Source organism: Scyliorhinus torazame, chromosome 12 (assembly GCF_047496885.1).
Source record: "Scyliorhinus torazame isolate Kashiwa2021f chromosome 12, sScyTor2.1, whole genome shotgun sequence".
Taxonomy (NCBI): domain Eukaryota; kingdom Metazoa; phylum Chordata; class Chondrichthyes; order Carcharhiniformes; family Scyliorhinidae; genus Scyliorhinus; species Scyliorhinus torazame.
Genome location: NC_092718.1, coordinates 98,061,709 through 98,330,461, shown reverse-complemented (window position 1 = coordinate 98,330,461; position 268,753 = coordinate 98,061,709). Strand labels below are relative to the sequence as shown.

At 48.7% G+C, this 268,753-nt stretch overlaps 2 protein-coding genes across 3 annotated transcripts; both read left to right on the top strand.

The window, feature by feature from the left end:
- The first annotated feature begins 82,514 nt into the window (after positions 1–82,514).
- Positions 82,515–265,745, top strand: LOC140386589 (pregnancy-specific glycoprotein 22-like). 2 transcript variants are annotated; one of them, XM_072469046.1, is made up of 11 exons: positions 82,515–82,586; positions 171,621–171,938; positions 182,152–182,469; positions 193,543–193,860; positions 225,630–225,947; positions 254,989–255,109; positions 255,853–255,902; positions 258,604–258,668; positions 259,132–259,173; positions 259,282–259,324; positions 265,113–265,745. In XM_072469046.1, exons 1-11 carry the CDS (start codon positions 82,535–82,537, stop codon positions 265,154–265,156), a joined length of 1,689 nt encoding a protein of 562 aa, XP_072325147.1. In that variant the 5' UTR covers positions 82,515–82,534; the 3' UTR covers positions 265,157–265,745. The 2 variants fall into 2 exon arrangements, with proteins under 2 accessions (XP_072325147.1, XP_072325146.1); XM_072469045.1 differs by lacking the exon at positions 82,515–82,586 and adding an exon at positions 169,490–169,567.
- On the top strand, positions 116,320–163,394 carry LOC140387303 (cell adhesion molecule CEACAM20-like). The gene is made up of 11 exons (XM_072470235.1): positions 116,320–116,381; positions 122,787–122,893; positions 123,573–123,688; positions 123,835–123,886; positions 124,005–124,267; positions 132,014–132,036; positions 142,157–142,246; positions 143,377–143,428; positions 151,144–151,238; positions 153,750–153,942; positions 163,254–163,394. The coding sequence occupies exons 1-11, from the start codon at positions 116,320–116,322 to the stop codon at positions 163,392–163,394; spliced, it is 1,194 nt and encodes a 397-aa protein (XP_072326336.1).
- Positions 265,746–268,753: the final 3,008 nt, after the last annotated feature.

The window sequence follows — 268,753 nt, the reverse complement described above, 5'->3', positions numbered from 1 at the left end:
ATTCCAGAATGTAATGATTAAATATGGTGAAACACTGCAGGACCAGACCATAGGCCTGCTAATAGACTTTGTGACGCCTTGTCCAGTTTTTGTCCATCACACTTTTTTTTACCTCTCAGAGGGAAATTATAAAAAAAAAACGTTCAGAATATACCGGAAACATTTTGCTTGTGGTTTGCACCAGTTGTCTGTGTTACATCAGACTTTGAAGTAGTTGTTAACAAAATTGATCATCACTGAACCGCACGTTTATGGAAAAAATAGGAGATAATGGAGCATGAAGAATTTGGAAGCATGGTAACCATGCAGTGAAGTAGAATTTCTGAGCGGTGCTTTGATTTTTAATGCGGCTTGAGTAAACATGGACCTGTCAGCTGTCCAGAAGGGGTTAACAGTGAAACAAAATAAAAGGAAATAAAATAGAAACTGAACAACATTGTTATCACCCTTAAGAAAATACATTTTTTTAGGGAAAATTAGAATTTCCAACTGAATGAAAGGAAGAAATGGAAACAATGAAAATCAGGTGATAATAAAACAAAATTCAGTAATTTTTGCATATATTAGGAAAACCTGGACATTTCATGGGAGTTCTTTTTAACCTATTTAGATCCACTTTAAAATGAAAATGTTAGGGTGGTGCGAGATGAAATTTTCATTGAATGTTAACCCTGCTGTACCGATCAGCTGTGCTTTGTTTGAGAAAGGATTCCTTCGTTCAGAATCGAGGAACAACAACATAACCCAGCAGAGCATGGAAACTGAGCAAAAAACAATGTATTATGGTCCTGCTTCTTTTTTAGTTACACGTTCGAGAGCTCATTTTGGTCACAAATATTATGACCTTTGGTTTCACTAATCGTTTTCCCCACCCACTTCCCTTTGCCGAGGGAGCCAAACATTCCCAATGCCTAACCTTCATCCTTACTTGAACATTATGTCTGACTTTGGATCGTTCCTTGGTCATTACACCCATGAGGCCCACCTTCCATTTCCTTCCTGTTCACCTGGTCCATTCTGGCTGTCAGTCATATGGGTGCTGTGATTCGGTATTCTAATTTTCAACACTGATGTTAACATCTTCCCACAAGAAAACTTTAATGTCACTTCATTGTACCAGCAATCTAGTGTCCATATAGTTAGTCCCATTCCCTCCCAGCGACATTGAGCATGATTTCGCCTCTCACATCATTGACCCTTTACTCAAGCTTCCACCTTAGGTCTCTCCGCCTCAGCTTCCACACTGAATGCAACATATAAGTTATTGTAGACAGTCGCAGATTGGAGTTACACCTGGCACCATGTAAGATGGTTGTTGTAGCTGCAGCATCTCCATTCCAGAACATTACTGTAGGAGATCACAAGGTTAGTGCCCTCGTCCTTACCATCTTCAGATGCCTCATCATGGCAATCCGTCCCTCATAAGGCCAGAAGTGGGATGTTTACTGGTCCAGGCTTGAGCTGACAAGTGGCAAGTAAACTTTCACACAGCACAACTGCCAGTCAATGACCATCTAACCATCACCCCTTGATATTCAATGGTGTTACTATCACAGAATACACCACTTTCAACATCCTGGAGGTTAACATTGACCAGTAACTGAAAATCATGAGCCAGATACATACTGTGGCTACAAGGGCAGGCAGATGCTGGGAATCTTGTGGCAGATAACACATCCTGACTCTCCAAAATCTGTCCGCCATCTACAAGGTACAAGTCAAGAGTGTGATCGGGCAGCACGGTGGCACAATGGTTAGCATTGCTGCCTCTCGGCGCCGAGGTCCCAGGTTCGATCCCGGCTCTGGGTCACTGCCCGTGGAGAGTTTGCACATTCTCCCCATGTTTGCGTGGGTTTCAATCCCACAACCCAAAAGATGTGCAGAGTAGGTGGATTGGCCACGCTAAATTGCCCCTTAATTGGAAAAAATTCATTTGGCACTCTAAATTTTAAAAAAAGAGTGTGATCGAATACTCTTTCACAGACGGCTGCAACACCAACAAACTTCAAGAAGCTCCGCACAATCGAGGTCACAGCAACCCGCACAATTGGCATTCTATCCACAAACTCCCTCCACCACTGTCACACATTGGCAGCAGTGTGTACCATGTGCAAGATGCACTGCACCAACTCTTTAGGCAGTGTGGTAATACCAGGTATTGCAGTACCTGAGAGGTGGATGCCCATTGGCTAGACCTAGGAGTCTACCATTGGCTAACGCACATAGCTCCGCCCTGAGAGGTGGGGTATAAGAACCAATGCCGTCCCAGCAGCCTCCACTTTCTGTATCGAAGCTGCTGGGTAAAGTTCCAGCTGATTAAAGCCGATTAGTATGACTCCTTGTCTCACGAGTAATTGATTGTGCATCAGGCAGCAACTTCCAAATGCACAATGGCTACCTTCAAGAAAGACAAAGGCAGCAGAGACACGCAAACTCCACCAAATGGACGTTCCCCTCCAAGTCACCCACCATCCTGACTTGGAAATATAACCCTGTTCCTTCACTGTCACTGGGTCAAAATCCTGGACTTTCCTCCCTCACAGTGCTGTGAGTGTACCTGCACCATATAGGCTGCAGCGGTTCAGGAAGGCAACTCAAAACACATTGTCAAGAACAATTAGGGATGGGCAATAAATTCTGCCATGTCCAGCGATACCCGCACCCGGTAAGTGAATTTAAAAAAACAGTGCATGTTGTCTTTGACACGTGATGGAGCGTTACCATTCCTCATTCTGCGACCACCCTATATTCTTCAACACAGTCAAAAAGATCATCATGGGCAATGTCGAACACAATGGGACTGCTATCCCTTTATTTCACTTTTAGACAGAAAACTCTCAGGAATGCCAATTCTTTTCTCGGCTGCATCTGTTGTCTCTCAACCAACCCACTGAACTATGCCTGGGTGGATTTTATCATCACATGCTATCCTCCAACGACAACATCCTTTGTTGTAAGATCCGTTTCCACATTGGAGTGAATTCCACAGATCCACCACTCTCTGGGTGAAATTTGTTTCCTCACCTCAGTCTTAAATGGTTTACCTCTTATCCTCAAAATATTACCCCTGGTCTGGACTCCCCTCCCATCGGGAAAATTCTTTCTGAATCTACCATGTCCAATCCTGTTAGAATGTTATAAGTGTCATAATATTCACCAGTATATCATGGTGCAGACACACACACTGATGGATACACAGCAAGACCAATCAACACGCACAACACCGCAGCCAATCACCAGTTAGAGCACGCTCACTATATAGACAGAGGGCATCAGAGTTCCCGCTCATTCGGAATGCAGCTTCTCAGAAGGACAGAGCTTACAGCACAGATCTTCACCATGTGCTGAGTGCATAGACTGGTTAGGACAGGCATAGGTCTTTAGTTTAATCTAACATCATGTTAATCCATAGTGAAAGCATGTTCAACAGTTTCTAACTTAATAAAATTATGTTGTACTATTTTAAGTGTTGGTGGCCTGTATATGTTCCACAGATCCAGAGCACCCAACACAACATGATACCAGGCGTTGAGGGATTTTAGAACTTCTTAGACCTACCTGAAAGTGATCTGCCTTCCACCAGCATACGGCCATCCTGCAAAATGGACAGCGTCCGCCCGCCGCCGCCGCTCCGCATCACCGGTAACCTAGGGGCCAACTGGAAGATATTCAAACAACGCTTCCAGCTCTACCTTGAAGCCACAGACTGGGAAGCTGCCTCAGACACCAGGAAGATCGCTCTCTTCCTATCCACGGCCGGGGAACATGCCATCCACATTTTCAATTCTCTCACCTTTGCTGATGGTGAAGATAAATCAAAATTCAAGACGGTCCTCCTCAAGTTTGACAGTCACTGCAACATCGAGGTGAATGAAAGTTTTGAGCGCTATGTATTCCAACAGTGTATGCAGGGTAAGGATGAACCTTTCCAGTCCTTTCTCACCCACCTCCGCATCCTTGCGCAGTCCTGTAATTACGGGCCCACCTCCGACTCCATGATACGCGACCAGATCGTTTTCGGTGTTCAGTCGGACCCCCTAGGCCAGCAGGTCCTCAAGGTAAAGCAGCTCACCCTAGCGATTGCCATCGAGACCTGCGTGATACACGAACACGCCATGAGTCGGTATTCCCACATCCAAGCGGCTGAGACGGTGCGGCAAGGTCCCCATGAGGCAGAACGGGTCCAAGCAATCGAGCAAGTCCAGGGCCTCAGCCTGGATGAGGGCGGCCATTTCGCACGCTTTTCGTGGACTCCCGCGCTTGTGCGCACCGAACAAGGGGATGTCGACGCCGACGAACGTACAACGCAGGCGCACACCACGTACGACTGCACTGCGCATGCGCGGTGGCGCAGCGATCATACTGACGCTACAACGTGCGGCAACTGTGGCTCCACCCACTTAAAGCGGCAACGCCCTGCCAAATCCCGACGATGCCTGAGATGTGGCAAACTTGGCCACTATGCTGCTTTATGCAGATCAGCTCAGCCTGCCAACTCTTGTCGCTCCAGCCAGCCTCGCAGGAATGTCCGGGCCATTCAATCCATGGTCACCGAGTCCGATTTGGACCTGCTACCCGATATTGACACTGAGGACCCGAAGGCGCCTTTTCGAGTCGGTATTGTTACAAACAGGGTGTCCCCGAAGCAAAGAATCCAGCATCTATTGGTATACAGCATCGATCCAGACGATGAGTGGCGTGACACCCTTACGGTCAACTGGTCCCAAATACGATTCCGCCTGGTCACTGCTGCCTCCGCCAATCTCATTGCGCGGTCTGACCTCCAAAGCCTTTGTGTCAAACCAGCCATCTTCCCATCAGCCTGCCAGCTATTAGATTAGAATGGCAATGCCATTGCTGCCAGCGGCTCATGCCAACTTGAAGTGACGCACAGGTCACGCAAAGCCATCCTTCCCTTTGAAATCGTGGGCTCCTCGAAAGCCTCCCTGTTTGGTGCGCAGGCATGCAAGCTCTTGAACCTAGTTCAGAGAGTTCACGCTCTCTCTCCTGCTGGCGCATCTGCCTCTCAGGATACCGACTTCAGGGCGCAGCTCAACGCCATCATCAACCAGTACCACGACGTCTTCGAGCTCCTGTACACCTACAAGATTTTATTAAAATCGAATGCCACGCCTGTGGTGCATGCACCTCGCAGGGTCCCAGCACCCCTTAAGGACCGCCTCAAGCAGCAGCTGCAGGACCTCCAGAACCAAGGAGTGATTTCCAAAGTCACGGAACCGACCGACTGGGCCAGTTCCATGGTATGTGTAAAAAAGTCTTCCGGCGAATTGAGAATTTGCATTGCTCCCAAGGATCTAAATCGCAATATCATGAGAGAGCATTATCCAATTCCCAAGCGCGAAGAGATCACATGTGAGATGGCTCGCGCCAAGCTCTTCACCAAACTCAACGCCTCAAAAGAATTCTGGCAAATCCAGCTCGATAAATCCAGCAGGAAACTCTGCACATTTAACACCCCCTTTGGCAGATATTGTTACAACAGGATGCCGTTTGGGATCATCTCTGCATCAGAAGTGTTCCATAGGATTATGGAACAAATGATGGAAGGTATTGAAGGTGTTCGTGTCTATGTCGATGACATAATCATTTGGTCCACCACCCCGCAGGAGCATGTTAGTCGCCTCCAGCGCGTATTCAGGCATATACATGAGCACGGCCTCCGCCTCAACAGGGCCAAATGCTCGTTTGGTCAGACGGAACTCAAATTCCTCGGGGACCACATCTCCCAATTGGGTGTGCAGCCAGATGTGGACAAGGTAGCTGCCATCACAGCTATGAAAACACCAGAGGACAAGAAGGCGGTCCTCCGATTTTTGGGCATGGTCAACGTTTTAGGGAAATTCATCCCTAACCTCGCCTCTCATACCACGGCTCTCAGGAACCTGGTCAGGAAGACGACAGACTTCCAACGGCTCCCTGCCCACGAGCGAGAATGGAGAGAACTCAAGACGAAACTGACCACGGCCCCGGTCTTAGCTTTCTTTGATCCAGCAAAGGAGACCAAAATTTCGACCGATGCCAGTCAATCCGGCATTGGTGCAGTGCTCCTTCAACGTGATGATGCCTCATCATGGGCCCCCATTGCATATGCGTCACGTGCGATGACCCCCATGGAGCAGCGCTACGCGCAGATAGAAAAGGAGTGCCTGGGTCTTCTGACCGGTGTGGTTGAGTTTCACGATTATGTCTATGGACTTCCTCAATTCCCCGTCGAGACCGACCATCGCACGCTGGTCAATATAATACAGAAAGTCTTGAACGAAAAGATGCCTCGCTTCCAGCGTATTCTTCTCAAGCTCCGGCGATACGACTTCCAGCTGGTATACACCCCAGGCAAAGACCTCATCATTGCTGACACTCTCTCCAGGGCAGTCAACACTCCATGTGACCCAGCGGGATTTGTCTGTCAGGTTGACACCCATGTGGCATTTGCGGCCTCCAATCTACCTGCCTCGGATGAATGCCTTGTCCAAAATTGCCGCGAGACGTCGGCTGACCCCTTGCTACAGCGTGTCATGCGCCACCTAACGGACAGGTGGCTCAAGGGCTAATGCCCTCAATTCTATAATGTCAGAGATGATCTGGCGGTAGTAGACGGGGTCCTTCTAAAACTAAACCGCATTGTCATCCCGCTTGGCATGCGCCAGCTTGTCCTGGAGCAATTACACGGGGGCCACCTTGGCGTGGAAAAGTGCCGCCGATGGGCCCGAGAGGCAGTGTACTGGCCCGGCATTAATGAGGACAGGACATATCCAACACAGTGCTCAATTGCCCCACTTGTCAGAACTTCCAGCCGGCCCAACCACGTGAGACCCTGCAGCCCCATGAGTTGGTCACGTCACCATGGACCAAGCTGGGCATCGACCTGTTTCTGCGCTCGGTAGAGACTATGCCCTGATCGTGGACTACTTTTCGAATTACCCGGAGGTGATACGGTTGCACAACCTAACCTCGTCTGCAGTCATTCGTGCATGTAAAGAAACCTTTGGTCGACACGGCATCCCGCTCACGGTGATGTCGGACAATGGCCCCTGCTTTACCTGCCAAGAATGGTCGAACTATGCCAGGTGGGACAATTTTGCCCATGTGACGTCCAGTTCCCTGTACCCCAATCCAACGGCAAAGCGGAGAAGGGAGTACATAACGTCAAACGGCTCCTCTGCAAGGCTGCCGATGCTAGGGTCCGATTTCTACCTTGCCTTGCTGGCCTATCGCTCCGCCCCACTGTCCACTGGCCTGTTGCCAGCCCAGTTACTCATGGGTCGCACCCTGAGGACGACGGTGCCATCCATCCATGTCCCAGACCTCGATCACATTCCGGTCCTTCGCCGGATGCAGCTGTCTCGTGCACAGCACTCGGCGGCTCATGACTCCTGTGCAGCTGATCTCCCTGCTCTGGCTCCAGATGATAATGTCCGTGTCCATCTTCCGGACAGTGGCTGGTCTGCAATCGCTTTTGTCCTTCGGCAGGTAGCCCCCTGCTCATCCCTGGTTCGTCTACCGGATGGCTCTATTCTGCGCCGCAATCGACGCGCCCTTCGTCTCGTTCCACGCTCGCCACGTGATCCTCCAATGTCGCCTCGCCCTCCTGCTGACCCTGCCACAGACCTTGCAGAGCTCCCTGTCACTCTGCATCCACCTGACCTTGACGCAGTCCAGCCCGCTCCTGAACCGGCGGCTCTCGACCCACCCTTGAGGCGGTCAACCAGAATTCGTCGCCCACCTCAGAGACTAAACTTAATAACTTTTTGAATTTATGGACTCTCTGAGTTGTTTCATTTCTTTTTTTGATCATTTCCCTGGTTTGTATATAGTCTTGATCTCATTACTATTGTTGCATACTGCTTCTCTGCACCAGGCACCTTCCAATGTAAATAGCTTAGTTCTCATGTACGTAGTCCTGTAAATATGTCTTTGCACATAGCTAGGAACTTTCTCACCACGCATTATTTATTGCCACACACATACATTTTTTTCTAAAAGGGGGGATGTCATAATATACACCAGTATATCATGGTGCAGACACACACACTGATGGACACACAGCAAGACCAATCAACACGCACAACACGGCAGCCAATTACCAGTTGGAGCACACTCACTATATCGACAAAGCGCATCAGAGTTCCCGCTCATTCGGGATGCAGCTTCTCAGAAGGACAGAGCTTACAGCTTACAGCACAGCTCTTCACCATGTGCTGAGTGCATAGACTGGTTAGGACAGGCATAGGTCTTTAGTTTAATCTAGCATTGTGTTAACCCACAGTGAAAGTATGTTCAACAGTTTCTAATTTAATAAAATAGTGTTGTACTATTTTAAGTGTTTTAAGATCCAGAACACCCAACACAACAATAAGTTTCTAAGAGATCCCTCCTCACTCTTCTAATCTTCAATGAATAAAATCCTAACCGATTTAGACATTCCTCGTGTGAAAGTCCCGCCAGCCCAAGAATCAGCCTGGTAAACCTTCGCTGCACTCCCTCCATAGCAAGAACATCCTTCCTCAGACAAGCAGTCAAAATGTCACACAATACTGCAGGTGTGGCCTCACCAATGCCCTGTACAATTGTACTAAAACATCCCAATTCCGATTCTCAAATATTGTTGCAATGAAGGCCAATGCACCATTTGCTTTCTTTACTGTCTGTACCTGCATGCTTACTTTCAATGACTGGTGCACGAGGACACCAAGGTCTCGTTGGGTATCTACCTTTCTCAATTTACACCCATTCAAATAATTATCTGCATTTCTATTTTTGCTACCAAAGTAGATAACCTCACTTTTATCCACTGTTGCTCTATTTATTTATCTCGGTGAACCACAAGCCTTTCCCTTATATTGATCAAATGACCACACAACCAGTTAGTTAGTTCAAAGATGGGTTATTTACATACACAAGAGTTATCTCAACATGCAAACACAATATCTACTACGAGTTAAACTACACCTATCAGCTACAATAACCTATACTTAACTTCAGGGCGACTGGCACTGTGCAAATGGATAAAGGCCTTTATCTGGATTTCACTTGGCTGGTTCAAAGAAAGTGTCTCTGTCTCTGTTGGGCTCATCCATCAGGTAGTGATCGTTGGTCTTGAACTTAGCTGGCTGTTCCTGATGCAATTAGGTGGCACAGGCCGGATCCAAGAGAGACAGAACACATGGCTGCACTCTCTTTTATCCCTCTGGGACTGGGTCCTTAACCTTGGACCCAATAGTTCGATAGGGCTCTGATCACTCTCTTCGATTTCGACCAATAAAGGGGCGAGTGCCTTGGTAGCTGGACAGGTCTTTAGCGGTCATTGACCTTGGCAGTTGTGCTCTCTGAGTAAGGGGTGTGACGCCGCTCAGTCTGTGGCTGTACTGGTTGCTTGATTGGAGTTCTATTGTCCTGGGAAAATGGGCCATTAAAATGTAAACGAGCGGGGGTTTCGGTCAGGCCTGGTTACCGGTGTTTTAGATACACACAGGCTGTGTATCTGTCTGAGTCCTGGGTTGGCCATAATTCTCATGGTCCTTTGCAGGTGACCATCTTAGATGGCTACACCACATTCTTCTGTATCTGCCATACATCTGCCCACTCATTCAGCCTGTCCAAATCCCACTCATGCATCCCTGCATAACCCTCACAGTTCACCCTCCCACCCAATTTTGTATCATCTGCGAATTTGGAAATACTACATTTAGTTCCCTCGTGCAAATCATTAATATATAATATGAACAGTTGGCATTCAAGCACAGATTCCTGTGCTATCCCATTAGTCACTGCCTGCCAATCAGAAAAAGACCCATTCATTACAACTTTTGCTTCCTGTCTACTAATCAGCTTTTTATCCATCACAACATATTACCCGCAATCCCATGCGTCTTAACTTTACATCGTATTCTGCTACATGGGACCTTGTTAAATACCCTCTGAAAGTCTCAATAAACCACATCCATCTGGTCTCCCTGGTCAACTCTCCTTGTTACATCTTCAAATAATTTCAGTAGATTTGTCAAGCATGATTTCCCTTTCATAAATCCATGCTGAATTTGTCTGTTTAAACCACTGCTTTCCAAATGCTGTGCTTTGAAGCCCTTGATAACGGACTCTAACAACTTCCCTATTGCCAACATTAGGCTCCCTGGTCTATAGTTCCCTGTTTTCTTTCCATCTCCCTTTTTGAATAGCTATTTGGTTATATTAGCTACCCTCCAATCTGTAGGAACCATTCCAGAGTCCAAAGAACTTTGGAAGATGACCACCAATGGATTTATTATTTTGAGGTGTACTTCCTTAAGTAAGCTGAGATGAATATTATCAGGCCCTGGAGATTTATCCGCCTTCAATCCCATTAATTTACTTGAAAACATTTCTCTACTGATACTAATTTCCTGCAGCTCCTCACTAAAACTTGTGTTTCTCAGAACTTCTGGTACATTATTCATGTCTTTTTTTTGTGAAGACAAAAACAAAATACAAATTTAGTTCCGCAGCCATTTCTTTGTTACTCATTATCAATATCCCCATTTCTGATTAAAAGGGGCCTTCATTAGTTTTTATCAACCTTTGTCTCTTTACATATTATAGAAACTTTTACAGTCAGTTTTTATGTTCCCCGCGAGCATACTTTCATATTGTATATTCCCCTTCTTAATCAATCCATTGGTCTACTTTGCTGAATTTTAAATTGTTCCCAATCCTCTGGTCTATTTATTTTTCTTGCTAACTTGTGTGCCTCTGACTTCCGGGTGCGGCGATGACCAGCTGAGTCGCACGTTTCGGCAGCTCCCGGTGGAACGGACTTTTGGGCTCTTAATAAGAGCCCCAATGGCAATTTTAACGGCTAAAAGTACTGTGCGGTGAACCAGAAGGGAATCCCCCCTGGATACGGATGGAAAAAGGAGAGGAAGGTGGACGGATTGCAGTGGATCCTTTAGAGCAGCGGCAAGGAAGGCAAGCAAAAACCAAGATGGCGTCGGAAGGTGGCAGTTTAATATGGGGCCCTGAACAACACGAGTTTTTGAAACGCTGCGTGGAAGAACTCAAAAAGGAAATGAAGAAGGAGCTGTTGGCCCCGATATTACAGGCGATCGAAGGGCTAAAGGAGGAGCAAAAGACCAAGGAGCGGGAGCTTCGGGTCGTGAAGGCAAAGGCTGCCGAGAATGAGGACGACATACAGGGCCTGGTGGTGAAGACGGAGATGCACGAGGCACACCATAAACGATGTGTGGAAAGGCTGGAGGCGCTGGAGAACAACGCGAGGAGGAACAACCTAAGGATCCTTGGTCTTCCTGAAGGTGCGGAGGGAGCGGACGTCGGGGCATATGTGAGCACGATGCTGCACTCGTTAATGGGAGCGGAGGCCCCGGCGGGTCCGCTGGAGGTGGAGGGAGCATACCGAGTGATGGCGCGAGGACCGAGAGCAGGAGAAATTCCTAGAGCCATAGTGGTGAGATTCCTCCGTTTCAAGGATAGAGAGATGGTCCTTAGATGGGCAAAGAAAACTCGGAGCAGTAAATGGGAGAACGCGGTGATCCGTGTATACCAAGACTGGAGTGCGGACGTGGCGAGAAGGAGGGCGAGCTTTAATCGGGCCAAGGCGGTGCTTCACAAAAAGAAGATAAAATTCGGAATGCTGCAACGGGCAAGACTGTGGGTCACATATCAAGGGAGGCACCACTACTTTGAGACGGCGGATGAGGTGTGGACTTTTATCGTGGAAGAAAAATTAGAATGAGCGGGTTATTAAAAAAGAACGTTTGAAACAAAGTGGTGGGGCGAGTATGGGGGGGCGAATAGGGGGTAAAAAGGGGGGAAAGAGGAGTTTTATGTTATGAATCCTGCGATGTGGTAACCTTTCTCTCTTCCACAGGTGGTGGTGGGGGGAGGAGAGGAGGTGGAGGGGATGGGGCGTTGGCCATTGGGGGCGGGGCCAAGGGGGAAGCGCGGGCTCGGTTCCCGCGCTATGATAATCATGGCGGGAATAGGGAAGCAGGAAGGAGGGGGCGTCGCACGGTGCGAGCCGAGGTCACGGGGGGAAGCCTTGGTCGGCCAGAGTTTGCTGACTTCTGGGAGCAACATGGGGGGTGTAACTACGCTAGTGGGGGATCTAGCGGGGGGGGTGGGAGGGGGGAATTATTGGGCTGCTGCTGCTGGGGAGAGGGGGGAGCTGGCATGGGGTGGGATGGGCGGGGGGGCACCGCCTGGGGGGGGACACAGCTGCGTGGGAACCGGGTGAGGAGCTGGAAAAAGGGGATGGCTAATCGACAAGGGGGGGGTAAAAAGCCCCCCAACCCGGTTGATCACGTGGAACGTGAGAGTGCTGAACGGGCTGATAAAGAGGGCACGGGTACTCGCACACCTTAAGAAACCTAAGGCAGACGTGGTTATGTTACAGGAAACGCACTTGAAACTGATAGACCAGGTGAGACTACGCAAAGGTTGGGTGCGGCAGGTGTTCCATTCGGGGCTAGATGCGAAAAACAGGGGGGTGGCTATACTAGTGGGGAAGCGGGTAATGTTTGAGGCAAAGACTATAGTGGCGGATAGCGGGGGCAGATACGTGATGGTGAGTGGCAAACTACAGGGGGAGACGGTGGTTTTGGTAAACGTATATGCCCCGAACTGGGATGATGCCAATTTTATGAGGCGTATGCTAGGACGCATCCCGGACCTAGAGGTGGGAACGTTGGTAATGGGGGGAGATTTCAATACGGTGTTGGAACCAGGGCTGGACAGGTCGAGGTCCAGGACTGGAAGGAGGCCGGCAGCAGCCAAGGTGCTTAAAGATTTTATGGAGCAGATGGGAGGAGTAGACCCGTGGAGATTTAGCAGACCTAGGAGTAAGGATTTTCGTTTTTCTCCTCTGTCCACGAAGTCTATTCACGAATAGACTTTTTTGTTTTGGGAAGGGCATTGATCCCGAAGGTGAGGGGAACGGAGTATACGGCTATAGCCATTTCGGATCACGCTCCACATTGGGTGGACTTGGAGATAGGGGAGGAAACAGAAGGGCGCACACCCTGGAGAATGGACATGGGACTAATGGCAGATGAGGGGGTTTGTCTAAGGGTGAGGGGGTGCATTGAAAAGTACTTGGAACTCAATGATAATGGGGAGGTTCAGGGGGGAGTGGCCTGGGAGGCGCTGAAGGCAGTGGTTAGAGGGGAGCTGATATCAATAAGGGCACATAAAGGAAAGCAGGAGAGTAGGGAACGGGAGCGGTTGCTGCAAGAACTTTTGAGGGTGGACAGGCAATATGCGGAGGCACCGGAGGAGGGACTGTACAGGGAAAGGCAAAGGCTACACGTAGAATTTGACTTGCTGACAACGGGTACTGCAGAGGCACAGTGGAGGAAGGCACAGGGTGTACAGTACGAATATGGGGAGAAGGCGAGCAGGTTGCTGGCCCACCAATTGAGGAAAAGGGGAGCAGCGAGGGAAATAGGGGGAGTGAGGGATGAGGAAGGAGAGATGGAGCGGGGAGCAGAGAGAGTGAATGGAGTGTTCAAGGCATTTTATAAAAAATTATACGAAGCTCAACCCCCGGATGGGAGGGAGAGAATGATGGGCTTTCTGGACCGGCTGGAATTTCCCAAGGTGGAGGAGCAGGAAAGGGTGGGACTGGGAGCACAGATCGAAATAGAGGAAGTAGTGAAAGGAATTAGGAGCATGCAGGCGGGGAAGGCTCCGGGACCGGATGGATTCCCAGTTGAATTTTACAGGAAATATGTGGACTTGCTCGCCCCGCTACTGATGAGAACCTTTAATGAGGCAAAGGAAAGGGGACAGCTGCCCCCGACTATGTCTGAGGCAACGATATCGCTTCTCCTAAAGAAGGAAAACGACCCGCTGCAATGCGGGTCCTATAGACCGATTTCCCTCCTAAATGTAGACGCTAAGATTCTGGCCAAGGTAATGGCAATGAGGATAGAGGACTGTGTCCCGGGGGTGGTCCATGAGGACCAAACTGGGTTTGTGAAGGGGAGACAGCTGAATACAAATATACGGAGGCTGCTAGGGGTAATGTTGATGCCCCCACCAGAGGGGGAAGCGGAGATAGTGGTGACGATGGATGCCGAGAAAGCATTTGATAGAGTGGAGTGGGATTATTTGTGGGAGGTGCTGAGGAGATTTGGTTTTGGAGATGAGTATGTTGGATGGGTGCAGCTGTTGTATAGGGCCCCAGTGGCGAGTGTGGTCACGAATGGACGGGGATCTGCATACTTTCGGCTCCATAGAGGGACAAGGCAGGGATGCCCTATGTCCCCATTATTGTTTGCACTGGCGATTGAGCCCCTGGCAATAGCATTGAGGGGTTCCAAGAAGTGGAGGGGAGTACTTAGAGGAGGAGAAGAACACCGGGTATCTCTGTATGAGGATGATTTGTTATATGTAGCGGACCCGGCGGAGGGGATGCCAGAGATAATGCGGACACTTCGGGAGTTTGGAGAATTCTCAGGATATAAACTGAACATGGGGAAAAGTGAGTTGTTTGTGGTGCATCCAGGGGAACAGAGCAGAGAAATAGAGGACTTTCCGCTGAGGAAGGTAACAAGGGACTTTCGTTACTTGGGGATCCAGATAGCCAAGAATTGGGGTACATTGCATAGGTTAAATTTAACGCGGTTGGTGGAACAAATGGAGGAGGACTTCAAGAGATGGGACATGGTATCCCTGTCACTGGCAGGGAGGGTGCAGGCGGTTAAAATGGTAGTCCTCCCGAGATTCCTCTTTGTGTTTCAGTGCCTCCCGGTGGTGATCACGAAGGCTTTTTTCAAAAGGATTGAAAAGAGTATCATGAGTTTTGTGTGGGCCGGGAAGACCCCGAGAGTGAGGAAGGGATTCTTACAGCGTAGTAGGGATAGGGGGGTGCTGGCACTACCGAGCCTAAGTGAGTACTGCTGGGCCGCCAATATCTCAATGGTGAGTAAGTGGATGGGAGAAGAGGAGGGAGCGGCATGGAAGAGAATGGAGAGGGCGTCCTGTAGGGGGACTAGCCTACAAGCTATGGTGACGGCCCCATTGCCGTTCTCACCGAAGAAATACACCACAAGCCCGGTGGTGGTGGTGGCGACTTTGAAAATTTGGGGACAGTGGAGACGGCATAGGGGAAAGACGGGAGCCTTGGTGGGGTCCCCGATAAGAAATAACCATAGGTTTGCTCCGGGGAGAATGGATGGGGGATTTGGAATATGGCAAAGAGCAGGAGTAACGCAACTGAAAGATCTGTTTGTGGATGGGAAGTTTGCAAGTCTGGGAGTGCTGACCGAGAAATATGGGTTGCCCCAAGGGAATGCATTCCGGTATATGCAACTGAGGGTAGATGAGCTGAAAGGGAAATGGGAAGAAGAGCTGGGGGAGGAGATTGAGGAGGGGCTGTGGGCGGATGCCCTAAGTAGGGTAAACTCATCATCCTCGTGTGCCAGGCTAAGCCTGATTCAATTTAAGGTGTTACACAGGGCGCATATGACTGGAGCACGGCTCAGTAAATTTTTGGGGGTAGAGGATAGGTGTGCGAGATGCTCGAGGAGCCCAGCGAATCATACCCACATGTTCTGGTCATGTCCGGCACTACAGGGGTTCTGGGTGGGGGTGACAAAGGTGCTTTCGAAAGTAGTGGGGGTCCGGGTCGAACCAAGCTGGGGGTTGGCTATATTTGGGGTTGCACAAGAGCCGGGAGTGCAGGAGGAGAGAGAGGCCGATGTTTTGGCTTTTGCGTCCCTAGTAGCCCGGCGCAGGATACTGTTGACGTGGAAGGAAGCCAAGCCCCCGGGGGTGGAGAGCTGGATAAATGATATGGCAGGGTTTATAAAGCTGGAAAGGATTAAGTTCGTTCTAAGGGGATCGGCTCAAGGGTTCACCAGGCGGTGGCAACCGTTCGTCAAATACCTCACAGAAAGATAGAGGGAATGGAAAAGAAGAAGGCAGCAGCAGCAGCACAGGGGGGTGGGGGGTGGGCGGGGAGGGGGGGTGGGGGGAGGAACCAGAAGGACTCTCAGGGTTGTTAATATATATGTAGAATATGTATGGGTCGTTGCTATAAATAATTGTATATTGGACTGTTAAATCATATTTTTGGAGAGTGTTTATCTGAGACAAGGCAGTTGCCATTTAGTTTTAGTTTTAGTTTTGTTATATATTATTTATTCTTTGTTTATAAAACAGGTCATTGTTATTTATACTGTTATATTATTGTGTAAAGGATACACAATGTACTGTGATGGTTGACCAAAAATTTTCAATAAAATATTTTTTTTAAAAAAAACTTGTGTGCCTCTTCTTTGAATCCCATACTATCTCGATCTTCACTTGTAAGCATGGTTTGGCCACAGTTTCCTTTCTACTCTTGCATCAAATAGGTGTAAGCAACTTTTGGAGTTCACCCATTCATTCCTTGAATGCCTGTCATTGTCTGTCCACTTTCTTTCCTTTCAGTAATGTTTCCCAGTCCGTCATAGCCAGCTCATGCCTCATACCCTCATAGTTACCTTTATTAAGATTCAGGACACTAAGTCTTTCAATCAACTACCTCACTATCCACCGTATTAAAGATTTCTACCATATTATGGTCAGTCATCCCAAGTGTTCTCTCACAACTGCATTGCCAATTAATCCTTTCTCATTGCACAACACCTAGTCCAAGATGGCTTGTTCCCTTGTTGGTTCCTCAATGTATTGTTTCAGAAAGGGTCCTCGTCTGTGTGGAGTCTGCACGTTCTCACTATGTCTGCATGGATTTCCTCCGGGTGCTCCGGTTTCCTCCCACAAGTCCCGAAAGATGTGCAGAATTGGACATTCTGAATTCTCCCTCTGTGTACCCAAACAGGCGCCGGAATGTGGCGACGAGGGGATTTTCACAGTAACTTCATTGCAGTGTTAATGCAAGCCTACTTGTGAGAATAACAAAGATTATTATTATTACACACTCCAGAAATTCTTTCTCTATTGTGACTAATTTGACTCACCCAATCTAAATGCAGATTAAGTCATCCATAATGACAGATGTTCCTTTGACATATGCATCTCTGATTTCCTGTCCAATGCATTGCCACTGCATTTTGGTGGTCTGTATGCCAACCCTACTAATGTTTTTGCCCTGTGGTGTTTCTCAACTCAACCCACACAGATTCCACATCGTCTGTGCTAATATTCTAAGAAAGAGACCTCAATATTGTATCAATATTATCTTTAATCAACAATGCACCTCCACCACCTTTTCCTTTCTGTCTGTCCTTCCTGAAAACTGAATAACCCTTACTGTTTACTTCCCATCCTTGGTCACCTTGGAACTGTCATGTGAGGGTACCTTTAAGAAATGGATGTGTAAGCAATGTACCTTTAAGAAAACAGTGATGTCAGAGAGTGGGTGGGGCTAGGCTTTAGGTCAGCCATTTTGAAATTTTTAGTTTCAGTTTTAAAAGCAGTGTCTGTGTGTTTCCAGCGAGCTGCAAGTTTTGCAGTTTGGTTTTGCTGAGAGCAGCTAAAAAGTGCCTGGCTGGTTTTGCTGAAAGCAGTTTAAAAGTAGAAAGCCAGTTTGCGACAGTCTCTGCCATTCTACAGAAAAAATATATATCCTTTAACCTGATGTGATACTGTTTAAAGGTGTTAAGTCTCTTGGAAGTTTGAAGGAACATTTTAAGGAATTATTTACTGTTGCAATATTTTCTGAGTTATCTTTTAAGTAAGGGGAGTTAAGAGATCCAATGTTTATTTAAGATGTTAAGTTGAGTTCATGGAATAAACAGTGTTTTGTGTTTAAAAACCCACGTGTCCATAATTGTAATCCCACGCCGAGGGAATAAGCCACGTGCTCGGAAAAGCAACAAATACATTAAAGGGTGAGGTTGGTTGAACTCCATGATACATTTTGGGGTTCTGAAAACGCCTCGCCCAAAACAATTGGGGCCTCAAGGGGAATATAAGTCTATCTATTGGATTGGCTTTTGTGAACTTAAAGACAGTGAAGCATTGTTGCTTTTCCAGTGTGGTATTTTAGTTTAAGTGGGGACAGTGTTGTAAACAATGGCTCTTTCAGAGGCTCAGATGTTTTTGGGGGTGGAGAATGTTACACGTAGTACCTTACGGACAGAAACGAAAAGCAGACTGTTAGATTTGACAAGAACATTGCAGTTAACATTACCTGACAAAATGCAAAAAGGTGAGGTAATTATGGCAGTGGTTAAGCATTTAAAGTTGCCTGAGATAGAGTTTGACTCATTGGAAATGGCAAAAATTCAGTTGCAAATGAAACAAATGGAACATGAGAAAAAATTAAAGCGGCTGGCATACGAGAGTGAGAGACAGGAAAGAGAAAGAGAGAGAGAGAGGAAAAAGAAAGAGAGAGAAAGAGGAAAAAGAAAAGGAGAGAGAAGAAAGGAGAAAAGAAAGAATAGCCCTAGCAGAACAAAAAGAAAAAGAAAGGGAGATACAGATCAGGGAAAAAGATAAAGAGAGGGAGTTTGAACTTCAGAAAATGGCCATGAAACATGACAATCAGTTAAAATTGGCAGACGTAAAGGGAAACGTACAGTTGGATGATAGTGCTGAGGATAGTGAGAAAGAGCGTCATTGTTGAAGGCTTGGTGGGAATCTATTTAAATATGTCCAGGCATTGCCAAGGTTTGACGAGAAGGAAGTGGAAGCCTTTTTCATTTCATTTGAGAAGGTAGCTAAACAAATGAAATGTCCAGAGGACATGTGGGTGTTACTGATTCAAACAAAGCTGGTAAGTAGAGCTCGTGAAGTGTTTGCATCACTGCCGGAGGGGGTATCTGGAAAGTATGAGAAGGTGAAGAAATCCATCTTAAGTGCATATGAGCTAGTGCCTGAAGCTTACAGACAAAGGTTTACAAATTTAAGGAAAGAATTTGGTCAAACATACATGGAGTTTGGAAGGCTCAAACAGAGTAATTTTGATAGGTGGATAAGGGCTTTGAAAATAGACCAAACGTATGACGCTCTCAGAGAAATTATACTTTTGGAGGAGCTTAAAAATTCAATTCCTGATGTAGTGAGAACTCATGTGGAAAAACAGAGGGTTAAAACTGCAAGTTTAACAGCAGAAATGGCAAATGATTATGAATTAGTTCATAAATCAAATATTGCTTTCCGACATCAGTTTCAGCCGGTGAGGGATAGAAACTGGGGACATGAGAAATACTCAAGTGGTAAAGGTAAAGGTGATCTGATGGGAGACAATAAAGAGAGTGTACCTCAGATTAAAAAAGAAATCCAGGAGGGTGGAAAAGAAATCAAAAATTTCTGATGTTTCACTATACTAAACAAGGTCATGTAAAGTCACAGTGTTGGTGGTTGAAGAAAAGCACTGGGAAGGCTGATGTGGTAAAACAGGATAAGACAGTGGGGTTTGTTAGAGGGGTAAAGGGAAGCGAAGGAGGTGCAAACGATTGTACAGCCTGTTCAAGAAGTAATTGTTAAGAAGGTGTCAGATGTCTTTCAAGAATTTACTGTGTGGGTAAAGTTCACTCATGTGTATCAGGAGGAGCAGGTAAAGAAGTCACATTTTTATGAGAAACAGGGGCTAGTCAATCTTTAATGAAAATCGCTTATTGTCACAAGTAGGCTTCAAATGAAGTTACTGTGAAAAGCCCCTAGTCGCCACATTCCTGCGCCTGTTCGGGGAGGCTGTTACGGGAATCAAAATGTGCTGCTGGCCTGCCTTGGTCTGCTTCCAAAGCCAGCGATTTAGCCCTGTGCGAAACAGCCCCAATGGTAAGAGATGAAGAAATATGTAGTTTGGGAAGAAGGTTGCCAGAAAAGGTGGTGCTATGTGGAATTCAGGGTGAGAGGAGTAGCGTTCCATTATATAAGGTAAGATTAGAAAGTCCAGTGAAGAGTGGTGAAGTGGTAGTAGGAGTAATAGATAAACTATCTTGTCCAGGAATACAGTTTATCTTGGGTAATGATATAGCTGGATCGCAGGTGGGAGTGATACCTACTGTGGTTGATAAGCCATTGGAAAATCAGTCAACTGAAGTGTTGAAGGACGAATATCCTGGGACTTTTCCGGATTGTGTAGTAACAAGGTCGCAAAGTCACAGGTTAAGACAAGAGGAGAAATCAAAGAGTGAAGATAAAGTTGAAGTGCAATTATCAGAAACGATTTTTGATCAGATGGTTGAAAAAGAACAGGAACAGGTGGAGGATGAGGCGGATATTTTTAGTTCAGGAAAATTGGCGGAATTACAACAGAAAGATGTAGAAATAAAACGGATATATCAGAAAGCATATACGGAGGAGGAACCTGAGAGTATACCAGAGTGTTATTACCGTAAAAATGATGTCTTGTTGAGAAAATGGAGACCTGTACATATGCAGGCGGATGAAAAGTGAGCAGAAGTTCATCAAGTAGTATTGCCGGTAGGGTATAAAAAGGAGGTGTTGCGAGTTGCGCATGAGGTACCAGTGGGAGGTCATTTGGGAAGAAGGAAAACTCAAGCTAAAGTCCAGAAACATTTTTATTGGCCTGGACTACATAAAGATGTAGTTAAATTTTGTCAGTCCTGTCACACATGTCAGGTGATAGGGAAACCTCAAGCAGTGATAAAACCAGCACCCTTGATACCCATTCCAGCATTTGAGGAACCTTTTACAAGGGTCGTAATCGATTGTGTAGGACCGCTTCCTAAAACAAAAAGTGGGAATCAATATCTTGTGACTATAATGGGTGTGTCTACTAGGTTTCCAGAGGCCATTCCAGTACGTAATATTACAGCTAAAAGGATTGTGGAGGAGTTACTTAAATTCTTTACTAGATATGGATTACCTACAGAAATTCAACCGGATCAAGGAACAAATTTTACTTCAAAGTTATTGAAAGAAGTTATGGATAGCTTAGGAATAAAACAATTTAAATCAACTGCATACCATCCAGAATCGCAGGGAGCGTTAGAAAGGTGGCATCAGACATTAACGACAATGTTGAGGGCGTATTGTCAAGATTATCCAGAGGATTGGGATAAAGGAATCCCATTCGTATTGTTTGCAATTATGGATGCACCTAATGAGTCTACCAAATTTAGTCCTTTTGAACTAATTTTTAGTCATGAGGTAAGAGGACCACTTAAATTGATTAAGGAAAAATTGGTGGGTGAGAAATCGGAAATTACACTATTGGATTACGTGTCAAATTTTAGGGAACGATTAAATAGAGCAGGTGAATTGGCTGGACAACATTTGAAAGTTGCACAAAATGTGATGAAACGGCTAGTGGACAAGAAATCCAAAGTTCGTAGTTTTTCCAGTGGGGATAAAGTTTTACTGTTGTTACCAGTGGTAGGGGAGCCTTTAAAAGCTAGGTTTTGTGGACCGTATCAGATTGAAAGTAAATTAAGTGAGGTGAATTATGTGGTAAAAACACCAGATAGAAGGAAGACTCACCGAGTGTGTCATGTGAATATGCTTAAAAGGTACTTTGAAAGGGAAGGAGAGAAAAAGGAGGTTTTAATGATTCTAACTCAAAGTGACAAACCAAATCCAGATGACTGTGAATTTGACATATCTCAAATTAAATTGGAAAATGAGGATGTTCTTAAAAATTGGGATGAATTGTTAAGTTACCTTCCAGAGGAAAAATGAACTGACCTGAAAGAGTTATTGATATCACATGGACAAGTTTGTAGAGATAAATTGGGAAATACTAAAATGGCTAGACATGATGTAGATGTGGGAAATGCTGTTCCTATCAAACAACATCCATATAGACTTAATCCTTTTAAATTGGCACAGGTTAACAGAGAGATTGAGAGTATGCTGAAGAATGGCAAAATTGAAGTGGGTTGCAGCCAATGGAGCTCACCCATAGTGATGGTACCTAAACCAGACGGTACCCAACGGCTGTGTGCGGACTATCGAAAGTTGAATGCAGTTACAAGAACGGACTCTTATCCTATCCCACGTTTGAAGGATTGCATTGAGAAATTGGGACAATCTGCTTTTATTTCCAACTTCCAGACATGGAAAGAACATTTAAACCATCGTCTGGAGTTCTTCGATCGACTTCAGGTGGCGGGTTTGGTGATGAACCTAGCCGAAAGTGAATTTGGAGAAGCTCGAATCACTTTCCTTGCGGAGTTTCCTGTACCCTCAAGACGAAGGGAAATAATGCGATTTCTTATCATGAGTCGATTTGAATGAACAATTGTGCAAAGGTTTTGTGGCGTGATTACTCCACTGATGGAATTGCTGAAGAAACGTAAAAAATGTCAATGGACAGCGGACTTTCAACAGGCATTTGACTGCCTGAAAGCTGTGATCACCAATGCTCCTGTATTGGAGAATTGCAAGGGATTCTGTTGTCAGATTGAACTAAAATATCTAATTCTAAAGAGAAATGCCGAGGAGTGGAGGAATGGATGGATCGTGCAGAGACTTTGTTCAAAAAGACTGTCAATCGAGAAGGATTTCGGTTGGAGGAAGAAGAGCAAAGAAAAATGCACTATATTATTATACCTGTTTGCATGCGTTGTTATTTTAAAACACAAAAAGGTATATTTACTGTGTACATTTCTTAGTGGATGGTGCAAAAGTGAAAAATGAAACCATCTTGAAATTGATGATTTATTTTTTTTTCTTGGGGGAGGTGTCATGTGAGGGTACCTTTAAGAACTGGATGTTTAAGCAATATACCTTTAAGAAAACAGTGATGTCAGAGAGTGGGTGGGGCTCGGCTTTAGGTCAGCCATTTTGAAGTTTTTAGTTTCAGTTTTAAAAGCAGTGTCTGTGCCTTTCCAGCGAGCTGCAAGTTTTGAAGTTTGGTTTTGCTGAGAGCAGCTAAAAAGTGCCTGGCTGGTTTTGCTGAGAGCAGTTTAAAAGTAGAAAGCCAGTTTGCGACAGTCTCTGCCATTCTACAGAAAATATATATATCCTTTAACCTGATGTGATACTGTTTAAAGGTGTTAAGTCTCTTGGAAGTTTGAAGGAACATTTTAAGGAATTATTTACTGTTGCAATATTTTCTGAGTTATCTTTGAAGTAAGGGGTGTTAAGAGATCCAATGTTTATTTAAGATGTTAAGTTGAGTTCATGGAATAAACAGTGTTTTGTGTTTAAAAACCCACGTGTCCATAATTGTAATCCCACACCTAGGGAAAAAGCCGTGTGCTCGGAAAAGCAACAAATCCATTGAAGGGAGTGGTTGGTTGAACTCCATGATACATTTTGGGGTTCTGAAAACGCCTCGCCCATAACAGAACCATGTCTCTGTAATCCCAACTATATCATGCCCTTTTTCATCTATCTGTTGAACTAATTCATCCATTTTATTTGCAATGCTCTGAGCATTCAGGGAAAAAACCTTAAGGTTAATTCTTTTAACTTTCCTTGAGCGATCCCTGCTATTTTTTTACAATGTCATCTGACACAGTCCTTTGGTTTCTCTGCCTATCACTTTTCTTATCCTCCTTGCTGTGTTTTCTCCTGTTCTTGATTCCCCTGCTCTGAATCCTTACATAGGTTCCCATCTCCCTGCCATATTAGTTTAAACCTTCCCCACTGCTCAAGCAAATACCCTTCACCCCACCCCCCAAGAAAATCAGTCCCGGTCCTGCCCAGGTGTAACCCGTCCAGTGTGTACAGATCCCACCTTCCCCAGAACCAGTCCCAATGCCCCAGGAATCTGAAACCCTCCCCCTCATACTATCTCTTCAGCCATGTATTCATCTGGTACATCCTACTATTTATCCTCTGACGAGCACATGGCACAAGTAGTTATCCTGAGATCACGACCTTTGAGCTCCGACTTCGCAACTTTCTTCCTAACTCCCTACATTCTGCTTTCAGGACCTCATTCCTTTTTTAGCCTATGTCGTTTGTACCTAAGTGTACCACGACCACTGGCTGTTCACACCAGAATGTCCTGCCACAGCTCCTACACATCCTCAACCCTAGCGCCAGGGAGGTAACGCAACATCCTGGAGTCTCGTTGGAGGCCACGAAAATGCCTATCTTTTCCCCTTAAAATTAATTCCCCGATAATTTTTTTTATAAATGTTTTTTATTGGGTTTTTGAATAAAGTGTATTTACCGTTATGTACACAAAATAGAATACATATATATATATACATGGAAGAGAAGAGATCACGCACAAAAAACAAAACAAACAACAACAAAAGAAAAAGTTAGAATAAAATAACAGGTGTGGTATTATGTGCTGGCTCAACAACAGCAGCTCTGTCCAATTGGCAGTATTGTTTTTAGCACACAAGTAGGCGTCTGTGTGTGTGGGGGGGGGGGGGGGGGATACATATACATTTGGGTGCCGGGGAAACAAATACAGAACAATTACAGAGGGCAATACGCGAATGGATCTGGTGTTAGTGTTGTCGCTTGCTTCTCCCGGATGGTTTTCGCTGCCGTTGTCGTCTCATGATCACCTCCGCTTCAGCCGTTCGTCCCGTCTTTCGCCCGGATTTTCCTTGTTTACTGATCCTGTAGATGCCAAGTTTGTTATTGTTTCCAGTGCCCTCCTTCCGGCTGTCATTCCCTTGCCTCCCCCCCACATCACTGGTTTCCCTCTCTTGTTCCCTGACCCCTCCCTCTTCCATCCCCTCCCCCCCCCTCCCCTTCTTCTGTGGTTCGCCTTTCTTGTCTCTTAGGTTTAGCTGCTATCCCCCCCCCCCCCCCACCCCCCGCCGGTCTATCCCTCCCTCTGCCGCCTCGGCTACTTTGGCCTGATTCTTGGCTACCTGGCTATTCTTCTGCTTGCTCGTTGGCCACAAACAGGTCCCTGAACAATTGGGTGAAAGGCTCCCATGTTCTGTGGAAGCCGTCGTCTGACACTCGGATGGCGAATTTGATTTTCTCCATGTGGAGAGATTCTGAGAGGTCGGACAGCCAATCTGCAGCTTTGGGTGGTGCTGCTGTCCACCAGTCGAACAGGATTCTACGGCGGGCGATCAGGGAGGCAAAGGCAAAGGCATCTGCCCTCCTCCCCAGGAATAGATCTGGCTGGTCTGATACCCCGTAGACCGCCACTTTCGGGCATGGCTCCACCCTCACCCCCACCGCTTTGGACATTGCCTCGAAGAAGACTGTCCAGTACTCCACAAGTCTGGGACAGGACCAGAACATGTGGGCGTGGTTGGCCGGGCCTCCTTGGCACCGTTCACATCTATCCTCCGGGAAGAACCTACTCATACGGGCTCTTGTTAAGTGGGCTCTATGTACCACTTTTAGTTGCATCAGGCTGAGCTTTGCGCACGTGGAGGGGGAGTTGACCCTATGCAGTGCTTCACTCCAGAGTCCCCACCCTATTTCAATCCCCAGGTCCTCCTCCCATTTCTTTCTTGTTGCGTCCAGAACGGTGTCGGCCCTTTCTACCAGTCGGTCATACATGTCGCTTTAGTGCCCTTTATCTAGGATGCTTGCATCCAGTAACTCTTCCAGTAATGTCTGTCGTGGCGGTTGTGGATACGTCCTTGTCTCCTTTCGTAGGAAACTTTTGAGTTGCAGGTACCTTAGCTCGTTCCCCCTGGCTAGCTGGAATTTCTCTGTCAGTTCATCCATTGTTGTGACCCTGCCGTCCGTGTATAGGTCTCTGACTGTCAGTGTCCCTCCGTCCTGCCCCCACCTTTTGAAGGTGGCGCAGTCAGCGCTGGTGTGAACCTATGGTTGTTGCAGTTGGCAGCTTTGTCTGACATTTTGGTCAGGCCAAATTGCTGCCGTAGTTGGTTCCAGGACTGGAGGGTGGCTATCACCACCGGGCTGCTGGAGTGTTTTTTGGGTGGGGATGGGAGTGCTCCTTGATCCATTCCCTTATTTGCTCGGCCATCGCCACCCAGTGGCAGAACTGTAGGTTTGGGAGGGCTAGCCACCCCCTGGATTTTGTTAAACATTGGGAGCTCTGAGGTGTACAGCCCTTGGTAGAAGGCCTTGAAGGTTTTGTTGATCTTTTCTGGCTCTGTTTCTAATGTGCCTCACGTGTCCCTGATTTGTACAATTTCTCTGGTGGCTGCCTGCTTTCTCAGCTGTTGTGCCAACAGGCGGCTGGCTTTATCTCCGTGTTCGTAGAGGGACCCACATGCCTGGCGGAGTTGGTGCACTGCTTTCCTGGTGGAGAGCAGATCAAAGTTCCTTTGTAGCTCTTTCATCTCCGCCAGGAGCTCTACGTTCAGGGTCGAGGAGTATTTACGGTCTACCTCCAGTATGGAGTAAACCAGCTGCTGCCTAGCCGCCCTTTCCTCCCTATCTCTTCACGCTTTGAAAGCGATGATTTCCCCTCTTAGTGCAGCTTTTAGCGCTTCCCAGACCGTGGAGGGTGAGACCTCCCCATTCTGGTTGTTCTGCGTTTACTCTGCTATGGCCCGCGATATCTTTTCGTTGAAGGCCTTGTCAGCTAGTAGGGCAATGTCCAACCTCCATGTGGGACATTGGGCCCTGCCCGTCTCCAGCCTCACGTCCATGTAGTGTGGAGCATGGTCTGTATCGCAATTGCGGAGTATTCCACTTTGTCTATCCCCAGAAGCACCATTTTCCCCACCACAAAGAAGTCAATTCTGGTGTATACGTTGTGTACTGGGGAGTAGAAGGAGAATTCCTTCTCCACTGGGTGGCTGAACCTCCAGGGGTCCACCGCTCCCATCTGTTCCATAAAGTGACCGAGTTCCCTTGACATGCTTGAGGTTTTCCCCGTTTTGGAGCTTGATCTGTCAGTCGTTGGATCCTGTACACAGTTGAAGTCCCCCCCCTCCCCCCCCCCCCCCCCCACCCTCATGATTAGTCGGTGCATCGCTATGTTGGGGATTTCTGCCATGGTATTCTTGATGAAGCTCGTGTCATCCCAGTTGGGCACGTACATGTTAACTAGTACTACCGGTGCCCCATCCAGGGCCCCGCTGACCATGACGTACCGTCCCCCTGGGTCCATAACCATCTTTGTCGCCCTAAACATGGTCCTCTTGCCGATCAGTATTGCCACCCCCCTGGCCCTCGTCCTATAGCAGGAATGGTAGGTTTGTCCCACCCAGCCCTTTCTTACCCGCAGTCCGTCCTGCTCTCTCAGGTGTGTACTTGGAGGAAGACTATGTCGGCCTTCATATTTCTTCGGTGAGTGAGGTCTCTGGATCTTTTCATTGGGCCGTTGAGCCCCCTTACATTCCAGGTGACTATCCTGGTGGGTGGCTTCTGTCCCCTCGCTCCTGTGGGGTTAGCCATACTTACCTGGTGGACGCGCCCCTGCCCTCTGGGGTTTCCCTTTGTTAGGGGGCCGTCCAGGATGGCCGCTGTCACTGCTCTCTCTATGCGGTCGTGTCCCTGCGCTCCAGGGTTTCCCTTTGTCCAGGGGGCACCTGACATGGCCGGTCATTGTGCGTCCACCACACGGGTAGTCACCTGCACTCTGGGGTCTCCCTGCGCCCAGAGAGCGTACTGGGTGGATGCTTGCAGTGATTCCTTGTTCCGAGCCATTGGTTGTGGCACGTTGTAGCCCAATTGCTATTCCTTTTATAACCTTGTTTGTCCCTCCGTCCCTATGTTCCCCCCCCCCGCCCGGTCCCCCCCTTCCTCTGTCACCCCCTCGGTCCCTCACTTTTCCCCCCTTTCTCCCCCCTCTCCCGTATACCCCTCCTTTGTCCCTCTTTCCTCTGTTCCCATCCCCGTTTGCTCTCCCGCCTCTGTTGAGTGGTCCCCCCCCCCTGCATGAAGCTGTCACGATATGCACTGATGCACATAATGAGATACAGACAGACAGTGACAGACACCCAGTACAGCCAATCAACACACAGGACAGAGCGCAACCAATCACCAGGCAGAACACTAGAAGGTGGTTTCCCACTATAAAACACACGAGGCATCAACACTCTGCCTCTTTCCACTGGTGACAACTGGAGTGACAGTCAGGGTGTATATATCAGTTCCCACCTTCTACACGTGACTCAGAGCTAGTCTGGTCTAGTTAGTTATAGTAAGCACGCTTAGATTAGTAATGTCAAACCCACAGCGAACTGAGTGCACAGCTTAACAAGTTCAATAAAGCGTATTGAACTAACATCAACGTTTGGAGTCGACTTTCAAGTACAACTGCATCCAGTTGCAGTCCATGTTATCCCAGGGTGATTAACACGACATGGTACCAGTAGTCTACTATCTCTAAGTGATTTACCTCGAGTGATTCCGTGATGACCAGCAAGTGCCTTCCAGCGACATGGAGAAGATCCAGGCCCCTCCACAGCTACGGATCTCCGGCAATCTTGGCGCCAACTGGCGGATCTACAAGCAAAGGTTCCTTCTCCACATTGAGGCGTCAATGACTTCCGGATGCGTCCGATGCCAGAAAAATCCTATCAACTGCGGGGGACCAAGCCATCCAGATTTTCAACTCGCTTAACTTTACCGATGGCCAGGACAAGACCAAATTCAAGACCATTTTGGAGAAGTTTGAAAGTCACTGTGAAGTCGAAACAAACGAGAGCTTTGAGAGCTATATCTTCCAGCAATGCCTTCAGGGTAAGGATGAACCTTTCCAATCCTTTCTAACTCATCTCCATATATTACCGCAGTCCTGCAATTATGGTGCAACCGCTGATTCCATCATCAAGGATCAGAACGTGTTTGGAGTGCACTCCGATTCCTTGCGGGAGCAACTCCTCAAAATTAAGCACATGACCCTGCCAGTCGCTATCGAGACGTGTATAGTGCATGAACGTGCGGGAAATCGTTACTCCCGTTTCAAATCGGCAGAATACGAAAAACTTCCCTCCCACGAGGCAGAGCGTGTACAGGCCATTGCCCGGATCCAGTACCTCAGTATCGATGAAAGCGGCCATTTCACGCGCTTATCCCGGGGCCTCACGCATGCGCAACACGAACGGGAGAACGAAGTGGCCGAAAACCAAACTGCGCTGGTGTGAACATCGGCTGACCGCACTGCGTATGTGTGATGACGCACGGAGCGTAACGACATCAACGTCATGGCGTGCCCAAACTGCGGCACTGCCCACTTAAAACGGCAATGCCCTGCAAAAGGCAGGCGACGTTTAAATTGCGGGAAGCCTGGACATTATGCAGCCTTGTGCAGGTCTGCACCACCAGTCAAGGGCCAGATATCCCAATTCCAACGCAAGCCGTTCAATGTGCACAGCAAGGTTTACTGGATTCTGATCCTGGTAGCACTATGGATCCAGAGGATGACTGCCTGGAGTCCCCGTATCATGTGGGCATCATAACTACATGTGAGTATGCCTCTTCAAATTCAGCAAGACGCCTATCTATCCTCAATGTGGATTCTGCGGACGAATGGTGTGCTGTCATACAAGTAGATCAATGCAGCATCCAGTTCAAGCTGGACACTGGTGCTTCTGCCAATCTCATCTTTCAAGCTGATTTTGGCCGCATTAAAAAGCAACCCAAAATTCTTCTGCCAGCCTGCCAGCTCCACGATTATAATGGCAATGCCATAACTGCACTAGGATCTTGTCATCTACTCGTCTCCAACAAGACCATCAATGTCAAACTGTGATTCAAAATCGTCCAGCCTGATAAGGCATCCCTGCACCGTGCCCATGCATGCAAGCTACTCAACCTCGTACAGCGAGTCCATGCCATGTCGTCTTCCAATGTGGATCTTCAGGCTGACATTGATGACATCCTTGCTCAATATCCGGATGTGTTTGATGGAATGGGTACTCTGCCATACTGCTACAAGATCCTACTCAGACCTGATGCCACGCCTGTAATCCATGCACCACGCTGGGTGACAGCTCCTCAAAAGGAACGTTTAAAGGCACAGCTACAGGAGCTCCAAGACCACTGCATCATCTCCAAAGTAAGGGAACCGACTTGTGATATGATACGAATTAAGTAATGGCATGATGGGAAAACTTGTCAATATGAAGACTGGTCAAAAGGTTTGATACAATATAAGAAAGGCTGAAACTACTCATTCCAGCTCCCCAGGCCCATGTAAAGAATGCTGCCCTAACCATTTTCAGACTAGTATGGCCGTAGGCCAACTCTGCATAACTTGAAGTCTGTAAAGATCAGCGAAGGTTGAGCCATTCCAAAACACAGGACCTCGGCAAATCTTGATAAAACTAACTCGTCATAACCCAGGGCCGTAGGAATTTAAAACAAGATAAGTTCACGAAGAAACAAGGCTATTCCGACCTTTCAATGTTCCCTCCAAGGACTAAATAATGGTATGAGTGATATGACCAAACATGGTCTGGTCTATGCTTCCGTTTGTATTTCCGATCAAACTCCTGACCATACTGTTGTCACATAATCTTGATAATGATAATGTATAAATATTGAGCTAATTCTCCGCGAAAGCGCGGAACTTGTGAAAGACTCAGCAGTTTTGTTGACTGCTCTCTGACTTCAAGTTTCAGCCATTACTGTATGCAGTTGTTTTCAAAAATAGAGCTTGTTATTCTGTCTTAACGAGTGTGTTGAATCTTTCTACTACAGAAGCGGGAAAATATTGACTTTGACATTTTGGCGCAAGCGAGCAGTTACCAATATCCTGAGTGAATTCCGTGGGGGACTGAAGAAGTGATCGAGCCAGACCCGGAGGAAAGAGGCATACGCCAGCACAAGGTAAGATTAACCTTGGTCTCTCTCTCTGTCTCTCGGATTGGTGGTTCGAGCCCTCATCCCTGACGGAAGTAACTAAACAAGTGATGGTGCTCGAATCTAAATTGTACTGTTAGTAGAGTACTTAGGGTCAGGGACCCCAATTGTGGTTAGCCTTAGGTCGGGTACCTCTTGCTTGTTTTACAGGTTTAAGTTTGGGTCAGGGACCCTGCAATTTGATTTGGTACCAGGGATTTCTTTTTGATCATTTTTTGTTTGCCAGAGGCACATTTCATTGACATTATGGGACAGAGTTTAGACTAAACCAGGGGAAATTCCCCTCTATTTTTTATGTGCTCTGAAAACCCGTCTCAAGAACGTAATTTACGGAGATTATCTGCAGCGCTGAACAATAAATTGGGTAATGATATTTGGCCACTAGGGGGCACTTGGAACTACAATAATTGCATTTCTGCTGAGAAAATCATTTGGCAGACAAACGCCGGTTTCAAATGGAAATCTTTAATCTCAGAGTGGAAGAAGCAATCCACTAAGCGCCACGAACAATCACTATTAATGAGTTGGAGAGATAACACCCGTAGAAAAGGGATTGATGATTGTGTGGATGGTAAAGCAAAAAATTGGGAGACTTTAAAATTGGAATGTGAACTTTGGGATAGAAAGCATAAACAAATTAAACAAAGGAGGATCCTCCCAGTTGCTCTGGCATGCCGATGTTTCCCTATTCAGGCGATACGGAAGAGGAGGAGGATTTAACCCCTGGACCCCACCCTTATCCTGCACACCCCGATCCTACAATTCCACCGTTCCAAGTCCAGACTCCCCCTTATGGTCCCACTGCCAATGAAACTCCTGCTAACGCATCCCCCGTAGCAACACACACACGGTCACATACGCAAGCCATTAATATGGAACAACCCTTCACCTCTGTTAATCAGGCTTTTCTTGATTTAGCACTCCAACCTAAGGAGGAGGAAACTTTTCCGCCACCACCTCCCCCCGCAAATTATCCCATTAGGAGTGTTATTAACCCCCACGTTGGTGACAATGACGACCCATTCATTGATGTGTGGCAGGCTTTTAAACCCCATGAGCTATGTTTGATCATGGCCCAATGTCCCTCCTGCAAAGAGGACCCAGAGGGGTTCACTGAGTTTTTGAGGAGAACTGCGACCATGTACGGTGCTACCGCACGTGATCAATATTCACTGACTTATTCATCCCTTCCCCCAGAATTAGGGGAAAGATGGAAAAATGAATTGGGACTTCATGGGGACACGTGGGCGGCCTTCAGCGCCGCACACCAAACGGAGGACGATCAGCGTACTTTAATGTTCCCTGCACTAAAACGGACTCTCTGCAAACCCGTTGACATTGCCAAACTCCTTGAATGTACCCCCACTTCTAAGGAAGATGGTCCAGAATTTTTTGACCGCTTTTGTGGCGTTTGCACTCTTTACTCCGGGGCCATTGCTTTCAATGCAGGCACACAGTCTCCCCAATTTAATGACTATTAATGCAGGTTTTGCCTGACCGTGTAGCATCCAGTATTAAAACTAATAACATGGACTGGTCTGACAATTCTAAACCTCAAATGAAACGTGCTGTGTCTTATTATTGGAGCAATGGCCGTAACCGTGAGACCCGTTACAAAGACACTTCGCCCAAAATTAAATCCGAATTCATCCAACGTCCCTCTCAAAGAAGAGCTCCTAAAGGTCAGAACTCTCAGACAGATTCACGTTACTATCGCCCAGATTGCACCGACCCTTCTGAATTTGGTTACCACTCACAAGCTCCTTACCCCTTCACTCCACACATGGAGGATTTCGACAGCGCTCCTCCGCGTCGTCCTCCTGCCAAATATAATGTCACTTGCTTCAACTGTCAACGGACAGGGCACTACGCTAGGGATTGTCCAGCACCCCGACAACAAGGTAGATTTCAACCCCGTTGGCAGACACCCTTTACTACCTCTAACCCCTACTGACTAGCCAGCTCGAACTTTCCGGTCCTCTCAACAGACCACTCTGACGAGCCCACCGCTATGATTTACAGAGAGGGCGTGCCTATCCCCTTCCTGATTGACACCGGCGTGACTCATTCTACGCTAGACTGGACATTAATTCAGAAACATGGCTTTCCCCTCTCTGATAAGCATGTGGAACTTGCTGGTTTCATGGGGGAAGGTGCTGTTTATCCGCTTACGAAGCCGCTCTCTGTTCAATTTGAGGGCCGGGAATGTTGCATCCCTTTCACGGTTACCCACGTCCTCGGTGTCAACCCGGCCGGACGTGACTTGCTGTGTCCCTTGCAGGTGGAAATTGTTTGCCTTGATAACGGCATTACTATATCAGCTATCCCGCAGGCCCAGCTTCGAAATTTTCCCCTTTTCACTACTCCACAGTGGTGGTCGGTTGATTTTGATCCCTCACACTTTTCACCTCCCTTAGATATGCCCGGTCCACATGTCACTCTTTGCTACGATCATACAGGATGCTCGCCTGATTTGGAGAGCATTTACCAAGACGCCCTCGGTTCTCTACAATCCGTTTCCTTTGTTGGCCTCACTAAGGGAAAAGAAGGGTCTGCCTTTCTTGTCAATTTACCCCATGGCCTCTGGCGTCAGTCGGGACTTGTGTCACCCCACATGACCCTTTCTGTGAACGAAGGCTACAGTGCCAAGTCCTTGGGATTTCTGGCAGCTGCACTACGAGGACAAGCTGATCCTTTCTTTAATGGAAGTCAAATCCTACTCGCAGACACTTTAGAATATTTTCAACGCCCATTTGTCCTCATTGGCACACTGCACCACCATCGTTCAGTCCAATCAACGACTTCTGAACTACCCGCAGATTTATGGGCAGCCTCCAAACACGAAGTTGGTCTCACTAATGTCCCTCCCATTGTTATTAAAGTTAAACCTGACATGCCCTTGCCCTCGATTTCACAGTACCCTTTGCGCCCCAAGGCTGAAGGAGTCTCGGTCATGATTCAATTGTTCCTTCAACAGGGAATTGTGGTATCATGCCAATCGCCCTGTAACACCCCGATTCTTCCAGTTCCTAAGATAGGAAGACAATCCGAATGGCGTATGGTCCAAGACCTCCGACGTATTAGTCAGATAGTGGAACCCTTACATCCAATTGTCCCAAACCCGGCGACAATCCTTAGTAATGTCCCACCGGAAGCGACTGTTTTCACCCTTGTTGATTTACAACATGCCTTTTTTGCGATACCCCTCGCCCCTGAATCACAGTATTTGTTTGCCTTTACGTTTAAGGGCAACCAATACACTTGGACTAGGCTCCCACAGGGCGCCATTCATTCTCCAACCCTTTTCTCACAAGCATTGCACTCCCAGTTAGTGACATTATCAACTCCTGGTGGCTCCACCGTCATCCAATATGGTGATGACTTACTCCTTGCCAGCCCTGACTTTAACGCTAACCAGCGAGACACCGTTTACCTGCTCATTCATCTCCATTCATGGGGATATGTGATCCCGCCATCTAAAGTTCATAAAGGCCAACGGCAGGTCAAATCTTTGGATGTCCTAATAAGTGCTACAGATCGCTCCCTTACTCAGGAACGCATTACTCCTATACTGCGGACCCCATTTCCTACATCGCCCAAGCAGGTGCGAGCCTTTTTAGGATTGGTGAACTTTTGCAGACAATGGATTCCGAATGTTACTGTCCATACTAAAGATTTAACTCCGTACTCCTCTCAAAATGCTCCTCTTAAGTTTGAACTTCCTGATTCAGCAAAACAATCTTCTGTTACTCTCAAAAACGCTCTGACTACCGTCCCAGCGCTAGGACGACCTATGTATGACAGACCCGTTCAGTTGTACGTTAATGTTCTTGATGAATGTGCCCCTGGTGTTCTTACACAAGAACACGGTGACCGGCATCGCCCGGTCGCCTACTATTCTACGAAATTGGATCCTGTAGCTTGCGGTCTACCTCCCTGCACCCAAATTCTTACGGCTGTCCATTTGTTAGCACAGGCAGCCTCTAATCTGACCCTTCACCAGCCAGTACAAGTGCATACCTCGCACTCTATTGTGGCTCTCCTAACGTCTCAGCAAACCCAGCATCTGACTCAAGCCCGCTTGAGCCGCTATGAGGTTTCACTATTGCAAAACCCCTACCTCTCTTTTCTTTATTGTTCTACGTTAAATCCTGCTGTGTTCCTCGAACAGCCCCCGATAACCTTGCGGACCCGCCACACAATTGTTTGCTTCGGAATCACTTCCTTACCGCGCCTCGCCCGGATTTAACGGACCGGCCTATTGATAATCGAGATCTAATTTTTTATGTTGATGGCAGTTCCTCCATTTCTCTCACTGGCATCCCACAGTCGGGATATGCCATGGTAACCGACACTGACGTGCAGGAAGCAGCAGCCTTCGAGACCCCTGTCTCTGCACAAAAAGCCGAGCTATTTGCCCGGACTCGAGCATGTATTTTGGCCACAGATAAAAGTACTAATGTTTACACTGATTCTAGGTATGCCATTGGCTTGACCCACAATTTTGGTCGCCTCTGGCAACAGCGAGGCTTTCTCACCTCTGCGGGAGCTCCCATTCAAAATGCTCTTTGGGTTAAAAATCACCTCGATGCTATTCAGCTTCCCCATCAATTGGCAATTATTAAATGTGCTGCGCACACAAAGGGGGACACTCCTGTTCAATTAGGAAATGCCCGTGCTTATTCGGCTGCTAAGGCTGCGGCTATATCAGCCTCTCTGATTGTTCTCAGTGGGGCTAATCAGGCTCTAAACCAGGTACCTGCATTAGGAACGAAGGGCATGCCAGACATAACTGAAGTTCAAAATTTACAGAGGGACGCCTCTGATTCCGAGCGCACACTATGGAAGTCAATGGGGTGTTCACACTCCTTGACACGAGACCTCTGGCTTACTCCCGTTGGTCAAGTTTGTGTTCCGAATTCTTTATTGTCGGTACTTATTGATTATTTGCATTCTTGTACCCATCTTGGCAAGGAGGCACAGCTACTCCTGAAAACTTGGTGGCACCCAGATTTGAATACAGCAGCGCAAACGCGGCTGGATCGATGCGTTATTTGCATGAAACATAATAAGGATAAAGGCATTAAATGCCCTCCAGGAACCACTCCCTTGCCAGATGGCCCTTTTGCCTGTATGCAGCTTGATTTTATCGAATTGCCAAAAGCACAGTGCTATAAATATTGTTTCGTAATAATCAATGTGTTTAGTAAATGGATTGAAGCCTTCCCCACCACTAATTGTACGGCACATACAGTGGTGAAGTTATTGTTAACGGAAGTCATTCCTTGTTTTGGGGTACCCAAAATGGTGAGCTCAGACAATGGACCACATTTTGTGGCTTGGATCAATACTGAATTGTGCGAAGCACTCGTAATTTAACAGCAACTGCACTGCGCCTATCACCCGCAGGCAGCAGGAATTGTGGAAAGAGCCAACGGGACTTTAAAAGAAAAATTATCTAAATTAGCTGAAGAAACTGGGTTAAATTGGCTAAAAGTATTACCCTTGGCACTGTTGCGAGTGACTCCCCATTCGTGGACCGGGCTGTCAGCTGCAGAGATAGTCTATGGTCGGCCAATGAGGACTCCCTGGGATGCCCATGAAAAACCCCTAGAGGGAGTAGACCTCCACGTGATGGGGGAACAAATGCAGAACTATTTGAAGCAATTAACACTTTCTCTGAAGTTTCTCCACTCACAGGTAAAACAGGCACATCTCCCAATAACGGCAGGGACAGCCGTCCCTCGATATCCAGTGATCAAACCCGGAGACCACCTGTTGGTGAAAAACTGGGACAGAAAGAAACTAGGACAACGCTGGAGCAGACCCTTCCTCGTACTGCTGACTACACCAACTTTCGTCAAACTTGAAGGACGTTCAAGTTGGATACATCTGTCCGATTGCAAGAAGATAGTCTCCAACCCAGACGAGAACACAGGATGAAGATCGCCCTTGTAATTTTTGGACTCTCTGGACTATTTAGCCTTAATGGCCACTCGGTAGTAAAAATACGACCTAAACAAGACGTGCCTTCCAATACCTATTTATATATGTCATATCTTTATGCCGAAAAATTGAACGTAAGCAAGTGTTGGGTTTGTACCCACATCCCCATCCATTCGAGGGAAGGAATACCTCTCCAATCCCTCCCCTTTCATATCGCCGAGACGGTTGAATGGATTTTACGACGAAATCAAACAGGGAGCAGAGGAGATAGGGGCGATATGGAAATATGGAGATCTGCTGGCTATGACATGACTAACTTTTCAGCTTCGTATCAACCTACCTATAATCATGCCTTGACTCTACCCTGCCTCAGTGTCCACTCGTATAATGTTCAAGGTTCCATGTGTTTTAATAACTCAGGGAAAGGAAAGTTAATGGGGCAAAGTAGGTGCAACCTTACAGTTGACTGGCAAGGACCGGTACCAGGCATATCCAACAAGGGCATGTTTAACTGTGAATGGTCCAGGGTATGGAATATAACCTCTAACATTTCATGGGGACAGACATCCCCAATCCCCTGGATGACATCAGCTGATGATTTTACGGCCTATAATGGAACCTATTTCATATCCGGCACTGAAGCATATCCATGGCTCCCCATTGATTGGACAGGATCCTGCTTTTTGGGATATGTTGTACCTCAAATGCATCACCTACCCACTCTTAAGCACTCCCCCTCACGAGCAATAAGGACTATTTCTAAAACAGAACAGTTCTTTATGATGGCCGTTCCCTTGTACGGAACGGGCAAGGCATCCGACGAACTGATCAATACGGCCACAGCATTGGAACAACTGGCGAACGTAACGGCAGCAGAAGCCAGGGAAACTGGACAGGCACTGGCTGAGGTCTCAGCTGAGCTAGTAGCTGTCCGGACCGTGGCATTACAAAATCGACTGGCTTTGGATTATCTGTTAGCCTCGCAGGGGGGAACGTGCGCTATCATAGGTCAGGAGTGCTGTACTTATATTACAGATGGCTCTGAAAATATCACTAACCTGGCCGACCATATTAAGAGACAGGCTGCTCAAATTCAAGAGATTGGCAGTGAATTTCATGACTATAACCCGCTGGGTTGGCTAGGATGGTTGGGTCACGGATTATTTAATTGGATCTTTAAGGCCTTCATTCTACTACTCCTAATTCTACTAGGGATAGGATTGCTTGGTTGCTTGTGCAAATGCATTTTCAAATGAGTCATGGATATACCTATTCAACTAGTTGTCATGATATGACAAAAGGAGGGAATGTGATATGGTACGAATTAAGTAATGGCATGATGGAAAAACTGGTCAATATGAAGACTGGTCAAAAGGTTTGATACTATACAAGAAAGACTGAAACTACTCATTCCAGCTCACCAGGCCCATGTAAAGAATGCTGCCCTAACCATTTTCAGACTAGTATGGCCGTAGGCCAACTCTGCATAACTTGAAGTCTGTAAAGATCAGCGAAGGTCGAGCCATTCCAAAACACAGGACCTCGGCAAATCTTGATAAAACTAACTCGTCATAACCCAGGGCCGTAGGAATTTAAAACAAGATAAGTTCACGAAGAAACAAGTCTATTCCGACCTTTCAATGTTCCCTCCAAGGACTAAATAATGGTATGAGTGATATGACCAAACATGGTCTGGTCTATGCTTCCGTTTGTATTTCCGATCAAACTCCTGACCATACTGTTGTCACATAATCTTGATAATGATAATGTATAAATATTGAGCTAATTCTCCACGAAAGCGCGGAACTTGTGAAAGAATAAGCAGTTTTGTTGACTGCTCTCTGACTTCAAGTTTCAGCCAGTACTGCATGCAGTTGTTTTCGAAAATGAAACTTTGTTATTCTGTCTTAACGAGTGTGTTGAATCTTTCTACTACAGAAGCGGGAAAATATTGACTTTGACAGACTGACTGGGTCAGCTCGATGGTCTGTGTGAAGAATCCCTCAGGAGAGTTGCGGATATGCACAGATCCCAAAGATCTTAACCAGAACATAATGCGGGTACACTACCGATCTTGAAGCGGGAGGAACTAACCAGTGAGATGGCACACGCCAAATTCTTCACGAAGCTAGATGCATCGCGTTGTTTCTGGCATAAACAACTGGACGAGTTCAGCAGGAAGCTCGGCACGTTCAACACACCATTTGGCAGGCACTGTTATAACCGTATGCCGTTCGACATTGTCTCAGCCTCTGAAATCTTCCAGAGGATCATGGAGCAGATGATGGAGGGCATTGAGGGTGTGCGTGTCTACGTAGATGATGTAACCATATGGTCCACGACCCTCGAGGAACACAGATCTCGTCTCAAACAAGTTTTTCGACATATCCATGCCAACGGCCCCTGTCATGATATTCAAACACACACATCATGATGGACACACCAACAGGCAAATCAGAGCACACAACACCACAACCAATCACAGACAAGAACACCAACCACATAAAAAGCACGAGCACGACACCTGGTGGTCAGTAGGTCTGGGGACAAAGAAACAAGGAAGAGCTGTTAAAACATCACAAGCAGGGAACCCCCACGTGCAGAGTGCAAAGACAAAACTGTACATAGTAAGTTTAAATAAAATAGCGTTGTACCATATACAACCGTGTTGGCTCATCTGTGTGTCAGAACACCCAACACCACATGGTACAGGAGTGGATCGATACCTGCCTACTAACCTGCCATTCTGGACATGGACCACACCTACGGACCGCAGCCGTTGCAGGTCGCGGGGAACCTAGGTACCAATTGGAAGCTCTTCAGGCAGCGATTTGACCTGTACATCCGTGCCACCGAAAAACAGAGTGCCTCGGATGAAACGAAGATGGCAATGCTCCTCTTCTACGCAGGTCAGCACGCCACCGACGTCTTCAACTCACTGGTGTTCGAAGAGGGCGAAAAACAGTCCAAATATGACACGGTCATCCTCAAGCTGGACCAGCACTTTCAAGTTGAAGTAAATGAAAGTTTTGAAAGATACCTCTTTCAGCAACGCCTGCAAGGTAAGGAGGAGCTTTTTCAACCCTTCTTGACGCACCTCCGGATTCTAGCGCAGTCCTGCGGTTACGGCACCATCACAGAGTCCATGATCAGGGGCCAGATTGTTTTTGGCGTTGCCTCTAGTGGCCTACGCCAGCAGCTTCTTAAAATAAAAAGCCTCACCTTAGCGTCTGCTGTGGAAGCCTGTGTCCTCCACGAAAATGCTACCTGCCGTTTTGCCCAATTTCAGGCGTCCGAGTTGGCACGGAGGGGGTCCCCAGCCGTCGAATCGGCAAGCCAGGCCGCCCACGACGTCGAACGCATCCAGGCCATCGATTACTTCCCGACCCACGGCCCGGACGACAGCGGCCGCTTCCCGCGCTTTTCGCGGTCTCCCGCGCAGGTGCGCGCCAAAAATAACGGCCACAACGAGGGACGCACTGCGCAGGCGCGCCCACCGCAAGATCGCACTGCGCATGCGCAGTGGCGCAACGAACGCCGTGACGTCATGACGTGCGGCAATTGTGGAGCTCTACATTTAAAAGGGCAATGTCCTGCAAAAAACCGACAGTGCCTCAGATGTGGCAAGATGGGCCACTACGCAGCCCACTGTCGTTCGGCTCAACCCATGGATCCGGCGCATCCTCGACAATCTCGCAGACAAGTCAGGACCGTCCAGCCCACGCATCAAGACTTCCAGTTAAGTGATGCAGATGACCAGGATGCCTTCCGCGTTTCCGTCATCGATGTCAACAAGGTCAATGCCATCAATCCAGCCGATGAGTGGTGTGCCACCCTGACGGTCAACCGATCGCGTATCGCCTTCCGTCTGGACACCGGCGCATCCGCCAACCTGATTGCATATTCTGCAGTCCAGGCCATGAAGGTCAAACCACCCATCACGCCATCCCGGCTCAAGATGGTTGACTATAACGGGAACGTCATCCCGTCCATAGGATCTTGCCAGCTACAGGTGACCCACAAGATGTACACGGCCACACTCCCCTTCGAAGTTGTCGGCTCATCAAAGGACTCGTTACTGGGCGCACAGGCGTGTAAGGTCCTTCACCTGGTACAGCGCATTATGTCTCTCTCTCCAGATGAGATATCCGACTTCCCGGATGCTGAGTTCCACGCAAATCTCCATTCCCTCCTTGCTCACAACCAGGAGGTTTTTGAAGGCATGGGGACATTGCCATACACGTACAAGATTCGACTCAGACCGGACGCCATCCCTGTCGTTCACGCACCTCGCAGGGTTCCTGCGCCACTCAAAGACCGCCTCAAGGCACAACTGCAGATTCTTCAGGACCAAGGGGTCCTATCCAGGGTCACGGAGCCCACGCCATGGGTCAGCTCCATGGTCTGTGTAAAGAAGCCCTCTGGCGAGCTCCGTATATGTATAGATCCTAAAGATCTGAATAACAACATCATGCGGGAACACTATCCCATCCCGAAACGAGAGGACCTCACCAGCGAGATGGCGCGAGCCAAAATATTCACCAAATTGGATGCGTCCAAAGGATTCTGGCAGATCCAACTGGACCCGGCCAGCCGAAGACTATGCACATTCAACACCCCTTTTGGCAGATTCTGCTACAACCGGATGCCATTCGGCATCATTTCAGCATCTGAAGTTTTCCACCGCATTATGGAGCAGATGATGGAAGGCATCGAAGGGGTACGTGTATATGTGGACGATATCATCATTTGGTCCACCACTCCGCAGGAACACATGCATCGTCTACGACGTGTCTTCACCCGCATACGACAAAATGGCCTGCGTCTCAACCGTGCGAAGTGTGCCTTCGGCCAGACGGAGCTGAAATTCCTCGGGGACCACATCTCAAGGTCAGGGGTCCGTCCCGATGCAGACAAGGTTAGCGCCATCACAGCCATGCCACGACCGGCTGACAAGAAGGCTGTCTTAAGATTCCTGGGCATGGTCAACTTCCTTGGGAAGTTCATTCCCAACCTGGCTTCTCATACAACAAGTATGCGCCATCTCGTAAAAAAATCGACAGAATTCAACTGGCACCAATCGCATCAGCGGGAATGGGAGGAGCTCAAGCACAAACTGGTCACGGCACCAGTGCTGGCCTTCTTTGACACGACTCGCCCTACAAAGATCTCAACAGACGCCAGCCAATCTGGTATTGGAGCGGTACTCCTGCAAAAAGACAGCACGTCGTCATGGGCCCTGGTTGCATATGCCTCACGAGCCATGACCCCTACCGAACAGCGCTACGCGCAAATCGAAAAAGAATGCCTGGGCTTGTAACTGGACTGGACAAGTTCCACGACTATGTGTATGGCCTGCCACGATTTACGGTCGAAACTGACCACCGCCCCCTGGTCAACATCATTAACAAAGACCTGAACGACATGACTCCTCGCCTCCAGCGCATCTTACTTAAACTCAGGAGGTACGATTTCGAACTGATCTACACTCCGGGGAAGGAGCTCATCGTGGCGGACACTCTTTCCCGAGCAGTGAGCACACCACCAGATGCGGAGGGGTTCGTGCGTCAAATTGAGGCACACGTAACTCTGACAGCAGCAAATCTGCCAGCTGATGATCCTAGTCTGGCCCACATATGCGCAGAGACGGCGACTGACCCCCTTCTGCAGCGAGTGATGCGCCACATGACGGAAGGGTGGCTCAAAGGGCAGTGCCCCCAGTTTTATAATGTGCGAGATGATCTTACCAACATAGACGGGGTCCTTATGAAATCACACAGGATCGTTATTCCGCACAGCGTGCGCCAGATGATTCTTCATCAACTACACGAAGGCCACTTGGGCGTCGAAAAATGCAGACGAAGGGCCCGGGAGGCGGTATATTGGTCGGGTATTAATGAAGACATAGCCAACATGGTGCTCAACTGCACAACCTGTCAGAGGTTTCAGCCGGCGCAACCTCCGGAAACACTTCTACCACACGAGATGGTGACGTCCCCCTGGGCAAAGGTGGGTGTTGACCTATTTCACGCGCTCGGCAGAGATTACATCGTTATTATAGACTACTTCTCAGACTACCCGGAAGTCATGCCTCTCCATGATCTGACGTCGTCCGCAGTCATTGGGGCCTGCAAGGAAACATTTGCTCGCTATGGCATTCCAAGGACTGTCATGTCAGACAATGGACCCTGTTTCGCCAGCCGTGAATGGTCGTCCTTTGCCGCAGCATATGGTTTCACTCATGTGACATCCAGCCCTCTGCATCCACAATCGAACGGGAAGGCTGAAAAGGGTGTCCACATCGCCAAGCGGCTCCTGTGCAAGGCGGCTGCTGCCGGATCGGACTTTAACCTTGCCTTGCTGGCCTATCGATCGGCCCCGCTGTCCACGGGTCTCTCGCCAGCGCAGCTACTAATGGGTCGCTCCCTCAGGACGACGGTACCTTCCATCCTGGCACCAACAACAGACCATGAGGCGGTTCTTCGGAACATGCAAATGCAGCGTGATCGCCAGAAAAGTCGGTACGACACACGAGCGACGGACCTGCCCCCCCTGTCCTCCGGAGACAAAGTACGCGTCCATCAACCGTATGGTGGTTGGTCAGCACCGGCCGAAGTCCTCCGACAAGTGGCTCCCCGCTCGTTCCTGGTTCGCATGCCGGATGGTTCAGTGCGTCGCCGCAATCGGCGCGCCCTTCGACGACTTCCACGCTCACAGCCACACAGTACACACACGCCAGATCCTCGACAGGCTTCCGAGGATGACTTTGTGGAGCTGCCGCACATCATGCCCTTTCCATCGCCACCCATGGCCATGCCTGCACAGCAGCCGGTGGTTCTTGATCCACCCTTGAGGCGATCAACCCGAACTCGTCGCAAGCCCATTAGACTGGACTTATAATACAGTTCATATGTTTAACAAGTTGCACAATTTTACATGATAACCTGTTGTTGTTTATCGTTACAGATGTCGTCTGACTGGACAACTGTTCAAGTTTTTTTTTCCTTCTTCTCTCGCTCGCATTTATGTTATGTTATGGTACAACTTGGTTCATGTGACGCACCCGACATCGCCCCATGTACATAGTTCCGTCATATGCACATGCTGCACACGACACACACACACTCTTAGATGCACTCACGACACGATCATATTTATTACCACGTAGGCACATATCTTTGTAAAAAGGGGGGATGTCATGATATTCAAACACACACATCATGATGGACACACCAACAGGCAAATCAGAGCACACAACACCACAACCAATCACAGACAAGAACACCAACCACATAAAAAGCACGAGCACGACACCTGGTGGTCAGTAGGTCTGGGGACAAAGAAACAAGGAAGAGCTGTTAAAACATCACAAGCAGGGAACCCCCACGTGCAGAGTGCAAAGACAAAACTGTACATAGTAAGTTTAAATAAAATAGCGTTGTACCATATACAACCGTGTTGGCTCATCTGTGTGTCAGAACACCCAACACCACAGCCCCAAGCTGAACAAGGCCAAGTGCTCCTTTGGCATGTAAGCCATCAAGTTCCTGGGCGACCAGATATCCCAGCAGGGTGTGCGACCAGATTCGGATAAGGTCAAGGCCATTAATGCCATGAAGACCCCGGAAGACAAGAAGGCTGTACTACGCTTCCTCGGAATGGTGAACTACTTGGGAAAATTCATTCCCAACATGGCCTCACACACCACGACTCTCAGGCATCTGGTGAAGAAGTCCACTGCATTCCAGTTGCTACCTACACATCGAGCAGAGTGGTTCGAGCTCAAAGCAAAGCACACCACTGCTCCGGTACTGGCGTTTTTTGATGCGGACAGGGAAACAAAAATCTCCACGGACGCAAGCCAGGACGGCATTGGTGCGGTGCTCCTCCAGAGGGATGACTCCTTGTCCTGGGCTCCAGTTGCTTATGCTTTAAGGGCCATGACTCCGACTGAACAGAGGTACGCCCAACTAGAAAAAGAGTGCTTGGGCCTCCTAATCGGCATTGTAAAGTTCCATGACTATGTCTACGGTCTACCAACATTCACAGTGGAGACTGACCACAGACCCTTGGTCCATATCATTCATAAGGACTTGAATGACATGACGCCCAGGCTTCAGCGCATTCTCCTTCGACTCCGAAGGTATGATTTTGAGTTAGCATACACACCGGGCAAAGAGCTGATAATTGCGGATGCCCTGTCCCCGTCCATCACCTCGCCCTGTGAACAGGTTGACTTCATCCGCCAGATTAAGGCACAGGTGCAGCTGTGTGCCAGCAACCTCCTGGCCTCAGATGAAAGAGTGATCAGTATTCGTGAAGAGACTGCCAAAGACCCTCTTCTGCAGCGTGTAATGCACCACCTTGCAAATGGCTGGCAAAAAGGGCAATGCCCTCAGTTCTTTAATGTGAAGGACAACCTGACAGTCGTTGAGGGGATCCTCCTCAATCTAGATCGTATCGTTATTCCTCACAGTCATCAGAGCTTAGTGCTCAAACAAATTCACGAGGGACACCTAGGTGTCGAAATGTGTAGGCGCAGGGCCCGGCAGGCTGTCTATTGGCCTGGAATCAGCCAGGACATATTCAACATGGTCCTCAATTGTGCGACCTGCCAGCATTTCCAGGCTGCTCAAACAAAAGAAACACTCCAGCAACACTAGATTGTGACCTCTCCGTGGTTCAAGGTATGAATCGACCTTTTTCACGCCAATGGGCGTGACTATGTGCTCATCATAGATTACTTCTCAAATTACCCGGAAGTTGTGAAGCTGTCAGACCTCACATCAAGGACAGTCATCAAGGCCTGCAAGGAGACATTTGCAAGGCATGGTATTCCACTCACTGTCATGAGTGACAATGGTCCCAGCTTCCACCGCCAAGAGTGGTCCAATTTCACCAAGTCATACCAATTTAACCACATTACCTCAAGCCCACACTACCCGCAGTTCAACGGGAAGGTTGAGAAACGGTCCATATAGTGAAGCAACTACTCTGCAAGGCTGCGGTCTCTGCTTCTGACTTCAACCTTGCACTGTTGGCGTACAGGGCAACCCCTCTGTCCACCGGTATGTCTCCTGCTCAACTCCTTATGAATAGAGACCTGCAGACGACTGTTCCAGCCATACACTGACCAGACCTGGATCACCTCCCAGTGTTGCAAAAGGTTCAGCAACTCAGGAACCGGCAAAAGCTGATGTATGATGCTCATGCTACCGATTTGCCTGTGCTATCTCCGGAAGATGCTGTTCGGATCAAGCTACCTGATGGAGGCTGGTCAGCTCCAGCTGTTGTTGTAGGACAGGCTGCCCCCAGATCGTTTGTAGTTCATATGGCTGATGGCTCCATTGTCAGGTGCAACAGAAGGGCACTGCGCAAAGTTGCCTGCCCACCACCAGATCCTACTTTTCCTACTGTTGTTATGCCTCCTCCAGACACATCGCACCACGAGGCCACCAACCTGGTAGCAATCCCGCCTGTCAAGACGCCGTCGTCCCCACCTCCACCTCTTAGGCGGTCGACAGGGATCAAGACACAAGCCCCAAAGATTGGACTTATAGACATTTATCTTGTAAATTTTGTTCTGTATCTGCACGCTAGACACCTCTTATGTATATATTCATCCACTCGCTTTCATCCACTCGCCATTCAATGTAAATAGTTCTGCATGGAAATACAGTCGCAAATGCGCCAAGCAACCAACATTTTTTTTAAAAAGGGGTGATGTCATGATATGCACTCATGCACATAATGAGATACAGACAGGTAGTGAGAGACACCCAGTATAGCCAATCAACACACAGGACAGAACACAACCAATCACCAGGCAGAACACGAGAAGGTGGTTTCCCACTATAAAACACACGAGGCATCAACACTCTGCCTCTTTCCACTGGTGACAACTGTAGTGACAATCAGGATGTATATATCAGTTAGCACCTTCCGCACGTGGCTCAGAGCTAGTCTGGTCTAGTTAGTCATAGTAAGCACGCTTAGATTAGTAGAGTGTCAAACCTACAGCGAACTGTGTGCACAGCTTAACAAGTTCAATAAAGCATATTGAACTATCATCAACGTTTGGAATCTACTTTCAAGTACAACTGTATCCAGTTGCAGTCCGTGTTACCCCAGGGTGATTAACATGACAGGCGCCTTCACCACTGTTGGGGGTGTGCTGCGGCCCTGCTTTGTTGCATGTCCCCAGCGCAAGCTTTCCTGCTGATGTGGTGTCCCCCCTCTCGGGAGTTACTGTCTCGCTTCTCCCTTGCCCGGCCTCTGAGATTTTCTGCCTGCTCTTCCCCCATCCTACCCTGCACTCCTCTCGCTTGCTCTCCCTTCTCCGCTACTCTCGTTCCCTCCTGCTGGGGCCTGGTCTCCCACCTGAAGCGGTCCCTCAGGTAGTGGTTTGCTTTTTGTTCAGGTGGCGTTCGCCGTGGCGGGGGTGGGGGGGGGGGCCTGGTGTTGCCTCACCCCCCCCCCACCCCGTCGGCGTGTTGTTCCCCCTTGCCAGGGGCCACTTATTTCTACCCTAGCTGTTGGTTTTCCAGCCCGTGTTCCTCGACAAACTTGTTTGGTTTGATGGGGGCTGTGAAGAAGTATTCTCTTTCTTGGTATGTGACCCAGAGTTTCGCTGGCTGAAGCTTACCAAAACGCACTTCGTTCTTGTGAAGGGCTGCTTTTGCTCTATTGAATTCGGCCCGCCTCCTGGCTAAGTCTGCCCCAATGTCCTCGTAAACTCTTGTCATGGCAAGAGTGCCTTTAAGAAATGGATGTGTAAGCAATGTACCTTTAAGAAAACAGTGATGTCAGGGAGTGGGTGGGGCTAGGCTTTAGGTCAGCCATTTTGCAGGTTTTTAGTTTCAGTTTAAAAGCAGTGTCTGTGTGTTTCCAGAGAACTGGAAGTTTTGCAGTTTGGTTTTGCTGAGAGCAGCTAAAAAGTGTCTGGCTGGTTTTGTTGAGAGCAGTTTAAAAGTAGAAAGCCAGTTTGCAACAGTCTCTGCCATTCTACAGAAAATATATATATCCTTTAACCTGATGCGATACTGTTTAAAGGTGTTAAGTCTCTTGGAAGTTTGAAGGAACATTTTAAGGAATTATTTACTGTTGCAATATTTTCTGAGATATCTTTGAAGATATTTCAGATGTTTAAGTTGAGTTCATGGAATAAACAGTATTTTGTGTTTAAAAACCCACGTGTCCATAATTGTAATCCCACACCTAGGGAAAAAGCCGTGTGCTCGGTAAAGCAACAAATCCATTAAAGGGAGAGGTTGGTCGAACTCCATGATACATTTTGGGGTTCTGAAAGGCCTCACCCATAACACTCTAATGAAGTGTCCTTCCCATTTGCAGGTTCTGTTTTGCCTGGCCCAGCGCAGGATTGTTTCCCTGCCTTGGTACCGGTGCAGTTTAGCTATAACTGCCCTCGGGTGGTCCCCTGCCTTGGGCTTCGGGCGCAGCGACCGGTGTGCTCTGTCCATTTCTGGTGGGTTGGGGAAAGTTTTCCTCCCCACTAAGTTGCCCAGCATCTCGGCCACGTATGCCATGGGGTTTCACCCTCGATCTCCTCTGGAAGGCCCACTACCCTGACATTTTGCCTTCTCGAGCGGTTTTCCTGATCGTCCACTCTGCCCTTCAGGCTCCCCTGTGTTGTACCCAGTCTCGCCACCTCCTTCTCCAGGGCCGTGATCCAGTCGCTCATGTCAGTCGCGGCTTTTTCCCGCTCCTTAATGGTCGCCTCTTGGGCGTCCAGTTTCTCCTCTTGGGCTTTCAGTTTCTCCTCTGCTCTGCCCTGGGCGAGCTGCACCTCAGCCAAGGCCTTGGCCATTGCTGCCTGCACTGCGGCCTCTCTGTCTGCTCTGGCCTCTGCCTTGTTTTCCTGCTGATGTTCCCTCAGCGCCTTGGCAAAGGCTGCCTTCCAGTTCCAGTTCCCCCCTGGCCCAGGGGGAAAATGCTCCTGTCTATCCAGTTCTTTTTGTTGCGGCGAACCTTCCATTCCGCCGCTTTGTGCGCTGATTAACTCATCTGAACGGGCTCGTCCATTGCCCCGTCTGCTTTTGGTGCCCTTTCTCCCTCTGTTTTGGCTCCCTTCTGGCATTTTTTTTTCCTCACATGTTTTTCACCCCCTTTTTTCCCCCCTTTTCTTTTCCCCTCCCTTCTCTCCTTTAACACTTTTTTTTCCTGACGTCCATAATGAGCAAAACATTTTCATGAGATGTTTTTTGCCCTGAGTGTTGAAACAGCAACATGCTCGTTATGGGTTTAAATAAATGCAATTGTTGACTTACTCGCTCAGTCTAATGCTTTCGGAGCCACTCACACTGTCACGCTATCAAAAAAATGAAAAGAACTGAGCATTTTTTAGAAGTTTAAGCAAAATGATCCTTTATAACTCAATCCTTTGTGGGAAACATGCGTAGCAGGCATGATGGCAATCACGTCTTCACTCCTGAAGTGTAGTTCAGGTCGGTTTTACAGTCGAAATCACGTGCTGACACGATTATTAGGAAATTCTCGAAGAAATTAACTTTCTGCAGGACACAAAGTTAGTTAGTTACACATGCATTTTAGCAGGCGACCAGATTTCACTATTGGTGTAACCGAAAAAGAACAGGCATGAAGTTACGGATTTAGTCTCCAATTATAATGGTTCCGATTTTATTGCCTTCGCTGCTGCTTCCATGTTTCTGAAGAGAGCATTTCAAGAAGGAAAATAAGACAGACATGTTTACGCAACCATCTGATTTCTCACAGCTTAGGAGCCCGAAAGAGAACCACACTACTTGCAATTTATACAATTGCGAGGAAAGAGCCCTGCACTGCAGGAGTGATAACAATGACCAATAGGTATATTTTATGTCAAATAAAACTTTAATTTCAATACAGAATTTGCCACATGAACAAGAGAGAAAAACTTATCTGTTAACAGTTACAGCAGTTCCTAAGTGAAGCGTTAACATTCTTCCTAAACCAACCACTATATTCCAACTAAACAAACGAACATAGGTCAAATACCACTCATGAATAAAGTCAACAACCAGGTTTTTTACTTGCTTTTTTCCGTGTAGGATCTTTGGAGAGTGAACCTTTCAGTACCAAAATTGAAATACTTTTGGTCAGATTAAAATCCGAGGAGGAACAGCTTTTTCCAGAGAGAGCAGGTTCCTCCCCTTAAGTACATCATCTGTACCCAAATCATAAGGCATTCTTCTGTCTTCTCCTACAAAATGTCCCATGACCTATTTAGTCAGGACCAAACACAATACCCCGAAGACACTCACCATCTTTATTTCAGAAAGACCCACTCAAGTTGAATATCCTTTTGATAATCCCGGATACAAATAATTGAAATATTTTACTTGTAACGTAAATAGTATTCCACTAGCTAGCTGTAAACAAGTAAATGGTTCTCAAATTTATTGAGAACCAGGGGACCTGGCTCCACGGGCGGCCCGCAGAGTCCTCGGGGGGTTCGGGGGGATCTGGCCCCGGGGGTGCCCCCATGGTGGCCTAGCCCGCGATCGGGGCCCACCGATCCGCGGGCAGGCCTGTGCCGTGGGGGCTCTCCCTCCACACCGGCTGCTGTCAACCTCCGCCATGGCCGGTGCGGAGAAGAAGCCCCCTGCGCATGTGCTGGGATGATGCCAGCCATGCTGGTGCTCCCGTGCATGCGCCAACACGCGGCGGCCGACGGAGGCCCTTTGGCGCCAGTTGGCGTGGCACTGTTGCTCGTTTTAGCCTTAGTTGAATTGCTCTTGTTCTGTCACCTTTGCTCTTGAGTCGCCAGGCATCTTTCTGATACCGCCACGTTGTTCAAGTCCGAGTAATGGTCAATAAGCCAACACACCGCTTAGTAAGAGTTAAATTAACGCACATTTATTACATACAGTAATCAATACTTATACATTAATTCTACTTCTAAGCTACTTCCTGCAACTAACAGGCCAATACTTAACTTTGGAAATGGCCCACCAGGTCAGGGAAACGAATGGCCTTTCGTATGGGTTCTGAGCCTACGGGATACAAAGCTGGTACAGGTCGATAGTCTGGAGTGTCTATCTTGTAGTGAGCATTGGAGTAAGACTTACTGTTTCTTGCGGCTGTTGTCGAGGGTCAGCAGAAGGGTCTCGAAGAGTGCGGAGAGGAGAACAAGGGTCGATTTGAACTTGGCCCCTATTCTTATAGTCCCCAGAGCCTTCCCACCTCTCGGGGCGGACCTTGTACCTGGTTCAATGTGATTGGACTTGGTCCCAATCACTTGGTTCGATATTCTCCAATGCTGGAGCGATTCCTTGATCGATGGGCAGTTTCGAGGTGGTCATTCACCTCTCTTTGTGTAAGTTCCTGCTGGCGCCAAAAAGTCTGGGTTGGCTTTGTGTGTCTAATTTGTAGCATATTGTTCCTGGGGATTGCTACTTTATATGCAGATGGCTGGTGTGTTGTTATGTTGACGGCTGCAGGTATCGATTCTGTCTGGCCTCCCCAGACGCGAATACACAGTTTTGCCTGCAGCTGCCTTTTTGAGTCCTGTTGGCTGATTTTCCCATCAGCTTCTTCCGTTCGCCATTTTAAATCGGGGTTTGGCCATTCTAATCGTGAGTTAGCCATTTTAACCGGCTACAACCCTCCTTGTGATCCTAACGCGAAGCGTGAAGGATCACATCATTATTGTTACTTTCCATTCCCTGACCGGTGGGGGACACCTCCTACATGGCCTCTGCACTGACCATAGCTTTGCACAAAAAAATTTAACTAACAATTCTAAGGGCGCTATGTCAGACAGGGACATGCATTACAAAACAACAAACTTGGAACCTCTAACTTCTCCTTAGTATACTCCCCTCGCTAAACATTCCATGATCCTACCTTCCTCAATTATACAACAAAATCACAGTATTTCATACAGTCTTTCCTGGCTTGGCAGTCAAGCTCAGAATCATACAATTTATTTTGTTCATGAAAACGTTTTTTACATCTCTTTATTTACAACAACAATAAGCGCAAGTGAATGCACTTTATTATTTTATAATAGATCGCGGGGGTCGGGGGTCTGGCCGTAACCGAACGTAGGGGATCTGATCCTATATACCGGGGTTCGAGCGCGGTAGGCTCTCCTTCTCCATTTACGTAGGTGCATAGTCTGCACTACACAGCAGAGTATTGCCAACGCTAATAGTGTTTCGAGCATATAGGACAGGGAGTTATGAACCTGGCACACCAGGAAGATGTAGTGTCGCTGGTGACTGGGGTCTGGGTACTGCGGGGCAGTGAAACATTAACGGCTGGGGTGTTTGAAGTCATGGGGTTCGCGTTCACGCACAACCAAAAGTTCAGTAACAGTATGTTGATCCCTATGAAGGAAGTCCTCATGGCTGTTCTCTTTCCTGTTCTTTCTTTGTGTTCTCCGGTCCTGGAGCTTCTGGAGTTCTGTGGAAACAAGCATAGTATCTGTAACTATCTTTGTTTAATATCTGGTACGTTAGTGTGTCAGTCCTTTGGTGCCAATTATTCCCTTTATAAAAGGTCACTGTGTGTGACTCCCTCATTTTTTTTCAAAAACAATTTTTAGGACACGGCACACTTCCCAATAATAAACCAGTGCTGATTTACCCTCCAAATGTTCCAGGATGTAAATAGCAGATGGCCGGCAACCTAAGGGTTACCTAAAGAAACAAAACTTTTTTGAAATGAAAAATGCCAAATGAGGTGCGTATGGGCCGCGACGGGTAAGAGATGAATGGAGTCCCCGGATAGGACGGCTACCAATGCCGTATCTCCCCTACCCAAGCGTAGTTGACCAGCGGGGGGTTCCCAAGCAGGGCGGGTCTCAAGCCGTTTCTCCACTGCCTGAGCAACCGACAAGAACGGGCAAAAATGTAGTCATGAAATGAAATGAAAATCGCTTATTGTCACAAGTAGGCTTCAAATGAAATTACTGTGTAAATCCCCTAGTTGCCACATTCCGGCACCTGTTCGGGGACGCTGTTACGGGAATTGAACCGTGCTGCTGGCCTGCCTTGGCCTGCTTTCAAAGCCAGCGATTTAGCCCTGTGGTGGGGCTGCCGTAGTGGTTCTATCCTTCGAACCAGAAGGGCAGTTACGATCGGGCGTCTGATGCCCGAACAAGTATCAGCTGAAAAGCTAGTTCCTCTGAACAAGCATGTGGCAACGGTGGGTCTCTTGACTAGTCTCTGCAGACAAGTTAGTTCCGCTGAACAAGCGTGTGGCAACGGCGGGTCTCTGAGGGCAAGTTCTCAGAGGGTTCGGCCGAATAGGCGTGTGGCAGTGAGAAAAATTCTCCTGTCGGACATACAACATTTAACAAACTTACAAAACAACATAAAACATTCTGCAGGTTCCATCAGAAAGGACAACACTTCTCCCAAGCGGTTCCTTTGAAACATCATCTGGACACCTCAGTTCTCGGTTGCGAACAGGGTCGCAAAGGGGTTGGCGGTTTGGGAGTCAGACCCAAGGTCGTCCTCTTCTCCCGGGTGCCAAACTCTGGAGTGGATTAGGGCTGAAAGGGCTGCATGGTGTGAGTTGGGGTTGCTCTCGTCGTTGCGGACGAGTCGGTATGAGTTGTCACGGTGCCAATAATTGGTGTCTAGTTGTGTGGGGACAAAATCGGGGTCGTCAGTGTGGTTCGGTGGTCGGTGGTGGGTTTGTTCAGAAAAGTGATCAGGAAGGGATCACGTGGATCGTATCGGAGTCGCTGGGTGTGGGTCGGTTGCATGGGGATAGTAGGGAGGCGTGCTGTGGCTATCGTCCGAGTCACAGTCGCTGTCTCTGGTGCTGCAGTCTGTGGGCGTTCCGGGGCGGAGTGTGTATCTCGGGGGTGGAGTCGAGGTCGAGTCCGTGGCTGGGCTGGACGTGTTGGAGGAGGGTAGGGTTACGTTGGCTGTGGGTGGGGTGTGGTGTGCTGCGTCAAGCACGACGTGGTGTGCGTGGTTCGACTGTGGTTCGACTGTGTTCCATAAGCCTTCAGTTGGGTTCTCTGAAACCAGGCAGTCTTACCATTGGGGTACTTTGTTTTGTAAACGGAAGGGCTTACTTTATCCGCAATGGAGTACGGACACGCGTATTTAGGTGACAGGAATGTGCTGGGGTTATATACCGAAAGCATCACTTGCTGTCCGATATCGTACTCAGTCACATGCAGTGTCTTGTCGAAACAAGCCTTGCTCTGTTTCTTTTTGGTGCCCAATTTTACTGCGGCTGCTAACTGAGCCGTTTTAACATTGTCAACTAATTGCTGCACGGCTTTCTCATGTGTGAGGGCCGTTACTTCAGGGCTGGTCAGGTCTAAACCTAACAAGTATTCTGTGCCTTTCATGGGGCGTCCGGTCATGAGAGTGTGTGGGGTGTAACCTGTGGATGTAGAAATAGTGTTACGCAAAAACATCAGCGCAAAAGGGAGGACTGAGTCCCAAGTGGTGTTGTTCTGCTGGACCATTTTTCTGAGGGTGGTTTTTAGGGTCCGATTCATGCGCTCCACGATACCACTCGACTGTGGGTGGTATGCTATGTGGAATTTTTGGGTGATGCCAAATATCGTGAGGACGTTCTGCATGACACGTCCCGTAAAATGGGAACCTTGGTCTGATTCAATGCTGCGGGGGAGTCCCCATCTTGTAAAGATGTGGTGGATTAGAATCTTGGCTGTGGTTTTTGCAGTGTTTGTGCGGGCTGGAAATGCTTCCACCCGTTTTGTAAATGTGTCTATGACCACAAGTACATATTTATAGCCATTCCTGCAAGGGGGCAATGGTCCTATAAAGTCAATCTGGAGGTTAGTCCAGGGGCCATTAACGGGTCAGGTGTGGCTGAGTTGGGCTTTTTTGGCATATGTGTCGGGGTCATTTTGCGCACAATTTTCTATGTAATGGCTTACATCTTCCTTTAAATTTGGTCACCAACAAAGCTCTTTGAGATGGGCTGTAGTGGGATCGATTCCCTGATGTCCATGACCGTCATGGAACAAACAAATCAATTGGTTCCTGTCCTGTTCAGGAACCACATAAAGGGTGTCCTTTAACACCACACCGTCATGTGTGGTCAGTGTATTTCTAAACCTCTCGTAGGAGGTGGGATACCTTCCCTTAACAATCTCCTTGAGATTGGTGTCCTGCTTCTGGGCCTCTACTAGATCCTTGATTCTAGTCTGTGTGACCTGAACTGCACTCATTGGCACGCTTTCGGGGGGTTTCCAAAAATACCCATGTCTGGAACCTGCCTTAGCCAGTGCGTTGGCTTTTACATTTCCAGAGGGGGAGGAACGATGGTGGCTGCGGACTTTGATGATCCCAAAAGTCCTGTTCTGGGCTTTTCCTAAAATATGGCGGAGCAATGGGGCTGAGGGGAGGGGTTTTCCGTCTGCAGAAACAAATCCTCTTGCTTCCCACAGGGGCAGAAATTCTGTAAGGCTGTTACAGACATAGAGGCTGTCCGAGTATATGTCTGCTGGGCTGGGGAAGGAATCTGGGTGCTCAACTATATATGCAATGGCCGCAAGCTCTGCTGCCTGCGCGCCTAAGTGTCCGGGTAGTTTCAACGATATTTCCTCGAGGGCGCGTCCCTGTGCGTCCTCGACATAGATCCCGCAACCTGTTATGCGCTTCCCATCCAAGACTGTGGAAGATCCATCCACATAAATCTTAATGGGCTCACACGTGTCCGTGTGCAGGGGACTCTGAGTAGAATTACCTATCTTTCTGGGGGGTGTCTTAGCAATAAAGGGGTCTGTGTTGTGGTGTGGAGAGATAATCTCACATTCATGGGGGGTTTCGGGGTACTGTAAATTGTCGGCTAAGTCGGTGTGTGCCTTTGTCCGTTTCACAGTGATGTCCCGTCCCTGCAAGAGAAGGGTCCATCTGGCTGCTCTTATTTGGCTTACTGTACCGTCCTTGAGTCGTCCGTCCAGTAAAAGTTGGGTGGGGGTGTGTTCGGTCAGAATTGTGATGGGGTTCAGTCCGGTAATATATGAAAAGTACTGGACTGCCCAGAAAACTGCGAGCAGGTGCCTCTCACAGGCTGAAAATCCCTGCTACACAGCATCTGAAGGTCGGGAGGCGTAAGCTACGGGTCTTGACTGGTCGTGCCGTTCCTGGAGGAGCACGGCTGAAAGGGTGCGGTCTGTGGTCGCTACCTCTATGGCGTAAGGGGAAAGCGGGTCTGGAACTTGTAGTGCGGGGGCTGCTATGAGTGCCTGTTTTAAAGAGTCCACAGCATCCGTATGCTGCGGAAGCCATTCCCAGGGGGCTCCCTTGTTTAGGAGGTCTGAGAGGGGCGCTGCCTTGCTGGCGAAACCGTCAATGTAGTTTCGGCAGTAGCCAACCAGTCCTAACAACGACCGGAGGGCTGAAACGTCCTGGGGAAGGGGCAATTTAGCAATCGAGTCAATCCTTTTATGCTCGATCTCGGGTTTACCGTGTGTGATAATTGTTCCCAAATATATCACCTTTTCTTCCAAAATCTGGGCCTTTTGGGGTTGACTTTACAACCGATTGAGTGTAATAGTTCCAGGATTTCGAACAGAAGCTCAATGTGCTCTTCCTTGGTGTCTGTCTGCAGTAGTAGGTCGTCTACATACTGTACCAGACATTCGGGGCGAGAGAATTTTGCTAATCCATTTGCCAGCTGTCGGTGGAAAATGGAGGGGGAGTTGTGGAATCCTTGTGGCAGGCATGTCCACGTGTACTGCTGTGCTTGAAAGGTGAAGGCAAATTTATACTGGCACGCCTTTGCCAATGGAATGGACCCGAATCCATTACTGGGGCGAGATTCTCCGACCCCCCAGCGGGTCGGAGAATGGCCGTTGGCCGCCGTGAATTCCGCCCCCGCCGCCCGCCGAAGTCTCCGAAGGGAGAAAAGTCGGCGGGGCGTCAATGGCGCCGCAGACCTCGGAGAATGGCTCGGGTGGGCGCAAGGCAATCGATTTTGGGGCTGCCGATATTCTCACGTCCGGATGTGCCGAAGTCCCGCCGACGTGATGACGGGTCACGTTGGCGTAAATCAAACCTCCTTTCAATCGGCGTCAACCTGTGCTCAAGGTTTACGCCGACCAGCGTGGAGGTGGGTGACGGCCTGGGGGGTTGGCCGCTGGACAGGCGATGGCGTGGCCGCAGTCTGAATGTGTGGGGGAGAGGTGTGTGTAGGGTTTTGTGTGTGTGTGTGCGGCGGGGGGGCGGGGGGGGGGGGGGGGGGGTTAGAGTGGGCTGGGCTCCGGGGGAGTGCCGGGAGGGGGATTGAGTGCCGGGGACGGGAGGATGAGTGCCGGGGAGGGGGGATGGGGGGTCCGTGCCGGGGAGGAGGATGGGGGAGTGGGTCCGTGCCGGGGAGGGGGGATGGGTGGGGGTCCGTGCCGGGGAGTGGGGATGCGGTCCGTGCCGGGGAGGAGGATGGGGGGGGGGAGGGGTCCGTGCCGGGGAGGAGGATTGGTGGGGGGGGCAAGTGAGTTGGTCCACCTAGCCAGGTGCCAGCCTCCAACAGTCGGACCCATGCGGTCCATGCCACCTGGCTGGGGGGGAGGAGGGGGTATGGGCAATGATGACATGTCCCCCCCCCCCAGCCCCCCAAGGCCGTCATGTTTTCCAATCAGCCAGTGATGTTGGCCGCCGTGGCGGCAGCCGCTAATTTCTATGTTGCCCTGGATGAGGAGGAGGAGGAGGAGCGTGCCACAGAGGCGGCGCAGGCTGCCGCAGAGGGGCAGGCGGCAGCCGGCCAGGCTGGAGGGACACCTGACCGACAGGACGAGGAGGGGGAGGAGGACGTCGCGGCCCCACGGCAACGGAGGCACCCGAGGGTGCCCCGTGTGTACCGGCCCCGGCAGTCATACAAGGACCTCACGGACCGGGAATGCAGGAGGAGACTCCGGATGAGCCGGGAAACCATGGCACACATCTGCCACCTGCTGGCACACCTGTCACCACGTGGCACTGGCGGGGGACACCCTCTCCCCGTGTCTGTCAAGGTTACGGTGGTCCTGAACCTTTATGCAACGGGGGTCATTTTTTCGTCAGTATTCACTCAGGAAAAAGATAATGTTGTGGAGGAGAATGCTGAGACCCAGGCTATTAGAATAGATGGCATTGAGGTACGTAGGGAAGAGGTGTTGGCAATTCTGGACAGGCTGAAAATAGATAAGCCCCCGGGGCCTGATGGGATTTATCCTAGGATTCTCTGGGAGGCCAGGAAAGAGATTGCTGGACCTTTGGCTTTGATTTTTATGTCATCATTGGCTACAGGAATAGTGCCAGAGGACTGGAGGATAGCAAATGTGGTCCCTTTGTTCAAAAAGGGGAGCAGCGACAACCCCGGCAACTATAGACCGGTGAGCCTCACGTCTGTAGTGGGTAAAGTCTTGGAGGGGATTATAAGAGACAAGATTTATAATCATCTAGATAGGAAGACTCTGATCAGGGATAGTCAGCATGGCTTTGTAAAGGGTTGGTCATGCCTCACAAACCTTATCGAGTTCTTTGAGAAGGTGACTGAAAAGGTAGACGAGGGTAGAGCAGTTGATGTGGTGTATATGGATTTCAGTAAACGTTTGATAAGGTTCCCCACAGTAGGCTAGTGCAGAAAATACGGAGGCTGGGGATTGAGGGTGATTTAGAGATGTGGATCAGAAATTGGCTAGCTGAAAGAAGACAGAGGGTGGTGGTTGATGGGAAATGTTCAGAATGGAGTTCATTTACAAGTGGCGTACCACAAGGATCTGTTCTGGGGCCGTTGCTGTTTGTCATTTTTATCAATGACCTAGAGGAAGGTGCCGAAGGGTGGGTGAGTAAATTTGCAGACGACACTAAAGTCGGTGGTGTTGTCGACAGTGAGGAAGGATGTAGCAGGTTACAGAGGGACATAGATAAGCTGCAGAGCTGGGCTGAGAGGTGGCAAATGGAGTTTAATGTAGAGAAGTGTGAGGTGATTCACTTTGGAAGGAATAACAGGAATGCGGAATATTTGGCTAATGGTAAAGTTCTTGGAAGTTTGGATGAGCAGAGGGATCTAGGTGTCCATGTACATAGATCCCTGAAATTTGCCAGCCAGGTTGTTAGGGTTGTGAAGAAGGCCTATGGAGTGTTGGCCTTTATTGGTAGAGGGATTGAGTTCCGGAGTCAGGAGGTCATGTTGCAGCTGTACAAAACTCTGGTACGGCCGCATTTGGAGTATTGCGTACAGTTCTGGTCACCGCATTATAGGAAGGACGTGGAGGCTTTGGAGCGGGTGCAGAGGAGATTTACCAGGATGTTGCCTGGTATGGAGGGAAAATCTTATGAGGAAAGGCTGATGGACTTGAGGTTGTTTTCGTTGGAGAGAAGAAGGTTAAGAAGAGACTTAATAGAGGCATACAAAATGATCAGGGTGTTAGATAGGGTGGACAGTGAGAGCCTTCTCCCGTGGATGGAAATGGCTGGCACGAGGGGGCATAGCTTTAAACTGAGGGGTAATAGATATAGGACAGAGGTCAGAGGTAGATTCTTTAAGCGAGTGGTGAGGCCGTGGAATTCCCTACCGGCAACAGTAGTGAACTCGCCAACATTGAGGGCATTTAAAAGTTTATTGGATAAGCATATGGATGATAATGGCATAGTGTAGGTTAGATGGCTTTTGTTTTGGTGCAACATCGTGGGCCGAAGGGCCTGTACTGCGTTGTATCGTTCTATGTTCTATAATCCAGACACCAAATGGGACCTGTCCGGCATATTGCAGACATCGGTGCACCGGTGCATCCGGGCAGTGACAGACGCCTTATATGCCATGGCGCACCGCTACATCCGCTTCCCTGTGGACCGGGCCAGCCAAGATGCACGGGCCGTGGGCTTCTCTGCCGTGGTCGGGTTCCCCACGGTCCAGGGCGCGATTGATGGGATGCACGTCGCCGTGCGGCCACCTGCAGATAACAGGGCCGTGTTCACCAATAGGAAGGGGACCTATTCGATGAACATACAGGTGGTCAGCGACCACCGCATGATGATCCTGCACGTCTGCGCCCGGTACCCGGGCAGTGTACACGACTCTACGTGTTGTCGCGGTCATGCATCACCGGCATGTACGAGGGACGCCATCCCCGGCTGAGGGGCTGGTTGCTGGGCGACAGGGGCTACCCATTGCGATCGTGGCTGATGATGCCTATACGGAGGCCACTCAATGAGGCGGACAACTGCTACAATGATGCCCATGTAGCGACAAGGGGAGTGATAGAGAGGTGCTTTGGCGTGCTGAAGATGCGTTTCAGGTGCCTGGACCTCTCTGGGGGCGCCCTCCAGTATCGGTCAGATAGGGTCGGTCGCATCATTGTGGTGTGCTGCGTCCTGCACAATATAGCCCAGCAGAGGGACGATGTGCCGCAGGCAGAGGAGGGCGGAGTGGAGGAGCAGCAGGAAGAGGCGCAGTCCTCCCCAGATGAGGGGGATGGGGGGCAATGGTCAGGGCAGACGGGCTAGACACGGGCGGGTGGCTGTCCACCGTTACCGGCTGGGCCAGCGGGCACGGGACAGGCTGATAGCCACCCGCTTCACTGACTAGATGGGCGTGGGAATCGGGTAGTATGGCCGCAGACCGCACACCATGGCAACAGCTGACCACCCACACCCCCCACCCATCCACCCACCCAGCACCCTCACCCCCATCCCCAACCCCACCCACCCCACCCGCATGCACACCACCCCCCCATTGCCGAACCACCTGCGGCACAACGGGCCGGGCTCACACAGTTGCCGGTGGACGCGTGTCTATTGCAGGCCATGGAGGATGATGACAACCCGCCCTGCGATGAGCTCCTGGCTCCACATCGTTGAACTATGTCTGACCGATGGCCACAGTACCACCATCCACCCGGACCATCCCTGCAAGCGGCTGTGACACTGCAGCGCACGGTCCCGTCTTCTGCCCGGGGGGATGTTGATGGCGGCCCAGGGGGAAGGGGGCAGACTCACCTGGGGCTGAGGTAAGACCACCCCTCACACACACACGTGCGCTCAACGTACATGACACCCCCGCATGCTTTGGACAGAGCACAAAGGCAGCTTCGGTAGGTGTAACATTGACTTTAATAACCAAAGGAGTTCATGCACGTGCCCTAGCCCCTAAAACTCATCTGTGCCCTGCACCCGTGCCAACTTACGCAGTGTCTAATTGTTTGGCCTTATGGGCCCTTTGACTACGCCTAGGTGGTTCCCCAGACGGTACAGCAGAACTGGAGGTGGACTCCTGTGATTCCTGCCCTCTGACACGGGATCCCTTTGGCGGCCGTTTCCTGGGGCGTCCTGGCCTAGATGGGCCAGGGTGCGGCGCGGGCGACTGGGATGGCGAGCTGCCAGCCTGTCCTGCCCGTTGCCCACCCGATGCACCTGGGACGGAAGGGGGGGAGTCCGAGGTGTCGCGGTGTTCCGGGACCTCCCCTACAGGGGGACCCGGGATGGACCACAGCACCTCCTCCTCCCTCGGGGTGCCCGATGGCCCCCAGGCCTCTACATGGGTGGGGGATGTGAACGGACTGGTCATCCGACGCCCCCCTGACATCTGGCGCTGTCAGTCCTGGAGGCCCGTGCTGGTATCGACAGGGGTCTGCAGGTTTGCAGCCATGGAGCTCAGGGGATTGGCAAACCCTGTCTGTGACTGTGCGACACCGGCTCGCACATGGGCAATGGCGCCGATGCCCTCAGCGATGGCCTGCTGAGACTGGGCCATGGCCTGCAGAGACTGGGCCATGGCCTGCAGAGACTGGGCTATGGACTGTTGAGACTGGGCCATGGCCTGCTGAGACTGGGGAATGGCCTGCTGAGACTGGGCCATGGCGTTGAGCGCCTCTGCCATCTGCCGCTGGCGCTGGTTCATGGCCTCCTATGAGAGGGCAGCCATGTCCTGGGCCACAGACGCCGCCTGCACGGAAAGCCCCAGGCCTCGCAAACTGTTCCCCATGCCTGACACCGTCGCACCCATTGCCTCCACCGCGGACGCCACCCGTGCGGTGTCGGCCTGGGTGGCACGCATGACCGGCACCACTCCCAGCTCCTGGACGTGGGTGGACTCCTCCACCTGCGACTGCAGCCGCCGTAAGCCGGCCGTCACCCTCTTCGCTCGTCTCAGGTTCGGTGGTTGCATCGGATCTGTGGGTGGGTGTGGTAACTCCAGGAACCCGGGATCCATCTGGGCGGCAGATGTTCGCTTGGGCTGGGCTGCCCTCCGACCGCCCGGCCCCTCTGCTGCTCCTACCTCCACCTGCTGTACTGGGACAGCTGTGTTGTGCGCACCAGTGAGTGTACCAGACGCCTCATCACTAAAGTGCCCAACCGAGGTGAGTGTTTCTGCGATGGTGGAGGGTGTTGGTGACAGCAGTGGCGTTGAATCGTGCTCTTCGTCCCACTCTTAGTCCATGGTACTTTGGGGTGGGGGTTCGTCTCCACCCATCCAATCTGTGTCACTGTCCTGTATTTCAGTTTCCTGGGTAGTGGTGTCCTGGGTAGTGGTGTCCTGGGTAGTGGTGTCCTGGGTAGTGGTTTCGTGGCTCGGCTGTGCCGGGGGCCTGCGGCTGCGCCTCTCATCGCTGGGTGGCACACGCCTGCGTCATCGCACCCGCGCGAGACGGGGGCGTCGTCTCCCTGTTGCTCCAGGTCTCTCCATCTCCAGTGGTCTCCAAGGGACATCCTGCGGGCGTCGCATGCCAGAGGGTTCGGGTCTCTCCGTCTCCAGTGGTCTGCGAGGGGCATCCTGCGGGCGTCGCATGTCAGAGAGTCCGGGTCTCTCCATCTCCAGTGGTCTGCGAGGGGCATCCTGCGGGCGTCGCATGCCAGAGGGTCCGGGTCTCGCCGTCTCCCGTGGTCTCCAAGGGGCATCATGCGGGCGGTCGGCATCTGCGGGGATGGGTGCTCCTGCGCTACACAATGAAGCATGCATGGTTAGACACGCAGCCAGTGATCAGGTGATATGGGGGATGGGGTATAGGGGAGGGGGGATATGGGGGAGGGGGATATGGGGGAGGGGGATATAGGGGAGGGGGGATATGGGGACGGGCTGTCGGTGGACGGGCTGGCGGTGGCTCACTTGCTAGTACGCCCCCGACCTCTGCATCAGCAACCTTCCGGTCCTCAGGTCCGCCAGCCAGTTCCAGGGCCATTTCCTCGTGTTCGGTCAGTGGCCTCTCATCAGCGGGGCCTCCTCCAGTCCTCACATGCTCCCTGGTGTTGTGTGCGCGTTTCTCCTGTGCGGGGGGGGGGAGGTGGTGGCAGGGGTAAAAGGCAACAGTGTTAGACAGGTATATGAATGCACGCCATTGGTTCCGCGTATATTGCAGAGGTTAAGGTTAGGGCTGGATTCACTTGTGGAAATGGGGGAAGGCGGATATCGGGGAGGGGGCTATGGGGGATATGGGGGAGGAGGGATATGGGGAGGGGGGATATGGGGGATATGGGGGGGGATATGGGGAGGGGGATATGGGGGCTATGGGGAGGGGGGATATGGGGGACATGGGGTGGGGGATATGGGGGAGGGGGGATATGGGGGATATGGGGAGGGGGATATGGGGACGGGGATATGGGGGATATGGGGGAGGGGGATATGGGGGATATGGGGGAGGGGGGATATGGGGGAGGGGGGTATGGGGATATGGGGGAGGGGATACGGGGGAGGGGGGACATGGGGGATATGGGGAGGGGGGATATGGGGAGGGGGATATGGGGGAGGGGGATATGGGGGATATGGAGGAGGGGGATATGGGTGATATGGGGAGGGGGGATATGGGGGATATGGGGGAGGGGGGATGTTGGGGTTATGGGGAGGGGGATATGGGGGATATGGGGGAGGGGTATATGGGGGATATGGGGATGGGGGATATGGGGGAGGGGGGATATGGGGGATATGGGGCAGGGGGGCTATGGGGAGGGAGGATATGGGGGATATGGGGAGGGGGGATATGGGGGATATGGATATCGGGCGGGGGGGAGGCTCACCCTGGCTTCTCTGACGAGGTCATTCACCTTCTTGTGGCACTGGGTGCCTGTCCGTGGTGTCAGGGCCACAGCGGTGACGGCCTCTGCCACCTCCCTCTACAGACGCTGGCTGTGACGTGGGGCAACTCTGCGGGCATGTCCGGGATACAGGGCCTCCCTCCTCTGCTCCACTGCGTCCAGGAGAGCCTCAATATCACGAGACTGGAACCTCGGGGCTGAGCGGCGGGCGGCCATCCGGTCAGGTGTTCTGGTCGGGTGTTCTGGTCGGGTGGGGGGGAGCAGCGCATCCTTATGAGCCGTCATGCCGTGCGGCGTGTATGACACCACACGGCGTGAACCACGTTAGCAAGCGCGGATCCCGTCACGTTGCTGCTAGCCCATTCCGGGCCGGAGACTTTGCGACGTTTGGGGCGGCGTGATGCAGGTCGGATTTGCGCCGTTTTTGGCGCCGGTCGGCGGACTTTGCGCCGATAACGGAGAATCTCGCCCCTGATGTCCAAAACCATGAAGTAGCGGGAATTAAGTCCCTGCTTGAGCATGGTCTCGAGGCTTGTTGCTACGGTGGGGGCTGCTGCGGGGGTGACTTTGTTGAGTTCCCGATAATCGATGGTCAGTCGCCATGATCCATCGGGCTTTCTCACTGGCCAAATCGGGGCATTATTAGTGGAGGCTACTGATCTAAGTACGCCCTGCTCTAATAAGCTCTCTATTACTTTTAAGATTTCTCCCTCTGCCTCTTGGGGAAATCCGTACTGTTTTGGGGGTCTAGGGTCAGGTCCTGTTACTTGTACGGAGCCAGTCATCCGTCCACATTCATGCTTGTGGGTCACGAATGCTGCCCTGTTCTTTTGCAGAACTGCCCTAACCTGCTTGTCCGTGCTAAGTGTGGTCGGGTTGAACCAAAATTCGCCTACTGCGTTAATTTTGTTCATATATTTGCCTATGTTGAGCGTTGCGGGGTCTCTTGCGGATTTCGCCATCTTCCAGACACACTGGTTGACTGGATCAGATGAAAGGTGGTGGGAATTCATGAAATCAATTCGCAGAATGTGTTCTGCTGTGTGGGGCAGGTCTACTAAAACCACGGCGTGCTTTTTGGTGATGGTGCCGATTTGAATGGGTACAGGGCCTGCGATGTGTCCCTGCTGTGAGTGGCCTGTAAAGCCGCTGAGGGTGATAGTGGCTGTAGTGGGCCACGTGTCCTTTTGAAATAGGGTGGAGGAATTTATGGTGGTGCGGGACCCTCCTGTGTCCCAGAGAAATTCGATAGGCTGTCCCCGAATTTTCACTGCAACTCCTGGTCGTCCTGACCTATCCCAAAGGGTGTCGCAGACCCAACTGGGGGAGCCCGTACACCGTCAGTCCGTTCCGGTCAAGTCCGTCTGATCCGAACGGGCGCTAACGCTATGGATGGGCTCTGTCTTTTTCTTAATCAGAGTGCCTGTCTGTTGGGCTCTCTGTGCCTTTTTAGGGGCATTGCATTCTTTTGCGAAATGTCCCAACTGTCCGCAGTTGTAACACTCTAGTGACTTGGGTGGGGGGCTGTTCTTTCCCTCATTTACCCATGCGGGGTTCTGGTGTGTTGTTTTTACTGCCTGCATGTCTGCGGCGGCCTGCTTTTCCTCGCTATTTTTAACGGTGGGTTTGCTCTGAACAGATTGCTCTCAAACGCGGGACAATCTTTTAACTGCCCACTTCTCACTATGGGCCTCCTCTGAGGGATCATAACTCGTACAGGCTTTCTGTCCTGCACCTGTGGCATGGGAGATAAGGGTGCGGGTCCATTTGGCCATGTTGTCTGGGGACAAATGGGCACGGTCTACGTCTCCGAAGACTGCTGCAAAGTGGATCCACAGGCGTCCAGCAAACGCTGTGGGGTGCTCAGATTTCTTCTGCCTATATTTATTGAGGCCATCTACGGGGTCACCCCGGTTATACCCGATAGCATCCAGGATCGCGGTGTGCATTTCTGCAAGGGTGCCTCCTCCTACATTCTGTGGGTCGGGAAGGGCTGCTGCTACCTACGGATCTAAACTTAAAACCATGAGCTATACATGCCCTCTCTCGTCCAGGCTGTACATGTTCGCCTGATGTCTAACTGTGGCAAAGAAATGGTGGGGGTCTGAGGCGGGGAGGAACGGTGTCATCTTCTCGCACGTGTCCCGTAATTGGGTCACTGTTAAAGGGGTGGAATATCGATATTCCGCATCGTCCGATGTGGCTGTGCGGTGGGTGGTTACAGGGTTCATTGGAGCTTGAACTATCTGCTGTGTGGGGGGTTAGGGTGCTTTTCTCTTTTGGGGCTTTCCCTGCGCACATGTTCCCTGAACATATCTCTGCACTGTTTCGTGTAACTCTTCCCAATCAGGGCCGTCTTCCTGGTCTAGCTTTTCCCCAAAGGTGTCCTGAAAACATTTCTGAACAGAAAGCAGTGATTGCAGCTCTGCAATCTGCTTCCGGCACTTTGCGTGATCTAAGGTGCTCTGTCTTTGTTCTGTGGTGGCAGCGTGGAGTGCTCTTAATGCTGCCTTGAGATCACTACACTGTTTCTGTAATGTCTCTACCTGTTTTTCTATCTCTTCTCTTACCAGGACTGCACGTTGCATGTCCTGATAGGCCTTTTCATATTGCGATTGGAAACTGCTTAAATGCGCCAGACAAGACTGGTGACCCCGTTTGACGTCAGCCACCTCTCCATCTTTTGCTGCCAATTTCCTCCCTAATTCTAAATTCTCTTTACTCATCCGATGTATGCCCTCAACTTCTTTGCGGAGCGTCTTGACGACCTCCTCTGTGCCTCGCAATTGTGCCAAACAGGACACGATTGCCTTCGGCTTGCGAGCTTTTCCCAAGCTCTTTTTGTGTATCTCGCTCAGGTTCTCCCACCAAGTATGCCCTATACTTCCGGGACCTGATTCGTCGTTATTACAGAAATCATTCCACAGGGGCCATCCTTTGCCCTTGACATATTTCCGGATTTCCTCCTCCCAAATGGGACACTGTCCCACTCTACTGCTGCTGGTTGCTGCGACCGCAAATTCCTCAGGGTTCAAGAGGAGCTGCATTGCCTGCATGGCCATCTTTCCTATCCGACTGCTTCTTCTAAATTTCGAACAGGGGGCTAAGGCGGTGTTGTAAATGCGGGTACGGCTTTCGCTACTTTCCGAAAATACAGACTTCCGACAGTTTTGACGCAACAAAAATCTACCAGTTTTACCTTATAGCCCTGTTAGTTACGCATGCATACACACACTTCCGAATTATGAGTATTGATCAGAACCGCTTGAACACTTGTGGTTTTCTGTTTCCAATTGGGTTTCTAATTCAAATTTCTTGGGTTCTCCCGGAGTGGTTTTCCACTTCTAGATCGGGTCCCGTCAGGATGTCGCCAAAATGTTGCTCGTTTTAGCCTTAGTTTAATTGCTCTTGTTCTGTCACCTTTGCTCTTGAGTCGCCAGGTATCTTTCTGATACCGTCACGTTGTTCAAGTCCGAGTAATGATCAATAAGCCAACACACCGCTTAGTAAGAGTTAAATCAACGCACATTTATTATATACAGTAATCAATACTTATACATTAATTCTACTTCTAAGCTACTTCCTACAACTAACAGGCCAATACTTAACTTTGGAAATAGCCCACCAGGTCAGGGAAACAAATGGCCTTTCCTTTGGTTTCTGAGCCTGCGGGATTCAAAGCTGGTACAGGTCGATAGTCTGGAGTGCCTATCTCGTAGCGAGCGTTGGAGTAGGACTTACTGTTTCTTGCGGCTGTTGTAGAGGGTCAGCAGAAGGGTCTCGAAGGGTGCGGAGAGGAGAAGAAGAGTCGATTTGAACTTGGCCCCTATTCTTATAGTCCCCAGGGGCTTCCCGCCTCTCGGGGCGGACCTTGTACCTGGTTCCAAGTGATTGGACTTGGTCCCAATCACTTGGTTCAATATTCTCCAATGCTGGAGCGATTCCTTGATCGATGGGCAGTTTCGAGGTGGTCATTCACCTCTCTTTGTGTAAGCTGCTGCTGGCGCCGAAAAGTCTGGGTTGGCTTTGTGTGTCTAATTTGTAGCATATTGTTCCTGGGGATTGCTACTTTATATGCAGATGGCTGGTGTGTTGTTATGGTGTGTTGTTATGTTGATGGCTGCAGGTATCGATTCTGTCTGGCCTCCCCAGAGGCGAATACACAGTTTTGCCTGCAGCTGCCTTTTTGAGTCCTGTTGGCTGATTTTCCCATCAGCCTCCTCCGTTCGCCATTATAAATCGTGGTTTGGCCATTCTAATCACGAGTTAGCCATTTTAACCGGCTACAGCACCAAGCCCGTCCGCGCCAGCTGGCGCGGCGCCAAACACTGCGGTGCTGGCCTAGCCCCTGAAAGTGCGGATGATTCCGTACCTTCGGGGCGGCCCGACGCCGGAGTGGTTCACGCCACTCCTCGGCGCCGGAGTGGCCCGCCCCGCTGGTTCGCGGAGAATCCCACCCCAGGTCCCTTGAGCTTTGGTGGCCAGCTATTGCAGCACAACTTGTCTATTTGACAAAATGTCCATTCCAAAAGATTCCACAAGGAGTAAAGTTTATATTCATAAGTTTTAAAATATGACATGCCTTCCCTGGACACAACAGGGGCTCTGAAATATATCTAACATTCCAGAGGTGGAAAGTGTGAAATTCAATGTTCATGCTCCTCATCAACACTTGCATCCACATCTTGTAAAATATCCCTCTGATCCTGTCATGTGCTGTCAAGACTCTATTATGAAACTCAATCCACAACTGAACAACACCACTGCAGAAATATTATTTTATGCACATATGTTAAAATGGCATTGAATGGATCCTGATTTAGGCATGAACTCGAAGTGGGCAGGTTGTAAGAGACAATGCAAATTGCTTCCAATTTCTAGCAGCCACGTAACTGTATTTTCTGAGCAAATATCACAGGGCAGCATGGTAGCATAGTGGTTAGCACTATAGCTTCACAGCTCCAGGGTACCAGGTTCGATTCCCGCTTGGGTCACTGTCTGTGCGGAGTCTGCATGTTCACCCCATGTCTGCATGAGTTTCCTCCGGGTGCTCCGGTTTCCTCCCACAGTCCAAAGATGTGCAGGTTAGGTGGATTGGCCATGCTAAATTGCCCTTAGGTTAGATGGGGTTGCAGGGTTATGGGGATCAGGTGGAGGTGTGGGCTTAAGTAGGGTGCTCTTTCCAAGAGCTGGTGCAGAGTCGATGGACTGAATGGCCTCCTTCTGCACTATAAATTCTATGAATTCTATGATCACATCGTTTTTCCAGTCACCCTGGCGGCTTTATGCAATATTACACACCATAAGGCGCAAGTCAAGAGTGTGATCAAATACCCTTTCCAGATGAGTGCAGCACCAACAACCTTCATGAAGCACCAGACAATCGAGGGCAAAGTAACCGGCTTGATAGGCACCCCATCCACAAGCCTTCACTCCCTCAGCAGTGTGAACCATGTACAAGATGCACTGCAACAACTCCTTAGGCAGCACCCTCCAAACACACGGCTGCTATCTTCTAGAAAGACAAGGGCAGGAGAGACACAGGAACACCAGCATCTATAAATCTCGTGACTTGGAAATATATCGCCATTCCTTTACTCTTGATGGGTCACAATCCTGGAACTCACTCCCTCGCTGCACTGAGTGTACCTACATCACAGGGACTGCTGTGGTTCAAGAATGCAGCTTAATACACCTTCTCGAGGACAGTTAGGGATGGGCAATAAATTCTGTCCTGTGGGACACCCACATACCGGAGTGAATAAAAAAAACACCGCATGTTGTCTTTGACTTGTTATACAGCACAATCATTCCTCATCGTGCATTCTTCAATACAATCAACAAAATCATTATGGTCAATGCCGAACACAATAGGACTGCCGTCCCTTCATTTCACTCGCCCGGATCCAAATAGATGTAGAGAACTATCTACAATCTTTCTCTGGGATGCACCTGTTGCCTCTCAGTGAACTCACTCAATATGCCTGGGTGGGTCTCCTCATCATATGCTATCCTCCAACAACAACATGCTTTGCTGTAGGATCCATTTCAACTTCGACTCTCTAAACATCCAACTCTACCTTTGTGCTATCCTTCTTACCACTCCACTGCATCTGCGTTATCATCCTGCTCGTTGAATACCAAATGCTGGATATGGATACCTAGAAGATAGGAGCAGGAGGAGGCCTTTTGGCCCTTCGAGCCTGCTCCGCCATTCATCACGATCATGGCTGATCATCCAACTCAATAGCCTAATCCTGCTTTACCCCTGTAGCCTTTGATCTCATTCTCCCCAAGTGCTACATCTAGCCGCCTGTTGAATATATTCAAAGTTTTAGCATCAACTACTTCCTGTGGTAATGAATTCCACAGGCTCACCACATTCTGTATGAAGAAATAGTTCCTTATATCTGTCCAAAATGGTCTCCCATGAATCCTCAAACTGTGACCCCTGCTTCTGGACACACCCATCATTGGCAACATTTTCCCTGCATCTACCCTATCTAGTCCCATTCAAATTTTATAAGTCTCTATGAGATCCCCCCTCATTCTTCTGAACTCCAGCGAGAACAGTCCCAACCTAGTCAATCTCTCCTCATATGACAGTCCCTCCATCCCTGGAATCAGTCTGGTAAACCTTTGCTGCACTCCCTCGAGAGCAAGAACATCCTTCCTCAGAGAAGGAGACTAAAACTGTGCACAATACTCCAGGTATGGCCTCACTAAGGCCCTGTATAATTGCAGCAACACATCCCTACCTCTATACTCGAAAACCCTCGCAATGAAGGCCTTCTTTACTGTCTGCTGCACCTGCATGCTTAGCTTCAGCGACTGGTGCACAAGGACACCCAGGTCCCGCTGCACACTCCCCTTTCCCAATTTACAACCATTCATGTAGTAATCTGCCTTCCTATTTTTGCTTCCAAAGTGAATAACCTCACACTTATCCAAATTATACTGCATCTGCCATTGATTTGCCCACTCGTCCAACCTGTCCAGATCATGCTGTAGGATCCTTGCATTCTCGTCATAATTCACCCTCCCACCTAACTTAGTATCATCTGCAAACTTTGAGAATTACATTTTGTTCCCTCATCCAAATCATGAATATATATTGTGAATAGCCGGGGTCCCAGCACTGATCCCTGTGGTACCCCTCTAGTTACCGCCTGCCAATTTGAAAAGGACTCATTAATCCCTACTCTTTGTTTCTTCTCTGCCAACCAGTTTTCTATCCACCTCAATACATTTCCCCCAATCCCATGTGCTTTAATTTTGCACAATAATCTCTTATGCGGGACTTTGTCAAACGCCTTCTGAATGTCCAAATATACCACATCGACTGGATCCCCCTTGTCAACTGTACTGGTCACAGCTTCAAAGAATTCCAACAGATTTGTCAAGCATGGTTTTCCCTTCATAAATCCATGCTAGCTCTGACTGATTCTGCCACTGCTTTCTAAAGTTTTGCTATAAAGTCCTTGATAATGGATTCAAGCATTTCCCCACTGCCGATGTTAGACTTACTGTTCTATAATTCCCTGCTTTCTATCTACTTCCCTTTTTGAACATCGAAGTGACATGAGCTACCCTCCAATCTGCAGGGATCAGGTGGAGTTGCCTTCAGTGAAGCAACGTGAACATGAAGAACAGCAGCTCTGGCACCAATGGACAGATTTTTATGATTTTCCAACAATAATTCTTGTACTGGTGTAAAATCTACACCAAATTCCGTAACCATAATTTTTTCTCCCAATAGAGCCTCATACCCTCCATTTTCTGTAACTTCAGCTCATGATAATCGGCTGCCTAGGCCTTAAGGGCTACATAATAGCACAGTGGTTAACAATGTTGCTTCACAGCTCCAGGGTCCTCGGTCCGATTCCTGGCTTGAGTCATTGTCTGTGCAGAGTCTGCACATTCTCCCTCTCTCTGTCTGCTTGGGTTTCCTCCGGGTGCTCCGGTTTCCTCCCACAAGTCCTGAAAGACGTGCTGTTAGGTAATTTGGACATATTGAATTCTCCCTCAGTGTACCCGAACAGGCGCCGGAGTGTGGCGACTGGGGATTTTCACAGTAACTTCATTGCAGTGTTAATGTAAACCTACTTGTGACACTAATAAAGATTATTATTAATATTAACCAACACCACTTGTCCTTATTCACCCATAATACCTCTGTTTGCTGAACATTATGATCACCCTGTCCTAACAGGCTCTGACAGGATCTCTTCATCACCCTCCATAAATTCATTCATCTAATTTCCTTCTCTCTAATTTCACCAAGTGAATCATTTTGCACAAATAATTCAAAGTAGAATGTCTTAATTCCAAAGGCCACATCCGTTTTCGGGAAGGTTCTGAGAAATCAATGTTTCCTGCAGAACATGCTGCAACAGTGAGGCTAGAATTGCAAAATATTTGTTTCCCGAAGCCCTTCTACGGAACAAGTGGCTGCAACATCAATACTTCCTTCTGAGCATGTAGCACGGTGGCGCAGTGGTTTGCACTGATGTCTCATGGCGCCGAGGTCCCAGGATCGATCCCGGTCTGGGTCACTGTCTGTTTGCACATTCTTCCCATGTTTGAATGGGTATTGCACCCACAACCCAAAGGTGTTCAGTGTGATGATCGGTTATTGTATTACTGTTCCCTTATCATCATGTAAGGTGATGTCCCCTTTAAGACCGGGCTTGGATCCCTGGGGGACTTCGCCTCCGGCTCCGCCCACCAGGGAGTCGTATATAAGGGGATGCCTTGCAGGTGGCACCCAGTAAGCACCCGTCTTGACACCAGGCTAGTTCTTAGCTTATTAAAGCCTTCTTTACCGTTTTACTCTCTAGCGTTGTTATTGAGGGCACTACAATTTAATAAGTTAAACTACATCAGGATGGACGCAGGCCTAAAACCAGAGAAGCTCAATCTGGAAGCATGGACACCGGAGGCAAAGGAAATTTTTAAATACTGGTTGCGTTGCTTCGAGGCCTACCTGGACTCCTCAGAAACTCCCATCCTGGGGTCACGCAAGCTGCGCGTACTCCACGCCCGTGTGATCCTGTTGAATATCGAAGAGACATGATTCACACAGGATCTGCTCAGACGAGGAGGAGCATAACAGACATCTACAGACGTTGAAAGATGCCCTCGTACGAATGGGATATGGTGCTCGACTCATCGATCGACAGTTCCAACGCGCCACAGCAAAAAACCGCACCGAACTCCTCAGAAGACAAACATGGGACACAACCGACAGAATACCCTTCGTCGTCCAGTACTTCCCCGGAGCGGAGAAACTACGACATCTTCTTCACAGCCTTCAACAAGTCATCGATGAAGATGAACATCTTGCCAAGGTCATCCCCACACCCCCACTACTTGCCTTCAAACAACCGCACAACCTCAAACAAACCATTGTTTGCAGCAAACTACCCAGCCTTCAGAACAGTGACCACGACCCCACTCAACCCTGCCATGGCAATCTCTGCAAGACGTGCCAGATCATCGACATGGATACCACCATTACACCTGAGAACACCACCCACCAGGTACGCGGTACATGCTCGTGCGACTCGGCCAACGTTGTCTACCTCATACGCTGAAGGAAAGGATGTCCCGAAGCGTGGTACATTGGTGAGACCATGCAGACGCTGCGACAACGAATGAACGGACATCACGCGACAATCACCAGGCAGGAATGTTCCCTTCCAGTCGGGGAACATTTCAGCGGTCAAGGGCACTCAGCCTCTGATCTCCGGGTAAGCATTCTCCAAGGCAGCCTTCAGGACAACGCAGAATCGCCAAGCAGAAACTTATAGCCAAGTTCCGCACACATGAGTGCGGCCTCACCCGGGACCTGGGATTCATGTCGCATTACATTCATCCCCCACCATCTGGCCTGAGAAATCCTACCAAATGTCCTGTCTTGACACAATTCCCACCTCTTTAACCTGGGGTTACCCCATCTCTGGATCTGTAAAGATTTAATCACCTGCTAATGCTCGAATTCCAAGCATGTCTGGCATCTTTGAATCTGTCTATATATATGTTTCTGGAACATACCTCTTCTTTCACCTGAGGAAGGAGCAGCGCTCCGAAAGCTAGTGACATCGAAACAAACCTGTTGGACTGTAACTTGGTGTTGTAAGACTTCTTACTGTGCTCACCCCAGTCCAACACCGGCATCTCCACATCACGCCCGGGTGAGTCACAGAACCTCCGCCACGCTCGAAAAGGCAACTACCTATGAAGAGGCGGTTGAGATACTACGCAAGCGGTTTGTCAAACCCATCAATGAGGTACATGCCCGGCATCTGCTCTCTACCTGCCGGCAGCACTAGGGGGAAACGCTAGACAAATTCATCGAAAAACTCACCGCGGTCGCCAGGAACTGTAATCATCAGGATGTGATGGGGAAATCCATATGAACCTGCACATCAGGGACGCTTTCGTGTCCGGCATCCGCTCGATCAATGCCTACTTCCTCACCGACATCGACGAGTTCTCCCGCTTCCCATTCACCGTCCCTTGTCCTGACATGACCTCGGCCACCATGATAAAGGCACTGCACAGCATCTTCACCCTGTTTTGTTCCCCTGCTTATATCCACAGCGACCAGGGTACATCGTTCATGAGCGACGAACTGCGTCAGTATCTGCTCAGCAAAGGCATCGCCTCGAGCAGAACGACCAGTTATAACCCGCGGGGAAACGGGCAGGTGGAGAGGGAGAACGCAACAGTTTGGAAGGTTGTCCTTCTGGCCCTACGGTCGAGATGTCTCCCAACCACCCGTTGGCAGGAGGTCCTACCCGATGCCCTATACTCCATTAGGTCGCCCCTCTGCACGGCCACAAATGAGACCCCTCACAACCACTTGTTTGTCTTCGCCAGGAAGTCCACCTCCGGGGTCTCGCTTCCACCTTGACTGACAGCTCTGGGACCTGTTCTTCTCCGAAGGCACGCGAGGAGCCATATAATGGACCCCCTGGTCGAGAGGGTCCGATTGCTACATGCGAACACCCGATACGCCAACGTTGTGTACCCCGATGGCAGGCAAGATACGGTTTCCCTCTGGGAACTGGCACCCGCTGGTTGCCCCAATACAGACGCCCCCTCCCTCACGGCTCCCCTGCGGGATCCGGCACTCACTACTCCCCTCCCGCCAGTCCCACTCCCCATCGGTGGACGCCGACCATGCGCCCCCTCAGCACCCCTCCCTCTACAGCCCCCACCGGCGCCGGCACCACTACCCCCAGCCCCAGCTATTTCTCCTGCACCCCGATCCCCTACCCCAACCCGGAAACAAGGCTCTGACCGCCGTGCTCCCGGACGTACCCTTAACTAAGACGTCCGTGTCCACCGCACCACCTCCTGAGCTGAGGAGGTCAATGAGGACGATCAGGCTGCTGAAATGAATGGACTTGTGATTCCACTTCACCCCCGCCGGACTTTGTTTTTTTAAACAGGGGGTGAATGTGATGAACGGTTATTGTATTACTGTACCCTTATCATAATATAAGGTGATGTCCTCTTTAAGACCGGGCTTGGAACCCTGAGGGACGCCGGCTCCGACTCTGCCCACCTGGGAGTCGTATTGAAGGGGCGCCCAGTAAGCACCCGTCTCAGCACCAGGCCAGTTCTTAGCTTATTAAAGCCTTCTTTACTGTTTTACTCTCTAGCGTCGTTATTGAGGGTACTACACGAAGGCTAGGTGGATTGGCCATGCTAAATTGCCCCTTAATTGGAAAAAATGAATTGGGCACTCTAAATTTTAAAAACATACTTCCTTCTGGGTAACCGCATTCGAGCCTTTAGTTGGAGGAAGGAAGGGTGATTTTCAGTTCCATAGAGGCATTTAGACACAGACTTTCCACAGCTCAGGTTTTGGGAGCATTGACATTATTTATTGGGGCAATTGAAAGGAAATGCTAAGTAACAAAGACCCATTGTCAAAACTGCAAAACATGTTTTTGTGGGGAAAGATCATTATCATATGGATTAACGGCACGGTAGCACGGTGGTTAGCAAAGTTGCTTCACAGCTCCAGGGTCCCAGGTTCTATTTCCGGCTTTGGTCACTGTTTGTGCGGAGTCTGCAAGTTCTCCCCGTGTCTGCGTGGGTTTCCTCTGGGTGCTCCGGTTTCCTCCTGAGCATAGGTGGAGTCTGCTCAAAAATAACTTTCATTCCGACAACCAATCTTATGTTAGGAGTTACACAAAGAGTTTCTGTCATATAAGATTCATTTGTATCAGTTCCTCTGGTAAAATCAGTTTGCAGTTTATGTAAACATTGAGATTTATTTCTAAACCTCCACAATTACACGAGTAAAATTGTCCATGACAGAAATGCTCAGAAAATTAGTTTTGAATCATTCTGTACACAAACTAAACAAATTGCATTTGTATATCTTTGCAGCTCAACGGTGGCCTGGCCCGCGATTGGGGCCTACCAATTGGCGGGCGGGCTAGTCCCGTGGGGGCCAATGTTCTTCCGCGCTGGGCCCCTGTAGGGCTCAGCCATATTGCCCAGGGGCCAGCGCGGAGACGGGAACCCACGTGCATGCGCAAATTCGCGCCGGTCATGGCGCGCATGTGTGAACTCGCGCTGGCTGTGGCGCGGATGCGCGGACTCACGCCACCCGTGGCGCACCGGCACTCGGGTGCCGGAGCTGCAGATACCACTCCGGCGCCGTACTAGCCCCCTAGGAAGGGGTGGATACCTGCCACTTGAGGCGGATTGACGCCGGAGTGGCTCGCGCCGCTTTTCATGCCGGCGTCAGAACTTGGCCGCGGGATTGGAGAATCCCGTCCAACCTCTTTATGGTGTGGCTCCAGGTAGTGCACATATTGCTCAAATGTTATCCACTTTTCATTTGGACAGATTTGATGCTTCATGCTCACACCCAGAGCTTGTTTGATGAGGAGCATTCTATTATTGTAAAGTGAGTAAAGCTTTGGTCAAAGAGGAAGGTATTAAGCCTCGATTTTAACAGAGACATGGAGATATTAGGGGTGGGAATTCTGGAGTTTAGGGCAGAGGCAGCTGGTTGCAGATCGCCTGTGGAGAGTGATTAAAATCCTGTGTGTGTCAGAGACCAGGGGTGGTGTCATGATATCCATATTAACATATCATGGTGCAATCACACACACACACACTGATGAACAGGTCGACGGACCAATCAACACACACGCAACATCACAGCCAATCACCAGTGAGAGCACACGCACTATAAAACAGGGAACACCACAGTTCCCGCTCACTCCACCAGGAGATAGCTCAGAGCACAGAGCTCACAGTGTGCCACTCAGACACACACCATGTGCTGAGTGCCTCTCTAAGGTAGTGCTAGGGCTGGGTCCACAGGTTAACTGGTGAAGTACGAACCACAGCCAGAAGTTAACAGTTGTTATTATACAGAATAAAACAGAGTTGTACCATCTACAACCGTGTTGGTTTGTTTGTATGTCGGAACACCCAACACAACATGATACCAGTATTGGAAACTCACCAGCAACTGTGAGACTGACCTGCACATCTTCAGAGATCCGCCATCCTGCGCCATGGACACCATCAGCCCGCCGCAGCCGCTCCAAATCGCTGGAAATCTCGGCGTCAACTGGAAGTTGTTTAAACAGCGCTTCCAGCTATTCCTAGAAGTCACAGACAGGGGAATGCATCGGACACCAGGAAGATCGCCCTCCTCCTCTCCACGGCATGGCAAAACGCCATCCACATCTACAACTCCCTGAGAAAGACAAGACGAAGTACGAGACGGTCCTTCTAAACCTTGAGCAACACTTCAGCGTCGAAGTGAGTGAGAGCTTCGAGAGGTACCTCTTCCAGCAGGGCCTGCAGGGTAAGGATGAGCCTTTTCAATCCTTTTTGACACACCTCCGTATCCTCGTGCAGTCCTGCATCTATGAGGCCACCTCCGATTCCATGATTTGGGACCAGATCGTTTTTGGGGTCACCTCGGACACCCTAAGCCAGCAGCTCCTCAAAATAAGGAGCCTCACCCTAGCCACCACCATCGAAACCTCGTCCTCCACGAAAACGCGACCAGCCGGTACTCCCAGTTCCAGGCGGCCGAATCGGCACGGCAGGGGTCCTACAAGGCCGAGCGGGTCCAGTCAATCGAGTTCCTCCCGGCCCGCGGCCCGGATGAGGGCGGCCATTACGCGCGCTTTCCGAGGCCTCCCGCGCTTGTATGCGCCAAAAGAGGGGACGTCGGCGCAGAGGGACGTGACGCGCAGGCGCGCTCTATGCAGGACCGAACTGCGCATGCATGGTGGCGCAACGAACGCCATGACGTCACGACGTGCGGCAACTGTGGATCCGTACACTTAAAGCGGCAATGTCCAGCCAAAACTCGACAATGCCTCCGCTGTGGCAAGATGGGCCACTACGCTGCCTGCTGTCGAGCAGCTCAACCTGCCAACGCTCCGCAATTCCGCCAGCCTCGTAGGGACGTGCGGGCCATTCAGCCTTCATACACCAAGTCATGCCCTGGCGACGTACAGACCGGTGATACCGACGGCCGGGAAGCCTTCCGCATTGCGGAAATAGACAGAAATCAGATGTCCCCAAGTAGGACCCACCAGCCGATGCCAGTGCACAGCGTTAATCTGGGCGATGAATGGTGTGCCACCCTAACGGTCAACCAATCACATTCCGTTTAGACACTGGTGCCTCCGCCAATCTCATTGCATGGTCAGCCTTCTACACCTTGAAGGACAAACCACCGATTCGGCCATCCCGCTGTCAGTTGGTCGATTACAACGATAATGTTATCCCGGCCATGGGGTCTTGCCAGCTCGAGGTTGCACACAATTCATACACAGCCACACTACACTGTCTTTTGAGATATTTGGATCCTCAAAGGACTCTCTGCTAGGCGCACAGGCATGCAAGATCCTCCACCTCGTTCAGCGGTTACACACTCTGTCTCCAGGCGGCACGTCCGATTTCCCGGATGCAGACTTTAGGGCACAGCTCCACTCGCTCCTCACCCACAACCAGCAGGTTTTCGAGGGCATGGGACACTGCCCTACACTTACAGTATACGGCTCAAACCGGACGCTACCCCGGTCATTCACGCACCTCGTAGCGTCCCAGCACCACTCAAGGACCACCTCAAGCAGCAGCTGCAGGATCTGCAGGACCAAGGAGTGCTTTCCCGGGTCACGGAGCCTACGCCATGGGTCAGATCCATGGTGTGCGTAAAAAAGCCCTCTGGCGAATCCGGATCTGCATCGACCCGAAAGACCTGAACAATAACATCATGAGGGAACACTACCCCATTCCCAAACGGGAAGAAATCACGAGCAAAATGGCAAAGGCTAAAATTTTTACGAAGCTTGATGCCTCAAAGGGCTTTTGGCAGATTCAGCTGGATCAGTCCAGCAGGAAGCTGTGTACTTTCAACACTCCCTTTGGCAGATACTGCTACAATAGGATGCCGTTTGGCATCATCTCGGCATCCGAGGTGTTTCATCGAATCATGGAGCAGATGATGGAGGGCATCGAAGGGGTGCGCGTCTATGTTGATGACGTCATCATCTGGTCCACCACACCACAGGAGCACATCAGTCGTCTCCAGCGCGTCTGCTCGGATACGAGAACACGGCCTGAGCCTCAACCGAGCCAAGTGTTCTTTTGGCCAAACTGAGCTAAAGTTTCTGGGGGACCACATATCCCGGTCAGGGGTGCGTCCGGATGCAGACAAAGTGACAGCTATTGCAGCCATGCCGCAGCCGGCAGACAAGAAGGCAGTGCTACGTTTTCTTGGGATGGTCAACTTCCTGGGGAAGTTTATTCCCAACCTTGCCTCCCACACAACGGCTCTTCGCCACCTAGTGAAGAAGACTACGGAATTCCAGTGGCTGCCCGCACACCAGAAGGAATGGGAGGAGCTCAAGATCAAGCTCACCACCGCCCCGGTATTGGCGTTCTTCGATACTACTCGAGATACAAAGATCTCGACTGATGCCAGCCAGTCTGGCATTGGGGCGGTACTCCTGCAACGGGACGACACTGCAACATGGGCCCCGGTTGCCTATGCCTCGCGGGCCATGACCCCCACAAAACAGCGCGATGCACAGATTGAGAAGGAGTGCCTGGGTTTGTTCACCGGCACAGATAAATTCCACGACTATGTGTATGGTCTTCCTCAGTTCACCGTGGAGACCGACCATCGCCCCCTGGTCGGCATCATACAAAAGGATCTCAATGAGGTGACCCCTCACCTCCAGCGCATTCTGCTCAAGCTCCGGAGGTACGACTTCTAACTGGTCTACACCCAGGGAAAGCACCTCATCATCGTGGATGTCCTGTCTAGAGCAGTGAGCACACCGCCCGTATCGGGGGGGTTCGTCTGTCAGGTCGACGCACATGTAGCCTTCACATCGGCCAATCTGCCAGCTACTGATGCAAGTCTGGCCCACATTCGCCGTGAGACTGCGGCTGACCCCCTTCTACAATGTGTGATGCGCCACATGACGGAAGGGTGGCTCAAGGGGCAGTGCCCACAATTCTACAATGTCCGGGATGACTTGGCCGTCATTGATGGTGTCCTCCTAAAGTTGGACCAGATTGTGATCCCACACAGCATGCACAGGCTTGTCCTTGAACAATTGCACGAAGGCCATCTCGGGGTTGAAAAGTGCAGGCGGAGAACCTGAGAAGTTGTGTACTGGCCGGGCATCAGTGACGACATCGCCAACCTGGTGCTCAACTGCCCCACCTGCCAAAGGTTTCAGCCGGCACAACCCCCTGAGACGCTTCAGCCCCATGAGTTGGTAACGTCCCCTGGGCAAAGGTGGGTGTGGACCTTTCTCATGCGCTCAGCAGGGACTACGTCATCATAATTGACTATTTTTCCAATTATCCGGAGGTCATACGCCTGCACGACTTGACATCATCAGCTGAAATCAGAGCATGTAAAGAAACCTTCGCTCGCCATGGAATTCCGCTTACCGTCATGTCGGTCAATGGGCCATGTTTTGCGAGCCAAGAATGGTCTTCTTTTGCCGCATCATATGGCTTCACACACGTGACGTCCAGCCCTCTGCATCCCCAGTCAAATGGCAAGGCGGAAAAGGGCATCCATATCGTGAACTGGCTCCTCTGCAAGGCTGTTGACGCCGGATCTGACTTCTGCTTAGCCCTGCTGGCCTATCGCTTGGCGCCACTGTCCACAGGCCTCTCACCAGCCCAGCTGTTGATGGGTTGCGCCCTCAGGACCACTGTGCCGTCCATTCATGTTCCTAAACCCGACCGTGCTCCAGTACTGCAAAGGATGCGACAACAGCGTGCTCAGCAGACGGTGGCACATGACACTCGGGCAACTGATCTTCCTGCCCTGGCGCCTGGAGACAACGTCCGCATACACCTACCAGAGGGTGGCTGGTCGGCAACTGCCGAGGTTCTCCGCCGCGTGGCTCCCCGCTCGTTCCTGGTTCGCATGCCTGATGGCTCCATTCGCCGGCGTAATCAGCGGGCCCTTCGGCTGCTTCCGTGCTCGCTACGTGATCATGCACCGGTGCCACACCCTCCTGTTGTCCCTGATGTCGACTTCGTGGAGCTTCCTGCCACTCTGCCTATTCGTCTATCGCCCGTGGCCAGGCCCATTCCTCAGCCGGTGGATCCTGACCCACCCTTGAGGCGGTCAACCCAAATTCGTCGCCCACCTACTAGGCTGGACTTATGAGCCTGTTTTGCACATTGGACTCACTGAATTGTTGTGCAACAATGTTAATGTGTTTATCTTTTTGTCGTTCCAGGAGTTCTCTTTCGATATTTGATGATTGCATTTGTTTTGTTTGTGGTACTACCTCGTTGCTATGTTGCACCTGACACCTTCCTATGTATATAGTTTAGCCTCATGTGCATGTTGTAAATATTGCACACACATACTCAGATGTACTCAGTACACACCAATATTTATTACCATGTAGGCACATATTCTTGTGAAAAGAGGGGATGTCATGATATCCATATTAACATATCATGGTGCAATCACACACACACACTGATGGACAGGTCAACGGACCAATCAACACACATGGAACATCACAGCCAATCACCAGTGAGAGCACACACACTATAAAACAGGGAACACCATAGTTCCCGCTCACTCCACCAGGAGATAGCTCAGAGCACAGAGCTCACAGCGTGCCACTCAGACACACACCATGTGCTGAGTGCCTCTCTAAGATAGTGCTCGGGCTGGGTCCACAGGTTAACTGGTGAAGTATGAACACAGCCAGATGTTAACAGTTGTTATTATACAGAATAATAAAACAGAGTTGTACCATCTACAACCGTGTTGGTTCGTTTGTATGTCGGAACACCCAACACGACAGGTGGGGGAGCGCGGGGATATCAGGGTTGCAGGAGATCACAGAGATGAGAGAGGGGGGAGACCTTAGTGTGATTTAAAATGTTCAAACTGAAGCGTAGCTGGAGCTGCTGATCCCACTAAACTGTGGATGCAGCGGTCTGTAGCTTAGTTATTTCTTGATCAGCAGCACGGTAGCACAGTGGTTAGCACAGTTGCGTCAGAGCTACAGGGTCCCAGGTTCGATTCGCGGCTTGGGTGACTCTCTGTGCGGAGTCTGCACGTTCTCCCCGTGTTTGCGTGGGTTTCCTCCGGGTGCTCCGGTTTTCTCCCAGTCCAAAGATGAACAGGTTAGGTGGATTGGTTATGCTAAATTGCCCTTAGTGTCCAAAAACGGTTCGGTGGGGATAGGGTGGAGGTATGGGCTTTGGCAGAGTGCTCTTTCCAAGGGCCGGAGCAGACTCGATGGGCTGAATGGCCTCCTTCTGCTCTGTAAATTCTATGATCCGATGAAATATCTCATGTCTGCGGCTCCGAAAAAATAGATTGAACACTGTTGTCAAGGGCCAAACACTGCAATGTTTCTGAAATAAACATATTGGTATCTAATAGCTGCACAAGTTTCTCTCAGTCACTGCGGGTTCAGTAAATGAACTGATATTTCATCAGGAACTGGCGCCGTTCTCTCAGGATGGACAGACTCACTCTGACCGCCGGAGCGTTTTGTTTATTGATCTCAGTGGGTGAGGATCACTTTCTCATCTCATTTCTTTTAGTGAATGGAGAAACTAGACAGTAAGAGACTGTCAGAGAGAATCAGGGGATGTTGTTATTGTTACTTGAGAAAAGTCTCTGTTGTGTTGAGTGTGAGCACTTCTCTCATTGTGATTTTCTTTCCTCAGCTCAGCCCCAGGGTTTTATCATCCTGACAGAAAACAGTCGGATTAATGTGACCGAAGGATGAAACACATTTTTCTCAGTGAAGCCGTCAGCTCCGGTGAAGATTGGGAGCTGGGAATTTCAGGAAGAAAGATATCGCTCTGTGGAACGGTTCACTAATTATTATAAATGATGACTGCACACAATGGGTTATTTTATACCTGCCTAAAGGGTCACTTCTGCTGAAGTCAGTGAGAGCTTTGGACAGTGGAGATTACACAGTTTACATGATTCCTGAAGTCGGCAGTGAAACATCAGCAACACTCACTCTGCATGTCCTGGGTGAGTGACAGGTCTTTGTGGATGGGCTGAAGGACCGCATCTGTCCTGTGAATCTCTGACTCTGCCAGTGCGCAATGACACCACACAGCGTAATGCCGTATTTAGGAGCGAGCCCGCATGCGCAAAGTTCCCTTGGCCCTTTTGACGAGTTCTGTTTTTGAGGAATGGGAATAGTGAGAAACTCTTCTGAAATAAAACCAGGGACACCTCTCCCATGGCATACTAATGGCCCATCTCCGGGAACAAAAGAGTGTCATGTGAGAGTACCTTTAAAGCATGATGTTTGAGCAATGTACCTTGAAGAAAACAGTGATGTCATAGAGTGGGTGGAGCTCAGCTCAGTTCAGCCACTTTGCAGGGTGGTTTTGCAGTTTGAAAAGTGCCTGGCTGATTTTGCTGAGTGCAGCTAAAAAGTGCCTGGCTGGTTTTGCTGAGAGCAGTTTAAAAGTAGAAAGCCAGTTTGAGACAGCAGCTGGAAAAGTTCTGTTTTGCTGTGATCTGCTTGAAGGGAGAAAGCCAGGTTTGAGAAAGCAGCATGGGTGTGTCTGTGATTTTCCAGAGAGCTGCATGAAGAAAGCAAGGTGCTGGAGCTGAAGTCACCCAAGCTAATATATCTCTGCCATTCTACAGAAAAAATATATATCCTTTAACCCGATGTGATACTGTTTAAATGTGTTAAGTCTCTTGGAAGTTTGAAGGAACATGTTAAGGAGTTTATTTACTGTTGCAATATTTTCTGAGTTATCTTTGAAGTAAGGGGTGTTAAGAGATCCAATGTTTATTTAAGATGTTAAGTTGAGTACATGGAATAAACAGTGTTTTGTGTTTAAAAACCCACGTGTCCATAATTGTAATCCCACACCTAGTTTAAAAAGCCGTGTGCTAGGAAAAGCAACAAGTACATTAAAGGGAGAGGTTGGGTGAACTCAATGATACATTTTGGGGTTCTGAAAAAGCCTCGCCCATAACAAGAGTAACATTTGAGTAACCGATACTAAGGCAGACACCCCGGCGCCAGAGGAGACCGAAACAAAGCAGGCCAACGCCACCTAGGACACACCTAGCCATCAGGGCACCCACTCCTTTATTGGATGAAATCAATAGGAATGATCAAGAAATGGCCCAATTGTTTGGGGCCAAGTTCAAGGCTCGCCCAAAAGAGCGTGAAGCCCCTTTGGGTATAAGAAGGAGCCCCCAAGAGAGAATCGCTCTCTTGGACTCGGCTCTCACAGCAGAGAGACCCGTCCACCAGCTGCACCAGAAGCAAGTAAGTCCAAGGTCAACGCTCGCTACCAGACAGACAACCCCAGCAGCCTCAGAACCGAACAACGGCCATTGTTCCTCTGACTGAGTGGGCGCCTGAAGCTAAGTATAGGCTTTAGCAGTAGTGATCGTTTAGTCTGTAGAGTTTTCGTGCATGAGTAGATTTAACTGTGTGTGTAAATAAATAAGCATTGACTTTGAACTAACTAACTGGTGTATCGAGTCTTTGATCAGTATTCGGGTTTGAACCTTGTGGCGGTATCGAAAGATACCTGGCGACTCTAGAGCAAACATAATTAGGATTAAGGAAGGCAACCATATTGACCGCCATATTCAGAGCCAACCAAAGAGAGCAACATTTATTCGCGACTCAGCTGGGACACGACTTAGAAGTGGCCTAGTCACCCCGAGAGAACGCAAATTTGAATTGGAATCCAATTGGAAACAGAAAAACCACAAGTGTGAGAACGATACTGATCAAACCTCCGAAATTCGGAAGTGTGTTCATGCATGCGTACTAATAGGGATATAAGGTAAACCTGAGAGATTTTGTTGCATAAAACTGTCAGGAGTTTTGTAGTCCGGCAATTAGCGTAAGCCGTACCCGTGTTTACATCACCGCTTTATCACCCCCTGTTCCAAATTCAGTAGAGAACCCAGAGATAGAGAGAAAATGGCAATGAAGGCAATGGAACGCCTTATGAACCCCCAAGAATTTGAGGTCGCAGCGACCAGTAGAGTAGGACAGTGTCCCGTATGGGAAGAAGAGATCAGAAAATATCTCAAAGGGAAAGGATGGCCCCTTTGGAGTGAATTCTGCACCAATGATGAAACAGGTCCCGGGAATGTAGGACGACATCCTTGGTGGAAGAACCTGTCAGAGATTCATAAGAAGAGCTTGGGGAAAGCTCGCAAGCCGATGGCAATCGTGTCCTGCTTGGCACAATTACGAGGCACCAAGGAGGTCGTTAGGACGCTCCGTAGAGAGATTGAAGAGAGAGACAGAAATAGTGAGGGAAAGGCGAGCGAATTTGAGAAGGAGAATAAAGATTTAAGAGAACAGTTAGCAGCGAGGGACAGAGAGGTGGATGATGCAAAGGGGGCACACCAGTCTTGTCTCGCCCATTTGAGTAGTATTCAGACCCAGTACAATAAGGCCTACCAGGACACGCACCGCGTGGTCTTGGCAAGACAAGAAACCGAGCAACAGGTCGCGCAATTGCAGAAACAGTGCAATGATTTAAAAGCAGCCCTAGGAGCGCTCCACACTTCCACGACGGAACAAAGGCAGAGCTCCGTAGATCACGCAAAGTGCCAGAAGCAAATTGCAGAATTGCAATCTCTGCTTTCTGTCCAGAATGGGTTTCAAAGTATGTTTGGACCCCAGTTAGACCAGGAAAACGGCCCCAATTGGCAGAAGTTGAATGAAACTGCCCACAGATATGTACATGGGACATGTACGCAAGAAAACCCCCAGAAAAGGAAAGCACCCCAACCCCCGACTGAACAGGCAGAGCACACCCCCATGAACCCGGTAACCACACACCGCAGAGCCGCAGTAGAAGGAAACGCAAATTTCCTAGAGGCAACCCCGTTAACCGTGGCCCAATTACGGGACGCGTGAGGAAAAATTACTCCGTTCCTTCCCACAGCAGACCCCCACCAGTATTTCGCTAGAGTTAAACAGCAGGCTACTATGTACGGCCTGGACGAAAAGGAGCAAGTGAAGCTCACAGTTTTAAGCCTCGACCCTTCAGTCGTGGCAGCCTTTCCCGACCCACAGAATGTAGGAGGAGGCACATGTGGTATTATCAGGTACTGCGGTACCTAAGAGGCTGATGACCATTGGTTAAACCTAGGAGTTTACCATTGGCTGTTGATACGTAGCTCCGCCCTGACAGGCGGAGTATAAGAACCGGTGCCGTCCCAGCAGCCTTCACTTTCTGTACCAAAGCTGCTGGGGAACAAGTTTGAGTCGATTAAAGCCTTCAGTTATGAAACCACTTTGTCTTGAGTGTAATTGATCGTGCATCAGCACACTCCAAGAAATGCACACAGCGATCCTGGATGCGATCGGCTACAACAGAGGAGACCCTGTAGAAGGCCTAAACAAGTGTAGGCAAAAGAAAACAGAGCACCCCCCAGCATTTGCTGGACGCTTGTGGATACATTGCACAGCAGTAAAAAGAACAACAACAAAGAACAAAGAAATGTACAGCACAGGAACAGGCGCTTCACCCCTCCAAGCCCGTGCCGACATTGCTGTCCGAGTAAACTACAATCTTCTACACTTCCTGGGTCCGTATCCCTCTATTCCCATCATATTCATGTATTTGTCAAGATGCCCCTTAAATGTCACTGTCGTCCCTGCTTCCACCACCTTCTCTGGTAGCGAGTTCCAGGCACCCACTACCCTCTGTGTAAAAAACTTGCCTCGTACATCTACTCTAAACCTTGCCCCTCGCACCTTAAACCTATGCCCCCTAGTAATTGACCCCTCTACCCTGGGGAAAAGCGAAAGCCTCTGACTATCCACTCTGTCTATGCCCCTCATAATTTTGTAGACCTCTATCAGGTCGCCCCTCAACCTCCGTCGTTCCAGTGAGAACAAACCGAGTTTATTCAACCGCTCCTCATAGCTAATGCCCTCCATACCAGGCAATATTCTGGTAAATCTCTTCTGCACCCTCTCTAAAGCCTCCACACCCTTCTGGTAGTGTGGCGACCAGAATTGAACACTATACTCCAAGTGTGGCCTAACTAAGGTTCTAAACAGCTGCAACATGACTTGCCAATTCTTATACTCAGTGCCCCGGCCAATGAAGGCAAGTATGCTGTATGCCTTCTTGACTACCTTCTCCACCTGTGTTGCCCCTTTCAGTGACCTGTGGACCTGTCCATCTAGATCTCTCTATTTGGAGAGTTAGCCCGCGCCCATTTGTCCGCGAATAATATGGCCAAATGGACTCGAATCCTAGTCTATCATGCGACAGAGGCAGGACAGAGAGCTTGCACAAATTACGACCCTTCAGACGAGGCCCACAAGGAGAAATGGGTTTTGAAAAGATTGTCCTGCCCTTGGGAATAATCCTTCCAAGGCAAAACCGCATTTGCAAAACCAGAGGAAGAGCAGGCAGACATGCATCCAGTTAGGACGCACCAGAACCCCGCATTGGTAAATGAGGGCAGGAACAGCCCACCACAGCCTAAATCCCAGGAATGCTACAATTGTGGACAATTAGGACACTATGCACGAGAGTGCAACGCGCCCCAAAAGCAGCAGAGAAACCAACAGACAGGCACCCTAGATAAGAATAGGGCAAAGCCAATCCATAGTGTTAGCACCCGTTCAGAGAACGCAGACATGAACGGCACCGACTGACGGTGTTTGGGCTCCCCAACTTGGGTCTGCGACACCCTTTGGGACAAGTCCGGTAGACCGGTAGTGGCAGGCAAAGTCCGGGGACACCCCGTAGAATCCCTTTGGGACACAGGAGGGTCCTGCAACATGCTCAATTCCTCCACGATGTTTGAATGAGATACGTGGCCCACCATGGACGCCATCACACTCATCGGCTTTACAGGTCATTTACAACAAGGACACATCACAGCCCCTGTAGTGATACAAATAGGGGACATTACGACTAAACACCCCGTAGTTTTGGTCGCTCTACCCCAGACAGCTGAACACAACCTAGGAATTGCTTTATGAGCTCCCACAACCTCTCATTTGATCCTGTAAATAAATGTGTATGGAGAATGGCAAAGGCAGCACGAGCCCCTGCCACGCTCACAGTTGGAGAGTATGCAAACAGAATCAGCACAGTAGGAGACTTCTGGTTCAACCCTTGAGCCATTAGTCAGGACAAACAGGTTAGGGAAGTCCGACAGCAACACAAAGCAGCATTTATACAGCACAAGCATGATTGTGGCAAGATCGCTGGCTTAGTGAATATTACAGGTCCTGACCCCAGACCCCAAAAGCAGTACGGTGTTCCCCAAGAAGCAGAAGGAGAGATCTGCAAAGTAATAGACAGTCTGCTTGATCAAGGCATCCCGAGACCATGCTCAAACAGGGACTCCAGTCAAATTGTTTTCTCGGTTTTGGACATTAGCAACGGCTTTTGGTCCATTCCATTGGATAAAGCGTGCTGATACAAATTCGCCTTTACATTCCAGGGACAACAATGCACGTGGACGTGCCTTCCACAAGGCTTCCATAACTCCCCCGCCATTTTCCACCGACAGCTGGCAAATGGACTCGCAAAATTCTCCCGACCCGATTGTCTGGTCCAATATGTAGATGACTTGCTACTGTTGCTAACTTTTGGTTGGCTCTTAATTCATAATTTGCTCTGTTTGTTTAACCTTTGCTCTAGAGTCGCCAGATATCTTTATGATACCGCCACAAAGTTCAAGTTCAAGTACTGAACTTTCGTTCAGGTCCTGAGTCTGCAGGATTCAAAAGCTGGTATGGACTTGTAGCTAGGGGCACCTATCTCGTAGTGAGCATTGATTGTAGACTTACTTGGTTGGTGCGGCAGCTGGGCAGTTCACTCTCAGGGGTTGATTCGCGTTGTTGAGTGACCCTGCCAAGAAGGACGATTTGAACTTGGGGGCTTTACTTTATAGTCCCCAGGGGCTTCCCGCTCTTCAGGGCAGACCTCGTACCTGGTTCCAAATGATTGGACTGCATCCCGATCACTTGGATCGATTTCTCCAATACTGGAGTTTTATCTGATCTCTGGGCGGTCCCTAAATGTCCGTTGGCCTTCCTTTGTCTTGGATCCTGCTGGCGCCGCGGAGTCTGGCTTGGCTTTATTCACCTTAAGTGTTGCAATTGTGCCTTGGAATCGCTCATTACTATGCAGATGGCTGCTGGTTTCAGTGCTGTCTGGTTTTTGCAAGTTCCAATACACAGGATTTCTGCACTTGCCCGTTTTTGCCTGTGTTGGCTGAATTTCCCTTTAGTCTTTGCGGTTCTCCATTTTAAGTCGGGAAGTGGGTAACCCAGGTGGCGACACTGCCTTCCACAAGGCTTCCATAACTCCCTCCCCATTTTCCACCGACAGCTGGAAAATGGACTAGCAAAATTTTCCCGACGCGATTGTCTGGTCCAATATGTAGATGACTTGCTACTACAGACAGACAGAAAGGGAGAGCACATTTCGCTTCTTGCCGAATTCCTAGGACTCCTAAAACAGGTCGGATGTAAAGACAACCCCAAGAAGGCCCAGATTTTGCAGGAAAAAGTGATTTACTTGGGTACAGTAATCACTCATGGTAAATGCAAGATTGAGCAAAATAGAATTGACTCGATCGTCAAATTGCCCCTTCCCCATAACATAACAGCCCTCCGGTCATTTTTAGGACTGGTTGGCTGCTGCCAAAACCACATTGACAGTTTCGCCACAAAAGCAGCGCCCCTATCCAACCTTCTCACGAAACAGGCACCTTGGGAATGGCTTCCACAGCACATGGATTCCGTGGATGATTTAAAGAGAGCCCTGAGCACAGACCCTGCATTACAGGTCCCAGATTCACTTTCCCCGTACGCAATCGAAGTAGCAAGCACCGACCGAACCCTTTCGGCCGTGCTCCTCCAGGAACGACAGGACCTGGTTTAGAACATATGGCTAAATCGCTGGCTTTTAAACCAGACCAAGGCAGGCCAGCAGCATGGTTCAATTCCCGTACCAGCCTCCCCGAACAGGCGCCGGAATGTGTCGACTAGGGGCTTGGCTTTTATAGGGGCTGGTTTAGCACACTGGGCTAAATCGCTGGCTTTTAATGCAGACCAAGGCAGGCTAGCAGCACGGTTCGATTCCCGTACCAGCCTCCCCGAACAGGCGCCGGAATGTGGCGACTAGGGGCTTTTCACAGTAACTTCATTGAAGCCTACTTGTGACAATAAACGATTTTCATTTAATTTCATTTCAATTAGGCCCCATGGCATACGCCTCACGCGTGTTAGATCCTGTTGAGCAAGGATTTTCTGCCTGCGAAAGGCACCTGCTCGCAGTTTTTTGGGAAGTACAGTACTTCGCCTACATTACAGGACTCAACCCCATCACCACTCTCACTGAACACACCCCAACACAGCTATTATTAGACGGTCGACTTAAAGATGGCAGTCAGCCAAATCCACGCAGCCCGTTGGACCCTTCTTTTACAGGGACGGGACATTACAGTCAAAAGAACCAAGACCCACACTTTCCAAGCCGACAATTTGCAATATGCAGGTACCCTACATGAGTGTGAGATCATTACCACAAACCATAATTCAGGCCCATTTATACCTAAGTCAGCTCCCAGGAAAGCAGGTAATACACCCTAGAGACCCCAGCCCACAGACACGTGCGCACCCCCGAAATTTTATGTGAATGGCTCCTCCACAGTTTTGAATGGAAAGAGAATCACCGGTTGCGGCATTTCTGTAGAGGACGCGCAGGGACGCGCCCTTGAAGAGATTTCATTAAAGTTGCCAGGACATCTAGGCTCGCAAGCAGCAGAACTGGCAGCCATAGCTTACATTGTTGATCACCCTGACTCGTTTCCGACCCCGGCAGACATATATTCGGACAGTTTATATGTCTGCAATAGTTTAACAAAATTCCTACCCCTGTGGGAAACTAGAGGATTAATTTCCGCAGACGGAAAGCCCCTACCCTCAGCCCCATTACTCCGGCATATCCTCGAGACAGCTAAAGATAGGAAATATGGTATCATTAAGGTTTGCAGTCATCACCGTTCTTCCCCCGCTGGTAACGTTAAAGCAGATGCCCTAGCGAAGGCAGGTTCCAGACATGGTCACTTTCGGAACCCCCCTGAGAACACCCCAGTACACGCGGTTCAGGTCTCAAAGACCACCATTCAAGATCTAGCAAAAGCCCAAAAAGAAGATGAAAAGCTCAGGGAAGTTTTAAAAGGAACCTTCCCAGCCCCGTATGATAAGTTTAAGAACGCAATAACCACACATAACGGTGTGATTTTGAAAGACGGCATTTATGTAGTTCCCAGCCAGGACAGGAACCAGATTATTTGTCAGTTCCATGACAATCATGGACACCAAGGCATTTAACCCACCCTAACCCACCTCAGACCTCTCTGCTGGTGGCCTGATTTAAAAGCCGATGTAACCCATTACATTAAAAATTGCTTGACCTGTGCCCAGAACAATCCAGATAGATATGCAAGAAAGGCTCAGCTTAGTCACACCCGCCCTGTTAATGGCCCCTGGACGAATTTGCAGATAGATTATATAGGACCCCTTTCCCCCTGCAGAAATGGTTTTAAGTATGTGTTGGTGGTCATCGACATCTTCACAAAATGGGTGAAAGCTTTTCCATCCAGAACGAATATGGCCAAAACCTAACAGCTAAAATCCTAACACAGCACATCTCCACAAGATGGTGCCTCCCACGCAGTATAGAGTCCGATCATTGCTCCCATTTTACAGGACGAGTAACGAAGAACGTCCTCACAATTTTCGGAATTAGGCAGAAGTTTCACATAGCATACCGCCCCCAGTCAAGCGGCATTGTAGAGAGGATGAACAGAACTCCAAAAGCCACTCTCAGCAAAATGGTGCAACAGAACAACGGCACCTGGGATTCAGTTCTCCCATTTGCTTTAATGTTCCTACGAAACACGGTATCCACATCCACAGGATACACACCCCACACCCTCATGACCGGACGCCCCATGAAAGGGACAAAGTATTTATTAGGGCTGGATTTGGCCAGCCCCGCAGTCACCGCCCTCACGCTTGAAAATGCTGTACAGCAGCTCATTGAGAATATAAAGGCAGCCCAGCTCGCAGCAGCTGTGAGACTTGGGACCAGGAGGAAAGAAAGCAAAGCTTGTTTCGATAAAACGGTACACGCCACCGAGTTTGTAGTAGGGCAGCAAGTGATGCTTTCTCTATACAACCCCAGTTGGATGCAGAGCTGGGCTGAGAAGTGGCAGATGGAGTTTAACCCTGAAAAGTGTGAGGTTGTCCATTTTGGAAGGACAAATATGAATGCGGAATATAGGGTTAACGGTAGAGTTCTTGGCAATGTGGAGGAGCAGAGAGATCTTGGGGTCTATGTTCATACATCTTTGAAAGTTGCCACTCAAGTGGATAGAGCTGTGAAGAAGGCCTATGGTGTGCTCCCGTTCATTAACAGAGGGATTGAATTTAAGAGCCGTGAGGTGATGATGCAGCTGTACAAAACTTTGGTAAGGCCACATTTGGAGTACTGTGTACAGTTCTGGTCGCCTCATTTTAGGAAGGATGTGGCAGCTCTGGAAAAGGTGCAAAGAAGATTTACCAGGATGTTGCCTGGAATGGAGAGTAGGTCTTACGAGGAAAGGTTGAGGGTGCTTGGCCTTTTCTCATTAGAGCGGAGAAGGATGAGGGGCGACTTGATAGAGGTTTATAAGATGATCAGGGGAATAGATAGAGTAGACAGTCAGAGACTTTTTCCCCGGGTGGGACAAACCATTACAAGGGGACATAAATTTAAGGTGAAAGGTGGAAGATATAGGAGGGATATCAGAGGTAGGTTCTTTACCCAGAGAGTAGTGGGGGCATGGAATGCACTGCCTGTGGAAGTAGTTGAGTCGGAAACATTAGGGACCTTCAAGCAGCTATTGGATAAGTACATGGATGACGGTAAAATGATATAGTGTAGATTTATTTGTTCTCAAGGGCAGCACGGTAGCATTGTGGATAGCGCAATTGCTTCACAGCTCCATGGTCCCAGGTTCGATTCCGGCTTGGGTCATTGTCTGTGCGGAGTCTGCACGTCCTCCCCGTGTCTGCGTGGGTTTCCTCCGGGTGCTCCGGTTTCCTCCCACAGTCCAAAGATGTGCGGGTTAGGTGAATTGGCCAATGATAAATTGCCCTTACTGTCCAAATTGCCCTTGGTGTTGGGTGGAGGTGTTGAGTTTGGATATGGTGCTCTTTCCAAGAGCCGGTGCAGACTCAAAGGGCCGAATGGCCTCCTTCTGCACTGTAAATTCAATGATAATCTATGATTAATCTAGGACAAAGGTTCGGCACAACATTGTGGGCCGAAGGGCCTGTTCTGTGCTGTATTTTCTATGTCCTATTCCTTTCCCCAAAATTTTCCGAACCGTACTCCATCTCTGACAAAGTGAGCCCCTCTGTATACAAGATCACATATCCCAATGGCAAGTCTGCATGGTTTCACATAAACCCCAGCTTAAGGCTTATGGCTCGCAGAACAACCATGCACACCGCATCTCGCTCGCAGCAGCAGACGAGCACGCCCCGCCCACAGATGACGCATTCCTACCCTCCCCCAGCCAGTCCAGCCCGTCCTCAGACACATCTTCAACTCCACCCCCAGAGGCACGACTCCACCTCTCCCTCACTTCAACCAGCAGCAACAGTGATAGCGATAGCAATGACAACAGCCACAGCACACCACGTTATGATTACACCCCTGCACCAGGCCCCACTCCCAGCGAATCCGAGCATGGTTCCAGTGACCCCTACGATATCATGTACATCAAAGCCCCTGACCCAGACCCACACCCGACGATTACGGATGAAATCCTAGTAGCTCCAACCTCGACACACGATTCTGGCACTGAGGCAATTCGTTTAGGCTCATCTAGAATGATGAGATGGACCCCAACTTGCCCAAAGCAGCTTTAGCCAAACTACTCCAGACAAGAGTATGGCAGCCGGGAGAAGATGATGACATAGAGTCTGACTCCCAGCAAACGAATCCCTTTGCGACCCTGTTCACTACTGAGCAATGAGGTGTCCACATGATGGTAAAAAGGAACCACTGGAGAGATACGGTGTCCTTTCTGATGGAACCTGCACCATGTTTGTCGTATGTTTGTTCGTTTAATGTACATGTTAAATGTTGTTTGTGGACTTCCGGGTGCGGCGATGACCAGCTAAGTCGCACGTTTCGGCAGCTCCCGGTGGAACGGACTTTTGGGCTCTTAATAGGAGCCCCATCGGCAATTTTAACGGCAAATAACACTGTGCGGTAATCCAGAAGGGAATCCCCCCTGGACACGGATGGAAAAAAGAGAGGAAAGTAGCCGGATTGCGGTGGATCCTCTAGAGCAGCGGCCAGGAAGGCAGGCACAAAGCAAGATGGCGTCGGAAGGAGGCAGTTTAATATGGGGCCCTGACCAACAAGAGTTCCTGCGGCGTTGCATAGATGAACTCAAAAAGGAGATGAAGAAGGAGCTGTTGGCCCCGATATTCCAAGCGATTGCGCGGCTAAAGGAGGAGCAAAAGACCCAGGAACAGGAGCTTCGTGTTGTGAAGGCAAAGGCTGCTGAGAATGAGGACGACATACAGGGCCTGGTGGTGAAAACGGAGATCCACGAGGCACAACACAAAAGATGTGTGGAAAGGCTGCAGGTGCTGGAGAATAATGCGAGGAGGAAGAACCTAAGGATTCTTGGTCTTCCCGAAGGTGCAGAAGGGGCGGACGTCGGGGCATATGTGAGCATGATGCTGCACTCGTTAATGGGATCGGAGGCCCCGACGGGTCCGCTGGAGGTGGAGGGAGCCTATCGGGTTATGGCGCCAAGACCGAGGGCTGGAGAAATTCCTCGAGCAATAGTGGTGAGATCTCTCCGATACAAGGACAGAGAGATGGTCCTCAGATGGGCAAAGAAAACTCGGAGCAGTAGGTGGGAGAACGCGGTGATCCGCGTATATCAAGATTGGAGTGCGGAGGTGGCGAGAAGGAGGGCAAGCTTTAATCGGGCCAAGGCGGTGTTGCATAAAAGGAAGGTCAAATTCGGAATGCTGTAACCGGCAAGACTGTGAGTCACACATCTAGGGAAACACCACTACTTCGAAACGGCAGATGAGGCATGGACATTTATTGTCGAGGAGAAGCTGGAGTGAGCGGGCCAGAAAAAGAAAGTTTGGGACAAAAGTGGGGGGGGTGAATATGTGGGATGAAGGGGGGAAAAGGGGGAAGAGATGACTTCCCAAGTTGTTAAACCTGCGACCCGGTAACTTCTCTCTCTTCCCCATGTCGTGGGGGAGGGGGTGAGGGAGGATGAGGAGCTGAGGGCGCCGGCCATTGGGGACGGGGCCAAAAGGGAAGCGCGGGCTTTGTTCCCGCGCTATGGTAATCATGGCGGGAATAGGGAAGCAGGAAGGAGGGGGTCTCGCACAGTGTGAGCCGAGGTCACGGGGGAAGCCGAGGTCGGCCAGAGTTTGCTGACTTTTGGGAGCAACATGGGGGGTGCAATTACGCTAGCTTGGGATCTAGCGGGAAGGGGGGGGGTTAACTGGGTTGCTGCTGCTGGGGAGAAGGGGGAGCTGGTATGGGAGGGGGGGGTCGGGGCGGGGGGCGCCGCCTAGGGGGGATACAGCTACGTGGGAACCGGGTGAGGAGCTGGATTGAAAAAGGAAATGGCTAGTCATCAAGGGGGGGGGGGGGGTAAAGAGCCCCCCAACCTGGTTGATCACGTGGAATGTGAGAGGGCTGAATGGGCCGATTAAGAGGGCACGGGTACTCGCACACCTAAAGAAACTTAAGGCAGGTGTGGTTATGCTTCAGGAGACGCATCTGAAGCTGATAGACCAGGTTAGACTATTCAAAGGATGGGTGGGGCAGGTGTTTCATTCGGGGCTAGACGCAAAAAACAGGGGGGTGGCCATACTAGTGGGGAAGCGGGTAATGTTTGAGGCAAAGACTATAGTGGCGGATAGTGGGGGTAGATACGTGATCGTGAGTGGCAAACTGCAAGGGGAGGCGGTGGTATTAGTGAACGTGTATGCCCCGAACTGGGATGATGCCAATTTTATGAGGCGTATGTTAGGACGAATCCCGGACCTAGAAGTGGGGAAGTTGGTAATGGGTGGAGACTTTAACACGGTGCTGGACCCAGGGCTGGACAGATCGAGGTCCAGGACCGGAAGGAGGCCGGCTGCAGCTAGGGTGCTTAAGGGTTTTATGGAGCAGATGGGAGGAGTAGATCCCTGGAGATTTAGTAGACCTAGGAGTAAGGAGTTTTCGTTTTTCTCCTATGTACACAAAGTATTTTCACGAATAGATTTCTTTGTTTTGGGAAAGGCACTGATCCCAAAGGTGACGGGGACGGAGTACACGGCTATAGCCATCTCGGATCATGCTCCACACTGGGTGGACCTGGAGATAGAGGAAGAAAAACAACAGCTTCCACCCTGGAGAATGGACATGGGATTATTGGCAGATGAGGGGGTGTGTTTAAGGGTGAGGGGGTGTTTTGAAAGGTACTTGGAACTTAATGATAATGGGGAGGTACAGGTGGGAGTGGTCTGGGAGGCGCTGAAGGCAGTGGTTAGAGGGGAGCTGATATCTATTAGGGCACATAAAGGAAAGCAGGAGGGTAGGGAAAGGGAGCGGTTGTTGAAAGAACTTCTGAGGGTGGACAGACAATACGCGGAGGCACCGGAGGAGGGACTGTACAGGGAAAGGCAAAGGCTACATGTAGAATTTGACTTGTTGACTACGGGTAATGCAGAGGCACAATGGAGGAAGGCACAGGGTGTACAGTACGAATATGGGGAGAAGGCGAGTAGGTTGTTGGCCAACCAACTGAGGAAAAGGGGAGCAGCGAGGGAGATAGGGGGGGTGAGAGATGAGGAGGGAGAGATGGAGCAGGGAGCGGAGAGAGTAAATGGAGTGTTCAAGGCATTTTACAAAAGACTATATGAAGCTCAGCCCCCAGACGGGAAGGAGAGAATGATGTGCTTTCTGGATCAGCTGGAATTTCCTAAGGTGGAGGAGCAGGAGAGAGTGGGGCTGGGAGCACAGATTGAGACGGAGGAAGTAGCGAAAGGGATTGGGAGCATGCAGGCGGGGAAGGCCCCGGTACCAGACGGATTCCCAGTTGAATTCTATAAGAAATATTTGGACTTGCTGGCCCCGCTACTGATGAGAACCATTAATGAGGCGAGGGAAAGGGGGCAGCTGCCCCCGACTATGTCAGAGGCACCAATATCGCTCCTCCTAAAGAAGGAAAAAGACCCGCTGCAATGCGGGTCATACAGGCCCATTTCCCTCCTGAATGTGGATGCTAAGATTCTGGCCAAGGTAATGGCAATGAGGATAGAGGATTGTGTCCCGGGGGTGGTTCATGAGGATCAAACTGGGTTTGTGAAGGGGAGACAGCTAAATACAAATATACGGAGGCTGCTAGGGGTAATGATGATGCCCCCACCAGAGGGGGAAGCGGAGATAGTGGTGGCGATGGATGCCGAGAAAGCATTTGATAGAGTGGAGTGGGATTATTTGTGGGAGGTGTTGAGGAGATTTGGCTTTGGGGACGGGTATATCAGGTGGGTACAGTTGCTGTATAGGGCCCTGATGGCGAGAGTGGTCACAAATGGACGGGGGTCTGACTATTTTCGGCTCCATAGAGGGACGAGGCAGGGATGTCCTCTGTCCCTGTTATTGTTTGCACTGGCGATTGAACCCCTGGCCATAGCACTGAGGGGTTGCAGGAAGTGGAGGGGAGTACTTAAGGGGGGGAGAAGAACACCGGGTATCTCTGTATGCGGATGATTTGTTGCTATATGTGGCGGACCCGACGGAGGGGATGCCAGAGATAATGCGGATACTTGGGGAGTTTGGGGATTTTTCAGGGTATAAACTGAACATGGGGAAAAGTGAGTTATTTGTGGTGCATCCGGGGGAGCAGAGCAGAGAGGTAGAGGATTTACCGTTGAGGAAGGTAACAAGGGATGTCCGGTACCTGGGGATCCAGATAGCCAAGAATTGGGGTACATTACATAGGCTTAATTTAACACGGTTGGTGGAACAGATGGAGGAGGATTTCAAGAGATGGGACATGGTGTCCCTGTCATTGGCAGGTAGGATGCAGGCGGTTAAAATGGTGGTCCTCCCGAGATTCCTTTTTGTGTTCCAGTGCCTCCCGGTGGTGATCACGAAGGCTTTTTTCAGAAGAATTGAGAAGAGCATTATGAGTTTTGTGTGGGCTGGAAAGACCCCGAGAGTGAGGCGGGGATTCTTGCAGCGTAGTAGGGACAGGGGGGGACTGGCACTACGGAGCCTAAGTGAGTACTACTGGGCCGCCAATGTTTCAATGGTGTGTAAGTGGATGGGAGAAGGGGAGGGAGTGGCGTGGAAGAGATTGGAGAGGGCGTCCTGCAGGGGGACTAGCCTGCAAGCAATGGTGACGGCGCCGTTGCCGTTCTCACCAAAGAAATACACCACAAGCCCGGTGGTGGTGGCTACATTGAGAATTTGGGGGCAGTGGAGACGGCATAGGGGAGGGACGGGAGCTTCGGTGCGGTCCTCGATAAGAAACAATCATAGGTTTGTTCCGGGGAGAATGGATGGGGGATTTGGAGCATGGCAAAGAGCTGGGGTAGTACAATTAAGAGATCTATTTGTAGATGGGACGTTTGCGAGTCTGGGAGCGCTGACGGAGAAATATGGGTTGCCCCAGGGAATGCATTTAGGTATATGCAATTGAGGGCTTTTGCGAGGTAACAGGTGAGGGAATTCCCGCAGCTCCCGACGCAGGAAGTGCAGGATAGAGTGATCTCAGAGACATGGGTGGGGGACGGTAAGGTGGCGGACATATACAAGGAGATGAGGGACGAGGGGGAGATCATGGTAGATGAGCTGAAAGGGAAATGGGAAGAAGAACTGGGGGAGGAGATTGAGGAGGGGCTGTGGGCTGATGCCCTACGTAGGGTAAACTCATTGTCCTCGTGTGCCAGGCTAAGCCTGATACAATTTAAGGTGCTACACAGGGCGCATATGACTGGAGCACGGCTTAGTACATTTTTGGGGGTAGAGGAAAGGTGTGCGAGATGCTCGAGAGGCCCAGCGAATCACACCCACATGTTCTGGTCATGCCCGGCACTACAGGGGTTCTGGGTGGGGGTGGCAAAGGTGCTTTCGAAGGTGGTGGGGGTCCGGGTCGAACCAAGCTGGGGGTTGGCTATATTTGGGGTTGCAGAAGAGCCGGGAGTGCAGGAGGCGAGAGAGGCTGACGTGTTGGCCTTTGCATCCCTTGTAGCCCGGCGCAGGATATTGTTAATGTGGAAGGAAGCCAAACCCCCGGGTGTGGACACCTGGATAAACGACATGGCAGGGTTTATAAAGTTAGAACGGATTAAGTTCGTGTTAAGGGGTTCGGCTCAGGGGTTCACCAGGCGGTGGCAACCGTTCGTCGACTACCTCACAGAAAGATAGAGGGAATGGAAAAGAAGTAGACAACAGCAGCAACCCAGGGGGGAGGGGGGGGGAGGGGGGGGAAGGGCGGGGGGCAGGTATCGGGCGGACTCTCAGGGATGTTATTGTATATGTATAGGTATTTGGTATATGTAATTGTCTATTGGATTGTTGGATTGTATTTTTGGAGAGTATTTATTTTGGACAAGGCAGTTGCCATTTAGTTTTGTTTTTGTTTATATATTACTTATTTATTTGTTTAAAACTGGCCACGGTTATTTATATTGCTTTATTGTTGTGTAAAAGAAACACAACGTATTGTTATGTTTGGCCAAAAAACTTGAATAAAATATATTTTTTAAAAATAAATAAATGTTGTTTGTGAATTTAAAAGTGTTCATGGCCCCACGCCACCACTCTTTTAACGCCCACTGGCAGTTAATGGAACAAGTTTGTCGACACACAACTGTTCAGAGGAACTAGTTTGTCGGCAGACAACCAATCATAACTATTCTCCTGATTTGAAGGTAATCACGAGAGGCAGCCCCCACGACGACCACATTCTTACCCGTTCTTGCCGGTCGCTCAGGCAGTGGAGAAATGTCACTGGTCCCCGCCCTGCCTGAGGACCCCCCTCTGGTCAGCTATGCTTGGGCAGAGCACAAATGGCACTGATCACCGTCCTACCCGGGGATTCCACCCATTCTTACCCGCCGCGGCCCATACGCACCCCATTTTGGCACTTTTAGTTCAAAACTCTTGTGTTTGTTCTGGCGACCCTTAGGTTGCTTCCGTATGCTATTTACATCCTCAAATGCTAGGATGGTAGATCGCACAGGCTGCAATACAGCTCGCACTGTGTTAGTATTTTTCTCGGATGTCTTGTCCAAATATTCGTGTTTTTTTTTAAAAGATTTTTAATGAGGGAGTCACAGATGGTGACCAATTATAATGGGTAATTGGCAACAAAGGACAGACAGACAGACATACGAGATCTTAAGCAAGATAATAACAGAACTCCGGAACCTCAGGAACCCCAGAGGAAGAAAAAGAAGAAGACAGAAAGAAGGAAAGATGAAGACAACCTTCATGTTTTTCACCTGGATCTTAGCGGGATCCCTTCAGTTGCGTGCGGACGCTACCCCCATGACCCCTACCACACAGGCCGTGAATGATTCCCACCCCTGCCATACACTGTACCCCGAGATAGTTAGCCCCGAGACAGTTACTGACACCCCGACCTGGTGTGACAATTTTATCACCTGGTATTCACTATCTTACACTGTAGAAGCACTCTTAGTACTGGCGAAACTCTGCAGTGCCATTGAGGCAGTTAGACTCAGAAAATAGCGGAGGAGAGCCTCCCGCAACCGCACTCCAGTATACACATTTAGATCCCCAATCTTCGGACTCCAACAAACCCCCCAACCCCTTTAAGTGAATTAAAGTGCATCCGTTTTTTGTGTGTGTGTTTTGTTCGTTTAAGAAAGAGATGTAAACCTCAGTGCTTGACTGCCAAGCCAGAGAGACTTGTGTTGCTGCTGTTTGTACAGTTTAAAATGTTGTAGATTATTTTTGATTGCTTAAGTGAGGATAGTTTATTGAGGATAGTTAGAGGTTCCAGTTTTTTTATTTTTTTAATGCATGCCTGAATGTCATGGCGACCCGTATAGTTTTATAATGATGTATGTATATAAAATAATTTTTGGTAAAAGTTGCAATTCATAGGATAGGGCAATGAAGAGCCTGTGAAGTGCTTATGGGTGCCCAGCTTAGTCAGAGAACGAAGACGACGCGGTAATGTGATCCTTCACGTTCGCGTTGAGGATCACAAGGAGGGTGTGTAGCCACTGGGATGGCCACTGGGATGGCCACTTCCCGATTACAAAATGGACACTTTGCAAAGATTGCAGGGAAAATGGACAATGCTAAGAAAACAAGCAGGTTCAGAGCTTGTCTATATATTGGAGCCGCAGCTCCCAGACAAGACCAAAACTGTAGGCCCATTAGGATACTAATGGCCCATCTCCGGGAACAAAAGAGTAACATTTGAGTAACCGATACTAAGGCAGACACCCCGGCGCCAGAGGAGACCGAAAGAAAGCAGGCCAACGGCCACCTAGGACATGCACAGCCATCAGGGCACCCACCACTTTATTGGATGAAATCGATAAGAATGATCAAGAAATGACCCAATTGTTTGGGGCCAGGTTCAAGGCCTGCCCAAAAGAGCGCGAAGCCCCTTTGGTTATAAGAAGGAGCCCCCAAGAGAGAATCGCTCTCTTGGACTTGGCTCTCACAGCGGAGAGATCAGTCCACCAGCTGCACCAAAAACAAGTAAGTCCAAGGTCAACGCACGCTACCAGACAGACGACCTTAGCTGTTCCCCTGTACCAGTCTGAACCCAGCAGCCTCAGAACCGAGCAACGGCCATTGTTCCTCTGACTGAGTGGGCGCCCGAAGCTAAGTATAGGCTTTAGCAGTAGTGATAGTTTAATCTGTAGAGTTTTCGTGCATGAGTAGATTTAACTGTGTGTGTAAATAAATAAGCATTGACTTCGAACTAACTAACTGGTGTACCGAGTCTTTGATCAGTATTCGGTTTTGAACCTTGTGGCGGTATCGAAAGATACCTGGTGACTCTAGAGCAAACATCATTAGGATTAAGGAAGGCGACCATATTGACCGCCATATTCAGAGCCAACCAAAGAGAGCAACAAACTGCGGAGACTTTCCAGCATTTTCTGTTTGTGCCCCACAGGCTTTCTGAGAAATAATGGACAAAAGGGAAAGGACATTTCACAAACAGTCAAAACAAGGCACATCACGTCAATTAAGCAATATTTGTGGTCACCCTGTGGGTTAATATTGTTCATCAATCAAACTTCCGGTTGCGGTGATGCCTTGCTAGCCGCACGTTTCGGCGGCTCCAGCTCCGACGGACCTTCGGGCTCTTTTAAGAGCCCCAACGGGAAATTTTTGGGCGACGCAACCCGGTGTGGGGTGAGTGAGAAGGGAGTCCCCCCCCAACGAAGGAGGAAAATACCGGCGGCGGCGGCTGCAGCGCGAGGAATCGTCGACCAAAGGGTCAGAAAGAGAGAAGTACAAGATGGCGGCGGAGAAAGCTCAGGCGACATGGGGGCCCGAGCAGGACGAATTTTTGAGACGGTGTGTGGAGCTACTAAAGAGGGAGGTGCTGACCCCGATGCTGCAGGCAATTGAGGGGCTCAAGGAGACACAAAAGACCCAGGAGACAGAGCTCCGCGTGGTGGAGCAGAAGGTGACGGATAATGAGGACAAGATCCTGGGCCTGGCGGTCAAAACACAGATGCACGAGGCACTTCATAAAAAGTGTACTGAAAGGATCGAGGCCCTAGAAAACGGAGCGCGAAGGAAGAACCTTCGGATACTGGGTCTCCCTGAGGGTGTGGAAGGAGCCGACTGTGGAGCCTATGCAAGTACGATGCTGAGCTCACTGATGGGTGCTGAGGCCCCTGCGGGCCCCTTGGAGTTGGAGTGGGCACATCGGATCCCGGCGAGAAGACCAAAAGCGGGAGAACCACCCAGGGCGATAATCGTGCGATTTCACCGCCTTAAGGATAGAGAAGAGGTCCTGAGATGGGCTAAAAAGGTGCGGAGTAGCAGATGGGAGAATGCAGTGGTACGGGTGTACCAGGATTGGAGTGCGGAGGTGGCGAGAAGGAGGGCGCGTTTTAACGGAGCCAAGGAGGTGTTGCATAAAAAGAAGGTGAAGTTCGGGATGCTGCAGCCGGCAAGACTATGGGTCACGTATCAGGAGAGACACCATTATTTCGATACGGCGGAGGAAGCATGGACCTTTATTAAAGAGGAGAAATTGGATCGGAACTGAGGGACTGATACTGCAGGAAATGTTATTGTTAATGTTATGGTTGATGTTAATAGAGAAGTAAATTGGGAAGGGGGGAGACATTGGGAAATGTGGGCGCCGGTGAGGGGGGGAAAGACGGGACATAGATGGAGAATGAGGAAGAGGAGGGGGAGGGGAAAGGGAGCTGCGCCACAAGAGGCGGGTCAGGTAAAGGGATGTTCCCCCGCCAAAAAGAATATGGCAGGAAGACAGGCGCAAGGCGGATGGGAGTTCCCCACACGGGGGGGTCGAGGAGTGAGCAGGAGTAGCCGGGGTCTGTTGAAGTCAGCTGACTTACGGAAGTAATATGGGGGGAGCAATCACGCTAGAAAGAGATCTAGCGGGGGGGGGGGGGGGTCAACTGGGTTGCTGCTGCGGAAATCCAAAAGGAAATGGCTAAAGAGTGGGTGGAAAGGGATGGTATGCGACGCTGGGGGAGCGAGTGGGAGCGCGGAGGTGGGATATGGGACTGGCCTAGAGAAGGTAATGGCTAGTCGACACGGGAAGGGGGCAGGTAGCCCCATTGTGAGGCTGATCACGTGGAACGTGAGAGGCCTGAACGGACCGATTAAAAGGGCCCGAGTGCTCGCGCATTTGAAAGGACTATGGGCAGACGTGGTTATGCTCCAAGAGACGCTCCTGAAGGTGGCGGACCAAGTTAGGTTAAGGAAAGGATGGGTGGGACAGGTGTTCCACTCAGGACTAGACGCAAAGAATAGAGGGGTGGCCATATTGCTGGGGAAACGGGTAGCATTTGAAGCAAAGAACATCGTAGCAGATAGCGGAGGTAGATATGTAATGGTGAGTGGCAGGCTGGAGGGAATGGAGGTCGTGTTGGTTAATGTATATGCCCCGAACTGGGACGATGCGGGATTGATGAGACGGATGCTAGGGCGTATACCGGACCTGGAGGTAGGAAACTTGATTTTAGGAGGGGACTTTAATACTGTGCTGGACCCGGGGCTAGATAGATCCAGCTCAAAGACCGGAAGAAGGCCGGCAGCAGCCAAGGTGCTTAAGGGGTTTCTGGACCAAATGGGGGGAGTGGATCCATGGCGATTTCTTAGACCTAGGGCTAGGGAGTTCTCCTTCTTCTCCTATGTCCATAAAGTGTACTCCCGGATAGATTTTTTTGTTTTGGGAAGGTCGTTGATCTCTAGGGTGGATGAAGCTGAGTATTCAGCCATAGCGGTTTCGGACCATGCCCCACACTGGGTGGACCTGGAGCTAGGAGAGGAAAGGGAGCAGAGAGCACTCTGGCGATTAGATTTGGGATTGATGGCGGATGAGGGAGTGTGTGCAAGAGTGCGGGGGTGTATCGAGAGATACCTGGAGGTCAATGACGACGGCGAGGTCCCTGTGGGAGTGGTCTGGGAAGCATTAAAAGCGGTGGTCAGAGGAGAGCTGATCTCCATTGGGGTCCACAAAGGGAAAACAGAGGCCAAGGAAAGGGAAAGATTACTGGGGGAGATTTTAAGGGTGGATAGGGAGTTTGCAGAGACCCCGGAGGAGGGACTGTACAGGGAGAGGAGACGACTCCAGACGGCGTTTGACCTCCTGACTACCAGAAAGGCGGAGGTGCTGTGGAGGAAGGCACAGGGGAGGAGGTATGAATATGGGGAAAAGGATAGTCGCCTGCTGGCTCATCAGCTGCAAAAGAGGACAGCAGCGAGGGAGATAGGGGGAATTAGAGACGAAAAGGGAGACACGGTGCGAAGAGCAGGAAAGATAAATGAGGTGTTCAAGACCTTTTATGAGGGACTGTATAGGTCTCAACCCCCAGAGGGAGAGGAGGGGATGCGGCAGTTCCTGGATCAATTGAGGTTCCCGAGGGTGGAGGAGCTTGAGGTGGTAGGCCTGGGGGCACCGATTGGGGTGGACGAGGTTATTAAGGGACTGGGGAGCATGCAAGCAGGGAAGGCTCCGGGACCAGACGGGTTCCCGGTGGAATTTTACAGAAAATATGTGGACGTGTTGGCCCAGTTGTTGGTGAGGACGTTCAATGAGGCCAGGGAAGGAGGGACTTTACCCCCGACAATGTCGGAGGCGACGATATCGCTAATTTTGAAGAGAGATAAAGATCCGTTGCAGTGCGGGTCCTATAGACCTATTTCATTATTGAACGTGGACGCCAAATTGCTGGCAAAGGTACTGGCATCGAGGATAGAGGACTGTGTCCCGGGGGTGGTGCACGAAGACAAGACAGGGTTCGTAAAAGGGAGACAACTGAATGTTAACGTGCGACGACTATTAGGGGTGATAATGATGCCCCCAGTGGAGGGGGAGGCAGAGATAGTGGCGGCAATGGATGCAGAGAAGGCATTTGATAGGATGGAGTGGGAGTATCTATGGTAGGTGTTAAGGAGGTTTGGGTTCGGGAACGGGTTTATTAGCTGGGTCAAACTTCTTTATGGGGCCCCAACGGCAAGTGTAGTTACGGGTCGACAAAGATCGGAGTATTTCCGACTATATAGGGGAACAAGACAGGGATGCCCGCTGTCTCCATTGTTGTTCACGTTGGCAATTGAACCTTTGGCCATGGCGTTGAGAGACTCCAGGAAATGGAGAGGGGTGATTAGAGGGGGAGAAGAACACCGAGTCTCGCTATACGCAGTTGACCTATTGTTATACGTGTCGGACCCAGCGGGGGGGATGATAGAGGTTATGCGAATGTTGAGGGAGTTCGGGGATTTCTCGGGGTATAGGCTAAACATGGGGAAGAGTGAATTATTTGTGATACATCCAGGGGACCAGAGTAGAGAGATAGAAGGCCTGCCTCTAAGGAAAGTGGAAAGAAACTTCCGATACCTGGGGATTCAGATCGCTAGGAGCTGGGGAACCTTGCACAGACTTAACCTGACACGGCTGGTAGAACAAATGGAGGAGGACTTCAAGAGGTGGGACATGCAGCCTCTGTCGCTGGCGGGCAGGGTCCAGGCAATTAAGATGATGGTCCTCACGAGGTTCTTATTTGTATTTCAATGTCTCCCTATACTAATCACTAAGACCTTTTTCAATAAAATAGACAGGAGTATCACGAGCTTCGTGTGGGCAGGGAAAGTCACGAGAGTAAGGAGGGGGTTCCTTCAGCGTAGCAGGGACAGAGGAGGATTGGCACTACCGAACTTGGGCGATTACTATTGGGCCGCCAATGTGGCAATGATACGTAAATGGATGATGGAGGGAGAGGGAGCGGCGTGGAAAAGACTGGAGAGAAAGTCCTGTAAAGGGACGAGTTTAGAGGCGCTGGTGACGGCGCCGCTACCGTTCTCACCAAAAAAGTTTACCACGAACCCGGTGGTGGCGGCAACACTGAATATCTGGGGACAGTGGAGGTGACAGAGAGGTGTGCGGGGAGCCCTGGTGGGGTCCCCAATCAGGAACAATCATAGGTTTGCCACAGGAAGAATGGATGGAGGATTTCAGAGCTGGCACCAGTTGGGAATTAGGAGGGTGGGAGATTTATTTATAGATGGGACATTTGCGAGCTTGGGAGCATTGGAGGAAAAGTATAAGTTGCCCCGGGGAAACTTCCTGAGATATATGTAGGTGAGGGTGTTTACTAGACAACAGGTGAGGGAATTTCCGCTGCTCCCGACACAGGAGATTCAGGACAGAGTGCTTTCAGGGGTGTGGGTCGGAGAGGGCAAGGTGTCAGAGATATACCGAGAGATGAGGGAAGAGGGGGAGGAGTTGGTGGGCGAACTAAAAGGAAAGTGGGAAGAAGAGCTAGGGGAGGAGATTGAGGAAAGTATGTGGGCTGATGCCCTAAGCAGGGTAAACTCCTCTTCCTCATGCGCCAGGCTTAGCCTGATTCAATTCAAGGTGCTACATAGAGCACACATAACGGGAACAAGATTGAGCAGGTTCTTTGGAGTGGAGGACAAATGTGGGAGGTGTGGCGGAAGCCCGGCAAACCACGCACATATGTTTTGGGCGTGCCCGGCACTGGAGGGGTATTGGAAGGGAGTGACAGGAGTGATTTCGAAGGTGGTGAAGGCCCGGGTCAAACTAGGCTGGGGGCTAGCTCTATTTGGAGTTGCGGATGAGCCGGGAGTGCAGGAGGCGAAAGAGGCTGATGTTGTGGCCTTTGCGTCCCTCGTAGCCCGGCGTAGGATCCTACTCATGTGGAAGGAGGCGAAACCCCCCGGACTGGAGGCCTGGGTAAACGATATGGCGGGGTTCATTAAACTGGAGCGGATAAAGTTTGCCCTGAGAGGATCGGCTCAAGGGTTCACCAGGCGGTGGCAGCCATTTCTCAACTACCTAGAGGAACGTTAGAGGGAAGACAGATGACCTGCAGCAGCAACCCGGGGGGGAGGGGGGGAGGGGGAGGGGGGGGGGTTAATTTATGTTAAACGATTATGGGGTTTAGTTATTTGTTTATTGTTAAAATTTCTTTCCTGTTACGTTTGCTTTGTAAGAGGGAAAAAATTCTTGTTTGGAAAAAATGTTCAATAAAATATATATTTTTAAAAAATATATATTGTTCATCAATTGTTAACTACGAGTTAACTCAAGAGTGCGAGGGGAGGAGGGGTGGCAGTGGGGGTAGAGAGACTGCACTCAGACCTGTCCTGATCTTTGGTCTGGGGGGACCAAATAAGTCCTCGTATTGCTGGGACACGCCTGAATTTTAATTTAATGTCCTAAGCAGACAATTTACTAACAACTAGTTCAAATGTCCCGGTTTTTAGCATTTCCCTTCCTGGAAACCTAAACGATGGGCATTACGTAGGGAAGATTATCAGGTGAAAAAGACTTTGCAGTCTTGGTGTCAATTTAGTTATAAACAATCAGGGTCAGAGAATTTCAAAACCTGGTGGCTTTGTGGCAGTTTAGCTGCCCAGATAACTGATGCATCCAAGGTCTGAGCAGCATTGCTGGTAACCTGGTTGAGAGGTGAGTGGACCCTGAATATCGCCTCGGTGCACAGCCGGCAGTGTGTCCACTGGAGGCAGCGTAGGTAGGGGTAAAGGGTGTGTTTCTCAGCCCCTTAACACTCTGTGTCATTGCTGTGGTGTGGGTCGGATTGGCTGGGTGCCTGTTTGTGGGGTGGATGCTTGGCATTCGTATCACAGCCTTGGCTCAGAATGATTTGTTGTTGGAAAAAAGGTGGCTTACCAAAATTCACAGCCCGCATTGCAGCAATTGCCGCCGGAGAGGCAGAGGAGTGGGAGGAACGAGATAGTTGACAGCTTCAAATTCCTAGGTGTGCACATCACCAAAAATCTGTCCTGGTCCACCCACGTCAACGTTACAACCAAGAAAGCACAACAGCACCTATACCTCCTCAGGAAACGAAGGAAATTCGGCATGTTGACATTGACTCTTATCAACTTTTACAGATGTACCAGAGAAAGCATCCTATCTGGCTGCATCACAGCCTGGTCTGGCAACTGCTTAGTCCAAGGCCGTAAGAAATTACAGAGAGTCGTGAACACAGCCCAGTCCATCACACAAACCCACCTTCTATCCATTGACTCCATCTACACCTCCTGCTGCCTGGGGAAATCGGGCAGCATAATCAAAGATCCCTTCCAACTGGCTCATTCACTCTTCCAACTTCTTCCATCAGACAGGAGATACAAAAGTCTGAGAACATGCACTAACAGGTTCAAAAACAGCTTCATCCCCACTGTTGCCAGGCTCCTAAATGACCCTCTTATGGACTGATCTGAATAATACTACACTCCTGTATGCATCACCTGCTGCCTGTGTCTATGTATTTACTTTGTGTACTTTGTGTTGCCCTATTATGTCTTTTCTTTTCATGTACTAAATGATCTGTTTGAGCTGCACGCAGAAAAAAACTTTTCACTGTACCTCGGTACACGTGACAATAAACAAATCCAATCCAATCCAACAACGAATGGTTTCGGGCCAGCAGGTGGCTTGGGGGCAGGCTCTCTGCTAAACTCTCACCCCCAAATACTGCCCCTGGTCTACTGCAGGATGTTAATCTGCCAATCACGCCTCATGATAGATCAAACCGTCAAGTTAGAATCTACTTGATCACAGAGAAGCTCTGATCTCCACCTTCTCATTCCATTATCTCTGGTCAGTCTAAACTTGCACGAAAACAGCACTCGTGTCAGAAAATGAAGAAACCTTGCATTAAATCCACAATAATTAAATAAATGTACACTTATTTTGGAGCGACATTTCACAGTGGTGTGCACACAGATGCCTACCTTATCTGGTCAGAATCAAACAAAAAAAGGGTATTGTGGATTTAGTCAGTGTCCCACAGAAACTCAGTGCGCAAGAGTATGTGCCAAAAGAATTCCAGCAATAAAATGAGTTGCGCTTGCACAATTGCAATTGAAAGTCAGACATATTAACTTGTGATGCTTCAAAATACCAGTATGTTTTCTGATATGCGATTTGTTATGTTTATTCTTGATGGTTAGCGCTGCACTTGAATAGGCTTGAAAACACACTAAATTGTAGCTTCAGATATCACCAAAAGAAGTTGCTGTCTTTGCTCAAATGTGAATAGATTTTATTGCCTGGAAATGTTTTATTTTTTAAAATAAATTTAGAGTACAAATTACTTTTTTTCCAATTAAGGGGCAATTTAGCGTGGCCAATCCACTTAATCTGCACATTTTCGGGTTGTGGGGGTGAAATCCACGCAGACATGGGGAGAGTGTGCAAACGCCACATAGACAGTGACCCGGGGCCGGGATAGAACCCGTGTCCTCAGTGTCGTAGGCAGTGCTAACAACTGCACCACCATGCCGCCCACCTAGAAATGATTTCTGATGATAGGAAATGATGCATAATGCTGGCATAATTCAGTTCTCTGTTTGCTTGAATAACGTGGAAATATGAGACATGTCGCCAAAGCTTTTCTTCCTACACTCATCAGGACATTGACAGACATAAAGTTTCTCATGAACACAACAATTAGAAGAGCCAATTAACCACTCCAACAGAAAAAAGGCTTCTGACTGGTTGATGGATCAATGCGTATTGCCGAGGTGTTGTCATGTGGAAAATGACAGGGACCTTTTGACTGACCAAGATGCTGAGCTCAATACAATGCCAGATAATTCAAAAAAAGCTCAAGCGTTTTGTTTGAGGAAAAGGAGTGCCAGTTTATGCATGTATGTCAGTTCTAACAAGTACAAAAGAGCAATGTTAGAAACTCTGATTATTTTTAATTGCTTTTGGTAATTATGAGCAGACCCAACATTGTTCAGTAAGTGTTGCCCAGTCGCAGAATAACAACTAACATTAGAAGTTTTGATTTGGTTTTGCAAGCACGGCCTGGTTGAGTACGGTCTCTACTCTGTCCCTCATAGACACCCAATGGGACATGCTGTTTGATTCAATAAACCATTGTCAAAGCTTTGTTGAGCTTTGAACAAGTGTCACCTGAACTCGAAAGGTTAGCTCTTTTCTCTCCCTACACATGCTACCATACCTGCTCAGATTTTCCAGCATTTTCTCTTTTGGACTTAGATTCCAGCATCCGCAGTAATTTGCTTTTATTGAGGTGTAAGGTCACCCACAGTACTGTTAGAATGGCAGTTCCTCAATTTTGACCCAGCGACAGTGAAGAAATGGCAATATGATTTAATTCAGGATAGTGGGTGACTTGGAGTGGAACTCTCAGATGGTGGTGTTCCCATGTACCTGCGCCCACTCTCCTTCTAGATGGTAGTAGTGTTGGGTTTGGAAGATGCTGCCTAAGGAACCTTGGCGAGTCGCTGCAATGCATCTTGTAGATGGCACACACAGCTACCACTGTGCTTTGGTGGTGGAGTGAAGAAATATTTGTGGATGGGGTAGGAATCAATGGCTGCTTTGTCCTGGATAGTGTCGAACTTCTATTGAAGCATCATCACACAGCTATCCAATCTAATCACATTTTCCAGTACTTGCTCCATAGTCTTGTATGTGACGGCATTTCAGCTGGTCATCTCAATGATTTTTTAGACGTTGTGAGGATTCCCACCTCTACTACCCTTTCAGGCAGTGAGTTCCAGATTCCCACCATTTGCTGAGTGAAATATTCTTTCTCCAAATCCCCTCTAAGTCTCCTGCCCTGACCTAAAATATACATCCCCATTTATGACTCCTCGACTAATGGGTGAGGTTTCTTCACACCTATCCTATCTATGTTCCTCATTATTTTGTACAGCTCCATCATGTCCCCCCTCAGCAATTGCTGCTCTCAGGAAAAAAGAACACCAGCCTAATCTGCCTCTCTTCACATCAAAATCGTTCCAGCCCAGGCAACATCCTGGTCAATCTCTTCTACAACCTTTCTAGTGTAATCATATCATCTGTACCGCGTACACTTTTCATGGTTAAATTCCAGTTGCCACTGTTCTGCCAATTTGACCAGACCATCTATATTATCCTATAATCCTCCTTGCTATTTAACACAACAGCAATTGTCAGGTCATCTGTGAACTTACTGACCATGTGTTCCACATTCACACCTTGATCGTTAATGTACACTGCAAAAAGAAAGGGACCAAGACCAATCACTGCGGTACACCAATGGACACAGTTTTCTTGTCACAAAACAATTACCATCTGCCTTCTGCCAAATTGGATTGAATTTGCAAAATTGCCCTGGATCACATTGCCATTACTTTCTTGATCAATCGCACATGCAAAACCTCAGAATCATAGTATTCCTACAGTGCAGAAGGAGGCCATTCGGTCCATTGACTCTGCACCAGCCCCCTGATAGAGCACTCTACCCAAACTCACTTCCCCGACCTATCCCAATAACCCCTTAACCTAACCTACACGTCCCTGAACAGTAAGGGTCAATTTCGCATGGCCAATCCACCTAACCTGCTCAACTTGGGACTGTGGGAGCAAACTGGAGCACCCGAAGGAAACTCACTCAGACATGGGGAGAATAAACTCCACACAGTCACCCAAGGCCAGAATTGAACCCATGTCCATGGCACTGTGAGGTAGCAGTGCTAACCACTGTGCCACCATGCCACCCATTAAACCCTCGTCAAAAATGTTACTTGCACTGCTCTCACCCACATACCTAATCACCTCATCGAAAAATGTAATCACATTTGTTTGACATGATAACTCCCTGAAATAGCCATGCTGATTATCCTTGATTAATTGTTGTCTCTCCAAGTGGAGATTAATAATGTATCTCAGAATCATTAACACCTCATAATTCCAAGCATGTGGGTTTGATCCTGACCTTGTGCGACTGTGTGGAGTTTGCACACTATCCTTGTTTGTGCGTGCATTTCCTTGCAGTTATGCGGTTTCCTCCTGTTGCTCTATTTACTTGGTATAAATATGGCAGTTAATAAGGTCGCCTTTCTTAATCCTAATTATGAATATGCTTTCAGAATCGCCAGGTATCTCTCGATACCGCCACAAGGTTCAACCGAATACTGATCAAAGAGCCAATACACCAGTTAGTTAGTTCAAAGTCAATGGTATTTTATTTACACACAGTATGATTTACTCATGCACAATAGCACTGCAGGCTAAACTATATCTATCACTCGCACCTCTACGTAACTTCGGGTGCCCACTTAGGTCAGAGAAATAATGGCCGTTGTTTGGATCTGAGGCTGTTGGGTTCGAAGAGGTAACAGGAGTACAGCTAAGGTCGTTCGTCTGGTAGCGAGCGTTGAACTTGAACTTACTTGCTTCTGGTGGTGCAGGTGGAAGGGTCTCTCCGCTTGAGAGCCAATTCCAAGAGGCCGAACCTTTTGTGGGGGTTCCTTCTTATACTCGGAGGGGCTTCACGCACATTAAGGCGGGCCTTAAATTTGGTCCCAATTAATTGGGCAGCTTCTTGATCACTGCCATCGATCTAAGCCAATAAAAGGGGTAGGTGCCTTGATGTCTGGGCGTGTCCTAAGTGGCCATTGGCCTTGCTTTGCTTGTGTCTTCTTGTTGGGGTAGTGGCGCCGGAATGTCTGAGACAGTATCGGCTACCTGAGCACTAGTTCTTTGTTCCTCAGAGATGGGCCATCAATATGTAAATCGACCCAGAGTTTCGGTTCCGCCTGCAGACTGCCTTCCAAATATACATTCCGGCTCTGTACCTGCTTGTTGCTTTGCATTGTCCATTTTTCCCTGTATGCTCTGCGAGTGTCCATTTTATACACTGAAATTGGCCACCCTAGATGGCTACACACCCTCCTTATGATCCTCAATGCGAAGCGTGAAGGATCACATTACTGAATCTTCTTTGTTCTCTGCCTAAGTCGAGCACGCGCAATCATGGACAGCTTCCATCCTACTCTGTCCTATGGATTGGAACCTTTACCTAAATTGCTTTTATTTACATCATATCATTATAAAATTCTAAGGGGCATTATAACATTCAAGCATGCATTACATTTCTTTATTATTTAAAACACGGGAACCTCTAACTATCCTTCTCTAAACTATCTTTAGTCAATCAAAAGAATTTGCAAACAGTATAAACTATATAATAGCAGCATTACATTTCTCTGTTTCTTGGTGATCAAGTACAGAATTTCACATCTTCCTTTATTAGAACAAACAAAAAATTAGTCGATGCAATTTATTTGTTTAGAGAGAGTGGGGGTTTGCTGGAGTGTGAAAATAGGGGGTCTGAGTGTATATACCGGAGTGCGGGAGGCTTTCCTTTGCCATTTCCGAAGTCTCCGTGTCTGGATGACACTGCAGAGTATTGCTATGACTAGTAGGGCTTCTACGATGTATGAAAGGGAATACCATTTTATAAGGTTGTTGCACCAGGTTGGTGTGTCAGTGGCTGTCTCTGGCTGTGGTGTATGGAAGGGATGGGAAACATTCATGGCCTGTGGGGTAGGAGTCATGGGGGTCGCGTCCGCGCGCAACTGTAGTGATCCCACGAAGATCCAAACGTAGGTCTTGATGTCCGGCTTCATTTTTCTCTTCTTCCTTCTTGGTCTTCCTCTGTCTTCTGGTGTTTTGGATTTCCTGTGGACACAAGCATAATATCTGTTATTACCTTGTTTAAGATATCATACGCCTGTCTGTCCTTTTATTATCAATTGCCCATTAGAATTGTCACCTTATGTGACTCCCTCATTTTTTTTTTAAACCAAATATTTTTGGGGTCAAGACATCCAAACAAGAAAATACTGTCACAGTGCGAGCAATCTCGCAGCCTGTGTGATCGATGTGCTGAGTGGGCGGACAATGTCTCCGTCCAGCAGCAAAGCGTTTCATCCAAGTGTTTGAGGAGGTAAATAGCATGTGGGAAAGTGACCTGAGGGTCGCCGGAAAACAAACAAAACTTGTGGCAAAGAGCATTCTTTGAACCACAGACTAAAAGAACAGTAAAAGAGTTTCGAACCAAAAGCTCCGAATGGGGTGCGTATGGGCCGTGCCGGGGCAAGAATGGGTGGAATCCCCGGGTAGGACGGTGACCAGTGCCGTAGGTGCACTACCTGAGCGTAGCTGACCAGAGGGGGGTCCACAGGCAGGGCGGGGACCAGTGCCGTTACTCCACTGCTTGGGTGACTGGACAAGAACGGAAAGAATTTGTGTTCATCATGGATAAACTGCCTCTTATAATTGCCATCGAATCAGAAGAGTAGTAATGACTGTATCAATTGGTGTCTGCCAACAAACTTGTTCCTTTAACTACCATATGGCATTAAAAGAGTAGTTGTGACTGCATCAAAATTTGGCGTGGGGCCATGAATAAACTGTATCAAAGGGGTCGTACACAATACAAACATTCAACATTTAAAAATAGCAAACTAAAATAACAAAACTGGGCAGGCTCCTTCAGAAAGAAGGACACCGTAAATCGCAATCAGTTCCTATTTACCATCACCTGGATACCTCATTGTTCTATAGCAAAAAGAGTCGCAAAGGGCTCGTCTGGTGGGAGTCAGACTCTGAGTCATCATCTTCACCCGGTTGCCACACTCGTGACTGGAGTAGCTGTGCCAAGGCTGCTTGGGGCAATGTGGGGACAATCTCATCATTACGGATGAGTCTGTAGGAATTGTAGCGGTGCCAATGCTTAGTGTCTAGGTTGGAGGCGGTAGGGGACAATCGATCGTCGTCGGGCGGTGGGTCCGGTTCAGGGGCTTTTATATAAGTGGTCTCAAAGGGGTCGAACGTACCCTGTTTGGAGTCGCTGGGAGTGGGGCCTGGGGCAGAATTGGAATCGTGTGGCGGTTCCATGTGGTCTAATGTATCAGTGCTGTCGCTGTCGCTGCTGGTCGAATGAAGGGAGAGGCAGAGATGTGCCTCTGGGGGTGGAGTCGAAGTGGTGTCCGAGGATGGCTGGACTGGTTGGGGGAGGGTAGGAATAGGTCGTCCATGGGCGAGACATGTTCGTCTGCTGCTGCAAGTGAGATGTGGTGTGAGTGGTTGCTCTGTGTGCCATAAGCCTTAAGCTGGTTTCAGTGAAACCATCCTGAGTTGCCATTAGGATAAGTGATCTTATAAACGGAGGGGCTGACTTTATCTGAAATGGAGTAGGGTCCTGCGAATTTGGGGGAAAGAAATGAACTGGGGTTGTACAGGGAGAGCATGACCTGCTGTCCTACTGAAAATTCTGTGGGGTGTACCGTTTTATCAAAACATACTTTACTTTGTTTCTTTTGTGTGCCAAGCCTAACAGCTGCGGCGAGCTGGGCTGCTTTAACGTTTTTGAGGATCTGCTGTACTGCTTTCTCATGGGTGAGGGCGGTGACTGTGGGGCTGGCCAAATCAAGCCCTAACAAGTATTCTGTTCCCTTCATGGGTCGTCCGGTCATGAGGGTGTGGGGGGTGTATCCTGTCGAAGTTGATACCGTGTTCCTTATGAACATGAGTGCAAAGGGGAGAACTGTGTCCCATGTGGTACTGTTGTACCATTTTCCTGAGGGTTGCTTTGAGGGTTCTATTCATCCATCCTATGATTCCGCTTGATTGGGGGTGACAGGCGACATGGAATTTTTGTCGGATGCCGAAAATTGTGAGGATATTTTTCATGACGTGTCCTGTGAAATGTGAGCCTTGGTCTGACTCTAAACTATGGGGAAGGCCCCATCTTGTGAAGATGTGTTGCGTTGGAATCTTGGCTGTCGTTTTAGCCATGTTACTTCTGGATGGAAAAGCTTCCACCATTTCGTGAAGGTGTCGATTACGACCAACACATACTTAAAACCATTCTTGCAGGGGGGTAGGGGACCTCTGTAATCCATCTGTAAATTTGTCCAGGGGCCATTAACAGGGCGGGTGTGACTGAGCTGACCTTTCCTCGCATACCTGTCTGGATTGTTCTGGGCGCAAATCAAACAATTTTCAATGTAATACGTCACATTGGATTTTAAATCAGGCCACCAGCAGAGAGGTCTGAGGTGGGCAAGAGTTGCATCTATCCCTTGGTGTCCATTGTTGTCATGGAATTGGCAGATAATTTGGTTTCTGTCTTGGGTGGGGACCACATAAATACCATCTTTTAAAATTATGCCATCGTATACTGTTAAAGCGTTTCTGTACTTATTGTAGGGGGCTGGGAAGTTACCTTTTAAAACTTCCCTGAGCGTTTCATCTTCCTTTTGGGCTTGAGCTAAATCTTGAATATTGGTCTATGAAACCTGGACCACATGTACTGGGGCACTCTCGGGGGGATTCCAAAAATGACCATGTCTGTAACCTGCCTTTGCTCGGGCGCCTGCCTTAATGTTACCAGGGGGGGAAGAACGATGGTGGCTACGGACTTTAATGATACCGTATTTATGATCTTTAGCTGTCCTGAGAATATGCTGGAGTAATGGGGCTGAGGATAGGGGTTTTCCATCTGCGGAAACAAAACCTCTAGATTCCCACAGGGGTAGGAACTCAGTTAAGCTATTGCAGACAGATAGGCTGTCAGAGTATATGTCGGCTGGGGTTGGGAATGAGTCGGGGTGCTGTACAATGTATGCTACGGCTGCTAATTCTGCTGCCTGCGAACCCAGATGTCCAGGCAATTTCAGTGATATCTCCTCTAACGAGCGTCCCTGCGCGCCCTCTACATAAATGCCACAACCAGTGATTTGTTTACCGTTTAAAACTGTGGAGGAGCCATCCACATAAATCTTAAGAGGTGCGTCTGTGTATGTGGGCTGGGGTCTCTGGGGTGTAGTACATGGTTTCGGGGGAGCTGATTTGGGTACAAAGGGTCCTGTGTTGTGCCTCGTGGTAATGATCTCACACTTATGTGGGGTGCCTGGGTACTATAAATTATCTGCAAGAAACGTGTGTGTCTTAGTCCTTTTAACCGTAATGTCCAGTCCTTGTAGGAGGAGGGTCCATCGTGCTGCGCAAATTTGCCTGACTGTGCCGTCTTTAGTCTACCGTCTAGTAGAAGTTGGGTTGGGGTGTGCTCTGTTAAAATGGTTACGGGGTTGAGTCCTGTTATGTACGCAAAGTACTGACAGCCCAAAAAACTGTGAGCAATGCCTTTCGCAGGCAGAAAATCATTGCTCTACTGGGTCGAGAACTCGTGAGGCGTATGCTATGGGGCCTAAACGATCGTGTCTTTCCTGGAGGAGCACGGCCGAAAGGGTTCAGTCGGTGGTTGCAACTTCAATTGCGTATGGGAAGAGTGGGTCTGGGACCTGTAATGCGGGAGCTGTGCTGAGGGCTCGTTTTAATGCATCCACGGCATCTGTGTGCTGTGGAAGCCATTCCCATGGGCTTGCTTTTTTAGGAGTTCGGAAAGATGGGCTGCATTTGTGGCAAAACCGTCTATGTACTTCCTGCAGTAGGCAACCAGTCCTAAAAATGACCAGAGGGCTGTGACATTATGGGGCAAGGGTAATTTAACAATGGAGTCAATGCGTTTCTGCTCGATCTCCCGTTTGCCATGGGTGATTACTGTGCCTAAATAAATGACCTTTTCTTGGAGAATCTGGGCCTTTTTGGGGTTTACTTTACATCCGATCTCATGAAGGAGTCGTAATAATTTGGTGAGAAGCTAAATGTGCTCTCCCTTAGTGTCTGTCTGTAGAAGTGAGTCGTTTACATACTGGACGAGGCAATTGGGTCGGGAAGATTTAGCTAATCCATTCACCAATTGTCTGTGGAAAATGGAGGGGGAGTTGTGGAAGCCTTGTGGTAGGCACGTCCACGTGTATTGCTCTCCCTGGAAGGTGAAAGCAAATTTGTATTGGCACGCTTTATCCAATGGAATGGACCAAAAGCCATTGCTGATGTCCAGAACCGTGAAAAACTTTGACTGGAGTCCCTGTTTTTACATTGCCTCGGGACTCGTGGCTACGGTGGGGGCTGCTAATTGGGTCACTTTGTTTAGTTCCCTATAATCGATGGTCAATCGCCATGAGCCATCGGGTTTCCTTACGGGCCCAATTGGAGCACTGTTAGTGGAGGCTACTGAACTTGCAATTTCTCCCTCTGCTTGTTGGGGGAAACCATACTGTTTTGGGGGTTTGGGGTCGGGTCCTGTAATGTTGACTAAACCTGCTATCTTGCCACAGTCGTGCTTGTGCTGGGCAAATAAAACTTTGTGTCTCTGTAAAACATCTCTAACGTCTTTGTCCTGACTAATGGGTCGTGGATCAAACCAGAAGTCTCCTACTGCGCTAATCCTGTGTGCGTAGTCTCCAACTGTGAGCGTGGCTGGGGCTCGTGCTGCCTTTGCCATTCTCCACACACATTTATTGACGGGGTCGAACAAAAGATTGTGGGAGCTCATAAAATCTATCCCCAAAATGCGTTCGGCTGTCTGGGGTAGATCTACTAGAACGACGGGGTGTTTGGTTTTAATGTTGCCTATCTGAATCGCCACAGGGGCTGTAATGTGTCCCTGCTGCAAGTGTCCTGTGAAGCCGCTGAGGGTAATGGTGTCTGTGGTGGACCATGTATCCCATTGGAACATTGTGGAGGAATTTAGCGTGGTATGGGACCCTCCTGTGTCCCAAAGAAATTCTACGGGGTGTCCCCAGACTATGCCTGCTACTACCGGTCTTCCGGACTTGTCCCAAAGGCGGTCACAGACCCAAGTTGGGGAGTCCGAACACCGTCAATCAGTGCCGTTCATGTCTGCGTTCTCGGAACGGGCGCTAACACTGTGAATGGGCTTGGCTCTGTTCATATTTAGGGTATTTACCTGCTGGGTTCGCTGCTGTTTCTGGGGGGCATTGCACTCTCGGACGTAATGCCCTAACTGTCCACAGTTGTCGCACTCTTGCGATTTGGGCTGCTGTGGGCTGTTTCTTCCCTTGTTTACCCATGCGGGGTTCTGATGTGTCCTGACTGGATGCATGTTCGCATCTGCCTGCTCTTCATCTGCTTTTCCGTATTCTGACTTTCCCTGAAGGGACTGTTCCCAAGCTCGGGATAATCTTTTTAAAACCCATTTCTCATTGTGTGTTTCGTCTGAGGGGTCATAATTGGCGCAAGCTCTCTGCCCTTGAGAGGTCACGTGGGAGTCTAGGATTCAAGTCCATTTGGCCATATTCTCTGGTGTCAAGTGGGCGTGGGCTAACTCTCCAAAAACTGCTGTAAAGTGGGTCCAAAGGCATCCAGCAAACGCTGTTGGGTGCTCAGTCTTTTTCTGCCTGCATTTATTGAGGCCTTCCAAGGGATCTCCCTTATTGTAGCTGATCGCATCTAGGATCGCTGCATGCATTTCTTGGAGGGTGCCTCCTCCTACACTTTGTGGGTCGGGAAGGGCTGCCACTACTGAGGGGGTCAAGGCTCAAAACTGTGAGCTTAACTTGCTCTTTTCGTCCAGGCCGTACATGGTCACCTGTTGTTTAACCTTTGCAAAATAATGGTGTGGGTTCGATGTTGTTTGGAACAGTTTGATTTTGTCACATGCGTCCCTTAATTGGGTGATGGTTAATGGGGTGGTGTACAGAAAATCGGGGTCTCCGTTTGTTGTGGCCCTGCGCTGTGTGGTGACAGGGTTCATGGGATTGTGTTCTACCTGTGCAGTCGGGGGTGGGGGTGCTTTCCTTTTCTGGGTTTTATCTGGGGTACGTGTTCCATGTACATAGTGGTGGACAGTTTCATTTTACACCTGCCAATCAGGGCCATTTTCCTGATCTAACTGGGGTCTGAATGTATTTTGGAAACCATTTTGTACTGAGAGCAGGGATGGCAGGTCTGCAATTTGCTTTCGGCATTTGGCGTGGTCCACCGAACTCTACCTTTGTTCCATCGTGGAACTGTGGAGTGCTAGTAGGGCCGCTTTAAAATCCTGACATTGTTTCTTTAATTGCTCAACTTGAAGTTCTGTCTCTTCTCGTACCAACACCGCGCGTTGCGTGTCTTGGCAGGTCTTATCATCCTGTGACTGATTGATGTGCCCATTTGACACCAGCCATCTCCTTGTCCTTCGCCGCGAACTGCTCTCTAAGTTGCCTGTTAACTTTCTCGCACTCGCTAACGTCTCCCTCACTATTCTTCTCTCTGTCCTGAATCTCTCTGCGGAGCGTCTTCACAACCTCCTCTGTGCCTCGCAATTGTGCCAAACAGGACACGATTGCCATTGGCTTACGAGCTTTTCCTAAGGTTTTCTTATGAATCTCGGTCAGGTTCTCCCACCAAGTATGTCCTATAATTCCGAGACCTGTTCCCTCATTTGCACAAAATTCGCTTCAAAGGGGCCATCCTTTCCCTTTTAGATATTTCCGAATTTCCTCTTCCCATATGGGACACTGCTCTGCTCTATTGGTCGCTGCAAGCTCGAATTCCTGGGGATGCATAAGTCATTCCATTGCCTTCATTGCCATCTATACTGTTATCTCTGGGTTTCTACCGTAAATTTGAAACAGGGGGGAATAAAGTGGTGATGCAAACACGGGTACGGCTTAAGCTACTTTCCAGTCTACAAAACTCCCGACAGTTTTACGCAACAAAATCTATCAAGGTTACCTTATCTCCCTTGTTAGTACGCATGCAAATAACACACTTCCGAATCTTGGAAGTTTGATCAATATTGGTCTTACGCTTGTGGTTTTTTACTTTTTCCATCTGGGTTTCTAAATCAAATTTGGGTTCTCGCGGAGTGACAAAGCCACTTCTAGGTCGAGTCCCACCGGAGTCGCCAGTAATGTTACTATATTTACTTGCTATAAATATGGCAGTTAATAAGGTCGCCTAATTATGAGTATGCTTTCAGAGTCGCCAGGTATCTCTCGATACCGCCACAAGGTTCAACCGAATACCGATCAAAGAGCCAATACGCCAGTTAGTTAGTTCAAAGTCAATGGTATTTTATTGACACACAGTATGATTTACTCATGCACAATAACACTGCAGGCTAAGCTATATCTATCACTAACACCTATACTTAACTTCGGGTGCCCACTTAGGTCAGAGGAACAATGCCCGTTGTTCGGATCTGAGGCTGTTGGGTTCAAAGAGGTAACAGGAGTACAGCTAAGGTCGTCCATCTGGTAGCGAGCATTGAACTTGAACTTACTTGCTTCTGGTGGTGCAGGTAGAAGGGTCTCTCCACTTGAGAGCCAATTCCAAGAGGCCGAACCTTTTACGGGGGTTCCTTCTTGTACTCGGAGGGGCTTTGCACGCTTTTAGGCGGGCCTTAAACTTGGCCCCAATTAATTGGGCAGCTTCTTGATCACTGCCACCGGTCTAAGCCAATAAAAGGGGCGGGTGTCTTGTTGGCTGGGCGTGTCCTAAGTGGCCGTTGGCCTTGCTTTGTTTGTGTCTTCTTGTTGGGGTCGTGGCGCCGGAATGTCTGGAACAGTTTCGGCTACCTGAGCACTAGTTCTTTGTTCCTCGGAGATGGGCCATCAATATATAAATCGACCCAGAGTTTCGGTTTCGTCTTCAGACTGCCTCCCAAATATACATTCCGGCTCTGTACCTGCTTGTTGCTTTGCATTGTCCATTTTTCCCTGTATGCTCTGCGAGTGTCCATTTTATATACTGAAAGTGGCCATACCAGATGGCTACACTCCCACTGCCCAAAGATGTGCAGGTTAGGTGGATTAGCCATCATCAATTTGCCCAGGATGGGGTGGGGGTGTGAGCCAAGGTAAACTGCTCCTTTGGAGGATTGGTGCAGACTAGATGTCCCAAATGGCTGGAGGGATTCCTCTATAGGTGCACTTGCCTGTAATTGCCTTGTTTTCCCTCCTTCACTTCTTGAATAATGGCACCAGATTCGCTGTCCTGCAATCTGCCAGCACTTCTCCAATGGCCTGTGAGGATTTTAGCCCAGAATGAGTATGGCACTAATAACTTCAGATTTCTACAATACCTATTGATTTTGCCTTGATATTAAACCAGATCCGATATGTCTGGTTTGAACTGATATCAGATTGAATTGGAGTTGAAAGCCACTATTATAGATTATACAGGAGCGATGGAAGACTTACCACTGAGTGGAGTACAGAAATTACATCTTGACAATTCCCATTTCATTATTTTTACAGATACTTTTCAAATGTCACTGTATTGACTAACAATTCAAAACCAATGGAAAACATGGATACCATTTTCCTGACTTGCCATGCCTCAGGTTTTATACTATCATGGATATGGGCCGCGATTCTCCGAAATCCCGGCCAAGTGTTGACGCCTACGTAAACACCGGAGTGGTGTACGCCCAGCAATTCACCGGTCTCCAGGGGGCTAGCACGGCGCCGGAGTGCTGCGCGCTGCTTCGGCACCGGAAAAAGGCCCTGCACGGCCAGCGCGGGTCCATGCATGCGCGCGACGGCCGTCTCAGTGCCGGCACACGCGCGTGGTTGCCGGCGCATGCGCGTGGGAGCCTTCGCCGCACCAGCGCGGAGCAACATGTCGGGGACTTTACAACGGGCCTGCGCAGAAAGAGGTAGGCCCCCTTCCAGATTACGGCAGCCCACCGATCGGAAGCCCCCGATCGCGGGCCTGGACCCCATGGAGGGCCTCCACCGGAGTCATATCCCCCCTCCCCCCCACCAGGACGTCCACCAAGGGAGCGGGTCCTACCTCCCGTCGGGTGGTACCAGGTTGGAACCACAACGGCAGGACTCGGCGGAACTCAGCGGGAGTTCGTTCAGCTGGTCGCCCGTGGAGAATCGCTGTGGGGGCCTATTTCAGCGGCCCCCGACTGGCGCCACAGTGACCATGCAGGAGCGAATGCCGCCGATTCTCCGGTCGCCGGAGAGGCATGACGGGTATTTCCCGCGCCACCGGCGATTCTCTGACCCAGCACGGGCTCAGAGAACCCCGCTCACGGTATAAGGATGATCGAGTTATCAAGGATAATGACAGAGTAATAACATCTCCTGACAATGTTACACTGACTATAAGCAATGTTAACAGATATGATTCAGGAACATATAAATGTAAGGTTTCGGAGCTCTGCTCCTTCTTCAGGTGATTCACCTGAGGAAGGAGCAGTGTTCCAAAAGCTATTGATTTTAAACAAATCTGTTGGACTTTAACCTGTGCTCACCGCAGTCCAACGCCGGCATCTCCACATCATATAAATGTAAGGCAAGCAATGATTTTAGCAGTGAATCTGGGGACACCAAACTGCAAGTTAATTGTAAGTTCACAGGTATCACACAGCATTTGTTTGTATTTAATATTTAGTGGACCCCTTGGAGGGCCTCCACCATATATTAGTGATATAACATTCAGAAATTTCCTTGATTCCTTTGTAGATGGCCCAGAAAATGTCAATATTAGACCGCCAGGGCCAATTCACGTAGGACTGGGGGAAACTCTTACGTTAAATCGTGCTGCTCTCTCAGTGCCAGCTCCTCCATATGAATGGTGCAATGAGAGTAGGCTGTTCAAGACAGTACAAACGTATAACATCGAATCAATAAGCTTGATTCATGGTGGGAATTATACTTGTCAAGTCAGTGACATCATAACAGAGAAAAGCAGAAGCACTACAAAGAACAACAAAGAACAAAGAAATGTACAGCACAGGAACAGGCCCTTCGGCCCTCCAAGCCCGTGCCGACCATGCTGCCCGACTAAACTACAATCTTCTACACTTCCTGGGTCCGTAACCCTCTATTCCCATCCTATTCATGTATTTGTCATGGTGCCCCTGAAATGTCACTATCATCCCTGCTTCCACCACCTCCTCCGGTAGCGAGTTCCAGGCACCCACTACCCTCTGTGTAAAAAACTTGCCTCGTACATCTACTCTAAACCTTGCCCCTCTCACCTTAAACCTATGCCCCCTAGTAATTGACCCCTCTACCCTGGGGAAAAGCCTCTGACTATTCACTCTGTCTATGCCCCTCATAATTTTGTAGACCTCTATCAGGTCGCCCCTCAACCTCCGTCGTTCCAGTGAGAACAAACCGAGTTTATTCAACCGCTCCTCATAGCTAATGCCCTCCATACCAGGCAACATTCTGGTAAATCTCTTCTGCACCCTCTCTAAAGCCTCCACATCCTTCTGGTAGTGTGGCGACCAGAATTGAACATTATACTCCAAGTGTGGCCTAACTGAGGTTCTATACAGCTGCAACATGACTTGCCAATTCTTATACTCAATGCCCCGCCCAATGAAGGCAAGAATGCCGTATGCCTTCACAAATTAATAAGCTAGTTTTAAAAAGGATGGAGCTCCGAATCAAGCCGGAGTGTCTGCAACTCAGCCCTCACGCGGCGAACTCAGCGGTAATCTTCAAGCACTGGCTGGCGTGCTTTAAAGGATATCTCGGGATGGCCGAAAACACACCCACGGGAGAACAGAAAATGCAAGTCCTGCACACAAGGGTGAGCCTGGAGATTTACACCCTCATCGAGAAAGCGGAAGACTTTGATGCAGCAAAAGAGCTTCTAAAAGAACATTATATTCGCCCGATAAACCAGGTCTACGCCCGACATCTGCTAGCAACGAGGCGATAAACACCTGGGGAATCACTGGAAGAATTCTACCGTGCACTCCTGGGGAGAATCTGCAGCTGCCCGCAAGTTTCAGCGAGCAAACACACTGAACTCTTGGTCCGGGTCGCCTTCGTGGCAGGTATGCTATCCTCCCAATTCCACCAGCGATTGCTAGAAAAAGACACTCTCGGTCTCAAGGAGGCATGGGCCCTTGCAGGCTCCCTGATGTGGCCTCCAGAAACGCCCGCGCTTACATTCCCGACCGTGCGGCAGCCCCTTGGGCAGCGTGGAACCCCTTAGCAGCCGACCCCGAGATGTTCTCCATCCCCCCACAAGCTTGTGCTGCAAGGGGCCCCGCTGCTACTTTTGCGGGCAGGCCAAGCACCCCCGCCAGCGCTGCCCGGCCCGCGCATCCACCTACAAGGGATGCGGTAAAAAGGGCCATTTTATGGTGGTATGCCAGGCCCGTGCGGTTGCCACGGTCCCCAGCGGCGAATGCAGACCGCCACCACAAACCTCTCCACGGTCCCCGTGCAACCAGCTGGCGCCGCCATCTTCCTACTCCAGGGCCATGTGCGGCCCCCGGGCGCCGCCATCTTGTCCCGCGGACGCCACGTTAGAGGGATGGGCGCCGCAATTTTGTGCACCCCCAGCCATGTGCAACCAATGGGAGCCACCATCTTGGATGAACCCCCAGGACCCCAGCTCGGCTGACCACACACTGCCCGAAGAGAACACTCAACTGCTGCGATTAGCCTCGGTGACTCTGGATCAGTCCCGGCCTCGAACACTCTCAACTGCTACAACGGCTGTATTTATCAGCGGGCACGAGACATCCTGCCTAATCGACTCTGGGAGCACGGAGAGCTTCATACACCCCGACACGGTAAGGCGCTGTTCTCTCCTCGTCCATCCCGTTAATCAAAAAATCTCCCTGGCCTCAGGTTCCCACTCAGTAGAGATAAAGGGGTTTTGTGCAGCAAATCTCACAGTCCAGGGAAGGGAGTTTAAAAGATATCGGCTCTACGTCCTTCCCCACCTCTGCGCGGCCACACTCTTAGGTTTCGACTTCCAGTATAATCTCCAAAGTCTAACTTTCAAATTCGGCGGCCCTATACCCCCCCCTCACTGTCTGCGGCCTCACGACCCTCAAGGTCGATCCGCCTTCCCTGTTTGCGAACCTTACCCCGGATTGCAAACCCGTCGAAACCAGGAGCAGACGGTACAGTGCCCAGGACCGGATCTTTTTAGGTCAGAGGCCCAAAGACTACTGAGGGAAAGAGTCATTGAAGCTAGCAACAGTCCCTGCAGAGCTCAAGTAGTGGTGGTAAAGACCGGGGAGAAGCATAGGATGGTCATCGACTACAGTCAGGCCATGAACAGGTTTACACAGCTGGATGCGTACCCTCTCCCCCGCATATCCAACCCGGTAAACAGGATCGCGCATTACAAGGTCTTCTCCACAGTGGACCTTAAGTCTGCCTACCACCAGCTCCCCATCTGCACTAGTGATCGCAAATACACTGCCTTCGAGGCAGATGGGCGGCTCTATTACTTCTTAAGGGTTCCCTTCGGTGTCACCAACGGGGTCTCGGTCTTCCAGTGCGAGATGGACCGAATGGTTGACCGGGACGGTTTACGGGCAACACTCCCATACCTCGATAATGTCACCATCTGCAGCCACGACCAGCAGGACCACGACACCAACCTCCGAAAATTCCTCCAGACCGCTAAAATCCTTAACCTTACATACAACAAGGATAAATGTGTGTTTAGCACCGACCGCCTAGCCATCCTCGGCTACATAGTGCCAAATGGAGTTATAGGCCCCGACCCTGAATGCATGCGCCCCCTTATGGAGTTCCGCCTCCCTCACTGCCCCAAGGCCCTGAAGCGCTGCCTCGGGTTTTTCAGTTACTATGCCCAGTGGGTCCCCAACTATGCGGACAAGGCCCGTCCCCTGATCCAATCCACAGCTTTTCCCCTGGCGATAGAGGCCCGCCAGGCCTTCAGCTGCATCAAAGCAGACATTGCAAAGGCCACGATGCCCGCCATCGATGAGTCCCTCCCCTTCCAGGTCAAGAGCGACTCGTCTGATGTAGCTCTGGCGGCCACCCTCAACCAAGCGGGCAGGCCTGTGGCCATCTTCTCACGTACCCTCCATGCTTCCGAAATCCGGCACTCCTCAGTCGGAAAGGAGACCCAGGCCATAGTAGAAGCTGTGCGACATTGGCGGCTTTACCTGGCCGGCAGGAGATTCACTCTCCTCATTGACCAATGGTCGGTTGCTTTCATGTTCGATAATGCACAGTGGGGCAAGATAAAAAACGATAAGATCTTGCGGTGGAGGATCGAACTCTCCACCTACAACTACGAGATCTTGTATCGTCCCGGGAAGCTAAGCAAGCCTCCTGACGCCCTGTCCTGCAGCACATGTGCCACCGCACAAGTGGACCGCCTCCGAGCCCTCCACGAGGATCTGTGCCAGCCGGGGGTCACTCGTTTTTCCACTTTGTCAAGACCCGCAACCTGCTCTACTCCATCGAGGAGGTCAGGACAGCCACCAGGGACTGACAAATCTGCGCGGAGTGCAAACCGCACTTCTACTGGCCAGAGAAAGCACACCTGATAAAGGCTACCCGTCCCTTTGAATGCCTCAGCATGGACTTCAAAGGCCTCCTCCCCTCCACCGACCGCAACACGTACTTCCTGAACGTGATTGACGAGTACTCTCGGTTCCCAATCGCCATCCCCTGCCCCGACATTACTGCAACCACCGTCATCAAGGCCCTCCATAGCACCTTTGCACTGTTCGGGTACCCCGCCTATATACATAGTGATAGGGGGTCCTCCTTTATGAGCGACAAACTGCATCAATTCCTGCTCAGCAAGGGCATCGCCTCGAGCAGGACGACCCGTTACAACCCCCGGGGTAACGGACAGGTAGAGAGGGAGAACGGAACGGTCCGGAACGGAACGGCCCTATGGTCCAGGAATCTCCCAGTCTCCCGCTGGCAGGAAGTCCTCCCGGATGCCCTCCACTCCATCCGGTCACTGCTTTGTACCACAACCAACAAGACACCTCACGAACGTCTTCTTGTCCTCCCCAGGAAGTCCTCCTCTGGGACCTCGATCCTGACCTGTCTGGCAGCTCCCGGACCCATCCTGCTCCGAAAACACGTGCGGGCGCACAAGTCGGACCCGTTGGTTGAGAGGGTCCATCTTCTCCATGCTAACCCCCAGTACGCCTACGTGGCGTACCCTGACGGCCGACAAGATACGGTCTCCCTACGAGACCTAGCGCCCGCTGGAGCCCCACGCACGCCCCAGCCACCAGTCCCACCCTCCCGTCCATCAGGGCACCTTACAGGGGGATCGATCCTTCCACCGGCCCCGTCTCGGCCCACCCACCCACCGACGCACCCCGCAGGTGTTCCCTTCCCAGGTCAACCGTTTTCCCCACCAGCGCCGTCTAGGGGTGACGAAGCTGCCATGGAGATCGAAGCCACGCTCCCGGTGTCACAGACGCCCGAGCCTCCACCGGAGTGACCATCGAAGCTCCGACGATCACAGAGGACGACTAGGGCCCCCGATCGACTGATTGCTTCATTTTAAATTGTAAATTTTAATCATAAATTGTAAATAGTTACGAAAAGCTGTGCGGAGGTATTACGGTACCTCCATAACTAATTCTACCACGTTGCCATGTTTGTAGTATCAGGCCACTACCCCTGCCAGACTCTTTTTTAACAGGGGGTGAATGTGGTTGTAGAGGTATTACGGTACCTGGTAATGCTGGAACACCATTGGTAGAATCTGTATGCTTCCTATTGGTCAAGATGTATGGTAGCTCCGCCCTTCTAGGCGGGGTATACGAGCCCCTGCCGCCCCAGCAGCCTTCATTATGTACCTGAGCTGCTGGGGGAAACATCTAGCTTATTAAAGCCTTCAGTTGAACTACAACCTCGCTTTAGTGGTCATTGATCGTGCATCAAACGCCCCTTACATAAACCAAAACAAGAAACCACCCCCCCCCCCCCCCGGGTTGCTGCTGCCATTGACCTCCACCTAACGTTCCGCGAGAAAGTCTAGGAACGGTTGCCACCGCCTGGAGAACCTCTGCACAGACCCTCTCAAGGCAAACTTTAACTTCTCCAACCTGAGAAACCGCACCATGTCATTGATCCAAGCCTCCACACTTGGGGGCTTCGCGTCCCTCCATATTAGTAAGACCCTGCTCCGGGCTTCCAAAGAGGCAAAGGCCAGAACTCCGGCCTCTTTTGGCTCCTGCACTCCCGGCTCATCTGACACCCCAAATATTGCAATGCCCCAGCTCGATTTTACCCAAGAATCAAGACTGGACATAGCCCTTGCGAAGCCCCTCCAAAACCCCTCAAGCGCCGGACACGCCCAGAAGATATGGGCGTGATTTGCTGGGCTCCCCGAACACCTCACACACCTGTACTCTACCCCAAAAAACTGACACATCCTCGCCCCTGTCATATGCGCCCTCTGCACCACTTTAAACTGGATCAGGCTGAGCCTGGCACAAGACGGGGAGGAATTAACCCAGCTCAGGGCGTCAGCCCACAGGCCCTCATCCAGCTCCTCACCCAGCTCCTCCTCCCACTTGCCCTTCAGCTCCTCCACCGAGGATTCCTCCGCCTCCTGCAGCTCCTGGCAAATCGCCGAGACCTTACCCTCTCCAACCCACACACCAGAAATCACATTGTCCTGTATCCTCCGGACAGGCAGCAGCGGAAATTCCCCTCACAAACGCCCTGACCTGCATATACCTGAAGGCATTTCCCGGGGTAACCCAAATGTCTCCTCCAGCGCCCTCAGACTGGCAAAAGTCCCGTCAATGAATAGGTCCCCCATCCTTTTAATTCCCGCCCGATGCCAACTTAGAAATCTGCCATCCATCCTGCCCGGTGCAAACCTATGGTTGTTCCGTATTGGGGACCAAACTGAGGCCCCCACCTCCCCCCTGTGCCGTCTCACTGCCCCCAGATCCTCAGTGTCGCCGCCACCACCGGGCTCGTGGTGTACTGTGTCGGCGGTAGTGGCAACGGTGCTGTCACCAGTGCCCCCAGGCTAGTACCCACACGTGACGCCGCCTCCAGTCTTTTCCACGCCGCCCCTTCTCCCTCCATTCCCCATTTCCAAATCATTGCCACATTAGCTGCCCAGTAGTAGCTACACAGATTTGGCAGCGCCAACTCCACCCCAACCACCCCCCCCACCCCGCCCCCGAATGCGCTCCAAAAACAGTCTCTTAACCTTCGGGGTCTTACTTGCCCATACGAAACCCATAATGCTCTTGCTCACTCGCTTGAAAAAGGCCTGAGGGATGAGAATAGGCAGGCACTGGAACACGAACAAGAACCTAGGGAGGACCGTCATCTTAACGGACTGCACCCTACCCGCCAGGGAGAGTGGTAATACGTCCCATCTCCTAAAGTCCTCCTCCATCTGGTCTACCAACCGCGCCAAGTTGAGCTTGTGCAGGACCCCCCAACTCCTGGCCACCTGGGTACCCAAATACCGGAAACATCTCTCCACCCTCTTGAGCGGCAGCTCCTCCAGCCTCCTCTCCTGACCCCTCACATGCACCACAAAGAGCTCACTCTTCCCAACATTGAGCTTATATCCTGAGAAGTCTCCAAACTCCCTAAGGGTCTGCATGACCTCTGCCATCCCCTCCTCAGGATCTGCAATATACAAAAGCAGGTCATCTGCATATAACGAGACCTGATGCTCCTCCCCTCCCTGGACCAACGCCCTCCAGTTTCTAGACTCCCTTAGTGTCATAGGCAGTGGCTCAATTGCCAGGGCAAACAGCAGGGGGGACAGGGGGCACCCCTGTCTCTTCACACAGTACAACCTGAAGAACTCTGACCTCAGCCGATTCGTCGTTCGGGGCCTGGTATAACAATTTGACCCATCCTATGAACCCCTCCCCGAACCCAAACCTGCCTCGCACTTCCCAATGGTACTCGCACTCCACCCGATCAAAGACCTTCTCCGCGTACATTGCCGCCACCACTTCCGCCTCCCCCCCTCCGAGGGCATCATGATCACATTCAGGAGCCTCCGCACGTTTGCATTCAACTGCCTGCCCTTCACAAACCCCGTCTGATCCTCATGTATCACTCCCTGGACACAATCCTCAATCCTAGTGGCCAGGACCTTCGCCAACAACTTGGCATCCACATTAAGGAGCAAAATCGGCCTGTACGAGCCACACTGCAGCGGGTCCTTGTCCCGTTTGAGGATAAGCGAGATCAGCGCCCGAGACATCGTCGGGGGAAGAATCCCTCCCTCCTTCGCCACGTTGAAAGTTCTCACCAACAACGGACCCAACAGTTCCACAAACTTCCTATAAAATTCAACCCGGAACCCCCCCCCAAGCCCCCCCCCCCCCCCCCCCCCCCCCCCTCCGGGGGTTCTGACTTGTACAGGTTCCCGTAGAAATCCCTGAAGACCACGTTTATATTGGCCGGACTCCACACCGTGTTCCCCCCTCTATCCCTGATTCCTCCAATTTCCTCGCTACCTCCCTCCTACATAGCTGATGTGCCAGCACCCTGCTCGCCTTCTCCCCATACTCGTACGCTGTCCCCTGCACCTTCCTCCACTGGGCCTCGGCTTTCCCCGTAGTCAGCAATCCAAACTCCGTTTGGAGGCTCCGGCGCTCCTTCAGCAGCCCCTCTTCAGGGGAATCCACGTATCTCCTATCCACCCTCAGTATCTCCCCCACCAATCTCTCCCTCTCCATCCTCTCCGTCTTATCCCTGTGGGCCCTGATTGAGATTAGCTCTCCCCTGATCACCGCCTTCAGCGCCTCCCAAACCACACTAACCGGTACCTCCCCATTATCATTGGCCTCTATGTATCTTTGAATGCACCCTCGGACCCGCCCACAGACCTCCTCATCTGCCAGCAGTCCCACATCCATGCGCCACAGCGGGCGCTGGCCCCTCTCCTCACCCAACTCCAGCTCCACCCAGTGCGGGCAATGGTCCGAAATCGCTATGGCCGAGTACTCCGTCCCCTCCACCCTTGGGATCAACGCCCTACTCATCACAAAGAAGTCTATCCGTGAATAGGCCTTGTGCACATGGGAAAAGAAGGAGAACTCTCTAGCCACTGGCCTGGCAAACCTCCACGGATCCACTCTCCCCATCTGATCCATAAACCCCCTCAGAACCTTGGCCACAGCTATCCTCTTCCCCGACCTCGACCTAGATCGGTCCAGTGCCGGGCCCAGTACCATATTGAAGTCCCCCCTCCCCATTATCAGATTCCCCGCCTTTAGATCCGGGATCCGGCTCAGCATGCGTTTCATGGACCCTGCATCGTCCCAGTTCGGGGCATATACATTCACCAGCACCACCCGGGTCCTCTGCAGTTTACCACTCACCATCACATAACGGCCCCCATTATCCGCCACAATACTCATCGCCTCGAACGTCACCCGCTTGCTCACCAGGATTGCAACCCCCTATTCTTCGCATCCAGCCCAGAGTGAAAGATCTGCCCCACCCAACCCTTCCTCAGTCTGATCTGATCCGTCACGTTCAGGTGCGTCTCCTGCAACATAGCGACGTCTGCCTTCAGTCCCTTTAAGTGCGCGAACACCCAGGTCCTCTTGACCGGCCCATTTTCAGGTCTCTCACGTTCCACGTGATCAGCCTGTCCCCCCACCCCCCGGACCAGCCCCCCCCCCCCCACCCCACCCCCTCCCGTGCTGACTAGCCATCTCCTTTCTACCAGCCACGTGCCCACACCTCCCGCACTCTCCAACCCCCCAGGCGGGGGCTCTCTGCCCCGACTCTCCCTCTTACCTCCAGCTCCCCCTCAGTCAGTACAGCAGCAACCGGAAGTCTGCTTTTTATTTTAAAGTCAGACCTTAGTGATAGGAAAATTCCAAGTAAGATTTCAATAAGGGCACATTGTCCAAGGTGTGGAAAGCCAAATAGTCTCTTACTTATAACCACAGAACAATAGAAAGGTTACTGCACAGAAGCAGGCCATTCAGCCCTTATTGCCCATGCCGGACTGAGGACAACCAGGTGCCATTTCTAACCCATCTATTTGCACTGGGCCCATAGCCCTGTAGCTTACAACACTTCAGGTGAAGATCCAAGTACTTTTTAAAAGATTTTAGAGCGCTGCCTCCACCACCAACTTGGAAAGTGAATTCCAGATACCCATAACCATCTGCGTAAAAGACTTTTCATGTGCCCGCTACACCTTCTGCCACTTATCTTGAATCTATACCCCTAGGTTCCAGCATTTTTCACCAAGAGAAACAATATTATCCTGTCCACTCTATCTCTTCCCATCTAATTTTGTGCATCTCAATCAAGTTACCCCTCCGCCTTCTTTGTTCCAAGGAAAATAACCAATACCAATGTAATTTCTCCTCACAGCTACACTTTTCTCGCCTCAGAAACATTCTTGTAAATTTCCTCTGCACTCTCTCTCTCTCTCTCTCTCTCGCTCGAGAGAGAGAGAGAGAGAAATTGCATAAGAACATAAGAACATAAGAACTAGGAGCAGGAGTAGGCCATCTGGCCCCTCGAGCCTGCTCCACCATTCAATGAGATCATGGCTGATCTTTTGTGGACTCAGCTCCACTTTCCGGCCCGAACACCATAACCCTTAATCCCTTTATTCTTCAAAAAACTATCTATCTTTATCTTAAAAACATTTAATGAAGGAGCCTCTACAGCTTCACTGGGCAAGGAATTCCATAGATTCACAACCCTTTGGGTGAAGAAGTTCCTCCTAAACTCAGTCCTAAATCTACTTCCCCTTATTTTGAGGCTATGCCCCCTAGTTCTGCTTTCACCCGCCAGTGGAAACAACCTGCCCGCATCTATCCTATCTATTCCCTTCATAATCTTATATGTTTCTATAAGATCCCCCCTCATCCTTCTAAATTCCAACGAGTACAGTCCCAGTCTCTCCTCGTAATCCAACCCCTTCAGCTCTGGGATTAATCTAGTGAATCTCCTCTGCACACCCTCCAGTGCCAGTACTTCCTTACTCAAGTAAGGAGACCAAAACTGAACACAATACTCCAGGTGTGGCCTCACTAACACCTTATACAATTGCAGCATAACCTCCCTAGTCTTAAACTCCATCCCTCTAGCAATGAAGGACAAAATTCCATTTGCCTTCTTAATCACCTGTTGCACCTGAAAACCAACTTTCTGTGACTCATGCACTAGCACAGCCAGGTCTCTCTGCACAGCAGCATGTTTTAATATTTTATCATTTAAATAATAATCCCTTTTGCTGTTATTCCTACCAAAATGGATAACCTCACATTTGTCAACATTGTATTCCATCTGCCAGACCCTAGCCCATTCACTTAGCCTATCCAAATCCCTCTGCAGACTTCCAGTATCCTCTGCACTTTTTGCTTTACCACTTATCTTAGTGTCGTCTGCAAACTTGGACACATTGCCCTTGGTCCCCAACTCCAATCATCTATGTAAATTGTGAATAGTTGTGGGCCCAACACTGATCCCTGAGGGACACCACTAGCTACTGATTGCCAACCAGAGAAACACCCATTAATCCCCACTCTTTGCTTTCTATTAATTAACCAGTCCTCTATCCATGCTACTACTTTCCCCTTAATGCCATGCATCTTTATCTTATGCAACAACCTTTTGGGTGGCACCTTGTCAAAGGCTTTCTGGAAATCCAGATATACCACATCCATTGGCTCCCTGTTATCTACTGCGCTGTTAATGTTCTCAAAAAATTCCACTAAATTAGTCAGGCACGACCTGCCCTTTATGAACCCATGCTGCGTCTGTCCAATGGGACAATTTCCATCCAGATGCCTCGCTATTTCTTCCTTGATGATAGATTCCAGCATCTTCCCTACTACCGAAGTTAAGCTCACTGGCCGATAATTACCCACTTTCTGCCTACCTCCTTTTTTAAACAGTGGTGTGACGTTTGCTAATTTCCAATCCGCCGGGACCACCCCAGAGTCTAGTGAATTTTGGTAAATTATCACGAGTGCATTTGCAAGTTCCCTAGCCATCTCTTTTAGCACTCTGGGATGCATTCCATCAGGGCCAGGAGACTTATCTACCTTTAGCCCCATTAGCTTGCCCATCACTACCTCCTTGGTGATATCAATCCTCTCAAGGTCCTCACCTGTCATAGCCTCATTTCCATCAGTCACTGGCATGTTATTTGTGTCTTCCACTGTGAAGACCGACCCAAAAAACCTGTTCAGTTCCTCAGCCATTTCCTCATCTCCCATTATTAAATCTCCCTTCTCATCCTCTAAAGGACCAATATTTACCTTAGCCACTCTTTTTTGTTTTATGTATTTGTAGAAACTTTTACTATCTGTTTTTATATTCTGAGCAAGTTTACTCTCATAATCTATCTTACTCTTTTTTATAGCTTTTTTAATAGCTTTCTGTTGCCCCCTAAAGATTTCCCAGTCCTCTAGTCTCCCACTGATCTTTGGAATGTACATCCTTCCTGTAATGTGGTGAGCGAAACGGCTGGTTTAGCACATTGGGTTAAATCGCTGGCTTTTAAAGCAGACCAAGCAGGCCAGCAGCACGGTTCAATTCCTATACCAGCCTCCCCGAACAGGCGCCGGAATGTGGCGACTCGGGGCTTTTCACAGTAACTTCATTGAAGCCTATTTGTGACAATAAGCAATTTTCATTTTCATTTCATTTTTCATTTCACAGTAGTGGCCGCACCAGTGTTTTATACAATTCTAACATTACATCCTTATTGTTATATTCTATATCTCTACCAATGAAGGAGAATGTTCCATATACCTTCTTTAGAACTTTGTCTACCTGAAGTGCTGCCTTTAGGGGCCTGTGTACCTGTACACCAAGATGTCGAATTTCACTTATCCCTCTTAGTATATTCGCATTTATTGTGTGTTCCCTAACAACTGTTTGACCTCCCTAAATGCATAACTTCATAATTTTATACGGTAAAGATCCATCTGCCACTTTCCTGCCCACTCCACCAACCTTTTAAATCATTGTAAAGATTATAGCTATCCTCTACACTATCCTCGACTCAGCCAATCTTTGTGCCATCTGCAAATTTCCCAATTCTGCTCACGGATTCACGTCCAAATTGCTAATATATATCAAACAGTATGTGTCCCAATAACGGGACCTGTGGAACACCACTTGAAACAACTTTCCATGCGCAAGGGCATCCATCGACCATTACCCTTTGTTTCCTGTTACCAAGCCAATGATTTATCCTCTTTGCCACATTTCCCTGTATCCCATGGGCTTTTACTCTTTTGTCCAATCTGCCATGTGGGACTTTGTCAAACACTGTACTAAAATCCATGTACACCACATCCACTGCACTACCTTCATCAACCCTTCTTGGTCACTTCCTCAAAAATTTGAATCAAATTTGTGAGGCAGGACCACTCCTTTAACAAATCCATGCTGCCTAGCCCTGACTAGTCTATGCCCTTCTATGCAACAGTTAATCCTATCTCTGAGGATTGATTTTATTCATTTCGATTTGGATTTTTTTATTGTCACGTATACCGTGAAAAGTATTGTTCTGTGTACTGTCCAGGCAGATCATTCCATACATGCAAAAAACATAGGGCATACATAAATACACAACATACATACATCTACACAGGCATCAGATGAAGCATACAGGATTGCAGGATTACTCAGGAGACAAAATGTTTGATGAGATCAGATCAGTCCATAAGAGGGTCATTCAGGAGTCTGGGAACAATGGGGAAGAATCTGTTAATATGTGTTCTCAGATTTTTGTATCTCCTGCCCAATGGAAGAAGTTGGAAGAGTGAATACCCCGGGAGGGGCCTTTGATTATGCTGGCAGCTTTTCCAAGGCAGCGGGAGATGTAGACAGAGTCAATGGATGGGAGGCAGGTTTGCATGATGGACTGGGCTGTGTCCACAATTCTCTGTAGTTTCTTACGGTCTTGGGCTAAGCAGTTGCAATGCCAGGCTGTGATGCAGCCAAATAGGATGTTTTCTACGGTGCATCTATAAAAATTTGTAAGAGTAAATGTTGACATGCCAAATTTCCTTCGTCTCCTGAGAAAGTAAAAGCGTTGTTGTGCTTTCTTGGGCATAGCATCGACGTAGGTGGACCAGGACAGATTGTTGGTGATGTGCACACCTAGGAATTTTAAGCTGTCAACCATCTCCACCACAGCACCATTGATGCAGACAGGGGTGTGTATGATACTTTGCTTCCTGAAGTCAATGACTAGCTCTTTGACTTCAGAGCAACTGCTACCTCCTCCCTGTCCTCCTTCAGCAGCCTCAGAAACAATCCATCAGGCCCTGGTGACTTATCAGCTTAGAAGGATTCCAACCCTTCGAGTACTTCCTTTCTCTTCATGATTATCCCATCCAATATCTCACAGTGTTCCTCCTGGACGACTATATCTGCATCATCCCTTTCGTTTTTAAACACGGGGACAAAATGTTCATTTAAGCCCTTTCCACCGTCTCCCTTCTTCATCTCTGATAGATCCCACTTTTTCCTCAACTAACCATTTACATTAAGATATTGGTAAAACATCTTTGGGTTTTCTTCAATTTTACTTGCTAAACTTATTTTGTGCCCTCTCTTTGATATACCTATTTCATTTTTTACTTTGTCTCTGCACTTCTTAGACTTGTCCAGGCTATCTGCCGTGCTTAGGCCATCGTGCCTGTCATACGCTTCTTTTTTCTAATTGATCGTCCCCTATAGTCCTCTAGACAACCAAGGGGTCTAGATTTGGCAGTGCCACTTTTAGTTTTGGAGTGGACATGTCTCATTTGTGCATTTAGGATCTCGATTTCCATGCTTCCCACTGGCTTTCCATTGATTTATCGTCTAGCACTGTTGTGCAGTCCATTTTAGCAAAGTCCCTTCTCATTCCTGCAAAGTTTTCCTTCATCCAGTTCAAAATATTTCCTCCTTTTTCTCTGTCCATTTCCATTGCAATGCTAAATCTAACTGAATAGAGATCATTATCTTTGGTATGTCACCAACAGTTAGTTCACCCACTTGCCCTTCTTTGTTCCTCAGGACTAGGTCTGGAATCTGCTCTTATTACGTTTGTCGTGAATTGGTTGAAAAGATTTTCCTGGACACTGCATGAATTTTCGTCTTCAGCGCCCTTTATATTGTTTGAATCCCATTATTGGGAAAGTGAAGGTTACTTTCTCTCACTGTCATTTTGTTCTTACAGGTGAAATGCACCTATATATCTTGGATTGGATTGGATTATCCTATCTCCCTTTCACTATTTGGGGGTCTGTTGTATACTCCCAGTAGTGTGGCGGCCCCTTTTTGTACCTCCAGGCTCACCCCATAAAGCCTTGTTTGTCAGCATATCATCCCCTTTCACAGCTGGAATTGATTCTTTAACCAATAGTGCTCCTCCTCCTCCTTTGTATCTCCCATTCAATCATGTCTAAAGACTCTATAATCAGGTATACTGAACTGACAGTGTTGCACCCCCCTTCAGCCAGATTTCCATAATAGTAATGACATTCTACTGCCATGTGTCTACCTGTGTCCTTAACCCATCTTCCTTGTCTGCAATACTCCTTGCATTGAAGTATGAACCATTTAACCCCATCAATTTCCCTTGCTTCTCCTGTAATTCCACGTCTATCACTAAATCTTCCACATCACTAGTTGATGTTCTTCTTCCATTTTCCCCATCTAAATCTGACCTATTTGATGCTACTCCTGGGATCCTGCCCCCCTGCTACAAAAGTTTAAAAACTCCCCAAAGGAACTAGCAAAAGTCCCCCCAAGGACATGGATCCCAGCTCTGCCTGTGTGCGACCCATTCAGTTTGTACATTTTCCACCTTCCACAGAACAGGTTCAAGTGCCTCAAGAATCTGGATCCCTCCCGACTACACCACCTCTCCAGCCACATGTTCATTTGGTCTGTCTTCTTATTTCTGCTTTCGCTAGCGCATGCAACTGGAGGTAATCCTGGGAATACTATGTTTGAGGTCCTGCATTTTAATTTATCTCGTAACTTCCTGTACTCGTCTTGCAGGTCATCATCCCTTAGTTACCTGTAATAATAATCTTTCTTGGCACAGGTAGACTTACATTAACACTGCAATGAAATTACTATTAAAAGCCCCTAGTCGCCACATTCCGGCACCAGTTCAGGTACACGAACGGAGAATTCAGAATGTCCAAATTACCTAACAGCATATCTTTCAGGACTTGTGGGAGGAAACCGGAGCACCCGGAGGAAACCCACGCACACACAGGGAGAATGTGCAGATTCCACACAGGCAACGACCCAAGCCAGGAATTAAACCTGGGACCTTGGTGCTGCGAAGCAATAGTGCTAATTACTGTGCTACCGTGCCGCTATGTCATTGGAATCAATGTGTACCATGACCAGTGGCTGTTCACCTTCCTTCTCCAGAATTCCCTGCAGCCGCTCTGTGATATCCCAGGCACTATGGAGGCAACATGCCATCCTTGAATCACGTTTGAGGCCACAGAAGCATCTGTCTGTGTTCCCAAGTATTGAATCCCCTTGCACTATAGCCTTGCCACTCATTTCCTCCCACCCATCTGAGCAACAAGGCCACCTACGGTGCATGAAAGTGTCTTCTGCTACTTTCCCCTGAAAGGCCAACCCCCCTTTCCCCACCACCACCCAACAGTATCCAAAGTGAAATATATGTTGGATTGAGGGATGACCATAGGGGACTCCTGCGCTACCTTCCTGAGTGTTTTACTGCCCCTGATGGTCATCCATTCCCTTTTTGCCTATGCAATCATGACCTGCAATACGACCACTTACAAAACATGCGATCCACAACTTTCTGAAAATCGGGGATGCTCCTCAGTGAGTCCACCGGCAGCTCCAGCTCCAACATCCGTCCAATTAGAATCTGCAATTAGTCACACCTTCTGCACAAATGGCCATCAGAGTCATTGGAAGCTGCGCTAATTTCCCGCATTATGCAGGACAAACCTATCATGGTTTCCCACCATGACGTCCGTCTCGATTAAGCCAGTTATTCCCTGAGAACAATTATGTAAACTAGGGGTCATATTTACGTTAGCTAGGTACCTTGGGTGTAATTCTCTGATCATGGGGTTATGTCCCCACGCCAACAAGAAAACGTGCTCGAATCACTCTGGACTTTCCAGGACTCCCAGGCTCGCGATCGGGGGCCACCGATCGGCAGGCGCGCGTGATCTGGGGGGGGGCCTATATTGTCGGGGTCGGCCTGCGCAGGTTGCCAACGCATGCATGCGTGGAGCAGCGGCCGGAAGTGCAGGGCCCCGTATCGCAGCCAGAGCTGCGAGGAGCACTCCGCGGTCCTGCTAGCTCCCTGCAAAACGGAGCATCACTCTGGACTTTCAGGGTGACCGCGGACTGAGTCCACAGCCGCCACTCTGAGCTCCCGCCGGGTGGAACCATGAGTGAACCACGCCGGTGGGAACTCGGCCAGTTGTCGGCGGAGAATCGCCGCAGGCGCCTCTTTCAATGGCCCCCGACTGGCACCGCGTCGGCCATGCGTGCACGATTGGTGCCGATTCTCCGGTACCCGCAGAATCACGGGAGTGACATTGGACCCGATCGCTGGTCCGATGCACCATTCTCCGCCCCTGCGCCGAGCGTGATTGCATCGCGGAGGCTCGGAGCATCCTGGCCTTTGCTTCTTACCAAACACTTCCATTATAATTGTACAGTACTAGTCCACTCTTCATTCTTTTAGTCCCTACTTAGTATTAAGCAATTAAATACTTAAATATATTGAAAAAACTCATCAGGGTTTCTCATCAAACAGGGGCTGTTTAGCACAGGGCTAAATCGCTGGCTTTGAAAGCAGACCAAGGCAGGCCAGCAGCACGGTTCGATTCCTGTAACAGCCTCCCCGAACAGGCGCTGGAATGTGGCGACTAGGGGCTTTTCACAGTAACTTCATTTGAAGCCTACTTGTGACAATAAGCGATTTTCATTTCATTTCATCAATCAACTGCTCTGGTTGGTCCCATTAGACTTTCTGAAACAATCTTTGTTAAGTTAATATGTGGAATGGACACCCTTTATCAATCTCAACCTTTGATGTCGCAGTTCAATGAGGATCCATAGCTACTGACCTTCTATATTTTAATAATCTTCGTATGAACAATCGATTATCACCCCGTCTTTTGTGTTCCGGTAATGAAGCTCTTTAGGGTTCCGGTAATGAAGTTAAGGTCTATGCAGCCTTCCATAACTTACTGAGCAGTGGTAACAATCTTCATCCATTCACACTCCTTTCAAAATCCTGATAATTTCTAATACATACTCTGTTAATCTTCGCAGTTGAACTGAAAAATATAGGCCCGAGTCCTTCTTCACCTTATCCACTTCATTTCATCATTCACTCCCAGTTATACCCAAACTGGCGCACAATAGCCTCTGAATATATGCCAATGCATGTACCTTCCAAACATATAATCACTTCCTTGAATTTAGTATTCAATATTGTTCAATGTATAGAATTCAAGTAATAATTGTTTATTCTGTGGATTTTCAAGGAAAATCCCAGCATTAAATTCGATTAAGAATCTACTGTTTTGATCTCTCATTCATTTATTGGACTGGAAAATCAGGAATTGGTTACTCCCCTGTTGTTTGTTTGTATTTTCTTTTTAATAGTTTGATTTGCCCAACTTCATTGGTTTCAATGAGATGTATATTTAAATCATATGGCCTTTAGCTCTATAGATTTTAATCATGGCCTTTTTTTATTATTTGGATTATTGAAACTTGAAAATAGTAAAGCACTAGGATAATTGAAGCTAAAATATATGAATGTTGCTATTGAAGTGCAACTGTTTCTGGAAATTTGATATCAGTTCAATATTTATTCTTATTGTATGTTCTGAAAACTCCAGCCCCGTCCAATTAAGCAGCGGCGTCATAGCAGGCATAGTAATTGGTGTTCTTATTCTGGGATCAATCAGCGGATTAAGTGCATGGTTGCTCAAAAGGAAAGCATGAGGGTAAATATTGTATATAAATGCTACAGGCAATTAGATCGAATTACAGAACATGTGTGTGAAGTGCTGTTTCAAAATACTTCTATATCACTGTTCTATGGGAACATGACTTATAGTTAAAAGTCATGTTCCCACAGGTTATATTAATGGGTTATGATTTAGATTGATGCAAATCTCCCTTTCTTGGATCCGTACACTGGCATTATAACATTCACATACTGTTGTTGATGTAGTGACTACATAACAGTTTTCATAGAAGGAGGCCATTCTGCCCATCGAGTCTGCATCGGCCCTTGGAAAGGGCACCCTACTTTAGCCCACGCCTCCACACCATCCCCGTAACCCAGTAACCCAACCTAACCTTCTGGACACGAAGGGGTAATTTAGCAGAGCCAATCCATCTAACTGCACATCTTTGGACTATGGGAGGAAACCGGAGCACCTGGACGAAACCCACACAGACACGGGGAGAAAGTGCAAACTCCACACAGACAGTCATGCAAGGCCGAAATTGAACCCGAGACCCAGGAGCTGTGAGGCAGCTGTGCTAATCACTGTGCCACCGTGCCCAATTCTCCAACTCTAATACAGTAAATCTTTTAGCTTACCACCAACGATTTGCTCTCTCCTCATGCACTCCAAAATTTGATATTTGACTATTTGTGGTAATATAAATAATGAATTTAAAATAAAACAAAAATGTATGGCTTTACACTGGTAATCTCAGTTATATCTACAGTTTATGACCAATGTGTTTCATCTGTTCCAAAGTACGTGAATCGATTTTGTCTTGACTGATGTGACTTCACTGTCGCTGGTTAAATGTCCTGCAACTCTGTCCCAAACATCACTCTGTATGTACCCACACACCATAGATTGCAGGGGTTCATGCTTACCACCACCGGGGCATTTAGGGATGGGCAATACAAATGCTGTCCCAGCCAGAGCCACCCATGTCCCTAGAAATAATTTAAAAATGTGGATGTTGTCCATTAAATTTCCTCCTTCCATTTAGCAAAACAATTTTCAGTAATAATAAGAAATTAACAAACATAATTTTTGTTGCAGACCACAATGGCAATACATTTTCTTTCTAAATAGTTTTCATTTTGTCATGCTGCACATTTGTTTCGGGTGAAAGATTCAACGCAATGGCGGGATGCCAAGAACATTCCTCCAATGGTAAACAGTAAGTGAGATGCTTCAGTATTTCCATGTTGTTGCAACAATGCAAGCTTCAACTGTGGCTTCTGATTTGAAATGAATTTAAATCAGCATATATCTGGCAGATTTCTTAAACTTTAATTCGACATTTCAATGTAGATAACTTAATGCAACAATTCCCGTTGAGTGCTTTGTAAATTATTGCCCAGCGTGCTGAAATCTACTTTAAAAGATGTTGACATCAGCACGTATCCATGAATGCTCTGCTTAATACAGGTTTCAAACATTATACTAATTTGTGAATCATGAAAGGAAGTAATCTATATTGCAAAATATATCTAAATGAAACCTTTGGCATTTGTAAAATCTAATCTATGTGTCTCCCCCTAATCGCATTAGATCACCATATTTTACAGAGAGCTGCACATTCTTTATGAAAGATCAAATCTTCAGAGATTTGTATTGACCTTGAGATGGAAGTTTTGTTCAAAATAATCATTTAATTGTCTACTAATCGGGCGCTCTTTTTGTAACATCAGTCAGTTGCTTGATGACATATTGCGTACACGTGTCTGAATCTAAAAGTGAATCAGGAACCCATTTGTACAACTTCTGATTTATCTTGAAAAATGTAAAATGGGATTCCGATTCACTAGCCCTCATTTCACATCATCACACAAAGCCAGAATCACTCTTAATATTTGCAGGTTGATCCATTTTGCATTCCTTGATTAAGACTGCTCCATCGTGTTGTAAATTTAAGTTAACAAGCCCAGTAATCCTGAAACTGGCACACATAGAATCCAGTCAAAAGCCAGAAACAAGAATGAGATTAAAAAACTGCAATTTCTTAAAACATGAATAAACCGTTTCTTACTGTATTGGCATCTAGAATAGTTTGTTGATTTCGGGGTAATGTTACATTCTTGAAAAAAAACTGTGTGCTGAAGATTTAGTGGGATAGTAGCAAAGAAATAAGACTACAGTTCCATGGAGGAACTGGTGTTTCCTGGCCTATTCTTCTTAAAAAATGAAAGCGAATTGGAGATTTAACAGAGGTTCAAAGCTGCAAAATATTGTGAAGAGGGAAATGATGAGCAAATGTTACCAGCCACAGAGCTTCAGTAAATAAGAACATAGGAACAAAGGAATTAGGTGCAGAAGTTGGCAATTCAGCCCTTCGAGCCTGCTCCTCCATTCAATCAAATCTTGGCTGATCTCTTCCTCGTCTCAAATCCACCTTGCCTTCTGTTCCCCATATCCATTTAAACCATTTTTTAAAAATCAGAATTTTTGAGGGCCACAAAGAATCCAGCACGAGTTTCAAGGATACAAAGAAATAACATTTATTTACAATAACATATATATACACAATAGCAGCAACCTCGCTTGCTGCTTACTCCTTCCTGCCGGTTCCAAACTGGTCAGCTTTACTTATCCTGCTAATCTTTACTTAGTCTGCTAATGATTTCTCCACCCCCCTCATTGGGGAAGCTCATACTCCCACAGGATTGTGGGATTGTCATTAGTCCCCAGCCAATGGTAAGCAGGCAGGTTATAACATCCCTCCCCCCCAAAGTCCAAGGAATCCACCGAAGACCCTGGCGAAGGAGGGCGTCGGACTCGTTTTGCTGCAGGCCGGACACCATTTGCACGAGGTGCTGGATCGGGCAGCATGTAACGAAACGGAGACCGGCGCTTCCGTGATGAACGGCGTAACGGTTGTACATCCACGGCCCGTTGGCCCGAGGATTCCCTTTCTGATGCGTCCTGTGTCTCCATCTCGGAGTCAGAGTCTGCTGCCTCTGTCATCTTGACGTCTCTATCTCCGGGCGGTTCTGTAACGACCTGCACAGGCATTGAGTGAGGCACCAGAGGAAGATTGTGAGGACTACTTTCCATTGTCTCTGGTCTCTGCAGCTCTAGAAATGAGCTCCGGGGGCAGGGTTTCTTTGGAAGGGATAGTCTTCTGGACCGAACGTGGTCTACATGTTTGCGCTGGAGTCGACCCTGGGCTTGCACCTGGTAAGATAGAGGGCCTGTTTGGCAAAGGATTACGCCAGGGACCCACTGGGCACCACCAGCAAAATTGTGAACGAACACTGGGTCACCGGGTACAAACTGCTGAATCGGCCGATGCCGAGAAAAACCCTGTCCCTGCCATTCTTGTGTGCGGCGTACGTTTGCGTCAATGTCCAGGAAAAACATACTAGGCCGGGAGCGAAGTCTCCGGCCCATTAGGAGTTCTGCGGAAGCTACCCCAGTCACCGCATGGGGGGTGGTCCTATACGAAAACAAAAGGCGAGCCAGTCTCGTGTCCATTGACATGGAAGACTGCTTCTTTAGGCCTCGTTTGAATGTCTACACTGCGCGCTCCACCAACCCATTTGAACCTGGGTGGTAAGGGGCAGTGCGGATATGGCGTATGCCATTCATCTTCATGAACCTCGCAAACTCCCCACTGGTGAATGGAGTGCCGTTATCCGTGACCAGCACCTCGGGGAGGCCATGCGTACTAAAAGACAAACGCATCTTCTCAATTGTTGCGCAGGACGCTGTGCCTAGCATCTTATGCACCTCTAGTCATTTAGACTGGGCGTCGATTAATAAAAGGAACATGGATCTTTGAAAAGGGCCGGCGAAATCCGCATGCAAGTGCGCCCAAGGCCGCCCTGGCCATTCCCAGTGATGTATGGGCGCGGCCGGCGGAAGCTTCTGATGCTCCTGACAAATGGAGCAGTTTTGGGCCACCTTCTCAATGTCGGCGTCGAGGTCTGACCACCAATCATAACTCTGGACCAACATTTACCCTTTGGAAATTCACCCAGCATTTATCAAGAGTTATCCAACATTATCGTTTCTATATCAGACTGCAATGTTTGTATTTGATGCAGTTCGCAGATGCTAATCTCATTTAGAATGACAGGAGGTAAATGTTGCTGTACTCTGTAATCCCCTGCCAGACATTACCAATGTTCAATGACAGAGTTGATATCCAAATGTTCTACCTTCAGTTATACTCACTATTTACACTGCCAGTTATAAACCTCCGCAAAAACTCAAAATAATTGTCAAGGAATATTTCAGTGTTGTTTCAGGTGAGTTATGTGGACCGTTCCCTCACACAGGATAAATAAAAATAGGCTTAATGATATCTCAAACATTTCAGGCGCCGTTAATATCCAGAATGCAAGGATGGTTCAAGTGATTCTGTTCCAAAGGTGAAATGTGTTTCTATTTTATAATCACAATCTCACGCACACATCTCAGATGCTGGATTCCAATAAGATATAATAGCAGAGCATTGAAGAAGATCCAGTATCGTCAATCAGATTAAGCATGGCTTCATGAAGAGGAACTCATGCCTGAAAGACTTATGACAATTCTTTGAGGTTGTAACAAATAGGATTGATTAAATAGATGTAAAGTACTTGGATTTCCAAAAAGCATTTGTTGAGGCATCGTGCAAAAGGCTTCTGAATACGTCCATGGTGTTTGGGGTAGTATATTGAGATGGGTAGAGGTTTGGCTCCCTTGTAGAAAACAGAGAGTTGGGATAAGAGGGGCATTTTCAGGATGGAAACCTGTGACTATTGGATTGCCACAGGGGTCACACCAATTGTGAGGTCATAAATATTTACAATGTATATTAATGACTTGATTGAGAGAAGTGAATGCACTATTGCCGATTTTGTGGATGACAGAAAAAACGATGGAAAGGCAAATGGTGACAATGCCACAAAGAGTCTACAGAGTGATAGAGACAGCTTAGGTGAATGGGAAAAACTTAGCAGATGGAATATAATATAGGAAAATGTTAAGTTATGCAGAAAAATAAAGCAACTGGATAATATTTAAACTGAGAAGACTGCAGAAAACCGTAGCACGGAGGGATTTGGTGGTTCTCGAGCAAAAATCAAGCCTGCATGATCAGCAGATAATAGAGAAGGGAAATGGAATGTTGGTCTTCATTTTAAGGGAGTTGAGTGAAAAAATATAAAAGTCTTGCAAAAAATATACAAATAAAATTGTTAGGCCACACCTAGAATCCTGTACACAGTTTTGGCCCGCTTTTCTACAGAAAGATATATTGACATTGGTGGCCAGATAGGTAAGTTTCATTAGATTATTCCTGGATGTGAAGATTATCATAGATTATCATAGAATTTACAGTGCAGAAGGAGGCCATTCAGCCCATTGAGTCTGCACCGGCTTTTGGAAAGAGCACCCCACCTAAGGTCAACACCGCCACCCTATCCCTATAACCCAGTAACCCCACCCAACACTAAGGGCAATTTTGGACAGTAAGGGCAATTTATCATGGCCAATCCACCTAACCTGCACATCTTTGGATTTTCTTTTGAGAGGAGGTTAAGTAAGTTGAGCCTGTATTGCAATCGCAGTTGATGTTGTAACCAAATGGGAAGATTCCAGAGTGGAACCCTGGTTCAAAGGACCATAACCTTGACTTTTTTTGAAATAAAATGTGGAGAAACAGAGGCACGGCCTCTGGATTTGCATGCAGATTTGCAGAGTTTACCCTCTCCTTCCCTGTTAGTTTTGCATTTGGTTAATACACACTTCCGAAATTCGATTATTTATCCAATACGGAACTGGCGCTTGTGGTTTGTTTATCCTTTACACCAATTAATCAAAGTTGTGGAATCCTTTGGAGTAACAAAGTTACTTCGAGTCGAATCCCACTGGAGTCGCCAATTTGTTGACTTCTATCTCATTAATAACCACAGTGTGAGAGTGTGCTCCGTGTATTGGACAAATGATCACGCAAGTATTTATTATAATCACAGTTTATTATTGAACATAGTGTTAGTTCTATACTTAATAAATCACACGCTACTACACATTAGACTATAGCTATCAGTTTAATCGACCTTTACTTAACTTCCAACTGACCGGCTCTGTGCAGGGTAGATAAGGCCTTTATCTGATTCCTCACGTGTGGCAGCTGGAGGTCGGCTTGATCGACTGTGCTGAGTGTCGTCTTCAGGTGGAAGTCGCGGGTCCTTGAACTTGGCTGGTCAATATGCTGCAGTTGGTGGACAGAGCCAGTCCAAAAGAGACTGAATGTTGGTTGTACAGTTCTTCTTATCCTCCGATCTTTCACACTCTTTTGGGCAGTCCCAGGTAGGGATCCAATGGATTGATAGGATTTTGATCACCCTAATCGATCCTGGCCAATTAGGGGTGGGTACCTTGATGGCTGGGCGGGCCAAGTCGGTCATGGCCGTTAGTGTCAAAAGCACGTAAGCACTCCCAAATACGGCAAACACGCGCCCCTGAGTCTGTCACTTGTGGTAAGTTTCTATCTGGAGCCCATTGTCCCGGGAAGACCTTTGAGTGGCCTCTAGCAGTTGTGAGTTTCTGCATAAGTCTGAGTTGTTGTTTGCAATATACACAAGTTGTGTCTTGTCTGTGTCCCAACCAGACCACAATTCCCATCATCCTTTGTGGGTGGCCATTTTTGATGGCCACAAAGGAAGGGATGTTAGGGAACTTGGGGAAATAAATAGTGATGTCTTGAGGAGTGTAAATATTACAGAGAAGGAGGTGCTGAAGTCTTAAAGTGCATCAAGGTAGATAAATCTCCAGGACCTGATGAAATCTATCCCAGGACTTTGGGGAGGCTAGGGAGGAAATTGCAGATCCCGTAGCAGAGATATATGAATCGTCGGCAGCCACAGGTGAGGTGCCTGCCAATTGGGAGGGTAGCAAATGTTTTGCCTCTGTTTAAGTAGGGTCGCAGGGAAAAGCCTGGGAACTACAGACCGGTGAGCCTAATGTCTGTTGTGGGTAAGTTGTTGGAAGGTATTCTGAGAGACGGGATCTCCAGGCATTTAGAGAGGCAGCACTGATTAGGGACAGTCAGCATGGATTTGTGAGTGGAAAATTATGTCTCACGAATTTGATAGAGTTTTTTGTCGGGGTAACCAAGAAGGTTGATGAGGGCAGCGCAGTAGATGTTACTGCACTTAGCAAGGCCTTTGACAAGGTACCTCAAAGTAGGTTGTTGCATAAGGTTGAATCTCATGGGATCCAGGGTGAGGTAGCCAATTGGATACAAAATTAGCTTGACGACAGAAGACAAAGGGTGGTTGTCGAGGGTTGTTTTACAAAGTGGAGGCCTGTGACCAGCGGTGTGCCTCAGGGATCAGTGGTGAGTCTACTGTTATTTGTTACTTATATTAATGATTTGGATGAAAATTTAGGAGCCATGGTTAGTAAGTTTGCAGATGATAACAAGATTGGTGGCAGAATGGACAGTGAAGAAGGGTTTGTGGGATTGCAACGGGATCTTTTTTTTTCTTTTTAAATGAATTTAGAGTACCCAATTCATTTTTTTCAATTAAGGGGCAATTTTAGCAAGGTCAATCAACTTAGCCTGCACATCTTTGGGTTGTTGGGGCAAAACCCACGCAAACACGGGGAGAATGTGCAAACTCCACACGGACAGTGACCCAGAGCTGGGATCGAACCTGGGACCTCGGCGCCGTGAGGCAGCAGTGCTAACCGCTGTGCCACCGTCCTGCCCCGGCAATGGGATCCTGATCAATTGGCCCAGTGGGCCGATGAATGACAGATAGAGTTTAATTTAGAAAAATGTGAGGTGATGCATTTTGGTAGATCGAATCGGGGCAGGACCTACTCAGTTAATGGTTGGGTGTTGGGGGAAGTGAGAGAACAAAGAGATCTCGGAGTACAGGCTCAGACCTCCTTGAAGGTGGAGTCACAGGTGGGCAGGGCGGTGAAGAAGGCATTCGGCATGCTTGGTTTCATTGGTCAGAAAATCGAATACAGGAGTTGGGAGGTTGATGAGATCTACTACGTGGAAATAGTGAGGTCTTGCGACGCTAAAACTCAGTAGAAATTTGAGTTAAATTCTCGGATGCAAACAAGAATCTTTATTGCCTCTATTTGATTACAATTGAGAGAAATTTAAATCTATTCTCAATAAAGTCCGGCTAGCAAAAGGACGTAAAGAGAAGTAACTTGTACACAACTTAACTTTCAAAATAATACATAAATGGTTTCTTGCTTATGGCAAAACAGCTTGCATTTACTTCAAGAGTTAGAGTGGAAAAGTGAAAATATGGAAAATAGAGATAGTGAATAGTCAGAACAAAGTAGAGGATGATCCCGGAATAAAGATAGCCGTACAGATCATCATGTTTAAAGGAAATCTTATCAGTCTTGAGCCATCTATCTACACCTCTATGTCGTCCTAATTGTTTTGGGTTAGAATCAAACACATTTGATTCAATGGCTGACTGTCAATCCTTAATATGCAACATAAGTTCTGAATGTTTCATATTTGAATATTTGTGTATGTTATGGAATGCGATTCTGTGCTATTAGCAAGGCTGGTTTCTACTGTTTTTCTGCTGACTTTGCCTTATCCACGTTATGAACAATGGTGCCTTCATGTTACTATGGTGCTTACTTGGCCTTGATCTGATTACTGGTACAGCTAATTTCTTAATGTCAAACTGTCTTTGAAAATATGTTTATTAGAACAATAGCTTTTTCATCTTGCTTAGTGAAAATGTTGTTTTTATCTTCAATTAGTTTATGCATGTGTCAGGCTTTTTGTGTTTCTTTTGAAGCTATGTGTTTTATCATGACCTGAGGTGATGACTGCTGAAATCCTGATTTTAAAATGGGTATTAAAACTGGGTCTTAATATTTACACTAAATTGCCTTCTTTTACCTATCAGATCTATCAGGAAATAGTCGATTTCTATCAGTCCGCCCTCGAAAAATCAAGTGAGATATATCACAATAAGATAAACGATATAATGAATACGATCGGGTAGGTAAAAGCGTGAAGAACTCATTCATATTGTCATTGCAGTTTTAAACAATAGAGTGGGCAAGCATTGCTTTACAAGCATTTCAGCAAAAATTATTAGAATTCTTAAAGAATAATTATTATAAAACAACAATTAATTAAACAAATTTGATTCTACTGATTCAGTATTAATCTACGAGCAAAATGTTAATAATACAGTCAAATAATTGATTGACCAGTAATATTTCAACAATAATATTGCATTTCTATTTCATCTAATGGTGGTGCAGTGGGGTTAGTGTGAATCATTCTGATTGTTGGGTCCTTGCGTTTAGTGAATAGTTGTTTAATGCACTCGATACACTGGTATGTTATGTAAATGATGAATCCTGCTACACAAGAGAAAAAGATTATTCTTACTGTGGACATTCCAGTGTGCCCCAACCACCCGCAAAGTTTCTCCCAGATCGAGATATCTGGGGGTGGACCAAGTTTCTTGATTTCCTTTTGGATATGTGATGCCAGATCTTTAACCTCCTGTGAGTTACCTGGAATGAAAGTGCAACACTCCGCACCAATCAGGGCGCAGGTGCCACCTTTTTCAGCCAGCACATAGTCAAGTGCCATTCGATTTTGTAATGCCACGGTTCGAATTGCTCTCATTTCGTCAGAGATTTTATCTAGGGCAGTGGTGGTGTAATCGGTTACATTTTGTATGATGGTTGTTATTTTATTCAATTCATTGGCCACCCTTACTTCCCAAGAGAAAGGAATAACTCGAGCATAAATTGCATCTCGTAATGTTAAGGCACGTTTATTTCTTCGAGTGGTTGGATCTGAAACATAAGGGAGATGAGGAAGGTGACGGATGGCAGGTACTATGTATCCTAAATAGCAAGATCCTGACCAGTATTTTGGGAGCCAGGAAAATGCTTTGTCATTTCAAATAAAATAAGTCCCTTTATAAGCAGAGTATAAGTAAATATCTTCTTGGTACCCATGATCTGAGAATGTTTTATTATTTGTGATGTTATGTATGCCTGTTATTGTTGAGGACTGTTCAGTTCTTTTTTTAAAAATTGCGTACATTTATAAGCTGTGTTAACATCCAAATAATTAGTACATACACTATTGCCCATTTTCATCCCTTTAGAGTGATTACGAATGAGGCACATTGATCCTTTTAACTTAATATTAGTTGGGAGGCTAATATATTGAGGATTTTTGTTAGGGTTATATTTAAGTTGGTGCCATCCTGAAAAGGTGTTCAGTGGATAGCCTGCAGATTTCCATAAGTTAATAAATTTCGTTAAATAAATCTTGTACCTTCCTTTTTCGCATGAATATGCTCCAGAATGGTCCACTACAGAGTGAGGGACACAGTGATAGATGTACCATTCTGCTGTTTCTGAAGCATTAAAGGGAATAGTTAAGAAGGGAATACCCTCTCCTGAGTTGGTAGGGGTTGCAATGCATACCCAACAATTAGAAATGTTGAAATGTTTCGCATATATCTGAGTTTTGGAAAGGAATGTGTTCTCATTCAGTTCTGGTACACCATTTACAAAGCCAATCAAATAACTGAAAATGAATATTACGGTAAACATTTGACAGATCTTAATACTTATACGCGTGCTTCACATGTGATGCGTGGATCCAACTTTTCTTTCCTTTTAATTTTACAGTGGATTGGGTGGTGAGAAGGATTACGAATGGTCCTTCCCACTTCGATCCTAGGGGTTCTTTTTGCAGCTTTTTAACGTACACTTCTTCACCGGGCACCAGGTCGTGCCCACCTTCTGGAGGATCTCCCCACGCAGCTAACACCTGTTGAGAGACAGAACTAACAGCATTTGTTAGATTTTGACAATGAGCCAGCAAAGTATCACTCATTAAATGACAGTCTGCTTTCTGCAAATCAGTAGTTCCTGGCAGAGACATTGGTCTGCCTGTGATGATTTTAAATGGACTCAGGCCTGTTGTTCTGTTTGGTGTAGCTCTAATACTGCACAATACTATTGGCAAAGCTTGAACCCAATTCATGCCTTCTTGGTTGTATTTAGACAGTCTTTCTTTCAAAGTTCAATTCATACATTCCACTTGTCCTGACGATTGTGGATGATAAGGACAGTGTAAATTCCAGTCAATGTTTAATAGTCTGTAGACTTCCTTCCAAACAGCACCTGTAAAGTGGATTCCATTGTCTGAGTCAATGCTAGCTGGTACTCCCCATCTAGGGATAAAGTCTTTGCATAGCACTTTGGCTGTATGGGCAGTTGTCGCTCTTCTAGCTGGAGCAGCTTCCACCCATCTAGAGAATTTCTCCACTATTACAAGGACGTCATTGTACTTTTGGCATTTAGGAAGGGTGATGTAATTTACCTGTATATCCTGGAACGGTCCTGCAGGAGCAGGAGTTCTTAATTGAGGCATTGATGTTACAGGTCCCAAGTTATTCTTTTGACAGGTTACACACGGTTTGATACTAATTGTGCATGTTTTTTGAATCCTTTGCCACACCAACTTCTATAGAATCAATCCATCATTTGTTAAGGTGATAGATGTCCCCATGAATGAATTTGTTGAGCTAAGAAGGGCATTAATGATTGTGGTGCCACTGATTTATCAGTTTGAACTTGTCTTCAAATATTGTCATCATATAGCAGAGTACCTGATTCTAACCAGGTCCATTTTTCTTCCTTTGTACAATCATGTTGCATTTCATGTAAATCCTGTAATAAGCTGGTTACTCCCAATTTGTAAATGTGATTGAATTCCTTATGCCATTGAGAGGCAGCTTCCCTTGCTGCTTGGTCCGCAAGAGCATTTCCTCTTGCTTCCATAGTGTCCTCATGAGTATGGGCTTTACATTTTAAAACTGATACTACTTTTGGTAAGGCCATAGCTTCTAGAAGATCTCGTACTTCCTTTCCATTTCGGATAGGTGTACCTGCTGTTGTGAGAAATCCTCTTTTTCTCCACAGATGACCAAAATCATGTGCTACTCCAAAACCATATCTGGAGTCAGTATAGATGTTAGCAGTTTTATCTCTTGCCACATGACATGCTTCTGTTGGTGCTTTTAATTCGGCCTGCTGAGCTGATGTACCTGGGGGCAAACTTCCTTCAGCTAATACTTCATATTGTGACTGCCCACCCAGCTTTTCTGATACCCTTGTCAATAAAAGAGGAACCATCAGTGAATAAGATTAAATCTGGGTTCTGTAGTGGCTCATCTTCTACTAAGCGTACTTCTTCCATTTCCTCTATTATTTTCACACAGTCATGCCCTTCTCCCTCTCCTCCCTTTTGTCCCTCGGGAAGCGGAAGCAAAGATGATGGGTTTACAGGACTGGCTCTGTGAAAATATAGGTTGGGAACTTCCAAAACTGCCGTCCATCTAGTCCATCTAGCTGATGTAACTTGTGATGCTCTGTTCATGGACAGGAGAGAATGGACTGAATGTGAACATTTAATGGTTAACTTTTGGTCTAGGACAAGGCCTGATGTTGCCATTACAGCTCGACATGTGGCTTCCATGGCTCGTAAACAGCTGCCAAATGCTAATGCCACATTGTCAAGTTTAATGGAGTAGTATCCAACTGGTTTTAACTGATCACCATGTTCTTGGGCTAGTACTGCAGTCATGGAACCATCTATTTCATGAACAAACATGGTAAAAGGTTTTCCGTTGTTTGGAATACCTAAGGCTGGTGCTGAGCACAGGGCCTTTATAAAATTTAGGAATGATTGCTTCTGTTCTGAATTGAGTTTAACTGTCTTTTGATTTCCGGTTTCCTTTTAAAAGATCATTCAATGGCTGAGCTAACTGAATGTAAGAATCAATCCAATTTCTGTTAAAATTACATAGTCCCAAAAAAGATCTCACTTCCTGAACAGTTGAGGGTTCTTTAGCGGCTTTGATGGCAGCCGTTCTGTTCTGAGTAAGTTCCCTTTTGCCTTTGGATATTTTCTGACGGAAGTAGATAACTTTTTCCTGGGAAATTTGTGCTTTGGCGAAGCTAGCTTTGTGACCAATATCACAGAGGTGATTCAGGACCACTCGTAGGCCTTTTTCGTGATCATTTTTATTGATTGAGGCTATCAGAACGTCATCCACATACTGGATAATGGTGGAAGGCAGATCAGGCAGTTGCCTGAGATGATTCTGTAGAGCCATGTGGTAAACAGTTGGGCTATTGTGAAAACCTTGCGGTAGTCGAGTCCATTTGTACTGTTGCTGATTAACGGTAAAAGCAAACCATGGTTGTACATCCTTAGCTAGTGGTACTGACCAGAAACCATTTGCCATGTCAATGACTGAAAACCATTGAAGGTCTGGTGTTAAAGATAGTAGATGGGTCTGCCACGAAAGGAGCTTTGCTGACAATGAATTGATTTGCTTTTCTATAGTCAATAGCCTTTGTGCAATTAGCCTTTTTTACAGGCCATATAGGGCTGTTTGATGAGCTGTGAATGCGCACTAAAATATCCCTATCTTCAAGTTGTTTTATTAGAGGTAGAATGCCTTGAATTGAAGTTTTGTTAATGGGGTATTGTTTGGTACAAGGTGGAGCGGATCCAATGAAAGTTACTGGTTCCATTTTTAAAAGGCCACAATCATTTTTGTCTTTTGCCCAAATTGGGTGATTTTGTATCTCGTCTTTTTTGATGTGTCTAATGGACCAGGTGGTTTTTCCATTATCGAAATTAAGTGAAGAATTTAGTTCAGATAAGGGGCGAGATTCTCCGACCCGGCGGCGTGAATCCCGCCCCCGCCGGTTGCCGAATTCTCCGGCACCGGATATTCGGCGGGGGCGGGAATCGCGCCGCGCCGGTTGGCAGGCAATCCCCCCGGCGATTCTCCGGCCAGGATGGGCTTAAGTCCCGCTGCTGGAATGCCTGTCCCGCCGGCGTGGATTAAACCACCTCTCTTACCGGCGGGACAAGGCGGCGCGGGCGGGCCCCGGGGTCCTGGGGGGGGGGGGGGGGATCTGGCTCCGGGGGGTGCCCCCATGGTGCCCCCATGGTCTCCACCATGGCGGAGGCAGAAGAGACCCCCACCACTGCGCATGCGTGGGGCTGCCTTAAGCGGCCGCTGATGATCTTGCGCATGCGCCGCCCGGCAAAGTCAGTTTCGCGCCAGCTGGCGGGGCACCAAAGCCCTTTCCCGCCAGCTGGCGGGGCGGAAATCAGTCCGGCGCGGGTCTAGCCCCTCAAGGTTAGGTCTCGGCCACTCAAGATGCGGAGGATTCCGCACCTTTGGGGTGGCGCGATGCCGGACTGATTCGCGCCATTTTTGGCGCCGGTCAGCGGACATCGCGCCGATGGCGGAGAATTCCGCTCAAGATGTCCATACCTAGAAGTGCTTGTGTTACCGGACCTACCCAAATTGATGCCATCAGTTGATGTGGTCCAAATTCTAACAGCAGTAGATCAGTCTGTCGGAGGGTAAAAGAATGTCGTCCTGCAGCAAAACCATTAATTTTTCCTGCAGTTAGGGGAAATAAAGCAGCATGGGTTTGAGCAACACAGGTAAGTTCAGCTCCAGTGTCAAAAAGAAAATCGATATGAAAATCTCCCACTCTTAGCAAAATATATAGTCCATCCTTTTTCTGTTCCAAAAGTGCATGTAGAGAAATATGGAACGAATCACCAAGAGTGGGGTCCATTAGTTTTTTGAAGAATCAAACATAGAACGCCTTTGAGCTGGAGTTAAGCTGTTCAACATTTCATTCATGTCATTGTCGTCATCGCGTGCGTCCCTACGTTGGAACGGCTGGGAGGGTCTAGAATCCCTGTACGGAAGTCTGGGTGTGTCTTGTTGGAACGTAACTCTAGGTGTGTCTTGTCTGTGTGTGTTACGTGACTGGCCAGTCTGGCCACGGGGCGGAAACATATTGACGGAGTCATTGGACAATTCACTATCATTTCTTGACTCGAGTCGTTGTTTATAATAACATGACACCATCCAATGCCCTAGTTTACCACAAAAAAGGCAGCGTGGAAGTTTCTGATGTGATTTCAATGGAGCAAGGGTGCATGCGGAACCCGATGCTTCTGGGCAGGTTGTAGTTACTGCTGATATCCCTGCAGGGCCTGCAGGAACTGCTGGAGCAGCAGGTAACGCAGGCTGAATTTGAGCAGCCGCAGTGTTACAGTTTGTCTGGTTATGCACACCGCGATTTATCTGAATGTTTTGGTCAACTGTTTCACGGTAGTTACCAGCTGTGGCCGAATTTGGTAAAATCAGATTCAAAGCATTAGATATTTCAGGTTTAGTACCGGCTACAAAAGCCGTTTTAATTGGCCCTAAAGTGCTTGTATCCCAAGTGTCAGTCTCATTTTGGAGATTCATTCCTGAATGTTCTATCCAGACATGTAAAAATCTGTCTTCGAAATCTTGTATATCTTCAGTATGTTTCTGAATGCAAGATGCAATTTTAGACCAATCAATTCCAGGAGGGCGAAATTTTAATAGCCAATTTTTGACTGCTAGCCAACCAGTTTCTAAATTTTGCAAACCATCTCCAAGGGCTTCTTCTCCAAGAGTTACACTGTCACGGGTGCCTACCATAATAGACATGATTTGTACACCATCTAATGGGTGGAGATGATAAATGGATTGTAATCTGTGAAGTTGTTCCAACATGGTCAAACCACCCCTTTTTGGGTGTTGAAGATCTTTAGACCATCTGTCAATTTTTTCAGGGTCTGAGACCTCATGTACCCAATGATGGCCAAATACAGTCTTAGTGGTTGTCAAATCGTTTTTTTTTATTTCTTTACTTCCAATTTTAACCTGTTTGCGTCTTAAAGGGGCTAGTCGAATTACTTTTGTAGTCTGCAGTCTAGGAACGCTAATTTCATCACTTTCTTCATCTGAGTCAATAAGCATCTGAAAATTAGGTTAGGATTTCGGCGGCAGCGGTGCGCAGGGGCCTTCTGGGAGGTGAGATGTGTATTTAAAAGCCTTACCTTTACAGGAGCAGCCCTTTGGATTTCGGCGGCAGCGGTGCGCAGGGGCCTTCTGGGAGGTGAGTAGTGAATTTAAAAAGCCTTACCTTTACAGGAGCAGCCCTTTGGATTTCGGCGGCAGCGGTGCGCAGGGGCCTTCTGGGAGGTGAGTAGTGAATTTAAAAAGCCTTACCTTTACAGGAGCAGCCCTTTGGATTTCGGCGGCAGCGGTGCGCAGGGGCCTTCTGGGAGATGAGTAGTGAATTTAAAAAGCCTTACATTTACAGGAGCAGCCCTTTGGATTTCGGCGGCAGCGGTGCGCAGGGGCCTTCTGGGAGGTGAGTAGTGAATTTAAAAAGCCTTACCTTTACAGGAGCAGCCCTTTGGATTTCGGCGGCAGCGGTGCGCAGGGGCCTTCTGGGAGGTGAGTAGTGAATTTAAAAAGCCTTGCCTGGTCCCGTGTCTGTTCTTCTTTTCTGTTTTATTTGTTTTTATATAAGGCGGGAACCGGAAGTTCGACCTCTGGCAAGTCCCCCCCCCCCCCACAACCAATAAATTCTGGTGGAGAGGAAACCCGAGACACTACACGTGTAGTGTCTCCCACCCGCCCTCCTCCTCTAACCTAATAATAAGACCCATTGGTGTAAGGTAAGTGCCATATTATATTATCATTATATTATTAGCATTGTGCAGGTCAAGGATCGGAGGTGGAGGAGCAGTCTCTGTCAGCGAGAGAACCTGAGAACATCTCAGACACTCAGATGGTAAGTAAGTGATTTTTACTTTTATACCTTTTTTCAAATTGTGTGTGTCGGGGGGAAACTGAAGTGACATCACAGAAAAGCTGTGGCCAGAGTTTCTGGTTGGGATTCTAACCTAAATTTTAAAAAAAATTTGAGTATTTGGGAACTAATTAAACATAATAACTTAATTATAATTTAGAGGATATCTAAGCCAGAGATCGGAGAGTATTATAGTTAGCTATCGCATTTCTATTAGAAATCTAGTGCTAGGAAACAGATAGTTGACAGTAACTTTGCAATTTTAAAAAAAGTATTAAAAAAAAAAGACAAATTTTAATTTTAATTAATTGACGCAATGTCAGTTAGAGGGGTGCTGTGCTCTGACTGTGAGATGTGGCAGGTCCGGGAGGCTTCCAGCGTCCCGGATGGCTTCATCTGCAGAAAGTGCACCCAACTGCAGCTCCTCACAGACCGCATGGTTCGGTTGGAGCAGCAATTGGATGCACTTAGGAGCATGCAGGTGGCGGAAAGCGTCATAGATCGCAGTTATGTAAATGTGGTCACACCCAAGGTGCAGGCAGAGAAATGGGTGACCACCAGAAAGGGCAGGCAGTCAGTGCAGGAATCCCCTGTGGTTGTCCCCCTCTCGAACAGATATACCCCTTTGGATACTGTCGGGGGGGATAGCCTATCAGGGGAAAACAGCAGCAGCCAGAGCAGTGGCACCACGGCTGGCTCTGATGTTCAGAAGGGAGGGTCAAAGCGCAGAAGAGTAATAGTAATAGGGGACTCTATAGTCAGGGGCACAGATAGGCGCTTCTGTGGACGTGAAAGAGACTCCAGGATGGTATGTTGCCTCCCTGGTGCCAGGGTCCAGGATGTCTCCGAACGGGTAGAGGGAATCCTGAAGGGGGAGGGCAAACAGGCAGAGGTCGTTGTACATATTGGTACTAACAACATAGGCAGGAAGGGGCATGAGGTCCTGCAGCAGGAGTTCAGGGAGCTAGGTAGAAAGTTAAAAGACAGGACCTCGAGGGTTGTAATCTCGGGATTACTCCCTGTGCCACGTGCCAGTGAGGCTAGAAATAGGAAGATAGAGTAGACAAACACGTGGCTAAACAGCTGGTGTAGGAGGGAGGGTTTCCATTATCTGGACCACTGGGAGCTCTTCCGGGGCATGTGTGACCTGTATAAGATGGACGGGTTGCATCTAAACCGGAGAGGCATAAATATCCTGGCCGCGAGGTTTGCTAGTGTCACACGGGAGGGTTTAAACTAGTATGGCAGGGGGGTGGGCACGGGAGCAATAGGTCAGAAGGTGAGAGCATTGAGGGAGAACTAGGGAATAGGGACAGTGTGGCTCTGAGGCAGAGCAGACGGGGAGAAGTTGCTGAACACAGCGGGTCTGGTGGCCTGAAGTGCATATGTTTTAATGCAAGGAGCATTACGGGTAAGGCAGATGAACTTAGAGCTTGGATTACTACTTGGAACTATGATGTTGTTGCCATTACAGAGACCTGGTTGAGGGAAGGGCAGGATTGGCAGCTAAACGTTCCAGGATTTAGATGTTTCAGGCGGGATAGAGGGGGATGTAAAAGGGGAGGCGGAGTTGCGCTACTTGTTCGGGAGAATATCACAGCTATACTGCGAGAGGACACCTCAGAGGGCAGTGAGGCTATATGGGTAGAGATCAGGAATAAGAAGGGTGCAGTCACAATGTTGGGGGTATACTACAGGCCTCCCAACAGCCAGCGGGAGATAGAGGAGCAGATAGGTAGACAGATTTTGGAAAAGAGTAAAAACAACAGGGTTGTGGTGATGGGAGACTTCAACTTCCCCAATATTGACTGGGACTCACTTAGTGCCAGGGGCTTAGACGGGGCAGAGTTTGTAAGTAGCATCCAGGAGGGCTTCTTAAAACAATATGTAAACAGTCCAACTAGGGAAGGGGCGGTACTGGACCTGGTATTGGAGAATGAGCCCGGCCAGGTGGTAGATGTTTCAGTAGGGGAGCATTTCGGTAACAGTGACCACAATTCAGTAAGTTTTAAAGTACTGGTGGACAAGGATAAGAGTGGTCCGAGGATGAATGTGCTAAATTGGGGGAAGGCTAATTATAACAATATTAGGCGGGAACTGAAGAACATAGATTGGGGGCGGATGTTTGAGGGCAAATCAACATCTGACATGTGGGAGGCTTTCAAGTGTCAGTTGAAAGGAATACAGGACAGGCATGTTCCTGTGAGGAAGAAAGATAAATACGGCAATTTTCGGGAACCTTGGATGACGAGTGATATTGTAGGCCTCGTCAAAAAGAAAAAGGAGGCATTTGTCAGGGCTAAAAGGCTGGGAACAGACGAAGCCTGTGTGGCATATAAGGAAAGTAGGAAGGAACTTAAGCAAGGAGTCAGGAGGGCTAGAAGGGGTCATGAAAAGTCATTGGCAAATAGGGTTAAGGAAAATCCCAAGGCTTTTTACACTTACATAAAAAGCAAGAGGGTAGCCAGGGAAAGGGTTGGCCCACTGAAGGATAGGCAAGGGAATCTATGTGTGGAGCCAGAGGAAATGAGCGAGGTACTAAATGAATACTTTGCATCAGTATTCACCAAAGAGAAGGAATTGGTAGATGTTGAGTCTGGAGAAGGGGGTGTAGATAGCCTGGGTCACATTGTGATCCAAAAAGACGAGGTGTTGGGTGTCTTAAAAAATATTAAGGTAGATAAGTCCCCAGGGCCTGATGGGATCTACCCCAGAATACTGAAGGAGGCTGGAGAGGAAATTGCTGAGGCCTTGACAGAAATCTTTGGATCCTCGCTGTCTTCAGGGGATGTCCCGGAGGACTGGAGAATAGCCAATGTTGTTCCTCTGTTTAAGAAGGGTAGCAAGGATAATCCCGGGAACTATAGGCCGGTGAGCCTTACTTCAGTGGTAGGGAAATTACTGGAGAGAATTCTTCGAGACAGGATCTACTCCCATTTGGAAGCAAATGGACGTATTAGTGAGAGGCAGCACGGTTTTGTGAAGGGGAGGTCGTGTCTCACTAACTTGATAGAGTTTTTCGAGGAGGTCACTAAGATGATTGATGCAGGTAGGGCAGTAGATGTTGTCTATATGGACTTCAGTAAGGCCTTTGACAAGGTCCCTCATGGTAGACTAGTACAAAAGGTGAAGTCACACGGGATCAGGGGTGAACTGGCAAGGTGGATACAGAACTGGCTAGGCCATAGAAGGCAGAAGGTAGCAATGGAGGGATGCTTTTCTAATTGGAGGGCTGTGACCAATGGTGTTCCACAGGGATCAGTGCTGGGACCTTTGCTCTTTGTAGTATATATAAATGATTTGGAGGAAAATGTAACTGGTCTGATTAGTAAGTTTGCAGGCGACACAAAGGTTGGTGGAATTGCGGATAGCGATGAGGACTGTCTGAGGATACAGCAGGATTTAGATTGTCTGGAGACTTGGGCGGAGAGATGGCAGATGGAGTTTAATCCGGACAAATGTGAGGTAATGCATTTTAGAAGGGCTAATGCAGGTAGGGAATATACAGTGAATGGTAGAACCATCAAGAGTATTGAAAGTCAAAGAGATCTAGGAGTACAGGTCCACAGGTCATTGAAAGGGGCAACACAGGTGGAGAAGGTAGTCAAGAAGGCATACGGCATGCTTGCCTTCATTGGCCGGGGCATTGAGTATAAGAATTGGCAAGTCATGTTGCAGCTGTATAGAACCTTAGTTAGGCCACACTTGGAGTATAGTGTTCAATTCTGGTCGCCACACTACCAGAAGGATGTGGAGGCTTTAGAGAGGGTGCAGAAGGGATTTACCAGAATGTTGCCTGGTCTGGAGGGCATAAGCTATGAGGAGCGATTGAATAAACTCGGTTTGTTCTCACTGGAACGAAGGAGGTTGAGGGGCGACCTGATAGAGGTATACAAAATTATGAGGGGCATAGACAGAGTGGATAGTCAGAGGCTTTTCCCCAGGGTAGAGGGGTCAATTACTAGGGGGCATAGGTTTAAGGTGAGAGGGGCAAGGTTTAGAGTAGATGTACGAGGCAAGTTTTTTACACAGAGGGTAGTGGGTGCCTGGAACTCACTACCGGAGGAGGTAGTGGAAGCAGGGACGATAGGGACATTTAAGGGGCATCTTGACAAATATATGAATAGGATGGGAATAGAAGGATACGGACCCAGGAAGTGTAGAAGATTGTAGTTTAGTCGGGCAGTATGGTCGGCACGGGCTTGGAGGGCCGAAGGGCCTGTTCCTGTGCTGTACATTTCTTTGTTCTTTGATTGTTTGTTTGATTTATTACTAACACTTGATCTTGGCTGTGGAGCTGATTGTGCAACTGGAACTGTTTGTGGAATTGGAGTCGTTTGTTGAATTGGAGTTGTTTGAGGAACTGGAATTGGCTGTGAGATTGGATTTGGAGGTGAAACTGGAGTTGGAACGATGTTGCTCACAGTACTTTCTCTAGCTTCATAACTAACATTCTCGTTTGTGCTTTGATTCAAATTATGAGCTGCAAGATTGTCTGTCAAGATTTTGCATATTTCTTTTAAATTGTTCATTTCACCTTCCAAAACACATTTTTCCTCAACTAACTGACAATTTTGACTTTTGATTTCATCAGCTTCTGTTTGTAACTGTTGATACTTGGACTCTGATCCATTATTTTTATGTTGTAATTCACCAATTTGAAATGAACTTTAAAGGTTTTGTTTTCCAATAATGTTTTAATCTGATCATTGTTCAAGTTTAAATTTTACATCTCGTAATTCTTCAACAACAACGGCTAGTTGGTCTTTAGTGGACTTAAGGTCATGATCGCTTTTTGTTTTTGTGATTATCTCTTGCTGTCTGCGGAGCTGTGCCATTATTGCAAAAGACCACTTCACACGTTTTCTTCTATTTAGGCGTGTGGTTTTCCCCCATGCCTTCTTGATGTTATCAAGGGACCACTGCATTTTGGAGATACCATACTTTGATTCACTTTTTGTGGCTACTTCAGACAGTCCAAATTGTCTACAAATCAAAGATCTAAGATCACCCAACATATCGTCAACAGAGACATCCGGTACAGCGCGACCTCCCTTGGACGTTGTGGGAAGTAGTTATCTACCACTTGAAGGTTCTGAATCTATTTTAGGAGTCATGTCCACCATAAACTCAGCCTTACACCCAATCTTTTGATCATCAACTATATTTATGTGCAATCTTTGTACACTACCGCGACTATTCACTATTCAGTCCCGTTTTATTTTAGTTTCTATGACCGACGCCCGATTGAATAACACAGTCTGAAAAAGGTCCTTTCGAAGGGGTCGAAGCACTGCTTGATGCGGCTTTAAGTCTATTAATGGGTGAAAAAGATGTTTCTTACCGTTTTCCTTTGGATCTTCCGTCACTCTGGGCTTCCATTAGTGGTACGATCTTTGGTCTTCCGATGTCCTCCGATTCTCCCTGATCATTTCCGACTCGTTCCGATGTTTTTCCGATCCTCTCCGATTTCGTCTGATTTCTTCCGATCGCCGTCTCAGCGCTCCTCCCCTTTTGCCGAACTATGCCAAATTGATGAGATCTACCATGCGGAATTACTGAGGTCTTGCGACACTAAAACTCAGTAGAAATTTAAGTTAAACTTCTCGGATGCAAACAAGAATCTTTATTGCCTCTATTTGATTACAATTGAGAGAAACTTAAATCTATTTTCAATAAAGTCCGGCTAGCAAAAGGTCTTAAAGAGAAGTAACTGGTTCACAATTTAACTTCCAAAATAATACAGAAATGGTTTCTTGCTTATGGCAAAACAGTTTGCATTTACTTCAAGAGTTAGAGTAGAAAAGTGAAAATATGAAAAATAGAGATGGCGAATAGTTAGATCAAAGTATAGGATGATCCCGGAATAAAGATAACCGTACGGATCATCATGTTTAAAGGAAATCTTATCAGTCTTGAGCTATCTATCTGCACCTCTATGTCACCCTAATTGGTTTGGGTTAGAATCAAATACATTGGATTTGATGGTTAACTGTCAATCCTTAATGTGCAACATAAGTTCTGAATGTTTCATATTTGTGTATGTTATGGAATGCGATTCTGTGCTATTATCAAGGCTGGTTTCTACTGGTTTTCTGCTGACTTTGCCTTATCCACAATACGAACAATGGTGCCTTCATGTTGCTATGGTACTTACTTGGCCTTGATCTGACTACTGGTACAGCTAATTTCTTAATGTCAAACTGTCTTTGAAAATATGTTTATTAGAACAATAGTTTTTTCATCTTGCTTAGTGAAAATGTTGTTTTTATCTCCAATTAGTCTATGCATGTGTCAGGTTTTTTGTGTTTCTGTTGAAGTTATGTGTTTTATCATGACCTGAGGTTGAGTGCTGAAATCCTCATTTTAAAATGGGTATTAAAACTGGATCTTAATATTTACACTAAATAGCCTTCTTTTACCTATCAGGTCGATCAGGAAATAGTCGATTACTATCAGAGGTCTTGTTGAAGTAGCACAAGACATTAGTAAGGCCAAACTTGGAATACTGTGTACAGTTCTGGTCACCCTATTATAGAAAGGATATTATTAAGCTAGAAAGAGTGCAGGAAGGATTTGCTAGGATGCTACCAGGACTTGATGGTTTGAGTTATAAGGAAAAGCTGGATAGACTGGGACTTTTTCCCTGGAGCATGGGAGCCTTCAGGGTGATCTTGTAGAGGTCTATAAAATAATGAGGGGCATAGCTAAGGTACGTAGTCAACATTTTTTCCTAAAGATAGGGAAGTCTAAAACTAGAGGGCAGTAGGTTTAGGTTGAGGGGGGAGAGATACAAAAAGGTCCAGAGGGACAGTTTTTTTTTTACACACAGGGTGATGAGTGTCTGAAACAAGCTGCCAGAGGCAGTAGTAGAGGTGGGTACACTTTTGTCTTTTAAAAAGCATTTTGACAGTAATATGAGAAAGATGGGATATGGGCCAAATGCACGTAATTGGAACTAGCTTAATGGTCGAAACTGGGCGGCATGGCCAAGTTAGGCTGAAGGGCCTGTCATCATGCTGTAAACCTCTATGACTCTAGTTGTCTCCAACACCCTCCATGAGACACTCACCTTGGTTGAGCACTTTAGTGAAGAGGCTCCTGGGACACTCTCTGGTGCGGACCACACAGCTGCTCTGGTACAGCAGGTGGAGGTAGGAAAACCCGAAGGGGCAGACGATCGGAAGGCAGGCCAACCCAAGGAACTAGTTGCCATGCAGAGGGGTCTCGGGTGTCTGGAACAAACAGTCCCATTGAAATTGGAGATGCAGTCGCAGAAACAGGGGCTACATGAGGTGTTGTTGGTGAGCATTCAGTGCCTGCAGGTGTTGTTGGAGGAGTCAAAGGAGGTGGTGCCGACAAAATATGCCACCCAGGCCTACATCGCTTAGGTAGATTCCGTGGTGGAGGCATTGATGGTGATGATTCGGCTATGGATCAGCATGTCCAAGGCCTGGGGCACTCTGCAGGAGCTCACTGAGGCCCAGGACAGGGTTGCCGCCTCACTGGCGACCGTGTCCCAGAGCCACCTGGCAATTGCAGTGGTGCTCCTGCGTGTGGCCTAGTCACAGCAGGCCATGGCTGGGAACGTCAGTGGCATTGCCCTGGTGCTGTTCAATGTGGCGCAGACAAAGAGGAAGGTGGGCCAGTCGCAGAGGGAGATGGTGCAGTTACTGGCTGATATGACACAAGCCTTGAAGGTGGTGGCACAGTCGTAGCGTGATGTGGCGCAATCCCAGATGCGGATGGTCCACTCCCTGTGCTCCGTGGCCGCGAGCATGGTCACGACCAGAACGGGCCGCCAGGACTGGTAGCAGCAGATGGCAGAGGAGCCTCGGGGGATAGCACTACTCATACCCCCATCCCATGGAGCACCCGGGGTCATCGGGCACCCCGAGGGAGGGGGAGGTGATGGAATCCATACCGGTGACTCCCGCAGGGGAGGTGCCAGAACTCCGCAGCACCTCGGACTCCCCTCCACCCTCACCTTCTTGTCACTGGTGCATCTGGTGGTGAGTGGGCAGAACAGATGGCGCAGAACTAATATGCCGGGGGGCGGGGGGGGGGAGGGGTGGTGGAGTGGGGGGGAACCTATGGAAGGAGTCCGAGAAAGAGGGAGCAAGGACAAAAACAAAAGGTAGAAAAGGGAATAAGAAAAGTGATAGGTGAAGAAACCAAGGGCAAAATTCAAACAGGGCAAGCGGGAAAAATATTGGGAGCAAGACAAACAATGTAAAAGAGACAAACTTAAAGGCTCTGTGCCTTAATGCACAGAGCATTTGCAAAAAAAGTGGATGAACTAATTGTGCAGATAGATATAAATGGGTACGATAAATGGGTACGATATAATTGGAATTACGGAGGATGGGAACTGAATGCCCCAGTGTATTCAGTATTTAGGAAGGACAGGCATAAAAGAAAAGGTGGTGGTGTGGCACTTCTGGTTAAAGAGGAAATTAACACAACAGTGAGAAAGGATATTAGCTCTGACAATGTGGAGTCTGTGTGGGTAGAGTTGAGAAATACCAAGGGGCAAAAAACATTAATGTGTGTCATATATAGACCTCAAAACTGCAGTGGTGATGCTGGGAATGGCATTAAACACAAAATTAGAGATGCTTGTAATAAGGGAATAGCGGTGATCATGGGTAATTTTAACCTTCACATAGATTGGGCAAATCAAATTAGCCACAATGCTGTAGAGGAGTTTTTCCTGGATTGTATATGGGATCTTTTTCTTGGCCAATATGTGGAGGAACCAACTAGAGAGCAGGCCATCTTAGGCTGGGTACTGTGTAATGAGAAGGGAGTCATTGCCAATCTGGCTGTGCGAGACCCCTTAGGGATGAGCGACCATAACATGATGGAATTTTTTATCAAGACGGAGAGTGAAGCAGTTGATTCAGAGACTAGGGTGCTGAATCTTAATAAAGGAAAATATGAAGAAATGAGGTGTGAGTTGGCCTTGATAAATTGGGGAGCGTTACTTAAAGGGATGACATTGGATAGGCAATGGCAAACATTCAAGGAACGCATGGGGGAACTACAGCAACTGTTCATTCCTGTCTGGCACAAAAGCAAAATGGGGAAGAGGGCCAATCCATAGCTAACTAAAGAAATTAAAAATAGTATCTGATACAAGGAAGAAGCCAAGGAAGATTGGCCAAGAAAAATAATAGGTCTGAAGATTAGGAGCAGTTTAGAATTCAACAAAGAAGGACCAAGGGATTGATTAAGGGGAAAATACAATGAAGCTTGCAAGGAACATAAAGACTGACACTCAGAGTTTATCTTGATGTTGTCACCATCTGGGATGGCCACTTACAACTAGATACAGAGAAACTCGTAATGCCTTGGGTAAAATGGACAAGCCAAGACTCAGGCAGGCTCAGAGGCTTAGTAGAGAAATGGTGCTAGAAAAATTGATGGGATTGAACGCGGATAAATTCACAGAGCCTGATAATCTGCATCCCAGAGTGCTGAAGGTGGCCGTGGAAATAGTGGATGCATTGGTGGTGATCTTGAGGGATTCGAGAGACTCTCAAACAGTAGATTGGAGGGTAGCTAATGTCACTGCAATATTCAAAAAGGAGGTAGAGAAAAAACAGGGAATTATAGGCCAGTAAGCCTAACATCGGCAGTGGTGGAAGTGTTTGAATCCATTCTCAACAGCTTTATAGCGGAACATTTAGAAAGCAGTGACAGGATCAATCAGAGTCAGCGTGTATATATCAGAGAATCATAGAATTTACAGTGCAGAAGGAGGCCATTCAGCCTATCGAGTCTGCACCGGCCCTTGGAAAGAGCACCCAACTGAAGCCCATGCCTCCACCCTATCCCCGTACTCAGTAACCCCACCTAAACTTTTTAGACAGCAGGAACAATTTATCATGACCAATCCACCGAACTTGCACATCTTTAGACTGTGGGAGGAAACCGGAGCACCCGGAGGTAACCCACGCACACACGGTGGGAACGTGCAGACACCGTAGAGACAGTTGAATAAATGTTTTATGTTTTTGCTGTTAACATTAATTAGCGGTTCTGTGATAATGCTGCTCCACATTTTATTTTGAAAAAATAGAAGTTACCATATTTTAAGCCATTTGGGATCTTCCCGTCCAGTTAAAACAAGTGCGATGGTAACACTGTCGTTTTTGTCTTCCTTTGCTGCACTTGACAACTTGTCCACAACCCTGGATCGATACCATACTTTGCACATTTGTCTGTCCTGTATATTAATTTCATATTGTCACATATTTTGTTATCGAACATTACAGTTTATTTGCTTCCTGGTGCTTGTTTCCCCCCGAGCAACCTGCGGTCCCGGTATTTCCTTCCTAATTTTATTTTGCAAAAATATACTTTACAAATATTTAAAAGAACATTGCTGACATTTCAAAACGGCCAACACAGAAAGTGTAATGTTCAGTGAATAGCAGTCGGTCCAATCAGCATTGCCGCTTGAGGAATGGGTTGGACTGATCTGCTCCGTGCATCAGGAAGAGCGGATCAGTAATCGAGTGCAACACAGAGAGTTGCAGAGAGATTTTCTCAGAATGGTGAGACTGCTGTTAACTGCGGGAGCTGTTTGCTTATTAATAATTGAAGGTGAGGATCATTATCATTTATTTGAATGATTAGAGGAGGAAGACAATAAGGGATTGACAGACAATTAGATTAACATCTAAGTGGCTTAATTGGGTCGATGCAGACTCGATGGGCCGAATGGCATCCTTTTGCACTGTATGTTCTAATATATGAAGTGTATTACTATCAGCTGAGAAAATAAAATGTCATGTCGAGTTCGGCTGCTTTACTAATTTCTTTGACATGATCAGCTTGATGCCGATAAAATAGGTCAGATACATGCGACAGTCGGGGAGAAAGTTTTTTTGAGCAAAACTTAAGCCGTAAACTGAAGCGGAGAATGGGAACTGGGCATTTGGGGAGAAAGTGTCGGTCAGTGGGTTAGTGTGATTATTCCGATGACGATTAAATACAGGGAATGGACATAAACACCGGGCTGATCATCGCCCATCAAGCGCTGAGATCCCAATGTTGCTGTCACACTTTGAGCGTAGATGGAGGCTTCCAGTTTCTTCCCTGTGGTTTGCTGTTTCCCATTAGCCTGCTGCTTACAGGAAGGTCAGATGTTTGGGATGGGGACGGGACATTTGGTCGGGGTGAGATGGGGAGCATAATGTGTGATCGGAGTGTGAGGAACAGGGCTGGCATTCAGCAATTTTCTCAGAGAAACTCCTTCCATTCCGATGACCGATTTTCACATCAGGGGTTTCACAATGGTGCCCGTCATTTCCAACAGTCGTGTCAGTTGCTCTGGTAAACTCATGTTGCACCTGCCCTCAAATGTGAGATGCTTTCAGTGGCAGTGAACACCCAAAACGTCTGTGATTCAACGCAATGGACAGGCGTTACGTCTTTAGTGTCAAGAGTTTTTGTCTGACTGGAATTTCACATCTATCCCCTGTTCTGCGCCCTGTCCCACATTCTGCCGTCAAGGAATTGAATATTCGCTTGGGCGATAGAGAGCGGCCAATGTGATCGCACCCGATTTGTGCTCCCAGCTCAAGAAGAATTTCTGCCCGATGTGGTTTTCAATCATCCTTCAAATAGCAAAGTGCCTCTTAACAGAACAGAAGAACAACAATTTACATTCACCTCATCTCATTTCTTTTAGTGATTGGAGAAATTGGACAGTAAGAGACAGTCAGAGGGAATCAAGGGATATTGTTATTGTTACTTTAGAAAAGTCACTGTTGTGTTGAGTGTGACTCCTGTAATGATATGTGGACATATGTGTAACTAAAGGATTAATCACAACACCTAGCTGTAACACTACCATTAGAGGGCATTACGAGGTCCACTATGCAACTGAGTGCCAAGAAGCTCTAGCTCTTTTTCAGCTCTCTTTCCATGCTGGAGATATCAGAAAACAGCAGTGTAGCAGAGAGGATCTCAGCCTAGACACCACATGTAGCTTAGATACAGTTTGTACAGTTATTTATCCTTACTGCATTGCTATAGTTCAGTGGAGTGTCCAACGCATTTATTCGTTTTATCGTTATATAATAAATTATTTCAGTTTACTTTTAAGACTCGAGTGTCCTTCAACATCATCTACTGTTAGTAACAACATATATTACTTAAACTCAGTAATATAATATGCGACCAGAGGTAATATAACATGGTACCGGAGTCTACTGAATCTACTGAGTTAAGTTTAATGAGTACATAAAGATGTGGTTTTCAATCATCCTTCAAATAGCAAAGTACCACTTAACAGAAATGAAGAACAACAATTTACATTCACCTCATAGGACATAGAACATACAGTGCAGAAGGAGGCCATTCGGCCCATCGAGTCTGCACCGACCCACTTAAGCCCTCACTTCCACCCTATCCCCGTTACCCAATAACCCCTCACAGACAGGGGATTCGAACCTGGGACCCTGGCGCTGTGAAGTCACAGTGCTGATCACTTGTGCTACCGTGCTGCCTCATCTCATTTCTTTTAGTGATTGGAGAAACTAGACAGTAAGAGACTGTCACAGTGAATCAGGGGATGTTGTTATTGTCACTTGAGAAAAGTCTCTGTTGTGTTGAATGTGAGCGCTTCTCTCATTGTGATTTTCTTTCTCAGCTCAGCCCCAGGGTTTTACCATCCTGACAGAAAACAGACGGATTAATGTGACCGAAGGAGGAAACGCGTTTTTCTCATTGAAGCCGTCAGCTGCGGTGATGTTTGTGAGCTGGGCATTCAAGAACACAGATGTTGTCCTGTGGGTCCAAGCAACAATTTATTTCGTAAATAATTACGGAGAACGGGCTGAGTTCTTCCTGCCGAACGGATCACTCCTGTTGAAGTCAGTGAGAGTTTCGGACAGTGGAGATTACTCTGTTAAAATGTTGAATGAAGTCGGCAGTGATGCATCAGCAACCCTCACTCTGCATGTCCTGGGTAAGTGGCAGGTCTTTGTGGATGGGCCGAAGGGCCGCTTCTATCCTGTGAATCTCTGCCCCTTCCAGTGCGCGATGACGCCGCACAGCGTAATGACGTCTATGAGCGAGACCTTGGCCCTTTTCACGACTTCTGTTCTCGAGGAGTGGCAAAAGTGAGAAACTCACCTGAAATAAAAGCAGGGACACCTCCCCCACGGGGGGGAGGGGGGGGAGGGGGGATGAGGTGTTGGTGATCATATCTCACACTATTTCTTTTTACAGTGCTGCTTATTTTGTTCTTGTCTTCATTTACTTTTGTTACAATTAGCCCAGGACCCTGGATCTGCACCATACTTTGCACATTTGTACGCCTTTTCTGTTAGTTCAATCTTGTCATGGATTCTCGAGTCGAACTCTGCAGTTTATTTGCTATGTGGTGTCTGCACCCCTCCATCCCCCTCCCCCCCCAGCCCCCAGAACAATCTGCAGTCCCGGTATTCAGATCGATATCTTCCCAATTATATTTTGTAAAAATCTACTTTATTCGTAATATATTTGAAAGAACATTATAAAGATTTCAAAATGGACATCACAGAAAGGACAATGTTGCGTGAACAGCAGTCGGTCAAATCAGCATTGCCGCTTGGTGAAGGGTTGGACTCATCTGCTCCGTCCACCAGGACGAGCGGATCAGTCACCGAGTGTAACAGAGAGTGGGGCAGAGCGGGATTTCACCAGGATGGTTAGACTGCTGTTATTACGGTAACTGTTGTTTATTTTGATGGTGAGGACCACTGCTATTTCTTTCATTAGAGGAGTAAAACATGGGATTGGCAGACAATGAGATTAAGGTGTAAAGGGTATTACTATCATTTGGGAAGTAAAATGTGTCTATTTTGACTCCTTTATTTCTTTGATGCGATTATGTTTCCTCCGCTGATCCTCAGGGTCTTCCCAACCTGAGAGAAATCGGTCAGAAACAAGTGACAGCCGGAGGGAAAGCATTTGTTAAATGAAGATGTAACCTGAGACCGAGAATGGGAACTGGGCACTCGGGGAGACGGTGTCGGTCTGTGGGTCAATCTAGATTTTCCGGTGCCTGGGGTTCAGAATGCTTCTCAAAGAAACCCCTTCCATTCCGATGACCAATCGTTATGTCGGGAGTTTCACAATGGTTTCCGTTATTTCCAACAGTCGTGTTCGTTACACTGGCAAACTCAATTTGTTGCTAATCTAAAAATAACCGGCTTCTTTCCTGTAGCAGTGAACACCATGAATATATCAGTGACCCTACAATGTGCAGGCGTTATTTGAAAAGTTTGGGAATCAAAGTGGATCTCGGACTTTAATTCCACATCTGCCCCCTGTTCTGCGCTCTGTCCCACATTCAGTTCTATTGTCATCAAGCCTGAAGGTGGTGAGTGTCTGGAATGAGCTACCAGAGGCAGTAGTAGAGGCGGGTACAATTTTCTCTGATTAAAAATATTTCGACAGTTATATAGGAAAGATGGGTATCGGGGGATATGAGCCAAATGTGGGCAATTGGGACTAGTTTAGTGGTAAAATCTGGGTAGCATGGGCAAGTTGGGCCGAAGGGCCTGTTTTTATGCTGTAAACCTCTATGACTCACAGACTCTAGCTGTCTCCAACACCCTCCACCATGGTTGAGCACTTTAGTGAAGAGGCTCCTGGGACACTCTGTTGCGCACCACACAGCTTCTCCAGTACACGAGGTGGAGGTAGGAACACCCAAAGGGGCGGACGATTGGAGGGTGGGCCAACCTCAGGAACTAGCTGCCATCCAGATGGGTTTCGGGCATCTGGAATAGACAGTCCCATCGATTGTGGAGATGCAGTGCAGAGCCAGGGCCTACATGAGGTGTTGTCGGCGAGCATCCAGTACCTGCAGGTGCAGTTGGAGGAGTCCAACCACGTGCAGCCGACAATGTGTGCCACCCAGGCTAACAGCGCACAGGTGGTGTCCGCAGTGGAGGTATTGATGCCGATGATTCGGCTATGGATCAGCATGTCCAAGGCCTGAGGCACTCAGCGCAGGCACTCACTGAGGCCCAGCACAGGGTTGCAGCCTCACACGCAACCATATCCCAGAGCCACCTGGAAATTGCAGCAGTGCTCTTGAGAGTGGCCCATTCACAGCAAACCATGGCTCGGAGCATCGGCGGCATTGCCCAGGTGCTGGTCAACGTGGCCCAGACACCTGCTATACCCGGCGTGTCTTTGCGTCATGCACGATGGACAGCACCATTATTTTGAGGAGCCCGAGTACACGATGGACTTTGCCAAGAGAGAAGGGCTGGTGCCAAACTGAGGACTTTTGGACTTAAGTTATTGAGTGATGTTAATATGTTTTACTTGTTTCTTTTTCTCTTCTGTATTCAAGGTTTTGTTGGAGAACAGGGAGGATAAGTTATTTGGTTCTGGGGGCTTTTTGTGTTCCGAGGGGGGTGGTTGGATGTGCCTATTACTTACTTTGTATTACTTGAATTGCACTATTGTCGGGGTTTTCTTTGTTCTTTGGCTTTTTTTCCTTCAGAGCAATTGCTCGAGGATGGCTAGTTTAGGGAAGTGGTATCGATGGGCGGGGCAGATGGGACAGTGGGAACAATAGGTGGGAGACTTGTTGGCGCCGGAGACAAGAGCCACCAGGCTAGCTGGATGAGCTGGTCTATGGAAGCCAGGTGGGGGGTGTGCATATAGTTAGATAATGGCAGGGGTTAGATTACAGGGTGTTGTTGCTAGGGGGGGAAGGGTGGTAGTTGGTCTGCTGACGAGGGAGGGACTTGGGTTCAGTAACATTGAAGAGGTCGGAGGTGGGGGCTGCCAGGAGGCGGGCCGGGGGAGGCATGACACATGGGCAGGGGGCGGGCCCAAGAAAGGAGATTGTTGATCGGCGAGGGGGGCATTATGCCCCCCAACCAGGCTGATCACCTGGAACGTTAGAGGGTTCAACGGGTCGGTAAAGAGGGCACGTGTGTTCGCGCATCTGAGGGCGCTAAAGGTGGATGTAATTATGCTACAGGAGACTCATCTGAAAGTAGCTGACCAGGTCAGATTAAGGAAGGGTTGGATTTGCCAGGTCTTCCATTCGGGGATGGATACTAAGACCAGAGGGGTCGCGATTGTGGTTGACAAACGGGTGCAATTTGAGGTGGGTAGTCCAATTTCGGATAGGGGAGGTAGATTTGTCATGGTTAGTGGCAAGCTCAAGGGGGTGAGGGTAGTCTTGGTCAATGTATATGCCCCAAATTGGGATGATGTAGATTTTATGAAGAGACTGCTGGGGAAGATACCTGACCTGGACTCGCACAAGCTGATTATGGGAGGTGATTTTAACACAGTGCTTGACCTCGGCTTGGACCGGTCATGTTCAAAAACGGTTAGGGTGCCGGCAATGGGAAAGGAACTGAGGGGGCTCATGGAGCAAATTGGGCGGGGGGGGGGGGGGGGGGGGGCTGCGGTGGTTGAGCCACGGAGGGTTAGTCGGTCGACGGGGAAGGAGTTTTCATTCTATTCACATGTTCATAAGGTGTATTCCCGAATTCATTTTTTCGTCATGAGCAGGGATTTGCTGGTGGGGGTGACGGACGCAGAATATTCAGCGATCACTATTTCGGACCATGTTCCACATCGAGTTGATCTGCAGCTTTGTCAGGAAAGCTTTCAGCGCCCACATGGAGGTTAGAGGTTGGACTGTTGGCGGACGAGGCGGTGTGTGAGAAGATGAGGAAATGCATGCAAAACTACCTGCAGGTCAATGACACAGAAGAAGTCTCAGCTGCGGTGCTCTGGGAGGCGCTGAAGGCAGTGGTGAGAGGGGAGCTGATTTTGATTCGAGCTCATAGGGACAGGACAGACAGGGCAGAAACGGACCGATTGGTAAAGGAGATCTTACAGATAGACAGGAGGTATACGGAGACCCCGAGGGCAGAGCTATTAAGGGAACGACGGAGCCTACAGACTGAGTTTGGGGTGTTGTCCACAGGCAAGGCTGTGGATTAGCTTAGGAAGGTGAGGGGTGCGATTTATGAGCATAGGGAGAAAGCCAGTAGAATGCTTGCAAAGCAACTGAGGAAAAGGGAGGCGGCCAGGGAAAGAGGAAGGTAGTTGACGGGGAGGGAAACTTGGTAGGGGACCCGGCACGACTGAACAAGGCGTTTAGGGACATCTACAGTAAGCTTCATACCACGGAACCCCCCACGAGGCCGGAGGGGATGAGGTGCTTTTTGGATGGACTGACCTTCCCAAAAGTGGGTAGGAGATTGGGAGATGGGCTGGGGTCCCCAATTAGGGCCAAAGAAATATTGGGGGGCTTGAGGGCCATGCAATCGGGTAAAGCCCCAGGGCCGGACGGGTATCCGGTGGAGTTCCATAAATAGTTCTCCGAGATAGTGGGCTGGTGCTGGTCAGGGTTTTTAATGAGGCAAGAGACAGAAGGGTTTTACTCCTGACGATGTCACAGGCCACCATCTCCCTGATACTGAAACGGGACAAAGACACAGAGGCATGTGGGTCCTATAGGCCGATCTCTCTGCTCAATGTAGATGCAAAATTACAGGCCAAGCTTTTGGCTTCTCGGATTGAGGACTGTGTGCCGGACGTTATTATGGAAGACCAAACCGGGTTCGCCAAGGGCAGGCAGCTGGTGGCCAATCTAAGAAGGCTGCTGAATGTGATTATGATGCCCCCGGAGAGTAGGGAGGTAGAGGTAGTCGTGGCAATGGATGCTGAAAAGGCTTTTGACCGGGTTGAGTGGGACTATTTATGGGAGGTGCTGGGACGATTTGGGTTCGGGGAGGGCTTTATCGACTGGGTTAGACTGCTGTACCAGGCTCCGGAGGATGGTGTAAAGACGAATAGGATGACGTTTGACTGTTTTAGACTGCACTGAGGGACAAGGCAGGGACACTGAGGGACAAGGCCCCCTCTTCCCCTGCTGTTTGCGCTAGTCATAGAGCCGCTGGCAATTGCTCTGAGAGCTTCAAGAGGCTGGAAGGGGGGGGGGGGATAGTTTCAGGTACTTAGGGATACAGGTGGCACGGACTGAGGTTTGTTGCACAAGTTGAACTTATCCCGGTTGGTGGAGCAAATGAGGGTCGGGTTTCGGAGATGGGATGTGCTCCCACTGTCACTAGCGGGGAGAGTGCAGACGGTGAAAACGACGATCCTCCCGAGATTCCTGTTCGTATTCCAGTGTGTCCCCATTTTCATTCCGAGGTCCTTTTTTAAGAGGGTCAATAAAATGATTTTGGGATTTGTGTGGGCGGGAAACTCCCCACGGGTGAAGAAGGTGATGCTCGAGGGGAACAGAGGGGAAGGGGGGCTGGCGCTGCCAGATTTTAGTAATTACTACTGGGCAGCCAACATAGCTATGAAAAGGAAGTGGATGGTGGGTGCGGGGTCGGTTTGGGGGTGGATGGAGACCGCTTTGCGCAGGGGCACCAGTTTGGCAGCCCTGGTTACGGCGTCCCTGCCGCTCCCGCCGGCACGGTACTCTACCAGCCCTTTTGTAGTGGCGGCTTTGCGGATCTGGGGCCAATGGAGGAGGCACATGGGAGAAGTGAAAGCATCGGTTTGGTCCCCAATTTGTGATAAACACCGATTTGCCCCAGTGAATATGGATGGTGGGTTCTGAATATGGCGGAGGGCTGGGATTGAGAGGATGGGGGATATGATCTTAGAAGGAACCTTCCCGAGCATAAAGGCGCTGGAGGAGAAATTTGGTCTGGCTAAATGGAATGATTTCAGGTACTTGCAGGTGCGGGACTTTCTACGCAGACACATTCCATCCTTCCCACGCCTGCCACTTAGAGGGATCCAGGACAGGGTAGTGTCCAGTGGATGAGTGGGGGAGGGGAGGGTCTCGGCTATATATAAAGACTTTATGGGAGCAGAGGAGACACAGACCGAGGAGCTGAAGCTTAAGTGGGAAGAGGAGCTCGGAGACGAGAAAGAAGAGGGCATATGGGTGGAGGCGTTGAGTAGGGTAAACGCAACTGCAATATGCGCCAGGCTCAGCCTGATCGAATTCAAGGTTGTCGACCGGGCCCACATGACAGTGTTCCGGATGAGTAAATTCTTTGGATTGGAGGACAGGTACGCCAGATGTGCGGGAGGACCAGCGAACAATGTCCACATGTTCTGGGCTTGTCCAAAACTCAGGGGGTACTGGCATAGATTCGCGGACACTACAAGAGTGGCGATGAGTCCATAGGTGGCAATATTGGGGGTTTTGGAGGACCCGGGAGTCCAGGAGACGGTTCTGGACTTTGTTTCCATGGTAGCTCGGCGATGAATACTGCTAGCATGGAGGGACTCACAGCCCCTGAAGTCGGAGGCCTGGCTATCGGACATGGCAAACTTTCTCGGTCTGCAGAAAATTAAGTTTGCTCTGAGAGGGTCACTGTTGGCTTCGCCCGGAGGAGGCAACCATTTATCAACGTCTTCGCGGAAAATCTATCGTCAGTTGGGGGGGGGAGAGGGGGGGTTAAGGTAACGTAGATTAGGGGTTAATTAGGTGGGTCCTTGTGGAATGGGAGCCGGTTTTTGCACTATGTTTATTGTTCTTTGCACACTGTTTTGTACTGCTGCTGTTTGCTATGCCAAAATGTCTCAATAAAATTGTTAATTAAAAAAAAAATGTGGGGCAGACACAGAGGGAGGGGCCCAGTCCCAGAGGGACGTGGCACAGTCACTGGCTGATGTGACACAAACCCAGAAAGTGGTGCAGAATGGCAGCATGATGTGTTGCAGTCCCAGATGGCGAAGGTCCACTCCCTGTGCTCCAGGGCCGCGAGCGTTCAGATTCTTTTCAGGCCAGGCCGGGCCTCCAAGACTGGCAACGCCAGGTGGCAGGGAAGTCTAAGGGAATAACTCAGTTCACACCCCCATCCCATGGAGTAGCACCGGGGCCATCGGGCACCCCGAGGGAGGAGAAGGTGATGAGATCCATGTCGGTGACTCCTGCAGGTGATGTGCCAGAACACAGCAGCATCTCGAATTCCCACCACCCCCCTCCTGTTCCTGGTGCATCTGGTGTGAAATGGGCAGAACAGTGCAGCACCACACTACCATGTTATCATGGTGCATCTCCCTGTGCTCAACCAGGTCCAATGGTCTACATGGTGGCCCCATTTGGCACTGCAGGTTCTGCCCTCACATATTCCTTCCACCCAATCCCTGCACCCATGGTGCTTGGCACCCATCCTTGCTGCCAGGGTTATCATTGGCTGGCCCTGCTCTCACCAGGCGATACTGTGTTTGTTGCCCAGGGTGGAACCCCGGTGGATGGCGGCAGGGTGTGGAGGGTTCGGGCGAGGGAGTGATGTGCGTGGGTGGGCGGGCATAGGGGCACTCATACGGCCGGTGTCACTCTGCAGAACCAGGGGCCAAGGTGGCTGGTCAGTGGGTGCGCAGCAAGATGACCACCATAATGGTGATCCATGCCTGGACACCGCCCCAGTCCTATTGAGGGGGGGGGGGGTGGGTTACCCCGGCCACTCAGCCTATTTCCCCTGTCCCACCCTCCCCCGGTGCTGACAGGCATCCCCCCACCCCAGTCAGCATGGCCAGTGTCCAGGCTGGCAGACCGCAGTCACTTCTCTTCGGATCCTACCTCCTCTCACTCCCTCATCAGCCACGATGCTGGTTTCACGATTTTTATAAGCACAAGTGAACCGCACCATCGGGAACTCAGCCCATCAGAGGTGGAGAATCGCGAGGCCCCAGAGAATGCCGGGCCCAGCACGCTAATGACATGCAAATGGTGTTTACTGTACGTGCGTTCTGGAATGCATTGACGCCGCAGTTGAGGAGATGGAGAATTGCGATTTGCAGTCCACCTGTCGCGCTTTTGGCATCGGAAGCGATTCTCTACACCATCGCATTTCCCGATTTCAGCGTTGGCCAATGGAGAATCCCGCCCACTAACCTGTGTTCAGAGCGGAGTGTGTACCTGACCAGTCATCTTGTATTGAGATGATGGTAGCTTAAGATGTCTTCTGGTTAACACAGAAAGTGTAATGTTCAGTGAACAGCAGTCGGTCCAATCAGCATTGCCGCTTGAGGAATGGGTTGGACTGATCTGCTCCGTGCACCAGGAAGAGCGGATCAGTAACCGAGTGTAACACAGAGAGTTGCAGAGAGATTTTCTCAAAATGGTGAGACTGCTGTTAACTGTGGGAGCTGTTTGCTTATTAATAATTTAAGGTGAGGATCATTATCATTTATTTGATTGATTAGAGGAGGAAGACAAGCGAGTGACAGACAAGTAGATTAATATATAAAGGGTATTACTATCAGTTGAGAAAATAAAGTTTCATGTCGAGTTTGACTGTCTCATTTATTTCTTCGACATGATTAGCTATCGTCAACTAAATCTGAGTTTTACGATTCTGATAAAATAAATCAGATACACGTGACAGTCGGGGAGAAAGCTTTTTTTTTTAGCAAAACGTAAGCCGTAACTGAGATGGAGAATGGGAACTGGGCACTTGGGGAGAAAGTGTCGGTCAGTGGGTTAGTATGATTATCCGATGACGATTAAATACAGGGAATGGACATAAACACCGGGCTGATCATCGCCTATCAAGCGCTGAGATCCCAATGTTGCTCTCACACTTTGAGCGTAGATGGAGGCTTCGCCCTGTATCCAGTTTCTTCCCTGTGGTTTGCTGTTTCCCATTAGCCTGCTGCTTACAGGAAGGTCAGATGTTTGGGATGGGGACGGGATTTGGTCGGGGTGAGATGGGGAGCATAATGTGTGATGAGTGTGAGGGACAGGCCTGGGATTCAGCATTTTCCTCAGAGAAACTCCTTCCATTCCGATGACCGATTTTCACATCAGGGGTTTCACAATGGTGCCCGTCATTTCCAACAGTCGTGTCAGTTGCTCTGGTAAACTCATGTTGCACCTGCCCTCAAATGTGAGATGCTTTCAGTGGCAGTGAACACCCTAAACGTCTGTGATTCAACGCAATGGACAGGCGTTACGTCTTTAGTGGTAGTAGAGTCGAGTTTTTGTCTGACTGGAATTTTGCATCTGTCCCCTGTTCTGCGCCCTGTCCCACATTCTGCCGTCAAGGAATTGAATATTCGCTTGGGCGATAGAGAGCGGCCAATGTGATCGCCCCCGATTTGTGCTCCCAGCTCAGGAAGAATTTCTGCCCGATGTGGTTTTCAATCATCCTTCAAATAGCAAACTGCCACTTAACAGAACAGAAGAACAACAATTTACATTCACCTCATCTCATTTCTTTTAGTGATTGGAGAAACTAGACAGTCAGAGAGAATCAAGGGATATTGTTATTGTTACTTTAGAAAAGTCTCTTGTGTTGAGTGTGACTCCTGTAATGATATGTGGACATAAGTGTAACTAAAGGATTAATCACAACACCTAGCTGTAACACTACCATTAGAGTGCATTACGAGGTCCACGATATAACTGAGTGCCAAGATACTCTAGCTTTTTCAACTCTCTTTCCATGCTGGAGATATCAGATAACAGCAGTGTAGCAGAGAGGATCTCAGCCTAGACACCACGTGTAGCTTAGATACAGTTTGTACAGTTATTTATACTTCATTGCTATTGTTCAGTGGAGTGTTAATCTCATTTATTAGTTTTATCGTTATTTAATAAATTCTTTCAGTTTACTTTGAAGACTCGAGTGTCCTTCAACGTCATCTACAGTTAGTAACGACATATATTACTTAAACTCAGTAATATACCGTGCTACCAGAGGTAATATAACATGGTACCGGAGTCTACTGAATCTACCGAGTTAAATTTAATGAGTACATAGAGATGTGGTTTTCAATCATCCTTCAAATAGCAAAGTGCCACTTAACAGAACAGAAGAACAACAATTTACATTCACCTCATAGCACATAGAACATACAGTGCAGAAGGAGGCCATTCGGCCCATCGAGTCTGCACCGACCCACTTAAGCCTTCACTCCCATCCTATCCCGTAACCCAATAATCCCTCACAGAAAGTGACCCAGCAGGGATTCGAACCTGGGACCCTGGCGCTGTGAAGTCACAGTGCTAATCACTTGTGCTACCGTGCTGCCTCATCTCATTTATTTTAGTGATTGGAGAAACTAGACAGTAAGAGACTGTCACAGTGAATCAGGGGATGTTGTTTTTGTCACTTGAGAAAAGTCTCTGTTGTGTTGAATGTGAGCGCTTCTCTCATTGTGATTTTCTTTCTCAGCTCAGCCCCAGGGTTTTACCATCCTGACAGAAAACAGACGGATTAATGTGACCGAAGGAGGAAACGCGTTTTTCTCATTGAAGCCGTCAGCTGCGGCGAGGAGTGGGAGCTGGGCATTCAAGAACACAGATGTTGTCGTGTGGATCAGAGCAACAATTGATTTCAAAAATAATTACGGAGAACGGGCTGAGTTCTTCCTGCCGAACGGATCACTCCTGCTGAAGTCAGTGAGAGTTTCGGACAGTGGAGATTACTCTGTTAAAATGTTGAATGAAGTCGGCAGTGATGCATCAGCAACCCTCACTCTGCATGTCCTGGGTAAGTGGCAGGTCTTTGTAGATGGGCCGAAGGGCCGCTTCCTGTGAATCTCTGCCCCTTCCAGTTGCGCGATGACGCCGCATAGCGTAATGACGTCTATGAGCGAGACCTTGGCCCTTTTCACGACTTCTGTTCTCGAGGAGTGGCAACAGTGAGAAACTCACCTGAAATAAAAGCAGGGACACCTCCCCCACGGAGGGGGGGGGGGGGGTGAGGTGTTGGTGACAATATCTCACCCTATTTCTCTTCACAGTACTGCTTATTTTTTCAGTTTGCGCAGTAAGGTCTCTGGTGGTTGTAATTTCACAGTCTCCCTTCCACTTCCTGATTTACCACTATTACTGGAATGCTTTCTGTATCCTGTATAGTGAAGTCAGAAGCAAAATAATGTTCATTTCAACTGCCATTTCCTTATTATCTGCTATTAATCCCCATTGTCACTATAAAGGAACAAGTTATTTCCATTTTTAAATATCTGTAGAAACTCTTGCTATCCATTGATACATTTTTAGCTAGCATCCTCTTGTCCTCTAATCTTTCTCCTGATTAACCTTTTAGTCAGTTTCTGCTGGGTGTTTTTAATATTCCGACTAAGCATTTGATCTGCCACTCACATTTGTGCTGTTATTTGATTTTCCTTAAGTGTGATGTTTTCCATAATGTTAATTAACCATAGATAGTGGGTCTTTCCCAGAAATGTATTCCGACTATAAAGAAAAATTCTGAATGTTCTGAAATATCACTTTAAATGTCTGCCACTGCTCTATTGATCTATTCAAGTAGTTCCCAGCTTTTTCCTTTAAGGGAACCACCACGTCCGCAAGCTGTTTTAAACATTTTTTATGTAGCTTATGCCTGGCGAGAGTTGAACTTGTGTAACATATCAAGAGAAAAACAGCTATTTCTAATAGTTTACGATGCACGCTCGCAAAATACATTGCAGTTGCCACAGCACATTTACCTGACGTAGGCCTACCAGTGAAAAAAGATAATGCCCTTAATAAGAAGACTGATGGTTCTCAGACTTCAAATGTTGGTTGCCAGGTTCAAGGGATAACAATCTTAATCGGAGATCTGGTTCAATGTTAAGTTTATTCCCAAATTTGGTCTTCAGTGCGACAAGTCCTGAAAATCCAGTTTTGCAAAGGTAGGTTGTAGGAAAAGACATCTGAAGCTTTACTGCCTTTGGGTGCTTTAAAGCAAAAGTCAGTCAGGTAGTTCTGAGAGATATCCAGCTTTATAGCACTGTAGGGCAGCATGGTAGCACAGAGGGTAGCACAGTAGCACAAGTGGATAGCACTGTGGCTTCACAGCACCAGGGTCCCAGGTTCGATTCCCCGCTGGGTCACAGTCTGTGCCGAGTCTGCACGTTCTCCCCGTGTCTGCGTGGGTTTCCTCCGGATGCTCTGGTTTCCTCCCACAGTCCAAAGACGTGCAGGTTAGGTGGATTGGCTGTGATAAATTACCCTTAGTGACCAAAACGGTTACGAGGGGTTATTGGGTTACCGGGGATAGGGTGGAAGTGAGGGCTTAAGTGGGCCGGTGCAGACTCAATGGGTTGAATGGCCTCCTTCTGCACTGTATGTTCTATGTAATCTATGTACTGTCACAAGACAGTTCCATAAGGCCACCTTGCTCCCTTGAGGCCAGGCGTGTGAGGATGTCAACATCAAGGCTCACAAAGGGATCTTGTATCCAGTTGAACTTTGAGTCGGGAACAGGGAAGGACACACATAGCTGGGCTTTCAAACTTTGCAGATATTCTCGGATGTCATAATTTACCACTACTTGGAAGCTGCATTTCTGCCTTGGCTAAAAAATCGGACAGATTTGCAAATGAATCAGAGACTTTTTCCCCGGGTGGAACAAACCATTACAAGGGGACATAAATTTACGGTGAATGGTGGAAAATATAAGGGGGATGTCAGAGGTAGGTTCTTTACCCAGAGAGTAGTGGGGGCATGGAATGCACTGCCTGTAGAAGTAGTTGAGTCGGAAGCATGAGGGACCTTCAAGCGGCTATTGGATAGGTACATGGATTACCATAGAATGATGGGGTATAGATGAATTCGTTCTCAATCTAGGCCAAAGGTTCGGCACAACATCGTGGGCTGAAGGGCCTGTTCTGTGCTGTATTTTTTCTGTGTTCTTGTCTTCATTTACTGTTGTTCTAATTAGCCCAGGACCCTGGATCTGCACCATACTTTGCACATTTGTACGCCTTTTCTGTGAGTTCAATCTTGTCATGGATTCTCTCGTCGAACTCTGCAGTGTGGTGTCTGCACCCGCCCCCCCCCCCCCCCCCCCGCCCCACCCCGCAGAACAATCTGCAGTCCCGGTATTCAGATTGATATCTTCCCAATTATATTTTGTAAAAATCTACTTTATTCGTAATATATTTGAAAGAACATTATCAAGATTTCAAAATGGACATCACAGAAAGGACAATTTTGCGTGAACAGCAGTCGGTCAAATCAGCATTGCCGCTTGGTGAAGGGTTGGACTCATCTGCTCCGTCCACCAGGACGAGCGGATCAGTCACCGAGTGTAACAGAGAGTGGGACAGAGCGGGATTTCACCAGGATGGTTAGACTTCTGTTATTACGGTAACTGTTGTTTATTTTGATGGTGAGGACCACTGCTATTTCTTTCATTAGAGGAGTAAAACATGGGATTGGCAGACAATGAGATTAAGGTGTAAAGGGTATTTCCATCATTTGGGAAGTAAAATGTCGTGTCGATTTTTACTCCTTTATTTCTTTGATGCGATTATGTTTCCTCCGCTGATCCTCAGGGTCTTCCCAACCTGAGAGAAATCGGTCAGAAACAAGTGACAGCCGGAGGGAAAGCATTTGTTTAATGAAGCTGTAACCTGAGACCGAGAATGGGAACTGGGCACTCGGGGAGAAGGTGTCGGTCTGTGGGTCAATCTAGATTTTCCGGTGCCTGGGGTTCAGAATGCTTCACAAAGAAACCCCTTCCCTTCCGATGACCAATCGTTATGTCGGGAGTTTCACAATGGTTTCCGTTATTTCCAACAGTCATGTTAGTGTCACTGGGAAACTCAATTTGCTGCTCATCTAAAAAAAAAAGACATGTTTTCTGAAGCAGTGAACACCATGAATATATCAGTGACCCTACAATGTGCAGGCGTTATTTGAACAGTTTGGGAATCAACATTGGATCTCGGACTTTAATTCCACATCTGCCCCCTGTTCTGCGCTCTGTCCCACATTCAGTTCTATTGTCATCAAGCCTGAAGGTGGTGAGTGTCTGGAATGAGCTACCAGAGGCAGTAGTAGAGGCAGGTACAATTTTCTCTGATATAAATTATTTCGACAGTTATATAGGAAAGATGGGTATAGGGGGATATGAGCCAAATGTGGGCAATTGGGACTAGTTTAGTGGTAAAATCTGGGCAGCGGCAAGTTGGGCCGAAGGGCCTGTTTTTATGCTGTAAACCTCTATGACTCACAGACTCTAGCTGTCTCCAACACCCTCCACCATGGTTGAGCACTTTAGTGAAGAGGCTCCTGGGACACTCTCTGTTGCGCACCACACAGATTCTCCAGTTCACGAGGTGGAGGTAGGAACACCCAAAGGGGCGGACGATCGGAGGCTGGGCAAACCTCAGGAACTAGCTGCCATCCAGACGGGTTTCGGGCATCTGGAACAGACAGTCCCATCGATTGTGGTGATGCAGTGCAGAGCCAGGGGCTACCTGAGGGGTTGTCGGCGAGCATCCAGTACCTGCAGGTGCAGTTGGAGGTGTCCAACCATGTGCAGCCGACAATGTGTGCCACCCAGGCTAACAGCACACAGGTGGTGTCCGCAGTGGAGGTATTGATGGTGATGATTTTGGCTATGGATCAGCATGTCCAAGGCTTGAGGCACTCTGTGCAGGCACTCACCAGGACCAGCACAGGGTTGCAGCCTCACAGGCAACCATATCCCGGAGTCACCTGGAGATTACAGCAGTGCTCTTGAGAGTGGCCCAGTCACAGCAAACCATGGCTGGGAAGATCGGTGGCATTGCCCAGGTGCTGGTCAACGTGGCACAGGCAACTGCTATACCCGGTGCGTCTTGGCATCATGCACGAGGGACAGCACCATTATTTTGAGGAGCCCGAGGGCGCGATGGACTTTGCCAAGAGAGAAGGGCTGGTGCCAAACTGAGGACTTTTGGACTTAAGTTACAAAGTTAATACATAAGAACATAAGAACTAGGAGCAGGAGTAGGCCATCTGGCCCCTCGAGCCTGCTCCGCCATTCAATGAGATCATGGCTGATCTTTTGTGGACTCAGCTCCACTTTCCGGCCCGAACACCATAGCCCTTAATCCCTGTATTCTTCAAAAAACTATCTATCTTCATCTTAAAAACATTTAATGAATGAGCCTCTACTGCTTCCCTGGGCAAGGAATTCCATAGATTCACAACCCTTTGGGTGAAGAAGGTCCTCCTATTGAGTGATGTTCGTATGTTTTTCTTGTTTCTTTTTCTCTTCTGTATTCAAGGTTTTGTTGGAGAACAGGGAGGATAAGTTATTTGGTTCTGGGGGCGTTTTGTGTTCTGAGGAGGGTGGTTGGATGTGCCTATTACTTTGTATTACTTGAATTGCACTATTGTCGGGGTTTTCTTTGTTCTTCTTTTTCTTTTCTTCAGAGCAATTGCTCGAGGATGGCTGGTTTAGGGAAGTGGTATCGATGGGCGGGGGAGATGGGACAGTGGGATCAATAGGTGGGAGACTTGTTGGCGCCGGAGTCAAGAGCCACCAGGCTAGCTGGGTGAGCTGGTCTATGGAAGCCAGGTGGGGTGTGTGCAAATAGCTAGTTTATGGCAGGGGCTAGATTAAAGGGTGTCGTTACTAGGGGGGGGAAGGGGGGTAGTTGGTCTGCTGATGAGGGAGGGACTTGGGTTCAGTAACATTGAAGAGGTCGGAAGGTGGGGGCTGCAAGGAGGCGGGCCAGGGGAGGCGCGACACATGCGCTGGGGGCGGGCCCAAGAAAGGAGATGGTTGCCCATGGAGATGGGCATGATGCCCCCCAACCAGGCTGATCACCTGGAACGTTAGAGGGTTAAACGGGCCGGGAAAGAGGGCACGTATGTTCACGCATCTCAGGACGCTGAAGGTGGACGTAATTATGCTACAGGAGACTCATCTGAAAATAGCTGACCAGGTCAGATTCAGAAAGGGCTGGATTTGCCAGGTCTTCCATTCGGGGATGGATACTAAGACCAGAGGGGTCGCGATTGTCGTTGACAAATGGGTGCAATTTGAGGTGGGTAGTACAATTTCAGTATCTCCCTGATACTGAAACGGGACAAAGACACAGAGGCATGTGGGTCCTATAGGCCGATCTCTCTGTTCAATGTAGATGCAAAATTACTGGCCAAGCTATTGGCTTCTCGGATTGAGGACTGTGTGCCGGACGTTATTATGGAAGACCAAACCGGGTTCGTCAAGGGCAGGCAGCTGGTGGCCAATCTAAGAAGGCTGCTGAATGTGATTATGATGCCCCCGGAGAGTAGGGAGGTAGAGGTAGTTGTGGCAGTGGATGCTGAAAAGGCTTTTGACCGGGTTGAGTGGGACTATTTATAGGAGGTGCTGGGACGATTTGGGTTCGGGGAGGGCTTTATCGACTGGGTTAGACTGCTGTACCAGGCTCCGGAGGATGGTGTAAAGATGAATAGGATGACGTCTGACTATTTTAGACTGCACTGAGGGCTAAGGCAGGGGTGGCCCCTCTTCCCCTGCTGTTTACGCTAGTAATAGAGCTGCTGGCAATTGCTCTGAGAGCTTCAAGAGGCTGGAAGGGGGGGAGGGGTAGTTTCAGGTACTTAGGGATACAGGTGGTACGGGACTGGGGTTTGTTGCACAAGTTGAACTTATCCCGGTTGGTGGAGCAAATGAGGGTCGGGTTTCGGAGATGGGATGCGCTCCCACTGTCACTAGCGGGGAGAGTGCAGACGGTGAAAACGACGATCCTCCCGAGATTCCTGTTCGTGTTCCAGTGTGTCCCCATTTTCATTCCGAGGTCCTTTTTTAAGAGGGTCAATAAAATGATTTTGGGATTTGTGTGGGCGGGAAACTCCCCACCGGTGAAGAAGGTGATGCTCGAGAGTAACCGAGGGGAAGGGGGGCTGGCGCTGCCAAATTTTAGTAATTAATACTGGGCAGCCAACATAGCTATGATAAGGAAGTGGATGGTGGGTGCGGGGTCGGTTTGGGGGCGGATGGAGGCCGCTTCGCGCGGGGGCACCAGTTTGGCAGCCCTGGTGACGGCATCCCTGACGCCCCCGCTGGCACGGTACTCCACCAGCCCTATAGAGGTGGCGGCTTTGCGGATCTGGGGCCAATGGAGGAGGCACATGGGAGAAGTGAGAGCATCGGTTTGGTCCCCAATTTGTGATAATCACCGGTTTGCCCCTGGGAATATGGATGGTAGGTTCCGAATATGGCGGAGGTCTGGGATTGAGAGGATGGGGGATCTGTTTTTAGAAGGGACCTTCCCGAGCATGAAGGCGCTGGAGGAGAAATTTGGGCTGGCAAAAGGGAATGATTTCAGGTACTTGCAGGTCGGGACATTCTACGCAGACACATTCCATCCTTCCCACGCCTGCCACTTAGGGGGATCCAGGACAGGGTAGTGTCCAGTGGATGAGATGGGGAGGGGAGGGTCTCAGCTATATATAAAGACCTTATGGGAGCAGAGGAGACGCAGACCGAGGAGCTGAAGCTTAAGTGGGAAGAGGAGCTTGGAGACGAGATAGAAGAGGGCATATGGGTGGAGGCGTTGAGTAGGGTAAACGCTACTGCAATATGCGCCAGGCTCAGTCTGATCCAATTCAAGGTTGTCGACCGGGCCCACATGACAGTGGCCCGGATGAGTAAATTCTTTGGATTGGAGGACAGGTACGCCAGATGTGCGGGAGGACCAGCGAACCATGTCCACATGTTCTGGGCTTGTCCAAAACTCAGGGGGTACTGGCATGGATTCGCGGACGTTATGTCCTGGGTACTGAAAACAAGAGTGGCGGTGAGTCCATAGGTGGCAATTTTGGGGTTTTCGGAGGACCCGGAACTCCAGGAGGAAGTTCTGACCTGTGCATCCCTGGTAGCTCGGCGATGAATACTGCTAGCATGGAGGGACTCAAAGCCCCCGAAGTCGGAGGCCTGGCTATTGTACATGGCGAACCTTCTCGGTCTGGAGAAAATTAAGTTTGCTCTGAGAGGGTCACTGTTTGGCTTCGGCCGGAGGAGGCAACCATTTATCAACGTCTTTGCGGAAAATTTATCGCCAGCTTGGGGGGGGGGGGGGGGGGTAGAGAGAGAGTGGGGGGTTAGGGTAACGTAGAGTAGGGGTTAATTAGGCGGGTCCTTGTGGGTTGGGAGCCGGTTTTTGCACTATGTTTATTGTACTTTGCACACTGTTTTGTACTGTTGCTGTTTACTCTGCCAAAAATGCCTCAATAAAATTGTTTATTTTTAAAAAAAACATGGCGCAGACACAGTGGGAGGGGCCCAGTCCCAGAGGGAGGTGGCGCAGTCACTGGCTGATGTGACACAAACACAGAAGGTGGTGCAGAGTGGCAGCATGATGTGGTGCAGTCCCAGATGGCGAAGGTCCACTCCCTGTGCTCCATGGCCGCGAGTGTTCAGATTCCTTTCAGGCCAGACCGGGCCTCCAGGACTGGCAATGCCAGGTGGCAGGGAAGTCTAAGGGAATAACTCCGTTCACACCCCCATCCCATGAAGTAGCACCGGGGCCATCGGGCACCCCGAGGGAGGAGGAGGTGATGAGATCCATGTCTGTGACTCCTGCAGGTGATGTGCCAGAACACAGCAGCATCTCGAATTCCCCGCACCCCCCTCCTGTCCCTGGTGCATCTGGTGTGCAATGGGCAGAACAGTGCAGCACCACACTACCATGTTATCATGGTGCATCCCCCTGTGCTCAACCAGGTCCAATGGTCCACATGGTGGCCCCGTTTGGCACTGCAGGTTCTGCCCTCGCATTCCCTTCCACCCAAGCCCTGCACCCATGGTGCCTGGCACGCATCCTTGCTGCCAGAGTTATCATTGGCTGGCCCTGCTCTCGTCAGGATAAACTCTGTTTGTTGCCCAGGGTGGACCCCCGGTGGGTGGCGGCAGGCTGTGGAGGGTTCGGGCGGGGGAGTGGTGTGCGTGGGTGGGCGGGGATAGGGGCACTCATACGGCCGGTGTCACTCTGCAGAACCAGGGGCCAAGGTGGCTGGTCAGTGGATGCGTAGCAAGCTGACCACCATAATGGTGATCCATGCCTGGACACCGCCCCAGTCCGAAAGGGGGGGGGGGGAGGGGGTCACCCCGGCCACTCAGCCTGTTCCCCCTCTCCCACCCTCCCCCGGTGCTGACAGGCATCCCCCCACCCCAGCCAGCATGGCCAGTGTCCAGGCTGGCAGACCACAGTCACTTCTCTTCGAATCCTACCTCCCCTCACTCCCTCATCAGCCACCATGCTGGTTTCACGATTTTTATAAGCACAAGAGAACCGCATCATCGGGAACACGGCCCATCAGAGGCAGAGAATCGCGAGGCCCCAGAGAATGCCCGGCCCAGCACGCTAATGACATGCAAATGGTGTTTACTGTACGTGCGTTCTGGAATGCATTGACACCGCAGTTGAGGAGATGGAGAATTGCGATTTGCAGTCCACCTGTCGCGCTTTTGGCATCGGAAGCCATTCTCTGCCCCATCGCATTTCCCGATTTCAGCGTTGGCCAATGGAGAATCCCGCCCACTAACCTGTGTTCAGAGCGGAGTGTGTGCTTGACCAGTCATCTTGTATTGAGATGATGGTAGCTTAAGATGTCTTATGGTTATCACAGAAAGTGTAATGTTCAGTGAACAGCAGTCTGTCCGATCAGCATTGCCTCTTGAGGAATGGGTTGGACTGATCTGCTCCGTGCACCAGGAAGAGCGGATCAGTAACCGAGTGTAACACAGAGAGTTGCAGAGAGATTTTCTCAGAATGGTGGGACTGCTGTTAACTGTGGGAGCTGTTTGCTTATTAATAATTTAAGGTGAGGATCATTATCATTTATTTGATTGATTAGAGGAGGAAGACAAGCGAGTGACAGACAAGTAGATTAATATATAAAGGGTATTACTATCAGTTGAGAAAATAAAATTTCATGTCGAGTTTGACTGTCTCATTTATTTCTTTGACATGATTAGCTATCGTCAACTAAATCTGAGTTTTATGATTCTGATGAAATAGGTCAGATACACGTGACAGTCGGGGAGAAAGCTTTTTTTTTAGCAAAACGTAAGCCGTACCTGAGATGGAGAATGGGAACTGGGCACTTGGGGAGAAAGTGTCGGTCAGTGGGTTAGTATGATTATTCCGGTGACGATTAAATACAGGGAATGGACATAAACACCGGGCTGATCATCGCCTATCAAGCGCTGAGATCCCAATGTTGCTGTCACACTTTGCGTGTAGATGGAGGCTTCGCCCTGTATCCAGTTTCTTCCCTGTGGTTTGCTGTTTCCCATTAGCCTGCTGCTTACAGGAAGGTCAGATGTTTGGGATGGGGACGGGATTTGGTCGGGGTGAGATGGGGAGCATAATGTGTGATGAGTGTGAGGGACAGGCCTGGGATTCAGCATTTTCCTCAGAGAAACTCCTTCCATTCCGATGACCGATTTTCACATCAGGGGTTTCACAATGGTGCCCGTCATTTCCAACAGTCGTGTCAGTTGCTCTGGTAAACTCATGTTGCACCTGCCCTCAAATGTGAGATGCTTTCAGTGGCAGTGAACACCCTAAACGTCTGTGATTCAACGCAATGGACAGGCGTTACGTCTTTAGTGGTAGTAGAGTCGAGTTTTTGTCTGACTGGAATTTTGCATCTGTCCCCTGTTCTGCGCCCTGTCCCACATTCTGCCGTCAAGGAATTGAATATTCGCTTGGGCGATAGAGAGCGGCCAATGTGATCGCCCCCGATTTGTGCTCCCAGCTCAGGAAGAATTTCTGCCCGATGTGGTTTTCAATCATCCTTCAAATAGCAAACTGCCACTTAACAGAACAGAAGAACAACAATTTACATTCACCTCATCTCATTTCTTTTAGTGATTGGAGAAACTAGACAGTCAGAGAGAATCAAGGGATATTGTTATTGTTACTTTAGAAAAGTCTCTGTTGTGTTGAGTGTGACTCCTGTAATGATATGTGGACATAAGTGTAACTAAAGGATTAATCACAACACCTAGCTGTAACACTACCATTAGAGTGCATTACGAGGTCCACTATATAACTGAGTGCCAAGATACTCTAGCTTTTTCAACTCTCTTTCCATGCTGGAGATATCAGATAACAGCAGTGTAGCAGAGAGGATCTCAGCCTAGACACCACGTGTAGCTTAGATACAGTTTGTACAGTTATTTATACTTCATTGCTATTGTTCAGTGGAGTGTTAATCTCATTTATTAGTTTTATCGTTATTTAATAAATTCTTTCAGTTTACTTTGAAGACTCAAGTGTCCTTCAACGTCATCTACAGTTAGTAACGACATATATTACTTAAACTCAGTAATATACCGTGCTACCAGAGGTAATATAACATGGTACCGGAGTCTACTGAATCTACCGAGTTAAATTTAATGAGTACATAGAGATGTGGTTTTCAATCATCCTTCAAATAGCAAAGTGCCACTTAACAGAACAGAAGAACAACAGTTTACATTCACCTCATAGCACATAGAACATACAGTGCAGAAGGAGGCCATTCGGCCCATCGAGTCTGCACCGACCCACTTAAGCCTTCACTCCCATCCTATCCCGTAACCCAATAATCCCTCACAGAAAGTGACCCAGCAGGGATTCGAACCTGGGACCCTGGCGCTGTGAAGTCACAGTGCTTATCACTTGTGCTACCGTGCTGCCTCATCTCATTTATTTTAGTGATTGGAGAAACTAGACAGTAAGAGACTGTCACAGTGAATCAGGGGATGTTGTTATTGTCACTTGAGAAAAGTCTCTGTTGTGTTGAATGTGAGCGCTTCTCTCATTGTGATTTTCTTTCTCAGCTCAGCCCCAGGGTTTTACCATCCTGACAGAAAACAGACGGATTAATGTGACCGAAGGAGGAAACGCGTTTTTCTCATTGAAGCCGTCAGCTGCGGCGAGGAGTGGGAGCTGGGCATTCAAGAACACAGATGTTGTCGTGTGGATCGGAGCAACAATTGATTTCAAAAATAATTACGGAGAACGGGCTGAGTTCTTCCCGCCGAACGGATCACTCCTGCTGAAGTCAGTGAGAGTTTCGGACAGTGGAGATTACTCTGTTAAAATGTTGAATGAAGTCGGCAGTGATGCATCAGCAACCCTCACTCTGCATGTCCTGGGTAAGTGGCAGGTCTTTGTAGATGGGCCGAAGAGCCGCTTCCTGTGAATCTCTGCCCCTTCCAGTTGCGCGATGACGCCGCACAGCGTAATGACGTCTATGAGCGAGACCTTGGCCCTTTTCACGACTTCTGTTCTCGAGGAGTGGCAACAGTGAGAAACTCACCTGAAATAAAAGCAGGGACACCTCCCCCACGGAGTGGGGGGGGGGGGGGGGGGGGGAGGCGAGGGGAGAGGTGTTGGTGACAATATCTCACCCTATTTCTCTTCACAGTACTGCTTATTTTTTCAGTTTGCGCAGTAATGTCTCTGGTGGTTGTGATTTCACAGTCTCCCTTCCACTTCCTGATTTACCACTATTACTGGAATGCTTTCTGTATCCTGTATAGTGAAGTCAGAAGCAAAATAATGTTCATTTCAACTGCCATTTCCTTATTATCTGCTATTAATCCCCATTGTCACTATAAAGGAACAAGTTATTTCCATTTTTAAATATCTGTAGAAACTCTTGCTATCCATTGATACATTTTTAGCTAGCATCCTCTTGTCCTCTAATCTTTCTCCTGATTAACCTTTTAGTCAGTTTCTGCTGGGTGTTTTTAATATTCCGACTAAGCATTTGATCTGCCACTCACATTTGTGCTGTTATTTGATTTTCCTTAAGTGTGATGTTTTCCATAATGTTAATTAACCATAGATAGTGGGTCTTTCCCAGAAATGTATTCCGACTATAAAGAAAAATTCTGAATGTTCTGAAATATCACTTTAAATGTCTGCCACTGCTCTATTGATCTATTCCAGTAGTTCCCAGCTTTTTCCTTTAAGGGAACCACCACGTCCACAAGCTGTTTTAAACATGTTTTACGTAGCTTATGCCTGACGAGAGTTGAACTTGTGTAACATATCAAGAGAAAAACAGCTATTTCTAATAGTTTACGATGCATGCTCGCAAAATACATTGCAGTTGCCACAGAACATTTACCTGACGTAGGCCTACCAGTGAAAAAATATAATGCCCTTAATAAGAAGACTGATGGTTCTCAGATTTCAAATGTTGGTTGCCAGGTTCAAGGGATAACAATCTTAATCGGAGATCTGGTTCAATGTTAAGTTTATTCCCAAATTTGGTCTTCAGTGCGACAAGTCCTGAGAATCCAGTTTTGCAAAGGTAGGTTGTAGGAAAAGACATCTGAAGCTTTACTGCCTTTGGGTGCTTTAAAGCAAAAGTCAGGCAGGTAGTTCTGAGAGATATCCAGCTTTATAGCACTGTAGGGCAGCATGGTAGCACAGAGGGTAGCACAGTAGCACAAGTGGATAGCACTGTGGCTTCACAGCACCAGGGTCCCAGGTTCGATTCCCCGCTGGGCCACTGTCTGTGCAGAGTCTGCACGTTCTACCCGTGTCTGCGTGGGTTTCCTCCGGATGCTCTGATTTCCTCCCACAGTCCAAAGACGTGCAGGTTAGGTGGATTGGCCATGATAAATTACCCTTAGTGACCAAAACGGTTACGAGGGGTTATTGGGTTACCGGGGATAGGGTGGAAGTGAGGGCTTAAGTGGGCCGGTGCAGACTCAATGGGTTGAATGGTCTCCTTCTGCACTGTATGTTCTATTTAATCTATGTACTGTCACAAGACAGTTCCATAAGGCCATCTTGCCTTACTGCAGAGTTCGACTAGAGAATCCATGACAAGATTGAACTAACAGAAAAGGCGTACAAATGTGCAAAGTATGGTGCAGATCCAGGGTCCTGGGCTAATTAGAACAACAGGCCAGGCCTGTGAGGATGTCAACATCAAGGCTCACAAAGGGATTTTGTATCCAGTTGAACTTTGAGTCGGGAACAGGGAAGGACACACATAGCTGGGCTTTCAAACTTTGCAGATGTTCTCGGGTGTCATAATTTACCACTACTTGGAAGCTGCATTTCTGCCTAGGCTAAAAAATCGGACAGATTTGCAAATGAATCAGATACTTTTTCCCCGGTGGAACAAACCATTACAAGGGGACATAAATTTACGGTGAATGGTGGAAAATATAAGGGGGATGTCAGCGGTAAGTTCTTTACCCAGAGAGTAGTGGGGGCATGGAATGCACTGCCTGTGGAAGTAGTTGAGTCGGAAGCATTAGGGACCTTCAAGCGGCTATTGGATAGGTACATGGATTACCATAGAATGATGGGGTATAGATGAATTCGTTCTTAATCTAGGCCAAAGGTTCGGCACAACATCGTGGTCTGAAGGGCCTGTTCTGTGCTGTATTTTTTCTATGTTCTTGTCTTCATTTACTGTTGTTCTAATTAGCCCAGGACCCTGGATCTGCACCATACTTTGCACATTTGTACGCCTTTTCTGTTAGTTCAATCTTGTCATGGATTCTCAAGTCGAACTCTGCAGTGTGGCATCTGCACCCCCCACCCCCAGAACAATCTGCAGTCCCGGTATTTAGATTGATATCTTCCCAATTATATTTTGTAAAAATCTACTTTATTCGTAATATATTTGAAAGAACATTATAAAGATTTCAAAATGGACACCACAGAAAGGACAATTTTGCGTGAACAGCAGTCGGTCAAATCAGCATTGCCGCTTGGTGAAGGGTTGGACTCATCTGCTCCGTCCACCAGGAAGAGCGGATCAGTCACCGAGTGTAACAGAGAGTGGGGCAGAGCGGGATTTCACCAGGATGGTTAGACTTCTGTTATTACGGTAACTGTTGTTTATTTTGATGGTGAGGACCACTGCTATTTCTTTCATGGAGGAGTGAAACATGGGATTGGCAGACAATGAGATTAAGGTGTATTAGGAGATTAAGGCGATTGAGAGTATTACTATCATTTGGGAAGTAAAATGTGTCGATTTTGACTCCTTTATTTCTTTGATGCGATTATGTTTCCTCCGCTGATCCTCGGTCTTCCCAACCTGAGAGAAATCGGTCAGAAACAAGTGACAGCCGGAGGGAAAGCATTTGTTTAATGAAGCTGTAACCTGAGACCGAGAATGGGATCTGGGCACTCGGGGAGACGGTGTCGGTCTGTGGGTCAATCTAGATTTTCCGGTGCCTGGGGTTCAGAATGCTTCTCAAAGAAACCCCTTCCATTCCGATGACCAATCGTTATGTCGGGAGTTTCACAATGGTTTCCGTTATTTCCAACAGTCATGTTAGTGTCACTGGGAAACTCAATTTGTTGTTAATCTAAAAAAAAAGGCATGTTTTCTGTAGCAGTGAACACCATGAATATATCAGTGACGCTACAATGTGCAGGCGTTATTTGGACAGTTTGGGAATCAACAGTGGATCTCGGACTTTAATTCCACATCTGCCCCCTGTTCTGCGCTCTGTCCCACATTCAGTTCTATTGTCATCAAGCCTGAAGGTGGTGAGTGTCTGGAATGAGCTACCAAAGGCAGTAGTAGAGGCAGGTACAATTTTCTCTGATATAAATTATTTCGACAGTTATATAGGAAAGATGGGTATAGGGGGATATGAGCCAAATGTGGGCAATTGGGACTAGTTTAGTGGTAAAATCTGGGCAGCATGGGCAAGTTGGGCCGAAGGGCCAGTTTTTATGCTGTAAACCTCTATGACTCACAGACTCTAGCTGTCTCCAACACCCTCCACCATGGTTGAGCACTTTAGTGAAGAGGCTCCTGGGACACTCTCTGTTGCGCACCACACAGCTTCTCCAGTACACGAGGTGGAGGTAGGAACACCCAAAGGGGCGGACGATCGGAGGCTGGGCCAACCTCAGGAACGAGCTGCCATCCAGACGGGTTTCGGGCATCTGGAATAGACAGTCCCATCGATTGTGGTGATGCAGTGCAGAGCCAGGGACTACATGAGGGGTTGTCGGTGATCATCCAGTACCTGCAGGTGCAGTTGGAGGAGTCCAACCACGTGCAGCCGACAATGTGTGCCACCTAGGCTAACAGCGCACAGGTGGTGTCCACAGTGGAGGTATTGATGGTGATGATTTTGGCTATAGATCAGCATGTCCAAGGCCTGAGGCACTCTGTGCAGGCACTCACCAGGACCAGCACAGGGTTGCAGCCTCACAGGCAACCATATCCCGGAGTCACCTGGAAATTACAGCAGTGCTCTTGAGAGTGGTCCAGTCACAGCAAACCATGGCTGGGAAGATTGGCGGCATTGCCCAGGTGCTGGTCAACATGGCGCAGACACCTGCTATACCCGGCGTGTCTTTGCGTCATGCACGAGGGACAGCACCATTATTTTGAGGAGCCCGAGGACGCGATGGACTTTGCCAAGAGAGAAGGTCTGGTGCCAAACTGAGGATTTTGGACTTAAGTTACAAAGTTATTACATAAGAACATAAGAACTAGGAGCAGGAGTAGGCCATCTGGCCCCTCGAGCCTGCTCCACTATTCAATGAGGTCATGGCTGATCTTTTGTGGACTCAGCTCCAATTTCCGGCCCGAACACCATAACCCTTAATCCCTTTATTCTTCAAAAAACTATCTATCTTTATCTTAAAAACATTTAATGAATGAGCCTCTACTGCTTCACTGGGCAAGGAATTCCATAGATTCACAACCCTTTGGGTGAAGAAGTTCCTCCTATTGAGTGATGTTAGTATGTTTTTCTTGTTTCTTTTTCTCTTCTGTATTCAAGGTTTTGTTGGAGAACAGGGAGGATAAGTTATTTGGTTCTGGGGGCTTTTTGTGTTCTGAGGAGGGTGGTTGGATGTGCCTATTACTTTGTATTACTTGAATTGCACTATTGTCAGGGTTTTCTTTGTTCTTCTTTTTCTTTTCTTCAGAGCAATTGCTCGAGAATGGCTGGTTTAGGGAAGTGGTATCGATGGGCGGGGGAGATGGGACAGTGGGAACAATAGGTGGGAGACTTGTTGGCGCCGGAGTCAAGAGCCACCAGGCTAGCTGGGTGAGCTGGTCTATGGAAGCCAGGTGGGGTGTGTGCAAATAGCTAGTTTATGGCAGGGGCTAGATTACAGGGTGTCGTTACTAGGGGGGGAAGGGGGGTAGTCGGTCTGCTGACGAGGGAGGGACTTGGGTTCAGTAACATTGAAGAGGTCGGAGGTGGGGGCTGCCAGGAGGCGGGCCAGGGGAGGCGCGACACATGGGCTGGGGGCGGGCCCAAGAAAGGAGATGGTTGCCCCTGGAGATGGGCATGATGCCCCCCAACCAGGCTGATCGCCTGGAACGTTAGAGGGTTAAACGGGCCGGTAAAGAGGGCACGTGTGTTCACGCATCTCAGGACGCTGAGGGTGGACATAATTATGCTACAGGAGACTCATCTGAAAATAGCTGACCAGGTCAGATTCAGGAAGGGCTGGATTTGCCATGTCTTCCATTCGGGGATGGATACTAAGACCAGAGGGGTCGCGATTGTGGTTGACAAACGGGTGCAATTTGAGGTGGGTAGTACAATTTCGGATGGGGGAGGTAGATTTGTCATGGTTAGTGGCAAGCTCAAGGGGGTGAGGGTAGTCTTGGTCAATGTATATGCCCCAAATTGGGATGATGTAGATTTTATGAAGAGACTGCTGGGAAAGATACCTGACCTGGACTCGCACAAGCTGATTATGGGAGGTGATTTTAACACAGTGCTTGACCTCGGCCTGGACCAGTCGTGTTCAAAAACGGTTAGGGTGCCGGCAATGGGAAAGGAACTGAGGGGGTTCATGGAGCAAATGGGGGCGGGGGGGTTGACCCATGGAGGGTTAGTCGGCTGATGGGGAAGGAGTTTTCATTCTATTCACATGTTCATAAGGTGTATTCCCGAATTGATTTTTTCATCATGAGCAGGGATTTGCTGCCGGGGGTGACAGATGCAAAATATTCAGCGATCACTATTTCAGACCATGTTCCACATTGGGTTGATCTGCAGGTTTGTAAGGAAAGCTTTCAGCACCCACATGGAGGTTAGAGGTTGGACTGTTGGCGGACGAGGCGGTGTGTGAGGTGAGGAAATGTATGCAAAACTACCTGCAAGTCAATGACACAGGAGAAGCCTCAGCTGCGGTGCTCTGGGAGGCGCTGAAGGCAGTGGTGAGAGGGGAGCTGATTTCGATTCGAGCTCATAGGGATAGGACGGACAGGGCAGAAACGGACCGATTGGTAAAGGAGATCTTACAGATGGACAGGAGGTATGCGGAGACCCCGAGGGCAGAGCTATTAAGGAAATGACGGAGGCTACAGAATGAGTTTGGGGTGTTGTCCACAGGCAAGGCTGTGCATTAGCTCAGGAAGGTGAGGGGTGCGATTTATGAGCATAGGGAGAAAGCCAGTAGAATGCTTGCACAGAAACTGAGAAAGAGGGAGGCGGCCAGGGAAATGGGGAAGGTAGTTGACGGGGAGGGAAACTTGGTAGGGGACCCGGCACGACTGAACAAGGTGTTTAGGGACATCTACAGTAAGCTTCATACCACGGAACCCCCCACGAGGCCGGAGGGGATGAGGTGGGTTTTGAACGGACTGACCTTCCCAAAAGTGGGTTGGGGATTGGGAGATGGGCTGGGGTCCCCAATTAGGGCCAAATAAATATTGGGGGGCTTGAGGGCCATGCAATCGGGTAAAGCCCCAGGGCCGGACGGGTATCCGGTGGAGTTCCATAAATAGTTCTCCGAGATAGTGGGCTGGTGCTGGTCAGGGTTTTTAATGAGGCAAGAGACAGAAGGGTTTTACTCCTGACGATGTCACAGGCCACCATCTCCCTGATACTGAAACGGGACAAAGACACAGAGGCATGTGGATCCTATAGGCTGATCTCTCTGTTCAATGTAGATGCAAAATTACTGGCCAAGCTTTTGGCTTCTAGGATTGAGGACTGTGTGCCGGACGTTATTATGGAAGACCAAACTGGGTTCGTCAAGGGCAGGCAGCTGGTGGCCAATCTAAGAAGGCTGCTGAATGTGATTATGATGCCCCCGGAGAGTAGGGAGGTAGAGGTAGTCATGGCAGTGGATGCTGAAAAGGCTTTTGACCGGGTTGAGTGGGACTATTTATAGGAGGTGCTGGGACGATTTGGGTTCGGGGAGGGCTTTATCGACTGGGTTAGACTGCTGTACCAGGCTCCGGAGGATGGTGTAAAGACGAATAGGATGACGTCTGACTATTTTAGACTGCACTAAGGGCCAAGGCAGGAGTGGCCCCTCTTCCCCTGCTGTTTGCGCTAGCAATAGAGCCGCTGGCAATTGCTCTCAGAGCTTCACGAGGCTGGAAGGGGGGGGGGGTAGTTTCAGGTACTTAGGGATACAGGTGGCACGGGACTGGGGTTTGTTGCACAAGTTGAACTTATCCCGGTTGGTAGAGCAAATGAGGGTCGGGTTTCGGAGATGGGATGCGCTCCCACTGTCACTAGCGGGGAGAGTGCAGACGGTGAAAACGACGATCCTCCCGAGATTCCTGTTCGTATTCCAGTGTGTCCCCATTTTCATTCCGAGGTCCTTTTTTAAGAGGTTCAATAAAATGATTTTGGGATTTGTGTGGGTGGGAAACTCCCCACGCGTGAAGAAGGTGATGCTCGAGAGTAACCGAGGGGAAGGGGGGCTGGCGCTGCCAGATTTTAGTAATTACTACTGGGCAGCCAACATAGTTATGAAAAGGAAGTGGATGGTGGGTGCGGGGTCGGTTTGGGGGCGGATGGAGGCCGCTTCGCGCAGGGGCACCAGTTTGGCAGCCCTGGTGACGGCGTCCCTGCCGCCCCCGCTGGCACGGTACTCCACCAGCCCTATAGAGGTGGCGGCTTTGCGGATCTGGGGCCAATGGAGGAGGCACATGGGAGAAGTGAGAGCATCGGTTTGGTCCCCAATTTGTGATAATCACCGGTTTGCCCCAGGGAATATGGATGGTGACTTCTGAATATGGCGGAGGTCTGGGATTGAGAGGATGGGGGATCTGTTCTTAGAAGGGACTTTCCCGAGCATGAAGGCGCTGGAGGAGAAGTTTGGGCTGGCAAAAGGGAATGATTTCAGGTACTTGCAGGTGCGGGACTTTCTACGCAGACACATTCCATCCTTCCCACGCCTGCCACTTAGGGGGATCCAGGACAGGGTAGTGTCCAGTGGATGGGTGGGGGAGGGGAGAGTCTCAGCTATATATAAAGACCTTATGGGAGCAGAGGAGACGCAGACCGAGGAGCTGAAGCTTAAGTGGGAAGAGGAGCTTGTAGACGACATAGAAGAGGGCATATGGGTGGAGGCGTTGAGTAGGGTAAACGCTACTGCAATATGCGCCAGGCTCAGTCTGATCCAATTCAAGGTTGTCGACCGGGCCCACATGACAGTGTCCCGGATGAGTAAATTCTTTGGATTAGAGGACAGGTACACCAGATGTGCGGGAGGACCAGCGAACCATGTCCACATGTTCTGGGCTTGTCCAAAACTCAGGGGGTACTTGCATGGATTTGCGGACGTTATGTCCTGGGTACTGAAAGCAAGAGTGGCGATGAGTCCATAGGTGGCAATTTTGGGGTTTTGGAGGACCCGGGACTCCAGGAGGAAGTTCTGGCCTGTGCATCCCTGGTAGCTCGGCGATGAATACTGCTAGCATGGAGGGACTCAAAGCCCCCGAAGTCGGAGGCCTGGCTATTGTACATGGCGAACCTTCTCGGTCTGGAGAAAATTAAGTTTGCTCTGAGAGGGTCACTGTTTGGCTTCGGCCGGAGGAGGCAACCATTTATCGACTTCTTCGCGGAAAATTTATCGCCAGCTGGGGTGGGGAGGGGGGGAGAGAGAGAGTGGGGGTTAGGGTAACGTAGATTAGGGGTTAATTAGGCGGGTCCTTGTGGGTTGGGAGCCGGTTTTTGCACGTTGTTTATTGTTCTTTGCACACTGTTTTGTACTGTTGCTGTTTACTCTGCCAAAAATGCCTCAATAAAATTGTTTATTTTTTAAAAAAACGTGGCGCAGACACAGAGGGAGGGGCCCAGTCCCAGAGGGAGGTGGCGCAGTCACTGGCTGATGTGCCACAAACACAGAAGGTGGTGCAGAGTGGCAGCATGATGTGGTGCAGTCCCAGATGGCGAAGGTCCACTCCCTGTGCTCCATGGCCGCGAGTGTTCAGATTCTTTTCAGGCCAGGCCAGGCCTCCAGGACTGGCAACGCCAGGTGGCAGGGAAGTCTAAGGGAATAATTCAGTTCACACCCCCATCCCATGGAGTAGCACCGGGGCCATCGGGCACCCCGAGGGAGGTAGAGGTGATGAGATCCATGTCTGTGACTCCTGCAGGTGATGTGCCAGAACACAGCAGCATCTTGAATTCCCCGCATCCCCCTCCTGTCCCTGGTGCATCTGGTGTGCAATGGGCAGAACAGTGCAGCACCACACTACCATGTTATCATGGTGCATCCCCCTGTGCTCAACCAGGTCCAATGGTCCACATGGTGGCCCCGTTTGGCACTGCAGGTTCTGCCCTCGCATTCCCTTCCACCCAAGCCCTGCACCCATGGTGCCTGGCACCCATCTTTGCTGCCAGGGTTACCATTGGCTGGCCCTGCTCTCGCCAGGATAAATTGTGTTTGTTGCCCAGGGTGGACCCCCGGTGGGTGGCGGCAGGGTGTGGAGGGTTCGGGCGGGGGAGTGGTGTGCGTGGGTGGGCGGGGGTGGGGGCACCCATACGGCCGGTGTCACTCTGCAGAACCAGGGGCCAAGGTGGCTGGTCAGTGGGTGCGCAGCAAGATGACCACCATAATGGTGATCCATGCCTGGACACCGCCCCAGTCCTATGGTGGGGTGGGGGGAGGGGGGGGTCACCCAGGCCACTCAGCCTGTTCCCCCTGTCCCACCCTCCCCCGGTGCTGACAGGCACCCCCCCACCCCAGCCAGCATGGCCAGTGTCCAGGCTGGCAGACCGCAGTCACTTCTCTTCGAATCCTACCTCCCCTCACTCCCTCATCAGCCACGATGCTGGTTTCACGATTTTTATAAGCACAAGTGAACCACACCATCGGGAACTCGGCCCATCAGAGGTGGAGAATCGCGAGGCCCCAGAGAATGCCCGGCCCAGCACGCTAATGGCATGCAAATGGTGTTTACTGTACGTGCGTTCTGGAATGCATTGACGCCGCAGTTGAGGAGATGGAGAATTGCGATTTGCAGTCCGCTTTTGGCATCGGAAGCGATTCTCTGCCCCATCGCATTTCCCGATTTCAGCGTCGGCCAATGGAGAATCCCGCCCACTAACCTGTGTTCAGAGCGGAGTGTGTACTTGACCAGTCATCTTGAATTGAGATGATGGTAGCTTAAGATGTCTTCTGGTTAACACAGAAAGTGTAATGTTCAGTGAACAGCAGTCTGTCCGATCAGCATTGCCGCTTGAGGAATGGGTTGGACTGATCTGCTCCGTGCACCAGGAAGAGCGGATCAGTAACCGAGTGTAACACAGAGAGTTGCAGAGAGATTTTCTCAGAATGGTGAGACTGCTGTTAACTGTGGGAGCTGTTTTCTTATTAATAATTGAAGGTGAGGATCATTATCATTTATTTGAATGATTTGGGGAGGAAGACAAGCGATTGACAGACAAGTAGATTAATATATAAAGGGTATTACTATCAGTTGAGAAAATAAAATTTCATGTCGAGTTTGACTGTCTCATTTATTTCTTCGACATGATTAGCTTTCGTCAACTAATTGTGAGTTTTACGATTCTGATAAAATAGGTCAGATACACGTGACAGTCGGGGAGAAAGCTTTTTTTTTAGCAAAACTTAAGCCGTAACTGAGATGGAGAATGGGAACTAGGCACTTGGGGAGAAAGTGTCGGTCAGTGGGATAGTATGATTATTCCGATGACGATTAAATACAGGGAATGGACATAAACACCAGGCTGATCATCGCCCATCAAGCTCTGAGATCCCAATGGTGCTGTCACACTTTGAGCCTGGGTGGAGTCTTCGCACTGTATCCACTTTCTTCCCTGTGGTTTGCTGTTTCCCATTAGCTTACTGCTGAGAGGAAGGTCAGATGTTAGGTAAGGGGATGGGACATTTGGTCGCGGTGAGATGGGGAGCATAATGTGTGATCGGAGTGTGAGGAACAGGCCTGGGATTCAGCATGTTTCTCAGTGAAACTCCTTCCATTCCGATGACCGATCTTCTCATCGGGGGATTCACATTGATTTCCATCATTTCCAACAGTCGTGTTAGTTCCCTAAAAGAAAATGCTGGAAGGGACTTCTGGTGGCAGCCATGGAGCGAGAGGTCACTTATTTGGTAGCTCCTGTTCGTGGTGGACTTTTGGGACCTTTTTCCTTCATGTATGGGGGACTTGAGTGGTAAAATTGGAGGCTGGTAAAGAAGAGAAAAGTAATTCCATACCAGTTGATGGAGTTATGGACCAGAAGTGGTCTGCAAAGAAGAGATTGTTCAACAAAGAAGAGAGTGGAGTCAACAGCACAGGAAAGCATGGCGGAGGCTCAGGGACTGGGATTGCCGGCCCAGTGGTCAGCGGATCTGCTGGTGTACTTCCTCCAGGAGAGCTTTGCCAAGCAAAGGCAAGAGTACCTGGACCAGATTAAGATGGGGATTGACCGGGTGGAGCAAAGATTGGAAGCCCAGGGACAGGCGATCAAGAAACTGTAAAAGGCCATGGCTGAGCACGGGGAACAGCTAACTGCGATGGAGGTGTAGATTTGGCTGATGAGGGACCACCAGAAAAGGCTGCAAGAGAAGGTAGAGGACTTTGAGAACAGGTTGTGCAGGCAGAACCTGAGGATCGTTGGTCTCCCGGAGGATATTGAGGGATCGGACGCAGGGGCATACGTGGCGCGTATACTCGAGAAGCTGATGGGAGAAGGTGCGTTTACTCGGCCCTTGGAGGTGCACAGGGTACACAGAGCGCTTGCGAGGAAGCCGCAGATGAATATGCCACCGAGTGCGATGGTGGTGCAATTGCACTGGTTCCTGGACAAGGAACATATCTTGAGGTGGGCCAGGCAGACGAGGAGCTGCAAATGGGAAGGAAACGAGCTGCGCATTTACCAGGACTTGGGTGCGGAACTGGCTAAGAGAAGGGCGAGCTTGAACAAAGTAAAATTGGCCCTCTTTAGGAAGGGGGTGAAGTTCGGCATGCTGTACCCAGCTCGTTTGTGGATCCCCTATGAAGGTCAAGAACTCTATTTCGCTTCGTCAGAGGAGGCAATGAAAGACAGGGGACTGGCAGGTGATGGAGGATATTGAACTTGGGGACGGGAATCTCTGTACTTGTGGACATCCGGTGGCGGCCAAGGAGTAGGAGGTCGCTTATTTGGTAGCTCCCGCTCGCGGTGAAGTTTTGGGACCTTTTCGCCCTACTTTTGTGGGATTTGATTGGTAAAATTGGAGGCGGGTGAATCAGAGAGGAGGAATCCCCCACCAATTTATGGAGTCGTGGATCAGAAGTGGTCTGAAAAGATGAAATTGCCATGCAAAAAAAAAGGGTGTGGAACCTCCAGCACAGGAGAACTTGGCGGAGGTACAGGAGCTGGGATTGGCGGCCCAGTGGTCAACGGAGCAGCTGTATAAATTTATACAGGAGAGTTTCGCCAAGCAAGAGTGGCGTGTTTAGACCTGATTAAGATAGGGACTAATTGGGTGGAACAACAACTAGACTCCCAGGGACTGGCGATCCAGTAGTGGAAGAGCAGGTGGCTGAGTACGAGGACCAGCTAACCGTGATGAAGGCGGCGATGGGGCTGGTGAGGGACCACCAGAAAAGGCTGCAGGAGAAGGTGGAGGATCTGGAGAACAGGTCCTGCAGGCAGAATCTGAGGATTGTTGGCCACCCGGAGGGCATCGGGGGATCGGACGCAGAGGCATACGTGGTGCACATGTTTGAAAAGTGGACAGGGCGCATAGAGCGCTTGCGAGGAAGCCGCTCCTGAATGAACTGCCGAGGGCGATGCTGGTGTGAATGCACTGGTTCCTGATTAAGGAACAGATTTTGTGGTGGGCCAAGCAGACACGGAGCTGCAAATTGGAAAACAACGAGATGCAAATCTATCAAGACATGGGTCCGGAGCTGGCCAAAAGACGAGCGAGCTTTAATAGGGTAAAATCGTCCCTCTTCAAAAAGGGGGTGAAGTTCAGTATGTTGTATGCAGCTCGTTTGTAGGTCACCTACGATGGTCAAGAACATTACTTTGGATCGTCGGATGAGGCGATGGACTTTGTTTAGGGCAAAAGACTGGCAGGTGATTGAGGACATTGAATTTGGGGGGCGAGTAATGCTGCATTACTCAGTAGATAGGCTGGTTAGGGAAATACTCCAGGTGGACAGGAGATATTCGGAGGCCCCGGAGACAGGGTTATTGAAGGAGCGGCAGAAGCTACAGGTGGAGTTTGGTCTGTTATCTACAGGGAAAGCAGCCGAGGAAGGTGAGGAGGGTGATATATGACTATGGGGAGAAGGCCAGCAGGATGGTTGCCTATCAGCTAAGGAAAAGGGAGGTGGCCAGTGAGATAGGAAAAGTGAAGGTCAGAGGAGGGAATACGGTCTTGGACCCAACAGGGGTGAATGGGGTGTTGAAGGAGTTTTATAATCGGCTGTATGAGTCAGAACCCCCAGCTGGGGTGGAGGGGGTGAGGCAATTCTTGGAGGGTTTGGAGTTTCTGAAGGTGGAGGAAGGGTTAGTGGAGGGGTTGGGAGCCTCCATCCGGATTGCAGAAGTAGTAGAAGGATTGGAGGCCATGCAGTTGGGCAAGGCCCCGGGCCCGGATGTATACCCTGTGGAATTTTAGAAGTTTTCAGGGATGCTGGGCCCGCTGTTGGTGAGGGCATTTAACAAAGCTAGGGAATGGAGTGTCCTTCGTCCAGCATGTCGCAGGCTTCAATATCACTCATCCTGAAGCGGGAGAAAGACCCAAAGCTATGCGGGTCATCCAGGCCAACCTCCCTACTGAGTGTTGATGCCAACTGCTGGCTAAAATCTTGGCCTCAAGGTTAGATGATTGTGTCCCGGAGGTGATAGGAGAAGACCAGACGGGGTTTCTTAAAGGCAGGCAGCTAATGGTCAACGTTAGAAGGCTCTCAAATGTAATCAAGATGCCCTCCGAGGGGAGGGAATTAGAGGTAGAGGTTGCTACGGGCGCGGAAAAGGCTTTCAACCGGGTGGAGTGGAATTATTTGTGGGAGGTGTTGGGACGGTTCGGGTTTGGGCAGGGCTTTATTGACTGGGTTCGGATGCTGTACCAGGCCCTGGTGGTGAGTGTACTGATGAATTGGCTGATGTCGTACTACTTTACAGTGCACCGCGGGACAAGGCAAGGATGTCCTCTGTCCCCACTGTTGTTTGCTTTGGCCATAGAGCCACTGGCGATGGCGCTAAGAGCATAAAAGGACTGGAAGGGGGTAGTCCGGGTGGGGTGGGGGGGGGGGGGGTGGGTGGAACATAGGTTCTCGCTATATGCAGACGACCTGCTCCTATATATTTCCGACCCATTAGGGCGGATGGGGGAGATGAAGCGAATCTTCGGGGAATTTGGCGGGTTTTCAGGGTACAAGTTGAATATGGGTAAAAGTGAGGTGTTTGCGATCCAGATGAGGGGACAGGATAGGAGGCTGGGGCAGCTGCCATTCAGAGTGGTGGGAGGGAGTTTCCGTTATTTGGGAATTCAGATGGCACGGGGGGTGTGGGGGGGGGGGCGGGGGAGCAGCTACATAAGCTAAATTTGACCCGGCTCGTTGAACAAATGAAGGAGGACTTCCGTAGGTGGGACGTGCTCCCGTTGTCACTGGCGGGGAGGGTACAGACCGTGAAAATGACGGTCCTCCTGAGATTTCTGTTTGTCTTCCAGTGCCTCTCTATTTTTATACCAAAGGCCTTTTTTAAACGGGTGAATAGGGTGATCTCTGGTTTGTGTGGGTGGGTAAAACCCCGCGAGTAAAGAAAGTTCTGCTGGAGCAGAGTCGAGGGGTAGGTGGGTTGGCACTGCCCATCTTTAGTAACTACTACTGGCCAGCAAATGTAGCCATGATCAGGAAGTGGGTAGTTAGTGGGGTGGGTGGGGGAGGTGTGGGAGCGAGAGGTGGCATCATGTGAGGGCACAAGTTTGGGGGCATTGGTAATGGCTCCTCTGCCGTTCTCGCCGTCCCGGTACTCCACAAGCCCAGTGGTAGTGGCAGCCCTGCGAGTCTGGGGGCAGTGGAGGAAGCACATGAGAGTGGAGGGAGCTTCAGTGTGGGCTCCAATTTGTGATAATCACTGGCTTGTTTCAGGGAGGCTGGATGGGGGGTTCAGGAGATGGCAGAGAGCAGGGATTGAGAGGATGGGAGATCTATTTATTGATGGGACCTTTCCCTGTTTGGAGGATTTGGAGGGGAAGTTCGAATTGCCGGGAGGGAATGGGTTTCGATATCTGCAGATAAGGGATTTTGGCGAAGGCAGGTTTTGACCTTTCCGCACCAACCGCCACAGGGAATACAGGATAGGGTAGTTTCTAGAATGGGGATGGGGAAGGGGAAGGTTCGGATATCTACAAAGTGCTTATGGAGTAAGAGGAAACCCAGATTGATGAGCTAAAGGGTAAATGGGAAGATGAGCTGCGGGTGGGGGAGGTAGAGGCGGGTTTGTGGGCGGATACTTGAGCAGAGTCACATGTCCTCATCCTGTGCCAGGCTCAGCCTGATACAATTGAAGGTGGTCCTCCGGGCACACTTGACGGTGGCCCGGATGAGCAAGTTTTTCGGGATACAGGACAAGTGTGTGAGGTGTGCGGAAGGGCCAGCAAATCATGTTCATATGTTTTGGGCATGCCCGAAGCTTAGGGGATACTGGCAGGGTTTTACGGATGTCATGTCCACGGTACTTAAAACAAGTGTGACGCCAAGTCCAGAGGTGGCTATTTTTGGAGTGTCGGGTGATCCAGTGGGCGAGAGAGGCTGACGTTTTGGTCTTTGTCTCCTTGGTAGACGGGAGATGGATATATGTTACCGTGGAGGGACTTGAAGCCCCCGAAATAAGATGTTTGGGTCAGTGACATAGCTGGGTTTCTCAGACTTGAGAAAATTAAGTTCGCCCTGAGAGGGTCAATTTTAGGGTTCATCGGGAGGTGGCAGCCATTTATCGACTTCTTCAGGGAAAGCTAAACTATCAGCAGAGGTAATAAAGGGGGAGGGGGGGGGGAAGTGTCATAATATACACCGGTATATCATGGTGCAGACACACACTGATGGACACACAGTGGGACCAGTCAACACACACAACACCGCAGCCAATCACGAGTTAGAGCACACGCACTATAAAGACAGGGGGCATCAAAGTTCCTGCGCATTCGAACTGCAGCTAGCTCGTAGGACAGAGCTCACAGCCTGCAGCACAGATATTCACCATGTGATGAGTGCATCGACTGGTTAGGACAAGGCAAAGGTCTTTAGTTCAAGCTAGTATCGTGTTAACCCACAGTGAGAGTATGTTAAACAGTTAATGATTCAATAAAATAGTGTTGCACTCTTTCAAGTGTTGGTGACCTGTATGTGTTCCATGGATCCAGAGCGCCCAACACAACATGATACCAGGAGTTGAGGAATATTAGCACTTCTTAGATCTAACTGCAAGTGATCTGCCTTCCGCCAGCATTCCGTCATCCTGCAACATGGACAACGTCTGCCCGCTGCCGCCGCTCGGCATCGCAGGTAACCTAGGGGCCAACTGGAAGATATTCAAACAGCGCTTCCAGCTCTTCCTTGAGGCCACAGACAGGGAGGATGCCTCGGATACCAGGAAGATTGCTCTCCTCCTATCCACGGCTGGGGATCATGCCATCCACATTTTCAATTCTCTCACATTTGCGGATGATGAAGATAAATCAAAGTTCAAGACGGTCTTCCTCAAGTTTGACACTCACTGCAGCGTAGAGGTGAATGAAAGTTTCGAGCGCTACGTGTTCCAGCAGCGTTTGCAGGGTAAGGATGTACCTTTCCAGTCCTTTCTCACGCACCTCTGCATCCTTGCGCAGTCTTGCAGCTACGGGCCCACCTCCGACTCCGTGATACGGAACCAGATCGTTTTCGGTGTTCAGTCGGACCCTCTACGACAGCAGCTCCTCAAAGTAAAGCAGTTCACCCTAGCGACCACCATTGAGACCGTGTCCTACACGAAAACGCCACGAGTCGGTCTTCCCACATCCAAGCGGCTGAAACGGCGCGGCAAGGCCCCCACGAGGCGGAACGGGTCCAAGCAATTGAGCAACTCCAGGGCCTCAGCCTGGATGAGGGCGGCCATTTTGCGCGCTTTTCACGGACTCCCGCGTTTGTGCGCACCAAACGAGGGGATGGCTACGTCGAGGAACATAATGCGCAGGCACGCACCATGCACGACCGCACCGCGCATGCGCGGTGGCGCAGCGAACGTGCTGATGCTACAATGTGCGGCAACTGTGGCTCTACCCATTTAAAACGGCAATGCCCTGCCAAATCTCGACAATGCCTAAGATGTGGCAGACTTGGCCACTATGCTGCCTTCTGCCGAGCAGCTCAGCCTGCCAATTCATATCGCTTCAGCCAGCCTCGCAGGAATGTCCGGGCAATTCAACCCACGGTCACCGAGTCCGATGTGGACCTCCCACACAGCAGTGACACCGAGGACCTGAAGGCGCCTTTTCGAGTCGGTATCGTGACAAAAAACAGGATGTCCCCGAAGCAAAGACACCAGCCGCTGTCGATATACAGCATCGATCCAGACGATGAGTGGTGTGCCACCCTGACAGTGAACCGGTCCCAAATCCGTTTCCGCCTGGACACTGGTTCCTCCGCCAATCTCATTGCGCGGTCTGACTTCCAAAGCCTTCGTGTCAAACCAGCCATCCTTCCATCAACCTTCCAGCTATTGGATTACAATGGCAATGCCATTGATGCCAGCAGCTGGCCAACTTGAAGTGATGCACATGTCATGCAAAGCCATCCTTCCTTTTGAAATCGTGGGCTCCTCGAAAGCCTCCCTGCTTGGCGCGCAGGCATGAAAGCTGTTGAACCTAGTTCAGAGAGTTCACTCTCTCTCCTGATGACAAGTCTGCCTTTCAGGACACTGACTTCAGGGCGCAACTTGACGCCATCATCAACCAGCACCACGACGTCTTCGAAGGCATGGGCACGTTCCCAGGTACCTACAAGATCTTATTGAAACAGAATGCCACGCCTGTGGTGCATGCACCTCGCAGGGTCCCAGCACCCCTTAAGGACCGCCTCAAGCAGCAGCTGCAGGACCTCCAGGACCAAGGAGTGATTTCCAGAGTCATGGAACCAACCGACTGGGTCAGTTCCATGGTATGTGTAAAAAAGCCTTCCGGCGAATTGAGAATTTGCATTGATCCCAAGGATCTAAATTGCAATATCATGAGGGAGCATTATCCAGTTCCCAAGCGCGAAGAGATCACATGCGAGATGGCTCGCGCCAAGCTCTTCACCAAACTCGACGCCTCAAAAGGATTCTGACAAATCCAGCTCGACAAATCCAGCAGGAAACTGTGTACATTTAATACCCCCTTTGGCAGATATTGTTACAACAGGATGCCGTTTGGGATCATATCTGCTTCAGAAGTGTTCCATAGGATTATGGAACAAATGATGGAAGGCATTGAAGGTGTTCACGTCTATGTCGACGACATCATTTGGTTCACCACCCCGCAGGAGCATGTCAGTCATCTCCAGCGCGTATTCAAACGCATACGTGAGCAAGGCCTACACCTCAACAGGGTCAAATGCTCTTTTGGTCAGACGGAACTCAAGTTCCTCGGGGACCACATCTCCCAGTTGGGCGTGCGGCCGGATGCGGACAAGGTGGCTGCTATCACAGCCATGAAAACGCCAGAGGACAAGAAGGCGGTCCTCCGATTTCTGGGCATGGTCAACGTTTTAGGGAAGTTCATCCCTAACCTCGCCTCCAGCGTATTCTTCTCAAGGTCCGGCGATATGACATCCAGCTGGTATACACCCCAGGCAAAGACCTCATCATTGCTGACGCTCTCTCCAGGGCAGTCAACACTCCATGTGAACCAGCGGGATTCGTCTGCCAGGTTGACGCCCATGTGGCCTTCGTGGCCTCCAATCTACCTGCCACGGATGAACGCCTCGTCCAAATTTGCTACGAGATGATCTGGCGTAGTGGACGGTGTTCTTTTGAAACTGGACCGCATTGTCATCCCGCATAGCATGCGCCAGCTCGTCCTGGAACAGCTACACGAGGGCCATCTCAAGTTCCTCGGGAAGTTCCTTGAGTTCCTACTTTCCTGTATCAGCCTCCCTGAGCAGGCGCTGGAATGTGGCGACTAGGGGCTTTTCACAGTAACTTCATTTGAAGCCTACTTGTGACAATAAGCGATTTCCATTTCATTTCATTTCATTTCTTGGCGTGGAAAAGTGCCGACAAACGGCCCGAGAGGCAGTGTACTGGCCCGGCATTAATGAAGACAGAGCCAACACAGTGCTCAACTGCCCCACTTGTCAGCGCTTCCAGCCAGCCCAACCACGTGAGACCCTGCAGCCCCATGAGTTGGACACGTCACCTTGGACCAAGGTGGGCATCGACCTGTTCCACTCGCTGGGTAGAGACTATGTCCTGATCGGGACTACTTTTCAAATTACCCGGAGGTGATACGGTTGCACGATATCACCTCGTCTGCAGTCATCCGTGCCTGTAAGGACACCTTTGCTCGACACGGCATCCCACTCACAGTTATGTCGGACAATGGCCCCTGCTTCGCAAGCCAGGAATGGTCCAACTTTGCCAGACGGTACAATTTTGCACATGTGACATCCAGTCCCCTGTACCCCCAATCTAACGGCAAAGCGGAGAAGGGCGTCCACATAGTCAAACGGCTCCTCTGCAAGGCTGCCGATGCGGGATCAGATTTATGCCTCGCCTTGCTGGCCTATCGCTCCGCCCCATTGTCCACTGGCCTGTCGCCAGCCCAATTGCTCATGGGTCGCACCCTGAGGACGACGGTGCCGTCCATTCATGTCCCAGACCTCGACCATGTTCCGGTCCTTCGACGGATGCAGCTGTCTCTTGCACAGCACAAGGCGGCTCATGACTCCCGTGCAGCTGATCGCCCTGCTCTGGCTCCAGATGACAACGTCCGCATCCACCTTCAGGATGGTGGCTGGTCTGCAACCGCTGTTGTCCTTCGGCAGGTGGCCCCCCGCTTGTTCCTGGTTCGTCTACCAGATGGCTCCATTATGCGCCGCAATCGACGCGCCCTTCGTCTCGTTCCACGCTCGCTACGTGATCCTCCACTGTCGCCTCGCCCTCCTGCTGGCCCTGTCATGGACTATGCAGAGATCCCGGTCACTCTGCATCCTCCTCACTCTGACGCAGTCCAGCCCACTCCTCAGCCGGCGGCTCCCGACCCACCCTTGAGGTGGTCAACCAGAATTTGTCGCACACCTCAGAGACTTAATTTGTGAACTTTGTGGACTTTTTGACTTTCTGAATTGTTCTGTTCTTCCGTTTGATCGTTTACATGGTTGTATATAGTGTTGACCTTGTTATTCTTGTTGCATACAGTTTTTCTGCATCAGGCACCTTCCCATGGAAATAGCTTAGTTCTCATGTACATAGTCCTGCAAATATGTCTTTCGCACACACATAGTCAGGGACATTCTCACCATACACTATTTTCTGCCACACATGAACATTCTTTTTTAAAAGGGGGATGTCATAATATACTCCAGTATATCATGGTGCAGACACACACACTGATGGACACACAATGGGATCAATCAACACACACAACAGTGCAGCCAATCACCAGTTAGAGCACACGCACTATAAAGACAGGGGGCATCAGAGTTCCCGCGCATTTGAGCATCAGCTAGCTGGTAGGACAGAGCTCACAGCCTGCAGAACAGACATTCACCATGTGCTGAGTGCACCGACTGGTTAGGACAAGGCAAAGGTCTTTAGTTAAAGCTAGTATCGTGTTAACCCACAGTGAGAGTATGTTAAATAGTTAATGATTGAATGAAATAGTGTTGCACTATTTCAAGTGTTGGTGACCTGCATGTGTTCCACGGATCCAGAGCGCCCAACACAACAGGGAGTTAGGCTACTTTGTGTTTAGGGTAGGTGGGTTTAGTGAGTGATGGAGAGATGTTTTTTGCACTATGTTTATATTTGTATTTGTACCGTTTATTGTTATAAAATTATAAATGCCTTAATACAATGTTGTTTTTTTTTAAATACTGTAGTTGTGCTGCTTAATTTATTTTCTTTTTGGGTTTTGTATGTATTGGCTTTGTGCCAAGTTTTGTGCCGTCGCTCAGCGTTGTATGTGGGTTAACTTTGTTCTAATTGGGGGAGGGTGGGTGGAATTTTCTTCTTTGGCTTTGTTGGGGATTGTAATTTGCATTTGTATGTTCGAGCGTGGGGGAGTGAGATCAGTGTGGGGGGGTAGAATGCTTGGCGCCATGAGCGGGGGCTACCAGGCTAGCTCGGCGGGCTAGCTCACAGCGGAGTGGGGGGTGAGCAGGTGACTTGTTCATTATGGGGTGTTGAGATTGTTGTTTTGTTAGTGAGGGGGAGGGGTGGGGGGGGGAACTGTTCTGCTGACAGGGGAGGGATGGCGCTTGGAAACAAATGGGAGGTCGATGACGGTGGACACCCGAGGGCGGGCCTGAGGAGGCGTGGGACGCGGGCTGGAGGCTGGCCTAAGACGGGTGATGGTTGATCGGCAGGGGTGGGGGTGCGGAGTGCCCTCCGACCAGGCTGATCACATGGTACGTGAGACGGCTGAATGGACCGGTCAAGAGGGCTCGCGTGTTCGCACATCTGAAGAGGCTGAAGGTGGACGTGGCAATGTTACAAGAGACACATCTGAGGGTAGTGGATCAGACTAGGCTGAGGAAGGGTTGGGTAGTGCAGGTATTTCATTCGGGGCTAGATTCTAAACCTAGGGGGGGTTGCAGCCTTGATTAATAAGTGGGTTTCATTTGAGGAAGGGAGCATAGTGGTGGACTAGGGGGGGGAGGTATATTATGGTAAGTGGGAAGTCGGAGGGGATGCCGGTGGTCTCAGTAAATATTTACGCACCAAACTGGGATGACGCGGAGTTTATGAGGCGGGTGTTGGGGAAGATTCCGGAGCTGGACTCTCACAGGTTGATCATGGGAGGGGACTTTAATACAGTCATTGAACCGAGGTTAGATCGATCGAGTTCAAGGACAGTGACGGTGCCAGCCGCGGCGAAGGAGTTAAAAAGGTTTATGGAATAGACGGGGGGGGGTAGATCCGTAGAGGTTTGGGAAGCCAAGAGCGAAGGAGTTTTCTATTTTACTCCCAGGTCCAAAAAGTGTACTCCCGGATTGATTTTTCTGTTTTGCTGGCGGGAGTGGTGGATGCCGAGTATTCGGCGATTGCTGTGTCGGACCATGCCCCACACTGGGTGGACTTACGAGTGAGCAAGAAAGGGGGTCAGCGCCCGCAATGGAGACTGGATGTTGGACTGTTAGCAGATGAGGGGGGGTGCGGACGGGTGGGGGAGGCCATCCAGAATGATATGGAGATAAATGATACGTGGGAAGTTTCGGCAGCAACGGTGTGGGAAGCGCTGAAAGCGGTGGTTAGGGGGCAGCTAATTTCGATATGGGCTCATAGGGGAAGGTGGAATGGGCAGAGATGGATAAGTTGGTTAGGGAGACACTCCAGGTGGATAGAAGATATTCTAAAGCCCCGGAGGCCGGGTTGTTGAAGGATCGGCAGAAGCTGCAGATGGAGTTTGGGCTGTTATCTACAGGAAAGGCGGTGGGGCAGTTGAGGAAGGTTGAAGTTTCCGAAGGTGGAGGAAGGGTTGGTGGAGGGGCTGGGAGCCCTGATCGGAATTGAAGAAATACTAGAGGGATTGGAGGCCATGCAGTCGGGCAAGGCCCCGGGACCGGAAGGCTACCCAGTGGAATTTTACAAGAAGTTCTCTGGGATATTGGGCCCGCTGTTGGTGAGGACATTTAATGAGGCAGGGGAGCGAGATATTCTTCCCCCAACAATGTCACAGGCGTCAATTTCATTGATTCTGAAGTGGGAGACAGGCCCAGAGCAATGTGGGTCATACAGACCAATCTCCCTATTAAATGTTGATGCCAAATTGCTGGCCATAATCCTGGCCTCGAGGATAGAGGACTGTGTTCCGGGGGGTGATTGGGGAAGACCAGACGGGGTTTGTTAAAGGTCGGCAGTTAACGGCCAATGTTAGAAGGCTCCTGAATGCGATCATGATGCCCTCCAAGGGGAGAGAGACGGAGGTGGTGGTCGGTAAGGACGCAAATAAGGCTTTCAACCGAGTGGAATGGAATTATTTGTGGGAGGTACTGTGACGGTTCGGGTTTGGGCAGGGCTCATTGACTGGGTTCAGTTGCTGTACCAGGCACTGATGGCAAGCGTGCGGACGAACCAGATGAGCTCGGACTATTTTAGATTGCACCGGGGGACGAGGCAAGGATGTCACCTCTTCTCGCTGTTGTTTTCCTTGGTTATAGAGGCATTGGCGATGGCACTGAGAGCGTCAAAGGATTGGAAGGGGCTAGTCGGGGGGTTGGGGGGGGGGGGAGGTGGTTGTGGAACACAGGGTCTTGCTATATGCAGGCGACCTACTCCTATATATTTCCGACCCGTTAGGGTGAATGGGGGAGATTATACAGATCTTTGGGGAATTTGGCCGGTTCTCGGGGTACAAATTGAATATGAGTAAAAGTGAGGTTTGTGTGATCCAAGCGAGGGGGCAGGAAAGGAGACTGGAGGAGTTGCCGTTTAAGGTGGTGGGAGGTAGTCTTCGTTACCTGGGTATTCAGGTGGCAAGGAGATGGGAGCAGCTGCACAAATTAAATCTGGGCCGATTAGTGGAATAAATGAAGGAGGACTTCCGGAGGCGGGATATGCTCCCGTTGTCACTGGCGGGGAGAGTACAGACCAGAAAGATGACGGTGCTCCCCAAATTTTTTTTTTTTTTTCAGTGTTTCCCTATTTTTATTCCAAAGGCCTTTTTTAAGCGGGTGAACAGGGATATCTGGGTTTGTGTGGGTGGGTAAAACCCCGCGAGCAAAGAAACTGTTGCTGGAACGGAGCCGAGGGGAGGGAGGGCTGGCACTGCCCAACTTTAGGAACTACTACAGGGTGGCGAATATAGCCATGATTAGGAAGTGAGTAGTTGGGGAGGGGTCGGTGTGGGACTGGGTGGAGGTGGCATCATGTAAGGGCACACGTTTGGGGGCATTGGTAATGGCACCTCCGGCCGTTCTCGCCGGCCCTGTACTCCACAAGCCCTGTAGTAGTGGCGGCCCTGAGAGTCTGGGGGCGATGGCGGAAGCATATGAGAGTAGAGGGAGCGTTGGTGTGGGCTCCAATCACCGGTTTGTGCCGGGGATGATGGATGGGGAGTTTCGGATATGGCAGAGAGTGGGTATTGAGAGGCTGGGGGATCTGTTTATTGATGGGAGCTTTCCCGGTCTGGAGCATCTGGAAGTGACGTTTGAATTGCCGGGAGGGAATGTCTTCCGATAAATCCAGGTAAGGGATTTTGTGCGAAGGCAGGTTTTTACCTTTCCGCTCCTTCCGCCACAGGGGATACAGGACAAGGTAATTTCTAGAATGGGGGTGTGGGAGGGGAAGGGGAAGGTATCAGAAATTTACAAAGAACTCATGGAGTGGGAGGAAACCCAGATAGGGGAGACAAAATGTAAATGGGAAGATGAGTTGGGAAAGGAATTAAGGCGGGTCTGTGGGAGGATGCCTGCGCAGAGTCAATACGTCCTCATCATGTGCCAGGCTCAGCCTGATACAATCCAAGGTGGTTCACAGGGCACACATGACGGTGGCCTGGATGTGCAGATTTTTGGGGGTAGAGGACAGGTGTGGGCGATGTGCAGGAGGGTCCGCAAATCGTGTCCACATGTTTTGGGCATGCCCGAAGCCCAGGGGATTCTGGCAGGGATTTGCAGATGTCATGTCCACAGTGTTAAAGGCGAGGGTGGCACCATGTCCAGAAGTGGCAATTTTTGGAGTGTCGGAAGACGCGGGGTCTAGGGAGTGAGAGAGGCTGATGTTTTGGCCTTTACCTCCTTGGTAGCCCAGAGACGGATCTTACTAGCATGGAGGGACTCAAAGCCCCCAAAGCAGGGGTATGGGTTAGTGACATGGTTGAGTTCCTCAGGCGTGAGAAAATCAAGTTCGCCCTGAGAGGTTCATCAGTAGGGTTCGTTCGGAGGTGGCAGCCGTTTATCGACTTCTTCAGAGAAAATTGAACCGTCGGCAGATTCAACATAGGGTGGGGGGTTAGGAAGCAAGGGTGGGGTGGGGGGGAGGAAGCTAGACTATGTCAGTCTAGTTTAGGTGAGAACTGTTTGAGATGGAGGGGTGTGTTGCGCGTTGAACTATGTTTATATCTGTACTTCTGTCTTTTGTTATTATCAAACCATAAATGCCTGAATAAAATGTTTTTTTTAAAAAAGAAAATGCTGGAAAATCTCAGCAGGTCTGGCAGCATCTGTAGGGAGAGAAAAGAGCTAACGTTTCGAGTCCAGATGACCCTTTGTCAAATCTCTTAGATTCCAGCATCCGCAGTAATTTGCTTTTAGAAAGTCGTGTTAGTTCCTCTGGTAAACTCATGTTGCACCTGACCTCAAATGTGAGATATTTTCATTGGCATTGAACACCCTAAACGTCTGTGATTCGACACAATTGTCAGGCATTAAGTGTTTAGTTGTAGAGCCAAGGGTTTTTGTCTGACTGGAATTTCAAATCTGTCGCACATTCGGCCGTCAAGGAATTGAATATTCGCCTGGGCGATAGAGAGCGGCCAATATGATCGCCCCCGATTTGTACTCTCAGCTCAGGAGGAATTTCTGCCCGATGTGATTTTCCAATCATACTTCAAATAGCAAAGTGCCACAAAACTAAACAGAAGAACAACAATTTACATTCACCTCATCTCATTTTTAGTGATTGGAGAAACGAGACAGTGTCATGTGAGAGTACCTTTAAGCAATTTACCTTTAAGAAAACAGTGATGTCAGAGAGTGGGTGGAGCTGAGGTCAGATCAGCCATTTTGCAGTTAGTTTTGCAGTTTTAAAAGAGCTTGGGGAATGTCTGTGTTTGCAGTGAGCTGGATCTCTGCCATGAAAGACTATCTCTGGATCATTTGGGTGATTTAAACTCATAATAGTAAAGCCTTTAACCTGATGTGATTCTGTTTAAAGGTGTTAAGTCACTTGGAAGTTTGAGGGAACATTTTGAGGAATTATTTACTGTTGCAATATTTTCTGAGTTATCTTTGAAGTAAGGGGTGTTAAGAGATCCAATGTTTATTTAAGATGTTAAGTTGAGTTCATGGAATAAATATTGTTTTGTGTTTAAAAACCCACGTGTCCATAATTGTAATCCCACACCTAGGGAACAAGCCGTGTGCTAGGAAAAGCAACAAATACATTAAAGGAAGAGGTTGATTGAACTCCATGATACATTTTGGAGTTCTGAAAATGCCTCGCCCATAACAATTGGGGGCTCAAAGGGGATAAAAGTCTATCTATTGAATTGGCTTTTGTGATCTTAAAGACGGTGAAGGATTGTTGCTTTTCCAGTGTGGTATTTTAGTTTAAGTGGGGAGAGTGTTGTGACAATGGCTCTTTCAGAGGCTCAGAAGTTTTTTGGTGTGGAGAATGTCACACGTAGTACTTTACAGACAAAAACGAAAAGCAGACTGTTAGATTTGGCAAGAACATTGCAGTTAACATTACCTGACAACATGCGAAAAGGTGAGGTAATTATGGCAGTGGTTAAGCATTTAAAGTTGCCTGAGATAGAGTTTGACTCATTGGAAATGGCAAAAATACAGTTGCAAATTAAACAAATGGAACATGAGAAAGAATTAAAGTGGCTTGAATACGAGAATGAGAGAGAGGAAAAAGAAAGAGAACGAGAGAGAGAGGAAAAAGAAAGAGAAAGAGAGAGAGAGACGAAAAAGAAAAGGAGAGAGAAGAAAGGAGAAAAGAAAGAATAGCCCTAGCAGAACAAAAAGAAAAAGAAAGGGAGATACAGATCAGGGAAAAAGATAAAGAGAGGGAGTTTGAACTTCAGAAAATGGCCATGAAACATGACAATCAGTTAAAATTGGCAGACATAAAGGGAAACGTACAGTTGGGTGATAGTGATGAGGATAGTGAGAAAGAGCGTCATAGTCGAAGGCTTGGTGGGAATCTATTTAAATATGTCCAAGCATTGCCAAGGTTTGACGAGAAGGAAGTGGAAGTCTTTTTCATTTCATTTGAGAAGGTAGCTAAACAAATGAAATGGCCACAGGACATGTGGGTGTTACTGATTTAAACAAAGCTGGTAGGTAGAGCTAGTGAAGTGTTTGCATCACTACCGGAGGAGATATTTAGAACATATGAGGAGGTGAAGAAATCCATCTTAAGTGCATATGAGCTAGTGCCTGAAGCTCACAGACAAAGGTTTAGAAATTTAAGGAAAGAATTTGGTCAAACATACATGGAGTTTGAAAGGCTCAAACAGAGTAATTTTGATAGGTGGATAAGGGTTTTGAAAATAGACCAAACGAATGAAGCTCTCAGAGAAATTATCATTTTGGAGGAGTTTAAAAATTCAATTCCTGATGTAGTGAGAACTCATGTGGAAGAACAGAGGGTTAAAACTGCGAGATTGGCAGCGGAAATGGCAGATGATTATGAATTAGTTCATAAATGAAAGATTGGTTTCCGACATCAGCTTCAGCCGGTGAGGGATAGAAACTGGGGACATGAGAAATACTCAAGTAGTAAAGATAAAGGTGATCTGATGTGAGACAATGAAGAGAGTGTACCTCAGATTTAAAAAGAAATCCAGGAGGTTGGAAAAGAAATGAAAAGTTTCTGATGTTTTCACTATAATAAACAAGGTCATGTAAAGTCACAGTGTTGGTGGTTGAAGAAAAGCACTGGGAAGGCTGATGTGGTGAAACAGGATAAGACAGTGGGGTTTGTTAGAGTGGTAAAGGAAAGCCCAAGGGAAGCAAAGGAGGTGCAAACGATTGTACAGCCTGTTAAAGAAGTAATTGTTCAGAAGGTGCCAAATGTCTTTAAAGAATTTACTTCTGTGGGTAATATTTACACATGTGTATCAGGAGGAGCAGGTAAAGAAGTCACAATTTTAAGAGATACAGGGGCTAGTCAATCTTTAATGGTAAGAGATGAGGAATTATGTAGTTTGGGAAGAATGTTGCCATGAAAGGTGGTGATATATGGAATTCAGGGTGAGAGGAGTAGCGCTCCATTATATAAGGTAAGGTTGGAAAGTCCAGTGAAGAGTGGTGAAGTAGTAGTAGGAGTAGTAGATAAACTATCTTGTCCAGGAATACAGTTTATCTTGGGTAATGATATAGCTGGATCGCAGGTGGGAGTGATGCCTACTGTGGTTGATAAGCCAGTGGAAAATCAGACAACTGAAGGGTTGAAGGACGAATATCCTAGGATTTTTCCGGATTCTGTAGTAACAAGGTCGCAAAGTCACAGGTTAAGACAAGAGGAGAAATCAAAGAGTGAAGATGAAGTTGAAGTGCAATTATCAGAAACGATTTTTTGATCAGATGGTTGAAAAAGAACAAGAACAGGTGGAGGATGAGGCGGATATTTTTAGTTCAGGAAAATTGGCGGAGTTACAACAGAAAGATGTAGAAATAAAACGGATATATCAGAAAGCATATACGGAAGAGGAATCTGATAGTATACCAGAGTGTTATTACCGTAATAATGATGCCTTGATGAGAAAATGGAGACCTGTACATATGCAGGCGGATGAAAAGTGGGCAGAAGTTCATCAAGTAGTATTGCCGGTAGGGTACAGAAAGGAGGTGTTGCGATTTGCACATGATGTACCAGTGGGAGGTCATTTGGGAATAAGGAAAATTCAAGCTAAAGTCCAGAAACATTTTTATTGGCCAGGAATACATAAAGATGTAGTTAAATTTTGTCAATCATGTCACATATGTCAAGTGATAGGGAAACCTCAAGCATTGATAAACCCAGCACCCTTAATACCCATTCCAGCATTTGATGAACCTTTTACAAGTGTTCTAATCAATTGTGTAGGTCCGCTTCCTAAAACAAAGAGTGGGAATCAATATCTTTTGACTATAATGGATGTGTCTACTAGGTTTCCAGTGGCCATTCCAGTATGTAATATTACAGCTAAAAGGATTGTGGAGGAGTTACTTAAATTCTTTACTAGATATGGGCTACCCACAGAAATTCATTCGGATCAAGGAACGAATTTTACTTCAAAGTTATTCAAAGAAGTTATGGATAGCTTCGGAATAAAACAATTTAAATCAACTGCGTACCATCCAGAATCGCAGGGAGTGTTAGAAAGGTGGCACCAGACATTAAAGACAATGTTGAGGGCATATTGTCAAGATTATCCAGAGGATTGGGATAAAGGAATCCCATTCGTATTGTTTGCAATTAGGGATGCACCTAATCAGTCTACCAAATCATAGATGTTGTCCTTTTGAACTAATTTTTGGTCATGAGGTAATAGGACCACTTAAATTGATTGAGGAAAAATTGGTGGGTGAGAAATCGGAAATTACACTGTTGGATTACGTGTCAAATTTTAGGGAACGATTAAATAGAGCAGGTGAATTGGCTGGACAACATTTGAAAGTTGCACAAAATGTGATGAAACGGGTAGCGGACAAGAAATCCAAAGTTCGTACTTTTGCCAGTAGGGATAAAGTTTTAGTGTTGCTACCAGTGGTAGGGGAGCCTTTAAAAGCGAGGTTTTGTGGACCATATCAGATTGAAAGGAAATGAAGTGAGGTAAAAGGTATGTGGTAAAAACACCAGATGAAAAAAATGAAATGAAAATCGCTTATTGTCACAAGGAGGCTTCAATGGAGTTTCTGTGAAAAGCCCCTAGTCGTCACATTCCGGCGCCTGTTTGGGGAGGCTGGTACGGGAAGGTGATAGAAGGAAGACTCATCGAGTGTGTCATGTGAATATGCTTGAAAGGTACTTTGAAAGGGAAGGAGAGACAAAGGAGGTTTTAATGATTCTAACTCAAAGTGGCGAACCAAATCCAGATGACTGTGAATTTGACATACCTCATATTAAATTGGAAAATGAATCTGTTCTTAAAAATTGGGATGAATTGTTAAGTTACCTTCCAGAGGAAAAACAAACTAACCTGAAAGAGTTATTGATATCACATGGGCAAGTTTGTAGAGATAAATTGGGAAGTACTAAAATGGCTATTCATGATGTAGATGTGGGAAATGTTGTTCCTATCAAACAACATCCATATAGACTTAATCCTATAAAATTGGCACAGTTTAACAGAGAGATTGAGAGTATGCTGAAGAATGGCATAATTGAAGTGGGTTGCAGCCAATGGAGCTCACCCATAGTGATGGTACCTAAACCAGACGGTACCCAACGGTTGTCTGAGGACTATAGAAAGGTGAATGCAGTTACAAGAACGGACTGTTATCCTGTCCCACCATTGAAGGATTGCATGGAGAAAGTGGGACAATCTGCTTTTATTTCCAACTTCCAGACATTGAAAGAGCATTTAAAACATCGTATAGAGTTCTTCGATTAACTTCAGAAGGCGGGTTTGGTGATGAACCTAGCCCAAAGTGAATTTGGAGAATCCCGAATCACTTTCCTTGCAGAGTTTCCGATACTCTCAAGACAAAGGGAAATAATGCGATCTCCTAGCATGAATGCATTTTATCGAACAGTTGTGCAAACATTTTGTGGCGTGATTACTCCACTGATGGAATTGCTGAAGATACGTAAAAAATTTCAATGGACAGTGGACTTTCAACAGGCATTTGACTGCCTGAAAACTGTGATCACCAATGCTCCTGTATTGGAGAATTGCAAGGGACTCTGTGGTCAGATTGAACTAAAGTATCTGATTCTAAAGAGAATTGCTGAGGAGTAGAGGAATGAATGGATCGTGCAGAGACTTTTTTGTTCAAAGAGACTGTCAATCGAGAAGGATTTCGGTTGGAGGAAGCAGAACAAAAGAAAAATGGACTATATTATTATGCCTGTTTGCGTGTGTTTTTTTTGTGAAACGTACATGTATTTTTACTGTGTGCATTTCTTAGTGGATGGTGCAAAAGTGAAAAATGAAACTATCTTGAAGTTGATGGTCTATTTTTTTTTCTTGGGGGAGGTGTCATGTGAGAGTACCTTTGAGACATGGATGTTTAAGCAATGTACCTTTAAGAAAACAGATGTCAGAGAGAGGGTGGAGCTGAGGTCAGATCAGCCATTTTGCAGTTGATTTTGCAGTTTGAAAAGAGCTGGGGGAGTGTCTGTGTTTGTAGTGAGCTGGATCTCTGCCATGAAAGACTATCTCTGGATCATTTGGGTGATTTAAACTCATAATAGTAAAGCCTTTAACCTGATGTGATTCTGTTTAAAGGTGTTAAGTCTCTTGGAAGTTTGAAGAAACATTTTGAGGAATTATTTACTGTTGCAATATTTTCTGAGTTATCTTTGAAGTAAGGGGTGTTAAGAGATCCAATGTTTATTTAAGATGTTAAGTTGAGTTCATGGAAAAAACATTGTTTTGTGTTTAAAAACCCACGTGTCCATAATTGTAATCCCACCCCTAGGGAACAAGCCGTGTGCTAGGAAAAGCAACAAATACATTAAAGGGGGAGGTTGGTTGAACTCCATGATACATTTTGGGGTTCTGAAAACGCCTCGCAGTAAAAACAACAGTAAGAGACAGTCAGGGAGAAGCAGGGGATGTTGTTAGTGTCACTTTAGGAAAGTCTCTTGTGTTGAGTGTGAGCGCTTCTCTCATTGTGATTTTCTTTCCTCAGCTCAGCCCCAAGTTTTTACCATCCTGACAGAAAACACTCGGATTATTGTGACCGAAGGAGGAAACGCAGTTTTCACAGTGAAGCCGTCAGGTACGGTGAAGAACGGGAGCTGGGAATTCAGGAACACAGTTATTGCCCAGTGGTCTGGAGCAGCATTTTCTCTAAATATTGATTACAGAGAACGGACTGAGTTATTCCTGCCGAACGGATCACTCCTGCTGAAGTCAGTGAGAGTTTCGGACAGTGGAGATTACACTGTTAAAATGACTCCAGATGTCGGCAGTGAAACACCAGCAACCCTCACTCTGCATGTCCTGGGTAAGTGACAGGTGTTTGTGAATGGGCCGAAGGGCCGCTTCTGTCCTATGACTCTGACCCTGCCAATGACGCCACACTGCGTAATGACGTCTATGAGCAAGACCGCATGCACACAGCGCGCATGCTTCTTATGGCCATTTGTTTTGTTTTTGGGAGTGGGGATAGTGAGAAACTCGTCTGAAAGAAAACCAGGGACACCTCCACCATGGCGGGGTGGAGGGGTGGGATGAGGTGTTGGGAAACATAACCCTGGCTCTACACCATACTTTGCACATGTGTATGCCCTTTCAAATACATGAATAGGATGGGAATAGAGGGATACGGTCCCAGGAAGTTTAGAAGATTTTAGTTTAGACAGGCAGCATGGTCGGCACAGGCTTGTAGGGCCGAAGGGCCTGTTCCTGTGCTGTACTTTTCTTTGTTCTTTGTTTTGTTAGTTCAATCTTGTCCTGGATTCTCTTGTCCAACTCTGCAGCTTATTTTGCGATATGGCGTCTCACCTCCCCCCCCCCCACCCTAGAACAATCTGTTGTCCCAGTATTTAGATTGAAGCCTTCCCAGTTATAATTCCTTAAATATTTGAAGGCGCATTATAAAGATTTTAAAAAGACCATCACAGAAAGGACAATGTTGCGTGAACAGCAGTCGGTCAAATCAGCATTGCCGCTTGGTGAATGGGTTGGACTGATCTGCTCTGTTCACCAGGAAGAGTGGATCAGTAACCGAGTGCAACAGAGAGTGGGACAGGGAGAGGTGTTTTCTCAGGATGGTGAGACTGCTGTAACTACGGTAACTGTTGCTTATTTTGATGGTGAGGATCACTGTTATTTTTTCATTAGAGGAGGAAGATAAGGGATTAGCAGACAATTGGATTAAGATGTAAAGGGCATTACTATCATTTGGGAAGTAAAATGTTGTGTTGATTTTGACTCGTTTATTTCTTTGATGCGATGATGTTTCCTCCGCTGATCCTCAGGATTTTCCCAACCTGAGAGAAATCGATCAGATACAAATGACCGGAGGGGGAAATTTTTTTTTAAAAATGGAGCAATAAACTGAGGCCGAGAATGGGAACTGGGCACTCGGGGAGAATGTGTCAATCTAGATATTTCATTGCCTGGGGTTCAGAATGCTTCTCAAAGAAACACCTTCCAGTCCAATGACCAATCTTCATGTCAGGAGTTTCACAATGGTTTCCATTATCTCCAACAGTCGTGTTAGTTGCTCTGGCAAACTCAATTTGTAGCTTATCTATGTAGCAGTGAACACCATAAATGTCTCAGTGACTCCGTACAATGTACAGGCATTATTTGAACAGTTTTGGAATCCACGATGCGGAGATGCCGGCAGGGTGGTAACAGTAAGAAGTCTTACAACACCAGGTTAAAGTCCAAGAGGTTTGTTTCAAATTACTAGCTTTCAGAACGCAGCTCCTTCCTCATGTGAATGAAGAGGTGGGCTGCACAACCACATATATAGACAAAGTCAATGATACAAGATGATACTTTGAATGCGAGTCTATGCAGGTAATTAAGTCTTTACAGGTCCAGACAGAATGACTAGAGAGAGGGATAATCACAGGTTAATGAGGAGCGAATTGTCCCAAGCCAGGACAGTTGGTAGGATTTCGCAAACCCTTGCTAGATGGTGTGGGGTGAATGTAATGCAACATGAATCCAAGGTCCCGGTTGAGGCCATACTCACGCGTGCGGAACTTGGCTATCAGTTTCTGCTCTGCAAGTTGAGAATATGGGCTCAACAGTGGATCTTGGACTTTAATTCCACATCGGTTCCCTGTCCTGAGCTCTGTCCCCCATTCAGTTCTATTGTAATCAAGCCAGATGATGGAGATACTCTCTGAAAGCTCGTGATTCCAAATAAACCTGTTGGAATTTAACCTGGTATTGTAAGACTTCTTACTGTGTCCACCCCTGTCCAACGGTGGCGTCTCCACATTATTGTAATCAAGGAATTGAATATCTGATTGGTGAAAATGCACTCCCTGCTCAGGAAGAATTTCTAACCATAGTGTTTTTACAATCATCCTTTCAATTGCAAAGAGCAATTTAATAGAACAACAACAGCAACCTACATTTACATTGTCCCTCTAACTCAATAAAATGTTAGATGTTGTGACATAGCCCCGTCACTAAAGAAAAATTGGCAAAAAATGACTTATTTGGAGAAGTGACTGAAAGCTAGGTCAAGGAGGAAGGTTTTAAGAGGCGTATTGAATAGAGAAATATAGAGAGGTGGAAATGTTTAGCATCGGATTTACAGAGCTGAGGACGGAGGCAGCTAAACAACCTCGTCACCAATGGTGAAGTAATTGAAATCCGAGAGAAATCAGAGGCCCACATTGAGGGAGCGCAGTGACTTCAGATGGTTGAAGGAGGTGGCAGAGATTACGGAGCGGTGAGGCCCACAGTTGCAAAAGTGTGTAATTATTGGAGTTGATCAGTGTTCCCACCAGTGTGTGGGTGCAGCAGCACGCAGGAGAATCAGTTCTTGATCTGGGAGAAGTCTGCGGCTCCAAAAATGGGAGGGATCGAACAGGAAAGAAAAGAAACACACCGCAATCATTTTTTAAAAAAAACACATTGGATAAGAACAACTCCAATTGCACAATTTTCCCTCAGGTGACAAGCATTCGGTCATCGCGCCTTCAGTAAATGATTGAACTGATGTGCTCTATACTGCTCTTGCTTATGTCGTATTTGCTTTGTTATTTTGCACTTGTACCAGACTGTAACTAATTACTTATTTGTCGATGTACTGTGTAGATTTAATAGAATTTACAGTGCAGAAGGAGGCCATTCGGGCCATCGAGTCTGTACCGGCTCTTTGAAAGAGTGTACTCAGGTCCACACCTCAACCCTATCCCCATAACCCAGTAACCCCACCCAACACTATGGGCAATTTTGGACACTAAGGGCAATTTATCATGGAAAATCCACCTAACCTGCACATCTTTGGACTGTGGGAGAAAACCGGAGCACCCGGAGGAAACCCACGCACACACAGGGAGGATGTGCAGACTCCGCACAGACAGTGACCCAAGCCGGGAATCGAACCTGGGACTCTGGAGCTGTGAAGCAATTGTGCTATCCACAATGCTACCGTGCTGCCCTACTGTGCTGTACATTTACGCCTTCACTGTAACGATCTACGATTTTTTTTGTCTACTGTGTATGTACCTTTCCTTGGCCACAGAAAAATACTTTTCACTGTACTTCGGTACATGTGACAATAAATAAATCAAATCTAATCTAATATCTGTACATCTGGAGGAGCGGATCAGTCACCGAGTGTAACAGGGACTGACGCCGTTCTCTCAGGATGGACAGACTGTAAGACCAGAAATAGAGGAGCAGAGTAGCCCATTCGGACCATTTGCTCTGTCATTCAATGAGATCATGACTGATCTGATGTGATAAATCTCAATTCCACTTTCCTGCCTTAACCCCACAATCCCTGGTTCTCTTACTGATTACAAATCTGTCTCTCAGCCGTGAACATACTTAACAACCCAACCTCTACACCCCTCTGCGGTAAAGAATTGCCTCAAACTCGCTACTCCCTGAGAGAAGAAATTCTTCCTCATCTCTCTCTTAAATCAGCGACCCCTTACCCTGGGATTATGTCCTCTGGTCCAAGGTTGTCTATCTCAGCATCGTCGCTGTCAAGACCCCCGATAATTCTGTATGTTTCAATAAAATCGCCTCTCATTCTTTTTAAAATCCAATGAATACAGACCCAACCTATTTAACATCTCCTCAAAATAAAATCCTTCAGGGGCGGCATGGTGGCACAGTGGTTAGCACTGCTGCCTTACAGCACCAGGAACCAGGTTCAATCTCGGCCTCGGGCGACTGTCTGTACGGAGTTTGCACTTTATCACCGTGTCTGCTTGGATTTCCTCCTGGCTCTCCGGTTTCCTCCCACAGTCCAAAGATGTGCAGATGAGGTGGATTGGCCCCACTAAATTGTCCCTTACATCCAAGGTTATGCAGGCTAGGTTAAGGGATTATTTGGATCGGTGGGGAAGTGGGCTTGGATGGAGTGCACTTTCAGAGGGACGATGCAGACTTGATAGGCCAAATGGCCTCCTTCTGCAATGTAGGGATTTTATGAGTCTTTGATTCCAGTAACCGGAATCAACCTCGTGAACCTTCTCTGGACTGCCTTCAATGTCAATATATCTTTCCTTAGATAAGGGGAACAAAATTATTTGCAGGTGTGGACTAAACAGTGCTATGTGTACTTTTAGCAGGACTTACCTAATTCTATTCCATTTCCTTTGAAATAAACGCCAACATTCCATTTGCCTTCCAATTACCTGCTGAACTTGCATGCCAGATGTTCATGAATTATCCATGAGGACCCCAAATCCTTCTGCTCTGCTGTTTTCTGCAGTCTTCCTCCTTTTAAATAATATTCAGCCTACCAAAATGAATAACTTCACATTTTCCGACATTATATTCCATCTGCTAATTCTTTTCCCCCACTCACCTCACCTATCAATATTCCTCTGTGTCCTCCTTACCACTTGCCTTCCCACCTATTTTTGTGTCATCCACAAACTTTGAAAAATTCATAAATTTTTCTCATCCACGTCATTAATATATATTTTAATAATTGATCCCTGTGGAACTGCACTAGTTACAGTTTGGCACTAAGAAAATACTCCTCGTATCCCAACTCTATGTCTTTCATCAGTTAGCCAATCCTCTATGCATCCTCATACATTGCCCCCAGCACCTCAGGCTCTTATCTTATTAAGCAGCCTTTTGTGTGGCATCTTATCAAATGCTTTTCGTAAATTCAAATATATTACATCTATTGGTTCCCTTTCATCTCTCCTGCTCGATACCACCTCAAAGGAATTCCAATAAATTTGTCAGGCATGATTTCCCATCATGATTTCCCATCATGATTTCCCATCATGATTTCCCATCATGATGCTGATTCCGCTTGATTATATTGTGCACTTCGAAATGCACGACTTTTACATCCTTTAGAATGGACTCTTTTTTCCCCCAATGACAGAGTGAAGGTGACTGGCCTGTAATTAATTGGTTTTGTCTCCTTCCTTTGTGGAATAAAGGTGTTCGATTGGCAGTTTTCCAATCCTCTGGGATATATGCAGAATTCAAGTAATCTTGGAAGATTCCGAACAGTGAATGCACAATGTCTGTCGCAACTTCCTTTAATACCTTGGGATGCAACACATCAGGTCAAGGGATTGATCTGCCTTGAGTATCATTACTTTCCCTAGTGATTATTATTGTATTTATTTACTCTGCCTGAGAAGGTGTTGATTCCTCTCGCTGTGACTCGTCACAGCTATCTATAAGAACGCCAGGGGATTAATCCTGGTATCAACTAAGAGTGTGGTACCAACGCAGTGTGCTTAGCATTGCTGCCTCACAGAGCCGGAGACCTGGGTCCACTTCCGACCTTGGGTAACTTTTTGAAATTTGCACATATTCTCCCCATGACTGTGTGTCCTCCGGATTCTCAATGACAGGGCAGTCCAGCATACCAGCGCAAAAGACAATTTGCAGCAATCTGCAGCCATAAGTGCCAAGTGGATGATCCATCTCTGCCTCATTCTGAGGTCTCCAGCATCAGGGATGGCAAGTTAAATCACTCCACGTGATATCAAGCACTGGATGAAGGCACAGGAAACTGGCTGTGGATCTTGACAACATTCCATGTACTGCCGACACATGCTCCATAACGATCTGCACCCTTAACAATCTGTTTCAGTGCAGTTGAGCATTGGCATCTACCCAGAAATGCAGAAAACTGCAATGCTATGTCCACAAAAAAGCAAGTGACGTCCAATCCAGACAATTACTGTCCCATTAGTCTACTCCCGACGATCAGCAAAGTGACAGAGTGTTATTGACAGTGCTTTCAAGGAAGTTACTCAGCAGCAACCTGCTCACTGATGCTCAGTTTGCGTTCATCCAGCGCCATGCAGTTCCTGACCTCATTGCCACTTTAGTCAAAATGTATTCAAAATAGATGCACTCAAGTGGTGAGGGGGGAGTGACTGTCCTTTGCATAAAAGCAGCATTTGACTGAGTGTAGCATGATTGAGCCCAAACAAAACTGGATTTAGGTTGGAAACGCTGCACTGTTTGGAGTCATGCCAGCACAAAGAAAGGTGGCTGAGATGGTAGTAAGTAAATCATCTCAGTCCCAGGACGGCTGCATTCAAAGAAGGCCGTTTAATCAGAACCTTCAACATTCATTCTCTCATCAACCGATGCATTGTAGCAGCAGTGTCGACCACCTACAAAGTGAACTGCAGCATTTCACCAAGGCTCTTTTGACGGAGCATCCAAAACCGGGACCTCTACCACCCCGGGGGAGAAGAGGAGTAGGTGAATGGAAATACCACCTCGTGCAGTTCTCCTCCATGATGCACACAATCTCAACTTGAAACTGTACCACCGTGACTTCACTGTAGCTCGGTCAAAATCCTGGAAATCCTTAAATGATAGCACTGTAGGTGCACCTACACTACACGGACTTCAGCGGTTCAAGAAGGCAGCTCACCATCAACTTTCAAGGGCAATTCTATACCTTGATCATTACATAATGATATATGTTGGGCTGGATTCTCTGTTTCAGCGGCTGAGTGGCGGTGCCAGTGGAGCATGTGTGGTCTTTTACGACCGTAAAATCGGCGGACAACCCTCACTGATTCTGACTGAAACCCCTGCCGCCCGTGCCAAAAAAGGCCCTGTTCTGGGCCACATATGCGCACGGCTGCCGACCTGCACCCATCACACCGTACAACATGGCGCCGGACAACCATGACACCAACCCACCAACTGCGACCCCACAGCCCACAACCTGGCCAAACCCCACCTGTCCCCCCAGCCCTCGCAGAAGCCCCCCTAGCCAGTGGCATTGATCCCGGCCAAGTATGGTGGTGCTGGACACAGTCCGCAGCCGTTACGCCAGGTTCACAGACGGCTGGGACAACACGTGTCCCGTGCCCCCTGGAATTCAGCCCATCGGGGGTGGAGCATCACAAGTAGGCCTGCTGATGACATGCTAATGCCGTTGATACAGCTCGTGGCGTGCGTCACAATGTGCCAATGAGTGGGTGGAGCATGGTGGACTGGCGTCAAACCAGTGCCGGCCCCAATTTTGGCGAGAATATCCATTCTCCGCCTAATCGTCGAACATGATTTTCGTGTCGGGCTACGGAGAATCCAACCCGTGATGCTTGAACGAGGTACTGATAAACATTTCATTCAGTTGATGCCCTTGTGAAGTTCTTGTTAGGCTGATTTTGATTGACGAGTCCATTTGGGCGTGTGCGAGTCAATAATTACAAATAATCTGCAGAGTTCAGCACAAGTAATGAAACTTTAAGTGTACCTCTTCAAACAGAGCATAACAGGCATTAATACGTTTAGTTGTTTCGCCGATCAGGATTTCTTTGATCTTTGGGGCCTGAGGGTCGGGCAGGTTTGGAGCCGGTGGGACGCCCCGTGGCCGGAGGAGCTGGGACATCAAGCACGAAACAAGCAGTGTGGGAGGAGCTTGGCACGAGGCGAGGCCCGAATCCAGCACAAATATAGAGGGGGAGCAGCGCACATCAGGTGGCCCCCGCTGAAATGAATGTTTGGATTGTCTGAGGTCCGGTCCCAAGGGAAGAGATTTTTTGAATTTTGATTTTTGAATGTTTTTATTTATTTTATTTTCTTTTAAATTTATTATTATTATTTATTTTTTTATTTTATTTTATTATTTATTCATCTCGAGATTGAAGAAAGAAGGAGAAAAATACTAAGTGGTTGAGGGATGCCTAAAACAGCTGTGAGGAAGGGAGGAAACGTGGGTTCGCCGCCGAATGAGAGGGCCAGCAAAAGGACTGACAAGATGGTGGATGCCGGACCGCGTGATGGGGCCGCACTACTTACTGTGGAAAGGATTATGGAGGTGATTGCATTGGAGCTGGAGAAGCAGTTTGCGAGGCACATGGAGGCTCTGAGGAAGTAGATGGCGGTCGCTCTGTGATCATTGGTGGAGGAGGCAATCGCCCCGGTGAGGGTGGATGTGGCAAAGACATCGGCCGAGGTGAGAGAACAAGGTGAAAAGCTGAAGGAAGTGGAGGAAGACGTGTCGCAGCACAGCGACCAGCTCACCTCGATGAGGTATGAACTGCGGAGGGTGATGGAGGTCAATAGAGGACTCCAAGCAAAGCTCGAGGACTTGGAGAACCGCTTGAGGCGGCACAATCTGAGAATTTTGGGCTTGCCTGAAGGCTCGAGGCCAACAGAGTACTTTGCAAAGATGCTGGCAGAGTTAACGGGGGAGGGTGAAGGCACCTCCAGATATGAACTGGACCGAGCTTATCAGTCGTTAAGGCCGAAACCCAAAGTAAATGAGCCGTGGAGACCAGTAATTATCTGCTTCCATAAATACCACATGAAGGAGAAGGTGTTAAGCTGGGCCAAGCAGAAGCGGGAGGTGCAGTGGGATGGTGCTAGAGTTCGGATTTACCAGGGCTTGACGGTGGCGTTGGCGAAGAGACGAGCGGCGTACAGCCGAGTGAAGGTGGCACTGTACAACAAGGGACTGCGATTTGGTATGGTGTACCCAGCAAAGCTGAGGGTGACGTACAACATCAAAGATTTTTATTTTGAAATGGTCGGGGCAGCTGTGGCGTTCATGAAGACAGAAGGCTTGGGACAGAAGTGAGAGGGTGGACTGTGATTGGGGAGCTGGAAAATGTATAAATATTATAACTTTCTTTTCACTGACCTGTATTGTGACTTACTTGACTTCACATTGTTATAGAGTTGAAGATTTTGTTTGGTTTCATTGGCCTTTTTGTTCCTTTTTTTGTTGCAACGGTTATATGTTATTTTATTGAATTGTATGGGTTAGATTGTTTATTTTTCTTCTGGGATTGGGTGGGAGGGGACAGTATGCCTTTGGGAGGGGAGGGGGCATCCGCGCTAGCTAACTAAAATCGGCGAGTGAACGGAGATGAGGTGAGAGGAGGGCTGCGGACATTGGAGCCTGGTTAGTAGGTTTTGATGGGTCTTTGAGGTGAACAAGTGGGGTGGGGGGGGGGGGGGGGGGTGGGGGGGGGGGGGTGGGGGGCGGGGAGAGGGTCGATACTGGGTGACATTTTTTCAAGGGGACATGCAAGAGGGATTCTGGGAGGGGAGAAGGGGTTTGATGTTAATAATGGAAAGGGACGGGTCAGGCTCATGGGGCAGGGCCCGGTGGTATGATGATGAATAAGAAGGGGGGGTGAGACACCCTCAGTTAGGATAGTCACGTGGAATGTGAGGGTATCGGGAGGTCCAGTCAAGAGGACATATTAAAAGTTTGAAGGCCGATGTAGTAATGCTGCAGGAGACTCACCTGAGGATTGGACAGGTCACGGCCGCACTCGCTGGTCCCATCATAGGGGCGAAGATGCTGGCTAGGCTAATGGTGGAAATGGGAGGGGTGGACCCTTGGAGGTTTCTGCACCCGAGGTAGCGGGAGTACTGGTTTTTCTCAGCGGTCCATAAGGTGTACTCGCAGATCGATTTTTACCTGGTGGAGAAGGTGCTGCTGGTTGGGATTAAAGGGTTGGAGTACTCGGCAATTGCAATATCAGACCATGCTCCGCATTGGATGGATATAGTACTGGAGACGGGGGTGGTTACAGAGACCAGGGTGGAAGTTAGTTGTGGAACTGTTGGGGGACTGAGGGTTCTGTGACAAAATTGAAAAGGTAATCGAGGAATATGTAGGTTTTAACGGCACTGGTGAAGTGTCGAAGGCAGTTGTCTGGGAGGCTATAAAGGCGGTGGTGAGGTGATTTCGTTCAAGGCTAGGCGAGACAAAGAGGAGAGGTTGGAATGTCAGAGGGTAATAGATGAGATGCTGGAGGCAGACAGGTATGGAAAGATAGGGACCCAGAGAAGTTGAAAAAGAGGAACTCCAGGCGAACATTGACCGACTCGCCAATTGACGTGAGTAAGGGGGGCAGTATACGAGCATGGAGAGAAGACAGGGCTGGTGGCGGGTCAGCTCCGGAGGGAGGCTGTGGCAAGGGAAATTTGCCAGATGCAGGACAGGGCAGGGAAGTTGGTGGAAGCTCCAGATCAGATGAACAAGTTCTTTAAGGAATTCTATGAGAGGTTGTACAGATCAGAGCTGGGAGGTGCAGGAATTTCTAGATGGGATGGAGTACCCAAGGTTAGAGGAGGGGGACAGGGCTACATTAGAGGGGGCGATAGTGGAGCAGGAGATAAAAGATGCGATTGGGAGGATGCAGTCGGTGAAGGTGGCAGGGCCGGATGGGTTTCCAGTGGAATATTATTTAAAAATTCAAAAATAAGCTGCTACCACTGATGGTGGGGATGTTTGTGGATGCGATAGGTACGGGGCTGTTACCAGAAACTTTGGGGCAGGCATCGATTTCCCTGTTACTTAAGAAAGACAAGAATCTGACGGAGTGCGGGTCGAATTTCGGCAAGAGCGGCGTGCAGGGGCTGCCGGTGGGTGAGTATTTAAGTTTAAAATCACTTACCTTGCAGGAGCAGCACTTGGAGTTACGGCGGGAGCAGCGTGCAGGGGCTGCCGGTGGGTGAGTATTTGAGTTTAAAATCACTTACCTGGTCCCGTTTCTGTTCTGTTCTTCTTTGCTGTTTTTTTTTAAGGCGGGAACCGGAAGTTCGAACCGGAAGTTCGACCCGCGAACTTCTGGGAAGGTTCCCCCCCCCACCAATAAATTCTGGTGGAGAGGAAACCCGAGACACTACACGTGTAGTGTCTCCCACCCGCCCTCCTCCTCTAACCTAATAATAAAACCCATTGGTGTGAGGTAAGTGCCATATTATATTATTTTTTTTTTTTTTTTTTAATTTATTTATTAGCCAGATCTTGGTTGGAAGTTAGAGGGATGGCAGGGAAGGGAGTGCAATGTTCCTCCTGCAGGATGTTTGAGGTGAGGGATGCCGTTAGTGTCCCTGCTGATTTTACCTGCAGGAAGTGCAGCCATCTCCAGCTCCTCCAAAACCGAGTTAGGGAACTGGAGCTGGAGTTGGATGAACTTCGGATCATTCGGGAGGCAGAGGGGGTCACAGATAGCAGCTTCAGGGAATTAGTTACACCAAAGATTGGAGATAGATGGGTAACTGTAAGAGGGACTGGGAAGAAGCAGTCAGTGCAGGGATCCCCTGCGGTCATTCCCCTGAGTAACAAGTATACCGCTTTGGATACTTGTGGAGGGGGGGACTTACCAGGGGTAAGCCATGGGGTACGGGCCTCTGGCACAGAGTCTGTCCCTGTTGCTCAGAAGGGAAGGGGGGAGAGGAGCAGAGCATTAGTAATTGGGGACTCGATAGTCAGGGGCACAGATAGGAGATTTTGTGGGAGCGAGAGAGACTCACGTTTGGTATGTTGCCTCCCAGGTGCAAGGGTACGTGATGTCATGGATCGTGTTTTCCGGGTCCTTAAGGGGGAGGGGGAGCAGCCCCAAGTTGTGGTCCACATTGGCACTAACGACATAGGTAGGAAAGGGGACAAGAATGTCAGGCAGGCTTTTAGGGAGCTAGGATGGAAGCTCAGAACGAGAACAAACAGAGTTGTTATCTCTGGGTTGTTTCCCGTGCCACGTGATAATGAGATGAGGAATAGGGAGAGAGAGCAATTAAACACGTGGCTACAGGGATGGTGCAGGCGGGAGGGATTCAGATTTCTGGATAACTGGGGCTCTTTCTGGGGAAGGTGGGACCTCTACAGACAGGATGGTCTACATCTGAACCTGAGGGGCACAAATATCCTGGGGGGGAGATTTGTTAGTGCTCTTTGGGGGGGTTTAAACTAATACAGCAGGGGCATGGGACCTGGATTGTAGTTTTAGGGTACGGGAGAATGAGAGTATAGAGGTCAGGAGCACAGATTTGACTTCGCAGGAGGGGGCCAGTGTTCAGGTAGGTGGTTTGAAGTGTGTCTACTTCAATGCCAGGAGTATACGAAATAAGGTAGGGGAACTGGCAGCATGGGTTGGTACCTGGGACTTCGATGCTGTGGCCATTTCGGAGACATGGATAGAGCAGGGACAGGAATGGATGTTGCAGGTTCCGGGGTTTAGGTGTTTTAGTAAGCTCAGAGAAGGAGGCAAAGGAGGGGGAGGTGTGGCGCTGCTAGTCAAGAACAGTATTACGGTGGCGGAGAGGATGCTAGATGGGGACTCTTCTTCCGAGGTAGTATGGGCTGAGGTTAGAAACAGGAAAGGAGAGGTCACCCTGTTGGGAGTATTCTATAGGCCTCCAAATAGTTCTAGGGATGTAGAGGAAAGGATGGCGAAGATGATTCTGGATAAGAGCGAAAGTAACAGGGTAGTTATTATGGGAGACTTTAACTTTCCAAATATTGACTGGAAAAGATATAGTTTGAGTACATTAGATCGGTCATTTTTTGTACAATGTGTGCAGGAGGGTTTCCTGACACAATATGTTGACAGGCCAACAAGAGGCGAGGCCACTTTGGATTTGGTTTTGGGTAATGAACCAGGCCAGGTGTTGGATTTGGAGGTAGGAGAGCACTTTGGGGACAGTGATCACAATTCGGTGACGTTTACGTGAGTGATGGAAAGGGGTAAGTATACACCGCAGGGCAAGAGTTATAGCTGGGGGAAGGGCAATTATGAGGCCATTAGACATGACTTGGGGGGGATAGGTTGGAGAAGTAGGCTGCAAGTGTTGGGCACATTGGATAAGTGGAGCTTGTTCAAGGAACAGCTACTGCGTGTTCTTGATAAGTACGTACCGGTCAGGCAGGGAGGAAGGCGTTGAGCGAGGGAACTGTGGTTTACCAAAGAAGTGGAATCTCTTGTTAAGAGGAAGAAGGAGGCCTGTGTGAAGATGAGATGTGAAGTTTCAGTTGGGGCGATTGATAGTTACAAGGTAGCGAGGAAGGATCTAAAGAGAGAGCTAAGACGAGCAAGGAGGGGACGTGAGAAGTATTTGGCAGGTAGGATCAAGGAAAACCCAAAAGCTTTCTATAGGTATGTCAGGAATAAAAGAATGACTAGGGTAAGAGTAGGGCCAGTCAAGGACAGGGATGGGAAGTTGTGTGTAGAGTCTGAAGAGATAGGCGAGATACTAAATGAATATTTTTCGTCAGTATTCACTCAGGAAAAGGATAATGTTGTGGCGGAGAATGCTGAGACCCAGGCTATTAGAATAGATGGCATTGAGGTACGTAGGGAAGAGGTGTTGGCAATTCTGGACAGGCTGAAAATAGATAAGTCCCCGGGGCCTGATGGGATTTATCCTAGGATTCTCTGGGAAGCCAGGGAAGAGATTGCTGGGCCTTTGGCTTTGATTTTTATGTCATCATTGGCTACAGGAATAGTGCCAGAGGACTGGAGGATAGCAAATGTGGTCCCTTTGTTCAAAAAGGGGAGTAGAGACAACCCCGGCAACTATAGACCGGTGAGCCTCACGTCTGTTGTGGGTAAAGTCTTGGAGGGGATTATAAGAGACAAGATTTATAATCATCTAGATAGGAATAATATGATCAGGGATAGTCATCATGGCTTTGTGAAGGGTAGGTAATGCCTCACAAACCTTATCGAGTTCTTTGAGAAGGTGACTGAACAGGTAGACGAGGGTAGAGCAGTTGATGTGATGTATATGGATTTCAGTAAAGCGTTTGATAAGGTTCCCCACGGTAGGCTATTGCAGAAAATACGGAGGCTGGGGATTGAGGGTGATTTAGAGATGTGGATCAGAAATTGGCTAGCTGAAAGAAGACAGAGGGTGGTGGTTGATGGGAAATGTTCAGAATGGAGTTCAGTTACAAGTGGCGTACCACAAGGATCTGTTCTGGGGCCGTTGCTGTTTGTCATTTTTATCAGTGACCTAGAGGAGGGCGCAGAAGGGTGGGTGAGTAAATTTGCAGACGACACTAAAGTCGCTGGTGTTGTCGACAGTGCGGAAGGATGTAGCAGGTTACAGAGGGACATAGATAAGCTGCAGAGCTGGGCTGAGAGGTGGCAAATGGAGTTTAATGTGTGAGGTGATTCACTTTGGAAGGAATAACAGGAATGCGGAATATTTGGCTAATGGTAAAGTTCTTGGAAGCGTGGATGAGCAGAGGGATCGAGGTGTCCATGTACATATATCCCTGAAAGTTGCCACCCAGGTTGATAGGGTTGTGAAGAAGGCCTATGGAGTGTTGGCCTTTATTGGTAGAGGGAGTCATGAGGTCATGTTGCGGCTGTACAAAACTCTGGTACGGCCGCATTTGGAGTATTGCGTACAGTTCTGGTCACCGCATTATAGGAAGGACGTGGAATCTTTGGAGCGGGTGCAGAGGTGATTTACCAGGATGTTGCCTGGTATGGAGGGAAAATCTTATGAGGCAAGGCTGATGGACTTGAGGTTGTTTTCGTTAGAGAGAAGAAGGTTAAGAGGAGACTTAATAGAGGCATACAAAATGATCAGGGGGTTAGATAGGGTGAACAGTGAGAGCCTTCTCCCGCGGATGGAAATGGCTAGCACGAGGGGACATAGCTTTAAACTGAGGGGTAATAGATATAGGACAGAGGTCAGAGGTAGGTTCTTTACGCAAAGAGTGGTGAGGCCATGGAATGCCCTACCTGCAACAGTAGTGAACTCGCCAACATTGGGGGCATTTAAAAGTTTATTGGATAAGCATATGGATGATAATGGCATAGTGTAGGTTAGATGGCTTTTGTTTCGGTGCAACATCGTGGGCCGAAGGGCCTGTACTGCGCTGTATCGTTCTATGTTCTATGTTCTATGTATAGGCCCATGCCACTTTTAACCGTGAATTCAAAGATATTGGCGAAGGTACTGGCGGGTAAGCTGGAGGAGTGTCTCCCGAAGGTGATAGGTGAAGATCAGATGGGGTTTGTGAGAGGGAGGCAGCTCTTTTCGAACATTAGGTGGGTATTGAACGAGGTTATGGCACTGGCGGAGGGGAAGGAAACAGATGGTTGTGGCATTGGACGCCGAGGAAGCGTTTGACCGGGTAGAATGGGGGTACTTAATGGCAGTTCTGGAGCAGTTTGGGATTGGACCAAGATTTGTGGACTGGGTAAAGCTACTATATAAGGAGCCGAGGGTCAGTGTCCGTAGAAATAACACCAACTCACCGTGGGACTAGGCAGGGATGTTCTATGTCCCCCCAGCTGTTTGCATTCGCGATTGAGCCATTGGCCATTGCGTTAAGGAGTTTGGGGGTATGGAAAGGGATAGTGTGGGGGAGGATAGAGCATAGGGTGTCCTTATATGCCAGTGACTTGTTATTATACGTGTCAGAACCGAGTGTATCAATAGGGGGATTTCTGGAGCTGGTTCGGGTGTTTGAGTCCTTCTCGGGTTACAAATTAAATCTAGACAAGAGTGAATATTCTGCGGTGTCTCGATCGGGGGTGGGGGTCGGGGTAGAAGGGCTGCCATTCTGTAAGACAGGGACTCACTTTAGATACCTGGAGGTGCAGGTTGCTCGGGATTAGCGGGGGCTCCGTAGGTACAACATTTCTAGTTTGGTGGGGAGGGTAAAAGCTGATCTGGCAAGGTGGGATTGTCTCCCTCTGTCACTGGCGGGTCGGGTACAGGTGGTTACAATTAATGCGTTGCCGCGATTCCTGTTCATTTTTCAATGCCTGCCGATATTCCTGCCAAAGGCATTTTTTACAGAGATTGAAGGGATGATTACCTCGTTCATATGAGGAGAGAAGGTGGCCACAATTCGAGAGGTGCACTACAGAGAGGAAGGCAGGCAGGGGGTTTGGGTCGTCCGAACCTGATGTATTATTACTGGGCGGCGCATGAAAAATGAAAAAATGAAATGAAAATCGCTTATTGTCACAAGTAGGCTTCAAATGAAGTTACTGTGAAAAGCTCCTAGTCGCCACATTCCGGCGCCTGTTCGGGGAGGCTGGTACGGGAATTAAACCGTGCTGCTGGCCTGCCTTGGTCTGCTTTAAAAGCCAGCTCTTTAGCCCTGTGCTAATGTAGAGAAGGTACAGAGCTGGGTCACAGGGGTTGACTCCCAATGGGTCAGAATGGAGGAGAGTTTGTGCAGCGGGTCGGGATTGACGATGCTAGCAACAGCGCCGCTCCCGATAGCCCCGGGGAAATACTCAGGGATTCCGGTACTAATAGCTTTGTTGAGAATTTGGAGGCAGTTTTGCCAGTACTTTGGGTCGGGTGCAGGGCCAAGGGAAATGCCGATTTGGGGGAACCATAGATTTGAGCCAGGGAAGTGAGATGGAAATTTTCGGAGATGGGAGAAGAAAGGAATTAGGACACAAAAAGATTTGTTTCTGGGGGTCGGTTTGCAGGATTGAAGGAGCAGGGAGCGAAGTATGGGCTGGAGCACGGGGAAATATTCAGATACATGCAGGTTCAAAGCTTTGCCAGAAAGGAGATACAGAGCTTCCAGTAGAGCCTGCTTCCACATTGCTGGAGGAGGTGCTGACGACAGGGGGACTGGAGAAGAGGGTAGTATCGGCGGTTTACGGGGCTATTTTGGAAGAGGAGAAGGCACCGCTGGAAGGGGTCAAGGCAAAGTGGGAGGAAGAGTTGGGAGAGGGTATGGAGGAGGGGTTCTGGTGTGAGGTGCTCTGGAGAGTGAACGCCTCCACCTCGTGCGTGAGATTGGGGCTGATACAGCTGAAGGTGGTGTATAGAGCACACCTTACAAGGGCAAGGATGAGCCTGCTCTTTGAGGGGGTAAAATATGTGAGTGAATGTTGCGGGGGTCCCCACAAACCACGTTCATATGTTTTGGTCCTGTCCAAAGCTGGTGGATTACTGGAAGGAAGTTTTTAGGGGAATCTCTGAAGTGGTGCACATGAAACTGGACCCAGGCCCTCGGGAGGCCATATTTGGGGTGTCGGATCAGTCGGGGTTGGACACAGGTGCGGAGGCAGATGTTGTAGCCTTTTCCTTGTTGATCGCTCGAAGGCGGATCCTGTTAGGGTAGAGATCAACCTCTCCACCCTGTGCCCTGGCGTGGCGGGGGACCTGCTGGATTTCTTGACTCTTAAGAAGGTCAAATTTGAACTGGGGGGAAGGATGGAGGGGTTCTACAATTCATGGGCGTTATTCATTCTGCACTTTCGAGAATTGGATTACATCAAACATTAGGGGGGTGGGCTGGGAGGTTTGGGGAGAGTGGGACTCTATGTGTTAATGGGGATTATGGGTGATTCCTGATTCCTTTTTGTCATTTGTTTCTGTTAACATGCGGGCTAATGTTTGGAGGTTTGGTGAGAGGATAGGATCGTTGTTATTGATATGGGGATTGACATTGCATTCGTTACTTATTATTGTTTATTGTTGGGTATAAATTTGGGAGAAATTGTGGGAAAAAAGGAAAATAAAATTATTTTTAAAAAATAATAATAATTTTAAACAGCAGAGGTAACATGCACCCAGATTTCAGATATTTTAGATGTAGACATAAATGTTTTCCAAAATGTTAGGGCATCAAAATTTAGTCAGTGAAATCAGACTGGACAAAGGTGCATGATGAACCATTCTGGATCCCTCCTTGTTGTTCACCCCATTAAATATTCAATAATGAGTTATATTAAATTAAATGGACTGGAATTTCGGATGAGGTGTGCAAGTGGCAGCGCATCTGATGATTGTTTTGCCTTCCTCACCTCCTTCACCCAAGTTTAATTTCACAATTTTGATGTTAATTTTCAACATTATTTAACTGGTACTGTGATTGAAGACATGACAGAACTCTGAGGCATTCCTATACTGAGGTGTTTTCCCAAAATTGCAAGGTATTCTTAATATTATATCGGGTATGAATTTTGAGAATCGATGATCCTGTGAAGTTTGTTGAAATGAGAAGGGCATCAACAGTCAGGGTATTATTTCATGGAGAGGCTCTGAAATTACAGGATCAATTATTTACCCAAATCCATAAATTTAAGTTATGGACACATTGACAGGTACGGTTTAGAGCTTCCAAATGAATGGCTAAATTTATGGAAATAAATATTGTTTATGTTATGATTCCCCAGTTCCATGTGTTAATACAATATTTAATATATCGGCATCATTAATTTGGCATCATTAATATTAACTTGGACAAGTATTTTGAATAGATGAATGAGTGAAGTTTGTAAGAATGATATACCTACTCAAATTACAAATATTGCTTTTACAAGGAAAACAAAAATGTAGTGTTTGAGATATGAGTGCCCGAATATAATAGGTGCTTTGTTTTTAATGATTAATGGCCGTTTTCCCCCTCTGCTTTGCTGAGTGTAGATTGGGCATAGGTTCATAAAATGCTTTCAGCTTAAAAAAACAGTGATTCACTCACAATTTATGAGATTACTGCTATGTAAAGAATCAAAGACATTTAATTTCACCCCTGCCTATAAATGGTTATTATTATGACACCCTGGGCAAGTTTCATTCTGAGGTATGTACAACATAAATCACAAAAATGTATCTGACCAAACCAAATCCATATACAAGTTTCCTTTCCAGTCTCTACATTGATTACTAGTCAGCCCTTGAATGCATGACAAAGCATCCATAATCCTAATATCATTTCCAGGAATGTGTACAATTTCTAAATTGAACTGCTATAATAATAAACTCCACTGGCAAAACTTTGCATTCCAGGTTTTAAACTTCTCTATAAATGCAAGTGGATTATGGTCTGAAAATGTCCAGGGTGACCAGCACTGGGACACTCACTACAATGGCCATCAAAGTCCCAAGCTCTACTTGGCGATATTTAAAAAGCAAAAGTGTGGCCAGGGAAAGGGTTGGACCACTTAAGGTCAGTGAGGGGGAATCTATGTGTTGAGCCAGAGGAAATGGGCGAGATACTAAATGAATACTTTGCATCAGTGTTCACCAAAGAAAAGAACTTTGTGGAATATGCATGGGCGTCATTCTCCGACCCCCCAGAGGGTCGGAGAATGGCCGTTGGCCGCCGTGAATCCCGCCCCCGCCGGTTGCCGAAGTCTCCGAAGGGAGAAAAGTCGGCGGGGCGTTAATGTCGCCGCTGCCGCGGTGAATGTCACGGGTCTGCGCAAGGCAGCCGATTTTCGGCCTGCCGATATTCTCCCTTCCGGATGGGCCGAAGTCCCGTCGACGTGATGACCGTTCACGTCGACGTGAATCAAACCTCCTTTTCATCGGCGTGACCCGGTGCCCAAGGCTCACGCCGACCAGCGTGGAGGTGAGTGACGGCCTGGGGGGTTGGCTCTGGGCAGGCAATGGCGTGGCCGCAGTCTGATTGCGTGAGGAGAGGTGTGTCTCGGGTTGTGTGTGTGTGTGTGCGGCGGGGGGGCGGGGGGGGATGGTTAGAGTAGGCTGGGCTCTGGGGGAGTGCCGGGAGGGGGTCCGTGCTGGGGTGGAGGTTGGGGGGGGGGTCCGTGCCGGGGTGGAGGTTGGGGGTTGGGGGGGTTCCGTGCTGGGGTGGAGGTTGGGGGGGGGTCCGTGCTGGGGTGGAGGTTGGGGGTTGGGGGGGTCCGTGCTGGGGTGGAGGTTGGGGGGGGTCCGTGCTGGGGTGGAGGTTGGGGGGGGGTCCGTGCCGTGCCGGGGTGGAGGTTGGGGGTTGGGGGGGGGTCCGTGCTGGGGTGGAGGTGGGGGGGGGTCCGTGCTGGGGTGGAGGTTGGGGTTTGGGGGGGTCCGTGCTGGGGTGGAGGTTGGGGGGGGTCCGTGCTGGGGTGGAGGTTGGGGGGGGGTCCATGCCGTGCCGGGGTGGAGGTTGGGGGTTGGGGGGGGGGTCCGTGCTGGGGTGGAGGTTGGGGGGGGTCCGTGCTGGGGTGGAGGTTGGGGGGGGTCCGTGCCGTGCCGGGGTGGAGGTTGGGGGGGGTCCGTGCCGGGGTGGAGGTTGGGGGGGGTCCGTGCTGGGGTGTAGGTTGGGGGGGGGGTCCGTGCTGGGGTGGAGGTTGGGCGTTCCGTGCCGTGCTGGGGTGGTGGTTGGGGGTTGGGGGGGGTCCGTGCTGGGGTGGAGGTTGGGGGGGGGTCCGTACTGGGGTGGAGGTTGGGGGGGAGTCCGTGCCGTGCCGGGGTGGAGGTTGGGGGTTGGGGGGGGTCCGTGCTGGGGTGGAGGTTGGGGGGGGGTCCGTGCTGGGGTGGAGGTTGGGGGGGGTCCGTGCCGGGGTGGAGGTTGGGGGGGGTCCGTGCTGGGGTGGAGGTTGGGGGGGGTCCGTGCTGGGGTGGAGATTGGGCATTCCGTGCCGTGCTGGGGTGGTGGTTGGGGGTTGGGGGGGGGTCCATGCTGGGGTGGAGGTTGGGGGGGGGTCCGTGCTGGGGTGGAGGTTGGGGGGGAGTCCGTGCCGTGCCGGGGTGGAGGTTGGGGGGGTCCGTGCTGGGGTGGAGGTTGGGGGGGGGTCCGTGCTGGGGTGGAGGTTGGGGGGGGTCCGTGCCGTGCCGGGGTGGAGGTTGGGGGGGGGGTCCGTGCCGCGCCGGGGTGGAGGTTGGGGGGGGGGTCCGTGCTGGGGTGGAGGTTGGGGGGGGTCCATGCCGGGGTGGAGGTTGGGGGGGGGTCCGTGCTGGGGTGGAGGTTGGGGGGTGGTCCGTGCTGGGCTGGAGGTTGGGGGGTGTCCGTGCCGTGCCGTGGTGGAGGTTGGGGGTTGGGGGGGGGTCCGTGCTGGGATGGAGGTTGGGGGGGGGACCGTGCCGGGGTGGAGGTTAGGGGGGGGTCCGTGCTGGGGTGGAGGTTGGGGGGGGTCCGTGCTGGGGTGGAGGTTGGGGGGGTCCGTGCCGTGCCGGGGGGGAGGTTGGGGGTTGGGGGGGGTCCGTGCCGTGCCGGGGTGGAGGTTGGGGGTTGGGGGGGGTCTGATCTGGGGTGGAGGTTGGGGGGGGTCCGTGCTGGGGTGGAGGTTGGGGGGGGGTCCGTGCTGGGGTGGAGGTTGGGGGGGGCCGTGCCGTGCCGGGGTGGAGGTTGGGGGTTGGGGGGAGGTCCGTGCTGGGGTGGAGGTTGGGGGGGTCCGTGCTGGGGTGGAGGTTGGGGGGGGTCCGTGCCGTGCCGGGGTGGAGGTTGGGGGTTGGGGGGGGTGGTCCGTGCTGGGGTGGAGGTTGGGGGGGGTCCGTGCCGAGGAGGGGGATGGGAGGGCAAGTGAGTTGGTCCACCTGCCGTGGAGGTTGGGGGGGTCCGTGCCGTGCCGTGGTGGAGGTTGGGGGTTGGGGGGGTCCGTGCTGGGGTGGAGGTTGGGGGTTGGGGGGGGTCCGTTCTGGGGTGGAGGTTGGGGGGGGTCCGTGCTGGGGTGGAGGTTGGGGGGGGGGCTCCGTGCTGGGGTGGAGGTTGGGGGGGCCGTGCCGTGCCGGGGTGGACGTTAGGGGTTGGGGGGAGGTCCGTGCTCGGGTGGAGGTTGGGGGGGTCCATGCTGGGGTGGAGGTTGGGGGGGGTCCGTGCCGGGGTGGAGGTTGGGGGTTGGGGGGGGGGGTCCGTGCTGGGGTGGAGGTTGGGGGGGGGTCCGTGCCGAGGAGGGGGATGGGAGAGCAAGTGAGTTGGTCCACCTGGCCAGGTGCCAGCCTCCAACAGTTGGACCCATGCGGTCCATGCCACCTGGTTGGGTGGAGGAGGGGATATGGGCAATGATGACATGTCGTCGTTCCCCTCCCCCCCACCAGGCCGTCATGTTTTCAGATCATCCAGCGATGTTGGCCGCCGTGGTGGCAGCCGCTCATGTCTATGTTGCCCTGGATGAGGAGGAGGAGGAGGAGGAGGAGGAGGAGCGTGCCAGAGAGGCGGCGCAGGCTGCCGCAGAGGGGCAGGTGGCAGCCGCCCAGGCTGGAGGGACACCTGACCGACAGGACGAGGAGGGGGAGGAGGACGTCGCGGCCCCACGGCAACGGAGGCACCCGAGGGCGCCCCGTGTGTACCGGCCCCGGCAGTCATACCAGGACCTCACGGACCGGGAATGCAGGAGGAGACTCCGGATGAGCCGGGAAACAGTGGCACACATCTGCCACCTGCTGGCACACCTGTCACCGTGTGGCACTGGCGGGGGACACCCTCTCCCCGTGTCCGTCAAGGTTACGGTGGCCCTGAACTTTTATGCAACGGGGTCATTCCAGGCACCGAGTGGGGACCTGTCCGGCATATCGCAGACATCGGTGCATCGGTGCATCCGGGCAGTGACAGATGCCCTATATGCCATGGCGCACCGCTACATCCGCTTCCCCGTGGACCGGGCCAGCCAAGATGCCCGGGCCGTGGGCTTCTCTGTCGTTGCCGGGTTCCCCATGGTCCAGGGCGCAATCGATGGGATGCATGTCGCCGTGCGGCCACCTGCAGATAACAGGGGCGTGTTCACTAATAGGAAGGGGACCTATTCGATGAACGTACAGGTGGTCTGCGACCATCGCATGATGATCCTGCACGTCTGCGCGCGTCACCCAGGCAGTGTACACGACTCATTCATGTAGTTGCGGTCATCCATCCGCAGCATGTACGAGGGACGCCATCCCCGGCTGAGGGGCTGGTTGCTGGGCGAAAGGGGCTACCCATTGCGATCGTGGCTGATGACGCCTATACGGAGGCCACGCAATGAGGCGGAGAACCGCTACAATGATGCCCATGTAGCGACAAGTGGAGTGATCGAGAGGTGCTTTGGTGTGCTGAAGATGCGTCTCAGGTGCCTGGACCTCTCTGGGGGCGCCCTCCAGTATCGGTCAGATAGGGTCGGCCGCATCATTGCGGTGTGCTGCGTCCTGCACAACATAGCCCAGCAGAGGGGCGATGTGCCACAGGCAGAGGAGGGCGGAGTGGAGGAGCAGCAGGAAGAGGCCCAGTCCTCCCCAGATGAGGGGGATGGGGGCAATGGTCAGGGCAGACGGGGTAGACACAGGCGGGTGGCTGTCCACCGTTACCGGCTGGCCCAGCGGGCACGGGACAGACTGATAGACGCCCGCTTCACTGACTAGATGGGCGTGGGAATCGGGTAGTATGGCCACAGACCGCACACCATGGCAACAGCCGACCACCCACACCCCCCACCCATCCACCCACCCAGCACCCTCACCCCCCTCCCCAACCCCACCCACCCCACCCGCATGCACACCACCCCCCCCCCCCATTGCCGATCCACCTGCGGCACAACGGGCCGGGCTCACGCAGTTGCGGGTGGACGCGTGTCTATCGCAGGCCATGGAGGATGATGACAACCCGCCCTGCGATAAGCTCCTGGCTCTACATCGTTGGACTATGTCTGACCCATGGCCACAGTACCACCATCCACCCGGACCATCCCTGCATGCGGCTGTGACACTGCAGCGCACGGTCCCGTCCTCTGCCCGGGGGATGTTGATGGCGGCCCAGGGGGAAGGGGGCAGACTCACCTGGGGCTGAGGTAAGACCACCCCTCACACACACACTTGCGCTCAACGTACATGACACCCCCGCACACTTTGGACAGAGCACAAAGGCAGCTTCGGTAGGTGTAACATTGACTTTAATAACCAAAGGAGTTCATGCACGTGCCCTAGCCCCTAAAACTCATCTGTACCCTGCACCCGTGCCAACTTACTCAGTGTCTAATTGTTTGGCCTTACGGGCCCTTTGACTATGTCTACGTGGTTCCCCAGACGGTACAGCAGAACTGGAGGTGGACTCCTGTGATTCCTGCCCTCTGACACTGGATCCCTTTGGCGGCCGTTTCCTGGGGCGTCCTGGCCTAGATGGGCCAGGCTGCGGCCCGGGCGACTGGGATGGCGAGCTGCCAGCCTGTCCTGCCCGTTGCCCACCCGATGCACCTGGGACGGAAGCGGGGGAGTCCGAGGTGTCGCGGTGTACCGGGACCTCCCCTACAGAGGGAGCCGGGACGGTCCACACCACCTCCTCCTCCCTCGGGGTGCCCGATGGCCCCCAGGCCTCTACATGGGTGGGGGATGCGAACGGACTGGCCATCCGACGCCCCCCCGACATCTGGCGCTGCCAGTCCTGGAGGCCCGTGCTGGTATCGACAGGGGTCTGCAGGTTTGCAGCCATGGAGCCCAGGGGGTTGGCAAACCCTGTCTGTGACAGTGCGACGCCGGCTCGCACATGGCCACTGGCGCCGATGCCCTCAGCGATGGCCTGCAGAGACTGGGCCATGGCCTGCTGAGACTGGGCCATGGCCTGCAGAGACTGGGCTATGGCGTTGAGCGCCTCTGCCATCTGGCGCTGGCACTGGCTCATGGCCTCCTGTGAGAGGGCAGCCATGTCCTGGGCCACAGACGCCGCCTGCACGGAAGGCCCCAGGCCTCGCAAACCGTTCCCCATGTCTGACACCGTCGCACCCATTGCCTCCACCGCGGACGCCACCCGTGCGGTGTCAGCCTGGGTGGCACGCATGACCGGCACCACTCCCATCTCCTGGACGCGGGTGGACTCCTCCACCTGCGACCGCAGCCGCCGCAAGCCGCCCGTCACCCTCTTCGTTCGTCTCCGGGTCGGTGGTTGCATCGGATCTATGTGTGGGTGTGGTAACTGCAGGAACCCGGGATCCATCTGGGCGGCAGATGTTCGCTTGGGCTGGGCTGCCCTCCGACCGCCCGGTCCCTCTGCTGCTCCTACCTCCACCTGCTGTACCGGGACGGCTGTGTTGTGCGCACCAGTGAGTGTACCAGACGCCTCATCACTAAAGTGCCCAACCGTGGTGAGTGTTTCTGCGATGGTGGAGGGTGTTGGTGACAGCAGTGGTGTTGTGTCGTGCTCTTCGTCCCACTCTGAGTCCATGGCACTTTGGGGTGGGGTTTCGTCTCCACCCATCCACTCTGAGTCACTGTCCGGTATTTCGTCTTCCTGGGTAGTGCTGTCCCGGGTAGGGGTGTCCTGGGTAGTGGTGTCCTGGGTAGTGGTGTCCTGGGTAGTGGTGTCCTGGGTAGTGGTGTCCTGGCTCGGATGTGACGGGGGCCTGTGGCTGCCCCCCTCGTCGCTGGGTGGTCGCTCCCGCACGTGACGGGGGTGTCGTCTCCCTGTTGCTCCAGGTCTCTCCGTCTCCCGTGGTGTGCGAGGGGCATCCTGCGGGCGTCGCATGCTGGAGGGTCCAGGTCTCTCCGTCTCCCGTGGTCTCCAAGGGGCATCCTGCGGGCGTCGCATGCTGGAGGGTGCGGGTCTCTCCGTCTCCTGTGGTCTCCGAGGGGCATCCTGCGGGCGTCGCATGCTGGAGGGTGCGGGTCTCTCCGCCTCCTGTGGTCTCCGAGGGGCATCCTGCAGGCGTCGCATGCTGGAGGGTGCGGGTCTCTCCGTCTCCTGTGGTCTCCGAGGGGCATCCTGCGGGCGGTCTGCATCTGCGGGGATGGGTGCCTGGACATTTGGTCCTGCGATACACAATGAAGCATGCATGGTTAGACATCAGGCAGTGATCAGGTGATACGGGGGAGGGGGATATAGGGGAGGGGGGATATGGGGACGGGCTGTCGGTGGCTCACTCGCTAGTACGCCCCCGACCTCTGCATCAGCAACCTCCCGGTCCTCAGGTCCGCCAGCCAGTTCCAGGGCCCTTTCCTCGTGTACGGTCAATGGCCTCTCATCAGCGGGCCCTCCTCCAGTCCTCACATGCTCCCTATTGTTGTGTGCGCGCTTCTCCTGTGGGTGGGGGGGCAGGGGTAAAAGGCAACAGTGTTAGGCAGGTGTATGAATGCACGCCATCGGTTGCGCGTGCATTGCAGAGGTTAAGGTTAGGGCTGGATTCACTTGGGGATATGGGGGATATGGGGGAGGGGGGATATGGGGGAGGGGGGATATGGGGGAGGGGGGATATGGGGGAGGGGGAATATGGGGGATATAGAGGAGGGGGGATATGGGGGATATGGGGAGGGGGGATATGGGGATATGGGGGAGGGGGGATATGGGGGAGGGGGGATATGTGGAGGGGGATATGGGGGATATGGGGGAGGGGGGAAATGGGGGAGGGGGGATATGGGGGATATGGGGGAGGGGGGATATGGGGATATGGGGGAGGGGGGATATGGGGGAGGGGGGATATGTGGAGGGGGATATGGGGGATATGGGGGAGGGGGGAAATGGGGGAGGGGGGATATGGGGGATATGGGGGAGGGGGGATATGGGGGGTATGGGGGAGTGGGGAATATGGGGGATATGGGGGAGGGGGAATATGGGGGATATGGGGAGGGGGATATGGGGGAGGGGGGATATGGGGAGGGGGATATGGGGAGGGGGATATGGGGGATATGGGGGAGGGGGGATATGGGGGAGGGGGATATGGGGAGGGGGATATGGGGGATATGGGGAGGGGGATATGGGGAGGGGGGATATGGGGGATATGGGGGAGGGGGGATATGGGGGAGGGGGATATGGGGGATATGGGGATATGGGGGAGGGGGGATATGGGGGAGGGGGGATATGGGGGTGGGGGGATATGGGGGAGGGGGGATATGGGGGCTATGGGGGAGGGGGGATATGGGGGATATGGGCGAGGGGGGATATGGGGAGGGGGGATATGGGGGATATGGGGAGGGGGGATATGGGGGAGGGGGGATATGCGGGAGGGGGGATATGGGGGATATGGGGAGGGGGATATGGGGAGGGGGATATGCGGGAGGGGGGATATGGGGGATATGGGGGAGGGGGATATGGGGGATATGGGGGAGGGGGGATATGGGGGAGGGGGGATATGGGGGAGGGCGGGATATGGGGGATATGGGGGAGGGGGGATATGGGGGAGGGGGATATGGGGAGGGGGGATATGGGGAGGCTCACCCTGCCTGCTCTGACGAGGTCATTCACCTTCTTGTGGCACTGGGTGCCTGTCCGTGGTGTCATGGCCACAGCGGTGACGGCCTCTGCCACTTCCCTCCACAGACGCCGGCTGTGGCGTGGGGCAACTCTGCGGCCATGCCCGGGATACAGGGCGTCCCTCCTCTGCTCCACCGCGTCCAGGAGCGCCTCCACATCGCGTGACTCGAACCTCGGGGATGAGCGACAGCCAGCCATCCAGACGGGTGTTGCGGTCAGGTGTTCCGGTCAGGTGGGGGGGAGCAGCGCGGCCTTATGAGCCGTCACGCCGTGCAGCGCGTATGACGCTGCACGGCGTGAACCACTGCGCAAGCGCCGATCCCGTTACGTCGCTGCTAGCCCATTTCGGGCCGGAGACTATCGACCCATTTTTCCGACGTGACGCAAGTCGGATTTGCGCCGTCTTTTGCGCCGATCGGCGGACTTTCCGCCGATAACGGAGAATTTCGCCCCATTCTTGGGTAGGGTGTGTGGACAAACTGGGTCATGTTGACATCGAAAAGGAGGAGGTATGGCGTCTTTTAAAAGATAATAAGGTAGATATGTCTCCTGGGCCGGATGGGATTTACCCCAGAATACTGAGGAAAACAAGGGAGGAAATTGCTGGGGCCTTGGCTGACATCTTTGTATCCTCATTGACTACAGGTGAGACCTCAGAGGACTGGGAATAGCTAATGTGGTGCCGCAGTTTAAGAAAGTTTGGAGGAATAATCCTGGAAACGATAGGCCGGTGAACCTCACATCGGTAGTAGGTAAATTATTGGAGAGAATTCTCAGTGACAGGATTTATACCCATTTGGAAACAAATGGACTTGGCGAGTAGTAGGTAGGATTTGATAGAAAATGTAACTGGTCTGATTTGGAAGTTTGCGGATTACACTAAGGTTGGTGGAGTGGCAGATGGTGTTGAAGATACAGCAGGACATAGATAGGTTGGAGACTTGGGCAGAGAAATGGAGAATGGAGTTTAATCAAGACAAATGTGAGGTAATGCATTTTGGTACGTCTGACATACAGGGGAAATATACAGTAAATGGTAAAACTCTTGGGAATATAGAAAGTCAGAGAGATCTGGGCGTGCACGTCTACAGATCTTGGAAAATGGCAACACAATGTACAAAATAGTCAAGAAAGCATATGGAATACTTGTCTTCATTAGATGGGGCATCGAGTATAAAAAACTGGCAAGTCATGCTGCAGTTGTCTAGAACCTTGGTAAGGCTGCACTTGGAATATTACGCACAATTCTGATCGCCATGGTACCAGAAGGATGCAAAGGCTTTGGAGAGGGTGCAGAGGAGGTTTACCAGAATGTTGCCTGGTCTGGAGGGGCTTAGCTATGCGGAGAGGCTGAATAGACCCTCACTGTTTTTATTAGAACCACGGAGGTTGAGTGATGGCCTGATAGAGCTCTACAGGATTATGAGGGGCATGGATAGAGTGGATGGGCAGGCACGCTTTCCCAGGGTGGGGGGGGGGGGGGGGTCAATCATCAGGGGGCAGAGGTTTGAGGTCCATGGGTCCTCTAAAGTTTAGAGGAGATGTGCGAGGCAGGCCTTTTATGCAGAGGGTGGTGAGTGCCTGGAACGCGATGCCAGGGAAGGTTTTGGAAGCAGATACATTAACGGCATTCAAAAGGCATCTTGACAAATTCACGGATCGGATGAGTATAGAGGGTTACGGCACAAGGAAATGCTGAGGGTTTTCGTCAATGTTGGTATCATGACCGGTACAGGCTTGAAGGGCCGAAGAACAGGCGCCGGTGAATGGCGACTAGGGGATTTTCACAGTAACTTCATTGCAGTGTTCATGTAAGCCTACTTATGACACAAATAAAGGTCATTAAATTATATTATGACTCCCTGTGAACATGTGCGGTCAATTCTAGCCCCACTTATTCCGGAATCACAATACAAGTGAATTGACCAATAATACGTATAAAAATACCTGACGACTTTGGCCCGTGTCTGCTGAATAATTACAGTCACCATTTTTATAAGTTGAACCACAATTAATGTTAATTTATAACACGAATAAGGATAAAATACACAGCAGATACAGTTGGTTAAATAGTTCAATTCCTGTACCAGCCTCCCCGAACAGGCGCCTAGGGGCTTTTCACAGTAACTTCATTGAAGCCTACTTGTGACAATAAGCGATTTTCATTTTCATTTCATTTCAGCAGTCAAGTACTATGACAATAGAAACTTAAATATACACACATCATTACAGGATTACAATTTTTTCCAAAACTTGATATAGATTTCAATATTTTGTCTTGTTGCATTTTCAGATTCACCCACAGAGATCCCTAAATTAAGTTTAGGTGCCATAATAGGCATGGCGATTGCTGCTTTTATTCTGGGATTGATCATTGGGATAAGTGCATGGTTGATCAAAAGGAGAGCTTGCAGGTAAAGTTTTTTTAATGTTACCGGCCCCTTCCGCAGTTTTGTCCAGGGTCATGTGGATTAAAGTAAAGCAGATATATGAATAGGTGATTCAAAATATTTCTATATCACTGTTCAAATGCATATGATTATAATGCATGTTTACACCAGTAAAGTAAATCTTCCTTTATTCGTTCCTCACAAATGTCATTCGGACATTTCTCCACTGTTACCGGTGAGGTGACCTGGTTTTGAATCTCTGAATTACACAGAATCTAAGACATTGAATCTTTTAGGTTTCTGCCAAATTTATTTTCCTTCTCGATCAGCTCCGAGTTTTGATTTTTGAGTCATTAGGTAATATAAATAACCTGGTGCAAAGTAAGGAGTGGAATGCATGGCTTTATTCTGGTAATCTAAGTTATATCTCCAGCATCTGACCTATTTATTTCGTTCTCACTAATTATATCTGAATATATTTGCTTTTGACTCTTGGTGTTACTTCACTGTCGCTGGGCTGACAACACCATCCCAAGGGTAATTAGGGATGGGCAAAAATAGTGCTGGACCAGCTGCCATGTCTGCTGAAAAAATAAAACAATGTAGATGGTGGCCAGTGCACATGCATTTACTTCCTTCTTGTTAGCAAAACAATTTTCACTCAGAATAAGGCATTAACAAATATACTTTCAGTTCCAGATCATGAATTCAATATTAAATCTTCCTGAAAAGTTTACATTTTATTCCTTTGCACAACATTTGTTTAGGTTGAAAGATTCATCACAAGGACAATATGCTACGAACAGCAATGCAAACAGTAAGTGAAATACTTGCCTGTTGCTGTCGCACTGCAGGCTAGTTAATGCTTTTTGATTTGAAGTTGTTATGGACCAGGGTTTAGAAAACCCAAAGTATATCATGGAGTTCACCTGACCCACAACTGTTTATTGATTATGGTTATGAGGAGCATAAGGGCCTACCTTTCAAGTGTTATTCACAAGAGGCCTTAAGCATTTTAAATCAAAAACAAAGTTTATTCTACAAATTCAGTTAACATTTCTATAAAAACACATAGTAAGCATTTTTATCAACTGCAAACATAATTACTCCATAGAGCTACAGTTCTCTCTATATATAACCCTTAATAGCTTCCCTTTCAACTGTTTCAATTTGAAAACATCTAATAAATCAGTAAATCCTTTTACCAAAATAGTAGGGTTGAATTCTTTCCAGAAAACAGTTATCACTTTTAAATTATTAAGTGATCTGGACACCTTTTAATATGTAGAAAGATAGAGACAAGAGAAACTTTCTTTGTCTGAATCCAACTTACAACTGTGTAAACCGAAAGTAAAACTCAGAGCCAAAGCCAGCTCCCAACTCAAAACAAAAGTAAAAGCCAGCACCACAACCCAGCTCCACCCACACAATGACATCACTGAAACCATGTCATAAACACACATTTCTTAAAGGGACACTCTCATGACAAAGTTATTTTAAATAAGCATACATCAGAAATATATTTGAAGCTTTAATTTTGGACTTTAATGTAAATAAATTAATGAGTGCTTTCCAAATAGTTGTCCACAGAACCCATTGCAGTTTTGAAAGCAAGTGATATCAGCACTTGTATCGCTCAACATTCTGCTTGAGAGGTTTCCAACAAGCCACTAACTTGTGAATGGTGAAAGGAAGCAATCTTTTACGCAAAGTATATCTTATGCAAATCCCTTGACATTTATAACATCTAATCTATATTTCTGTACATGTCTTCATATGATTGCCTCACTTGACAGAGAGCTGCACATACTTAATATAAATTCAAAACTGGCAGCACGGTGGCACAGTGGTTTGCACTGCTGCCTCACGGCGTCGAGGTCGCAGGTTCGATCCCGGCTCTGGGCCACTTTCCCTGTGGAGTTTGCACATTCTCCCCGTGTTTGCTTGGGTTTCGCCCTCACAAGCCAAAGATGTGCAGGGGAGGTGGATTGGCCACGCTAATCATAGATTATCATAGAATTTACAGTGCAGAAGGAGGCCATTCGGCCCATCGAGTCTGCACCGGCTCTTGGAAAGAGCACCCTACCCAAGGTCAACACCTCCACCCCATCCCCTCAACCCCACAACCCAGCAAACCCACCCAACACTAAGGGCAATTTTGGACACTAAGGGCAATTTATCATGGCCAATCCACCTAACCTGCACATCTTTGGACTGTGGGAGGAAACCGGAGCACCCGGAGGAAACCCACGCACACACGGGGAGGATGTGCAGACTCCGCACAGACAGTGACCCAAGCCGGAATCGAACCTGGCACCCTGGAGCTGTGAAGCAATTGTGCTATCCACAATGCTACCGTGCTGCCCTAAGTTGCCCCTTAATTGAAAAAAAATGAATTGGGTACTCTAAATTAAAAAGAAAAAAGAAAAAAATATATAAATTCAAAACCTCAATGATTTATATCAGAATGCAGAGCTGTACTTGAGATGAACATATTGCAGATATGAATAATTGTACTGTCTTCTAATTGGGCGCTCAATTTGTAATATCATTCAGTTTCACAAGCACACACATGTTGAATTATTGAGACAATTTAACGTGTGTCTGAATGTAAAACAGATGAAGCTCCATCCGGAGCTCATTGTACACCTTTCCTGATTCATTTTGAGCAATGTATAATGGGAATACGAATCACTATCACTCATCTCACATAATTGCACAAAGTCAGAATCACTCTGAGTATTTGGCAGGTTAGACTATTTTGCATTCATTGGTTCAGGTCTTTCGAGTTGTACCCTGAAGTTGTAAAATTAATCCAACAAATCCAGTAATAATTATTTAATCAACACAGAATTCACTTCAAAACCAGAAACAAGAACAAGAAACAAAAACTGCAATTTCTTAGAACATGAAGCAACTGTTCTAACTTTGTTAACATCAAGAGTGGTTCAGTGATTTAGGACTAATGCCATTCTCTTCAAAAGGGTATATTGAAGATTTACTGGAATAGTGCCAGAGAAATATGGCTTCAGTTCCGTGGCGGAACTGGAGTTGCTCGGCTTATTCTTCTTAAAGCTTGGTGCAAAATTTCTGAGTTAAAAGAGGCGTTCAATACTGCAAAATATGGCGATGGGTGAAATTATGAGAAACTGTTACAAATCACAGAGGACCAGTAAATAGTTGTTAAAGGTGCAATTTTATTAATGAAACAGACAGCGGCGAGATGTGTTACTTTCTCGTTAGGCAGCAAATTGCTGTCACCGGAACATATGGCATAAAATTCTGGTGGATGCAAATTGAACAGTGATATCACAAAGAGATTGAATAGACACTTAAAAGGCATAAAGGGAACTTACAAAAATATGGAAATAGTCTGGCGAATGGGATTAATTTGATAGAACTTTCAAAGAACTGTTACTGGCAAAGTGGACAGAAATACTTTCTTCTGTGTTGTGTCAGTGTATGATTCTATGATCATATGATGTTGGTGGCTGATTAACTCTGTTGTATTCTCACAGGAATCGCTGTTTCAAAAAGTGAGAATTCAGCAACCACCTATGAAAATATCCCAAGAAAAGAGAAGGTTGGTGCAGTTATGTTAACACATGGTCACATTGCTGAGCTCATTCTAGTAACGTTAACAATGTTATTGCTCCTGCAGCCAAGGTAAACTGGATTCATTCATAAACCAGACTAAGTCAACGGTTTCAATTTTCTTGGTCTTAGTCTATTAGTGAATCAGTTGGTCTTTAAGACGATCCAAAGATTTACCTGGTGCAAGATGGAATATTTGGGTTAATTTGCAATTTTGCCACTAGAAGGATAAACAAAGTGTCTGTAAATTGCATATTCGGTGCCTTGTTGCTCTTCATTTAACACACAAGAAAAAGGAACAGTCGCCACTGAAATTTAATTAGGGGATGGTAATTTGGGCATTACATTTATTGTGGGATATGTGACATGTTAATATTAGTAATTTCCGAAGTAATGACATGGATGTCTTAAGTACCTGATTACATTTTATTTTGAAAATTGCATTTTCGCAGGAGCAATCTACAAAACCACTTGAAGAAAACTCTACTTACATGGTCAGGAAAATACTTGATGTATTCCTCTCAATCATTCAATTATTTCAGTTTTTTTTATCACATTCTGTTGCTGTTCAATTAAATCAAACACTTTTTAAATTTTAACAGGGCTTAGACCTGCAGGATCGGTCAGTTTACAGTGAACTACGAGGTATGTGGGCAGAAAATGCCATAACTCACCAACCATCTTTTTTGAAAAGGCAAATGAAATGCATGCATTTCCATTTGTGAAAAAAACTTGCATAAAAATTTGGGGCAGGAGTCGGCCATCCTGCTCCTTCAAATTGGGTTCGCCATTTACTGGGGCCTCAATTCCACATCTTCACCGAGCCTGAATACCTTTTCACTCTCCTGTTAATCAGGAATTCATCTACCTCTGCCTTAAACATATAAATGTCCCTACATCCACTGTACTCTGGGGAAAAGCATTCCAAGGATGCACAAACCTCTGAGAAAAGGGTAAAAAAGCTCCTCATCTCCTTTTTAAATAGATACTTCCTTATTTTAATCTGTGCCCACTAGTTCCAGTCTCTCTCAAAAGGGCCTCTACACTGTCAATGTCCCTGGTTTGTTCTCAGTTTAGGAATATCACACACATGGCAGTGGTTAATTCTGATCTGCAGGTGGCCACATGATATTCACTGTCAATGGAATCTTGTAGGACTTGACACTGATGTACCCTGAATAGGGTGAAATGCAATTTTCCAGGGAGGACATGACAGAACTACTCCGGTTTATGAGCAAATCGAATTTCATGGCAATTTTTCTGTGCTGACTCACATGCAGGTGCAGGAGGCAGTAAAGAAGGCAAATGGTATGTTGGCCTTCATAGTGAGAGGATTCGAGTACAGGAGCAGGAATTACACAGGGCCTTGTTGAGGCCAAACCTGGAACATTGTGTGAAGTTTTGGTCTCCTTATCTGAGGAAAGATGTTCTTGCTCTTGAGGGGGCCCAGAGAAGGTCTGCCAGATGGATTCCTGGCACAGCATGATTGGCATATGAGGAGAGATTGAATCAGCTAGGATTCTGTCCGCTAGAGTGCAGATGAATATGGGGGGATCTCAAAGAAACCTGTAAAATTCTAACAGAACTAAACAGGGTAGATGCAGGAAGGATGTTCCTGAAGGTTGTCCAGAACAAAGAACAAAGAACAAAGAAATGTACAGCACAGGAACAGGCCCTTCGGCCCTCCAAGCCCGCGCCGACCATACTGCCCGACTAAACTACAATCTTCTACACTTCCTGGGTCCGTATCCTTCTATTCCCACCTATTCATATATTTGTCAAGATGCCCCTTAAATGTCCCTATCGTCCCTGCTTCCACTACCTCCTCCGGTAGCGAGTTCCAGGCACCCACTACCCTCTGCGTAAAAAACTTGCCTCGTACATCTACTCTAAACCTTGCCCCTCTCACCTTAAACCTATGCCCCCTAGTAATTGACCCCTCTACCCTGGGGAAAAGCCTCTGACTATCAGGGGCCACATTCTGATGATACAGGTACACCATCTTGGTCTGAGTTAGGGAGCCATTTCTTCACCCAGGTAAGCCTGTGGAATTTACTACCACGGAAAGCAGTGGAGGCCAAAATATTGTGTTTTCAAGAAGGAGTTAGACATAAGACTTGGGACAAAGAGGATCAAAAGATAGGGGTGAAAGCGGGATTAGGGATTTAAATGATCAACCATGATCATAATGAATGGAGGAGCAGGCTGGAAGGACTGAATCGCTACTCCTGCACCTATTCTTTCCTATGTTTTATTACCAAATCTAGTAAGTTCAATTTCAAAACTGTCCATTAAGAGCCATGAACACTGGATAAAAGCAAATTACTGCGTATGCTCGAATCTGAAACGAAAGAGAAAATGCTGGAAAACCTCAGCAGGTCCGGCAGCATCTGTAGGGAGAGAAAAGAGCTAACATTTCGAGTCCGATGACACTTTGTCAAAGCTAACAGTCAGAGAATGTGGGGAATATTTATACTGTGGAGTGAGAATGAACAATGAATCATAGCCACTGAAACCCAGGGAAACGGGGTGCTAATAGCCACAGAAACCAAGGGAAAAGCGTGCTAATGGCAGTCCCCAGATAGACCAAAAGGTGTGAAAGGCCAAACAGCAGAGAAACTAATATCAGAGGCTAAACTGTGATAGATGTAGATGTGGGGGAGGGGAAGGGGGAAGCAAAGAGGAGAAAGGGTAAGGAAAGGTGGATAAGATTGGGGGTGGGGTTTAATATATATTAAGAAAGAGAAGAAAGAAAGAAATGGTAAGAGACAGTTGAAATGAAATGGGATGAAAACAAATGGGTCTAGGTGGGGTAGAGCTAATCATCTGAAGTTGTTGAATTCGATGTTGAGACCGGAAGGCTGTAGCGTGCCTAACCGGAAGATGAGATGTTGTTCCTCCAGTTTGCATTGAGCTTCACTGGAACATTGCAGCAGGCCAAGGACAGACATGTGGGCATGGCAGCAGGGTCTTTTGTTAAAATGGCAAGCAACGGGAAGGTCAGGGTCCTGAATGTGCACAGACCGAATAAGCTCAACAAAGCGATCATCCAGTCTGCGTTTGGTCTCTCCGATATAGAGGAGACCACATTGGGAGCAGCGAATGGAATAGACCAGATTGGAAGAGATGCAAGTGAAATGCTGCTTAACCTGGAATGAGTGTCTTGGGCCTGGGATGTTAAGCATGGAAGAGGTAAAGGGGCAGGTGTTACTGCTTCTGCGATTGCATGGGGAAGTGCCATGGGTGATGGGAGAGGTACTGGGTATGGTGGAGGAGTGGACTAGATTATCTCGGAGGGAACGGTCTCTGCAGAATGCTGACAGAGGGAGTGAAGGGAAGATGTGTTTGGTGGTGGCATCACGCTGAAGTTGGCAAAAATGGCGGAGGATTATGCTTTGCATACGGAGGCTGGTGGGATGAAATGCGAGGACGAGGGGGACTCTATCCTTGTTCTGGGAGGGAGGAGAGGGGGCGAGGGTAGTGGCGCGGGAGATGGACTGCTCACTGTTGAGGGCCCTGTCAACAACGGTAGGTGGGAAATCACGGTTGAGGAAGAAGGAACACATTTTCGAAGCACCATTTTGGAAAGTGCCATCATCGGAACAAATGCGACGGAGGCGAAGGAGTTCAGAGAAAGGGATGGAGTCCTTACAGGGTGTAGGTTGCGAAGAGCTGTAGTCCAGAGAGCTGTGGGAGTCAGTGGGCTTGTAGTGGATATTAGTAGATAGTCTCTTGCCGGAAATGGAGAAAGAAAAATCAAGGAAGGGAAGGGAAGTGTCTGAGATGGACCAGGTGAAAGTGATGGAGGGGTGGAAACTGGAAGCAAAGTTTTTCCAGGGCCAGACGAGAGCATGAAGCGCACCAAAATAGTCATCAATGTATTGGCAAAGGAGTTGTGGGAGGGGACCCGGGTAGGCCTGGAACAAAGAATGTTCCACACACCCCATAAAAAGACAAGTAGCTAGGGCCCATGCGGGTACCCATTGCTACACCTTTGATTTGGAGAAAATGGGATGAGTTAAAGGAGAGGTTGTTGAGAGATAGAACAAATTCAGCAAGCGGAGGAGAGTGGTGGTGGATGGGAATTGCTGACACTGAATGAACAGTCCATTGTACACGAGAATAAAGAATATAGTTTGGGTATATAGTGAACTGAGCATTCATGTTTGGATTATTTTCCAAAATGTTGCTGAATTGGAGAAAATATTTCGGACTTGGTGCAAGATTCAAGCAAACTACTGAGAAATCTGATTTAAGATGGTAATAATTATAATATCCCGATTTGGGAATTTACTTGTTTCCAAAGACATGTAGTGAGCACGAACAATCTTGATGATGTTTGCTCCAATTTGTTCTATGTTATGGCAGGAATTACATTAGATGGTGGGAAATGGGTGCATCTTATTATGGATAGGGTGAGGGAGAGAGCCACCAAAACCCTTGGTTCGATTGCTACATCTGCAATGAATAGAGGGTAGACATATGGGGCGAAATTCTCCCCCAACGGCGGGATGCCCGCCGACTGGCGCCAAAGCCGGCGCAAATCAGACGGGCATCGCGCCGGCAAAAAGGTGCGGAAGTCTCCGCATCTTTGGCGGCCTAGCCCCAACATTGAGGGGCTAGGCCGACGCCGGAGGGATTTCCGCCCCGCCAGCTGGCGGAAATGGCGTTTGTTGCCCTGCCAGCTGGCGCGGAAATGCGGCGCATGCGCGGGAGCGTCAGCGGCCGCTGTCAGTTTCCCAGCGCATGCGCGGGAGCGTCAGCGGCCGCTGTCAGTTTCCCGCGCATGCGCAGTGGGGAGAGTCACTTCCGCCTCCGCCATGGTGGAGACCGTGGCGGAGGCGGAAGGGAAAGAGTGCCCCCACGGCACAGGCCCGCCCGCGGATCGGTGGGCCCCGATCGCGGGCCAGGCCACCGTGGGGGCACCCCCCGAGGTCAGATCGCCCCGCGCCCCCCCCCCAGGACCCCGGAGCCCGCCCACGCCGCCTGGTCCCGCCGGTAAATACCAGGTTTGATTTACGCCGGCGGGACAGGCAATTCCTGGGCGGGACTTCGACCCATCCGGGCCGGAGAATCCAGCGGGGGGTCCCGCCAACCGGCACAGCCGGATTCCCGCCCCCGCCCAATCTCCGGGAGCGGAGACTTCGGCGGGGGCGGGGGCGGGATTCACGGCGGCCAACGGCCATTCTCCGACCCGGCGGGGGGTCGGAGAATGACGCCCATGTTCTTTAATCCCTGAGCATGTGGGCAATTTGAATAACGAACAACAATCTTTGTGGGTTTAAACAAAGACAATCTTTTATTGACACACAAAATCTAAAACGATGGCAGTCACTCACACAGCCATACACAAAAACACTTTGATAAAAAATTACTGTTGAATTGAACAGTGCATTTGTACACGTCTTAGAAACAAAATTACTCACTCACAATTCATGTGATTGTTCCATTCTGTAAAACGCATTAGAGGCCTGTTGGGAATGGTATGTTCACTCCTACTGTGTAGATTAGGTAGGTGCCACAGTCGGAATAATGTGTTGAACCGGTTATCAAGATACTCTCGGAGAGCTGGACTTTCTGCAGGTCGTGAAGTTAGTTTCATGTAGTCTCATTAGCAGGACATCAATTTGCAGTATTTGTGTACCCGAAAAGGAAAATCTTTAAGACCTCATGTTTTCATAATCTCTCCTTGCCATCCTTTTCCTATCCCTGCGTATCTGTAGACAGCACTTTAAGATTAAAAAGGCGATTCACTTGGCTGCCATGAGCTGACTTCTCATTGTTCCCCTTTCCAAATATGTTTTAGCCACAGGCTGTTTATTGATCAACGACATTCCTCCTGAGAAGGATTAAGACAATCACTGGCTTTAAAAAAAAAATACTCAATCAATTCAGCAATGTCCTTTGGATAGTCTTAGGGTGTTACTGGAGATGACAGTAGCTCTAACATTCAAGATGTGGAGAGTAGAACATTCAATGGTTGTGGGCCTTGATCAAGAACTGCAACGCCGTGATGTAAAATATACATGTATTTTGGCCCATCAGATTCTGTCATATGCTGCCAATTCTCACCATCCGTGCCAATCAGTCCACAATAGAACAATAAAACTGGAGAACCACAAGTTTACATAAACACGTCAAAATCATTAGGAATTCATCTTCCATTAGGCATGCACTCCAATTGGTGGAGGATACAAGGAACAATCTTAATTTCTTCCAATGTGTAGCAGCCAGGCAAATTTAATTTCTGAGAATTCATCACATATTGCTTTCCAATGTGGCTTTGTGGAATATCACCCATCAACAATCCACGACACACCTGCAGGAACTATACATAATCAATAAAATAAGGTGCTATTTCCCAAATGTGATGCATTTCGCCACAATTATTCATGCATTGAATGAACATTATTTCCACTTTTTGCTTCCACAGGCATGAACTTAATTGATGCCTCTCAGGGCACTGTGGGCTTATGACACCGGTCAACAGAAGTACAACAAATTCATGAAGATGCTGTTCCAAGGATTTCACCTCGACTAAGTGATTCCTTACATTTGTGATTTTGGTCTTCTCTAATCTCATCTTGCCTTCTGCAAGGAATGGGTTAATTCTGTTTAAGGATACTTGGCAGCCTTCTGTGGCCAGGATGTTTACTGGAACATAAAGTGCCAGATGTTCAAATTCAGGTGTTCATTCTCATGTCACACTATGCTTGTTTAATACTTCATTTATCCAACTATTTGCAACATTTTGCTGACTTTCCCAACTGCTTATCTATCAGACTTATTTACTTCACTGTATAAATATCACTGTATAAATATCATAAATATCATATAAATGCTCATTCGTTAGACTTCACCTCGGACCAGAATCGTGACAGGTGCCAGGAGCCGAATCCCGAGAGTCGCGACAGGTGCCAAGAGCTGAATCTCAAAGTCGCCATCAACCACCGGTGTCCCCGATGAGCAGAACGGCATGAGATTCTTATTTTATATCCGTATTTGCATTGTTCTTATATTTTATTCTTATTTGTATTATTTTTGCTATTAAAGTAGAGTAGACAAACTTCTGCCATTGTTCTCTTGATTACATTGTGTCCGAATCACAAAGAACCTTTGGAGCAATCCAAGGCACCTTCTCTCCCCTAATCACAGACCTTACCTGAGCTCAGTAAGCACCATCTTTCACACACGCTCGGTTACTGAGATGCATCATCAGCTCTGGGCCTAGCCATATCACATGAGTTATTTTCATCACAATCTTCCATGTGGCTGTCCAATTGCATTATTGATTTTCTCAGGAAAGAAGATCTGTCACAAATCATCGACAAAGTAACTTTTAAACTGCTACCTGTCTCACCTTTGCTCCTCAATTCATCGTGATAGCTCTGCCGTTGTCAAAGTTCTCAGCTTCAGGTCTTATCTCCTCTTCTCAACAAAAACTTTGCTCTACCCAACCCCATCGTTCACTTTGGAACGACACTGCTCTTTGTTTCAGAGTGGTGCTCATCTTTCTGCACACATCCGGTCGAGTTATCCTTCACCAGATCACAGTGTGAGCCACATTAAGCATCGAGTTCCTGTGACAAAACTGACGAATTTCTCTGGAATCAAGATGGGTATAAGTACTCAGTTACATTTCATTTCAAATCAACAATTGGTGCCCTTCTTTCCTGCAGTGCCATGACTGATGCCAGATTTAGTCTGTGACAGACCAATGTGACCTAATCATTCACAAATGCCATTTTTACTTTTATCACACAACTTCTCTCTTAGCCCATAATGATTGAGTACTGTCGTGGAAATTATAATAAAGACAAATACTTCGAGCCTAGATTCAGGAAATTTATTTGACACAAATATTTGCGGAGAGGGCCATGGTCCGGCTAAATAGCCATTCCACAGGACTCTGAATTATACAATTGAAAACCATTATATTTATAGTGTGAAATAAACAACTTTGAAAAGATAAAACCTGGGAACATACGCAAGAGGAAATCTGAATGTTTTACCCTTGGTTTAAAAACAATTCTCGTATGCATTTGTTATCTTTCGGAGGACAGTGTGTTATCATATTAAGGCCGACACCAAAATATTAAGCAGTATTTTGTTTACGTTACCTAACCTACTTATTTTCATTCAAAAGCAGTGTTAAAATATAGTCAAGCATTCCCAGCATGCTTTAGCAAGTGCCTTTTCTTTAATAGCAACTAATATTAATGTATTCTCTAAGCGGGCAACTATCCTCACATTAACTTCCCTTCCACAGTTCCCTCCTTGTTGATCTTTTTATCAACACCTTTTAGTATATTATCGTGTCCTCCATAGAGCAGGGTGGTTTATAATGAAAGGGGAACGGACATATGACAGTTCCCTGCGTGTTATGAGGCTGGTACCAAGGAAGCAATGCAGCTAGGGCTGTTCCCACGTTCCTACAATACCCTGTGCAACATTTAAACAGCAACCATATGACAATTAAGATTATAATAGCGATTATAATCCAGAACACAATCCGATGCCCTAACGATCCTAACCACCCAAAGCCAAAGTTCCATCCCTCATTTTCATGTAGTCTTGTTACCTCTCTACGAATGTGATCCACCAGATTATAAATTTTCCCTGAGTTATCAGAGATGCAGGTGCAACAGTCACTTCCAATCAGGGCACAAGTACCTCCCTTTTCAGCTAACAAAAAATCAAGGGCCATTCTTTTCTGCAGAACAACTGCTCTTGTAGCAACCATCTCAGTTTCTATCTGGTTAACAGCTTCTGCAGTATCATTAGCTGCCTGCTCAAGGATGTCTCGTAGTTCACGTAGCTTGTATGCATTAGTGGCTATTCCTAATGGTGGTATCATTATTCGCAGCATTTGTGCCCATGCCATAATACTTCGTGACGTCCTGTGATGGGGATGGTCCTGCAATTGCAGAACGTGATGCACATAAGGACTCCAGTGTAATTGGGAAGGATCAAACAGGGCGGCTGGCATGTTACATTAAACCTAGGCCACCACCATTCCTCAAAGCTATTCATGTCGTACCCAGCTAATCTCCAATCTAATAGACCCTGTGTATCTTCACCACGTCCTTCACTATTTCATCTGAGGGCCCTTTCTGCTATCTCGCTACTGGTGAATGGGATAGGTCGCACAGGGATGCCCTCCCCCGAGCATCTGGGAATTTGCGTACAAACCCAAGGACTGGATTTATTTACCCTCTCTGCGTACGAGTGAGACATGTATATTAAGGTGTTAGAATGCAGTTCACCTCCTACATGATGTTTGATTAATATGATAATACATTAGAACAGTAGCACCTTTATTCTCTTCAGGTCAGCATATCGCTAGTACTCTCAAAGTTCCATATGATGTAGTTTACACCGAGTTGCGTGGATCCAATCTGGCTTTTCTTTTCTTTAATGGCTGTTTGGGTTGTTAGCAGCACTTGGTGGAGTCCTTTCCACCCAGGAGAAAAATAATCTTTGTTTAATGCTTTCACATATACTTGACCTCCAGGTTTAAAGGGGTGTGTATTTCCCTCATTTGGTTACATCTGAGCCTGTCGCACCTTTTCATGTATTTTCCCGGTGGTTTCACACATGGCCTGGGCATATTTTAGTGATGCCTCATCTGTCCATATTAAAGCTACTGCCGCTGGAGTCATTGGGGGTTTAGTTCCAGTTGTCATGGGGTATCCCATTAATATCTCATACAGGGTTAAGCCCATGTTGCAATTTTTCTGATTTCTCAGGGCATACATTACGATAGGTATGGCATCTGGCCATAGTAGCCCATTTTGTTGACACACTTTTGTGACTGCAGTTTTAATGATTCCATTCGCCCTTTCCATCGTTCCTGAGGGTTGCAGCTGATATGGTATATGCAATTTCCAGCAAATCCCATGTCTTCCGTCAGGGCTTTAGTCAATTTGCTAGTGAAATGAGTTTCCCTGTCACTGTTAATACCCATTGGTATTCCAAACCTGGGGATTATTTCCTTTAACAATATTTACCACTGTTCTGGCATTATCTCTTTTGGTTGGAAAAGCCTCTACCCATCATGAAAGTATGTCCACT

Bases quoted from the DNA above. Each gene is read 5' to 3' on its own strand.
- LOC140386589 (XM_072469046.1), top strand. From the start codon at position 82,535: ATGGACAGACTCACTCTGACCGCCGGAGCGTTTTGTTTATTGATCTCA. The intron at 171,939-182,151 runs GTAAGTGGCAGG...TTTCTTTCTCAG, and splicing joins CCTCACTCTGCATGTCCTGG to CTCAGCCCCAGGGTTTTACC. The intron at 193,861-225,629 runs GTAAGTGGCAGG...TTCTTTCCTCAG, and splicing joins CCTCACTCTGCATGTCCTGG to CTCAGCCCCAAGTTTTTACC.
- LOC140387303 (XM_072470235.1), top strand. From the start codon at position 116,320: ATGGAATTTTTGTCGGATGCCGAAAATTGTGAGGATATTTTTCATGAC. The intron at 116,382-122,786 runs GTGAGCCTTGGT...TTATTTTTACAG, and splicing joins CATGACGTGTCCTGTGAAAT to ATACTTTTCAAATGTCACTG. The intron at 143,429-151,143 runs GTAAACAGTAAG...TTTACCTATCAG, and splicing joins CCAAGAACATTCCTCCAATG to ATCTATCAGGAAATAGTCGA.